This window comes from Pleurodeles waltl, chromosome 5, assembly GCF_031143425.1.
Source record: "Pleurodeles waltl isolate 20211129_DDA chromosome 5, aPleWal1.hap1.20221129, whole genome shotgun sequence".
NCBI classification, from domain to species: domain Eukaryota; kingdom Metazoa; phylum Chordata; class Amphibia; order Caudata; family Salamandridae; genus Pleurodeles; species Pleurodeles waltl.
Genome location: NC_090444.1, coordinates 885,922,598 through 886,210,955, shown reverse-complemented (window position 1 = coordinate 886,210,955; position 288,358 = coordinate 885,922,598). Strand labels below are relative to the sequence as shown.

The 288,358-nt window shown below is 44.4% G+C and overlaps 1 protein-coding gene across 1 annotated transcript; it reads right to left on the bottom strand.

Annotated features, from left to right (window-relative positions):
- Nucleotides 1-90,337: 90,337 nt before the first annotated feature.
- Nucleotides 90,338-258,024, bottom strand: EGLN1 (egl-9 family hypoxia inducible factor 1). Its single transcript, XM_069234990.1, has 5 exons — nt 256,827-258,024; nt 185,390-185,509; nt 165,643-165,779; nt 143,711-143,781; nt 90,338-91,621 (listed from the first exon to the last, which is right to left on the bottom strand). Exons 1-5 carry the CDS (start codon nt 257,580-257,582, stop codon nt 91,563-91,565), a joined length of 1,143 nt encoding a protein of 380 aa, XP_069091091.1. The 5' UTR covers nt 257,583-258,024; the 3' UTR covers nt 90,338-91,562.
- Nucleotides 258,025-288,358: the final 30,334 nt, after the last annotated feature.

The following is a 288,358-nucleotide window of genomic DNA, read 5'->3' as shown; positions in this document are numbered from 1 at the left end:
CACACAAAGAAAAAATATAAATATAAACATTTAACAAAGGAATATTTAAAAAAAGAAAAAATCTCCTGTCTTGCAACAGTATTCTTGAACACTTACTGTAGGCATTGCATACTCTTTTAACACCCATTGTACTACAAATAAAGTTGCTGTATTTCTCCACATGCAAACAGGAACCTCCATGTTCTGTCTTAGTATGCTCTGTTTTTCATAATAAAAACAATTTCAATAACACACTACAAATAGTAAAATGAGCCAACTTCATCTTTTTGGACTATATGGACTGTGTTTGGTTCTATGTTATTATTACATCATTTGGTTCTAAAGTCTTTAAAGGAGCTGCAGAGGAGTGGTGAATAAAAGGCTTTATGCATAATGCTAGCCTCCTGTCGTGACATAAAATTGCATTCTTAACACATAATCAACCAATCAAATACAGTTTAAACGTGAAGAGCCAAATGTTTTTTTAAGAGAATTGTTCTTTGTCAATATTATGTACATAAATCACTCTCATAAATAAAGTTCCAAGTAATCAATGATTATCTCCTATGAATGCTACAGCAAAACTATAGTTAGTTGTTTAACCCCTTCTGTGCCCAGGACGTAATGGTTAAGTCCTGAGGCACAGTGCTGCTGTGCCCAGGACGTAACCATTACGTCCTGTGCACAGAGCCCAGAGGGAGCGCTAGAGCTCCCTCTGTGGGGTTCCCCCCCACCCCCCCAAGTCAGGGATGGACGGGGAAGCCCTTCCCCTCCCACCCCCGACCCCCCAACCCCCCCTGTGACGTCAGCGCGTGCTGATTAGTCACAGGGTCTCCCCCATCGCGCTGGAAGCAGAGCTTCCAGCGCGATTGAAAGAGAAATGCTGTGCATTTCTCTTTCAATCCCATGGGGGAGGCCCCGAGAGGCTTCAAAGGGAAGGAAATGTATTTCCTTCCCTTTGAAGTCTCTCACAGGGTTTCAAAAGCCGGATTCAAGCGAATCCGGCTTTTGAAACCCCACTAGACACCATAGATTTTTTTTTTTTCAATGAAACTGTCAAAAGGGAGCGACCCCTTGGGCAAGGGTCGCTCCCAGGGGGGGCATTTTTTTAGGAAGGCCTTTTCTGCCCCCCCCTGGGGGCAGAGTGGCCTATTATTAGGCCGATCTGCCCCCAGAGGGGGCAGAAACCTCTAGGCACCAGGGAGTTTTTTTTTTTTTTTTTGTGATGTTTTCTTTTTTTTTAGGTGGGGAGCGATCCCTTAGGCAAGGGTCGCTCCCCTACGGGGCAATATATATTTAGGCCATTTCTGCCCCCCTTGGGGGCAGATTGGCCTATTTTGATGAGGCCAATCTGCCCCCAAGGGGGGCAGAAACCATTAGACATCAGGGAGTTTTTTTTTGCGCAAATTTCACGCAACGGGAGCGACCCCTTGGGCAAGGGTCGCTCCCAGGGGGGGCATTTTTTTGGGAAGGTCTTTTCTGCCCCCACTAGGGGCAGATCGGCCTATTATTAGGCCGATCTGCCCCCAGGGGGGGCAGAAACCTCTAGGCACCAGGGATCATTTCTTTTTTTTTTTCTTTTTGTTATGTTTTCTTTTTTTTTTTAGGTGGGGAGCGACCCCTTAGGCAAGGGTCGCTCCCCTAGGGGGCAAATTGTATTTAGGCCATTTCTGCCCCCCTTGGGGGCAGATTGGCCTATTTTGATGAGGCCAATCTGCCCCCAAGGGTGGCAGAAACCATTAGACACCAGGGAGTTTTTTTTGTTGGCGTGAATTTCACGCAAGGGGAACGACCCCTTAGGCAAGGGTCGCTCCCTGGGGGGGGGGTTATTTTAGGCCATTTCTGCCCCCCTGGGGGGTAGATCAGCCTATTTTGATTTGGCTTATCTGCCCCCAAGGGGGGCAGAAACCACTAGGCACCAGGGATTTTTTTGTTTTACAGATGGGGAGCGACCCCTTGGACAAGGGTCGCTCCCCTGGAGGGGCAAAATGTATTTAGGCCATTTCTGCACGCTTTGGCAGAAACCACTAGGCACCAGGGATCTTTTTTTTGCGCCGTCACGCAAGGGGAGAGACCTTGTAGGCAAGGGTCGCTCCCCGGCGGGGGGGGGTAGGGGGGGCAAAATTATTTTAGGCCATCTCTGCCCCCCCTGGGGGCAGATCGGCCTATTGGTATTAGGCCGATCCACCCCCCCCCAGGGGGGGCAGAAACCTCTAGGCGCCAGGGCAAATTTTTTTTTTGTATTTTTTTTTGTTTGTTTTTTTTTTTTTAGAGATGGGGAGCGACCCATCAGGCAAGGGTCGCTCCCCTGGGGGGCAAATTGTATTTAGACCATTTCTGCCCCCCTTGGGGGCAGATTGGTCAATTTTAGGTCAATCTGCCCCAAGGGGGCAGAAACCACTAGGCACCGGGGATTTGTTTTTTGCCGCCAATGTCACGCAGGGGGAGCGACCCCGTAGGCAAGGGTCGCTCCCGGGTGGGGTGGGGGTTCGGGGGGCAAATTTATTTTAGGCCATTTCTGCCCCCCCTGGGGACAGAAACCTGTAGGCGCCAGGGCAAATTTTTTTTTTGTGTTTTTTTTTTTTTGTTTGTTTGTTTTTTTAGAGATGGGGAGCGACCCATCAGACAAGGGTCGCTACCCTGGGGGGCAAACTGTATTTAGAGCATTTCTGCCCCCCTTGGGGGCAGATTGGTCGATTTTAGGTCAATCTGCCCCCAAGGGGGCAGAAACCACTAGGGACCGGGGATTTGTTTTTGGCGCCAATGTCACGCAGGGGAGCGACCCCGTAGGCAAGGGTCGCTCCTGGTGGGGGGGTGGGGGTTGGTGGGGCAAATTTATTTTAGGCCATTTCTGCCCCCCCCCTGGGGGCAGAAACCTGTAGGCACCAGGGCAAAAAAAAATTGTGTGTTTTTTTTTTTGTTTGTTTGTTTTTTTTTAGATGGGGAGCGACCCATCAGACAAGGGTCGCTCCCCTGGGGGGCAAACTGTGTTTAGACCATTTCTACCCCCCTTGGGGGCAGATTGGTCGATTTTAGGTCAATCTGCCCCCAAGGGGGCAGAAACCACTAGGCACCGGGGATTTGTTTTTTGGCGCCAATGTCACGCAGGGGGAGCGACCCCGTAGGCAAGGGTCGCTCCTGGTGGGGGGGTGGGGGTTGGTGGGGCAAATTTATTTTAGGCCATTTCTGCCCCCCCTGGGGGCAGATCGGCCTATTATTAGGCCGATCTGCCCCCAGGGGGGACAGAAACCTGTAGGCACCAGGGCAAAAAAAAATTGTGTGTTTTTTTTTTTGTTTGTTTGTTTTTTTTTAGATGGGGAGCGACCCATCAGACAAGGGTCGCTCCCCTGGGGGGCAAACTGTGTTTAGACCATTTCTACCTCCCTTGGGGGCAGATTGGTCGATTTTAGGCACTTTGCAAAAAACACCTCTGTTTTCTGTGAAAAAATATGTTGTGTCCACGTTGTGTTTTGGGCCATTTCCTTTCATGGGCGCTAGGCCTACCCACACAAGTGAGGTACCATTTTTATGGAGAGACTTAGGGGAACGCTGGGCGGAAGGAAATTTGTGGCTCCTCTCAGATTCCAGAACTTTCTTTCACCGAAATGAGAGGAAAAAGTGTTTTTTGGCCAAATTTTGATGTTTGCAAAGGATTCTGGGTAACAGAACCTGGTCAGAGCCCCGCAAATCACCCCATCTTGGATTCCCCTAGGTCTCTAGTTTTCAAAAATGCGCTGGTTTGCTAGGTTTCCCCAGGTGCCGGCTGACCTAGAGGCCAAAATCCACAGGTAGGCACTGTTTTATATGAAAAAATGTGATGTGTCCACATTGTGTTTTGGGCTGTTTCCTGTCGCGGGCGCTAGGCCTACCCACACAAGTGAGGTATCATTTTTATCTGGAGATGTGGGGGAACGCTGGGGGGAAGGAAATTTGTGGCTCCTCTCAGATTCCAGAACTTTCTGCCACAGAAATGTGAGGAACATGTGTTTTTTTAGCCAAATTTTGAGGTTTGCAAAGGATTCTGGGTAACAGAACCTGGTCCGAGCCACACAAGTCACCCTATCTTGGATTCCCCTAGGTCTCTAGTTTTCAGAAATGCACAGGTTTGGTAGGTTTCCCTAGGTGGCGGCTTAGCTACAGGCCAAAATCTACAGGTAGGCACTTTGCAAAAAACACCTCTGTTTTCCTTCAAAAATTTGGCTGTGTCCACGTTGCGCTTTGGGGCGTTTCCTGTTGCGGTCGCAAGGCCTACCCACACAAGTGAGGTATCATTTTTATCGGGAGACGTGGGGGAACACTGGGTGGAAGGAAATTTATGGCTCCTCTCAGATTCCAGAACTTTCTGCCACAGAAATGTGAGGAACATGTGTTTTTTTAGCCAAAATTTAAGGTTTGCAAAGGATTCTGGGTAACAGAACCTGGTCCGAGCCACACAAGTCACCCCATCTTGGATTCCCCTAGGTCTCTAGTTTTCAGAAATGCACAGGTTTGGTAGGTTTCCCTAGGTGGCGGCTGAGCTACAGGCCAAAATCTACAGGTAGGCACTTTGCAAAAAACACCTCTGTTTTCCTTCCAAAATTTGGCTGTGTCCACGTGGCGCTTTGGGGCGTTTCCTGCCGCGGGCGCTAGGCCTACCCACACAAGTGAGGTATCATTTTTATCGGGAGACGTGGGGGAACGCTGGGTGGAAGGAAATTTGTGGCTCCTCTCAGATTCCAGAACTTTCTGCCACAGAAATGTGAGGAACATGTGTTTTTTTAGCCAAATTTTGAGGTTTGCAATGGATTCTGGGTAACAGAATCTGGTCCGAGCCACACATGTCACCCCATCTTGGATTCCCCTAGGTCTCTAGTTTTCAGAAATGCACAGGTTTGGTATGTTTCCCTAGGTGGCGGCTGAGCTACAGGCCAAAATCTACAGGTAGGCACTTTGCAAAAAACACCTCTGTTTTCCTTCAAAAATTTGGCTGTGTCCACGTTGCGCTTTGGGGCGTTTCCTGTCGCAGGCGCTAGGCCTACCCACACAAGTGAGGTATCATTTTTATCGGGAGACGTGGGGGAACGCTGGGTGGAAGGAAATTTGTGGCTCCTCTCAGATTCCAGAACTTTCTGCCACAGAAATGTGAGGAACATGTGTTTTTTTAGCCAAATTTTGAGGTTTGCAAAGGATTCTGCGTAACAGAACCTGGTCCGAGCCACACAAGTCACCCCATCTTGGATTCCCCTAGGTCTCTAGTTTTCAGAAATGCACAGGTTTGGTAGGTTTCCCTAGGTGGCGGCTGAGCTACAGGCCAAAATCTACAGGTAGGCACTTTGCAAAAAACACCTCTGTTTTCCTTCAAAAATTTGGCTGTGTCCACGTTGCGCTTTGGGGCGTTTCCTGTCGCGGGCGCTAGGCCTACCCACACAAGTGAGGTACCATTTTTATGGAGAGACTTAGGGGAACACTGGGTGGAAGGAAATTTGTGGCTCCTCTCAGATTCCAGAACTTTCTGTCACCGAAATGAGAGGAAAAAGTGTTTTTTGGCCAAATTTTGATGTTTGCAAAGGATTCTGGGTAACAGAACCTGGTCAGAGCCCCGCAAATCACCCCATCTTGGATTCCCCTAGGTCTCTAGTTTTCAAAAATGCGCTGGTTTGCTAGGTTTCCCCAGGTGCCGGCTGACCTAGAGGCCAAAATCCACAGGTAGGCACTGTTTTATATGAAAAAATGTGATGTGTCCACGTTGTGTTTTGGGCCGTTTCCTGTTGCGGGCGCTAGGCCTACCCACACAAGTGAGGTATCATTTTTATCGGGAGATGTGGGGGAACGCTGGGTGGAAGGAAATTTGTGGCTCCTCTCAGATTCCAGAACTTTCTGCCACAGAAATGTGAGGAACATGTGTTTTTTTAGCCAAATTTTGAGGTTTGCAAAGGATTCTGGGTAACAGAACCTGGTCCGAGCCACACAAGTCACCCCATCTTGGATTCCCCTAGGTCTCTAGTTTTCAGAAATGCACAGATTTGGTAGGGTTCCCTAGGTGGCGGCAGAGCTACAGTCCAAAATCTACAGGTAGGCACTTTGCAAAAAACACCTCTGTTTTCCTTCAAAAATTTGGCTGTGTCCACGTTGCGCTTTGGGGCGTTTCCTGTCCCGGGCGCTAGGCCTACCCACACAAGTGAGGTATCATTTTTATCGGGAGACGTGGGGGAACGCTGGGTGGAAGGAAATTTGTGGCTCCTCTCAGATTCCAGAACTTTCTGCCACAGAAATGTGAGGAACATGTGTTTTTTTAGCCAAATTTTGAGGTTTGCAAAGGATTCTGGGTAACAGAACCTGGTCCAAGCCACACAAGTCACCCCATCTTGGATTCCCCTAGGTCTCTAGTTTTCAGAAATGCACAGGTTTGGTAGGTTTCCCTAGGTGGCGGCTGAGCTACAGGCCAAAATCTACAGGTAGGCACTTTGCAAAAAACACCTCTGTTTTCCTTCAAAAATTTGGCTGTGTCCACGTTGCGCTTTGGGGCGTTTCCTGTCGCGGGCGCTAGGCCTACCCACACAAGTGAGGTATAATTTTTATCGGGAGACGTGGGGGAACGCTGGGTGGAAGGAAATTTGTGGCTCCTCTCAGATTCCAGAACTTTCTGCCACAGAAATGTGAGGAACATGTGTTTTTTTAGCCAAATTTTGAGGTTTGCAATGGATTCTGGGTAACAGAACCTGGTCCGAGCCACACAAGTCACCCCATCCTGGATTCCCCTAGGTCTCTAGTTTTCAGAAATGCACAGGTTTGGTATGTTTCCCTAGGTGGCGGCTGAGCTACAGGCCAAAATCTACAGGTAGGCACTTTGCAAAAAACACCTGTTTTCCTTCAAAAATTTGGCTGTGTCCACGTTGCGCTTTGGGGCGTTTCCTGTTGCGGTCGCTAGGCCTACCCACACAAGTGAGGTATCATTTTTATCGGGAGACGTGGGGGAACGCTGGGTGGAAGGAAATTTGTGCCTCCTCTCAGATTCCAGAACTTTCTGCCACAGAAATGTGAGGAACATGTGTTTTTTTAGCCAAATTGTGAGGTTTGCAAAGGATTCTGGGTAACAGAACCTGGTCCGAGCCACACAAGTCACCCCATCTTGGATTCCCCTAGGTCTTTAGTTTTCAGAAATGCACAGGTTTGGTAGGGTTGCCTAGGTGGCGGCAGAGCTACAGGCCAAAATCTACAGGTAGGCACTTTGCAAAAAACACCTCTTTTTTTCCTTCAAAAATTTGGCTGTGTCCACGTTGCGCTTTGGGGCGTTTCCTGTCCCGGGCGCTAGGCCTACCTACACAAGTGAGTTATAATTTTTATCGGGAGACGTGGGGGAACGCTGGGTGGAAGGGAATTTGTGGCTCCTCTCAGATTCCAGAACTTTCTGCCACAGAAATGTGAGGAACATGTGTTTTTTTAGCCAAATTTTGAGGTTTGCAAAGGATTCTGGGTAACAGAACCTGGTCCGAGCCACACATGTCACCCCATCTTGGATTCCCCTAGGTCTCTAGTTTTCAGAAATGCACAGGTTTGGTAGGTTTCCCTAGGTGGCGGCTGAGCTACAGGCCAAAATCTACAGGTAGGCACTTTGCTAAAAACACCTCTGTTTTCCTTCAAAAATTTGGCTGTGTCCACGTTGCGCTTTGGGGCGTTTCCTGTTCGGGCGCTAGGCCTACCCACACAAGTGAGGTATCATTTTTATCGGGAGACGTGGGGGAACGCTGGGTGGAAGGAAATTTGTGGCTCCTCTCAGATTCCAGAACTTTCTGCCAGAGAAATATGAGGAACATGTGTTTATTTAGCCAAATTTTGAGGTTTGCAATGGATTCTGGGTAACAGAACCTGGTCCGAGCCACACAAGTCACCCCATCTTGGATTCCCCTAGGTCTCTAGTTTTCAGAAATGCACAGGTTTGGTAGGTTTCCCTAGGTGGCGGCTGAGCTACAGGCCAAAATCTACAGGTAGGCACTTTGCAAAAAACACCTCTGTTTTCCTTCAAAAATTTGGCTGTGTCCACGTTGCGCTTTGGGGCGTTTCCTGTCGCGGGCACTAGGCCTACCCACACAAGTGAGGTATCATTTTTATCGGGAGACGTGGGGGAACGCTGGGTGGAAGGAAATTTGTGGCTCCTCTCAGATTCCAGAACTTTCTGCCACAGAAATGTGAGGAACATGTGTTTATTTAGCCAAATTTTGAGGTTTGCAATGGATTCTGGGTAACAGAACCTGGTCCGAGCCACACAAGTCACCCCATCTTGGATTCCCCTAGGTCTCTAGTTTTCAGAAATGCACAGGTTTGGTAGATTTCCCTAGGTGGCGGCTGAGCTACAGGCCAAAATCTACAGGTAAGCACTTTGCAAAAAACACCTCTGTTTTCCTTCAAAAATTTGGCTGTGTCCACGTTGCGCTTTGGGGCGTTTCCTATCGTGGGCGCTAGGTCTACCCACACAAGTGAGGTATCATTTTTATCGGGAGACGTGGGGGAACGCTGGGCGGAAGGAAATTTGTGGCTCCTCTCAGATTCCAGAACTTTCTGCCACAGAAATGTGAGGAACATGTGTTTTTTTAGCCAAATTTTGAGGTTTGCAAAGGATTCTGGGTAACAGAACCTGGTCCGAGCCACACAAGTCACCCCATCTTGGATTCCCCTAGGTCTCTAGTATTTAGAAATGCACAGGTTTGGTAGGTTTCCCTAGGTGGCGGCTGAGCTACAGGCCAAAATCTACAGGTAGGCACTTTGCAAAAAACACCTCTGTTTTCCTTCAAAAATTTGGCTGTGTCCACGTTGCGCTTTGGGGCGTTTCCTGTCGCGGGCGCTAGGACTACCCACACAAGTGAGGTATCATTTTTATCGGGAGACGAGGGGGAACGCTGGGTGGAAGGAAATTTGTGGCTCCTCTCAGATTCCAGAACTTTCTGCCACAGAAATGTGAGGAACATGTGTTTTTTTAGCCAAATTTTGAGGTTTGCAATGGATTCTGGGTAACAGAACCTGGTCCGAGCCACACAAGTCACCCCATCTTGGATTCCCCTAGGTCTCTAGTTTTCAGAAATGCACAGGTTTGGTAGGTTTCCCTAGGTGGCGGCTGAGCTACAGGCCAAAATCTACAGGTAGGCACTTTGCAAAAAACACATCTGTTTTCCTTCAAAAATTTGGCTGTGTCCACGTTGCGCTTTGGGGCATTTCCTGTCGCGGGCGCTAGGACTACCCACACAAGTGAGGTATCATTTTTAACGGGAGACGTGGGGGAAAGCTGGGTGGAAGGAAATTTGTGGCTCCTCTCAGATTCCAGAACTTTCTGCCACAGAAATGTGAGGAACATGTGTTTTTTTAGCCACATTTTGAGGTTTGCAAAGGATTCTGGGTAACAGAACCTGGTCCGAGCCACACAAGTCACCCCATCTTGGATTCCCCTAGGTCTCTAGTTTTCAGAAATGCACAGGGTTGGTAGGTTTCCCTAGGTGGCGGCTGAGCTAGAGGCCAAAATCTCATACAGGTAGTCACTTTGCTAAAAACAGCTCTGTTTTCTGTGATGTGTCTACGTTGTGTTTTGGGGCATATCCTGTCGCGGGCGCTAGGCCTACCCACACAAGTGAGGTATCATTTTTATCGGGAGACTTGGGGGAACATAGAATAGCAAAACAAGTGTTATTGCCCCTTGTCTTTCTCTACATTTTTCCCTTCCAAATGTAAGACAGTGTGTAAAAAAGACATCTATTTGAGAAATGCCCTGTAATTCACATGCTAGTATGGGCACCCCGGAATTCAGAGATGTGCAAATAACCACTGCTTCTCAACACCTTATCTTGTGCCCATTTTGGAAATACAAAGGTTTTCTTGATAGCTATTTTTTACTCTTTATATTTCAGCCAATCAATTGCTGTATACCCGGCATAGAATGAAAACCCACTGCAGGGTGCAGGTCATTTATTGGCTCTGGGTACCTAGAGTTCTTGATGAACCTACAAGCCCTATATATCCCCACAACCAGAAGAGTCCAGCAGACGTAACGGTATATTGCTTTCGAAAATCTGACATTGCAGGAAAAAGTTACAGAGTAAAACTTAGAGAAAAATTGATGTTTTTTTCACCTCAATTTCAATATTTTTCTTTTTCAGTTGTTATTTTCTGTAGGAAACCCTTGTAGGATCTACACAAATTACCCCTTGCTGAATTCAGAATTTTGTCTACTTTTCAGAAATGTTGCGGTTTCTGGGATCCAGCGTTGGTTTCATGCCCATTTCTGTCACTGACTGGAAGGAGGCTGAAAGCACAAAAAATCGTAAAAATGGGGTATGTCCCAGTAAAATGCCAAAATTGTGTTGAAAAATTGGGTTTTCTGATTCAAGTCTGCCTGTTCCTGAAAGCTGGGAAGCTAGTGATTTTATCACCGCAAACCCTTTGTTGATGCCCTTTTCAGGGGAAAAAACACAAACCTTCTTCTGCAGCCCATTTTTCCCATTTTTTTGAAAAAAACTAAATTGTCACTGTTTTTTGGCTAATTTCTTGGCCTCCTTCTGGGGAACCCACAAAGTCTGGGTACCTCTAGAATCCCTAGGATGTTGGAAAAAAGGACGCAAATTTGGCGTGGGTAGCTTATGTGAACAAAAAGTCATGAGGGCCTAAGCGCGAACTGCTCCAAATAGCCAAAAAAAGGCTCGGCACAAGAGGGGGAAAAGGCCTGGCAGCGAAGGGGTTAAAGAAAGGGTGTAATTGATGGGATTCAAAGCATGTGCACAGATCTTAGATTGTCAATTCACCATGTTTCTCTGGTTCTCAATTTATGTTCTTTGTCACCACCTCTTAGTCTTGCCCTTACTTGTTGTATAACAAATTAATTAATATTGCCCAGGCCCTTGATATATTAGCAACAATCAAAGTGCATGGCAATACAGGATGTCTCTTCTCTATTTTGAATTGCATTAATATGCTCTCGCTCCTTAGGTTCTTAACATCTTGTTTTTCCAAAACTATGTTCAGCTGCATACAGATGATATATATTGGTATATATATATATATATATATATATATATATATATATATATATATATATTGTATTACAATCAATAAATCTCAGTACTGAAAACATTTGTGATATGTCATCATTCTAAAAGGTTTCATCCCATTTTTAACACATTTTCAGCACACACAGTTCTGTTCTGTTCAAGCAAGCTTTATTCGGTCTAAATAACCATCAAAGCAATAACTTACAACAATAAAATCATGATCTATACATAATAAATATATAACAACAAAATTAAAAAGTGGGTGATAAGAATAAGATAAGAATACTGTAAAATGAGGAATCTGCGAGTGTACAAGGAGAAAAGATTCAGATAAATCTTCACATATGTACCCCGGCCTATAAATAAAAAGGAAATGTCAAAGATCCTTTAGTTGACTGCTTTTAACTTCCTCATCGGAAATTTATAAGAAATTCAGTTAATAAAACAATTGAGTAGAATAAGGTAAAATCAGGGAACAGTTAATAACAAATCACCATAGTCCTTTTTTTTATTTAAAAAGTATGTACGTATATGCCAAGCGGACGCAAGGAACTTGCTGACCGCACAAATTAGAGGAGAGGAGCAATCTCTCAACATCAGCCTGAGGGCATCTCTACACGTTCTCAACCCCATGTTTCTACAAACGGGACGAAGCCATTTCCGCCGGGCAATACCATAGTTAGGACAAATAAACATAAAGTGCACTACAGTTTCCACAGAACCATTACAACAAGGGCATTTATCGGATAACAGGGTGGAGCTCCATGAACTGGAAAAGGACTTCAGAGGGAGACATCCATACCTAAATCGAGCATACAAACTTTTGCTTAGTTGATCGGTAATTAAGCCCAGGAAGGGTTTGAAATGGGGAAACCACTTATAGTCGAGGAAAAGAGACGTCAGCCTACCATGTGAAGTACAGAGCAGATATTTTTCCCTAACATGGGACCAATAAGCAGATTTCAGGTGGTCTTTGTGAGCCCTCCTTAAGTTATTGGGCTGGCTCCAAAAGTGACTGAGTCCCAAGGTATGGAACCATTCTGAAATGTGCTTGAACCAGGGGATAGAAAGTACGTTTGGTCTATCCAATAAGTCTTGCAAAGATTCCTTGTAAGTGACTAATTCAGGGGTAGTCCAAATACGAACCCAAAAAATTAAAGGCCTTAAAGCTATTACATCAGAAATGCGAGGGAACCCTAGATCCAAAAACACTGGAACCAGGGGCGTACTACGAGGACATGCCAAGAGTGATCTACAAAATTATTTTCCCCCACAGATAACTTGCTAGATTTAGAGCAACCCCAGACCTCAGCACCATAGACCGCGGCACTCTGAGCCTTAGCTAGATAAATTTTAATAGCTGGGGAAACAACTTTCTCAATATTAGACATTTGAAAACGCAAAATTGCCCCTGACCTATGTGCTAAGAGGGCTGAGCTTTTCCCTACCTGGGCCTGCCAGTTCATATCATTACTGATTCTTACCCCTAAATAATCAATAGAGCTTACCTTACACAGTTATTACTTTTGAAAGATACATTCAGTTTTCCAGATAACAGATTAGTGGTTGTTTTTATATCATAGAAAGATGTGTCATTAGGACTAAGAATATTTTTGAGTTTCTCTGGTCTTCAAAAAGTAATGTTTGGTTTATCCGATATATTGGAACTCAAATCAATATCACATTTGAGTATGTTCAATGTTTGTTTAGAATATTAAAGTCTTTCTATTTTCACCCAGAATTTTAGTACTAAATCTCACTTCTTCAGATTTCATATGATTCAATTTAATATTATGTATCTCTTTAGGAAGATGTAGTCTTTCAATCAACCAAACCTTCTTTGTGGCCTGTAGTAGTGTCTTCAGAGTGTATCCTCTCTTCCAGAAGTTACCCTGTTAATTTTTTTTCTTCTAAATAATCTTCAGGATTATTACAATTTCTTTTGTGATGTAGCAATTCACCATAGGGCATATTATTCTTCTGGGTATACGGATGTCCAGAAATGTTATGTAAAACACCATCAGCAGCAGTTGATTTCCTAAATGTTCTACTATGTAGTTTATTCTCCAACATACACAAGTAAAAATCCAGACATCTAACACTGAATTTACTGTACTCCCAACTATGTTCCACATTGCGTTATTAGTGAAGAACCTACTGCACTCTTTTAAATACTTTCATCGTTATTCCAAATCATTAGGACATCATCAATAAATCTTGCCCCCCAAAAAATGTCATTGTATCCCAAGTATAGATTCGCCTTCCAGGTTTGTGCCCTATTATGGCAACATACGTAAAGGTTGGTTTAAGAGGGTGCAAACCTGACATCCATAGCTGTACCCCATTTCTGATGATACACATCCTATTTGTACAAGAAAATGTTTGCAGGCAAAGAAAGATATTTCAATAATCACATCCATCTGCTATTTGAAACTGGCAGATTTAGTTGGAAAAAATGTTCAATTTAGTTGGAAAAAATAATTCAGTGCTTCAATACCATGTCACCGTGTAGAGTATTGACATCCATGCTGGCCAACTACAAACTGTCATCTAATGAAATACCATACAGTTTTGTTAAAGGTTGTGTTTCTACTATATGAAGGTACTGTCACAACTATAGGGGCTAGAAACTGATCAATATATTCTGACACCTGTTCTGTACACAATCCAATACCAGACATTATGGGCCTCCACGCAGGTCGTTTTCCTAGTTTGTGTACTCTGGGGAAAAATATATTTTAGAGGCATTACCATATTCTTTGTTTCCAGTATTGATATTCCTCCTGGTCTATAATTCTCAATGTGATTTTAGCCAATAATCTTCTGTGTATAACAACTATTCCACTTAAGCTCTCAGGAAGTGAAAATTCAAGGAACCTGGCTGTGGGACAGTGATAGCAGGCTATGGCACAATGCTTGTCATATCTTGATAATTCATGAATTATGGTTATTTGAATATGACTAGTTCATTACAATGCCAAATTGATGTATGAAGTCTAGTAATTACATTTTGTGTAGATGATAAAAAAATAAAATCAATCACAATTTTGTACATTGCAATATGTGTTCTTTATATGAAAAACTGTTTCAGAAACACTACTCACTAAGGTACCATTTTGGACCTGTAATGCCTTTTAACGGTGGTACTGCCAGAAGTATTTAAACAAACACAAGAGAATGGAGTTTCATCTGCTGGAGATTTATGGATGAACCGTATAGGAAACAGACACAGTAGCTGAAATAGTAATATTAAAAGCAATGCAAGGGGCATGGCCAAGTCAAGCATACAGTAGGAGATAGACTTCATCAGCTCCTCTTCCCCACAACACAAATCAACTTAAAAGCACCACTATGTTAAGTCATACAGCCCTCGCACCTGAACCCATCATTCTGCCTCACCCAGGGCTACTACAGTGGAGAAATCAACTCACTTGGATACGGCTTGGTGGTGAAATTGCCCTCTTCACACTCAGCTAAGTAGCCGGAAGCTGCACGCGGATATCATTTTAGATGTCATGCTCGCTCTCCGCATGGGGGCCCGGCTCCATGGTAATACAAAGCCACCTGTTGATTAATGAGGCACCCTGCATCTCTGCTCTACAAAGAAGCATCTACTGGTGGGCAGATGGGCCTGCCTCCCATCTCCTTTGTGAAGGAGCAGTTTGGTCACCCAGTGGGGCCACCATCTCCGAAACTACACCTTATTAGAACATGAACTGCAAGATGATGCACCAGGCTTTGCTTTTTAACCTGAATGCAGCCGCCATCTAAGAAACCGTGCCCGGTCACCACATTCGGGGACAGCTCCACAATGGTACGAGGTGGCTAAAGATCGGGCATTCACCCTGCAGCTTGGTTCTGCGGGTGAGTAGCTGCTGCTGGGTGGTTCCCGCGGGGACAGTGGTGTGCTCCACATCACTGTCAACATTTCTGAAGCTGTCCCAGTCACGTGCATTTGGATGCTGCCTTGGACATGCCTTCTGTTGGAACCAAACATCCTGGAAAGGATGACCTGAAATCCGAAATTCTGTACATTCAGCTATCGCCAAACACCTGCAGGGACCTTGGTCTGCAGGGTGGGTGGTGCCTCTATCTGCTAAGGCATCTTGTCATTGGAATGGTTCTTGACAGACGACCTGCTACTGCCCCCATCTGTTGTGCACTGAGTAGAACACTCCAAACTAAGCACAACCTAGTGTTTGCCAGGAACTCTCCAAAGTATATCTATCTAGGCAACCACAGAGTTTCTTCTAAAGAGGAGCAGAGCAATCCATAGCAAATCCCTCCCCCTTGATAATTTGGACACTCTTGATTATCTGGCTATTTGCCAACCCCTCAGCATGAAGAGTACCTATGAAGCCCTGAATGCCTACTGTGATACCCACTGCAGAATCTAAATCCACATTTGCTGACATGAGTGATCTAACAGGCTTTATGTAATGCATTTGGGGGTGTTACTCGGCGGCCCACCACTGAATCCCACCATCTATGCTGGAACAGTCTTTATACACTTGGGGGACGCCTGTCTGATGGAACTGGAGCAGCTGTTTATCTCTGCGGGTCTTACTCAACTGCTGACTCCACAAACTGACTAGCAGGTGCTATTATGTTGGCAAACAATACTTTTTGTGCTCCCTTTCGGATGGTAAAGCATCTTAGGACTTGTATTGGATCTTAATAACCGGGTGGATGATCTTGAATGCTCTGCAAATGCCAGGAAGGAGGACTAGAAAATGTGTGGCATAGGGTCTAGGAATTAGAGGACCAACATGTTGAATTGCAAACAAGGCGGCAGGAGTTAGAATAACAACAGACACAATTATATATGTTTTCAAGATGTCCCCAAAGGCCCAAAAGGGGACAACATTATGAACTTCATCAGGGAACTTCTCCAGGCAATCAGTGATACTCCTACAGTACTGCCACTCCTGCTTGCCTACACAACCATTTCCATCATAACTTGCATAGGCAGTACCCCTGATGTCCTCACTTATGTGTACTTTTGTGTTGACAAGGAGGCCATCATGCTAGTAGCTTTAGAGAAAACTGCCATCCAACTGTTCCAAGATCTCCCTCCCCGTCACACTGAGAAAGGTAAACTTCTGCCACTCACACACTTTCTTCACGGCTATGTAGGTGGAGTCACCCTTTTAGCCTTATGTTTCAAAGGAATGGCAAACAACGCTTTTTGTACTCCATTTCAGAGGCACACTTGGGGCTCACATTTGATACTAATAACAGACTCCTCAAAGGCCAGATTACTGGTAATAGCAAGCTACGCCTGGACTGGCAAACAATTTGCCATTGACTCAGAATGTGCAAGAGTATATCATAGGCAGATCATCTGAGGAAACAAGAGCAGACACCATTATTCATCTGCCAACCATGAAGAACGAATACTTGCAACCTAATAATTTTCTGATGGATGAACAATGAAACAGAGGCCCATAGCCCATCATGGACCGAGCAGACTTCAAAGGGGTACCTCAAGAAGGGCTGAGAAGAGTAGCTGGGTCCAATGTGATGATGTTTGTTGCAGTGATCTTTGATGACCCTAAATTCACCACCCATTTCTCACCTTCTGAATGGCCATCTTGTATACCTCATTCTTTTTGTACCCTAAACTATTGGTGGGGGGGTGCACCTATTATTGAAACAAATAAGTGTGTTTTCTCACTCCCAAAGGATAGGGGTATTTGGTTGGGACCTTTTGGCCACCTGAATATTTACATATTGTTTACTTCCAAATGTCATATTTGTTCTGAGGAGGGATGGGGAAACCTGGGAGAACCTGGACACGTAAGATGGTTGAATGTGATACATGTAAATGTCTATGCTTGTAATCCTATTTTTGTGTAATAATGAGTGACCCAATCACTCAAACTCCTGTCACTAAAAGTAAGGGGGCTTAACTCTCCCAACCAATGTCATCAGAGAAGTTGGTAGCTCCTCCAACATGACCCTGATCTTATTTTCCTTCAGGAAACTCACCTACATAAACAAGACCAACCCTGTAAAAAATATCTACATCAATACTGGACCTCCCCCACTAGTAAAACTGCTAGTGTTATTATACTATGCAAATCACACATTGGCCCAAAGCCATTAGCAATAACCAATGAAAAAGAGGGTCGATATCTGAAGCTTAAAATACAGTGTCAGATCTATGCTGATCATATTAAATCTGTATTACCCCCCTACTGCATTACAAGACACTCTACATCTGCTCTATATAGAAGGAACAACAACACAACACCAATAGTGATATTATTGTGGAAGAAGACTTCAACCTTGCTTGGGGCCCTGACATTAACAAAATGTAAACTCATACCAAGAGATGGGAGCAATGTCAGCTCCCCTTAAAAAGGAGATTGCAGAACTAGGTTTGATGGAGGCTTTTCCTATTACTTGCATGTCCATGCCTCATACTACTGCACAAACTACCTATTTATCACCAATTCCCTCCAACAGTCCCTTGAGTCAGTCTTGATCTTCATGGGGAGGGGAGGGGAGGGGTGCTGCAGGAGAAGCAGCGGCACAGCAGGGAGAGGGTCAAGGAAAGGACAGAAAAAGAGAAAAGAGGTGGAAGAAGCCAAAGGTAAAAACAAGTGAAAGAAAAGGCAGAAGTATAGAAGCAGAAGTAAAGGAGAGATAGAGAGAGATATTTACTTGTTGATGGCCATTAGACCACCAAGGATGAGGCGCAGGCAGGAGCCTGCGGGTGGAGGAGGGCCTCAAACTGAGAGTCAGGCAGGCTCTCAGATCGTTCCCAGGCAAGGCAGTGGCTGCAGCAGCGGCAGCCAGAGGAGCTGGAGAGGGCAGCAGAAGCTGACCAGGAGGTCAGTGTAGTTGCCCCCTCACCACGCTGCGGCCGCCATTAAGAAGGTAAGGGCGGCGAGGGTCCGGTCAGCTCGGAGGGCAGGAAAGGTGATTTGCGGGAGAGAGGGGGTGGGGCCGCAGGAGCGGCGCAGGAGGGAGAAAAAAATTGAGAAAAGAGATGGAAGAAGCCAAAAGTAAAAACGAGTGAAAGAAAAGGCAGAAGTATAGAAGCAGGACTAAAGGTGAGAGAGATAGAGATACTTACTTGTCGATGGCCACAAGACCTCCAGGGACGAGGCGCAGGCAGGCGCCTGTGGGTGGAGGAGGGTGTCTAACTGAGAGTCAGACAGGCTCTCAGTTGGTTCCCAGGCAAGGCAGAGGCAGCAGTAGCCAGAGTGGCTTGGGAGGGCAGCAGACGCTGACCAGGAGGTCAGATACATTCTTAGAGACCCAGAGAACAGAACTACTATTTAAAATGCAGTCAAGGACTATTTTCTCTTAACTCCCTCCACAACAATTCACCCACACTCATTGGTGTGCTTTTAAGGCTTCAATTATCAATATTTAAATAGATAGGGTGAGGAAAGCATGCCTACTGGAAAAGAACTTAAAATCAGAAATTCAAGCTCCCCAGCGATCAGACAAACAAATTCCTTTGATATGTAGCTGAAGGAAATTACCTGTCCTGGGAGGGCGACTAAGATCACACAACAAATTGAGCTGAATGTTCTCTGCTATCCCTCAGACAGCATTTCTACAACAATGGGGACAAAATGAGTATGCTCCTCACATGTAATATTAGATTACATAGAACCAAGCTACACATTGCGTAGGTCAAAACAGAATCATAAACATGGTGATTAAGCGACAGGGAGAAACCAGAAGCCTTTCATGCATTCCACTGATCACCATACACCCAGGGATCTAAAATTCCAGCCACTATTCTGGCCTGCCTTCAGAGCTGTGATTGGACACCTATTTCATCCCACCACATGGAGCTACTCGAATCACCTAGAGATCAACCTGAAGTACATAGGGCCTTCATATCCATGCTTCTGGGAAAGAACCTGGAACTGACTTTTGCTAGAATTCTATAAAACCTTTTTGCCTCCCATTCAGGAACACCTGACTACATTTTTCAAATCTGTTACTCATAATACAAGACTTAGCCCACAATGTGTGCGGTTGTGACTTTTTTTGTTCCTAAACTAGGGAAAGATCCAACCGACTGTACATGGTATAGCCCAATAGTACTCTTAAACACAGAGGCAAAACTTTATTCCAAAAGTCTTGTACAGCGTCTTGACTCTTGTCTCCCCAATTTCTTTGATCTGTATGAGGTTAGATTCATACGCCATCACCAGGAAGCAGATAACATCAGGCGCCTCGCCCATCTGGTTGAAAGAGGGCATACCATGATACACCGACTCTGATTCTATCTTTAGATACAGAGAAACCATTCAACCGGGTTAGTTGGGCCTTTCATAGCGCGGCCCTAGATAAGATAAGAAACAACTCAGCCCTGACATAATTGATAAAATGATTGCAGCATATTCCTCTCCTACAGCTGTTAGACGGATTAATGGCTAGTATGCTCGCTCCATCAGGCTTGCTAGAGGCACCAAACAAAGAGGCTCTCTATCTCCCTTGTCCAACCCCACCTCCCCGTTTGTCCAGGTAGTGGAGTCTATGGTTAAGATAAGGCAATCACACAAAATATTGGGAGTTCATTTGGGGAGCATAATTCATAAGGTCAACTTGTTCGCCAATGACTTACTCCTCAGATTGATCCCTCTGAGTCCCTACCTTAATTATTTGAAACATGAGACTAATTCCAAATTGTCCAAAGTTTTAAAGTCAATAAAGGGAGATCCCACATTCTTATTCTTATTTCTCTCTCTCTTCTGCATCTAAAACTCTAGTAGTCCCTTTCCAACGGGCCTCAAATTTCTTCGGATACCTCATCCCCAATATAACTAAACATTTGGATGGCTGGACCAAAGCTAAATGGCCCGAAAAGCATAAAATCATCCTTGAGAACATCAAGAGATGGCTCCCTTTGTACATCTCATGGATAGGGCATAATCATTTTTTTTAAACATTTTTTTTTACATTTTGTCATGGACGAGTAATCAACGTTTTGCAAACATTGATACAGTGTCCGGTTCACAATCAGGAATTTTATCGATGACAAGGAGTGAGGGTAACACAAGTTTGCATGGACAGAACAAACACTGAAAAACTATTGACTAATTTTGAAATACCCATAATAGGTAAAGAGAAAGAAGAACAGAATAACATCAACGATAAAGGCGGTCAAGTGTTACTTACAGGAGAAAAACTGCTTGTGTGTATGTGTGTTTGATCAAGAAGTGTGCCAAGTGAATAAAGAAAAGTAGAACCCATTCCCGGAACAACAAATGAGGGAAAAGTGATAACGGAGAAATAAGGCGAGGGGGGACTAGAAGGTAGGGGAGAGGTAAGGTACAATCCTTGCAGTGGATAGGGCTTATTAACGTGATTAAAATAAATATTCACCACAGAATTCTTTAGCGTTTTCAGTCTACCCCCGCCCCTCAACTCTCATCCCTACATTGGATATTAAATTGCTGCAAATCAATTCCAGAGTCTTCATCAGGAAAAAAGAGGGCTAAAAAAAAAGCAACCCACAATCCAAATAAACGTCTCATGATGCCAAAGGGCAGGGGTAGACTGACATGTCCTAAGCTGCTAGAATACTACTGGTAGCACACCTCTATTATCTATCAGGTAAGGAGAGTGAGGAGTTCTGGTTTTCACGGTGCGCAGTTGCATGTCAGTCATTGTGAGACCTGCCATGGCTCCTCGTCGCACCCGTCCTAACAGCATGTACATTGCTTCTCCTACCAAAACAGTACTTGACATTTGGAATCTTGGGTCAACCAGAAGGGTGCTTAAATCCCTTCCATCTCCTAAAACGCTCATAGCAAGGAATCCTAGCTTTACACAGATGGCGCCTTTTGCAACATTTCAGGAGTGGGAAAAGAATAAATGTAAAACATTGAGGGTCTGATTTAAGAGGCCCTAGCGCCACCTTAGCGCCCCCATAGCCTAATTTTGTTTATGTTAAGGCGGTGCTAAAGTGTCTTTTTACACGCGCCATATTTACAAAGTGGCACAATGTATGCATTGCGTCACTTTGTAAACCCTTGCACCACATTATGCCTGCATCAGGCATAATGTACGCAAGGGGGGCGTTCCCCCGTTAGGGGGCTGAAAAAATGGAGCAAGGAAATCTAAGAGATTTCCTTGGTCCATTTTTTGGCACTTTTAACGCCTGAGTAGGCGTTAAAAGTGGGCATGCCATTGAATACAATCGGCCCCTATGTACTCTGCAGGAGTAGCGTCAAATTTTGGCACTACTCCTGCAGAGTACATCAATAGTGTCACAAATCTTCACGCTATTGGCCCCTGCCCTGCGCCATGGTGCCCCATATCTTAGATACAGCACACACATGGTGGCGGTTGGGGGGCATTAAGGGGTACAAGGAAAGTGGCGCTGGACTGGTTGCAGCGCCACTTTCCTTGAATCAGGCCCAGAGTGATCAATTCCTGGGTGGGTAAATAAGATACTTTAAACAATGCAAAAAGAATTCCAACTTTTTGAGAATACCCACTGTTAGAAATGGGGTCTCTAGTTGGCAGTCAGTTTACATCCTGTCCAAGTAGGGACCCTCACACTAGTCAGGGTAAGAGGGATACCCAGCTCAGATAACCCGTGCTCACCCCCTTGGTAGCTTGGCACGAGCAGTCAGGCTTATATCAGAAGCAATGTGTCAAGCATTTGCACATAACACACAGTAATACAGTGAAAACACTACAAGAGGACACCACACCAGGTTTAGAAAAATAGCCAATATTTATCTGTGTAAAACAAGACCAAAATAAGAAAAATCCAACATACAATAATAAAGGTATGAGTTTTGCAAGAATTAACTTAAAAGTACAGTTCCTTGAAGTCGATAGCTCCGCCTGGCGCTATCACGGCATCGTGAACAACAAATCCAACAGTTCAGGCTGACTGTTGAATCATGGGCCAGCTACAGTGTCGCGAAGTCCCTCAAACTGTACCTTGGAAATGTAGGGTGTTGTGGTCCTTGCGATGAGATCCGGAGTGCAGCATCGCTGGTGCCGGTTCTGGAGGTCGGTGCAGGGATCATCAGGTCCTTGAAGTCTAACGTGTTTTCGTACCAAACTTCAGGCTGACAAAGTCAAGAGCATTGGTGTTGGCTGCGTCGGGGCTGAGGTGCGAAGCGGGACGATGGGACAAGCGGTGCCCACAGGTCACAGTGCAGGCAGTGGCTCGGTGACGGCATCCTGCAGTGTCAGTGAGACCAGGGCTGTGGTGTGAAGCGGGTCGGTGCGAAGTGCAATGTGTCTCCAGGCCACGGTGCAGGCAGTGTTGTCTTCGTTGCTGAAGCACTGTCATCGACAGGCCCAAGGCAGCAGTATGGTGCTCCATGCAGCGCCCACGGTCGTGGTGCAGGCACGAGCGTCTGTTGACGAGGCTGGAGTCGATAGCGCTGACATTGGTGGACTGGGGCTGTGATGCTGGACGGTGCTCCTTGTACCCCACGAGTGGTGTCCTAAGGCCACGGTGCAGGCACGGGTGTCTGTGTCAGCACAGAGCATTGTCATCGGGGATACCAAGGCCCAAATTTATACTTTTTTAGCGCCGCATTTGCGTCATTTTTTTTATGCAAAAGCAGCGCAAACTTACAAAATCCAATTGTATTTTGTACGTTTGCGCCACTTTTGCGTCGAAAAGCGGCGCAAATGCAGCGCTAAAAAAAGTATAAGTATGGGCCTAAGGCTGCGGTGTGAGGAAGGTAATGTGGAGCGGGGGTCCCACATGTCATGGTGCAAGCAGAAGCTCAGTGACGGAGGCAGTGAGACCAGGGTTGCGGTGCAAAGCAGGGCACAGCTCTGTACGGCAGCATCATGTCACGGCGCAGGCAGCGGCGTCGATGACATCCGTGTGGTGGTTTTTCTTCTGTTGCAGCACAAAACACACAATTACCAGTGCTGTAGGCAGATGAACCTGAAGTCTTTGACTTCCAACAGAAGGCAAGCTCTACTTCAAGCCCTTGGAGAAACTTCACAAGCAGGACACACAGCAAAGTCCAGTGTTTGTCCTCTTTAAGGCAGGAGCAGCAACTCCAGGCCTACACAGCAAAGCACACACAGCAAAGAGGCAGTACTCCTCCTCCAGCTCTTCTCCTTGACAGAGGTGCCTCTTGATCCGGAAGTGTTCTAAAAGTCTGGGTTTTTGGGTCCACTACATATACTCATTTCTGCCTTTGAAATAGGCAAACTTAAAAGTAAAGTCTCTGTTCACAAGATCCTGCCTTGCCCAGGACTGGCCCCAGACACACTCTAGGGGGTTGGAGACTGCATTTTGTGACAACAGGAATAGCCCTTTCAGGTTCAGGTGTCAGCCCCTCCCTCCCCACTCTAGCCCAGAAAGACTCATCAGGATATGCAGGACTCATTTCAGATCCCTTTGTGTCACTGTCTAGAGGGAATTCACAAACAGCCCAACTGTCAGTCTGACCCAGACGTGGATTCCATAGGCAAGCAGAGGCACAGAATGGTTAAACAAGAAAATGCCCACTTTCTAAAAGTGGCATTTTCAAGCAGACAATCTAAAAAACAACTCTGCCAAAAGATGTATGTTTAAATTGTGAGTTGAGAGACCCCAAACTCCAAATCTTTATCTGCTCCCAATGGGAAACCGCACGTAAAAGATATTTAAAGGTGGCCCCTATGTTAACCTATGGGAGAGTTAGGCCTTGCAATAGTGAAAAAATGAATTTCGGCAGTATTTTACTATCAGGACATGTAAAACACACCAGTACATGTCCTACATTTTAAATGTACTGCACTCTGCCCATGGGGCTACCTAGGGCCTACCTTAGGGGTGGCTTACATGTAGTAAAAGGGAAAGTTTGGGCCGGGCAAGTGGGTACACTTGCCAGGTCTAATTGGCAGTACAGGACTGCACAGACAGACACTGCAGTAGCAGGGCTGAGACATGTTTACAGGGCTACTCATGTGGGTGGCAGTCCTGCAGGCCCACTAGTAGATTTGGTTTACAGGCCCTGGGCACGTCTAGTGCACTTTACTAGGGATTTACTAGTAAATCAAATATGCCAATCAGGGATAAACCAATCAGCAATACAATTGACAAAGGGTGCACTTTAGCACTGATCGGCAGTGATAAAGTAGGCAGAGACAATAAACCAGCAAAAAACAGAATCCAGCATACCATCAAAACAGGTCAGAAGACAAAAAGACAGTGGAAACACGCCAAAAAATGCCAGGTCTAACAGGTGCCCCCTCCAGATGGGAGTAGGGAGAACAACCCAACCTCTTGGGAGTTCTCCTCACTAAGGCGGAAGAACCTGGACAGATCATCAACGTGTTCTGTGCCAGGACAGTGTTCCACTGTAAAATCCATCCCCTGTAGGGAAATGGACCACATCAACAGTTTTGGGTTCTCACCCCTCATCTGCATTAACAATCTCTGGGGCCTGTGGTCGGTCTGACAAGTAGGATCTTAGCTTCTTCAGTGCCCAGACCACAAGAAAAGCTTCCCTTTCAGTTGCACTCCACCTCTGTTCCCTGGCAAGTAGCCTCCTGCTAAGGAAAACCACAGGTTGGTCTAGACTCTCTTTGTTCAGCTGTGTGAGTACCACTCCCATACCATGCTCTGAAGCATCTGTCTGTACCAATAATTTCTTAAAGAAGTCAGGGGCCAGCAGCATGGGTGCTGTGCACATGGCCTCCTTCAGGGTGTCAAGCGCAGTTTGGCATGCCTTAGTCCAGATCACTTGTCTAGGCAGCTTCCTGGAAGTCAGTTCTGTCAGGGAAGCAAGAATGGTGCCATACCCCTTGGCAAATCTCCTATAGTATCCGGTGAGGCCTAAGAAGGCTCTCACCTCTGTCTGGGTCTTGAAGGGTGCCCAAGCCTGAATAGCATCAATCTTGGGCTGTAGGGGTACCACGCGACCGCATCCTACCTGGTCTTCCAAGTACACCACTGAACCCTGCCCTATCTGGCACTTACTGACCTTGATAGTGAGGCCTGCGGTTTCCAGAGGTGGTGCAAGTGGTCTTCCCAACTAGAGCTGAAAACTGCATTGTTGTCAAGGTAGGCGGCACTAGAGTTATCAAGCCCAGCCAGGACCTGATTAACCAACCTCTGGAAGATGGCAGGGGCATTCTTCAACACGAAGGGCATGAGACAGAACTGGAAATGCCCCTCTGGCGTTGAGAACGCCGACCTCTCCTTGGCTCCATCGGTTTAGGCAATCTGTCAGTACCCAGTTGTTAAATCAAACGTGCTGAGGAACTTGGAAGCTCCTAAAGATCAATGAGCTCATCAGCTCTGGGGAAGGGGTGGGCATCAGTCTTGATGACTGAATTGAGCCCAGAGTAGTCCACACAGAAGCAAAGCTCTGGTGTGGCACTCTATGCAGCAGCCTTAGGTACCAAAACCACTGGGCTGGACCAAGGGCTGCTGGAGGGATCAATCACCCCGAAGCTAACGTCTTGGATACCTCATCCTTAATGCTGGCCTTTACTCTGTTAGCTAACCTGTAAACTTTGCGTTTTACAGGCATGCTGTCCCCAGTGTCCACATCATGCGTGCATAGATGGGTGACACCTGGAGTGAGTGACAACAGAGTTGAAAATTGTCCCAGTAAGTGGCGACAGTCACTCTGTTGTTCTAGAGTTAGAGAAGGGGAGAGGATCACGCCTTCTACTGACCCATCTTGTTCTCTGGCAGACAGGAGGTCTGGGAGAGGCTCACTTTCCTCTTCCACCCCATCATCCTTAGCCAGAAGCATGGTTAACTCAAACCTCTCAAAGTGGGCTTTGAGGTGGTTGACATGTAGGACCCTCAAGGGTTTCCTAGGAATATGCAAGCCCACCAAGTAGGTGACATCACTCTTGCGATCCTTTACCTCAAATGACCCTATCTACTTCTCCTGTAGAGCACAGGGCCCTACTGGGGCCATGACCCACACTGTCTGGCCAGACTGAAACTCAACCAGAGTGGTATTCTGGTCGTACTAGAGTTTCATGTTCTCCTGACTTGCCTCCAGGTTCGTCTGAGTGAGCTTCCTGAAGCAGGCGGTCTGGTTTCTAAAGGCCAGCATGTAACTAAATACATCCTGGGTTAACTTCCTAGGAACTTGCTCCCAGCCCTCTTTTATCAGACTTAGAGGTCCTCTCACAGGGGTGTCCATACAACAGCTCAAAGGGGCTAAAGCCAACCCCTTTCTGTGGTACTTCCCTATAAGTAAAGAAAAGGCATGGCAAGAGGACATCCCACTTACGCCTCATGGAGTCTGACAGACCCCCAATCATGCCTTTCAGGATTCTGTTGAATCTCTCAACCAATCTGTTACTTTGGGGGTGGTAAGGAGTGGTGAACTTGTAGTTGACTCTACACTCCTTCCACACGGCCTTTATGTACATGGACATAAAGTTGGTAGCCCTGTTCAGATACCACCTTGGGGAAACCCACTTGGGTAAAGATCTCCATCACTGCCCAGGCCGCGACGGGCGCTGCCACTGGCCTCAGAGGGATAGCCTCTGGGTATTGAGTGGCGTGGTTCACCAAGACCAGGATGAACCTGTTGCCCAGGGCTGTCTTGGGGTCCAGAGGCCCTACTATGTGAATGCCCCCTGCTCGAAAGGGGTACTTACGACAGGGAAGGGTTGGACAGGAGCTTTACATTTCCCTCCACTCTTGCCACTCGCTTGGCAAGTCTGCCAGAACCTACAAAAAGCATTTTTCCTCATTTGGGGCCAGCAGAATTGGTGACAAGCCTCTCAAAGGTCATGCTCTGCCCAAAATGTCCTGCCAGAGGCACATCATGAGCCAAACCCAGTAGGAAGGCTTTGAAGCTTTAGGGTACCACCAGCACACATGCTGTTCCAGGCCTAGTAGCCTTAGGCTCGCTATACAGGCGCTCAGGTAGGTCTCCCAGTTCAGCCACTTGTTCCCCTGTAGGTGCAGAGGTGTCCCCCTTGAGGTCAGCCTCCTCCTGGACCATGGCCACTTCAGGGGCCAGGTTCCAGCGTCTCCTGCCTTTTCTTTTGGCAGACACCTGGGCCACTGTTTCAGGCTCCAGGTCCTTCTGATCAACCTGACTGATTGCCATTGTCCGAGTGGTCCCATATACCCACTCTGGCAACTCCAACATCCCCAAGAGCGACCTGAGCTCCACCTCTGTCCAGGTGGAAGTTGTAGGAGGCTGGCCTGGCTTATAGTGGGTACCTGATGGTACTTCCACCTTGTACCAGGTCCAGTTATCCCTTATTAGTAGATTAGTAGTGTTCTAGCAGCTTAGGCTGATAGAAGTAGATATAGCAGAGCAGCTTAGGCTGAACTAGGAGACATGCAAAGCTCCTACTATACCACTTATATCATACCCCCTGACCTGCTTCGGGCAGGGAGTACACTTCGGCTCCACCTGCCTGCCTCCGTGCCCCTGCCATTACTGCCACAGATGAAGTTCGAGGCCCTCCACCACCCGCAGGCACCCGCCTGCACCTCATCCCTGGTGGCTAGTGGTAGGCATGTCTGGTATTTCCTTCTGCAGATTGCTTTTCGTTTTTTGCGTTTATTTTTCATTTTCAGAATTGTGTTTGTACCTTGACTGTGCCCTTTTTGAGCCCCGCTTTGTTTTGCGCTCCATTTTGTGCCCGTTTCACTTTTTCTGGCGCTCTCCGGTTTCTGGTTATCCCAGCCGCTGCGTCCCCTGCGGCCCCGCCTGTAGGAAAGTACCATCTTGCCTGGCATTTTACCCCCATTTTTTTTACTTATATGTATGTTTGTTTTGCCTGTGTCACTGGGATCCTGCTAGCCAGGACCCCAGTGCTCATAAGTTGTGCCCTGTATGTGTTCCGTGTATGGTGCCTAATTGTATCACTGAGGCTCTGCTAACCAGAACCTCAGTATTTATGCTCTCTCTGCTTTTGAAATTGTCACTGCAGGCTAGTGACTAATTTTACCAATTCTGGTTGGCACACTGGAACACCCTTGTAATTCCCTAGTATATGCTACCTAGGTACCCAGGGTATTGGGATTCCAGGAGATCCCTATGGACTGCAGCATGTCTTTTGCCACACATAGGGAGCTCAGACAATTCTTACACAGGACTGCCACTGCAGCCTGAGTGAAATAAAGTCCACGTTATTTCACAGCCATTTTACACTGCACTTAAGTAACTTATAAGTCACCTATATGCCTAGCCCTCACTTAGTGAAGGTTAGGTGCAAAGTTACTAAGTGTGAGGGCACCCTGGCACTAGCCAAGGTGCCCCCACATTCTTCAGGGCAATTTCCCCAGACTTTGTGAGTGTGGGGATACCATTACACATGTGAACTACATATTGGTCAATACCTATGTGTAGCGTCACAATGGTAACTCCGAACATGGCCATGTAACATGTCTAGGATCATGTAATTGTCCCCCCAATACCATTCTGGTATTGGGGGAGACAATCCAGTGCATCCCCGGGGCTCCAGCATGGACACCGGGTACTGCCAAACTACCTCTCAGGGTTTTTCTTTGCAGTTACTGCTGCTGTGAAGCCTCAGACAGGTTTCTGCCCCCCTGGGGCCTGGGCAGCCCAGTCCCAGGAAGGCAGAACAGAGGATTTCCTCTGAGAGAGGGTGTTACACCCTCCCCCTTTGGAAATAGGTGTTAAGGGCCTGAGAGGAGTAGACTCTCCTGGCCTCTGGAAAAGCTTTGAAGAGCACAGATGGTGCCTTTCTTGCATAAACCAGTCTACACTGGTTCAGGAATCCCCCAGCCCCTGCTATAGCACGAAACTGGACAAAGGAAAGGGGAGTGACCACTCACCACCCCAGGGGTGGTGCCCAGAGCTCCTCCAGTGTGTCCCAGACCTATGCCATCTTGAATGCAGAAGTGTGAGGGCACAATGGAGACCTCTGAGTGGCCAGTGCCAGCAGGTGACGTCAGAGACCCCGCCTGATAGGTTCTTACCTGGTTAGGTAGCCAATCCTCCTCTAAGGGCTATTTAGGGTCTCTCCTGTGGGTTTCTCGTCAGATAATGAATGCAAGAGCTCACCAGAGTTCCTCTGCACTTCTCTCTTTGGCTTCTGCCAAGGATCGACCGCTGACTTCTTCAGGAGGCCTGCAAACCACAACAAAGTAGCAAGAAGACTACCAGCCACATTTTAGCGCCTAATCCTGCCGGCTTTCTCAACTGTTTCCTGGTGGTGCATGCTCTGAGGGCTGTCTGCCTTCATCCTGCACTGGAAGCCAAGAAGAAATCTCCCGTGGGTCGACGGAATCTTCCCCCTGCTAACGCAGGCACCAAACTTTTGCATCACCGGTCCTCTGGGTCCCCTCTCATCTTGACGAGCGTGGTCCCTGGAACACAGGAGCTGGATCCAAGTGACCCCGACAGTCCAGTGGTCCTTCTGTCCAAATATGGTGGAGGTAAGTCCTTGCCTCCCCACGCCAGACTGTAATCCTGTGTACTGCGTTATCTGCAGCTGCTAGGGCTTCTGTGCACTTTTGCAAGACTTACTTCGTCCACAGCACAGCCCAGGTCCCCAGCACAGCACTCCATCCTGCTTTGCCCAACTCACTGAGTTGACCTCCGACTTCGTGGGACCCTCTTTTGTTGTGCTGAGACGACTGCCTTGCTCAGATTTTCTGAACGCCTGTTCAGGTGCTTCTGCGGGTGTTGCCTGCTTCTGCGTGGGCTCTCTGTGTTGCTGAGTTCCCCCTCTCTCTCCTCCTCAGAGGGGCGACCTCCTGGTCCTTTCTGGGCCCTGGCAGCACACAAAAACTTCAGCCGTGACTCTTGCAGCTAGCAAGGCTTGTTTGCTGTCTTTCTGCATGGAAACAACTGTGCATCCTCCAGCCCGCCGTGGGACATCTCCTGACCAAAGGTTCCTGGAACCCTCCGTTGTTGCAGAATCTTCGGCTTCTTCCACCCGGAGGCAGCCCTTTTGCACCTTCATCTGGGGTTTAGTGGGCTCCTGCCCCACCTGGACACTCGTGTGACTCTTGGACTTGGTCCCCTTCCTTTGCAGGTCCTCAGGCCCAGGAATCCGTCTTCAGTGCTTTGCAGTCAGTTGTTGCCTTTGCAGAATCCCCTATCTCGACTTTACTGTCTTTCTGGGGTAGTAGGAAAACTTTAGTCCTACTTTTCAGGGTCTTGGGGTGGGGTATCTTGGACACCCTTAGTGTTTTCTTACACTCCCAGCAACCCTCTACACACTACTCTAGGCCTGGGGTCCATTCGTGGTTCGCATTCCACTTTTGGAGTATATGGTTTGTGTTGCCCCAAGGCCCATTGTCTCCTATTTCATTCTATTGTGTTCTACAGTGTTTGCACGACTTTTCTAAGTGTTTTACTTACCTGATTTTGGTTTGTGTGAATATCTTGTGTATTTTACTTACCTCCTAAGGGAGTATATCTTCTGAGATACTTTTGGCATATTGTCACTAAAATAAATTACCTTTATTTTTAGTAACTCTGAGTATTGTGTTTCTTATGATGTAGTGATATATGATATAAGTGGTATAGTAGGAGCTTTGCATGTCTCCTAGTTCAGCCTAAGCTGCTCTGCTATAGCTACCTCTATCAGCCTAAGCTGCTAGAACACCTCTATTCTACTAATAAGGGAGACCTGGACCTGGCACAAGGTGTAAGGATCCCAAGGTACCCACTATAAGCCAGGCCAGCCTTCTACATTGGTGGTGCAGCGGTGGGATAAGTTCTTGTAACTGCTTTACCACTTTGTCATTGGTGCTTTTCATAAGAAAAACATATACCAAATACATCAGAATATAAACAGTAATCTAAACAGTTTACCTTTCCTTCTCTAAAACTTTCTAAAAAAGTTTCGGAAAAGTTTCTGAAAACTTTCAAAAGTTTGAAAAAGTTTTTCTCTGTTCTTTAAAAAAGTTCTAAAAAGGTTTTTCTCTCTCTGTCCTAAACCTTTTCTGTCATGTCTGCAATAGAGCTTACTCCCACAGTTGTCCAGGCAACATATGGGAATCTAAACTTTAAAATGTTGAGGGGTCTCTGCATTGAAAGAGGTTTAGCAATTGGTAAGAATCCTACAAAAGATCTTCTCCTTAGCCTTCTCCTAGAAAGTGACCAGAACCAGTCTGGCCCATCCCAGGATCAGGAGGTAGATGAGGAGGGTACCCAGCCAGACTCAGAGGAGTCCCCTGAGGATGCTGGGGAGGGTTCTTCCAGGGACCTTCCAGCTAACAGGCCACCTAGTGACACTGGTAGTGGAAGGGGGTCACACACTAGTAGGGCACCTTTCACTCCTAAAGGCCAGGTTACTAGGGTCCAGCCACTTAGGGACAGGTCCAACTCTGCCAATTCCCACATTTCTTCTGTGTCTCACAGTTCCCAAGCCTCCCACCCTAAGGATAACTTAATGGAAAGGGAATTCAGCCGGCAGCTTTAGGAGGGAGGGGGGTGGGCGGGATACACACACACACTCATTCTTTCACACACAGACACGCACGCACATCCATTAACAACACTCATACCATTCAAACATGCACGCAGGCACGCAACAAACATTCATTTTAAAAGATCGCACACACTCATTCTTTCACACACAGACACGCACGCACATCCATTACCAACACTCATAACACTCAAACATGCATGCGTGCACCAAACATTCAATTTAAAACATCACACAAACACACACACACACACACACACTTACCTTCAGCCTCCAGGTCCCAGGAGGGTTGGGACTGCTGCCTTCCCTCATTGGCTGACCTTAGGTCCCAGCCTCGTCACAGAGTGGGATGGGGTCAGTGAGACTGCTGACCCCACCCCACTCGGTGACGAAGTGTCACTGATTGACACTCGCCCTGGGCACTTCAGGGCTTAAACCTGAAGAGCCCAGGGAGAGTGTCAATTGGTGACGCTTTCCTCGTCACCCAGGGGAGGGCCCAGCAAAGTTCAACTCAGGCAGCCAGGAGTGTGCACAAATCACGCATGTCTGCTCCTGGCTGCCTGAGCTGAACATGGAGAGTGTCTGTCAGCCTGACCTTTGTTCAGCCTGACAGACACTCTTCATGAGGGGCAAAAGGTGGGGGGGCGTGGCCCCTCCGCCCTAAAGGACTGGCCGCAACTGGAACCCAGAAAGCTGGGGTTGGAAGAGGCCAGGCTGAAGCTTAAACAGCAGCAGCTGGCCTTAGACAGGGAATCTCTGGATGTGGAAAGGGAAAGGGAAAGGCAGAGGTTGGGGTTAGTTCCCCATGGTGGTAGCAGCAGTGTTTTTGATAGCAATCCTGTTAAAGAGCAAGATTCCAGAAACCTGCATAAGGTACTCCCCCCTTACAAAGAGGGGGATGACATTAACAAGTGGTTTGCTGCACTTGAGAGGGCCTGTATGGTACAGATGGTCCCTCAAAGGCAGCGGGCTGCTATTTTGTGGCTATCCTTCAGTGGTAAGGGTAGGGATAGGCTCCTTACTATCAGAGAAGGTGATGCTAATAACTACAAAGTTTTGAAGTATGCACTCTTGGATGGATTTGGCTTAACCACTGAACAATACAGGATTAAGTTCAGAGACACCAGAAAAGTGTCCTCTCAAGACTGGATAGACTTTGTAGACTGTTCAGTGAAGGCCTTGGAGGGTTGGTTACATGGCAGTAAGATGACTGACTATGAAAGCCTTTATAATCTAATCCTGAGAGAGCATATTTTGAACAATTGTGTGTCTGATTTGTTGCACCAGTACTTGGTAGACTCAGATCTGACCTCTCCCCAAGAATTGGGAAAGAGGGCAGACAAATGGGTCAGAACAAGAGTGAACAGAAAAGTTCATACAGGGGTGACAAGGATGGCAAGAAGAATGATGGTAAGTCTTCTGACAAGGGTGGGGACAAAGCTAAAAAACATTCTGAGTCTTCATCAGGCCCACAAAAATCCTCTGGGGGTGGTGGGTCCAAATCCTCTTCTCGCAATCAGAAAAAGCCATGGGGTTATTTATGTAAAGTAAAAGTCCATTGGGCAAGTGAAGCCACTTGTCCCAAGAAAAACACCAAGGCACCCACTACCACAACCCCAACTGCAACCTCTAGTGCCCCTAGTAATAGCAGTGGTGGTGGGGGAGGTCTACTACAAAATAGCCAATCCAAGGGTGTAGCTGGGCTCACTATTCTCAGTGTAGTTGGGGCTGGTCTTGTTAGGGCGACCACAGAGGGTGTTTTAGTCTCTGATGGCGGCGCTGACTTTGCCACCTTGCTTGCTTGTCCCCTTAATATGGGTAAGTACAAGCAACTACCCCTAATTAATGGTGTTGAGGTTGAGGCCTACAGGGACACAGGAGCCAGTGTAACTATGTTTATAGAGAAACTAGTTCACCCTTATCCACACCTACTTGGTCAGCAGTACCAAGTGACTGATGCTCACAATAACACACTTAGCCACCCCATGGCTGTTGTGAATCTCAACTGGGTGGGGGGGGTACTGGTCCAAAGAAAGTTGTGGTAGCCACTGAATTACCTGTAGATTGCTTACTAGGCAATGATTTGGAGACATCAGCTTGGGCTGAAGTGGAGTTGGAGGCTCATTCAGCAATGCTGGGCATTCCTGGGCATATCTTTGCTTTAACAAAGGCTCAGGTCAAAAAGCAAAAAGGACAGGGAAACTTGGATCCTGGAACAATGGACCAAGTGCTCCCAAAAGCTAGGGGTAGTAAGGGTAAATCCTTGCCCACTATCCCTCCCTCACCAGAAGATTCTCCTTTTGTGGAAGAGGAATCCTCTCCCTGTGCAGAACCTACACCAGTACACCAGATGAGCTGGCAGCAGACACTGCTGAGCTTTTGGTTGCAAGGGGGGCTGCTAGGGAAGAGCTGAGTGTGGCACAGCAGACCTGTCCTAAGCTAGAGGGTTTGAGACAGCAAGCTGTCAAGCAGCAGAATGGGGATGTCAGTGATAGCCATAAGGTGTTTTGGGAAGACAACCTCCTGTATACTGAGTCAAAGGACCCTAAACCTGGAGCTGCCAGGGGATTGGTCATCCCTTTGCAATACAGAGAGTTTCTTCTTACCTTGGCACATGACATTCCTTTGGCTGGGCATTTGGGCCAAAGTAAAACTTGGGACAGACTTGTTCCCCTGTTTCACCGGCCTCATATGTCAGAGGACACCAAAGAGTTTTGTCGCTCTTGTGTCCTGCCAAGCCAGGGGCAAGACTGGTGGCACTCCAAAGGCCCCCTTATCTCTACTTCCTCTGGTTAAGGTGCCCCTTGAAAGGGTAGGGGTTGACATAGTTGGTCCCCTTGACTCTCCAACAGCTTCAGGCAATAGGTTTATCCTTGTGGTAGTGGACCATGCCACTAGGTAGCCTGAAGCTATCCCCTTAAGGACCACTACAGCTCCTGCAGTGACAAAGGCCCTCCTGGGAATCTTTTCCAGGGTGGGCTTCCCTAAGGAAGTGGTGTCAGACAGAGGTAGTAACTTCATGTCTGCATACCTCAAAGCAATGTGGAAGGAGTGTGGTGTGTGTACTGCCATTTGTTAAATTTTGTTTTGACCAATGACTTTGTGTTTCACCACTGCGCATATTAGTTGCGCAATGTTCACCAGTAGCACATGGTATGTTTTGTTCAGTTTAGCCGCCTATGGGCTTTGACATTGCATTAGTCATTACATTCTGTATTCTGCCTATTGGCTTTGACATGGCATTAGCCATTACTTTCTGTATTCAGTTGAGCCGCCTATGGGCTTTGACATTGCATTAGCCATTACATTCTGTATTCTGCCTATTGGCTTTGACATGCTGTATCCAGTCTAGCCGCCTATTGGCTTTGACATTGCATTCCTATTGGCTTTGACATGATGTATTCAGTTTAGCTGCCTATTGACTTTGACATGCTATTAGATATTCTGCCTATGGGCTTTGACATGATATTATATATTGCATTTTGTATTCAGCTTAACTGCCTATTGGCTTTGACATGATCAGCTCAGCTGCCTATTGGCTTTGACATGACACTAGACATTGCATTTGATATTTAGGTTAGCTGCCTATTGCCTTTAACATGACATTGCATTTGATACTTAGGTTAGCTGCCTATTGCCTTTAACGTGGAGTTAGATCTTGCAGTTGAGAATCCAAGCTGTATTTTTCCAAGCTGTGTTTTTGCACAAGAGAACCAAGATGTTTTTCTCACAGTAGACTAGACCTGATAAGAGAGGGTACATGGGTGTTGTTTTTCTTCGCTTGAGCTTGGGAACAGGAGTAGTCTTGGAGACCTGGCCAGTCTCCAAAAGGCTTGCTCAGTTTCCCAGGTCTGAGAGGAGGGGGCACACCTTTGTAACGAATGTAACAGGCTGCAGAGGGTCAGATTCGAATCTGCCGGACCTCGTGCTGGAGCTTGGCGCCAGCTGCCAGCAATCCCGTGTGGGTAGATGAATCTCTTTCTCGCGGCTGACAGGGGGTCATCAGCTTGCAGACCTTAGAAAGATGAAGCTGTAAATAGTTTCCCACACGGTGAAGTATTTGTTTTGCTTTGCATTCAATATCTTATAAATATAACCTGCTGTGTATATTGCAAACTGATATATTTTGTTTGATTAACGCGGGCTTGAAAGCTACTAATTCGTCATTCATAAATATTGTAGTTGGGGAAGAATTAACAACAATAAAAGTCTTCTTTGAACTCAGAAGTGTATTTCTGGTGTGTTATGATAGTGCTTTAAAACTAGCTAAGAGGAAAGCACTACAATTGGTACCAGAAGTGGGGCCGGTCATTAAGAGGTGATTAAGAGGGTGTTGACGAGTTGGTAGATTTCTAAGTGCACACTTTAAAAGTGTAATTGTTTTTTTGTTGTTTGGAGAATTACAGAAATTGTTTTGTTGTTTGGAGAATCACAGTAGCACGGCAGACCATGTTTGAGAATGCATGTGTTGGTAAACTGCCTGATAGTGCTTGGATAAATAATTCCTGTTGTACATATGTAGAAAACGTGTCTTTTGGAAGTAATGATGACAGAAAGGTCTGGATACCTTTATCTGCTTATAGAGAAATGCAGGAGAAATGTAGGAAGTTGGAACATGAAAATAGGAATTTACGTGAGCAAATTAGCCAGGATACAAAAATTCAAAATAATTCTGAAAGTTATAAAACTGCTGTTGTAGAAGAATCTTTCTTTTCCCATTCCAGTAATGAGGGGGTTAAGACAGCTCCGAGCTGCTTTGTGAGCCAGGGTTTTTGGCAGTGAAAGCGCATTCCTTAACTGATAACAGAGACCAGAATGTGATTTACGAGTTACCGTTGCAAAATTCACAAGTAAAACGAAGGATTTTAGAGCAAGACACCCCGAGTTTCATTAGCTTGTTTGATTTTTGGAAAAAGAATAGCCCTCATTTGAGAGAAATCCTAACACTTTTGTATATGGTCACTGTGAAAAATTATATGCAGCTGCGCGCTTGTGATTTGGCAAATGAAATAATGCAGACTTTAGGTTTCTGCGCAGTGCAAGAAGGAAATACTTATGTACATGTAACTCAAGAACAAGGAAAGAAAATAGTGCCCCTAGCTAGAATCATACAATGGATCTGGTACTTGCAAGACAGGGCTAGAGTACCACAGGTAAAAGAGTTACCAATGAAGTTGAATGCACCATTTGAATTTGTGTCCACTGAAGATAAAAAGCATGTTTGTTTTACTAATGATTCATTGACTGAAATGTTGTTTTCTGGCACCGTAGAAGGAACAGCGTTGTATAATGTGTGTCAGATTTTAAAGCAAGAGCTACGTGAGATGTGTCATTTTTACGCTGATTTTTGGTTCATTGCTAATGTTTTAGCACCTAACTGGTTCAATTACCTTGCAGATGTTAATGAGAAAAATTCAGAGAGAGAAGTGTACACCCAGAATTCTGCCTTAGTGGGGATGGCTAAGTGGGTGCCCCAGAAATGTGAACAGCTGAGAGAAAAAGCCACTTACAGGTGGGCAGAGATGAGAGAGATGCACATTCCCCTAGATTTGATAAAAACTGTGCAGCACGCACAAAAGCAATCTGTCATGCAAGCAGTCACAGAGCAGTTGGGGAGAGGAAAGTTACCAGAACAGAAATGGCAAATTGATCAGGTTTTAGGGAGAGTGATTGCTGCAGATTACCAAGGAAAAATCGAAATTATGCTGATACCTAGAAAAGAATCTGATTCATTCAAACAAATTGGAGACAGAATGGCCCAAATTGGCAAAAGTGCAGTGAATGGAGGTTTGTTAAAGAAGGAGTCTGCCCCAGCCCTTCTGACAGTGCAAGAAAAGGGAAGCTGTGGCGCAGCAGATAAAAACCTCAGTGCTGATGTGTGGGCTGAAGCCCCAAGTGATCCTCCAGAACCTGCAGAAAATATAACAAAGGGCCTCAAAAACATCCTGCTGATTATAAAACAGGGAAAGAAAGAGGAAGGGTGCAGTTTAAATGAAAAATGTTATTTGCAAGAAAAGTCATACTTGTTTCTTTTGCAGATCCTACCACGTTTCGCCACTGTCCCTGAGTGTGCTGTGTGGTCCCCCTTCCGGTGTGTGCGTGTGGGGTCGGGGAAGGGACCGAATCCCCAACCTGAACCTGGCTGAGTAAAGTGCCAGCACCATGGATCCATTTTGCGCAAACTGCGCCTTCAGTTCAAGTTCAACTTGTTTGATTGCATTCTTCCACTGGAACTAAGCTGTGTTTTTTTTTTTCCCTCTCGTATGGAACTCTGACTTTTGCTTATCTTCCAGCAAACCTTTCAGGTGGACCGTGCACCTTTACATGAGTAGTACTCATGCCACATCAAATTGCTAACACTGTTGAATTAGAGACTCATTCAGAGTAAAAAATTGCTCAGTCTTTTCTATGTAGATGTATCTGATGTGAAAGGTTATGAGATCAATGTGTTAATTCACTTCTATTGCTTTACAGGGATTGCTTTGATCATTCAAATCTGACTTGCTGATAATGTTTTTTTTTGTTTGTGCTGATGTTTTTTTGTTTTTGTTTGAAACAAGAGATATGTGAAACAAAAATTCATTGGTCAAAGGGCGGAATGTACTGCCATTTGTTAAATTTTGTTTTGACCAATGACTTTGTGTTTCACCACTGCGCATATTAGTTGCTCAATGTTCACCAGTAGCACATGGTATGTTTTGTTCAGTTTAGCCGCCTATGGGCTTTGACATTGCATTAGTCATTACATTCTGTATTCTGCCTATTGGCTTTGACATGGCATTAGCCATTACTTTCTGTATTCAGTTGAGCCGCCTATGGGCTTTGACATTGCATTAGCCATTACATTCTGTATTCTGCCTATTGGCTTTGACATGTTGTATCCAGTCTAGCCGCCTATTGGCTTTGACATTGCATTCCTATTGGCTTTGACATGATGTATTCAGTTTAGCTGCCTATTGACTTTGACATGCGATTAGATATTCTGCCTATGGGCTTTGGCATGATATTATATATTGCATTTTGTATTCAGCTTAACTGCCTATTGGCTTTGACATGATCAGCTCAGCTGCCTATTGGCTTTGACATGACACTAGACATTGCATTTGATATTTAGGTTAGCTGCCTATTGCCTTTAACATGACATTGCATTTGATACTTAGGTTAGCTGCCTATTGCCTTTAACGTGGAGTTAGATCTTGCAGTTGAGAATCCAAGCTGTATTTTTCCAAGCTGTGTTTTTGCACAAGAGAACCAAGATGTTTTTCTCACAGTAGACTAGACCTGATAAGAGAGGGTACATGGGTGTTGTTTTTCTTCGCTTGAGCTTGGGAACAGGAGTAGTCTTGGAGACCTGGCCAGTCTCCAAAAGGCTTGCTCAGTTTCCCAGGTCTGAGAGGAGGGGGCACACCTTTGTAACGAATGTAACAGGCTGCAGAGGGTCAGATTCGAATCTGCCGGACCTCGTGCTGGAGCTTGGCGCCAGCTGCCAGCAATCCCGTGTGGGTAGATGAATCTCTTTCTCGCGGCTGACAGGGGGTCATCAGCTTGCAGACCTTAGAAAGATGAAGCTGTAAATAGTTTCCCACACGGTGAAGTATTTGTTTTGCTTTGCATTCAATATCTTATAAATATAACCTGCTGTGTATATTGCAAACTGATATATTTTGTTTGATTAACGCGGGCTTGAAAGCTACTAATTCGTCATTCATAAATATTGTGGTTGGGGAAGAATTAACAACAATAAAAGTCTTCTTTGAACTCAGAAGTGTATTTCTGGTGTGTTATGATAGTGCTTTAAAACTAGCTAAGAGGAAAGCACTACAGTGTGACATACAAGTTCACTACTCCTTATCATCCACAAATGGTCTGGTTGAGAGGTTTAATTAAACTCTCAAAGGTATGATTATGGGACTCCCTGAAAAACTCAGAAGGAGATGGGATGTCCTGTAATCTTGTCTCCTTTTTGCTTACAGGGAGGTACCCCAAAAAGGAGTGGGCTTTAGCCCCTTTGAACTCCTTTTTGGGCACCCTGTGAGAGGTCCCCTTGCACTTGTTAAAGAGGGTTGGGAACAACCTTTAAAAGCTCCTAAACAGGACATTGTGGATTATGTACTTGGCCTAAGATCAAGAATGGCTGAGTACATGAAAAAGGCCAGTAAAAACCTTCAGGTCAGCCAGGAGCTGCAAAAGGAATGGCATGACCAGAAGGCTGTCCTGACCCAGTACCACCCAGGACAGAAGGTGTGGGTATTGGAGCCTGTGACCCCAAGAGCACTCCAGGACAAATGGAGTGGACCCCATCTAATTGTTGAGAAAAAGGGTGAGATTACCTACTTGGTAGACCTGGGCACTGCCAGGAGTCCCCTTAGAGTGCTCCATGTCAACCGCCTAAACCCCTACTATAACAGGGCTGATCTCACCCTGCTCATGGCAACTGATGAGGGACAGGAAGAAGAGAGTGACCCTCTCCCTGATCTCTTCTCCACTAACTGAGCCTGATGGCTTAGTAGAGGGAGTAGTACTGGCAGATTGTCTTACTGCTGAGCAGAAAGATAACTGTGTAAATCTTTTAAGTCAGTTTTCTGAACTCTTCTCACTGATACCAGGTACCACTACTTGGTGTGAGCATACAATCAATACTGGAGACAGTTTACCTGTCAAAAGTAAGATTTATAGGCAGCCTGACCACGTCAGGGACTGCATTAAACAAGAGGTTCAGAAAATGTTAGACTTAGGAGTGATTGAGCCTTCAGAAAGCCCATGGGCTAGCCCAGTGATGCTTGTCCCAAAACCTCACAGTAAGGATGGCAAAAAAGAGATGAGGTTTTGTGTTGACTATAGAGGGTTCAACCAAGTAACCAAGACAGACGCTCACCCTATACCCACGGCAGATGAGCTAATAGATACACTGGCTTCTGCCAAGTATCTAAGCACTTTTGATTTAACTGCAGGGTATTGGCAGATTCAATTATCAGAAAATGCTAAACCCATAACTGCATTTTCAGCCATTGGAAGGCACTATCAATTCACTGTGATGCCCTTTGGTCTGAAGAATGCACCTGCCACTTTTCAAAGGTTGGTGAACACAGTCCTGCAAGGGTTGGAAGCTTTTATTGCAGCATTTCTGGATGATATAGCTGTCTTTAGCTCCACCTCGGATAATCACCTAGTCCACCTGTGGAAAGTTTTGGAGGCCCTGCAAAAGGCAGGCCTCACTATCAAGGCCTCAAAGTGCCAGATAGGGCAGGGGAAAGTGGTTTATCTAGGCCACCTGGTAGGTGGGGAACAGATTGCACCACTGCAGGGGAAGATCCGGACCATTATGGAATGGGCTCCCCCTACAACTCAAACCCAGGTGAGAGCCTTTTTAGGCCTCACAGGATACTATCGGAGGTTTATTAAGAATTATGGCTCCATTGCAGCTCCTCTTAATGACCTCACTAGTAAGAAGATGCCTAAAAAGGTATTGTGGACAGCCAGCTGTCAAAAAGCTTTTGATGAGCTCAAACAGGCCATGTGCTCTGCACCTGTCCTAAAAAGCCCTTGCTACTCCAAAAAGTTCATAGTCCAGACTGATGCTTCTGAATTGGGGTTGGGGCAGTGCTATCAAAGCTTAATAATTAGGGCCAGGATCAATCTGTTGCTTTTATCAGCAGGAGGTTGACCCCTAGAGAAAAGTGTTGGTCTGCCATAGAGAGGGAGGACTTTGCTGTGGTCTGGGCACTGAAAAAATTGAGACCATACTTGTTTGGTACTCACTTTATTGTTCAGAAGGACCACAAACCTCTACTTTGGCTAAAACAAATGAAAGGTGAAAACCCTAAATTGTTGAGGTGGTCCATCTCCCTACAGGGAATGGACTATACAGTGGAACGTAGACCTGGGAGTACCCACTGCAATGCAGATGGACTCTCCAGATATTTCCACTTAGACAATGAAGACTCATCTGGGCAAGGTTAGCCTTATTGTCCCTCGTTTGGGGTGGGGGGGGGGGTTGTGTAGGAAAGTACCATCTTGCCTGGCATGTTACCCCCATTTTTTACTTATATGTATGTTTGTTTTACCTGTGTCACTGGGATCCTGCTAGCCAGGACCCCAGTGCTCATAAGTTGTGCCCTGTATGTGTTCCCTGTGTGGTGCCTAACTGTATCACTGAGGCTCAGTGTTTATGCTCTCTCTGCTTTTAAAATTGTCACTGCAGGCTAGTGACTAATTTTACCAATTCTGATTGGCACACCGGAACACCCTTATAATTCCTTAGTATATGGTACCTAGGTACCCAGGGTATTGGGGTTCCAAAAGATCCCTATTGGCTGCAGCATTTCTTTTGCTACCCATAAGAAGCGCCCCCTCTGTCTCCTCCTCCAAGGGGCGACAACCCGCAGAAGCACCTGAACAGGCGTTCAGGAAATCTGAGCACGGCGGTCGTCTCAACACTACAAACGAGGGTCCCACGAAGCCGGTGGTCAACTCAATGATTTGAGCAATGCAGGACGGAGTGCTGGGGACCTGGGCTATGCTGTGCATGAAGGATTCCTTGCATAAGTGCACAGAAGCCTTAGCAGCTACAGTTCACACAGTACACAGGATTACTGTCTGGCGTGGGGAGGCAAGGACTTACCTCCACCAAATTTGGACAGATGGACCACTGGACTGTCGGGGTCATCTTGATCCAGCTCCTGTGTTCCAGGGATCACGCTCGTCAAGATGCGAGGGGACCCAGAGGACCGGTGAAGCAGAAGTTTTGTGCCTGCGGTAGCAGGGGGAAGATTCCGTCGACCCACGGGAGATTTCTTCTTGGCTTCCAGTGCAGGGTGAAGGCAGACAGCCCTCAGAGCATGCACCACCAGGAAACAGTCGAGAAAGCCGGCAGGATTAGGCGCTACAATTTTGCTGGTACGTCGTCTTGCTACTTTGTTGTGGTTTTCCAGGTGTCCTGGAGCAGTCAGCGGTCGATCCTTGGCAGAAGTCGAAGAGGGAGATGCAGAGGAACTCTGGTGAATTCTTGCAAGTCGTTATCTGACGAGAAACCCACAGGAGAGACCCTAAATAGCCCTCAGAGGAGGATTGGCCACCTAATCAAGTAAGCACCTATCAGGAGGGTTCTCTGACGTCCCCTGCTGGCACTGGCCACTCAGAGGCCTCCATTGTGCCCTCACACCTCTGCATTCAAGATGTCCGAGGTCTGGGACACACTGGAGGAGCTCTGGGCACCACCCCTTGGGTGGTGATGGACAGGGGAATGGTCACTCCCCTTTCCTTTGTCCAGTTCCACGCCAGATCAGGGACTGGGGGATCCCTGAACCAGTGTAGACTGGCTTATGCAAGGATGGCATCATCTGTGCCCTTCAAAGCATTTCCAGAGGCTGGGGGAGGCTACTCCTCCCCAGCCCTTAACACCTATTTCCAAAGGGAGAGGGTGTAGCACCCTCTCTCAGAGCAAATTCTTTGTTCTGCCTTCCTGGGACTGGGCTGCCCAGACCCCAGGAGGGCAGAAGCCTGTCTGTGGGTTGGCAGCATCGGTAGCTGCAGTGAAAACCCCAGAGAGCTAATTTGGTAGTACCCAGGGTCCATGCTGGAGCCCCGGGGATGCATGGGATTGGCACCCCAATACCAGATTTGGCATGGGGGGACAATTCCATGATTTTAGACATGTTACATGGCCATATTCGGAGTTACCATTGTGAAGCTACATATAAGTATTGACCTATATGTAGTGCACACGTGTAATGGTGTCCCCGCACTCACAAAGTCTGGGGAAATTGCCCTGCACTATGGGGGGGCACCTTGGCTAGTGCCAGGGCGCTCTCACACTTAGTAACTTTGCACCTAACTTTCACTAAGTGAGGATTCGACATATAGGTGTCTTATAAGTTACTTAAGTGCAGTGTAAAATGGCTGTTAAATAATGTGGACGTTATTTAACTCAGGCTGCAGTGGCAGTCCTGTGTAAGAATTGTCTGAGCTCCCTATGGGTGGCAAAAGAAATGCTGCAGCCCGTAGGAATCTCCTGGAACCCCAATACCCTGGGTACCTAGGTACCATATACTAGGGAATTATAAGGGTGTTCCAGTGTGCCAATCAGAATTGGTAAAAATGGTCACTAGCCTGCAGTGACAATTTTAAAGACAGAGAGCACATAAGCACTGAGGTTCTGGTTAGCAGAGCTTCAATGACACAGTTAGGCACAACATGGGGAACACATTTAGGCCAAAAACTATGAGCACTGGGGTCCTGGCTAGCAGGATCCCAGTGAGACAGGCAAAAACAAACTCACACACAAGTAAAAATGGGTGTAACATGCCAGGCAAGATGGTACTTTCCTACAGAAGTCTCCAGGTCGTTACCCAGCAGACAGTCAACAGGTATGTTGTGGCTCACTACTACCCTCAAGGAACCTGAGACCTCCCCCGATTCAAAGAAAACCTGCACCACCTTACACTAGTGCTCTGAGTTGTCCACTGCAACTACTTGGTGGAATACACAAAGGACTATCTGTTTTTTAGACACCAAGGGGCATATTTATACTCTGCGCCAAATGTGCGTCAAAAATTTTGACGCACATTCGCCGCAAACCTTGTCCCATATTTAAACACTGACGCCCGGCCCCGCAGACGTCAAAATTCCACCATGTGCGTAATTTTTTGGGAGCAGGAGTTCCCGCCCAAAAAATTACTTTAAGGCCTGTGCCCCTTATTTATACCCCAGTGTCATTTTGACGCACAGGAGGGATTGGGCCTTAAAAAACGGCACACAGCCTGTTGTGCGCCGTTTTTTAATGCCTGGGTCAGGGCAGGTGTTAAGGGATCTGTGGGCTTGGAAGGAGTCAAGAGGTGCCCTCCCCTGCCCTCAGGGACACCCCCTGCCACCCTCGCCCACCCCTGGAGGACGCCCATGGATGGGGGGACCCATCCCAGGTAAGTAAAGGTAAGTTCAGGTAAGTATTTTTTAAAGTTTAAATTGGGCCCCCGTACATGCCACTATGCCCAATGACCATGCCCAGGGGACAGAAGTCCCCTGGGCATGGCCATTGGGCAAGGGGGCATGACTCCTGTCTTTGCTAAGACAGGAGTCATGTCAATGGGGATTGTGCGTCAAAAGAAATGGCGCAAGTCTGGTTTGAGGCCTGATTTTTGCCTCAGACCTGACTTGCACCATTTTTTTACGCTTAACCCCCATTTTCCCCTACGCCGGCGCTGCCTGGTGTGCGTAATTCTTTTTTACTCAGGCCAGTCCGCAGCGCCGGCTAACATCATTCCTTAAATAAGGCACCCGCATGGTGCGTTGGAATGGCGTTAGCCGGCGGTAAAATTTTTGACGCACAACTGCGTGTGTAGTTGTGCGTCAAAAAGTATAAATATGGCCCCAAGTGACACCGTACCATGGTCACAATGGCTCCAGTATCTCTGAGTGCCTCGATCTTCTGCCCATTGATGGTCATCCACTGCCTGTACTTTTTAGTGTTATCAGGCATTAGGTTTTCTCTGGACCATCTCACTGTCCCCTAGAGAGACAAGGGACATCTCAGTTGGTTCCGCACCCGGGACAACCCCTCCCCAAGCGCTACATAGGCCAACCCCTTGATCTGTCCACCGGTGGGTGGCTGTGTCCACTTGGGATACCCCTTCATTTGGCCCACCTGGCCACATGCAAAACATTTACAGGGTCCCATCACTGCAGCCTTCCCTAAAGAGACCCATGGTTTCTTATCTTCTGGGGGGCAGGGATTTTTACCCTGGATACTAGATTGGGGCCCTTTGGAGAACTCCTTTTGTTTATCCTTCGCCCTCCAGACTGTTGCTGAGGACCCTGCCCATCTTTGGCGGAGTCTCCCCATAACCTTCTTGTGGAACCTGGTACTCACCCAGCGATCTGCCGCCATACAGGCTGGGGCCAGTCAGCTTACTATGAGTCAAGTGCTGGCACAGCTCTGCAAAACGCAGACAAGTGCTCCCATGCAATTAGGTTGTACAGCCCCTGACAATCTGTGACATTACTGCCCCTCACCCAACCATCCAGTGATCTGGAAAAAGAATCCACACATTCTAACCAAGTCTGTGAATCAGACCTTACTACCTCTAAACTCATCCCTGTACTTATCAGGAGTGAGACCATACTTAGTGAGAAGGGCCTCCTTCACGTCAGAATAGGTGAGGTTGTACCCCTTACCAAAAGCTAACACGGTGTCCCTCCCCTCCTCTGTGAAGTAGTCCCACTATCCTGCTCCCCAATTCTTCTCAGGAAACCCAATCATGTTTATAGATGCCTCATGTCCCTGAAACCACCTCTGGATATCATTTCCTTTCTTGTACTCCCTTCCTACATTTTTGGGAATGTGTACTGTTCTATCTGAGTGAACTGAGGTGTTGCTGCCATTATTGACGCTGGATCCACTTTTCTGATCCAGCTCCTTTACTCTGAGCACATGGTCTAAAAGCGTCTTCCTTTCCTCCATTTTTAACCTCTCCAACTCTATCTGATGTCTCCTAGTTTACCTCCCGTCCTCCAGCTCTACTGGAGTCAGACCATTGGAAACACTACTGCTGCCTGACCCAGGGAGTACCTCTCCCCCGGCAGCTCCGGAACCCTCAGCAAATCTTCCCTTGGGTTTGGCTCCACAGTCTCCCCAATCGGATCCTCAGAATGCCCACTGGCATTTCTGGTGGATACCCAGGCCCTCAGCGCCTTTTGTAACTCCTCCTTCTTGGTGAGGCCTCTAACTTGGACTGTAAGGCTTTTGCATACTGACTTGAGTTCCTTCACATGTAGGTTTCCAACCTATCCTCCTCAAAAACCAAATCCAGGGATATAACTGATGATGCTCTTGAGTGAGACATGATGTAGTAGGAAGTTCAACTTGAACTGAAGACCACAAATAGATCAAAGGAAAAATCAAAAACAAAAAACCTGCATGTGGTACGTAGTGGTTTGTGATATGGTAGTGGTGTACACCAAGGTAGGTCAAGTGCAAGTCCTATCCTCACCATTGATCACCAATTTTAGAAATGGGGTCTCTAGTTGGCAGTCAGCTTATACCCTGTCCAAGTAGGGACCCTCACGCCAGCCAGGGTAAGGGGGATACCCAGCTCAGATAAACCCTGCTCACCCCCTTGGTAGCTTGGCACAAGCAGTCAGGCTTATATCAGAAGCAATGTGTAAAGCATTTGCACATAACACACAGTAGTAAAGTGAAATCACTACAAAAGGACACCACACCAGTTTTAGAAAAACAGCCAATATTTATCTGTGTAAAACAAGACCAAAACGAGAAAAATCCAACATACAGTAATAAGATATGAATTTTTAATTTTGCAAGAATGAACTTAAAAATACAGTTCCTTGAAGTCCATAGCTACGCCCAGGGCTAGCACGGCGTCATGAACAACAAATCCAACAGTTCAGGGGTCGCAGGCCAGCTATGGTGTCGGGAAGACCCACAAACAGTGCCTTGGAAATGTAGGGTGTTGTGGTCCTCGCAATGAGATCCGGAGTGCGGCGTCGCTGGTCGGCAGGCGTCGGTTTCGGAGGTCGGTACTACAATACTGCCAACCTAGATACTGGGCACTGCACCCACTTGCAGCCATAAGGCCCTTCACTCAATTTGAGAAACTAACTAGATCATTTGAGGGCACGGAAGGCCTCATATCTAGAACCTACAGCACCATCCAAGAATCCAACCCACTCTTTAAACATCCATATCAAAATTATTGGGAGGCTGATTTGGGGGTATCCGTCCTGGACACACATTGGGAAGGTATTTGGCAAGTTATCCCTAAGATACACAAAAGTATTTCTCACAGAGAATCTGCCTACAAGGTGACATACTAGTGCTGTTTGACTCCTGTAAAGCTAGGCAGGATATACCCCTCAATGTCTAAGATATGTAGGCACTGCACTCAGGCACCGGATGATTTCTTACACATTTGATGGTTCTGTATAGGTATCCAAACTTTTTGGAAGAATATATTAGGGCAAATTGAAGGGATTGTAGGCCACCCCATCTCAGCTGACCCTAGCATCTTGGGATTACATCTGACAACTTTGGAGGGCATGATCCATGCAAGGTGGGTAAGAGTTTGCCATATATATGGAGAAACTAAACAACTTATCACTCTCTTCTGGAAAGTAGAAAGAGTCCCCAGCCACCTTAATGCAGTTCAATAGACTTGGGAAAACACTAGCAATAGAAGAACTTTCCCACAAACTCTCATTCTCTGAAAAGAAATGTATGTCTCGATGGCAACCACTATATGATTATATCAAGGTTGGAATTCCTCTGCTTCAAACCAACAAGGCTGAGAGCTCTTCAACTTTTCGATTGAGCTATGAAACACTTATTGGAGGCCTAGTGGCGCCCCTACCGATACAGTTTCCTCCCTCATGTGCTTTGCGGGCGAGCCCTCCTCTTCAACGTTACACCCCCTACCTCCCATAGACAGAACTCCTCCAGTCCCCAAAAAAAATCCCATAGTCATAGCGTCCCCCGGCTATCCAATGCTCCCCGGTTCTCATATTCCTACCTTCAACACACCTCTGTCTCCTTCACTTTGTTGTTTTAGGTATAGAGTTGGAGGCGTCGGGGAGTGCAATTTGATCATTTCTTATTTGTTATTATTCTTTTCTTGGCTGTAGTACAATACCTGGAGACCTGAATTTCACAACATACCATGAATGACAATAGTTTTTCTGCTTATTATTCTTCCATTCACCTTCTTAGAGCCTCTGAAAAATGATACACTATGGGCCCGATGTACGACGATTTGCGACTTGCAAATCGGTCACAATCAGGTTTGTGAATGCAAAACCAGCCATACATGATGTACGACAAGCAGTCGCAAACCCTAAGTTCTGATGCGACTGGTTTGACAGTCACAAAAAATGCGGTCGGAAAATGCATGTATAAACGAGTCACAGTTTGAGAATAGTTGCGAAATGGCCCATTTGCACTTGCAATCCAAAATAGGTGTTAACTTGAATCAACCCAGAATGCATCACTGACCACCAACAATGGCCGCCCTGCACCTGATGGTGAGAAGACGGATAATGGCTGACCAGCAGAAGAGGCGGAGACAGGAGAGGATCTTCAAGGTCAGGCTGATTCTGTTTGACACGACTGAGGTGATATTTGAGCAGTACAGGCTGAGTAGTGAAGTGATCCTTGAGGTAACTGCCATCCTCAAGCCACATCTTGAGAGCCCAACACAGTGCAGCAATGCCATCCCCATCCATACCCAGGTCCTTTACTCCCTCCCACTATTGGCCAGTGGTAGCTACCATCATGTCATAGCTCTGGCTGGAGGGGTATCGCAAAGTGCACGGTCACATTTCTTCAACAACTTCCTAGACGCCATGCTCTTGCGCATACACCAGCACATCTAAATGCCCAGGGACAACCAGGAAATGCAGCAAACCAAAACACAGTTCTACTAGACTGTGGGATTCCCACATGTCATTGACTGCATAGCTAGGACCCATGTGCCAATATGTCCCCCGTCCCGTACTGAATACATATTTCGGAACTGTAAGTACACACATTCCATGAACATGCAAGTTGTATGCAAAGCTCAGAACGTCATTACAGATCTTGCAGCGAAGTACCCAGGAAGTAAGCACGACTCCTATATATTCAAGCACAGTGGTCTATACCAGCATCTATAAAGAGAAGACTTTGATGAAGGACTCCTATTAGTTGATTGAATGGATGTGCACAGAAGACTGGGGAAGCCCTTCAGTATGCCCCTGAACCAGTGTGCAAGATAGGGGTAACCTGTGCAACATTGCACAATGTAGCCTGCAGGTGTGACCTCCATGTAGAGGTGTCTGTTTCTGAATCTGAGGAGAAGACCCAACTCCACCTGCACAAGTGTCAGTTGAAGGGAGCACAGCAGCAGAGGGGAGAAGGCGCAGGGACCACATATCAACACATTATTTTGCACAATAAGAAATACACCTGTACCCAATAACCTTGATAAATGACAAACACAACTGTTGTTCCTAATTGCCAAAGGGCAACACTTTAATTTCCAAATGTAGTAGGTGCTGATTGATGGCTGCTGCTCCATCATAGGACACGTGGCTCAGCAGTAAATACACTGCTCAGGCTAGACACCTCACTGTCTGCTGCCTCACCTGTCGCACCACTGGCAATGCTGGCAGTTTGATTTGCCTCAACTGCTGCAGTAATCTAATGCAGCCCTCTGGCCACATCGCTACTGAAGTGGCCTGTAGGAAGCTGGCGTGGTGTGTGGTGGACACCTATGATGTTGGTACCTTATAACAGGTTCAGGCTACCCATATTAGTGAATGAAGACAGTGTCTAGGAAGCCACTGCTCTCTAGGGGTAACTCTGGATAAGCATCCAAGAATTATCTAGGAGGAGTGCAAAACAGTTTTCAGTAGCACAGCAGTCACACAGTAGCTTTTCGCACCTGAAAGGAACCACACAGTGGTGCAAAAATAAAGGTACTTTATTATAGTAACACTGAACTAGATGACTTGTAGGTAGTCCCCAAACTGGAGGCAAGTATACCCTCCCTCTCTCTCTCTCTCTCTCTCTCTCTCTCTCTCTCTCTCTCTCTCTCTATATATATATATATATATATATATATATATATACAATATTCCAAACATTTGCAAGAATTGTAGAAGATAGCTAGGGCCCTAGAAGAGTGCCAAGCCATATATTAAAATAGTGGAATGCGAAATGAAGTCCCACATCCAAGGATATGGAGTAGTTAGAGGGAAGCTGGTAGAACTCAGGACCCCAAGAGGTGAGTACCTTAGTGACCCCCCAGCAACCAGGAGAACAGAGGAGGTACCTGTCTTCCCAGGGACTAACAAGAGGACTTGGAAAATGGATTGTGCAAGAACAAGACCAGACCAGAGGATTCTGGAAGAAGAGGACCTGCAAAAGGAGGGGACAAAGTCCAGTCCACGATGGAGAGTACAGACCGGGCAGGAGCCACTACCCACCCCTCTGTGGATGAAGATCCTGGTTGATGGGGAAGGAGAAGATCTGCTGTGGAACCCAGGAGCTGCAAAGTAGTCCTTGGAGAAGTGCAGATGATGTCCCACATCGGTCGCTGGGTCGCAGATGGTCAGTGGTTTAGGAGAACCACCAAAAAGCCTTGGCAAATGCAAGATGGGGCAAAAGAAGAGTTTCAAGGCTGAAGAGGACCAGCAAGGTCCAGAGGACTCGACCCTTGGAGAAGAGTCCGGGCTGGCCATCAGCAGTCAGAAGAGCCAGCAGAAGCAGTCGCAGCCCCCACAAGCAAACCACTAGCAGGAGACATAGTATGTTGCAGTGAGGCCCAATCAGCACACCTGAAGAGGAGTCCCACGTAGCTGGAGCAGCAGAGAATAGACTATCCTTGCAAGGTTGCAGTGCTGGAGGCAGGGGCTACTCCCTTAGAGCAGGAGATGACAAGCCTCGGTTGCTGCAAGAGTCACGGTGCACATGGGTACTGTCCTGCAAGGAAAGGCAAGGGTTCACTGTCTCTTAAAATGGACAGAGGGCAAAGAGGACGAAGGGGACCATTTCAGACCACCACCTTTCTTGCAGGATCCAAGCAGTTGCATAGGAGAGCAGGTCCACGCAGCCGGTCGTCATTGCTGTAGGTGCCTGCAGATGCAGGGGAGTGACTCCTTCACTCCAATGTAGATTCCTTCTTGCTTCTTGGTGCAGCCGACGTCTTGCCAACCCCAGAAGATGCACAGCTGTGGGAATGTTGCAGTTGCTGGAAGGAGCCGGGGAAACAATGTTTTAAGGCGAGGTTGTCTCAAGAGTTGCAGTCCTGTCGGTTCCTCAAGTGTCCAGTTGCTGTTCCAGTGGCCAGGACCAAAAGTAGACACTACAGAGGAGTCCTGGCGGAGTCTTGCACACCAAATCTAGGTACCCCACCCACAAGGGAGTCCCTTAATAGCCCTAAAATGGGGTTTGGTCACTCTGCACGGTGACCACCTATCACAGGGGGGTCACTGACATCACCTGCCTGACCTGGCCACTCAGCTGCTCCCAGGGTCCTCTGCACATCTTGTTTTCAAGATTGCAGAATCGAGTGGCCACCTGGAGGAGCTCTGGGTACCATCCCTGGGGGTGGTGATGTGACAAGAGAGTGGTCACTCCCCTTTGCTTTGTCCAGTTACACACCAGAGCAGTGACTGGGGTCCCTGGGGTGGTGCAAACTGGCCCTTGAATGCAAACTGGTGGCTTGGGAAGGCTACCCCTTCCAAACCTTGTAACACCTATTTCCAAGAGAGAGGGTGTTGCATCTATTTTCCACTGTATAGTCCATTCCTTGTAGGGAAATGGACCACCTCAACAATTTAGTATTTGCTTACGCCATAGAAGGGGCTTGTGGTCTTTCTGAACAAGGAAGACAGTGCCAAACAAGTATAGCCTCAGCGCCTCCAAGGCTCAGACCACAGCAAAGGCCTCCCTCTCAATGGCTGACCAATGTTTTTCTCTGGGGGTCAACCTTCTGCTTATAAAAGGAACTGGTTGATCCTGACCGTCATCATTTATTTGAGAAAGTACGGCCTCTATTCCTACCTCAGAAACATCTGTCTGTACAATAAATTGCTTGGAGTAATCAGGGATTCTTAGTATGGGAGGAGAGCACATGGCTTTTTTGAGATCATCAAAGCCCTTCTGGCAGCTAGCTGTGCAGAGAACTTTCTTTGGCATCCTTTTGGATGTGAGGCCATGTAAGAGGAGCCATAGTTCTTAGTGAACCTCCTAAAGTACCCAGTTAGGCCTACGAAGGCTCTGACTTGGGTCTGAGTAGTAAGGGCAGCCCAATCCAAGATTTTGGATTTTGCCCTGGAGTGGCTGGATCTGGCCTCTAAGTGGCCCAGATAAATCCCTGTATCCTGCACTATCTGGCATTTTGATGCCTTGATAGTAGGGCCTGATTTTTGCAGAGCCTCTAATACATTTCCAAGGTGACTTGGTGATCCTCCCAGGTGGAACTAAAGACAGATATGTCATCAGGATATGCTGCACTAAAGCTTTGTTCACTAACCTTTGGGATGTTGCAAGGGCATTCTTCAAACCAAAGTGCATCACTGTGAAGTGATACTGCACACTAGGTGTTGAGAATGCTGTTTTGGGTTTGGCATCCTCTCATAATTTGATCTGCCAGTATCCAGCACTTAAATCAAAGGTGCTAAGATACTTGGCATTAGCCAGAGTATCTATCAGCTCATTTGCCCTAGGGATTGGATGAGCATCAGTCTTTGTGACTGTATTGAGGCCTCTGTAGTCCACGCAGAACCTCATCTCTTTTTTACCATTCCGAGAGTGGGGGTTTGGTACTGAGACTACCGGACTAGCCCAAGGGCTGTCTGAAGGCTCAATAAGTTTTAGGTCAAGCATCTTTTGCACTTCTGCTTTTATGCATTCCCTGAATTGATCAGGCTCCCTGTATATTTTGGTTTTGACAGGTAGGCTGTCATCATCTATGTCAGTGGTGTGTTCACACCATGTGGGTTGACCAGGGGTCAAGGAGGACAGTTCAGAGAACTAGCCCAGGAGATTTCTGGAGTCATCTTTCTGTTGGTCAGAGAGGCAGTCAGCAAGAATAACTCCCTCTACTGAACCATCTACTGTGTTGTGGGAGATGAAGTCAGGGAGACGGTCACTCTCTTCTTCCTGACCTTCATCACTGGTCATGAGTAGAGTCATGTCAGCCCTGTCATAGTAAGGGTTTAGGCGATTTACTTGAGGCACCCTGTGGGGGCTTCTGGGAGTGCCTAGGTTAACCAGGGATGTGTCCTCAACTTTTCTCTCCACAATAGTGTGGGGACAACTCCACCTATCTTGGAGTGCCCTGGGAGCTACAGGCTCCAGGACCCACACTTTCTGTCCTGGCTGGTAAACGGTCAGCACAGCCTTCTGGTCATGCCACTGCTTCTGCAATTCTTGGCTTGCCTGAAGATTTTTAGATGCCCTCTTCATGTATTCAGCCATTCTGGATCTTAGGCCTAATACATAGTCTACAGAGTCCTGTTTGGGGGACTTGAGAGGTTGTTCCCAGCCTTCCTTCACAAGGGTAAGTGAACCCTTAAGAGGATGTCCAAACAAAAGCTCAAAGGTGCTGTAGCCCAATCCCTTTTGAGGAACGTCCCTGTAGGTGAAGCAGAGGCAAGGCAATAGGACATCCCATCTCCTTCTGTGTTTGTCTGAAGTCCCATGATCATGCCTTCGAAGGTTTTGTTGAATCTCTCAACTAACCTATTTGTTTGTGGGTGATAAGGAGTTGTGTATCTTTATGTTACACCACACTCCTTCCACATGGCTTTAAGGTAGTCAGACATGCGTTTACACCTCTGTCTGATACCACCTTTTTAGGGAAACCCACCCTGGAGAAGATTCCCAGGAGAGCCTTGGCCACTGCAGGGGCTGTAGTGCTCCTAAGAGGAATTGCTTCTAGGTACCTGGTGTCATGGTACACCACCACCAGTATAAACCTGTTCCCAGAGGCTGCTGGAGGATCCAGGGGGCCAACAATATCCACCCTATCCTTCTAAAGGCTACCCCAACCACAGGTAGTGGAATAGGGAGGGCCTTTGGAATTCTACCTGTCTTGCCACTGGCTTGACAGGTGACACAGGAGCGACAAATCTTCTTGGTATCTTCAGACATATGGGACAAGTGAAAGTGAGGGACAAGTGTGTCCCATGTTTTGCTTTGCCCCAAATGGCCTGCAAGGGAAATTTCATGGGCTAACGTTAACAAGAACTCCCTAAACTTCTGAGGGATGACCAAACTTGTGGTGGCACAAGGTTTGGGGTCCCTTGCCTCAAAATAAAGGAAACTGTTGTCCCAGTAAACCCTATGGGTCGCAATGACATCCCCTGCTTCCTGAGCTGCAGCTTGCTGCCTCAGACTTTCTAGGGTGGGACAGGTCCTCTGCTCTAGACCAAGTTCATCCTTGGTGGGTCTTCCTTCACCTAAGAGCTCAGCTGTGTCAGCCTTAAGCTCCTCTGGAGTATTTTCCACTAACAAAGTAGGTTCCTCTCCCTTGGGACTGGAACCCTTTGTGGAAGTCTGAGCAAGGGGCAACTTTTTACCCTGCCTGCCACTTTTTTTAGGAGGTTCCTGGGCCATTGACCCAGGCTCCAGTGCTCCTTGCTCCCTTCGATTTTTAGCCTTTTCTCTGGTTAAAGCAATGAAATGCCCAGGGATGCCCTGCATTGCTGCATTGACCTCTAACTCCACTTCAGCCCAAGCTCAAGTCCACAAATCATTACCTAACGGACACTCTACAGGTAGATTAGTGGACACTTCAACATTCTTTAGGCCAGTAACCCCTACCCCAGCTAAAGTCAACAACTGCCATGGAGTGGCACTGAGTGTTGTTATGAGCATCAGTCACTTGGTACGTGCGACCAAGTAGGTGTTGTTCAGGTGACACCAGTTTTTCAGTCACCATTGTGACACTGGCACCTGTGTCCCTACAGTCCTCAGCATCAACCATTGGTTAAAGGATGCTGCCTGTACTTATCCATACTAAGGGGCAAGCAGCTAAGGTGGCAAGGTCAACTCCACCCTAAGAGACCAAAACTGCCTCAGTGGTCTCCCTGGCTAATTCAGAGCCCACTACAGTCCCTGAGGTAAGCCCAGCTACACTTTTAGACTGTCTACTGCTACCACTATTGTTGCTATTGCGAGGGGCACTAGGGGTTGAGGTGGTAGTAGTAGTGGTAGTAGGCTTGGTGCTCTTTTTAGGACAGGTGCTGTCACTTGCCCTGTGGCCTTTCTGTCTACATATCTAGCACCAAGGTTTCTCGTGGGAAGAGGGCTTAGACCCACCCCCAGAAGAGTTTTGTGTGCCTGATGAAGACTCTTTTTCTTTAGTTTTGTCAACAACCTTGTTCTGATTCTTGGCAGAAGAATTTTAGTACTTTCCTACCCACCCTGGTGGACCCATTTGCCTGCCTTCTTTCCCAATTCTTGGGGAGAGGTCAGATCTGAGTCCACCAGATACTGATGCAGCTGATCAGAAATGCAATTATTAAGAATGTGCTCTCTCAAAATAAGGTTGTACAAGCCCTGGTAATCACTTACTTTGCTTCAATGCAGCCAGCTTTCCAAGGCCTTGACAGATCTGTCCAAACATCTACCCAATCCTGGGAGGGCTCCTTTTCAGTCTCTCTGAACTTGATTCTGTACTGTTCTGTGGTTATCCCAAACCCATCTAAGAGTGCATTATTTTATGCCTGATAGTTATCTGCATCTTCTTCCCTGACAATGAGGAATTTGTCTCTCCTTTGTCAGAGAAGGAGAGACACAAGATTGCTGCCCACTGTCTTTGAGGGACCCTCTGAACTTTGCAGGCCCTATCCAAGTCAGTGAACCACTTCTGTAAGTCATCTTTCACCTTGTATGGTGGGACTATTTTACCCAGGTTCTTAGAGTCATAGGAGTCCTCCCTGATCCTGGGGTCCATAAGTTTACTGCTGCTCCCATGGGGAGCTAGCCCCAAATTCCGCTTTCGCTTTCCACTGCTACGACCTCCGTTTCTAGAGCTAACTGTTGCTGCAGCAGCCTCAGGTTGGCCTGGTCTAACTTAAGTCTGTGGAATTCCCTATCTAGGAACAACCCCCTGAGCTACAGTGGTCTGTCTTATAGGAGGTCCTTGAGACATGGGTATGGACAGATGAGGAGGACCTATCCTTCCTCCTGGAGATCCTTTGTACCAACCCTCTAGAAGTAAAAGTGGACCTACTTGAGCAACTCCCCTTTTCACTACCTAAAGTCCTCCTAACAGGGCTATGGTGTTCTTCAGTTTCTTCCTGACCCTCCTCAGTGTAGCCCAAGTCCACCCTATCTAAGACTGGACGGTCAGTCTCTACTTCTTCCTTCCCCTGGCTGCCTGAGTTTTCCTGGTCTGTCTGTAGTAATAATCCTAGAACTAGGCTCTTCCTGGGATTTCTCCCTGTCTTCAGCTTCCTGGAAGCACACATGTCCCTCAACTCCTGAAAAGTGCAGCTCTCATACTGAGAGTTTGGGGCCTGAGTTGGGGTTTCTACTTAAGGCATTTTCCCTAGAGTACTGTGGGTGCACCTACTCTAAGTAACTAGACTTCCTAATAGCTTGGAGAAAGGGCTAATCCAGACCCCCAACTTACCCAAACTAGGAGGCTAGTGATCCTAATCACTATGTGCAGTGTACCCTAAAGCCTAGTAGTGGGCTTTCCTGTGGAAAGCTACCAGTGACAGAGTGATAAGGCAAATGCAGGTGCTTTACCCAAATGCTGCACCACCAATGTAGGGGTTGCTTGGTCTTGGTATAAGGTGCCAACACCATAGGTGTCCACCACACACCAGGCCAGATTCCTACATGGCCCATCTCAACCTGCAGGGCCAGGGTGCATCTGCTATGTTGTATAGTCACCTGGGCTAGCCCGCCAATGGCCCTGGTGAGGGCACCCATCCTTGTAGCACGGCTGTGTTCACAGCACCTTAACTGGTGTCTGTCCTCTGCCATCTCCCTGCAGAGTTGGTCAAGGGAACCCTTGATGCCATCCAACTTTGTGCTGAGCTCAGTCAGGTTGGCAGACATCTGCTGTGAGAGATTTTCACAGCCCAGTGTGATTTTCTGGCCAATAATGTGCATCTGTTTATTTTGCAGGCGCTGAACCCTTAAAATGGACTGCCCTACATTTCCTGGGTCAGACTGGTCCGTGATCCATGGCTGTGCTTGTGCAGTCTGCAGTGCCTGTTGGCACCTGTGGGCCCTTTGGGTTAGCTGAAGGCTTCAGACCCTGGACATGGGGATGCCTTGAGGGGGTGAATTGCTGTGGATCTGCTGAACCCCAATTCCAGCTGCATGAGATTGTGTTTCTGCTGCACTTGAAAAGCCCAGCGATTTAGCAGGTGGACTCACAGATACGTCACCCTGCCCTTCCTCCAGCTGAGACTGGGGCTGGTCCTCTCCCTCTCCACAAGCCCCTTCCTGTGTTTCACCAGTTATATCTATTTGGGAAATGGGGAACAAAATAAAATATGTTGAGACACTGTCTCATTTGTTTGGAGGTAGGTACACAAACTGCCCGACAGTGACATCACTATTTCAGTACACGACTACATGTACCGTAATGAACCAGCTGTGGCGATTCCCTCCTATACATGGACTTTTCAGGCATATATACATGTGAGGGTGTGTTGCATGCTTGTTGTTATCATGGGTGTTGATGCCAGGTGGTGGTATGAGGGAATCTGCATTTACCAGTGGTTGTTGGGGATCCACATGTGTCCAGGGGCCTAAATACATAGCCTGCCTCTGGCTCCAGATTGTTATCAGCCATCACCTCAGCAACTGTTGGGTGGACCACATTGGAAGGTTCTCCTCCTGTCCTCTGAACGACACTGAGCCAGGCTATTACCCTTTCTTTGGCCCTGGAGTGCAGGTCTTCCCACCTCTTCTTAATTTCTTCAAGTGACCTGTTGGCCACTCCCAGGGCATTAATCTGGATCTGTATTTCCTTCCAGAATTTTCTCTTGTCTGCCTCGGGCACAGGCTGGTACAACCTCCCACACAACTCCTCATGGTGGTTGCAGCAGGACTCAGTGACGATGTCCAGTTCCCTCTCTGAGAACTTCACTTTCCTTTTGCACTTCCCAGCACCTTTGCTCCCCTGTTGACTCGCCATTTTTGTTTCTGTAGGGAGGTGAGTCAGCAATGTGGGCCTGTGCTGCTGACTTGGACCATGTGCTGCTCCTTCTTTGCAGGAATCTCCAGGGACAGCCACTTCCTGTTTGGGGGTACTTGCAGTGTAACAGGACGTGTGTTTCCCCTATTTGTCCGCGAGGTCGCAATTTTCGATTCACAGCTTTTTGCGGGCAGTACCCGACTCGCAGATCGCGTTGTTGGTAACTGCGATGCAACCTATTTGTGAGTCGCATTTTGGTACCTGATTTTTCCGTACATCTGAAATAGCAACTCACAAATTGTGAGTTGCAGTTTGGCGCAAATTGTGAGTCACTATTTCAAGCGGTCGTAAATCCGGCCCTATATTTATTATTTTATAATGTATGCATAATGTATGAAAACTTCCAACGAAAAGATTTGAAACAATTGTGATGCAGCACTATTGGCTACTTGACAAACACACTCTGCTACACCCCAATATCAAAAAGCAGTGTAATTCCCCGCAAAAAATCTCAAGTCTGCATCTCCAGTGAGGTACTAAGTCTTAAAGCTAGAGAATTAAAATCTTTCAAAAGACAAGAAACAGAAGCTGCAACAATCCATAACAGACAGTACGGATTTAAAAAGAAAACACAATTTTATTGTAAAGGTTAAAAGAAGGGAGTATAGAGCACAAGAGATAGTTGAGAAATAGGAGCTCCAAAGATATATGAATCCTAATAAGAGCGGTATTCTTATTCATCACGAAGCTAAGCAAACAAAGGTATCCATTCTTTTCCAGGTCTTTGTAAGGGGCAAACCTATCAGTAAGCAAAAGGAGACAGCTCAGTGCCAGGGCCTCAAAACCACCATTTCAAAAGAAAAGCGTAGCTGCAGCAAGAAAACCTGATGCCTCACAGAATGAGTTCTGCATGCAAGACAGCGAGGTGGAAACAACTATAGCCCACCAGTAACGCAAACATCATCTGATCGTGGAAGAGGCTGATCATTATTTACAAACAGAACCATATGATGGGCATCTAATTTAAATATAAAGTTTGATTATAAATAGGAAAATATCAGGCAAGTGATATCACTTGACTGATTCCTATGACATAATACTAACAGAAGATGATGTCCCCCCCCCCTCACCCCCCCGACCATTTATAATTGAGGCTCCACTATGAGAGTGTCTTTTTCATTAGCGCCCCAGACACTTAAGGATACACATGGCACATAGACAACATTAGAACTGGCTCCTGCATTATAGAAAACCCATGCCGGTTGGAATAAAAGTGCAAGACCAGATGTTATCCCTTTAAGAGATAAACCACAGGCTCAAAAAAATACCTAATAAAATCATAAGCTCAAAACGTTATCAAACAAATGTTTAGGAAAATTACAATATGAGGCACTAGTAGTTCTGTACTCTTCAACAATGAACTCTCCAGCTTACCTGATATTAAAGCCTGATAAGCACGGGAGAATTGTATTGAACTATTGCAATTTGAATTTACACTGCAAAACATACACAATAATGATGTAGATAACAAAGAAAAATACAAAACCCCTTTAAATAGAACAATTATTTTTTTACACAATGTCTAGCACCAGGGTTGTATTATTAAGCGCTCTACGTACTGGGAGTACAATTCAGTTTTATACAACTCCTGCATAGAAATAACAGCCTCAAGTATATTCTACAAGAATTACAATATTTCTTAAGTCAACGACATACATAACAATCGATGACCTGGAACAATATCTGCAACATACCATAGATGCAGTGCTAGCAGAAGCAAGCTACAAACTGAATCTCAGGAAATCCAAAATATACTTATTGAATGTACTTTGGGGGATATGAATTATGCAATGAATGAAAAGGGCTCCCACCAGAGCTCGCAGAGAAATGTGAGCCATTGAGCCAGCCAAGTAGTTGAATTCCTAAATTTCAAGAGAACATACTTGCCACAATATGCTGAGACCCAGGTCCTTCTACCTGCTGATCACACCTACAGTTTCCAGAAAAAAAAGATAAAAGCAGGAGCATACACACAAATACTCAGAGCCTTACAGAGAGACATGCTTACCACAGCACATTTATAAACAAGAGAACATGTAATTTGGTCATTAGAGTAGTACCAAATAAATCCACACAAATTTTGAACAATGAAAGACAAACCATACCTATTACGTATACATCACATTAATACGCCTTATTAGTGGGGTGGGTTGCTTCACTACAGAAAATACTTACTACAGTGCAGACTGCATTTAACAAAGAGCAACTCGCAGTCCAAAGGAAGAAAATAAATACACTATAAACAGTATCATTCATGGATACTGCCAGTAAGGCAAGCATTCCAAACTCGCGTGAATTGCTTGTTGCTTGGGTGCAATGTGCCGCAGGTGAGGTCAGTTTTACATACCATGAGAATGATCCTTCATTAAAGACAAGAATGCTTACAATATTGAAGGGTAATTCTTGAAACCAAGTCCACAAGTTAGCTGCGTGAGTATCATGACGTTTTATATGCGGATGGACGAGTACAGCACGCAGCAGGCCCAAAACAGCGGCACGCTGTATCTCGTGCAGCCGAGCAAGGGAGATCTGAGGGTTGAGAATTTAAAATCAAAAGCATACACTAAGACTCAACTGCACAAGTTGTAGAACGAAGTGCACTCTGCTTAGCCAGATATATTGACAAATAAGTTCTTACCGTAATCGCATCGGATGCATTCATTTTCATGCTGGTACTGTACGGCGTTGGTTTGAAGCATTGAGAGATCAGCCATTACAAAAACTCTTCCGGAAAACTATTACAAGCAAAACAACTTTGGAGTTGGGCACCTGCCCTTCAAAGATAGCTTCAGCACACACTGGCACACCAATGTGGGAGGTGACTCGAAAGGAAATTCTGCACCAGATCAGCCTGCAAAATCTGAAATACGGGTGCAGGTTTGTAAAGCAGCACCAACGACCAGGGTCGAAAGCTAGGGTCACACCAGACATAGAATCAGCAGTTCAATCATCACACCAATGAGCTTTCTAAAGTAAACATACTTAAAATAGGAGAACGCTATATATCAACGATTACCTACTAAACGTAATAAAAGTTGTTCATGAAGGAAGAGTTGTGATTGCGTAGGGGGGCGGGGACGGCAACATAACGCGTCATACAGGAGCGTTACAGGGAGCTGATGATGCCAAAACAAACGAAACAATATGTAGTGCAATGTGTAATTTGTAAAAATATAGAACAGCCTACAGTAGTTAGACCCCCCACCAACTCCACTACAGAAAGTATTTTCTCGATGTAGAGAATCCAGTTACAATACTTAAGAAGCTAAACAACCAATTCGAAATACATAGTGTTACTAGACAAATGTCTAAAAAAAAGCGCAGTAGCCATCCTGCCGCGAGACGCTGTCTACTGGGAGGAATTAGATAATCAAATCTCAAGACCAGCAAGTTCTACATACTTTTTTTGATGATTTAGATTACATGTATCTCACTTCTCACAAGCAGATGCCCTGCTACTAACGGTATGCTGACTAGTATCTAAATGTTTTTAAAGTGACAAGAACGTAATATCAATACAATCAAAAGGAACAGTGTATGGTTCTAATAAAAAGGTGTAAAGTAGAATACGAATTAACATTTTTCTTTAAAAAATCTCTAGTGAAATACAATGATTCTGAAGCATATTTATATAACCAGAATCCAGAACTCTCATATGTATGTTTATTTCTCGGCTCAAAGCGATCTCTTCATTTGAATTTAAAGATGAACACACTGGGAAAGGTTATTAAGCTTGAAATGAAACCATACCAGTACAATCTTTATGGGGAACGAAAAGATTGGAGATTCACGTGTCAGATACTTTGCTGCCAGGAACGTTATTTTCCCTAATATTTTATATTTTTGAACAACATATTTCAACAGATAATGTATGTAGGTTTCGCTAACGTTAAAGAATTGCTAGCACCTTTAATACCTAAAGAAATGTATTTTCACTTCGCAAACTGGAATTGGGGAAGATAATTGTATATTGATGAAATCTAAACATTAATTGCTAATGGTACGTGCGTGCAAGGGGTTGCCTCCTCCTGTTGCCCAAAGATATATTTTCTGGGATGTCATCCTATGTTATAATCAAACTATTGCTCCCCACACGTGGCAACACCCACAGACCAAGCAACCCACTTGTAACCTGCATGGCACCGGCCTGGTGTTTCTTCTCAGGTTTCCAAGGTTCTAAGCCAGAGGAGCAGCCATATGCAACAACTGTATGGCTATTCAGACCAGTCAATAGAGTGCTTACCAGCCCACAGATATAGTGCCCAGTATTTACTGTGCATCTTCTACTCTATGTTAATACTTATGTCCTCTAACCAGCAAGTTACATAACCTCTGTGTGATACAATTTTTCTTCCAGGCAACCAGGCAAAGGAACTTATTTGGAAACTATCATCACGGTCTCAAATGCATATTCAGTTAGCATGCCAATGTACAATATTAAAGTTAAAAATACTCCAAAGCAAAAGAACCACACTGTTCAGTCTCTCGCCCTCAAAGTGCAACTTATAGAGGATGCAGTGCCACCCGCCAGATACATGATTTTTGGAGGAATCCTAGCTCCCGTTACCTGCAGGTACTCTTATTAATCTACAAGACTTCCCAATCAGCAGCACTGTTTTCCACTGCCTGCTTCCCACCGCTGTCAGTGTACAGGGCCATGCAGTCTAGTCCTCAGGCAAGCCAGCCATCAGCTACCGGAGGCCAGAATGGCTGATTACTCCACAATCCATATAGCCACGTACTGCTGTCTAGATGCAGTCCAATTCTGACACAGCCCACGATATAATTAATTAGAGAACCCTCTGGGTAGTCCTAACCTCGTTCCTCTGCTCTTTCCGGGCAGGCCATCAAAAGATCCAGAACCAGTGCAAGCACTGCCACCATGAGGCCTCCGATTCTGCTCGTGTGACTGGCGACTTCCAGGCCCTCTCTACCCCAGACTTCATCATCTATTTTGAATAGGCCAGGCTCCACAAAGCACCAGTAGCACTCAGCCAGCCTACTCTACCCTAGTATGTCAGCTGTCCAAGGTTGACTACTTTACATGCTGTTGAACCACTCAGGCACTGCTAACATCAATGGTCGTGACAATATCGCTGCACTATGCAGATTTTCAGGCCTATTCCCTGACCAAAAGAATCTCTTCACCCAGGATCCGCTAAATGTTCACCCCCACAGCTTTTCACGCTAAATTATTTCTTCTAATATGCAGTTCTGTCAGATGACTCATTAAGCTGTCTCAGTTCTAGCTTTCAAGGGGTTGTAACAGGCAGTTTAAAAATTATCTAGTTGGCCATCATGCATGCCACACTCTAGTCTCTTCTGTTCTTTCTTTCAGACATTCCTCGTGGCAGAGACCACAACAATAAATTGTCCCATGTTTTTCTTCAGTGGATTCTTTTAGAAATAAGAATTTAGTTTCCAAAACCAGAAACTTTGTTCAACAGCTTGAGCAATGTGTGTAACATTTGTGCATGATATGAGAACACAATGGTCCCTACCTCTCTTTTCATAACGGTCCTAAGTTACTAGGAGTTTAGAAATAACAATCTATCCAGGAGTTCAAGTTTTCGGAACATGGGGAAAAAGAACAAGTTACTTACCTTTAGCAATGGTCTTTCTGGTAGCAGATTGGAGCCAGAAAACGTTTCTCCAAGCAGTTCTCCTACACACAGCTAGTTATCATGAAACTGCATCGACTCCAAATTACCCCGGAAATGATGGAGCAAAGCCGCATACAACCCTACCCCCGCACACTGATGTCCATTTCTTGACTTTTCCCTGTCCTCAAACGCAGAGTGAATAGATGAAAAATAGGCCAATCCAGATAGAAGGGAAGGTTGGAGGGCCGTGAGGAAACTTCACCGCTGAAGGTAACAAATTCTTCTGATGGATAATTCGACCTGCAAATTCCTCACCTTATAATTCGACCTGCAAATTCCTCACCTTACAATAGATACCAAAGCAACACCTTCCCTGGTGGAAGGTATGTAGAATGGACTGAGCAGGAGAAACATCCTTCCCACTGGACCTGGCTGTCAAGAAAGTAGTCTTCAGCTAAGTATGCACTGATACACACATTGCAGCCTAGAAGATGCCAAGGATGGACACTGTATGCCAACGCAATAGCAGCAGCTTTATCCCTGGTGGAAAGGGCTCTCACACCATCCAGAGCCTGCTTCTCAGCCAGTGCATAGCAGATTCTAAAGCAGGGGACTATTCACCTTGACAGTGCCCTCCTCTGCGCAGCCTTTCCTGTCTTTTCACAGGAGAACCTCACAGGAAGTTGATCTTCAACTCAATGGTACTTGGTAAGATCATGTAAAAGCGTAAAGCCCTATTGGGGTCTAGCCAATTAAGCTTCTTCTTCTCATTCAAAAGGCACGGGGGAAATAAAACACTGGTAAACTGACAAATTTCCCAAAGTGGTCTGCCAGGATTGTTTTTCTGTTGATCATCCAGTTTTTGGCTCTTTACTGTGGGTGAGTCTCACTCACACTGATTTCATGGTAGTTAGACTGAGCATGTTTACTGCCAGTGCCTGCCTTTTAAGATAAGGCTCCTGCTGCACAGCTCGACTAAGGCATACTGAGCTAGTTACATGTACAGATGTGGAATTATATTATTGTGCGCAGCCTGATAACTGAATTCAGATAACATGCCTTGATAGTTTTAAACTGCAAATTCAACCTGTCAGAATAGTCCCTTTTGACAGGCTTCATTCTTCCTGTTAATTATTAAGTCTTACCTAATTACGTTGTATTGCTCATAAAGGCAGTGTGCACGGTATTTACAAGTAGGACATTGTAGTATCCCCAAAAGCTATTCTTGCTGTAGTAAGGCTGGCTGCTTCCATAGGGAAACACTGGACTATGTTACATTTTATAAATGCTACATTCAAATTGGCAGCTGCTAGAGAAATAATTCAAGAACTCATTTTTATAGCTATTCAAAATCAAATTTAATTAATTGAAGCTACATTATACCCCTGATGGACTAAAAACTTTGCCTACAGGTGACCCTCAGGAAAAGATGGGTCTCTTCAGGGTCAATGGCACTGAGCCCCTTGTGCCCCGTGAGGTCCAGTTGGTGGAAGAATAGGACTTCACTGCCCCCGGATGCCCTGCAAGACAGCCCGAAAGCCATGGGAACTTTGGAGAGTAGAGTAGAGAACAAGGCTGATGCAGGGAGCCAGTGAACCCAGCTACCTGCAAAGGGTGCCCCTTTAGAGACCAGGAGGCCTGCTTAAAATACAAAATGAGCCCAGGACCAAGAAAATTAACCCTAAGTGGCCCAAGCTATACACCTTTGAAGACTGCTTCTATAATCATGTCTAAAAACATTGGAAGCAGCCGCTATTCTCTAACTTGCCCCGAGGATGGGCTAGTGGCTGGTGGTAGGTGCAAGATTAATTATTTAATTTGCCTGGGGAGGTGGCATGCCTCCCCAGAATCATTCTTGGATCCATCACCTGGGCCTGGCCCATTGGACATTGTTCTGGGGGATCCTATCCCTCCCGGGACCAGAGCTGCAACACTTTCTCACTTCCTGTGCCTGTGTGGGGCAAAGAGACCAGACAAGAAGACTCCGCCCATGTAGGTAAGAGGCCAGAGACGCAGTGTCACCTCCACACCCCCATATGGGTGCAAGCAAGACAGCAGCACCACTTCAGCAGCATGGGAGTGGTTCCCCCACGCTGCCCATAAGAAAAAAAATATATAGATCAGTTGTTGTAGGTTCCCCATAAAAGGTAAAACCTCACTGACCATAAACAGTGGGAAACACCCACTGTTCCAATATTCACTGCTCCTGCGAAAGTTGAACATATTGCCCTGCAAAGGCATCTTTTTGCACAATTCTTTCCTCTTGTGGTGCTGCAAGGAGGGGCAGAGGCACCATCAACAAACTTTAAAAGTGTTTTTGGGGGAGGATGGGGGAAGAAAGTCTTGCAGAATTTGCAGCAGCCCCCCACCCAGGAATGTTTGCCCCCAAAGTCTCTTGGGATCGGGATGACCCCCAGGAGACTGTTCACATTTCTTGAGCTGGGGCTTGGCGTTCCTCAGCTCAGGAGTGCAGGTACCCTTAGTGGTTAGTACTTTGGTTGCATTTTATATCATCGGAGGAGTATAAAGAAAGACACTGACACTGTAGTGTAGCCATTTTTTAATACAGTTTTGTGCGCGTTAGCTTAACATATTAGGCCTCTGTGCACTTTGCCCTAGATACATTTTATTCAACCTCGCACTGTTATTTTACAATAACCAGTTTTACGTTCTTGTTTTTATTTCATTCTATCACACTGTTTAGCTTAGTTCAGCACTGTGTTGTCAAACAATGCATTCTTGCTCACTCTGTGCTTCAGTGAAGGCTACAGTCCGGTACATTGCCGGTAAACGTGGTAGAAGTTTAGTCTCTAGTGTTCGTAGAAAATACACATCCTTACATAGGGACGTTTTCTTAGAACATCTGCGTGTTAGTTATAAAAAAAAAAAATAATAATAAAAAAAAAAGCACTTTCTAGTCCCAGTATACATAAGAGGGAGATTCCGACCAGGAACCTACAACTAGATGCTAACTGCCCGTTGCAGATGCTGATGCAGATTACAGGCCTTTGCTCAGGTATGAAGGTTGATGTCCTCCCGGGGGAACCTGAAAGGCAGGCTTAGAGCTTTACATGCAGTGCTCAGGCTATAACTTAGAGAGACCCTAATCTAGTTGCACTATGATAGCCTTATTCTTGTGCTTGACTCTCATCGTTACTATTTTAATCCTGCTGTATTGTTTAGTTTTGGTTATTGCAGCTCACGCTTTGCTATCTAAAATGCAGTCGTTTTATTAAACCAATCTTTAAAACCTAAACTGCCTTTGTCATTTATATATGAGACCGCACTGTGTATGAGAGAACCGGTTGTGACCTGAGTAACTACGACTTCCCTGGGAATTCCTAAGATGTCATGCGCTCGGCTGCCCAATTGTCTCTTCCCTTTGGGAGAGATGAGGCACTGTTAGTTAGCCAGAGCAAAACCCGGATTTAGGGCGACAAGGGTCCTTCACCGTGGGTCAGACTTAGTCCCCCACACTGTGAACGATCTTGGCGCTCAAAATCCAGTAGTCTCATTAGGATAATGAGTGCCTACGCGACAAGACGTTACTCTGATTGACGAGTCATTCAAATTATTCTCTCAACAATGATCACTGAGAAACGTGATAATGCTTTTATTAATGACGAATGCATTTAAATAGTTATTGATTCCACTGGCACAATGGCAATGCCAAATAAGTGGTTGTTGTTCTTATAATGTGATCACCCTATTGCCAAAGAACGAGAAAAAAAAATATGCTGGTCCTTCTGTTGCACTACTGTTTTCTATTCAAATTATTTATCCATGATTTTTGTAACATTTATTTATGTGCATACCATGGTGTGTTTTCCCACGTAGACACACATGTAGCACAGGAAATTGTCCCAAAGTGTACATGTCCTTGAGACACCAATTTGTAGGTGTAAAACGTACCACAAAAGACACTTGGGTTTTCTTGTTGCTCTCCTTTATTAATTAATTCGCAAAGCAAGGTAAAGGAAATGTTCTCCAATTAAAATATAGGTTAAGCTCTCCACATTCAAAGTATATGTAAATCTTTCAACATGAGAGTGGTAATTCTTAAAATAAACAAACTTTTGCCACTAATCATAAGTTGTGCTCACTCTTTTTGACCTTGGACTGTTTACTTTTTATTCTTCTGGCTGACACAACTCACCTATGCAATGGTAGGTAGAGTCTGGTTATGAATTTGGGACACAATCTTTTCACATTTGGTTTACACAACTTGGAGTATTTTGGTATGGCTTAAATTACAAACATATAGGTTTGAATAGAGTTCTCTTTGATTAGTTTTGTTTCTAGTACATGCCCTCCTATTAAGTTTTTGTTTGTTGTCTCTTTTTCACTATATTAGCATTTCCCCTGACAAAGGACCTTAAAGGTCCAAAATTCATAGGGTTCAAAGCGTGAGCACCCCTTATGATTAGTGGAAACGTTTTTGTAATTTTCTTGACCCCTTTGACTAAGCCAATAATCTTGCTTTATATTTGAATGTGGTAAAAGCATGACAAAGCTAATAGGCATGCCTTATATTTTGATACGGTGACCCCCCCCCCCCCCATTAAAAGCCATTGGGCTTACTTAACTTCAAATGTCAGCCCTTTATATGGCGATGCTGAACTAGTATAGGTGGTAGGTATGGTGATTTCGGGGGGCATGATCCAGTAGAGTTCAAATGTGATTCCAGAATGTCACCAAGGTCTTTCCATCTATGACTGTGAGAAGGAGCGTGAGTGAGAGAGAGTGTGTGTGTGTGTGAGAGAGAGAGAGTATATGTGTATGTATATATATATTCACTGGAGAAAAAAAAACCAAAGGTTACAGGGACTTACAGTTGGGAAATAGAATTTAAAAAAAACAAATTCATTAAAGAAAAAAAAAAAAAAAAGCCATCTTGAGCTTCTGCCTAGCGCCACAAACAAGTGTTGTAATAAAAAAAATAAAAAAAAAAGGACAAGGGGCCAGGGTAGAGTTACCCTGACTCCTTAGCTCTAGTGCTGGGGTCCCAGAGGGACACCTCCCTCCCCAAGAGGAGAAAAAGGTAACTTTAAGAAGGAAAAAAAAAAAAAAAAAAAACCAAGATCACAATGTCATAAAATTGCAGGAAAAAGAAAAAAAGAAATGCGCCTGTTTTTTTTAAATAAGCCACCGGACGGGCCGAGTCCCAGGGGCATTGTTTTTATTTTTGTTGAATAGGGGGGCCTCCTGCACTGCCACACGCCACGCCACTGGAAACACCACTTCCTCGGGCAGAAGGATTTTATGTGGGGGAGGCCTCCCTCACAGCCCCAGGTACCACCACCTCCCTTGGGCTTTTATGTAATATGGTGTTGGGGAGCACGCAACTCTGGGGACCATCACCTCCCCAGGGCATTTAACTAATATGGTTCAGGGGACCGTGTGCGCCGCGCCTCCCCTCCCCCCTCCCCCCCCCCCCTCCCGCAGCCACAGGGACCACCATCTCCTCCGGTGCTTTGTAGAATTGTGGTGCTTGGGGCCACATGGTCTCCCAGCAGCCTCAGGGACCACCACCCCCCTGGGGTAAATAGTAAAAAATGTAAAGGAGGTCTGTTTCAGACCCCCCCCCAAGCCCTGGGGAACACCAGCTCCCCAGGCCTTTTTCCACATTGGAGGGGAGCCGCAAAGCCCCCCTCGAGGAGCCATTGATGGCCTTTGGGACCGCCAGACCTCAGGGCCAGCTCCTGCTATGTCCCAGGGTGCCCACACCCCTGGGAGATAGATCCACTTTCTGACAGCGTGAACTATCAAACAAGTCCTGCTGTCAGAAAACTGAGTTTTCATCTGTCAAGACAGATGAAAACACTACTGAAAGCAGCTCATTGCTTGCTGGAGCAGGAGCCAGCTGGGACCACAAGGGAAGAATTGAGGGTCCCCATGGTACCAGATAACCCACTGGGTCAAAAAACAAAACAAAAAAAAAACCTGCTCACATTCTTAGCCTTGAAATGACTGGTGTGCCTGCTGCACTGGTTCAGGAAGGCTGTCGCTGAATATTTGCAAGCCCCTGGAATAGCCTCTAAACTCTAGCACACCCTAGCTCCACTGTTATTAAAGGGATCTAACGTAGAGTCAGCCTTCTCAGTGAAGGGGGCATATCCATGAAGGAGATGCACATTCCCATAAAATGCTGTGCAATGCATCCACACGTCGAAAAAGTAGAACAGTATTGCCTACTGCCCTTCCCAGATAATCCATAGTTTCCAGACATGCGTGTGTAACCTATATGGCTGCATCGTGTCCATCATGAATCATCTGAGTCAAAGAGGGCCCTAGGGTCATCAGGAAATGTTGTCAACATTTCTCTAGCTATGTCTAACAGGGCATGTGTGTAATGACCTAACAAACAGTACTCACTTACCATAATGCTAGACCGGTGAAAGAAAACATATTTGCCAATAATCTCAATCCTCTTGGAACTGCTGCCTGTAGGAGTGGTTGGAAATGAATTGGGATTCACCTCACAGCTCGAGGATGGAACGATAAGATCTCTGGGGTGGGGTGTTTGGGGAGAAATTTAGGGTCATCAGGAGCCAGTCTGTGACGCTAGTCCACCTGCCTCTTGATACGCAACTGAAAAAACAAGGCTTAGACCAGGCAGCCATCAAAGGATCAGTGACAGCACTGTTGAAGGGTACGAAGGGCTCAGAAATAGCTGGCCCAGGCTGTAACAGCTCTGTAGGCACATTTGTTTTGGTCTCAAAGGACGGTAGCTGTAATTCAAGTCCCTCAACTGTCCTTTGGACCAACACTGCAAACAATGAACTCTCCTGTGTTGGTGGCCCAAGTGGTGAATCAATTCTGTCTCAGGCAAGTCTCTCTGGCATTTTATAAATCAATGTATATGGCATCATCAGACTAGTGAAGGTGGAGCAAGTCATTCCCATCATCATCTTGGAGTACACTGCACTGGCACAGGATCAGAACCAAAAATATAGTGGAACATCTGCTGATAAATGTGACATGGCAGATGCACCAGGTCAGTGTAGGTTGCGTGACTGGTTGTGATTTTTGTAATTTTGTAGTGTGGCATCGCTTGGGCTCTAGCTGAAGTCAATTTGGCACCCCAACATTAGAGTTGGAATGGGTCCTCTTTTGGCACCGGTGGAACACCACCACTGTCTGCAATAGGGGAAACGGCCTCGATCTTGAGAGCAGACAGTACCAGAGAAGGTATAGGCCCAATAATTGGTTTGAGGGGGAACAAACGGCACGGGAGCTAGACCTGCAAGTAGTAATCCAAATGGAGGCCCTGTGGTTCCTTAGGGCTTTAAGGTGCACCAGCAGGGGCTGAAAGCACCAAATATTTACAACATGGCCTTCCTGAGGAATTGCTCTGCTGCACAGTCTACAACAGCCTGGGAAATTCAGGGTGGGTCAGGACATGCTGAAGAACCAGTACATTGGCCATAAACCTCAAAGAGTTGAAATTCTGCCATTGTGACACCATCATTCTGGAATCAGAGGACCACTTTGCTTTCTTATGCTTGTCTTACAGGAGGAGTTTATGACCAAAGTTGACTGGTTGCGGGAACAGTCTAAGGATTGGGTTTGCGCCTGCATCTTGTGTTCAGCAACATAAAACCTCACCTCAATTACTTGGACTGGCTTCAGGTGTATGAGGATGCACTTATAACAAGAGTCATGGTTTAAGCCCAGACACCAAATTAACACCTTGTACAGGTCTGTGACCAATATTTGCATCCTTCAGTCAAGGCATAACTTGAAACCTGTCATTTTGATTGGGTACATCTTTCCCAAGCACATTGGTGAAATAGTGTAGGTTTTTGCAAAAACTGACAAAGGTGGGAGCAGAGCTCTGGATTCGCATTGGACAACACACAAAGAAAGGAACTGTCAGCACACAGGGGTGGGCGGTGTGGAGTCAGGAAGGACTCACACAATACTACATACATAATGTTATGTGGGAGCACTGCTGTGAGAAAGGTTTTCCAGATCCAGTCTTGGGAGTGTTTTCTCAGGAGAGGAATTGGCAGGAGATGCATCTATCAGAAACAGCAAATGGGCTTCTCCTGGGTGAAAATTCCTCTTGGTGTCACAAAGGCACATCTGTTTAAGCATGCAGAATCTCAGTAGAGGACTTGTTGAACTCACACTTATCAAAAGTACATCTATGCTCAGATTAATGATGCGTTGATTACCTTTCCAACACTATCTTACAGTACTCGAATCTGGCCAATCTAAATAAACATTTAAAGGGCAATTAGCTTGTCGGGCCCGCGAAGCCTGTTCCGCCACTGCTTCGAAAATTAAATAATATTAACAGATGAGGTCCCCCAGCTTTCAGTAATGACTCTTTTGGGGGGGGGGAGGAGGGGCTGGATTCCAATGATTCAGTGGGGGTCCCTGGGTTCTAGCACTGATAAAATGGGGGTCCACAGATGTGAAAAGGTTGGGAACCACTGGTTTAGACCACACACCTAAAGTCAGAAGTTACAAATAAAAAGTCTTGTGGCAATTAACACATCTACTCCTTTTTTGAGTAATTTGATCCTGCACAGCGAATGGCTATTTCTTGTCCATAAGATCTCTACATCTCTCTTCTGTTTGGAAACCAGTGTTTCCTGACTATTTATAATAATTACACCTTGATTTTAAGTAATACCGCCATTTTTAAAGCTAAACTAATACACTGAATATTCAACATTTTGAATGAACTGGAACTGCAAAGTAAGCATATCCCAGAGCCTCGGCCATTTGCTCCTACTCCAGAGGAAACATGCAGTCAAGGTGAGCAAAGAAGGGAGGAATGGAGCCATCTCATTTATTTACATACGCATTACCTTAATACCAAATGAGGTGCCCTGGTACTGGCAGACTAAAATAAGTAGAATGCACATAAAATACAGCACAGAAACAGGTAACAATCAAGTTTTCAATTTGCCATGGATATACCTCAAAAGGAGAGGAAGAGCATTTCACAACTTAGCAGTGACCAATGAAAAAGGCACCCATCCCATCCGGGAGTACAGTACTGAGAGAACCACCGACTAAAAAGCACCTCGTTTGAGAACCTTAAATTTCTAACAATTGGCAGAATGCCCCTAGTGTCACACATTCTTCATAGGGACATCCCGGCTCAGCATGCAACTCTGCTCCAACGATTCCTGCAGGCCATTTTCCCCATGGGGCCTGTAGGGCTGTTTAAAAAAATAAATTAAAAAAAGTACCGGGAAAGTAATTCCCAAGTTATGCTGGCGGTACAAACAATTGACAGTATTCGTTCATGTGTGATTGCATGCATGGTCTGACTGTGTGATACAATCCGGCATTTATTAATGCTTCAAAGTGATACATTACATCAACCATTTTGGGACTTGTCTGGTCCAGAAGAAAGCTGAAAGACCATATGGCATTACCAGCTGAAACATGTTGATCGTGAGGTGGGGAGTTCATTAATTCCTTCCACCCATCCCCTTTGTTGTTTTTATTGATACAAAGACTACTGGTTATTATTAAAAACGATTAAAAATTAATTTTAAAACGTTATGTATTTCTAACTTCCATTTCTTTTCAAGTCCCTGCTCAGAACATCTGTAGACTATTTAAATAAGCAGTCCCTCATAAGCGTGATTTAGCCCAGCTGGTACCAAAATAAATGCACCGTTTGAAGGCCCGATGACGAACCATGCCACATTGTAGTAATGTGGGCGAGAATCTGCTAACACAAAAAAAGAAAAAAAAAAACCTCCCCCACCCACGAGTTCGGACTAAATGTTTGTAGGGCCATCTCTTTTTTCCCCTTACATTTGGAAACTGGTGATTGAAATAACCCTCGTCCCTGCATCTCTCTCTGACAATGGTGATATTGGGGTAGGGGCGCACTACATGCCCATAATTTAGGAAGAGAAGATACTAAGTGAGGGAACTTGATTATATGGATCCAGGTTCACGGCCTGGCAGTGAGCGGGAATCACTGATCCCACTGCACTGTCAAGCTTACTGCTTAGTTATTTAAAGAGACAAGTGGATGTCTAGACCTTTCTACCAAACAGCTGACTACCTGCATAGGTAACACGAATGATAAGTCTGCCATTAGATTTCCTAACCTAACTTGTAACATAAAAGAACAAGTTACTTACCTTCGGTAACGAGGTATCTGGTAGAGACTATCTAGCTGCAGATTCCTTACCTCAGAATTCCTTGGTGTCAGCTTCAAATCCGGAATTTTTCCTGCTGAGCAGTACCCTGGGCACTCCGTCGGGCAGCATCGTTCGGCTCCGCGTGCATCGGCAGCATCGTTGGGGCCGTCTATGATGTCACGGTTGTCTATATAGACGTTGTCTAACCAACAGTTATGGATTTTACTTCTGTTTGAAGCAAAAATCCTTACATGCCTTTAAGAAAGGCAAAAATGCCAAAATCATATGAAAATAAATATATATATATATATATGTATGTATGTATGTATGTATAAAAATATCCACAGAGCGGGGAGGCTTGGGTGGGTGTAAGGAATCTGCAGCTAGATAGTCTCTCTACCAGATACCTCGTTACCGAAGGTAAGTAACTTGTTTATCTGATAGAGACTGCCCACTTTGCAGCCTGACAGATGTCCACCACGTGCTAACACAGTGGTAGCAGCTTTCCCCCTAGTAGAATGAGCTCTCAAGCCCTCAGGAGGCTGCTTCTTTGCCAAAGCATAGCAGATCTTTATACAGAGAACGACCAAGAGCGAAATTGATAGTTTCTGTACTGCCCCCACCCTTCTTTGCACCAACGTACCCCACAGAGTTGGTCGTCCACCCGGAACTCTTTAGTGCGGTCAAGATAGAATGATAATGCTCTTTTTGGGTCCAGCCGATGGAGACGCTCCTCTTCCTTAGAGGGATGCGGTGGTGCAAAAAAGGTGGGCAGGGTGGTACTTTGACCCAGATGGAAAGGGGTCACCACCTTGGGGAGGAAAGAGGTACGAGTTTTGAGAACCACTTTTTCAGGAAAGATTGTGAGATACAGCGGTTTTGATGACAAAGCCTTGTAGCTCAATCACTCTTCTGGCAGATGTAATTGCCACCAAAAAGACTGTCTTAATAGTGAGCAGCCAAAGAGGACAGTTATGTAAGGGCTCGAAGGGAGCACACATAAGGAAGGTAAGAACCAGATTAAGGTCCCACTGGGGCATAACTAAAGGCACAGGGGGGGGAACAAATGCACAAGCCTTTTAAAAAATCTAGGTACTATAGGTGATTTAAACAAAGATGGTTGATCGGGCAACTGAAGAAAGGCCGATAAGGCTGCAAGATAGCCCTTGAGAGTCACTGAGGAGGAACCCTCTTGGGCGAGAGACAATACAAACAAAAGGATATTAGACAGAGAAGAAGAAAGAGGATCAATAGACCTCTCTGTACAATATGAAAACGTTTCCAACGGCAGGCGTAGATCGAATTAGTAGAGGGACACCTGGCTGCAAGAATGACACCACACACCTCGGGTGGGAGGTCATCAACTGACGCCACTCAATCTCCACGCATGAAGGCGTAGAGTTGACAGGTTCGGGTGAAGAACCTTCCCCTGCTGCTGCGACAGAAGATCCTCCCGAAGAGGCAGCCTGATTGGAGTAACATTGCTCATTATGAGAAGCTGTGGCTACCAAACTCTCCTTGCCCAATCCGGAGCCACTAGGATTACTTGGGCCTGGTCATTCTTGATTTTCTTGAGAACTCTGGGCAGAAGTGGTATAGGCGGAAAGGCGTACAGGAGGCCTGAACTCCACTTGCGACGAAAAGCGTTGCCTAGCGATAGCCCCCTTGGAAACTCCAATGTGCAAAACTGCTGACATTGCACGTTCTCTACGGAGGCGAACAGATCTAACCAAGGCTCTCCCCACTGCTGAAAGAGTCCTCGCGCCACCTCCGGTTGGAGACACCATTCGTGATCCTCTAAGCATTTTCGGCTGAGCTCGTCTGCCCTGGCATTCAGAGAACCTGCCAGGTGTTGAACCACCAGGGTCATGCCCTGCTGTTCCAGCCATGTCCAGAGACATAAAGCCTCTTGACAAAGGGTCCACGACCTCACACCGCCCTGCTTGTTGCAGTACCACATTGCGGTAGTGTTGTCCGTGAACACCTGCACCACCTTCCCTTTCACAACAGGAAGAAATGCTTTTAATGCTAGTCGGATCGCCCGAAGCTCCCGCAAGTTGATGTGGAGCCCAGATTCCGCCAGAGACCAGTGACCTCTGATCTCCACCTCTCCCAGATGGCCGCCCCATCCCAGAAGCGATGCATCTGTCACTACTGTGAGATCCGGTTGGGGAAGGGAGAGGAGTCTGCCTTTGACCCAATCACAGTTCATTAACCACCACTGCAGATCCTTTGCAGTCCCCTCCGAGATCTGAACCACTTCAGTAAGATTCCCCTGATGCTGTGCCCATTGGAACTTCAGGTCCCACTGCAGAGCCCTCATGCGCCATTTGGCATGCTTGACCAATAGGATGCAGGAAGCCATGCGTCCCAACAGCCTCAGAGTCTGTCTCATCGACATCCAGGATAGAGGCCGAAACATCGGTATCATAACCTGAATATCCTGGACCTGCTGTTTGGGAGGATACGCCCGATACTGCATTGTGTCCAGAACAGCTCCGATGAAAGTGAGCTTCTGAGAGGGAGTCAGGTGTGACTTCGGCACATTTATAGTGAACCCCAGCGAATGCAGGAGGTCCGCCGTCGTCTGGAGGTGGGTGAGGAGAGCCTGGGGCGTAGAAGCCTTCAGAAGCCAATCGTCTAGGTAGGGGAAGACTGAAATCCCTGACCTGCGCAGATGAGCTGCCACCACCTTTGTGAACACCCGAGGGGCACTGGTGAGACCGTAAGGAAGCACAGTAAACTTAAAGTGTTCGTGGCCCACCCTGAACCGCAGGTAACGCCTGTGGGCTGTCAGGATAAGAATGTGGAAATATGCATCCTGCAAATCCAACGCTACAATCCAGTCTCCTTGGTCTAGGGCAGACAAGACCTGAGCAAGAGTGAGCATCTTGAATTTCTCCTTCTTCAAGAAGAGATTGACGTCCCTTAAATCCAAGATAGGGCGAATGCCTTTGTTCTTTTTGGGAATCAGAAAGTAGCGGGAATAATAAACACTGCCTACTCCTGATATTGGGACTCTTTCTATGGCTCCCTTGACCCTGAGAGCTGTAACTTTCTCGCGGAGCAAAACCAGATGGACCTCCATCAGCCATTCCTTTGTCGGAGGGATAGAAGGAGGGAAAGACTGGAAGGGAAGGGAGTAGCCCTTCTGTATGATCTGCAGGACCCACTTGTCTGTTGTGATGGAAAGCCAGTGAGGGAGATGTAATTGAATCCTCCCAACTGGACGGACATGATCCTGCAGAACCACACTAGGAGGGCTTGGGCGCAGTGGAGGGGGGCTGTGTGGTGGCCGTTCTCTGGCCAGACTCTCTGGGTCTGATAGTACCATGACCACGTCCTCTTCCGGGATGTTCTGCAGCCTGAGGACGGTGGCTAAACTGTGGCTGGCGTGGTACCACGCCCCTTCCGAAGCCTCGAAGGGGACGAAAGACAGACTGATGTTGTGCTGGCGCTGAAAGACCCAAGGATCTGGCCGTAGCTCGAGAATCCTTGAACCTCTGAAGCGCGGAGTCTGCCTTTTCGCCAAAAAGGCGAGAGCCATCAAAGGGCATGTCCATCAAGCTGAACTGGATATTCCCTGAGAAACCACTTGAATGCAGCCAAGCGTGGCGACGTAGGGCCACTGACGATTAAATCGCTCTGCCCAGCAAGTCGGTCATGTTCAAACCACACCTGATTGGCTGCATCCCTCCCATCCTTGACAGCCTGGGTGAGAGTGTCCTGTACGCCCTCCGGGACCTGGGGTAGCACCTGTGCCACCATGTCCCATAAAGTATGGGAATAACGGCCCAATAGGTGAGAGGTGTTTATGCACCTCAATGCCAGGCTGGTGGAAGAAAACATATTCTTCCCAAGCTGGTCCAGCCTCTTGGATTCCTTATACGGGGAGCGGAAGGGAAGGCACCACGGGAAGTAGAGGCTTGGACAACCAAGCTCTCAGGAGTGGGGTGCTGAGTCAGGTAAGTAGGGTAGCTCGGAGCAGGTCTATGGCGGCAGCCGACCGTCCTATTCACAGGAGCCCCTGTGCTGGGTTTGGACCATGTACCCAGAAGGACGTCTGTTAGAGCCTCATTGAAGGGCAACATCGGCTCTGATGTTGTCACCCCCAGTTGAAGCACTACTGTCAGGATATTCGTCCTGACTGGCACCGTATGCAAATCTAGGTCCAAGACCTCAGCTGACCTACGCACCACCATAGCAAATGAAGCACCCTCCTCCGTAGCCACATTAGGAGGTGAGAGCATACCAGTATCTGGAGATGTGTCCAGTCCACTGGCCTCCCCTAGATCCTCATAACAGTCCTGTTGCAAACCACATTCTAAAGGGTCCTCAGACCCCTCCCATTCCTCTCCTGCGTCTAGCTGATCTAATTAATGCTCAGGCAATTATCTGGGCCGAATTGGCTCCATCGAAGTTGGAGTCGACGTCGTATGACGTCGCTCCGGATCATCCGGAATAAGGATGGGGCTACTAACGGTGGGCGCTGGTGGCGGAATCATTGACGTCGGAACTGGCGCTGAAGGAGGTCGACTGTGAGGATCTGGTATCGGTTCCTGGGGTCCCCAATGGCACCGAAGCCGATGGCTTCGAATCCGAAGGGCCCCCTGCTGACCCCTTGGGGCCCGAAGACCCTTCCACAGGTACAGCCCACTCAAAAACGAGACGCATGGCCTCGTAAAATTCCTTTATCTGAGCGGAGTCGATCCGGTCCCTGGGAAGGGGGTGGGGGGGGGGAGAAACGCAGAGTCGGCCCTGGCGACGGCTCCCCAGAACCACGCTCGGAACGTCGACGTTCTACAGAAGCCTCGTCGGCCGACAGGCATGGCAAAGACGAAGTCCGCTTGGACTTCTTCTTCTTCTTGTGCCGCTTACATTCAGATGACCTCTAATGCGAGGAACAGTACTTGGGGCTCCGGGAGCGGTGCCGCGATCTCCTACTGCGGGACCGTGACCTCCGCGGAGTCGCGTGGACGGAGGACGAATGCCGCGCTGCAAGAAGCTTGAGGGATCTCTCCCTCAAAGCCTTCGGAGCCATGGCCCGACAGTCGGAGCACGAGGTGGAGTTGTGGTCCTTCTCCAGGCACCAACGACAAACACGGTACGGGTCCGTCACCGACATGGTGTGATGACACACACCACATGGCTTGAACCGTCTTTTTCGAAGACACGACTTCAAACAGTCAAAAAAGCCTAGACAAACAGTCGAAGAAGGGTAGCTTTTTCCGGAACTGTGCTTTAACTGGCGCGGAAGGAAAAGAACTGACGCACGTACGCCGAGACGGCGTCTATATAGGCAACCGTGACATAATAGACTGCTTTGACGACGCACGCGGAGCTGGTCAACGCATGTGGATCCGGACGCTGCCCGACGACACGCGCAGGGTACTGCTCAGCAGAAAAAATCCAGATTCGAAGCGGACGCCAGGGAATTTCAAGGTAAGGAAGCTGCAGCTAGAAGTCTCTATCAGATAGATTGCTTAATGGGCAAGAGTTTTAGACTGTCTCCGTCCCCTAAGCCATTTGAAAAAGAATGAGTATACTGGGACTTAGTGTAATAGGTTTTCTCCTTTGCATTACATGATATTGTTTGAATTTCTATGGTTTCTACCGGGGGCAACAAACTATATGTGTTGTGCTTTCAGGGAGTCTCAAAAGGTCTTGGCAAAAAATGGGATGGAGAGATTAGGAGGACAGGGTAGACTGTTTATAATTCAAGCTGCTGTTAAGAGCACTTGGTAAATACATGTACATTCTAAACTTCGAAGCACCCCCAAATTCTTTGCTATTCGGATACTGTCATATCAGAAGATGCTGTAATGGGTGACCCCCCCCCGGGTCCTGAAGTAAATTATCTCATGCAACAAACGCACTACAAGGAAAAAATCGTCAACAGTACTCTCCTAGTTTCTAAAGAGTCAGAGACCATACGTAGTATTATTCCAGGAAACACACCATAATGGAAATGAATGCAGAATGTGTGTGTGGAGGTCAGGTGGGTAGCCACGTATGTTTACAAATCCCTGCTCTTTATTATCCCTAAAAAGGAAAGATCCAGAAGAATTTATGTATTAAGTCACATGCAAATGGAGAAACATCAATGTGACCATTGTATGCCAATAACTTCTCCACTGGTCCAAGAGGGAGCTTGGCTAATACTGGAAACTTGCTTTTGGAGGCCAATTACCTCTGGGTAATGAACCTCACAATGGACAAATCAGGGACCAGGCCCAGGCCCACAGCACCCCCCCTACCCCCCCCCCCCCCCCCCAACAAACCATACATGATTTCCTGTTGCATTTAATGTTCAGATTATTTGAAGGATTCATTGTGGGTCTGAGCCGCTCATTTTCAACCTTGTATGTACTACACCCTCTGCAGATTATACCATCTATTTGTGCAAAATGAATAAATGCACAGCAATGAAAAAGGTAGAATGTAGGACCCAGGCCACCTCAGACCACTCACCACGACTGCTGACACTGAGGGGCTAACAAAACTGAGATGAGCTGTGGCAGGTGGATACCAGGGAACTTAGGCATGCCTCATGCGAACAGGCATTTGCAATGTAGTGGGTCTCACTTCTGCTCAAAGTAGAGCTATTAGTGTTGTAAATTCCTAAATTGACTTTTCTTGTCACATACATTAAAAGTAAAACAGTTGACATAAGCAAGCCGATTCAAAGCGCCACGGCTGCCAAGAGCATAAGCACGAAGGAGACACACAAATTCAAAAAGAAGTCAGCTCAAAGTCAAATGTGCAATTATCCATGTAACAGTGCTAATGGCCAAGGCGGTAACAAAACTGCCCCAAGGAGGGACAAGCGAAAAGCATTTACATTTACCAATGATAAAAGGATTTTTGAAAGGCACACCCAGGAGCGAGTGATACTGATGGGCATGCGGTGGGAGTGGTTAAAAGCCCACAGAGATTACAACACCTCAGAGAACTTCAGCCCTAAACCAAAAAACATTTGGCAGTAACTACCTACTACATCTATTAGGATGTGAGTTTCTCTCATACTAGGTCCATGTACGGAAGGCAATTAAAACAGTTTAAAATGGCCAGGTAATTACATGAATTGCTGTTGAGAAAGATAATTGGGATAAGATGAACGGACAGAAAAAAAAAAAAGTGCTTCAGATCCAATATGAACACTCCTTTGACACCGCTTGAATGAGACTGTTGCTCCCATTACAGGACAGTGAACATTCTGCTTGCTCAGGCAGACCTCACTGGGGAGAGGATTTTGTTACATACTGGTACTAGTGGTTTCCTGCCAACATTAAAGTAGGCACACCTAAGGTCCACACAGCACATACAGGCATTGCTCTATGTGGATTCAAGAACCTTAGCAAAAGTCACTATTTTGAACTCCTGCAGAGGAAGGGACTACTTGACTCTACAGGTGAACGTTGGTTATTTCTGCCTCCTTCCTGGAGGAGGAGCAAATATTGGCAAAGCCAATAGGCCTTGTCTATGCAAGACCTACTGGTTTTGCCGATGTAGTTTAGCCATGTTTTATACCAGCATGGCTGCTGTTCAGCATAGCTAAAAGTAGAGTAGAGTTCAGAGTACAGAAATGGTGTAAAGTGTAGTGGTGCAGGGTAGAGTGCAGGTGCGTAAAATGGTCTAGGGTGCAGTGGTGCAGAGTATATTAGAGTGGCATAGAGTGTATTGGTGTAGAGTGCAGTGGCATTGAGTTGTGTTACACAGTAAAGTGCATTGGCGTAGAGTGCATTGGCAGAGTACAGGCGTAGAGTGCAGTGTTGCCGACTGGTGTAGTGTACAGTGACTTAGGGTGGAGTTGTGCAGTGGTGTAGAGTTTGGATGCAGAGTGCAACAGCGTAGTGTGTTAGAGAGGCGTAGACCGAAGTGGTATGGAGTCCAGTGGTGTAGATATGGCAGCGCACTGCTATTACCAACAACACATGTTCAATTGAAATTACCCTTACATTTGAACAGACTTTACTAATAAAAATATACAGTCCACAAAAGAAAATGTGTGGAAATTGCATCACCAACTGTAATGATTTGTTTTGATCACATTAAAGTATTTGTTTCCAATACACTTCCGAAATAGAAAATATGCTTCTTTTGTGTTCCCAATTCTGATGTATTCTGAAACACAGTTACAGTTCATTTGAATGCTTTGTGCTAGAAAAAAACTATTTCCTACCCCTAATATCTAGCAAGATTGTCACATAAATCCTCTCACTGAAGGCAGAGAAAGTAAAATAAACAAGCACCTTCGTTAGGCAGTGACTGACATTGGCCTCGGTCTCTGAATGCATAGCAAATGTAACAAGATAAGCACAAGATTTAAAGGTCTATTTACAGAAAGGGAGTTTGTGGAAGAATACAGCTAAAAAAAAAAAATTACAAAAAAAATAAGCAACAGGAGGGACAAACTGAACCTGAGGAGCTTAAGGCAAATAAGGCCAGCAAACAAAGCCAGAAAATGTGAGTTACAAACCACAAAACCAATGGTAATAAGCTTTCTGAAAGACCCCAAGATGTCTTTAGCAAACTTGACAGCTGTGCTCCCTGGTAGGCTGTGACCTAAAAATTGCTCCTTAAAGAAGAGCCTCTCCACTTCCTTTACTATTTAAGATCTCACAAGAGGCAGCAACTGTAAAGCACAGCAGTTTATCACCAATAAGAGGACCAATGGTAACATGCTAATCAAGAATGACGTGGGCCTCCAGAGATGGTGTAGAAGAGGACAGTCTACATAGGAAAGTCACCTGGTCTCCGCAGAAGCAGCAGGAGTTTTCTTGATATTCCAGCTGTAGTGTCTCCTTGCCTATCTGCTCTTTTAGGAAGAGAAGGTGCCATCTGTGGCCTGGGCTTGAAATGACTCCTTAATGTTGGAAAACTGGTCAACTGTTGCAGGCTAGGACAGACGGACTTGCTACTCATCTTATACTGCTGGAGGATTTCGTTAGTCAAGGGACTTAGCAAATTCTCCACATCGAAGTGATGGTTGATGATTTTATGCCGAGTCACCCACTTCGCATTGAACAACTTCAGCCACAGCTGCTGATGTACTGTTAAAATTGTATTCATGGTGCTTGTCACACTGTTAATGCAGTCCTATAACAACAAGATATCTCTCAGGCCCAGTACGCATTATTCAACAACTTAGGAAGACTGGCATCTTCAAATACACCCTGCCCTGGTATGAACACCATTCACAGTCATAAATGGTTTTAGTGGGCCTACTACTGCAGCCACAAAGGTATCCAAAGATGTGTTGAACAGGACTGGTGCCATGGTTTACAATTCTGCTTCAGTAGCCACGCAGGGAACCACTGAAGCTTGGGGAAGGAGGTTCATTGGGAGCTACACTGAAGGAAGATGGAACGGAACCATTCCAGAGGCACAGGGTGTGTGGCATTCTCTGTGGCCTTTAGCTTACCATTTGTGGCACACAGGAAGGAGTCTGAGGACAGTACTGAGGATAACATGAACACAAATCCTGCATCTGAACCAGGAACTCCTGAGCCAGGTGTTCCTGGTCCCAAGTCATATGAGTAAGATTTTGGGCTCAACCGAGTCTACAAACTCTAAGTAGAGGACAGCCAGCAGAGACCCCACTAGTTTCCTTAACCAAAGACTGCTGGTACCCGAACACAGGCCTCAAAGCACAGTGGCTGGAAGAGGGTAAAACAGCATCAATGCTTGCTTGTTCCTAAAAGATGGTGGCAAGCTCAATAGGCAGAAGGATCACATACTACAGATTACAATGACCTTCCATGTTGGGCAACCTATTACAATCACCAGTGCAGTTAGAGGTCAAACAGGCTAGCTTCATTGGAGCCAGTACATCATGGAGCTTCAGATTTTTCTTCTATCTCATGTTCTGTAATGATTCTAGGCCTGCATGAGATCACTGGGGAGGCCTGCCTCCGCCGCCAGAGGTTTCCATTTTCAGACTGGGTGATGCCCCCCTTTTTTCAAACAGCCACCTGCATACACATGGGGAGGGGAGGGGGGAGTGGGGGGGGGGGTTCAACTGTAAGGCAGAGGGATCATCATGCGATAGCCCTACATTATTAGACTGGGACTGCAGAGACAACCCACAAGGGGAGCTGCTTTCACTCCAGGTGCAATCTTCGAATCAGAGTGTGTAGGACCGTGGACCCCTTGAAATGTAGAGAAGGGGTTCTTAACCTCTGGTCTGGTGCCACCATTCTACTCCCCCAACCCCCTTTCCAATCATCTCCTTTCCCACTCTTACATCACACTTCCCAGTCATACATTTCTGTTTGCCTCTCTGCTGCTGCCATATGAAACTAAAGTAACTTAAGCTAAACTCTTCATGAATTCAAGTCCTATACATCCAATCTTCCATAGCATATATCTGTCAACTCGGTTGTGCCCTTCAGACTCTGAAATACTCTTCTTCAACCAGAAACCAAAGGCTTCTTAAAGTCCCTTACGAAACTGGAAGCCTTCATAACCAACACTGATTCCGCTACATATTACTCAATACATACAAAATATATCCACATAACATATAAAACGCCAAATATATTGTGCAACTCATTAATATTCAGTGGCAAGGGCAACTGTTTTTCAACTTGTGCCATCAACCCTTAGATGTGGGCCTTAATTTTGTCACTGGAACACTATACAAACTTCCAAGACATAAACCCACTACAAATACCACAACCAAGCCCAAATTCTCATTCCCAGGATCAAGACCTTATACAAGCTACTGATGCTGGTTTGCAAGTCATAAATAAAGTGATGTTGTGCTCTCTAGCTCTGATATTTTACCTTGATACACACCAACTGAGAACTGAAGACTCTTCACCTTCTAGTTACAGCCAAGACACCCTGCACGGTCTTCAATGATCTAAATGTTACTGTGTCACACACAAATAAATGCTGTGGGCTGGATGGCTAACAATATATCACCATTTTACTAAGGACTATTGGAGTCACCCATCCATCTGGTTTGGGGCATCGTGACCACTCTCACACTGTTCACCCCACACTCCCATTGTTAAAGTTCCTAATCTTTGGCAATGATTTTCTCTATCACATTCCTTAAGTGAGTAGTGGGGCTTCCAATTGCTCTAAGGAAGCAGGTAAGGCGGTTACTGCTCCCAGCTTAGAAAACAGAAACGCCACTATCTATAGGAATGGCTAATCTCCTGGCTGCAAATCATTATCCTCCAGCCTTTTTGGAACTGAAGCTTAATAAAAAAAAATAATAAAGCTGCCTCACCACAGAAAAAGGGATTGAAAAACAATGGCAGCTCCTAGGAATGGAAAATATTCAAAAAGGGCTACGGTATAAGAAAAAGATTTTCCGAAACAATGGAGCCCACTTGTAATGTTCTTTAGCAAAACTATAATGAATTACCCTGTCCGACAAGACTCAGGATAGTACGGATCCAGGAGAACTCTAAAATTGATAATTTCTCAATGACACTGCAAAGACACATTGAATCTATCACAGTAGACATGATCCAGGTGGATGGTTGTCCATAAGTGTTATCATGATCCACGGGGGTGGTGGACTGGAAAGAGAGAGGGGGGGCAGGGATTGGAGTACATGAGGGCCTGAGTGGCACTCAATAGGAGGGGAGAAAAGTTGAGCTAGGGAGGGTTGAAAGTGGTAAGGGTCGAGGTTACGTTTACTGCTGTATTCTTTAATTTGGAAATAAATTGTTGTTATTTCGTTGACATTAAAGGCCAGAAGAACTGCACTGATAGCTGAAGAGCTTTATGGGCCCCCAGTCCAAAAATATAATGTTTAAGCCCTTTTATCTGTCATGAAGTCCTCCACACTGGGTGTCCTGCTGTTTTTTTTTTTTTTTTTTTTTTACTCTATCAGATTCTTCCTAACTCATCTATTTGAATCATAAGAAGTTTTTACTAAGAAACAGAATTCTCAGACCCTTTTTATCTCTGGTCCGCGAGCTCTGGAAGCGATTTCCATCACTTTGCATTAGCATGACCACCCTTGGGGAAACTGCTAAAATCTTAGCTTTCGCCTTAAGACATTCAAGACTAGCCTCTCAAATTGTTGTCAGCATCAGAACAACCACTTGGGTAACAGTTTATTAGTGCTTTTTTGCATTTCCAATCAAAGTGATACTTTTATGGCACTGGGGCCTCAAAACCTCAACTGAAGAGTCAACCCCCTTTATCAACTGCTAACACACAAAAGGTTGAATCCTTCCGTGCTATCTGAAATGTCACAAAAAGCACAACCCCTATGGATTTGGTGGCAGCTAATGTCACATTTAAACCAACAACATGACTCATAAATTGATATTTCCAAGTGAAAAATACATGAAAAATAGTTATAGCCACAAGTGGGTCTTTTTATGTCGCATCTTGACAAGCATAAGCAGCACACTCTTTCTGCAATGACGGGGATGACAGGTAGAGATTTCTGGCCTCTCCTCAAATAAGCTGCAACACATTTTGCTCATACTAATGCAGCCAATGTCCTCTCAAGAATCCGCCTTAAAAAGAGTTCTATGGAGAGCCCACCACATATTTAATCTACATTAAAAAGGCCAGAGCTAGGCCCATCCAAATGGCTGGACGCGGACTAAGGTTTTCGAGAAAGGCAGGAGCCCAACATCCACCATCTCTCGCCAATGGATTCTTTTACTTTTTACCAGGACAGTGTAAGGGTCCTGCGAGCCTGAAATTCCTGTTCTGCTTATCACTAAGTTTGAAAGAAAGGGTGTATTATATCAGAACAAAACACTAAGAGGCCAATCCTTCTGGCAAACGTTTATGTCATCCAGTTCTAAAGTTGACCAAAAGGGTTGACTTAATGGAGCAAAACTCCTCTAAACGTCCTAGTCAAGATGAACACAAATAAATGCCTTAGGCCTCAACTGCACTTGGCTTACAAGAATCCAAAACGTACCCCTGCATTTCTGAATCATTTCATCCTATGGCAACCAGCCATAGTCTTGTGTCCAGTTCTTACACTTGTTTAACTAAGCAGCACCGCTTAGGAAGAGGTTGAAAGCATTATTACCTTAAGTACTAGCCACTCTTTTCTAAAAGTGAGAAATCTATCAGACTGGGCCACTTGCCAACCATAAAGAACTAATTCTGCAGCAACATATAGCTCTGATGCCGGCAACACAGAGTACTAGTGAGGAGTTTAACAGTGATACCTCTTTGGTCCAACTGCTGTTGGTCTGAAGTCACCTCCAGTAGATTATCAGGTGGATAGAAGTACATGACTGTTAGTGGCCAAGTAAGTGATTCATGATGCTCCATAGCCCATAGTTATTAGGCTGGTACCTGAGGTGATACAATGCCTGGTGTCTTATTAAGACTGGAAAAAAATGTAATCGGTTACGGATTTCATTGGATGAATTTCAGGTAATTGGACAATATCAGTGACCCCACTCTCAGTAATGTGGCAGTTTGTTCTTTACCCACGCCTCTTGGGGAGATACATGGGTTGCCCCATCTTTTTGGTTATGGAGACTGCCACAAGAAACTACCCAAATGTGGACTGCTCTATACACAATTCACCAACAAGACAAAAACGTCACCCAAGATTGTAAGTTCACAACATTATCACTGCGCAAATGGGTCTCAAGATTCCAGCCTGAGAAAAATTGCAGCCTCACCTTTACACAGCACAAACTTCTACTGAAAAGATTTAGTCTATGACCAGGTAAATCTGAAGAACCAATTATGAGGACAGTCTGCCACCGCTTACTGTGTAGATTTTGAACAAATCTTGCCATTAGCACAGTCCAGTAAAGTTTTTCACAGAGGCACTTTTCAATCACTTGTTAACTGCTTAGCACCTATAATAACTGTTATTGTAAGATTATAATCCTAAATGGTCATCGGTCGATTGTTATTTAGGTGGATATTACAAAACTGGTTTACTGTTTTTAACTGAGACTTCAATCTCCATCATTTCAATCACCATCAGCTTCTACCGAGTTAAGCTTTTTTGCAAGACTAAGCTACCAAAGAGTGAGCATGGAGTACCTTAGGGAGACTTTCTATAGGTCAATGACTAAGCTGTGTTGAAGGGAGGTGGAAGATTGGATATAGCACATCAAGACGTCACACTAAATTGCTGTCAGGCAAGTGAGTTTTACACAATCCAACTGTCAAATCCACTGCATGTAACTTTGTGTCTGCTCTAAGAACACAAATAATTGGGTCAATCAAACTGAACTAAAAAACTCTCTTTCTATTAAGGCTGAATAGCGTCCTCCGTGCATCTACCATCTAGTGGAGAAAAAGATGGGTTTTCCTGTCCACATGGCACTGTAAGAGGCTCATTGAACAAAAATCCCAAGTGCAGCCTCTATCTCCGGGGAACACTAATTCTTTCACTGGAGATGGATTTTAACTAATTTCTCCAGGCTTCTAGAATGATCCCACTTTATCAGTTTGGCTGCCACTGGTTCAAAGGGTACTTGACCTCAATAGAGCACTGTCTACATCCAAAACAGAATGAGACCTCCAAATTAGAAGATAAAGCAGAAAGGGGCAATCAAAATACACCTTTCCTGCACTCCATAACAAATCAGGATACACTCAATAACAAATCAGGATAGCCACTGTACATGCCTTTGGAATTAAGTAACTAAGATACGAGATGTGCAGGGGTGCTGATCAAGACTCTTCCTCCCCTTTTTGAGACTAAAGGGCCTCCTCTATTGATAGAAGAGGGGGATGATGCTAGAGGTAATCAGCTACATGGGCTTCTCTTGAACATGTGGTATCAGAGGAACGGATAGTAATTAAATCCCTACCAAGTTAAATGTAAACCAGTTTCTGAGAGAAGACCATGAGGAAGGATAAGTTTGGTCACTCACTGCATAGTGTGACACAGACTCTCAGATGATTTCCTGTGGGTTGCTCCATGTCTCAATTATTTTACCTAACAAGAATCTTCTCTCCTGTGCACAGCACTACGCTGCTTCCTATCTATGTGAGTACTAGATAAATCCCAATATCATAATACAAGTGTTTGCCTATGAAAGAGCAGTGTCTCAGGAAACACTAAATGAGCTCAGGAGACAACAAAGATATGCAATGTGGAAAAAGAAGAGGGGTGTGGGGGTTGCAAACCTTGACCAAACACTAACAAAACCTACGAGTGTTACTGATAGTCTCCCTCTATGAACAAGCAGCATTCCTCCACCATCTTCAGAATGGAATAGATCCTTGCAGTATGTTGGGTGTGCAGGTAGAAAGCAACAGACTGCAGAGAGAAGTTGCAAAATGGTCACTTCAAATAAATGTGTGCTGAGTCAGTTTTTGTTTGAACTTCTAGATACAAAAGATTCCCCAAGCTTGAATAATCCCCAACATATACATTGCTACCTTCAGCAATGCCTAAGGCAGTTGAGTTTATAAATGTACATTTTAAAGGTACACGCCTGGGCCTTTAATACACTTACGTTGAACCCTCAAAGACACCATTTCTGGAGAAGCAAACAATGTAGGTAGGAGTCAAACCGCAACTTCAAATTGGAATGAAAACGCTTATAATATTCCAAACCCAACACTAGATAGCAGAATGGAACACAGTACTTGATCACAGCAACACATGTTGCAAACAGGGGATTCTCTTTTGTTCTAGTAGCTTGTCGGACTTTGTCAGCTTCTTCAATAGTCATCAGTACAAAACTCTGCATATGGACTCTTGCATAGAAGTGGCTGCAAAACCTGATGGAGCACCTCTTACCATCGGCCTGTCTCCTAACAATATCCAAGGCATAAATGCCATGATAGTAGGGATTACTTGGTGATATGAATACTAGTGTCACCAGTATGAGGGTTAGCTACATGAACTTCATTTTTTACATAACTGTAGCTTTTTCAGACTAGCCACTCACCTCGATTCTTCCATTCACAAATTCAGATTTGTTTTTAACTATAGAGGTTAATTCTGCAAAGAAATTCCAACTGCAATTAGGAATAAAATAGCTATCTGGATACTGTAAAATATTTGCAAATTTACACCCATCGCACTAAGCCTCATACCCATCCTACTGCTGCTGTGTAGGATTCAGTTGAAGTGGGTTCAAATGGCTTACAAATCACAGCATGGATTAAAGAGTAGCTGCTTTTACGACATGTTTTCAGTACATACCACTGGCCAACAAAAATACGTTTGTCATCCCTGTCCAGCAAATGTTCATACATTCAAACCTTTGAGTGCAGTCCCCGAGACATATTGTACCAGTTGAGCAGATCTTGCAGACAGAGAACAGTAGTTATGGATTATCCAAGTGATTTTTTTTTTTTTAAACTAAATAATTGCCTCAACTCAATTTTTGGTTCAATTGCCACATCTATTTCTACAACATGCATTAATGCCCATAACAGGGAGCAAATGGAGGATGACTAATATAAGAGTTAAAACAGGTCCATTTGGAAAGATAAATCTTCAAATCTTGATGTACAGCAATCAATGCAGGAGACAGCTTCAAAACTATTCAGACTTTCAGCTTACTGTAGACTTGTATAGTAACGGACTGCTTTGAGCGGTTAGACCTTACATTTATGTTAAATGCACTTTAATCACAACCTTGACTTAACTGTTTATTGTAGCCACAAATAGTCATTGCCCACTCACTACACATTGTCTTTTGCACACTACTGCCTTTGATAAACCTGGATCGCACAGTTGATGTTTCAGAGAATTTTTTTTGCAAGAGGACACAATAAATAAAAAGTGATAAACTGTTTCATGTCTTGTACACTCTCTTAAATCAGGCCTTTTCTAAAATAAAAAAAATAAAAAAAATACTAGTGTAAATGTTACATCATTAAATAAACTCGCATTTCATGACGACCACTGGTAATGGTAATATATCCACAAGAGTATCTCAGACCCTAAATTTCAGTTACTAACAGGATCTCTAGTGTGAACTTAAGAAGAACAAAAACAGGTAAAGATAATACTATAGCCTGCGCATGAAAAAAAACGATTATAAAAGGCAGCCTGATGTTTTACCAGTGCTCTTAAGAAAGGAACATGTCACATAATTGATTTTATAATGTCATCTTATTTTGACTAACACTTACAATCTCATCCCTCTAGATTTAATTATATATTATTAGGATTCATCATAAGATTTTTTTCTCAATTGTGGTCAGCACAAAGTAAAAACATAGCGGCTATCGTTTTAAGTTTCCAGCTAGAAGACAATACATAGCTAAACAATCAACTGGATAGTAAAGTGCTCCTTTTTGACTTTAGATAGAAAATAAAGTATTGAATTGATGCCGATTTAGCTACCCGCATCAACGCATTAAGTCAGCAAGATTGTTTGTGGCAGACAAGAAGAGACTGAAAATCCTTATAAAAATAGAGCAATGCGTTGATGGAGGCCAACACTATTTTTCTTTCACCACCTTTGAAAAAGTGTACCTTGTCATAAAAAATTACTTCAATTTCTAATTTTACTACATAGAAAATTGGGAAGGGAATCAGATTCTGTTGAGCAACATTTCAGACATAGAAGACTCATGGAAAACTCCAGGCACAGCGGTTCTTTCGTGTTCGCATGTGCAGATGTTTCACGATTGCGCATATTCTTCACAGAAGCAGTTGCAGCCTGAGAGTCAAACATGAGGGAAAATCAGCAGTCAAAGTCTTATGCCGGTTGCAAACTGAACACGAAGTTCAATTCAGAGTGCAGAAGAGCCATCTGTTTTCTGTAGTCCCATTTATTCACATTCAAAAGCTAACTTAGAAGCTTCAAGGATCAACGGTAAAAATTCGTAACTTATACAGCTGGATCGTAGGATTTAATCTTTTTCAATTCGATCAGAAGGTTTGTTGAGTTCAACCCTCACACTTTTTTCACCTAAGAAAGGCAAAGAAAAAAGTTGATTTGTCTTTAATAACTGGTTCATTTCTTTCCTTATTGCAGTAGAGAAGAGCAGCTGAAACATAGTGAAAGGGAACAACAGTCCACACTTCAGCATAGAAATAGTAAACAAAAAGTAAATAAAACACAAAAAAAAAATCTTGTAGTACATAAGACATTCAAAACAGAATCATGCAGCACATAAAAAAGAAAAGTACAAATTCTCAATTACAATTAAAAAAAAAACAAAAAAAAAAAAACGAAATTACGCCTTCCTGGCTGAATTAACTCCCAAATTCGTAAACCTTAAAATTACTTATAACAGGCAATAGGACCAGGCTACTTTAGCTAAATGGCCATACCAAAAATCAGATAACTAAAATAGGAGCAGTACCAAGGCTACAAGTTAAAGTTTAGCGCAAAACCCTAGCATGAAGAGCTTGCCAGACACGATTCTCCTGGGTTGCGGCAGAAAGCAACAGAAAAAGGAGATAACTAATATGCATGCAGAAACTGTCCTGCTTATATACTACCTAAAGCATTGCATATTTCCACCTTCCACATCCCTTAGGAGCTGACCACACAGACCCTTTGAGAGTCTTCAAATGGGCTTTATTGAAATGCACTCCGCATACAAATTCAGATACGTCCTGGTAATAGTTTGAATGCTCAGCTAGTGGACGGAAGCATACCCCACCAAGAATTGCGATGCACAGTTGCTAAATGCCTTTTGAAAGAGCTGATACCGCGCTTTGGGGTACCGAGTCTTAAGCTCTGACAATGGACCAGGATTTATTTCACATGTTATTCAGGGCCTTTGTAAAGGGTTAGGGATAACACAGAAGTTGCATTGTGCATAGCATACACCTGCAGCGGGAGCTGGTGGGAGGAAATATGGGGTACTAAAGAACAAAATAGGAAAGATATGTGCATGACTGAACTATCTTGGATTGATGCACTGCCGCTGGCATTGCTTGCTATGAAAAGCACCTCCGACAGGGTTACAAAATTGAGTCCCCATGAGGTGGTATTTGGGCACCCCATGCACCTATCAGGCCACATATCAGTCGCGCCACTGGCAGTAACAGATGATCTATTGCTACAATATAGCACAAAAATAACAGACATTATGTTATCCCCACAGCCAGGTGCTGCAGGCCTTGCCAGAAGAAGAAACACCACCAGATCACAGACTGCAGCCAGGTGATTGGGTATGGGTCAAGGGCCACACCAGACGCCACTGCCTACAACCAAGGGACCCTACCAGGTCCTACTAACAGCCACAGGGGTCAAGTGTGAGGAGCTGACATCCTGGACTCACAGCTCACACATCAAGAAGGCCGCAGGATCAACGGACCTCCAGCAACCATCTGCGGTGCCCATGAAAGTTTCACTACCACCGCAGAGGTATAATCTTCTATCGACATGTCACACAAGCCAACACTGACAGGACTGCTCGTGCTGCACCCCATACGGGACCAAAACAGTGCAAGCAGGTCCTGCGGTGACTATTCATATGACTGCTCATGCTGCACACCTCGGAGGATAAAGGGTGCAAGCAGGTCCAGCCAGCATACATCCACAAAGTACCTTCATTGGTGTCAAGTGCTAGTACCCTCTGACACCACTCTGTGAGGTACCACCGAGGTAACAGAAGGATCAAGAACTAAATAAAAGAACAGACTGTGATATTATTTCATCAATAACAAACATCATGCCTGGAAGAAAGAAAGAAGAAAAGAAGTGGCCTCCGGTTTTAACTGCCAAATGTACCCCAGTTCCAGGAATAATATTGACCATAATACTAATAATATATGCAAGTGACATATACATTCCATTTTTAGATCAGGGAAATTATATAAAAGAAAGTGAACCAGGGCTTGTGAATGTGTCAAAGGGAAAGGACACAGGCCTGATGGAAAAGGTGGGAAGCCGGAGGCAAACAGCGTGAGATGAGAATGAGGCAATTTATGCTGATAACGCATTTGTACAAATGGTCAGATCTGTTGGCAAGAGTCAAGTCCAGCTCACCAAATTACCCTTGCCCCCCGCGGATACTTAAGTTAATACAGGACCTGTTTTCGGCGGCCTTGGAACCAGTGTATGCTGATATCCTTGGGGAAGGGTGTATTCCCCCTGCCTGGAAGGAATCCATTGTGATCCCTCTTACAAAGAAACCAGGCAAGAAATCTAATAATTTAAAAAAAATCTACGACCAATCTCTCTAGTACCCACCATGGCCAAGATTTTGGAAAAACATCTTAGTAATGAATTGGCTGATTTTCTACAGGCCAACGGAGGATTTGATCCCTCTCAACACGGGTTCCAACAAGCTCATGGCACGGAATCCGCTCTGATATCCTCGGCTGATATAGTTCGCAGAAGAGTGGATTGGGGGAGGGCGCCATTCTTGCCCTACTGGATCTTTCCGCAGCGTTCGCACCATATCCCCGCAATTGCTGATCCAGCGTTTGCATCAGACGGGAGTTAAAGATATGGCACTTGACATTCTCAAGTCTTTTCTTACAAACAGATCAATCACTGCGCCCTGCGGAGATTACAGAGCTATTTCATTTTAACTACCATGTGGGGTTCCACAGGGGTCCTCGCTCAGCCCTCTTTTGTTGACTGGTGCGTTCATTCAGCTTTTAACTAGTGTCTTACACGGACGATACTCTGCAGATTATTCCGGTTTCTCACAATTGGGAGGAGGTGGCATACAGATTCTATCAATGCATGAGAGAGATCAGGAGCTGGATGATCAGCAATGGGCTCAAACTTAATGGGGAAAAGACAGAAATTATTTTTTTCGGCGTTGATACTAAATTATGGAGCTCCTGCTGGTGGCCAGAGTCCTGTAGCAAGTGCCCAGCTCCGTGCTCCTCGGCCAGAAACCTGGGCATTGTGTTTGACAGATCTCTCATTTGAGCAACAAGTTAACCAGACCGTTAAATATTGTTACTGGGCATTAAGAATGCTTAAGAAAATGTTTCCCTTTATTCAGGGAGACCTGAAAATTGTGGTTGTCCTGGAACGTGTGATGTCTAAACTGGATTACTGCAATGCCTTAATGTTAAATATTAGCAAGTCCGCACTCCATAGGCTACAGCTTATTCAGAATGCGGCGGCCCGTTTGGTCCTTGATCTACCAAGCTCCGCATCAGCCAGCAGGAGTCTTAGACAACTCCACTGGCTCCCGGTGGAAAAACAGATTAAGTTTAAGACACTCTGCTTAACTTATAAGGCTCACCATCAAGATGGCTCTGATTATCTTAGTTCGGTTTTGCAGCTCTATCAGCCAGCCCAGCTGCTTAGATCTTCTCTGCATTTCATCTCTGTGCCTCGCTGCCATAGGGTGAGATGGGGGGGACAAAGCCTTCTCTGTGGGGGCAGCTAGACTCAGGAATGCTCTCCCTCCTGTTATCAGGCAGGTACAGTCATACTTTCGTTTTAGAAACAACAGAAAGCTTGGCTGTTCTCCCATTAGGGAGGTAGTGATTAATGAACGGTCGTGGCGACTGTTTCCTTTCTGTTCTGTATCCTTGTGACTCGCCAGTTCTCCTCAGCGCTTCAATGCTACGGCCAGAATGTGCTTTACAAATACCTTACAATACAAGTATCACGCGATATAAGACACGTAGGACCTATTATGCAATGTCCTTGTCTATGCTTTTATTCTCCATGTATGGTGCGTTATGAAGAATTAATGGTAACAACTTTAGCAATCTTGCAGAAATTATCATACGTCAATACTCTAGATGATGCCTTACCATACTATTGTTTGTGTGCTGTATATTTTTATCAGTAAAACCGTATGTGCAAATGTAATGGTCATTACAATTGAAAATGTGTTGTTTGTAATGGCATTGTGCTACCACACCATGCACACACCACTCGACAACCCTCTAAGACTCCACTCCACAACCTTCTACAACACACTACTCCACTTTAGCTTTGCAAATACTTGTTACAATTTGTTGTGTGTTCCATAGGTTTGTGAAGATAGCTCCCATCATAAAGGGCTGCAGTTCAAGGAGACCATGTTAATTCAGAGATTCCTTGCTGCTCACAGCTTGGGGGTCCTATGAGCCAATGGTATGGCCTGCTTGTGTTCAAGCCAGGGCACCCATTAAAACCATTTGCTTTGATCAAAGTGGTAAGAAGTCAGACAGCTTTTGTCTAGTGGATGTCAAGTGTGTGGTCTTTGACCTCAGGTAATTGTATAGCTGAACCAAGCCAGGAAGTGCTGCTTCTGAACATCACCTAAGCAGCAGCACTGAAGACTGCCTTATGCCACGTCACATACTTTATGATATCCTGACCCATCTTTTAGTCACTTATTCCAGAGACCCCTGAGAGAGCTCTCTGAACACATTGGGAGAGAATGAAACAATTTTACCTAGATTTTGCTTCCAGTATTGCTGCTATTGGTGAGCCAATAGTCTATCCAGTGGTTCTTACACTTTTGACTTCTTTGGACCTCCACTTAATCATTAATGGAACACCCAATGAATTATTACGGGAAACTGGGGACAGCCACCAGGTCACTCCTGGAAGCTGGGGACCTAGACAAACATGTTTGATGATTTGAACCTAAAAACAATGCATGTAAAATACAGAAGCAAGTATTTATTAAACAAATATGCAAATTCAAAAACAAATATATACAAAATATTTTAAAGGGAAGGCTGAAGCTTTTATAAATTCAAATCAGGCCACTCACTGTCCATACTACATTCTTTCAGATGTATTCGCACTGCTTCCACAAATCATTCTGAGGACAGTACATTTTTAGCCTCCAATTTCAAACAGACAACAGGGAGGAGGCATAAAATGTTGTAACTGCATCTGTGCATCCCTTCCAAGACACATTTTGGTATAGTATACCCTGGACTGACCATGCTATGTGGATTGGGCAACACAAAAATCTCTGGAGGTATGTTGGTTGGAACCAAAGGTCCTCTAAGGAGCAGCAGAGCTTCAATAAATGAGTTAAAGAATGTTGGTGATTGGCTGCTGTGCCATACAAAGTTTTTCTGCTTAGGCCCAGAATTGCATAGATATTTACAGGTCTGGCCTTGGCACAGCTTTGGCTGTCTTGCAGGCTGTTTTCCAAAACAAATGTTAACAAAATCACACAGCTATATAAACAGAGAGGATTTCGGTCGGCCCCCTTCATCTATTGGTATGTTCAAGTGAAATTCACATTTTGCTTCTGGTCAAAGTCTACAGAATGAGGCAATTGGTCCCGCCCACTTCGGCCATTAGCTCTCTTTACAATTAGTGACTTTATTTTGCTCCTGCACATGTGCACATCCAGCTGCAAAAAACAGACGGTTTCAGTGCTAGTACTGGTAGGTAAATATCCGTTTAATTTCATTTTTTTCAGGGGGGAATTTCGGTCAGTGGTAGTTTTTTGTGTTTTTTTTATTTATTTTTTAACTTTTTTGCGAATTACATACACATGCCAAATTAAGACATTTTTACTGATTACTTTCAAATTACTTTTAATTTCTACAGTTGGTTTGACAAAAAGAGGCAAACCCAACTGGTTTGGCCAGTGCTTGCTTTCAAATATTTCTAACGGTCTCCAAGGATCCACCTACACATTTTTATTTTTTTTTCAAAAACATGCATGGTGCTCTTTAAGACTGCTAATTAGACTTGCCCCTCTGAAGTACTTTAAAAATGTGTCTGGGTAACCTTAAAGCCGAATATGAAGAATGACCTGAATTAAATACAGAGCTCCCCTGCTAGAATTTACAATTAACCTTTTAAGCCACCATTGACCTCATTGACGGCTGCAACTTAATGGAGCTTGTTCCGTGAGAAATTCTGACCTAAGCGATCCAACAATACATTGTGTGGTGCAAAAATAAAAAGAAAACAACCCTGGGCTAATTGGACAATTGGAAATCTTGAAAGTGTTTTAATTATGTGGAAATAAAAGTGCTATGGTAGAGTGTCATCCTGATTCAGTGAAATTCTATTCACTGGAGCATGCCGGTAAGACTTTTTATGAATGTTCTCATGTTTCACGGCCATTTTTATTATATACAGGGGAATGGAAGCCAACTATGTAATTGTTCAGTGATAAACTAATTCACTTTCTTCAGTACTGACTGGGTTATACTGTTGTGGGAAAGACGTTACCGAGATCCATGTTACATTGTGAATTACAGCTAAAACAAAGTATTTTTGTTAACAGCTATATATTACCATGTCAGCTGTACTTTTGCCTATATTAATACAGGCCCACAGGAAGGACAAACTGGTACCACTGACTTGGTTTTTGGCTTTACTTTGCGTTGTAAAATGCGTTTTGTAGTGTTGAGTCTCGAAACCATCATTACTAGTGTGTGACAGCGTGTAAAAGTGTGAGACAGTGGAATAGTAATGCTACTATATGAAACTACTAGAAAACGTGTGCGCTTTCTTTCGTTCTCACAAAACATTAAAAACCTTTCAGGACTGACCAGCAAGCTATCCCTTTCCGTCAAATGTATCTACGTCCTAGTCTCCTAGCCTGAACCTTTGCACTAATACCTTGGAAGCTGTATTTTTTAAATGGAAAAACTGCCACCGCTGAGGGCGTCGTTTTAGCACCCAGGGCAGAAGGGAGCATCAATATAACATAATATATGGGTCTGAAGGGACAGATCTTTGCGGAATGAACAGGAGCAGGGGCCGGTACTCTAATTTTGCAGTTATAACCTGCTTGCTTCATAGTGAGAAGTTTTAGTCAGGAAAGAAGTACCAGGTTAGATATGCATCCATGGAAGTGCTTCCACTGCCCCATGGACGTGTGCTCAACAAAATATCAGGGGTTAGTCAAAGTTACATCACCTATCATTGACAGCCTCCAACATCAAACGACTGATCCTCTCTCCCATCTTAGTCCCTAATATTTATTTGCTTCTGAGATGTAAGGAAGTTCAATAAGTTTAAACTACAGAAAAAACAGAACAATTATAGCTCTTCTTATGTTAGGCTTTATAGTTTAGCGGTCTGCAATAACAATTGTTGGAAATTCTTTCAGATATACGGAGCGTGGGCTGTGGCACCACCCTAAGGAGTAGCTCTCTTAATCCACATGCTATGGGGAGTTTCAAGTAACATTCCATCTCCTATGGAGTGCTTAATTTGCATTTCAAATGTACACTGAATGATCCTGTGAAACACCTTTGCTTTTTCACTGCAGCAGGCTTTAATGTTTAATTCACAAGTGAAATTCAGCCCTCTTGGCTTTGACAAGGCTTGTTGACTTTGTATTCCTGCTGATGCTTTCCTCACCCACGCCACCAAAAGTAGCCCCAGGAGTAACAAAAGATCAGCAAGGGGCAGCTGATGCTCGAACAAATAATTGTGGAATGAAACAGGAAAGAAAGGTTATTTAATTTTCTCGTAAAGCTGAGAATTCAGCCGTACCCTCAATCAGTACCCTAGTACGAGGGTAAATGTAGTGTAAATCAGCTACTGGAAAGGGGGTAGGGGTGTCAGGGGGTTGGGGTGTTGAGGGGTGCGAAAGTCATCTTGGGGAGTTTCAGAAACTTGACCTGGGAATGTATTCTGCCTGTTCCATGCCACTGGCTTTGTGGTTTGTAACTCAATTTCTGACTTTCCATTTGCCGGGTTTATTTGCTTCAGGCTCCCCGAGCTTCAGTTTGTACGTCCCCATGCTGTATTTTAGACAGAGCCATCTCAAAAGGTATCTCGTTCTTAACCTGCCCAAAACATTTGCCTTTCGTTCCTGGGGCATGAAGATCATTATTGACAATGTCAAGCTGGGTGAAAGCATGAATGTTTTTAAACATCATGTTTGAAAACTATTACTTACATAAAAAACTTTGCACTAATTTAGTCCGATATACTACTTCTACTAAGATCGTTCTGCATATGAATAAAATACGGTTTTGCAGAGAATTTCATATTTAACACTTTTTTGCAAATTTTCTCTCCTTTAATTCGTCCATTTAATTTGTGAAACTGTCTTTTTAGGAACTAAGTACAAAACTGCATTTCAGTCTCCACTTCAGCCAAACATGTGGTGGGTGATCTTGGGCAATTTACACTGTTTACGGCCCATTCACTGTCAAGCACAGGATATGAGTTTTTCACAGGAAAGAGCCAGTCACATTGTAACACAATTTACCAATGCTTAGTTTTCACTCTGATGTGTAAACCATACTTTTATTGATGACATCTGTGGCAACTCAGTTTGAGGAGTTGGATAAATTTAACCCCTTCGCTGCCAGGCCTTTTCCCCTTCAGGTGCAAGATCTTTTTTTGGCTATTTGGGGCAGTTTGCGCTTAGATCCTCATAACTTTTTGTTCACATAAGCTACCCACGCCAAATTTGCGTAATTTTTTTCCAACATCCTAAGGATTCTAGAAGTACCCAGAGTTTGTGGGTTCCCCTTGAGGAGACCAAGTAATTACACAAAATACAGCAAAGTTTTCATAAAAATAAAAAAAATAAAAAAATAAAAAAAGGGAAAAAAAGGTCTGCAGAAGGCGCCATGTGTTTTTTCCCCCCTGAAAATGGCATCAACAAAGGGTTTGCGGTGCTAAAATCACCAGCTACTAGCATGTGAATTACAGGGCATTTCTCAAATAGCTGTCTTTTTTTTTTTTTTTTTACACACTGTCTTACATTTGGAAGGAAAAAAAATTAGAGAAAGAAAAGGGGCAGTAATACTGGTTTTGCTATTCTGTGTTCCCCCAAGTCTCCCGATACCTCACTTGTGTTGGAGCAGATATGCTAATATGAGAAATTTCTTATGATCTGCGTATGAATACTAATGAGAAATATTGCTAAAGGAAACTAATAATTGAAAATAATGTGTATGAGTAAAATGTGCCCACAGGGAGTGGTCACCATGTGTTAACAAAATGTAAAAATAATGAAATATTTTAAAAATTATGTACTAATATATCATATTTGAATGTATAATCTATGTTTTATGATGCTTCATATTCTTAACTTAGCCGAACTAGAGGCCTGGTCGGCGCTGGGCCTTGCTTGCTTAAACATGCCGAGGACTGGAACTGGAGAAACCTTGAACTGCACAGAGTTCAGACGGGCTCTGCTAGAAATTTCTGCAAATGTACCAGAGAGAGGGAGATGAGAACAAATTGATACAATTACGTGTAGAGTAGGCTAAACGTACTTTCCCAGGACTTGAACAATAGAGGCACTGACTAAAAGACTGTGGGCAAAAATTTTGTTACCTGAAGAGCCGTATGATGTTCTCATCGACAGAAGGACCAATCATATTAATGGAACTTGATGCTTGAACCAACGCAAACAAGTGGTAAACAAAAACTATAGGTTAGAATCATAACCCTTGATGAGGTTGACCAATTAGCAATTTGTAGGATGGACTGAGAGACCCTAATAAAAGGTCATTACAAGGGAAGGTAATTCAGAGCGGAGAGGCCAAAGTTGATGACGTCAGAAGACACTGTCCGAAATGCTGATTATTGGGCTTACTCTCTGTGAGCCTGATACTTGCTGATGACCTGGAGACGAAGACTGACTTGTTGCTGATCTATCTTGGATAGGTAGCTGTTACAATGTGACTAATGTGTGCTTTTTCTTCTAAGTACCAACTGCGCTGTTTTCAAATGTTTTCTCTCTTTAGATAGATTTTTCCAAATTAATGATTTTTGTCTAAATTGTTTTCGCATGAAGACCCACATGCTGATGACAATTTGAGTTAGGTAGGCTGACAAGGGTGATTTAACGGTGACAGGTTGACTGACTGACTTGCCTTGCTGAATTATTCAAAATGTTAAAGAATTTGTTGACTTATGTTGATGCCCGTTTTTGCTTATCAATAATTCTTGGTGAATAGTTGCTTATGATGCTAATAAAGTTTGATTAACAATAAAGTCGAATAAAGGTTTTTGATTAGAATTGTAACTAATAGGGAATAAAACGATTAACCTAGTTGAGAGTGATTGTATTTTCTTATTAAATAGGGCTTTTCGTTGGTGTTTCATGTTGATTGTAATGTTTATTGATGATCCATTGGTTACCGCTTGAATAGGATACTCTATATGATCCAAAAGGTTCATCGACCTCTACGCATCCCCTTGTAAGTTTACTTAGTAAGGACTAGGCGCACTAGCAGCTTTTGGTAGCACTAGTTAAGTGGTGACTAGGGGTTAAGGTAGTAGTTTAAGTTAGGTACAGTTGTTTAACTTTTTATGAGGTTTGAATTTTTGTTTTTCTGAAATGGCAACGGTAGCAAAGATGATGTCCCCTTAAACCCAGAAATTACATTCCCAGATCCTGGATCCCGTTGGTACGGTTGGGTAGGTTCTAGGCGTATTTTGAGATAGAATGAATGTAATAGGTTGCCCTTGCACAAGCTTGAGCAAATCGCAGGTGAATTGCGAAGTGCGTGAGGTAAAAGTAGGGAGTCTGTGTACTCCAGTTAAAGGCTAGGAGTGTGTGTACTCCAAAGCGTGAGTAAGGAAGTCAAACTTCATAAATGTGTGGTGCTTTGTGCTAAAAAATTTGTTCATGTGGTTGTTGGTGATGTACAGACCCCTGTGTGGTCTAAGACTCCGGAGTATATTGACAAGTGTAGGAGACACTTGGTTCTATGTTGTAATCTGTCTGGTTTAGTAGGTTGATCGGGCGTGGTCAGCAAGTCAGAGTGAATATTAGATGGGTAAAAGAAGCTTTGACTGAGATTTGGCGAGTTCTATGTGCACCAGGACAGACCCATTGATCAGTTGAGAGTAAAGTTTGCGGGTCGAATTTTACTTGCGAATGTGGGGACTGAGAAAGAGGAATAGCTAAAGAGCCGGAAAGAGCCATTAGTGAAAATCTGTAAGGTCCCTGAAGCGACTGTGTCCCTTCCGGTAGTAAACCAGCAGGTTTGAATTAGTTATTTTTTGGTGGAGGCGCTCACAATAAATTGCATTAGTTGAGTGAAATTGACCTGAGGAGTGTAGGAGGCTGGCCTGGCTTGTAGTGGGTACCAAGGGGTACTTACACCTTGCACCAGGTCCAGGTATCCCTTATTAGTGTAGAGGGGTGTCTAGCAGCTTAGGCTGATAGAAAAGGTGGCTTAGCAGAGCAGCTTAGGCTGAACTAGGAGACAAGTGAAGCTCCTACAGTACCACTAGTGTCATATGCCCAATATCATAAGAAAACACAATACACAGATATACTAAAAATAAAGGTAATTTATTTTTATGACAATATGCCAAAGTATCTCAGTGAGTACCCTCAGTATGAGGATAGCAAATATACACAATACCAAAATATGCAGTAATAGCAATAGAAAACAGTGCAAACAATGTATAGTCACAATAGAATGCAATGGGGGCACATAGGGATAGGGGCAACACAAACCATATACTCTAGAAGTGGAATGCGAACCACAAATGGACCCCAAACCTATGTGACCTTGTAGAGGGTCGCTGGGACTGTAAGAAAACAGTGAGGGTTAGAAAAATAGCCCACCCCAAGACCCTGAAAAGTGGGTGCAAAGTGCACCTAAGTTCCCCAAAGAGCACAGAAGTTGTGATAGGGGAATTCTGCAAGGAAGACCAACACCAGCAATGCAACGATGGATTTCCTGACGAGAGTACCTGTGGAACAAGGGGACCAAGTCCAAGAGTCACTATCAATTCGGGAGTGGGCAGATGCCCAGGAAATGCCAGCTGTTGGTGCAAAGAAGCTGCCACCGGATGGTAGAAGCTGTGGATTCTGCAAGAACAACAAGGGCTAGAAACTTCCCCTTTGGAGGATGGATGTCCCACGTCGTGAAGAAGCTTGCAGAGGTGTTTCTGTGCAGAAAGACTGCAAACAAGCCTTGCTAGCTGCAAGGGTCGCGGTTAGGGTTTTTGGATGCTGCTGTGGCCCAGGAGGGACCAGGATGTCACCAATTGCGTGAGGAGACAGAGGGGGCGTCCAGCAAGACAAAGAGCCCACTCAGAAGCAAGCAGCACCCGCAGAAGTGCCGGAACAGGCACTACCAAGTGGAGTGAACCGGAGCTCACCCGAAGTCACAAAGGAAGGTCCCGCGACGCCGGAGGACAACTCAGGAGGTCGTGCACTGCAGGTTAGAGTGCCGGGGACCCAGGCTTGGCTGTGCACAAAGGAAATCCTGGAAGAGTGCACAGGAGCCGGAGCAGCTGCAAATCACGCGGTTCCCAGCAATGCAGTCTAGCGTGGGGAGGCAAGGACTTACCTCCACCAAACTTGGACAGAAGAGTCACTGGACTGTGGGAGTCACTTGGACAGAGTTGCTGAGTTCAAAGGACCTCGTTCGTCGTGCTGAGAGGAGACCCAGAGGACCGGTGATGCAGTTCTTTGGTGCCTGCAGTTGCAGGGGGAAGATTCCGTCGACCCATGGGAGATTTCTTCGGAGCTTCTAGAGCAGAGAGGAGGCAGACTACCCCCACAGCATGTACCACCAGGAAAACAGTCGAGAAGGCGGCAGGATCAGCGTTACAAGGTCGCAGTAGTCGTCTTTGCTACTTTGTTGCAGTTTTGCAGGCTTCCAGAGCAGTCAGCGGTCGATTCCTTGGCAGAAGGTGAAGAGAGAGATGCAGAGGAACTCTGATGAGCTCTTGCATTCGTTATCTAAAAAATTCCCCAAAGCAGAGACCCTAAATAGCCAGAAAAGGAGGTTTGGCTACCTAGGAAAGAGGATAGGCTAGCAACACCTGAAGGAGCCTATCAGAAGGAGTCTCTGACGTCACCTTCTGGCACTGGCCACTCAGAGCAGTCCAGTGTGCCAGCAGCACCTCTGTTTCCAAGATGGCAGAGGTCTGGAGCACACTGGAGGAGCTCTGGGCACCTCCCAGGGGAGGTGCAGGTCAGGGGAGTGGTCACTCCCCTTTCCTTTGTCCAGTTTCGCGTCAGAGCAGGGCTGGGGGATCCCTGAACCGGTGTAGACAGGCTTATGCAGAAATGGGCACCATCTGTGCCCATGAAAGCATTTCCAGAGGCTGGGGGAGGCTACTCCTCCCCAGCCCTGACACCTTTTTCCAAAGGGAGAGGGTGTAACACCCTCTCTCTGAGGAAGTCCTTTGTTCTGCCTTCCTGGGCCAAGCCTGGCTGGACCCCAGGAGGGCAAAAACCTGTCTGAGGGGTTGGCAGCAGCAGCAGCTGCAGTGAAACCCCGGGAAAGGTAGTTTGGCAGTACCCGGGTCTGTGCTAGAGACTCGGGGGATCATGGAATTGTCTCCCCAATGCCAGAATGGCATTGGGGTGACAATTCCATGATCTTAGACATGTTACATGGCCATGTTCGGAGTTACCATTGTGACGCTATACATATGTCGTGTCATATGTATAGTGCACGCGTGTAATGGTGTCCCCGCACTCACAAAGTCTGAGGAATTGGCCCTGAACAATGTGGGTGCACCTTGGCTAGTGCCAGGGTGCCCACACACTAAGTAACTTAGCACCCAACCTTTACCAGGTAAAGGTTAGACATATAGGTGACTTATAAGCTACTTAAGTGCAGTGGTAAATGGCTGTGAAATAACGTGGACGTTATTTCACTCAGGCTGCAAGGGCAGGCCTGTGTAAGAATTGTCAGAGCTCCCTATGGGTGGCAAAAGAAATGCTGCAGCCCATAGGGATCTACTGGAACCCCAATACCCTGGGTACCTCAGTACCATATACTAGGGAATTATAAGGGTGTTCCAGTGTGCCAATGTAAATTGGTGAAATTGGTCACTAGCCTGTTAGTGACAATTTGGAAAGAAATGAGAGAGCATAACCACTGAGGTTCTGGATAGCAGAGCCTCAGTGAGACAGTCATAATACAGGTAACACATACAGGGCAGACTTATGAACACTGGGGCCCTGGCTGGCAGGGTCCCAGTAACACATACAACTAAAACAACATATATACAGTGAAATATGGGGGTAACATGCCAGGCAAGATGGTACTTTCCTACAAGGAGGACAAGCCGCAAGACTTTCTCAGCCGCTGTGTGTCAGTGTGACGTCAGTGTGTGCCGCGCTGGGATAGGTCGGTTAGTGAGAAGAGCCTCAACCGGTTTGGCTGCCGTCCGTAGGAGGCAATTGGTTGAGCGACCGGGTGAAGGGAATCTCGGGAGTAAAAGTCATTTTATTTAATGAATAAGTACTACACAAACACATGTAAAAATGAAGTTTTTCAAGGCATTTGAGAGTGCTATGAGAGGCGATTCTTACATTAAAGTATCAGTGGGGGATCATTGTATGACATAAAAGCCATTACCGAGACCAGCACAGTTTGAGGCTTTAGCAGTTTGGGAGCTAGTGGCCAGACAGCAGCAAGAGTTGAAGTTCAATAGGAGGATGAAGAGGGTAGAAAAGTCACTAGCGGAAGCTAGATGGGATTGGGAGCAGAAGAGATGGAGGATGGCGACTATGAAAGAGATTAAAATGTTTCCAGCAATCACAGAGGATGATGACTCCGATAAAGGAGATAGTGCCAAGGAAGAGGAGAGTGAGGGGAAAAAAGAAAAGGAAGAAGTCTTATGTGGGTGATGAGGATGATTCTGATGTCTAGGATCTCATTATGCAGTTGCTGAGAGATAGACCTCCACCTATGACGACCTATGCAGGGGGTCCGGGAACTAGTGCTACAGACCCACCTGATACTCCAGGAACATCCCAGTGAGCCGAGGAAGCTGTACAAGCAGGATGACAGTTACCAGGGGCAGTACAGAGTACACCTGTCGCAGGTACAAACAGCTTCAGTACAGAGAGTTTATCCAGATGTGCCAGTTCTTGAGACGGTTTCAAATATTGTGGTGCCGAGGGAGCAGGTGCTTCCGAAGCCAATGTTAGTTCAGACAGACCTGACACCAATGTTATTACTCCCAGTACAGATGCAGGGTATGTCGAAGTTTACCCCGTTGACAGGGACTTCGGTTGATCCCACATCAGTTATGAATCAGGCAATGGGAGTACCACTCACCCATGGTGCAGGTGCTAGGGAAGCTCCAGATGCAATATCGCTACTGATTACTGTTGGTCCAGCTGTACCTTTATATGAGCAGAAGAAAACTGAAGCAGCGGAACAGACAGATGTCACAGAGTTTGGTGAGAAGGGGAGCGGGAGATTCAACACAATCAACCTACATCATCTGCAGGACAGGGTCCTGATGAGCTTAGATCGCCTATGGGTTTTAGTCCTCTTGTAACATTGCCGGATGCAGCAAACGTCTCATGCAAATCAGAGCTTGAGACTCCTAACACCGCAAGCCTTGAGTACAGTGGCACAGAGGCTGCCAGTCCCAAATGCGAGTAATATCTCATTGCAAGGGTTAACAGCTCAGCAGTTAACTAGTTGGCTGGATAGTTTAAATTTTTCGCAAGGTGTATCAAAAGGGGAAGATCAGCTGAACCGAGTGGGAGTAAATATCGAAGCAAATCAGTTAGTCGAGGGAACAATGGGACTGAATAGGTTAGAATCCTACACTGAAGAAGAGCTGAGGTATTTATGCCCAAGGATCACAAAAGAGGAAGGGAAAATACACCGGAAATTAGGAGAAGTGGCAGAGAAGCATGACATTGATCTTAAAACAACGAAGCATTTGAGATGAAGTTACAGATTCGATTTCAAGGCAAAGGATTTAGAACACGAGATCAGCTGGAATGAAGGCGCTATTGAGGGACTTGCTGCAGAGTGCGCAAATCTGGGGAGCATTAGAGAAGTGGGAAGGCAGATGGGCAAGGAAAAAAGAGAAACAAAAATGAGATTCGCAAGAAGAAGCAGAGGGAGCTGAGAAGGGGAAAACAGTTATAATGCTTCAGATGAGAGATTCCAGGGGGTCAGTTTGTTCATGTCCCATGGCACAGAAGTGACATATTGTCTTTTACAAATGATTATCCCAGACTAAGAGAGAAGCCAGTTGAATGGTATCAACAGACTTAGAGGTTTGTGAAACTCTCTAAATGTTTGTGAGAAGACTGGAATACCTTATTTGAGATAGTTGTGCCAGCTGACTTATGGGTCGAGTGTGAGAGGGCAGCTGACAACCTGAAAGGAATAAGATTACAGGCGCACCATAATCTGAGCAAATGAAACATTATTATAAGGTGATGGAGTTCCTGAAGACTAGGATTTCTCCTGAAAACACTGATTGGCAGAGGATTGACAGGACAGTCCAGGAGACTAAAGAGTCAATACATACTTATTATAAAAGGTTGTTAAAGGCTTTCAAGGAGTACAGGGGCAAGGAAGCGGTTGAACCAAAAGACATGTTGCATTTTGTGTTTAGATTTGTTGAATGGTTGAGACCTGAAGTAGGGCAGATGATTAAGAATCATTTGATTTGCTGGCAGGCAAAGCCGTTTGATGAGGTACTGCAGTATGCTAAATATTGTAGCGAAGAGATCGCATTGAAAAAAAAACAAGTTGAAAGAAAAGGCAATGGTGATGCAGATTAAGGCAGCACAATCAGGAGTACAAGGAGCTTTAGTGCCGCCAATGCCGCCGCAACAGAGAGCTGTCATGTTTCAATCTCAAATGTGGGGTAGAGGACGCGGGATGGATATGATGCGTGGTCCTGATCTAAGCACTGTGGTTGTTCAGAATGACATGCAGGGCATGAAAAGGACGTTGCCATGTCATTTGTGCGGAAAAGGGAGTGCCCATTGATGGTGCAGGAAGGAATGATTCAGCTAAGTGATGTTGGTGCAGCTCACACTGTAAGGGTCCCAAGAAAGAGGGGCACAGTTCCAAATGCTCAAAATCAAGGTCAGAATTTCTTGCCTGTACAACAGTTGCAGGTACCTCAAGCATAATTTACTTCTCTAACACCAGTACAGCAGCAGGGTTCTATGGTGCCTAGACAGCAAATGCACATACCCCAAGCACAGATGGAGCAGCAACAAGTTATGCTTACTGAACAGGTCACAGATCAGAGACCAGACAATAGTAACAATACAGGGAGTGCAGAATTATTAGGCAAATGAGTATTTTGACCACATCATCCTCTTTATGCATGGTGTCTTACTCCAAGCTGTATAGGCTCGAAAGCCTACTACCAATTAAACATATTAGGTGATGTGCATCTCTGTAATGAGAAGGGGTGTGGTCTAATGACATCAACACCCTATATCAGGTGTGCATAATTATTAGGCAACTTCCTTTCCTTTGGCAAAATGGGTCAAAAGAAGGACTTGACAGGCTCAGAAAAGTCAAAAATAGTGAGATATCTTGCAGAGGGATGCAGCACTCTTAAAATTGCAAAGCTTCTGAAGCGTGATCATCGAACAATCAAGCGTTTCATTCAAAATAGTCAACAGGGTCGCAAGAAGCGTGTGGAAAAACCAAGGAGCAAAATAACTGCCCATGAACTGAGAAAAGTCAAGCGTGCAGCTGCCACGATGCCACTTGCCACCAGTTTGGCCATATTTCAGAGCTGCAACATCATTGGAGTGCCCAAAAGCACAAGGTGTGCAATACTCAGAGACATGGCCAAGGTAAGAAAGGCTGAAAGACGACCACCACTGAACAAGACACACAAGCTGAAACGTTAAGACTGGGCCAAGAAATATCTCAAGACTGATTTTTCTAAGGTTTTATGGACTGATGAAATGAGAGTGAGTCTTGATGGGCCAGATGGATGGGCCCGTGGCTGGATTGGTAAAGGGCAGAGAGCTCCAGTCCGACTCAGACGCCAGCAAGGTGGAGGTGGAGTACTGGTTTGGGCTGGTATCATCAAAGATGAGCTTGTGGGGCCTTTTCGGGTTGAGGATGGAGTCAAGCTCAACTCCCAGTCCTACTGCCAGTTCCTGGAAGACACCTTCTTCAAGCAGTGGTACAGGAAGAAGTCTGCATCCTTCAAGAAAAACATGGTTTTCATGCAGGACAATGCTCCATCACACGCGTCCAAGTACTCCACAGCGTGGCTGGCAAGAAAGGGTATAAAAGAAGGAAATCTAATGACATGGCCTCCTTGTTCACCTGATCTGAACCCCATTGAGAACCTGTGGTCCATCATCAAATGTGAGATTTACAAGGAGGGAAAACAGTACACCTCTCTGAACAGTGTCTGGGAGGCTGTGGTTGCTGCTGCACGCAATGTTGATGGTGAACAGATCAAAACACTGACAGAATCCATGGATGGCAGGCTTTTGAGTGTCCTTGCAAAGAAAGGTGGCTATATTGGTCACTGATTTGTTTTTGTTTTGTTTTTGAATGTCAGAAATGTATATTTGTGAATGTTGAGATGTTATATTGGTTTCACTGGTAATAATAAATAATTGAAATGGGTATATATTTTTTTGGGTTAAGTTGCCTAATAATTATGCACAGTAATAGTCACCTGCACACACAGATATCCCCCTAACATAGCTAAAACTAAAAACAAACTAAAAACTACTTCCAAAAATATTCAGCTTTGATATTAATGAGTTTTTTGGGTTCATTGAGAACATGGTTGTTGTTCAATAATAATATTAATCCTCAAAAATACAACTTGCCTAATAATTCTGCACTCCCTGTACAGTACACCAGTTCCCATTTCACAGCGAGGATTAAATAAACGATGAATGGATGAGTGACAGTTCGGATGAAGGAGCTTGCATTTTTGCTGCGTCCCTAGAGGTAGATCACAGAGGGCCTTTTGTGAAGTGAAAAGTAATGGGGCATAAGGTCTCATTCTTGGTTGACAGTGAAGCCACACGCTTCACAGTGAGGAGTGTGGAAGTACCGAATTTACCACTTTCCGGCAGGACAGGTCAGGTCGTGGGAGTGGAGAATAGGCAGTTAACGAACCTTATCACAGAACCAGTGCAAGTTGAAACTGGAAATTATTTGGGACTGCATAGATTTGTGGTGTGTGACTCAAGTCCCGTGTCCTTGCTAGGTAGAGATTTATTGTGCAAGACCAAATGTTCCATAAATTGTACAGATGCAGGGACAGAAGTCCAAACAAGTAGTGATGAGGAGGAGGAACAGGCGTCAGCCATGGTACTCAATAATGCTTATGAAGAATACCCATTGATTGAAATATTTCCGATGTTCACTATAAAGGAGTTGCATGCAGACTTGCAGGGAACAGTAAAGGAGAAGGTTTGGGATTTGACAGGAAAGGAAGTTGGACTGATCAAGGGAGTGGAACCTATTAAAATCACTTTAAAGCCGAATGTTGAGTTTCCGAATCTTCCACAGTATAACATGGCACAGGATGTGATGATCAAAGTGGCGCAGATAATTGGAGATGTCCTAAAACAGGGAGTTCTAAGGGAAGTGTTGAGCAGCCAATGTAATTCACCGATAATGGGACTGAAAAAGCCATGTGGGAAGGTACGGGTTGTGCAGGACTTGCGAAAAGTGAATGACATGGTGGTTAAGTGCTGTCTGATTGTACCCAATCCAGCAGTGATACTGTTTCAGATTCCTTGTGAGGCAGAGTGGTTCACAGTGGTTGACTTGTCACAAGCTTTCTTTTCGGTGCCACTTTATGAGGATAGTCAGTTTCTTTTCAGTTTCAAATTCCTAGATAAAGTCTATAGCTGGTGCAGGCTTCCACAAGGGTATACAGAGTCACCATCTTTGTTCAATCAGATTCTAAAGCAGAATTTGGAGTCACTGGAATTACCCTGCCAATAGACTCTTGTGCAGTACATTGATGACTTATTAATTGCATCCAGAACAAGGGATGAGTGTAAGTGCGACTCAATAGCCCTGTTGAATCATTTGGGAGAGTTTGGACACAAGGTCTCACCTGCGAAATTGCAGTATTGCCAGAAGTCTGTCAAATATTCGGGTCATCAAATTGAGAAAGGGCTGAGAAGAATTTCCCGAGAAAGGATTACAATGATTTTGCACAGAAGTCCCCCGACTTCCCAGAAAGATGTGCGCATGTTTCTGGGAATGGTAGAGTACTGTAGACAATGGATTCTGAATTTTGCTGGGATAGCAAAACCCCTACAGCAGTTGACACACAAAGGAGTTACAGATCCCATTAGCCTAGATGAGGGCTTTCACTGAATTGAGAGATTTTGTGCAGAGCTTCAGTGTTAGGAATGCCTGATTACACAAAGCCTTGCACACTGTTTTGTCATGAGCGTGATGCTTGTTCTTTATCTGTTTTGACGCAGGTCCATGGAGGTGCTTATAGCCCAGTAGCTTATTTTTCAGCTACCTTGGACCCGGTTGCATCAGCTTTACCAGGTTGTCTGCGAGCAGTAGCCGCAGTTGGTCAAAGTCTTTCCCAATGTGAAGGGGTGGTCATGGGATATCCAGGGACGGTAATGGTACCACATTTTGTTGAGATTTTACTGGCAAGGACGAAAACACAACATTTGACGGGGGCAAGACTGACAAGGTATAAGACGAGCATATTGGGAGCTCCAAATGTAACTTTGAAAAGATGTACAGTGTTGAATCCAGCAACATTATTGTCAAGTGATACTATTGAAACTGAAAAGGAGGAGGATATAGAACATGACTGTCTTGAAGTAACTGAGTTATGTACAACCCCTAGACCTGATAGGGATACTCGGTTAGAAGAAAATGACCAAATTGTCTTTGTTGATGGTTCATGTCTTCGAGATGGGACAGGCACCTTGAGAGCAGGATATGCTGTATGTACGATTACAGGAACCCTAGAAGCATCTTGGCTTCCTGGTGTATATTCAGCAGAAGTAGCAGAACTCTGCTACTCTTACTAGAGCTTGTTATGTCTCTACCAGGCTGCGAGTGACAATATACACTGATAGTATGGATTTGGAATTTTTCATGGTTTTGGTCAACTGTGGTCGCAAAGAGGTTTCATGACCTTCAATGGAACCCCAATACAAAATGGTGACAGGATAAAAGAATTACTATATGCAATCCAGATGGCTGAAGAGATTGCTATGGTAAAATGCAGTGCACATCACAAAACGCAAAATTACATTTCCTTGGGAAATGGGGATGCAGATCAGGTTGCAAGGTTTTGTGCCCTGAACTGTATATAGTTTAAAGACAAGTGGGAATTTGATGCCAGAAGAAGAGACCAGTTGTGCAGGTTTTGCATTGAAAATAATCTATACTGTAGAAGAATTGAAAACACTGCAAGAAAATGCAGACAAGGAAGAAAAAAAGCTGTGGGCAAAGCTGAAGTGTGTACAGAGACCAGATGAGATCTGGGTATCTGAGGAGGGTCAGATGGTGTTGCCGAATTGTCTGCTGACTCAGATGGCTCGGTATTACCATGTTCAGGCACACATTGGAAGAGATGCCATGATTAGGCTGTTCAAGATTGATTGGTTCAATCCAAAATTTAGGCAAGCAGCTGAAGCAGTGTGTAGGAAAGTACCATCTTGCCATGCATGTTACCCCCATTTTCACTGTATGTATGTTTGTTTTTGCCCATGTGTCACTGGGATCCTGCTAGGCAGGACCCCAGTGCTCATAATGTACGCCTTGTATGTGTTCCCTGTGTGGTGCCTAACTACATCACTGAGGCTCTGCTAACCAGAACCTCAGTGTTTATGCTCTCTCTGCTTTCTAAAATTGTCACTACAGGCTAGTGACTAATTTTACCATTTCTCATAGGCACACTGGAACACCCATATAATTCCCTTTTATATGGTACCTAGGTACCCAGGGTATTGGGGTTCCAGGAGATCCCTATGGGCTGCATCATTTCTTTTGCCACCCATAGGGAGCTCAGACAATTCTTACACAGGACTACCACTGCAGCCTGAGTGAAATAACGTCCACGTTATTTCACAGCCATTTTACATCACACTTAAGTAACTTATAAGTCACCTGTATGTCTAACCCTCACTTGGTGAAGGTTAGGTGCCAAGTTACTTAGTGTGTGGGCACCCTGGCACTAGCCAAGGTGCCCCCACATTGTTCAGGGCAAATTCCCTGAACTTTGCAAGTGCGGGGACACCATTACACACGTGCACTACACATAGGTCACTATCTATGTGTAGCGTCACAGTGGTAACTCCGAACATGGCCATGTAGCATGTCTAACATCATGGAATCGTCATCCCAATACGATTCTGGTTTGGGGTGACAATTCATGATCCCCTGGGTCTCTAGCACCGAACCCAGGTACTGCCAAACTGCCTTTCCGGGGTTTCCACTGCAGCAGCTGCTGCTGCCGCCAACCCCTCAGACAGGTTTCTGCCCCCCCTGGGGTCTGGGCAGCCCAGGCAGGCAGAAAAAAGGATTTCCTCTGAGAGAGGGTGTTGCACCCTCTCCCTTTGGAAATAGGTGTGAAGGGCTGGGGAGGAGTAGCCTCCCCCAGCCTCTGGAAAAGCTTTGATGGGCACAGATGGTGCCCATCTCTGCATAAGCCAGTCTACACCGGTTCAGGGATCCCCCAGCCCTGCTCTGGCACGAAACTGGACAAAGGAAAGGGGAGTGACCACTCCCCTGACCAGTACCTCCCAGGGGAGGTGCCCACAGCTCCTCCAGTGTGTCCCAGACCTCTGCCATCTTAGATTCAGAGGTGTTGGGGCACAATGGACTGCTCTGAGTGGCCAGTGCCAGCCGGTGACGTCGAGACCCCTCCTGATAGGTGCTTACCTCATTCAGTAGCCAAGCCTCCTTTCTTAGTAGCCAAACCTTTTCTGGCTATTTAGGGTCTCTCCTCTGAGCTGTTCCACAGATAACGAATACAAGAGCTCACCAGAGTTCCTCTGCACTTCCCTCTTCGACTTCTGCCAAGGATCGACTGCTGACTGCTCCAGGACGCCTGCAAAACCGCAACAAAGTAGCAAGACGACTACCAGCAACATTGTAGCGCCTCATCCTGCCGGCTTTCTCAACTGTTTCCTGGTGGTGCATGCTCTGAGGGCTGTCTGCCTTCACCCTGCACTGGAAGCCAAGAAGAAATCTCCTGTGGGTCGACGCAATCTTCCCCCTGCCAACGCAGGCACCAAACTTCTGCATCACCGGTCCTCTGGGTCCCCTCTCATCCTGACGAGCCTGGTCCCTGGAACACAGGAGCTGGGTCCAAGTGTCTCCCACAGTCCAGTGGCCCTTCTGTCCAAAGTTGGTGGAGGTAAGTCCTTGCCTTCCCACGCCAGACAGAAAACCTGTTTACTGCGTGATTTGTAGCTGCTCTGGCTTCTGTGCACTTCTCCAAGGATTCCTTTGTGCACAGCCTAGCCTGGGTCCCCAGCACTCCGTCCTGCAGTGCTCAACCCTCTGAGTTGGACTCCGACGTCGTGGGAACCTCCTTTTTGACTGAGTCGACCGCTGTCCTCAGATCTTCTAAGTGCTTGTTCTGGTACTTCTGCGTGTGCTGCCTGCTTCTGTGGGGGCTCTTTGAGTTGCTGAGCGCACCCTCTGTCTCCTCCTCCAAGGCGCAACATCCTGGTCCTTCCTAGTCCCCAGCAGCACCCAAAAACCTCAACTGCGACTCTTGCAGCTAGCAAGGCTTGTTTGCGGTATTTCTGCCTGGAAACACTTCTGCAACCTCCAGCACGCCGTGGGACATCTTAAATCCAAAGGAGAAGTTCCTAGCCCTTTTCGTTGTCGCAGAATCTTCGGCTTCTTCCACCAGGAGGCAGCCCTTTTGCACCTTCATTTGGGGTTTTGTCGGCTTAAGCTTAAGCTGCTTTGCCATAGCTACTCTCTATCAGCCTAAGCTGCTAGAAACACCTCTATTCTACTAATAAGGGATAACTGGACCTGGCACAGAGTGCAAGTACCCCTAGGTACCCACTGTAAGCCAGGCCAGCCTCCTACACAGTAGGTCACAGATGTGTGATCTGTCAGCAGTTAAACATGGGAAAAGGGACAGTGGTGAATCTGAGCCACATTGGAAAAGCAGGTGGACCATTCAGCAAAATGCAATTGGATTTCATTGAGATGCCCGCATGTGGTGGATTGATGTACATGTTGGTTTTTGTGTGTGTTTTTAGTCACTGGCTTGCAGCATACCCCACACGTAGAAATTAAATTATTACAGTTGCAAAGTTTTTACTAAGAGAGTTGATACCAAGGTTCAGATTTCCGATCAGATAGGGGAACGCACTTCAATAATGAAGTTATTAAGCTCTTAAGTGCAGCACTGAACATTGAACAGAAGCTCCACTGCAGCTATCGTCCAGAGGCATCAGGACTCGTATAGCAAATGAATGGTACTCTGAAATCAAGAATTGCCAAAATGTGTGCTGCCACAAATCTGAAATGGCCGGATCCATTGCCTCTAGTGTTAATGTCAATGAGAAATATACCAGACAGAAATACAGGGAAGTCCCCACATGAGATTCTTACGGGAAGAGCAATGAGGTCGCCAGCAATACCAGCCAATGCTCTTGTCAATATTACAGATGATATGTTGTTGGACTACTGCAAGGGTCTAGCTGATGTGGTTCGATCTTCTCAGCAGGTACAAGCCGTTATCCTGCCACCTATCCATGACGCAGGTCACAATCTGAGCAGGAGATTGGGTCGTGATCAAAAAGCATGTGCAAAAGACTTGCCTGGAGCCACGCTGGAGAGGTCTGTATCAAGTGGTGCTGACAACTACAACAGCTGTGAAATGTGCAGGTTTGCTTAACTGGATACATGCGAGCCATACAAAGAAAGTGGTGAGTCCTCAGGATCATGAAGAAATATTGTTGAGGATGCCAACAGCAGCAAAGCAAATAGTTCTACCTGAACCAGAACCGGGGCAGGTCGAGACGGAAGTAGATCCAGAATTGGCAGAAGGGTCGATCACCACAGTAAGAGACAAGGGTGCAGAAATTCAGGAGACAGAATGAGAGATCAACCCGGCAGAAGTAACAAGAGATCCATGCACAGGAGAGGTTCTCACAGAAGCGAAGAGTGCTGAACCGCAAATAGACGAAGTGCCAGAGCCTGAGGGGGAAAGAGCTGAGACAGGTCAAAGCCAAAGTGATCTGACTCCTCCCGAACCCGTTGCAGGTCCATCAAGAGAAGGCACTACAGATAAGGTGAAGGAGAAGAGTCCAATCTTGAAGAGATTTTTGACAGAAGGGGCAAGATAAGGAGACCACTGGCCTGAATCTCAATTAGGCAAGAAAAAGGACTTGGTTATAAACGAGACAACAGAGGAGGAAATAGACACCACAAAGAAAGATGAATTGAGCGATGGAGAACTGACAGGAGAAAGGAGGTTGAAAAGAAAGAGTATCAAGTCGAAGATACGCAGGGCCAGAGTGGGCATATGCTGCAACAAGTGATTGGCAGAACGAGTTTATGTCTTTTTGCTTTGATAGAGACTTTCTGAATCAGTATTTTGATGCACCCTGAAGGAGGAAATCAGTAGACTGAGTAGTGAGCAAAAGAAAAAAACAGATTATTGATTTTACCGGACGAGACACTGATAACCTGATATGACACATTGAATCCCGGAGATGACCAGCTGCTAACTGATTTTTGACAAAGGGAGAAAAAGGGTCTTATTGTGTGAAGCTGAAGCGTGAAAAAGAAGTATATTTTTGATTTACCTTGATGCATACTAATTAAGAGTGAATTCTACTTTCTGATTCTTTACAGATCATGGCTGGATTAGATAATAACATTAGGAACATTAGTTATTGTAGATATTTGAGTGTAGGAATGGCGATTGTGTGTGGCATATTGTTTATAATAATGATTGTGGGAATGTCATTTCATGAGATAAGAGCGGCCGAAGTTATATCTGTATTTGAGACAACTACACTAACAGCTATAGAGAAGTTTAAGTTGGACGAACAATATTTGCATGATTATACTAACGCAAAGGGAGAGCTGTCTTCTAACGTCTTATCATTTGAGTGAGTATGTGGAAACAAGGGATGCAAGGGATTGTCTTGTGTGTACGCAAATACCTTCCTCTGTGGAAGAAAGGATTACTTACAATAGTCTACCTCTGACTTGCAGTATAACTTGCAGTTTGCTACTAACTCGATTCTATAATTAGGAGTATATACAATATTTTTATTCAAATTATAACATGGTATTTTCTTTTATTCCTATAATTAGATACTTGAGCAGGGTGGCTAAGGATCATAATATAGAATTAGCTAGAGGACTCTTTGAACCTACACTGACCTTTGGCACGGCTTACGCGCATCATAACAATTTAACTTGCTTATTAACTCCTATGGAAAAGAGCTTTATTGGGCATACTGGAGACAGGAGAAAAGCACTACAAGAGAAACTAGAGAAAGGGTTAGAGAAAAGAACTTACAAGAATTATTATGCTTACACTGCTATTAAAGCACAAGGGAAATTAGCCTTAGATGTATTGCATATAGGGAAGCTTTGTATATACAGGTCAAAATCACGCACTGACACTATTTGAGGGAACGAGTGAATGAAGGCATGTGTTTTTGTTTCAGAGTAAATGGACATTTATGCTGAATGGTGCAGATCCTGTAATTCCTGGAATTTATTATATTTGTGGACTTAATGCTTATTACCGTCTTCCTAGAGGATGGTATGGGACATGTTACTTGGGAATAGTTTTTCATAAGATTTATCAAATAGATGATTTGAAAAAGATACCGAAAATGACTGAGTTACACCAGATGAGAAAAAGGAGAGACACAGCCTCTGCAATTGTAGGGGATATTTTTGGAGCAATAATTATTTCTATAGTAGTTATATTGAATGCAAATAAGATACAAAAAACTATCAACTATAGTGGATATATGTTAACTAATTTTACAGGAGCTATACTTTTACTAAACACTGAATTAGCTGCGGATAGAGCTATGACGCTTCAACATAGGCTTGCTTTAGACATAATATTGGCGAAGGACGGAAGAGTCTGTAAAATGATTAATGCAAGGCACTGCTGTTCGTATATACCTGAAAACGAGAAAGAGTTAAAAGATTTGCTTACTAATTAAATTACATTGGGCTAGAAATGATCAGAGGAGGGCAGAACAACCCAGAACAAGAATCTATAGGGAAAATGTAAGAAGAGATCAAGTTGTAGCTGAAAGTAATTTGTAAAATGATTGACAAGGGAAAGGTGTGATGACATTCATCAGAGGAGGGACTTTTGGAGCAGATATGCTAATATGAGAAATTTCTAATGATTTCCGTATGAATACTAATGAGAAATATTGATAATGGAAACTAACTGAAAATAATGTGTATGAGTAAAATGTGCCCACGGGGAGTGGTCACCATGTGTTAACAAAATGCTAAAATAATGAAATATTTTAAAAATGATGTACTAATATATCATATTTGGATGTAAATTCTATGTTTTATGATGCTTCATATTCTTAACTTAGCCGAACTAGAGGCCTGGTCGGCGCTGGGCCTTGCTTGCTTAAACGTGGGGATGTGATGAGCTGCCGAGGACTGGAACTGGAGAAAAGTACCTTGAAGTGCACAGAGTTCAGGCGGGCTCTGCTAGACATTTCTGCAAATGTACCAGAGAACAGGAGATGATAAGAACAAATTGATACAATGATGTGTAGAGTAGGCTAAACGTACTTTCCCAGGACTTGAACAATAGAGGCACAGACTAAAAAGACTATGTGCAACAATTTTGTTACCTGAAGAGCCGGATGATGTTCTCATCGACAGAAGGGCCAATCATATTAATGGAACTTGATGCTTGAACCGACGCAAACAAGTGGTAAACAAAAACTATAGGTTAGAATCATAACCCCTGATGAGGTTACCCAATTAGCAATTTGTGGGACGGACAGAGACCTTAATAAAAGGTCATGACAAGGGAAGGCAAGTCAGAGCGGAGAGGCGAAAGCTGATGACGTCAGGAGATGCTGTCCGAAGTGCTGATTATTGGGCTTACTCTCTGTGAGCCTGATACTTGCTGATGACCTGGAGACGAAGACTGACTCGTTGCTGATCTATCTTGGATAGGTAGCTATAACAATGTGACTGACTAACGTGTGCTTTTTCCTCTAAGTACCAACTGCGCAGTTTTAAAATGTTTTTCTCTCTTTAAATTGATTTTTCCAAATTAATGATTTTTGTCTAAATTGTTTTTGCATGAAGACCCACATGCTGATGCTAATTTGAGTTAGGTAGGCTGACAAGGGTGACTTAACGGTGACAGGTTGACTGACCGACTTGCCTTGCTGAATTATTCAAAATGTTAAAGAATTTGCTGACTTATGTTGATGCTCGTTTTTGCTTATCAATAATTCTTGGTCAATAGTTGCTTATGATGCTAATAAAGTTTGATTTACAAAGTAGAATAAAGGTTTTTGATTAGAATTGTAACTAATAAGGAATAAAACGATTAACCAAGTTGAGAGGGATGGTATTTTCTTTTCAATAGGGCTTTTCCTTGGTGTTTCATGTTGATTGTAATGTTTGATGATCCACTGGTTACTGCTCGACTAGGATACTCCATGCAATCCAAAAGGTTCATCAACCTATACGCGCCCCCTTGTAATTTTACTTACTAAGGACTAGGCGCACTAGCACTTGCGTGGGTAGGCCTAATGCTCATGACAGGAAACGCAACATGGACACATCACATTTTTGCATTGATTTCTGACATTTTTTGCAAAGTGCCTAGCTGTAGATTTTGGCCTCTAGCTCAGGTGGCACATAGGGAAACCTACCAAACAGGTGCATTTTTGAAAATTAGACATCTAGGGAAATCCAGGATAGGGTGACTTGTGGGGCTCCCACCAGAGTCTGTTACCCAGAATCCTTTGGAAACCTCAGAATTTGGCACAAAAAAAAACAAAAAAACACAACACTTTTTCCTCTTTTTGGGTGACAGATAGTTCAAGAATCTGAGAGGCTCCACACATTCCCTTCCACCCACCGTTCCCCCAAGTCTCCTGATAAAAATGGTACCTCACTTGTGTGGGTAGGCCTAGTGCTCATGACATGAAATGTCCCAAAACACTACGTGGACACATCAAAATGATCAAATACAAAACTGCCTGATTTTGCACGGGGAGGATTGGTGTTTAGTATGGGCACCTGTGTTTTTGGTCCTGGGCTCAGCAGCCATCTAGGGAAACCTACCAAACCCAAACATTTCTGAAAACTAGACACCCGAGGGAATCCAGGGAGGTGTGACGTGCGTGGATCCCCTAGTGTTTTCTTACTCAGAATCCTGAGCAAACCTCAAATTTAGCTTTTTTTTTAAAAAACATTTTTCCCACATTTCTCTGTGGGATCACCGCACCGGGAAAAATTTCCTACCACTTAACGTTCCCCTCAGTCTCCTGGTAAAAAATGATACCTCACCTGTGTAGGTGGGCCAAGTGCATGTGACAGGGAAGAGCCAAAAACATTTTGAAATTGAGAGGGAACCAAAACGGGTCCGAAAGAGCAGTTTGAAAAAAAATAGTTTTGAGGCTGACAAGTGGGGCAGAATCTTGTGGATTCCTGCATATTCCTGAAGGTTCCATCACAAAAATGCAGGAAAAATGTGTGAGTTCTAGCAAAGTTGGAGGTTTGTAGGGCGTTGTGAGTAAGAAAATGGTGTGGGGTTCATGTGACGCACACCACCCTTGAATCACCCAGATGTTTTGTTTTCAGATGTGTCTAGGCATGTGGATTTTTCTACATGGTAGCGTCCCAAAGTCTACAAAGTGCAGCCCTCACCATTCCAAGTGGGACGATTTTGAGAGTTAGCCAAACTCTCATTGCCCAAATGTAAAACCAAAACCCCGAATAATCAAAAGTCCTCTTGCTTGCCGTGGGATAAGATGTTTTAGGGTGGGGGAGGGGAAGAGCGCTGAAAGACTGTTACCCCCTTCAGTTGGGGTGGGGGCATAAGCAGGCTCATACTGGTTGGTAGCTACCATCCCACCATTTTCTTTTCTTTTTAAAAAAAAAATTCCCTGGCACCCAGTAGACTTTCTGCCCCCGCGGTGTGTATCGGGGGTAATTGCCTCATCTGCCCACTGGTGGGCAGAACACCTTTGGCCCCATTTATTTGAGGTGGTTATGGTCAGAAGCTGTGGTAGGTCAGCAAAAAAAAAAAAAAAAAAAGAGGGCATTGCTATGTAGTGGACTGTCACCCTGGGAGAAAATGTTGAATCCCGCCTCCGACAGTGGTTTTGCACCGCCACGAGCAAACTAAACTGGCTTCGAGGTTGATTCTATAGGGGAGGGGGGCCTGCCCCTATCCACGAACGGGCTGAGGTAATTGTGGCAGGGTTGTTGTCCTAGTCTATATGCAAAATCTCTGGGGCAGCCAGGCACGAACTGTAATAATGAGGGAACTATCTAGCAGGGGTCGAAAAGACTCAGCCTTGCTGTCCTTCAAGTGCTCCAGGGCAGGATCTGCTTTTTTTGCCAAAAGGTTGGAAAACATCAAAAGGCATATCCACAAGAGATGCCTGCACATCTCCAGTAATGCCTGTGAATACCAACCATGCTCAGCGATAAGTACCACACTGGTATTGAATGCTTACCTCAAACAGTCAGTAGTATCAGGGCCAGTCTGAATTATATATCCAGCCTCATCCTGAACACTGTGAGACAAAGAAGGCTTAACCTCATTTCAGACCAACAGAAAGATCTTGTTAGTCATGTCCCAGAAAGCAAAAGGGCTAACAGCTTAGTAGATAACTGGCATTCACCAACCTCACAGCAAGAAAGGCTGAAGGACATCTATTTCCTAAACACCTCAATCCCTTTCAACTCCCTATTCACAAGGAACAAATTGGGTTCACCTTGCTGGTGGAAGCTCAGACTACCAAACTCTCATGTGTTGAAAGCTGTGTACGAATATAAAATCTTTCTGCCTGTCTGTTCACTGGTGTGCATAAGCAAGGCTTAGACGCAGTGCCCAATTCAGTGCTTGTTAGGGCTTGACTGAACAGTGGAAAGGGCACAGAAGAAAATGGTCCAGTGTGAAATATTTCTGTAAGAAAATGTATTTTAAACTCAACAGAAGGAAGCTATAAATCCACAACTATAGCAGTATGTCTGTATCTAAACTGGAATTCAATTTGGAAAAAAAAGTAAAGGGTTAAATCAATGAAAATAAAGAGCGGAGCTCTGGACCTGTGTTTGATGGAGCAGAGAAAAGGAACTGATGTTAGAGTGCAGGGTTAGTGCTTGCATGCAGCTCTGCTCCATCACGTCTAGGATAGAATGAAGTCAATACGGAGCTGCAAAATGCCACCGAACAGTTACTGGAAGCACAGCTATGAAAACATCCGTATCCAGTTTGGCACCTGGGGACATTCCTAGGTGAAGAATCAGTAGCTGGGAGTATCGTTCAGAATCATAATCCTTTTAAAGCACTGCTCTTGACCTAGCATGATGTCACAAAAGACATCGCAAATTACATCAATGACACAGCTATTGACATCACAAAACACATCGCTAGTGACATGAAAATCAACATCACTGATGTTGTTTCAACCAAAATCTGTACCAACAGGCTCAATAAAATGATACCCTTGTCACCGCTTGCCTTTTCGATTTCTATGAGTCCTGGAGCCATCTCTTGCACTAATACGCTCTTTCAGTGATATACACTCCTGGGAACTTCATAAATGTTTCTTTACTTTTATTACCCTGCCAAAGATCCCTCTACTTGCACTGGGGTTGACCATATAACATTTGTCAATTTCCAAGACAGAAAGTTAACTTAAATGTGACAACTACATTGTAGTACAAAGGATATTCACCATGTACAACATGGGTTTCAAGGGACCTCGGGGACTTAAAAGTTGCCACTGTAAAGGAGCTGGAATGGAGGATAGAGGACAACTTGACACCACTGATCACGACAACCCAGAATGATTTTGTATGCTGGGCCTAACAATCTACACCTATAAGGCAGAGTTCAACTAGTAGCAAACATTGGCAAAGCCAATAGGTCTCCCCTATGGACGAGCCAGTAGTTTTGGAAATAGGGTGGGATGGTGAACCAGAGAGAGGGTGAGAGTGGTGAACGGGAAAGAGGTGGTGAATGAGAAGGTGGGTGAACTCTGGTAGAGTGCAGGATGTAATAACATGAATTAGCACAGCCAATAGGTCTTGTCTAGGTAAGAGGTATTTACTTTGCCAATGTCTTACACCCATGTTGTACAGCAGTGAATCTGCATCTCCGCATGGCTGAAAGTGAGTGGGGTGATACTGTGGTATTGAGCGTAGTGGCATTGTGTGGCATGTAGGGCAATTATGTGGTATAGAAAGTTGCCTGAGTTGCCGCTTAAATGCCCTATAGCACTTCAAAGCCTTGTCAGGGTAAGTGATTTATAAATGCAATTCTAATCCAATACAATAGTTTACCATTGATCTTGACCTACGATATATGTAAGCATCTGATGCCTTTGATCCAATGCAGGAGATTGGTAGTATGTACAATGCTTTTGCAAATAGTGCTTTACAAATCAATTTAGACACTTTAGATTACTTTTAAAAAGTAGCTCATGGTTGTGCAAAAAGAGGGTGGCCATAGAAAGCATTATCAAAAATGGTTGGAGCAATACTTAGTGCATTCTCATGGAATATTGTTGATTGTGTGAAAAGAAGCATTCACATTAAATGTGGTCTCGACGAAAAGTAATCTGCTCAGGGTGGAAGTGTGCCTCCGTGGCATCTGATAAGTAGAGTGCTACCTGCATGGAAAGAGATTAATGCCTCTTCAGGGATATTAAGCGCTACAGAAATCCTCATACCATATTATTTTTGTACCGTTTTCCTGTGCTGGGAGATCCTAAATGAATACAGACTGAAAATAACTCAAGGTTTTATCCGCACTTTCAATAACGTCCACTTGGTGGCGCTTCCCGACTTTTAATACACATTGCAATTAAGTGGATTCTGTGAGACGGTTACTTGGTCGTATCCATGAAAAACGTTGATAAATACAGTCAGTTCTCAATCAAATATTATCTGTGATTGAGCAAAGTAACATGCTTGGTCTAGCAATTATGTTTTGAAGCATCAGCTCTCTGAATGCTCAGCTTTTCAGTATGTTTTTTTTTTTGTTTGTTTTTTTAGAGATGGGGAGCGACCCATTAGGCAAGGGTCGCTCCCCTTGGGGGGAAATTGTATTTAGACCATTTCTGCCCCCCTTGGGGGCAGATTGGCCGATTTTAGGTCAATCTGCCCCCAAGGGGGCAGAAACAACTAGGCACTAGGGATTTTTTTTTGGCGCCAATGTCACGGGGGGGGGAGCGATCCTGTAGGCAAGGGCCCCTCCCGGTAGGGGGTTGGGGGGAGCAAATTTATTTTAGGCCATTTCTGCCCCCACCTGGGGCCGGCTGAGCTAGAGGCCAAAATCCACAGGTAGGCACTTTGCAAAAAACACCTCTGCTTTCTGTGAAAAAATGCGATGTGTCCACGTTGCGTTGTGGGGCGTTTCCTGTCGCGGGCGCTAGGCCTACCCACACAAGTGATGTATCATTTTTATCGGGAGACTTGGGGGAACATAGATTAGCAAAACAAGTGTTATTGCCCCTTGTCTTTCTCTCCATTTCTTCCTTCCAAATATAAGAGTGTGTGTAAAAAGACATCTATTTGAGAAATGCTTTGTAATTCACATGCTAGTATGGTCACCCCGGAATTCAGAGATGTGCAAATAACCACTGCTCCGCAACACCTTATCTTGTGCCCATTTTGGAAATACAAAGGTTTTCTTGATAGCTATTTCTCACTCTTTATATTTCAGCAAATGAATTGCTGTATACCCGGTATAGAATGAAAACGCACTGCAGGCTGCAGCTCATTTATTGGCTCTGGGTACCTAAAGTTCTTGATGAACCGACAAGACCTATATATCCCCGCAACCAGAAGAGTCCAGCAGACGTAACGGTATATTGCTTTCGAAAATCTGTCATTGCAGAAAAAAGTTACAGAGTAAAACGTAGAGAAAAATTGCTGTTTTTTCACCTCAATTTCAATATTTTTCTTTTTCAGTTGTTATTTTCTGTAGGAAACCCTTGTACGATCTACACAAATGACCCCTTGCTGAATTCAGAATTTTGTCTATTTTTCAGAAATGTTTAGGTTTCTGGGATCCAGCAGTGGTTTCACACCCATTTCTGTCACTGACTGGACGGAGGCTGAAAGCACAAAAAAGTGTAAAAATGGGGTATGTCCCAGTAAAATGCCAAATTTGTGTTGAAAAATTGGGTTTTCTGATTCAAGTCTGCCTGTTTCTGAAAGCTGGGAAGCTGGTGATTTTAGCACCGCAAACCCTTTGTTGATGCCATTTTCAGGGAAAAAACCACAAGCCTTCTTCTGCAGCGCCTTCTTCTGCAGCCCCTTTTTCCCATTTTTTTGAAAAAAATGAATTTTTCACTGTATTTTGGCTAATTTCTTGGCCTCCTTCAGGGGAACCCACAAAGTCTGGGTACCTCTAGAATCCCTATGATGTTGGAAAAAAGGACGCAAATTTGGCTTGGCTAGCTTATGTGGACAAAAAGTTATGAGGGCCTAAGAGCGAACTGCCCCAAATAGCCAAAAAAAGGCCTGGCACAGGAGGGGAAAAGGCCTGGCAGCGAAGGGGTTAACTACGCAGAGAGCATCTAGATATGAAGTAATACTTTCCAATGCTGCTATTAAAATGGTCGGTGTTCCCACAGTGAACCCAGCTCAATTTCTAGTGGAACCATTGACATCATGATTGTGCAACACATCATAAAGACATAGAAGTACATACTTCAGAATTACCCTTACCACACAGCAGAATGTTATATATTGATGGTTTGTCCCTAACAGATCAGCAAACAGGGATAAGGCACATAGGTGCAGCACTGGCAGAACAAATAGGAGTTCCACCAAATGTCATGTATTCAGTACTACAGTATATACCACTGCCATCCCATTTTTCAGCACAAGCTGCAGAATTGAAAGCTCAGATACAGGCCTTACAGATAATGCACCCAAATGATGTTACTGTTTATTCTGATTCGGCATGTCACTTCCACTGTACATTCCGGTCTCAGCAAATGGGAGAGATGGGGTTTAAAGAAGAGAGACTGTACACCAGTAGCACATGGTCTTCTAGAAGAACGGATTACAGAATTAAAGAAAGGGGGGGACAATAGTGAAATGTCAAGCACACATTGGTGGGTTAGATACCATTTCCCAAGGTAATGACATAGCAGACAAACTAGCTAAAGAACCAGGACAGATGTCCTCTAAAATATGTACAGTGACAGAAGGGCACTTTGAAAACACAGACGTATCTTATCTCACATTAGCAGCACATCATTTACAGGACATACAGGAAACAGCTCCTATGGAAGAGAAAGAAGTTTGGGAAAATAGAGGACCTATGGTTTCAGGTGATTTTCTTTATGGACATGCAAACACAGGAAAGCTAGTGATGCCACAGAGGTTGTTGCACTTAGCACTGACACAATTACATTTGCCATCACATGTACCAAAGAAAAACCTTCTGGATAGACTTTTAGCAGACTAGTTCATTCCAGATATTCTTAAGTTAATAGATATATTTTTACATCAATGTCTCATTTGCAAACAGTATGGTACCACAACACCACCAATTACACATAATCTTCCATTCCAAGACCCTTTCAAGAGCTACACAGATTATGTGGACATGATTCACAGATGCCAAAACATGAGATATTTGATTGTAGTTGTCTGTCCATTCTCCGGGTGGATAGAGGCAGGACCTTGCCACAGCCAAGATGCAAAAAGTGCAGCCAAATTTTTAGTTAAAGAAGTTATCCCAGGATGGGGAATTCCAAAAAGGATTCGCTCTGATAATGGGAGACATTTTGCCAACAAAATATTTGAGCGCATGACTAAATTATTAGGCATACAACACTCATTAGTATCTGCCTATCACCCACAAAGTAACGGAATTGTTGAGCGCCTTAATGGTGCTCTAAAGGATTAAATATGTAAATAATCAGTCACCTTAAATGCAGACCATCATTTGACACTGCATCAAATAGTCACAGGCAGGTTAATGCCTATGGGCTTTGCACCCCATAGAAAAAATACTGATGCACAAAAAACATTTGATTTAGTACAGCAAGAGATGTCAGCATATATAAGTGCATTAACATGTGTAGTGCAAGTTTTCTCAAAGCAGGTTTAGCTGCAACAAGGAAGCTCCACCGCCCCACCAATGGTACCACAGAAGAACATATATCCCGGATACCAGATTTTCGTGAAGCAATTTGTGAGTCAGTAGAAGGATCCACACTTTCTTGACCCCTACAAAGTGATTCAAGTAACACCAACAGCAGTAAAGGTTGAGGAACTGAAGCACTGGATTCACTTATCAGATGTACGACTGTCCCAATACCACAGCCTTTCTCCTCAGGAGTAAGGAGAGGAGGGACTAAGCAACTGGGCAGATGTTGAACTGCATTTATTCTTTGTTGCTTATTGTTTTTGTTTGTGATGTTGTCTCACACTCAAAGGGTAAGAGACCATTAGGTAGTCATTTTCAGATGTTGCTGCCCCCCCTCCTTACGAGATAAGGGTCTGCCAGGTAGTAAAGAGTTGCTGATCCCCTCCTTAAGAGATAAGGATCTGCTAGATGGTAATGCAATTGTAACACCACAAACACCTAGGGATCATAGGCATATATCTGCCCGATCACCTGAGCAAAAATAGAACTTACTGACCACTCACTACATCCAGTATGGATGAGGAACACTTGATATAGACGTTTACACACTACTTTCAGGGAACAATCACATAAGACATGTTTTGTTTTCTGATTAATACCGCATGCAGCAGGTAGTACTGAAATAAAGAGTGAAGGAGAGAACAGATCCCACATGTCTGATAGCATAGATGTCCGGCTCCTTTGGGGGCCGAAAACAGTATTCTAAATATTATTTTAGGGCAGTAAAGATGAATACCACAGCAGTATTAGGAAGAAGAGCGGAGCGATATCGTACAAATGGGAGTAAAATAGATGTGACTAGCACAGCGAAAGAATGTGAAAAATGGCCTATCCTTACCTTTAAAGGAGCAGCATATGAGAATAGGCAGTGGATTTTCAATACTAGAGCCATTTGTCCCCCCTAAAGTGTTAAAGGAAGTAGCTTTCAATGCTACAGATTATAGGGAAAGAAAAACAGGATGTAGTACCATATGGGACCAGGGAATAACTGTCATATTTTGACCCAGAGATGATGAATTTCTATCGCCCGACGCCCGGGTCATATTGTTTGGGGTCTAGGGCAACAAGTTTTCATGTTTGTTTTGTCCTTGAGGCAAGTAGGCCCAACCCCCTACAGCACAACCCCTTTGGCTACCAGTTTACAGAGAATGGACTGTCTGCAGTTGAGATAATATGTGGGTTCAAATGTTAATGGCATTCAAACTAGTAGTTATGGTTCATTATTGAAAAGCTTTTACTTACAGTACTCACCCTAATAATAAACGTTTTAAGGTTACACTGCACTATTGACAGTGGTTGCAGTAAAAACAAAAACAAAAAGTGTACACATTTGAAAAGTTTAACAAAATGAGGCTAAGTATAATGCTCCCAGAATGCTCACTGATAACATGCAAATGTTTGCAGAAGCTTGTAAGCAATAGTGATGATTCTTTGCTTTCAAAATAAAAAATAAGTAGGGAAAAAAACGTTTTACTACTATGAAATTTTAGGTGCTATTTCTTTGAAGCGCCACTTAGTAAAATGTGTTGATGCATGGAAGTATTTCCAAAAAATATTCCTAATGGAAAATCAGTGTAAACATTTTCAACAAGATTATGGTAAGCATGAAAATAAACAAGCACTGGCAAAGCCAACCGATCTGACATTTGTTGTGAGTCTTTTGGTTTCGTCAATGCATGTCTTGCTTTGACACTGCTTTTGTATTGTGGGAGTTGCCAGGCTCTCAACCATTGTAACGAATACTGACAAAAAGCAAAAACAACTTTTTGGTCTCAAAAAGCACACATTGCCACCAGTGGTGTAACAAAGTTCCTGCAGTTCCCCCGTTGCAGGGAGACTCCCTTAAGGGGACCCCCTCAGCACAGCACCTGCCCAGAGTGAGTCTGAAGGTAGAGCCCTCCATGTTCTTTGCAGAGGGGAACCCTCTAGTTTTGTAATGCCACTGATTGCCACATTAGTTCCTGACACCAAACAAAACTACTTTGTGTGCCAATATTCTCCTTGCGAACAGCAGAATGCAAGCACTCACAGTAAAGCCAGACAATAGAAAGAGATATAGAATATTAATAAAAAGAAAATGTTTTGGTCAACGCCAGACCTAATTAGGGACCCAGCTCTTTAAAAAAAAAAGTCACAAAAGTGCACCCATGCTACATGCATTTGATTAAGTGGCTTTCATGAATTCACAAGAACTTACAGAAGCAGACCAGGAAATCGTACTCCTAGAAAATATTTGTGAACTGTGTTTTAGTACAAGCAATTATGCATGTGTACATTTTCTTTTTTTTTTTAAATTGAATACCTGAGAAACAAATGCATTACAGTGCCCCAAAGCAAAGAAAACCACTCCTACAGTCATGTAACAATACACCACAGGTGAAGCATTTACAACCGCCCTTACCAAATTACGGAAGCAAAAATTTTGGTATCCCAGCCATTGCGGGTAACTGGCAAAACTGCTGTATTCTTTTCGAATTGTCGAAAGAATCGATCAATATACAGTGCAAATAAAGGAGAGCAAGGGCACCCTTGTCTTTTACTGCGTTCAATTTGTATATACGTTGACTGACCGCCCATCATTTGAATTCGAGCGTTTGGGTGCTTGTATAGCGATTTAATTGCAGTAATTAAGCTGCTTCCCTAGCCATAAGCCCCTAATGTTTCCCACATATATTTCCAATTGACCCTTTCAGCATCCAGCAAAACCTTTGCCAGGAGTTCTTCCGCGACATTAGTCGCATCAAACAAAGTGATGACTCTTCTAATATGATCAGTAGTATCCCTCCCTGGAACAAACCCATGTTTGTTCCGCATGACTAATTTACGGATACAAGCAGACAAACGTGTTTCAAGAATTTGAGTAAATCTTTGCATCACTATTAAGTGGAATAGGTTTGTACGCAATCAAGCTGAACAGATCTTTGCCCTTCTTCAGGAACACTATTATATTGGCGGTAGCCCAGGAAGGAGGAGGATTACCCCCTTGCTGCACTTTAATAAACAGTTCTAACATCATCGACATCAGCAGTGCCTTAAGATGGTTATACAATTCTAGCGGGATTCCATCTGTCCCTACAGCTTTCCCGCTAGGTAGCACTCACACCGCCTCTTAATTCCTCCATTGTAAACTCCTTTCCTAATTCCTTCTGTTCATCGGGAGTAATCCTACTACACTCTCACTTGTTCAGCAAACAGCATCCAGCCTGTTCCTCAACTGGAGGGGCGGCTATATATAATTCCTCATAATAATCCCTAAAGGATTCCCTGATTTGCTCAGGGTCTGAAGCTAGTTTACCCTGCCCATCCTTAATCTCTGAGATTAAACCAGAGGCAGCCTTCTGGCAAGCAAGTACCGCCAATAAATGACCCACTTTCTCACTAAACTCATAGCACTCCTTCCATTTTGCAAGATATTTTTCCGCCACACTTTCAGCCGACCTATTACCAATTAATGTTTTGGCAATCGCTATCTGCTGCAGAGCATCATCAACATCCATGTCACCTTCAACCGCTGGGATAAGTTGTTTTTCTGCCTCCAGAAGCTTTGTGTATAATTCTTGGATCTGATCTGCTGCATGTTTGTCGTCTTATACTAAAACTAAGCGTTTTCCCCCTTATCCCTGCTTTCATTGTGTCCCACACTATTTCAGCTGGGGCAGATCTTCTACTGATTTCTAAGAACTCCCACAGCCATATTTTCATGTGATGCAGATAGGCAGGGTTATTCAGCTATCCTCTCTCGAATGTCCAGCACTTCCTGTAACTCTTAATACCCACTCTTGATTTCCAACATTAGAACATTATGATCGGACATAAATCGTGGGTATAGTTCCATTTCTGCTCCTTCTAATAATTAAGGTGAAATAAAAAAATAATCTAACCAGGCCAGTTTCCTGTGTGGAGCTGAATAATATGCATACCCCGGATCTGGCCCCTTCAGTATTGTTCATGCATCTACCACTCCTATTTCCTTTTGAAAATTACGAATGGCATGAAATACTCTGGGTTTGCGCCCCAAGTAGCTTTTATTGTTAACATCAATTAAATGTTGAAGTCCATCCCATGAGCCATTAAAATTCAAATCACCGCATATAATATGAGGAGTTGGCCACTCAGCTAATTCAACTGAAAGAAAATCTAGTAAAGTCGGATCATCGAGCACTGGACCATACACAGAGCATAAAGTAAAACTCCCTTTACTCAGCTGCCACTCTATTACAACCCATTTCCCAAGCTGATCGGCTCTACACAGGGTAACAGTGCATCATTTATTACTTGTTAAAATGGCTACCCCTTTTGTTTTTACATTTTGCTCAGTACACACCAACAGCTGTAACCCAAAAGTATCCAACACTGCTTTGTCAGAGTACTCTGTATGAGTTTCGTGTAGACAATATATATCCCATTTTAACGTTTTCAAATCTTCTGCTATTTTCCTTCTCTTTCAAGGGTTACTCAAACCACATATATTTATGGATGCTATCTGAAGTATAGCCATTTATATATCCTCAAAAAATTCCCGGGATCCCCATATTCACCCAAAATTTCTCTGTTCCTATGACTGTATTTAAGATCCATTACCGCAACCTTCTCGCCTGGCACCACACACTTTAAACCGTCCCCCCTCCTATTACTCCTCACCCCTTGTGTTGTTCGTCTCTCAGGTATCCTATTTTTCTTTTTTTACCCACTTAACGACCCCTCTGCCTCCACCCCTCCCAAACTGCCCTTCCCACACAACCCCACACTCTCCCCTACCCTAGCCCCTCCCACTAAAAGAAGCAATCAGACCCCCACTGGTCTGAATGGCAGTACCCGTGTCGTCGTCCATGAATGCCCCCCCGCTCTTCTTCTCCCCCCCTTCCGGACCAGCCACACTTATTATATATGCTTATTCTAAAGGCAGCATCGTTCACCTTTATTTTCCTCCTATTTTGTTTTTTTTCCTCCTTATTTTCCTGAACACCATATGCATGAAAAAACCTCTCAGCATTACACATTATGCATGTTAATTTCATTTAAATACTGTTTTACCTGTACCCCTGAAGTGAATACTTGAAACCGTCCCTTTATTATAGTTTTCAAACGTGCCGGGCAAGTAAAAAGGCCTCCCCAGCTGCATCCTGATATGGCTTGATCAACTGACATAATCTCCATCTGCACTCTACTGTAGCATGACAATAATCTGGCTGTGGAAAAAGGGGTTATGTTATCCACTGTTTTTTAAGCATTAGGGCGCTATTTTTCGAAAACTGCTTGTCTAAGCAGAAAGTTAACAAGGAAAACTAAAATTGTCCTCAGGTATTTGGGGACAGGGCTGTGTTTATTAGGATGCCTAACAGGAGGAAATCTGTGAGCCCTTTGCACTTCATTTTCCCCAGTCCCAGTTCGTTAAATCAGGAAATGCCTTTCGTAATAAGTCAATCATAAATTTCCGGATGTCCTTGCCCTCTGCCCCTTCCTCCATGCCAAGAAATCATACATTAATCCTCCGGTGCTGGTTTTCCTGATCTTCCAGCTTCCACATTATATCCTTGAGCTGCTCGTTTTGCGTATCCGACTGATCTTTCAGCACCTCCATATCTGCCTCTATCACGGTGGCCCTATTCTCCATTGCGTTAAGTTACGCATAGTAACCTGAAGTTGCTTGGTTGCCAACCTGGCCCTTCGACTCTCTGCTCGGGTTTCTGTTTGTAATTCCTTTATTGTACCATATATTAACTGAAGCATTGTTTCTTCAGAATGCACCTTAGACACATCCTCTCCATTTCCACCTCTATCATTGATACATAAAGGGCAGATCTCAAGAGCCTTCTCTGGGGTACAGAGACTAACTCCTGAGTAATCCCATTTAAGGGCTGCTGCGTTATGTTATGTTTTGTTATGTTTCTATCACTTCTGCTGCAGCCGTTTCGGACTGTCTTTTTGTATGCTTATGCTGTTGCTGCTTAATAGTGGGGCCAATGGCTGATGAAAGGCTAGTCTCAAGCTCAGACAAGAGGTTATCTTCTGCATCGCTTTGTGCACCACCGCTACTTTTACTATCGGAGTCTTCCGTGAGGGAGTAAAACTTATCTCCTCCTTCCTTAGACCAATCTACATCCTTCCCAACTCCCTCGGACTGTCTGGGTTCCGCATCTTGTTTCTCCGTGACCAACAGTTCTTCTATAACCGTATTCAAATTCCTGCTAGCCCTTGTTTCGTTGGGCTCCATCAGAATATCATCAAGATTGCCCTCTTGGTCTGTTGTTTTGTACTCTGAATGAGTTTTTCCTATACCAGTAATAACTCCAGCTGAGCCAGCCCCCTCCATTACTTCCAGAAGCTTGGTTGTCTGTTTTGCTGCCATATTTTGCATCTCTCTGCACTGGGATAAGCACTGGGTTGGCTCGGGACTGATCAGACCCCAGTGCCCCATTATTAGAACTACAGCTCTCCGTACAGTATATATTACTACTTTCTTGCGGGGGCCAGGGGAGGGGTGGGGTCCCTATGCTCCCAGTACCTTTAGCCCCTTTGATAAGGAAGTCAGTAATTACAGGCTGCGGGTTACCTTTTAGTTCACTACTCGCTGCCTGATCCAAAGTTAGCGCCGCACCCCCGCACAAACCACGGTCATTTTCAATTGCACTCTCCACACTCCATGCATCAGTCTGGTTATTTATTTTGCTCGGTTTTGTTAGAGATCGCCTACCTCCAAGGCTGCAGCTACTTTTGTCAGTCCCAGTCCGCCTCTCTCGTGTTCCTCCAGTCACCATACACCCAGCAGTATTTGTACGTTCATTTTTTTCTGCTTTCCCTCCTGACATACAAATGTTTTTAGGTGCCATTCTTACTTTGTTGCAGCCAAGCAAGCCTCCTGCCGTGCCCCGGCTCCAGCGTTCACCTGCCCGTCGCTGCTTGGCATGAATCACGAGAATTAAGACATCCTCAGGGGAGCAATTCCATCGCTCCCCATCACTCGTCCTCCTGAGGGCTCGAAACTGGGCTATTTTCTGCCATAAACAGGTTCCAGGAAGCACGCCCAATATTATATAGCCTCCTGGAACTACAATTGTGCCTTTCTCTTTATGCGGACCGCCGAATGCAGGCTGCTCTGCTCCTGCACTTCTGCGCATGTCCCTGAGCCTGACGCGGCACAGCACTGAGCGTGGCGTCGGGAGGAGGGGTGCACCAGCGGCCTGAAAATCTATTAAGCATTTACAATTTCACGTTGACTCCAACCACTTTTTTCCCCAATCCTGGAAAAACTTCTACTTTTGCCACTGTCAGGAGTAAATTTCCAACCTTTCTCAGTATGGGGAAAGATTAGAGACGAGCTAGTGAACATCCTTTAAACATGCAAGTTGGTAGGTTAGCAGACTTAAAGACATTCCAGCCCTTGAACTATTTGCTTACTGCTGCCTCCAGCCCTGGTACGTAGATCCGTGGAAAGGTAGCAAAATAAAGTAATTGCTATACAAGCGATTGAAATTGCAAGTTTTCAAGCCCTACTATAGTATTTTCCCTGGCATGATCAGAAAGTCTATTACCAGAGCTTACATAATGAGATTGCTGCCATAATTAGTCGCCGCACTACATGGCACCAAACGGACAAGTAGATTTTTTTTTTTTTTTACAGAACATGTAGATTTAAGAAGCAACCTGTCCCGAGGACAAGTAGATATTTTATTAAATTCCACCCCCCCTGTCTGACCCAATACCAGCACCAATACATATTTTTACAGCCTTGAATTATACTATATGTTTTTAGAGGCAATGGGACTCAACCGGTCGGTGCGAACAAAAAGTGTCAAATTACATCAGATCTTCAGAGCCTACATGAAGGAATAGCAGCATTAATGGATAGGTACTGGGGATGTGGTACACAAGCACATTATCAACTGACCAAAAGTTGGCAGGGTGTTTGTTCCTTTTATGTTACTGTCCCTAACACTAGTGGTGCCATTACATGAAAATCTCACAGTGGAAGACATTTATGCACATGCACAAGAAAGAAAGCATGCATTAACACCCAGGTGGAAGAGGAGCATCCGTCAACCCATTTGCCCTGGACGTCAAAAGTGTGCCAGAAGAGTTTCTACTATTCCCTGAAAGTGAGGTTTGGGGTGCAAGTAGGTCCCCCGGAGGACTGATTACAGTGTTCCAAGCAGTTGCTAAGGCCAGATGGCTGCAGCAAATGAGATATGAACTTATGTTATTAGTGAATGGCACAGATGATGGTTTTAATGCTACCACAGAAGAATCAAGAGCAATGAGAATAATGGTGATGCAGCATCGTGTTGCAATGGACTTACTTAAGGCCATGGAAGTAAGAGTGCATGGCAAGATTGGCTCCTCCTTCTGTATGTTCATTCCAGGAAATGATGAAGACAACTGTACCCTATCCAAAGCAATGCTAGCTTTGCACACACAGAGAAAACATGGCAATGGAACAAACCAAACCTACAGACTGGTTTTCAGGGTGGTTCTCATGGTTACCATCCTGGATGTCAGAATTATTTAAAGCCCTCCTGCTCACTATTTTAGTACTACTGCTATGTTGCTTCCAAATAATACTACAATGCTGCCGGAGAGATGGCAAACATGGGCAGAGTAGGAATTTATTTAGATAGAAGAAAAATTAGGCTAATAGACAACTGAGGACAGCCACAAGATCACCCTTATCAAATAGATGTCAATCAATTGACAAGAGGGGGGAATGTGGAAATAGAAATGTCTACAGTAACTCAACCTTGCGGACAGAGTCCATCTTGTACAAAAAATATACACGAGACAGAAATAGACTCACCAGTAACATATGTGCTGAAACCAGAGTTTCAGTACATGTGATAGCCACAGGGTGAGGGATGTAACTTCAGGTACAAAGAACACAAATTGGTCCAAGAAATAGCCTACTGAAGTTAGCCCAGGCATGAATAACTGACACTCTCAGTACAAACGGGATGGTGTGACTTTGATGATCAGCAGATGCGCTTGTGGTGAGCAATGGATTGGGGCAGGGAGCAAACCATTGTTTTTGAAATCGTAAGTTATGTGCAGTCAGATATGCCTTGAGACTTGCTGAATGGGCCTTTGTATGCAATACTTCAGCAGGGTGTCCGGCCGTAAATAAAAGTGATCCTTAGAAATCAAGACGGAAGACTGGAGATATTTTTGATGGGCAGAGGGCAATAAAAGTACAAGTTTTGATACATGCATTTTCACTGCGGAGATCAGGAAAAGTTTTAGTCTTGCAGGAAGCGTACATTTTACGTCAGCAAGTCTAACCCAAAGGTTTTAAAGCCAGTTTATACCTTGCCTATCTGGACAAAGAATAATGTTTGAGTGTCTGAATTGGTGAGAGTGGGAAAAACCTCTGCTCTTCAGTTATCTTGAGTTATGTAATTGTGCTGATCCATTTTATAAAGCAGACCCATTACATTTCCTCTTGTCTCTAAATAGACATTAACGTCTCAATGCAGATGTAGGCACTTTACCAGTCTTGGAAGGATTAAAGGCCAAGTCGCCCCAGTAGAATTCCGAACCATGGCCTGCATGTTCGACTCTAATCTTCTGCAGCGGGTGCTGGAAGCACAGAGTGATCCTGGGCATATATTGTAGCTCTGTCTTGGCCAGACAGTGAGCTGCAAGCCATGGTTTGGGGTTTGCAGAGAACTGGTTAATTAATAATCACGTTTTAGAGAGGGAGAGGACCAACATGTATTGTAGGGATGGGGATAAGGTAGCTGGTGTAAGGTGGCAGCGGTTTAAGAAATAGTACATTAGTCGAATCATGACCAGTTTACTCGCACTAATTAAAGGGAATTTATTGGTGCTTGGTCCATGCACCACCAAAATAAACAGAAATGACGTCCTCGAAATGCTAGCCAAGTAGGACGTGGCACAGAAGAGTGACAATGATGCCCAAGGAATGGTAAGCAAAGGGTGGGCTCCAAACCCTTTACTGTAAATAAAATTCACAAGCGCAGCACATACAAGACCTAAAAAAAAAAAAAAGTTATGAAGTGGCCAGTGTTGGCTGCATCAGTGATATTTTTTTCTCCTCCTCTGTGTTTTGAGGCCGAGGGTAGAAGAAACAGGAATGAAGAAAAGGAACTTAATTCAAACCAGTGACAGGGCTGGTGGGTGGAGAGTTGAACCAGAGATGGGGCGGTTGGGAGGGACACAAGATACACCACAGACACAAGTTGCACCATGGACTGGGGGAGTGGGGGAATTGAAGCAGGGACAGGGCAGGTGGGAGTGCAATCTAAAAGAGAAATGGACAATTTGAAAGCAAAACCGACAGACCTAAAAGCAAAACCGACAGACCTGAAAGCAAAACCGACAGACCTAAACGCAAAACCACAAAACCGACAGACCTAAAAACAAAATCCGATGGAGGATTGGGCATGAAGCTAAACAGACAGAGGGAATGCAGGAGGGCTAAAGGCAAAGACGACAGAGGGTGGGCATAAAAGTAGAACAAACAGAGGGTGGGAGTGAGGGCATAAAAGTCAAACAGAGGGCATAAAAGTCAGACTGCGAAAGGGAGGGCATTAAAAGCAAAACAGACGGAGGGCGGGAGGGTTTAAAAGCAAAACAGACGGAGGGCGGGAGGGTTTAAGAGCAAAACAGAAGGAGGGCGGGCTTAAAAGCAAAACAGAAGGAGGGCGGGAGGGCGGGCTTAAAAGCAAAACAGAAGGAGGGAGGGAGGGCTTAAAAGCAAAACAGAAGGAGGGAGGGAGGGCTTAAAAGCAAAACAGAAGGAGGGCGGGAGGGCGGGCTTAAAAGCAAAACAGAAGGAGGGCGGGAGGGCGGGCTTAAAAGCAAAACAGAAGGAGGGAGGGAGGGCTTAAAAGCAAAACAGAAGGAGGGAGGGAGGGCTTAAAAGCAAAACAGAAGGGGGGCGGGAGGGAGGGCTTAAAAGCAAAACAGAAGGAGGGCGGGAGGGAGGGCTTAAAAGCAAAACAGAAGGAGGGCGGGAGGGAGGGCTTAAAAGCAAAACAGAAGGAGGGCGGGAGGGAGGGCTTAAAAGCAAAACAGAAGGAGGGCGGGAGGGAGGGCTTAAAAGCAAAACAGAAGGAGGGCGGGAGGGAGGGCTTAAAAGCAAAACAGAAGGAGAGCGGGAGGGAGGGCTTAAAAGCAAAACAGAAGGAGGGCGAGAGGGAGGGCTTAAAAGAAAAACAGACGGAGGGCGGGAGGGAGGGTTTAAAAGCAAAACAGAAGGAGGGCGGGAGGGAGGGCTTAAAAGCAAAACAGAAGGAGGGCGGGAGGGAGGGCTTAAAAGAAAAACAGGTGGTGGGCAGGAGGGAGGGCTTAAAAGCAAAACAGACAAAGGGCAGGAGAGAAGACTAAAGGCAAAAAAGACAGCCAGAGGGCGAGGGGTTAGGTTCATCATGCTATGGTATTAGGGCATATTTCATCTCTCATGTCATTTCATGTTGCAAGATGGTGTGGGTCTTCGTACTAATGACTTTTGTTTTCCCAACTCCGTCTCTTGCACTGTTCATTATCTTAATCATTGCAGCCCATGCAATTTATCATAGATTGCAGTATTGTTAATAAAAACCTATTAAGACTTTTACTGCATCTCTCTTCATTGCCTGTGTTTGATTGAGACATGTTGTTCATGTGAGAAAGGGGTAATCTCTGTTTAATCACAACACTCCCCGTGATGTCACAATCTTGAGTCCATGCATAAAGGCTGCCACAAATCACCTTTTACTGTTTGGGTTTTTGGCGAGGTGCTGCTTATGAGCTGGGAGGGTTGGGACAACAGTTGTGACTTGTTGGACTGGCATAGTCACCTACAAACATAAGTACTGTCTTCCTTGAACCAGCAGTCTTGCTTAGAGCAAGAGTCAAAATACGATAATAGTGATGCCAAGAAATCAAACATTGGCCTGGCATCAAGGCAATTACTCAACCCAAAAGTCTCACTAACCCATGCAGGAGAGACCTAAAATGGGTTTTTGCTTCCACCTACAACTACCACTTTGAAATGCTATCCTTGCTGATACACTAAAACCTCGATTGACTTGAAAATCAAAACGTTTGTATTGGGCGCCAGGAAGTATCTTTTAACTGTTAGTATTTCTTGTTTTAAAAGTAACATTGAAGCAAATTTTTGATTTGCCCAGAAATTAGGACAAAAAACAGACACATTTGTACAAAACGAAATGTTTTTCAGTGGATTCTTATGGGGGCAGGTATATTGGGGATATATAAATGTGGTCAGTTTACAAATAGCTGAAAAACTGTTTCTGAAGAGATTATTGCAGGTACCTCAGGGTTCGGCTAACTTGATTTGCCATGAGGAACTTGGGCTTCCCTATTTACTGGATTCTCTAATATTTGCTCCCCTATTGTATTGGGTTAAGTTATGGCTAAATCCTGAGGCCTCTCTGGTGCATGCTTGTATTTCTGACTGCTTAAGTTTATTGAGAGTGGCAGATATTCCTTGAATCTTCTATTTGAAGAAGACATTTGAAGTGATAGGCTTAAAAAATGTGTACGATAATCTGACTATCACGAAGTCAAAAGTTGTAGTACGAGAAAACATTTTAACCTATTATTCTAATATCAGATTCAGGAAAGCCCAAATAATGCCTGCATTAGTTAGATATGTCCCTCTGTCAACATCTGAGGGCATGGAACCTTATTTATACTGGGTGACGAATCCTTTCCCTCGTCGGTTTCGCTCTCTTCTCAGGTTCTTCATGATTCATGTGGTTGTAGCCTTTCCTACCCAATTTTGCTGGTCACGCGATTTACCAACTTGCAGTTGTGACCGATGTTCGGTGCAAAATACAAATCACTTTTTGCTTTTTTGCTCTTTATATGAAGTACCAAGGCGGAGTTTTTATTACCTGTATTGCAGAAAGCAAAAATTAGAGCCCATCAGGACGGCTTACGCTAACTACAGAGGTTGGGGAATGAAGAGATTTGTTGAGCAATGTCGTCTTTCCTAAGAAAATCAATAGCTCTGAGAAAGAGATACGAATTTGTACCCCAGGGTTACTATTAGAGGGGACATAAATTCAGGAGGCAATCACACAGTGCATATATTTCCCCCTTGGTATGTAAACCAAAGATAAAGAAAGTATTTTTAGATTTTTCATGGTGATATCTTAATGATTGGTTATTATAGTAGATCTGTCTTGCATGTTCTTAATTAATAATTATATGTATTGGTTTGTTATATATATGCTGTTTTTACTGAGAAAATTGTGATTTTTTTTACTGTTTACTTTTATGGATTTTTACATTCCGAATAAAGGTTTATAAGACTGTATTGGGGCTGTAGGTCAAGCACAAAATTTAAATCTTTAAGATTCATGTTTATACACTCATGCATACACCACCTCCAGTGGCCTATGCTTCCCTCAGAGCTACCACAGCTGATCTACTTCCTCCCCATGGGAGTTATGGGAATGGAGCATTATGGGAATAGAACACGTAGAATGCAGTAGAAGAGCTATTGTTACTCTACGTATTTAAGTCATTATCTTAACTGGACAATCTCTCAATCTGTACCATGTTGGTGAGTTGACAATAAGCATATAAGACAAAGAAATTAGCCCGCGGGTACACACCGCAGCACCAAACCAAAGAACTTTACTCAGCTATATAAAATGCTATAAAAGGGCAAACAATCGCATCAATAAGCATTACAGTATTGCACACATTTAAGAATACTGAAATAAGAAAAGCATAAAATACATTAAAAGTTACGCTACTCAAACCGTGCTAATATCAGACATTTCAACGTAAACACAAACAATGAAAACATCTACATAGAGTTATTTTACAACACATACATACACATCGACTTTTAATGTATTTACCATGTACATGGCATACAATAACACTTATTTAAATTTCAATGCTACATTTTTTTTTAAATGAGATTCATTTAAGTTCGAATCAGAGCAGAGCTGAATTTCAAAAAGAAAATTAACAATTCTGCTCAGTCACAGCTGGCAGCATTCTATGTAAGCCTTTTGTCGATGCTTTCACATTCAGAAAGCTGACTGGGTACGGATGGATTCAAGATTCAACACTGCCGCCTGGTGGATTTGTTTTTTGAACAGTTTAGATATTTGATGTAAAGCTGACCCATTGAATGTATTTAATAATAAAAAAAACAATTCACTTCCACTTTTACGTAAGTTTTTACTAATTACATTACTACACACTCCTTTGCCCTATTTTACACTAATCATTCCAAAAATATGGATCGCAAACATGAAAGAATTCCAAATTTATATTTGAAAAATATTCTAATTTGAATAATACCAACCTTCGGATCCTATATCACTTTAAAATCCCATACTAAAATAGAAAGTAATCTGAATAAAGAAGGCGTTCTATTTTAAGTACTTTTTACCAAACTAAATTACTTCCGACCCCTTGCCCTATTTTACTTTTCTAACCGGTTCCTAAAATCAGGAACGCAAAGATGTCACTTCACATACTCCAAATTACAACGCATTGTTGAAAATGTGATGGAAATGCAAGTCTATGTAAATGACATGCAATTAAGAAAAAAAGCAGTGTCAATGTAAGTCGATATAAAGGATTTATTGTAAATGTAATACACCGTAATATAAAACGATGTAGGTTTTTTGTAAAACGTTAATCTAGATATTTACTGCTGAGATAACTGCATTAATTATAATGAATTAATCCATGCATAAATAATGCAAAAAGAAAGCCAGTTTCATAACAAATGTTTATGATCAAACAGCTGTGATAAATGCAATAGAGCGTGCTTGCATCTGACAATCCAACTGCTTTAAGCAACATGATTTAAAAAAAAAAAATGTTAAAAAAATGATTTGTAAAATCTTTAACAAAATAAAGTGCAAAAGAGAAGCCTCATCACTTTGACAACAGATGGATTCTGAGTTCTGTTGCCCCTTGGAACAAGAAAGGGTGCAGCAAAATGAGCCCAAAAACTTAAGCGACAAATGTGGCTTCTTTCCCATGAATGATTAACTCCAGGCGGAAGGAGTTCTGCAACAAAATGTACTCCAACTGAAGATCTAAGAAGCTCAGAAACCAGGTGTGGGTTGATACAATTTTTAAGAAAGTGCTACCAATCCTGTTTTTAGTTAATTTAATGATGTTCTCGTGGTTAAGGAAGGGTCATCAAGAGAACATATTTCTCTTCGCAAAATTCTCTGTACGGCACTAGTAACCAACCAATTCTTTACTCAACTGATCCCTCAGTTCGGACCCTTACGTTTCATGTATTGCTGCCACTGATGATTAATTGTACAGCTCTATGTATGAACAAGGTTCTAACATGAAAGAATTCAGATAAGCCAAGAGGACATACTGTCTTCTTCCCTAATTCTCTTCTCATCACTTTTATACTAATCATTCTTCCATGTTGCCTACCCATACCTCTTGCAATCTTGATTACAGGTAGTGTGTGAATGAAACAAATCGGGAGAGAATCTCTGGATCAATGCAAAAGATCTATTAGTCATCCTTTCTGATGGCCAGACTTAAGTAATCTGTAAAACCAAAATTATGTCTAAGTTGTACTTTACCACAGATTTTTGAAAAACCACAAGAAAGAACAACGTTAAAGAAAATAATCATAGCCTTATTTTAATATGCATCGTTAGTGAGGACATCTGCACAATGAAAAGCTAAAACAAAAAGGCTATATACAATAAGCTGTAAGACCAGGGGCAAGGCTCGACCAGAGAACAAATCCATTGCTTACAGCACATCGGTCCTGGCTAAAGAATGTGCCCGCAGGCACGGTTGCAAGAGGCAAACACAAGACCTGGCATTTTGCCTAACCCAAGAGTCTGTTGGGCATAACCAGTGGTCTCAGGAAAATAGATCACATGGTGCATGGCTTCGTTTTCCCAAAACCACTGGCCTCTTAGGGTTGGGAATCTGCATTTAGGTTCTGGCACATGGATTGGTGTAAAACTGTGAAATCCATGCACAGCACTGTGTCTGTACAGCCAAAATTGGAGCCGAGTGGACTCTGATGTACTGGTGCCCTAAACAGCTAGAGAGATGCCATAATAATGTATTACATTTATTTCTGTATAATATATTGGCATATACAATGTTACTCTAATCAATGTCTATTACCTGCTGTTAGATATTTTTCTTTAGCTCGTGCTCTTTCATCTGCATCAAAATACCACACTGTTATTGCGTACCTAAATACAAAATACAAATATTACTGCAATTCTGCTGTTTGTGGCAAACAATTCTTTTAATATACTGTAGAGTTCAACTACTCATTCAGACAACAACATTTACATTTTCATTGAATTTCCTAGAGTTCTAGGTGCTGTGTAATTGCCGCTTGTGGCGGATGAAGAATTTGGCACTTACTCTCACGGTTGCATGCTACATTGACCTTTACAGAGAAATGGTACCAGAGTGGGAGAAATTCGGACTAAATCCTAGCAAGGAGCACCCAAGCTGTTTGCTCCACAGTCACCAAGGATCATTTCAGAGGGGTGGGGTGGGTGGGGGGGAGGAATGGAGTCCTCACCACAAAGCTACTTGATCGATCCAATATCACTGTGCTGACATATATATCAAAGGCAGAAAAGTAAAATGCAATCATTATGCATCTAGGTCAGACAAATACTTTGCATCTCCTATTTAATAAAGAAAAAGTTCAGGGCAAGTAAAGACTAAGAACCAAATATAAACAAAAAAAGCCTTAAAAACCTAACAGAAAATGGCCAGTTCACATTTGTAAAACATGAAATACAAGGATCCTATATTTGTACCCATGCCTGTCCAGATCATGAAACAGAAAAGAAACGTTCTTAAGGAAACTTCCAAGAAAGCTGCAGAGAAGGCCGGGTTTAAACTAACTTTCACATCATACAAAACAAACCTTAACCATGTGCCCAGTGCAGGGCACATTTTAAATTAACTATCTGTCTTCTAAACTTTATACTGCACTGGTTTGCGTTTGAAAATTGACCACCCCAAGCCACCAAATACTAGGTTGTAGTGCACACTGTTAATTAAAGCTTACTCATTTCATACATAGGGATGGAACATGTATTCAGAAAGCGAATTCCAGAGAGGTCTTGATACTTTTTTACACTAGGGTTTTCAAACATTTCATATTTAAACATCTTAATTTGAACTGTAAGCAGTTATTGGATATTACTCCACAGATTACTCTGTTGAGAATTTTAAACTTTGGCAATACCAAACTTGTAAACAGTAACCCGTATTTGGAGGAAAGGGAAGGATATTGCTAGGTCATCTGTTCTTTTTACTAATGCTATTATGATTAGATTGAGAAATTCCTCTGTTAGGACAGTCGCACAAGACGTTATCAGCACTTTCACAAATTGAGTGGGGGCCCCAGAATCAATATCGAACAATACGTCCACTTTATTTGCCAAGAACAACATCCGTTCAACCATGAATTTTGAATTAACAGACTAGAACTCTCACAGAGTACTCTTAAATTATCCCCGATGGCGAAGATAGCCTTAACTAAAATGGTGATCCTCCCGAGATGTGTCTATGCCCGACAGGGCACAATGTATGGGATACCCCGAAAAGTGTTCAAGGAACGTGACCCACTATTGCTTAACGTCCTCTGGGTAGGTGCTAGATGCAGGGTCAGCCTTGAAGTGCTTAAAAGGGAATGGAGTGGGGCTGGCATGGAGCTCCCCGACCTAGAACTATATTACTTTGTGGCCCATTTACAACATGCGCTTCACTGGTTGGAAAGAGAGCCGAAGCGGAAGAGGTCCCTGTCTTAGGGTACTCACAATTGTTACCAGCTGGAGGAATTAAAGTTAAGGCACTGCTCGTCCTGAGGCTTGACGATTTCTGATACATCAGATGGGGAGCCTATGGGAAACGGTTTCTCGTCAGATAGTGAGACACAGCCCTTATGCTACAGACCTTGGCATTTGAATCTTGCACCCATTTATCCAAAGAGACTTATATTGTGGTGGGCCACTGGCATAAGGGGTAAGCTTGTCACAGTCTGATTTATACCCAGAAGGGTGCTTCATAACCATGCAGGATGGGATTGACATGTTCGGACTGGGACGTGGCCAGTTTCTTGATCACACCAAAATTGCTCCAATGGCCAGACAGATGTGGCCTTTGTTTCCAGATGCAGTTGATCCCCTCCCTTACAGTGGTAACCATGTGAACATGGCAGGCAGGTGCCAACTCATAACCAATCTACACAGGGCCCTCCGCACCAACAGACTGACATCTCTACCGGTGCAGGAGAAGTGGCGAGACATGCGATTACCCTATTGCACAGACGCAATGGGGTAAGATCCATGAGGGAGTTCGTAGAGTATCCAAATGTGCACGCTTCAAACAAATCCAATACAACATAGCGCACATGACCTAACTTTCTCCCAGATGTCATTTGCCCTGACAGAGACCCCCATTGCCCCCGCGTGGAGCAACTGCGGCAGACTTTATTCACCTCCTCTGGTACTGCCCATGGGCGATCCTGTTCTGGGACAAGCTACTTGCCTGTATTCAGCGTCCCACCGGGTGGGCAACACCAATACAACCCCTTAAGTACCTGCTTGGCCTACTCCCTGAGAACCCAAAAAAGACTCTTAACAGATGATATACAATCCTGGGACTCAAAGTGGCAGACGCTTGATGACACTATTTAAATGTTTGCGGGCCCAACAATAATCATGTCTCTTGTTGAAATTTACATTATTGGTTCTGTGACCATACATGAGGACCATGAAGCGATTTTTGCAAGTATTGTTGATTGCTTGTTACGCAGTTCCAGATATATACTATCACATTCTACCAATGTTATGTACTTGATTGCGGTCTTTACAAAATGATAGATATTAAACTCACGGAGGCAAGAAGTTTCATGTATGCTCTCTAGGCAAACTGAAACTATAGTCTAAAAACATAATGAGTGAAACATCCTAAAACTGTCATCAGCAAACAACCTAAAGCAGAAACCACCAACAACTGACACTGCCGGTGGCTGGTCATGACCATGGCTATAATGACCTATGTTTTACTTGAGCGGCAAATAACCTAGGAGTTCAACTCAAATTAAGCATTCTCCTGGAACTTTGTTACCAGAAATCTAAACAGGCAGGTGATGGTAGTCGGGAGGGATAGGAAGTTATGTTGACACTCAACATTTTAGGCGTGTCTCTGGGTTGTAGGCTTTGCAGTTGTGAATGTGGTTTACCGTTTCCTTCGTTCAATTCAAATAAAAGATATGATACATACAAAATATGAGTTAGTCGTATTTAATTAAGGAGACTGCAACAAGTGATCTTCATGTCTGCTTCAACACCCTCCCATGTTACACATTCTTAGCAATTCTAGTGGGTCCGTAAGGATACTTTCTTTCCTAGGAAAATAGGCACAAAATGATTTAAGCACCAACTACCAAGTTTACACAAAACTTATGCTGAGAGCTGGCATTAGGGGGCATGCAAAATGAGTGCTATCCTTTTTTTGTGTTTTTTTAAACGCCTCTAATTTCTTGCAAAGCACTACACTGAATGTACTCCCAGAGGGCTGCTTGCTGTAAAATGTGATATGCTCGTTGTATCATGCTCTAAAAGCTGATAACTGGGTTTAATACTTACATTCCTCCTGTTGCACAGAAAAAGGTTTAAAACCATTTTTCTACTAGAATGAATCAATCATGTTACACAATACATACATCCTTTAGTACTAGTGGTCGATTTTAGCGCCAGATGTTGCAGAGTCCCAATTAGACCCGCTACAATTGAATCAGATGTGTAATATGGCTTTTGTTCTCCTCTGGTACAAAATGATATCTAACAAAAGAGGGTTTCGTCGACTAGACTGGCCGGTACGACTGGGCCCCAATCTCAGTATTGTCTGCTGGGGACTTGATATTGAAAGAAAATTATATTTTGTGCAATATCATCATGGGTACAGCACATTGCTTTATTAAGTCCACAAGGATGTGCAGATAGGATAAAAATCACAAGAACATGCCAGCGATACTTTTCTCCAGTTGTAGATTTTTTTTTTTTTAAATCATAACGGATGCTCAATGCTCAGGAGTGCAATGATCCGCTTTACACGTTATAGGTCTGAAATAAAATTCATCTTTCATTCTGTAATTGTTTGTGCACCTCCAATGCAATGATTCCTGCTTCTTGGAAAAGTAGTCTGATCTTGGCTAATTATAAAAAACAATTATCTTAACATGCTCACCGAATGATGGTCTTATTAAATTGAGCATGTAAACCTTTAGTAAAATACTTTCCACCTTAAAGACTGGGTGTTACCAAGTGTCTTAACCAGGAGCAGCAGTCAGGTATCACTGATGATTGACAACCTACCGACGCAACATGTGACACCAGATCAATATTGGCACTGATCATATTTTTTTTTAATGTGGGTGAAAGCTGGAGCAAGCTGCGTCACTGGATAGTCATGCATATGCATGGAGTGTAAATAAAAGATGAGCCATGCCAGAGTGGCCTTTCTTCCAATAACCCTCAAACATGGCTCCTGTCTGGAAATAACTACTAAGATTTTCGAGTTTTCTCACCAACCAGCTGATTAATAGGTTTTGGCTGGGCATAGGAAGTTTAACTTCTTGCCTGAATGGCATGGTGCAATCACACTAGGCTTTGTACAACAGGGTATTATGTTTCTTTTTCGTTGCCGGCCCTTTCTGCGCACTAGACAAGCGACTGAATGGCAACCTAATAGTGCGTCATTTGACCCACCAAAAAATACCAAAAAAAATACCCATATGACTTTAGTGTTTATGTGCCTCCTGCCATGAAGACTTGAGAAAAGTGTTTCTCATTGTGCAGAAGTGTGAGCTTTCCAAGTCAGCGATGTTAAATTAAATATATGTGCAATCATATCTTTCGGAACAATTATATGTCAAGGAATACTACTAATACCTGTATTTCTATTTAACAATCAAGATGCTGCCATTATTGGTGAGGTGAAATATAACAGTGCCAGTAAGGACAGCCTTCTCTTATCTAATGATTCAGTTATATTTTGAGGGAGTCTCGAATATGTAATCATGTGAGACGTCTAACATTATGATGGTCTACTTTGGCACTTAATTCTATTGAAAATGTTTGATCTTTACCAGTTTTACTTTTGAAAAAACGATTAACAATTATCACTTTGCAAGTAGGGACAATTTTGGACAAAATTTATCAAAGGGTAATACATCAGTGAATAAGAGTGCTGTACCTAAACTTTTCAGACTCAAAAGCGCTGGGGTTTCCTTCTGGTGGTTTATTTCATACCCTTAATCAAAGTTACTTTTGTTTAGCTAAAATTTGCAACGGGTTAGGGATGAAGTATTTAACTATTATTAGCATGCTGTGGGTTCAAATATGTATATGAACTTGTTTTAGTTTACCTAAAAACATTTGTTACTTAGTCTTCTTTTGGAAAAATCAAATTTTTCCATGGGTTTTGTTATTAGTTTCTACTGAAGGTTACAAAAAGCAACAAATGCCAAGTTTCACCACAGACATCTACTATTTCAATCTGAAGAAGGGTGCTTTATCTTTTTGGGGCATGCTAAAAGTTAATCACATGCCATCATCTTGAAGTGGATTGATATTCAATTTTGAGGACTCATGATAAATCTTTGTTTGTGCAGTTTACATCAAGAGTCAGAGGATCCATCAACTTGTTAGACCTCACAGCGTATGGGTGGGTCTTCCCCCAAACTTTTTGTCTCCCTCCTTCATTTTTTGCCGACCTCGTTTTATGTTGGTCTTTGGACTCTAGCACTGGTTAGCAGTAGTAAAGTCCACAAAGGGTGTGTGCCTTCTCCTTTAAATATGGTGAAATTGGCTTATATCCAATTGGCACATTTAATTTACTTTTAAGTCCTTGGTAAAGCGGTAATACATGTACCCCTGCCTGTAAATTAAATGTTATTAGGAGGTCCTGCAGCATTGATTGTGCCACCCACTTAAGTAGCCTTTTAAACATCTCAGGATTGCCATTGCAGCCTGTGTGTGCAGTTTAAACTGCCAATTTAACCTGCCAAAACAAACGTTTTACCAAGTCAAAACCTTCCTTTTTAATACATACAAGTCACCCCTAGGATAAACTCTAAACAGCTCGGAGGGCATGATACAGTGTTTCTAGAAAAAACTAGACATGTACTATTAACTTGTACATATCCTGGTAGTGAAAAACTCTTAGATCTGCTTTTCACAACTGCCAGGCCTACCTCTTCCATAGGATAACACTGAAATAACGTATTACATATAATAAGTTTAACCTTTCAATTGGGAGCTGTTAGGAATGTTGTGTTTGGTTTCTAAAGAATTTTAATTTAAGGCCACTGTAACTGTAAAGTCAGATTTTAAGTCACAATTCTGGATCTGACACATTTGGAAAGTAGGCATTTTCTTGTCCCAGCTATTTGGTGCCTTGCTGCCTGTATTCTGGGTCACAAGACTAAGTGTAGCTGGCAGTTGGTCTTCAAGTATTGCTCCCAGACAGTGAAACAATGGGACGTAGGTGTTGGCAGGGCGGGCCCTCACAGACTTGATGAAGAGGAGGAGCTGTCACCTGCCACACTTGCACATCACAAAGGCTCTTCCTGGGCACACTCACAAAGGTTCAACACTAGTCTACTGTGACTCCAGACAATCTGGGTTCAGGACAAGAAAGCAGCAAATTCCAAGCACCTTGGGGGGGGGGGAACCCCCGGAACCTGAACCTACTTCCAATGAGTCACCAGGTACACACATTGGACCCACAGACCAAACACTTATGTTCTGCTCTGCTAAAAGGGCTTCTACTCTGCTGCCTGAGTGAAGGAATGGACCTGCATCTTGAACCCACGACCACCAGAGTGACCAGCCTCTCATCAACAGCATCCTCAAAACAGACGTAGGACTGCGCATCACAGGATCCTTGTTACTGCTGCTGTAAGGCCCATCCTCGATCAGGGATCTCGTACTGCTCCGCACCCAGAATTTAAAGTTACTCTTGTTCAGCAGGCCTAGCTTGGCCCCAGTATCATTCCGCCCTCCATCGCAGTCACCCTGAACTTGTGACTTGGTCCCGGTCCAGCATGACTGGGTAACTACAGTTGGCGCTTTGTACTTACAAATACTACCGCCACTTAAATTTTCAAAATTGCATATTGCAGGTTCTAGTGAATGGATTTTTGTCGCTTTGGTCTCAAATAATGTATTAAATATTACTCTATTTTTCTTAACTGGTGTGGTATTTTTGTTGTGTTTTCAGTTATTACTGTTTGAATTGTTGCATAATTACTTTACATGATGCCTTTAAGTTAAGCCTGACTGCTTTGTGTTAAGCTACTAGAGGGTTAAGCACAGACTAATCTGGGGTTTCCCTGTATTTCACCCTGAAAGAGATTGTGGTTCCTGCTTGAGTAGGGTTTCACCCCCCAAAACCAGTAACCCAATGTCCAACACATGACATCTAAGTTCTGTGACAGCACTTTTAGATTTGTGCTCTTTATGATATTCCTAATCAGTAAACACCACAGAATGCTTTGAAAATTATATTATATATATATATATATATATATATATATATATATATATATATATATATATATATATATATATATATATATATATAAAAATGTCACTTACCCAGTGTATATCTGTTCGTGGCATGTTGCGCTGCAGATTCACATGCTGTGAACTGTTCCTGACATCTAGTGTTGGGCTCGGAGTGTTACAAGTTGTTTTTCTTCGAAAAAAGTATTTTCGAGTCACGGGACCGAATGACTCCTCCCTTTCGGCTCCATTGCTCATGGGCATCAACTCCATCTTAGATTGTTTTCCCCGCATAGGGTGAGGTAGGAGTGGTAGATTGAGGATTCTAAAGATGCTCATGCAATAGAATAGACATGTATGTACATAGTTTGTTTTAAAGGAATGTTTATTTACATATATAAAAATTTTTATGAAACTTAAAACGGCTACAGGCTCCCGGGGAGGAGGGAAGGCGCATGTGAATCTGCAGTGCAACATGCCACGAACAGATGTACACTGGGTAAGTGACATTTTCCGTTCAATGGCATGTGTAGCTGCAGATACACATGCTGTGCATAGACTACAAAGCAGTAATCCGCCCCAAAGCGGTGGTTCAGCCTGTAGGAGTTGAAGTAGTTTGAAATAATGTTCTTAGTACAGCCTGTCCTACTGTGGCTTGTTGGGTTGCTAACACATCTACACAGTAATGTTTGGTAAACGTATGAGGTGTAGACCAAGTGGCTGCCCTACAAATCTCGGTCATTGGTATGTTACCTAGAAAGGCCATTATTGCTCCTTTCTTTCTAGTGGAGTGAGCCTTTGGTGTAATGAGTAACTCTCTTTTAGCTTTAAGGTAACAGGTCTGTATGCATTTAACTGTCCATCTGGCTATAGGGTTACCAGCATGGGGTTTTTGGAAAGCAATGAACAATTGCTTAGTTTTTCGAAATGATTTTGTTCTGTCTATGTAATACATTAGTGCTCTCTATGTCTAATGTATGGAGTGCTCTTTCTGCTATAGAGTCTGGCTGTGGGAAAAAGACTGGGAGCTCTACAGTTTGGTTTAGTTGAAACGGTGAAATTACTTTTGGCAGAAATTTTGGATTTGTGCTGAGAACCACCTTATGTTTGTGTACTTGTATAAATGGTTCTTCGATAGTGAACGCCTGTATTTCGCTAACTCTTTGTAGTGAAGTGATGGCTATTAGAAATGCTACCTTCCAAGTCAAGAATTGGATTTGGCAAGAATGCATGGGTTCAAAAGGTGGGCCCATGAGTCGTGTAAGTACAATATTAAGATTCCACGAGGGTACTGGTGGGGTCCTTGGAGGTATGATCCTTTTTAGTCCTTCCATAAAGGCTTTAATAGCTGGGATTCTAAAAAGTGACTTTGTATGTTTAATCTGCAGGTAAGCAGAGATTGCAGTGAGATGAACTTTGATGGAAGAAAAAGCGAGATTTGCTTTTTGTAGGTGTAGTAAGTAACTCACAATGTTTTGTATGGAGGCCTCTAATGATGTGATTTGGTTTGCTTGGCAGTAGAAAACAAACCTTTTCCATTTATTAGCATAACAATGCCTTGTTGTAGGTTTCCTTGCCTGTTTAATGACTTCCTTACACTCATTTGAAAGGTTTAGACAGCCAAATTCTAAGACTTCAGGAGCCAGATTGCTAGGTTGAGGGATGCTGGATTGGGGTGTCTGATCTGTTGTTTGTGTTGTGTTAACAGATCTGGTCTGTTTGGAAGTTTCATGTGAGGTACTATTGAGAAGTCCAACAGTGTGCTGTACCACGGTTGGCGAGCCCACGTTGGTGCTATGAGTATTAGTTTGACTTTGTTTTGACTCAGTTTGTTGACTAGGAAAGGAATGAGTGGGAGAGGGGGAAAAGTGTAAGCAAATATCCCTGACCAATTGATCCATAGAGCATTTCCCTTGGACTGAGGGTGTGGGTACCTGGATGCGAAGTTTTGGCATTTTGCGTTTTGTTGCAAACAGATCTATGTCTGGTGTCCCCCAGCTGTAGAAGTAATCCTGTAGAATCTGGGGATGTGTCTCCCACTCATGGGTTTGCTGGTGATCTCGACTGAGATTGTCGGCTACCTGATTGTGAATACCTGGTATATATTGAGCTATCAGGCGAATGTTGTTGTGAATTGCCCAATGCCAAATGTTTTGTGCTAGGAGGCATAGTTGTGACAAGTGTGTCCCCCCGTTTGTTTAGATAGTACATTGTTGTCATATTGTCTGTTTTGACAAGAATGTGTTTCTGGACTAGAAGGGGTTGAAAAGCTTTTAGTGCAAGGGAGACTGCTAGTAGTTCTAAGTGATTTATGTGTAGTCGTTTTTGTTGATTGTCCCATTGTCCTTGTATATTGTGATTGTTGAGGTGTGCTCCCCACCCAATCATGGAAGCATCTGTTATGATAATGGCGTGAGGCACCGGGTCTTGAAATGGCCGCCCTTTGTTTAAATTTACAGGGTTCACCATTGAAGCGAAAAGTGTGTTTGGCAGTCTATCAACACTAGATCCTGAAGTTGACCCTGTGCCTGCGTCCATTGTTTTGCTAGGCACTGTAGTAGGGTCCGCATATGTAGCCGTGCGTTTGGGACAATAGCAATGCATGAGGACATCATGCCTAGTAGTTTCATGACAAATCTGACTGTGTACTGGTGATTTGGTTGTATGTTTGAGACCATAGCTTGCAGCAATTGAACTCTCTGTGGGCCTGGAGTGGCAATTGCTCTTTGTGTGTTGAGTGTTGCTCCCAAGTATTGTAGTTGAGATGGATGCAAGTGAGATTTTTGGTAATTTATAGAAAAACCTAGTTAGTGTAGGGTATCTATTACATATTGCGTGTGATTTTGACACCGGTGTTGAGTGTTGGCTTTTATTAGCCAATCGTCGAGATATGGGAATACATGCATGTGATGTCTCCTTATATGAGCTGCTACTACAGAAAGGCATTTTGTAAATACTCTGGGCGCTGTTATCCCGAAGAGCAGTACCTTGAATTGGTAATGTTTGCCCTATATGACAAATCTGAGGTATTTCCAGTGAGATGGATGGATGGGTATATGGAAATACGCATCTTTTAGAACCAGTGTTGTCATGTATTCTCCATGTTTTAGTAAGGGAACTACATCTTGTAGCTTGGCCATGTGGAAATGTTCTGATTTGATGAAGAGGTTTAATGTCCTGAGATCTAAAATTGGTCTTAGTGTTTTGTCTTTTTTGGGAATAAGGAAATATAGGGAATAAACCCCTGTTCCTTTTTGGTGGTGAGGTACTAGTTCTATGGCTTGATTTGTGAATTGTGCTTGTACCTCTATTTGTAGCAGGTCTAGATGTTGTGCCAACAGTTTGTGCCCTCTTGGGGGAACATCTGGAGGGAAATGTGTGAACTCTATGCCGTAACCATGTTGGATAATTGATAGAACCCATGTGTCCGTGGTTATGTCTCTATAATGTTGGTGGTAGTGTGTTAATCTTCCCCCTACTGGTGATGTGTGTTGGGGAAGTGTGACATTGAAGTCACTGTTTGTTACCAGGGGTCTGCTTGGTAGGCTGAAACTTTCCCCTTGATCTTGGGAATGGTCCCCTGAATGAACCACGAAACCCCCCCTCTCTGGTATTGGGACTGATAGGAGGGTTTTGCTTGAGAGGTGGATACCTCTGAGGGTTACTGTCTAAAACCTCCCTTAAATTGCGGCTTTCTAAAATGTCCCCCTATACTGGGAAGAGTAGAGCGCACCCATGGCTTTGGCCGTGTCAGTGTCCTCCTTAATTTTTTCGATGGCGGTGTCCACCTCCGGCCCAAATAGTTGCTGCTGGTTAAACGGCATGTTTAATACTGCCTGCTATATTTCAGGTTTGAATCCTGAACTTCGTAGCCAAGCATGTCTCCTGATTGTGACTGCCATGTTTACAGTTCTTGCGGCGGTGTCAGCGGAGTCCAGTGCCAAATGGATCTGGTTGTTGGAGATGGCTTGTCCTTCCTCAACCACCTGTTGAGCCCGTTTCTGATATTCCTTCGGTAGATGCTGAATGATATAATTCATTTCATCCCAGTGGGCTCGGTCGTAACGGGCGAGGAGGGCCTGTGAATTCGCAATACGCCACTGGTTGGCAGCTTGTGACACCACTCTCTTCCCCGCTGCGTCAAACTTGCGGCTTTCTTTATCAGGAGGTGGTGCATCCCCTAACGATTGAGAGTTTGCACGTTTCCTTGTGGCCCCAACCACTAGAGTCCGGAGGGAGCTGCTGTGTAATGAGGGGGGGTGGTTTGTACTTTTTTCCCCCACTCGCGGTGTGATGGCTCCTCCTTTGACCGGCTCTTGAAAGACTTGTTGTGCATGCTTAAGCATGCCTGGTAGCATAGGCAAGCTTTGATATGACGCATGCGTGGACGCCAGGGTATTGAATGGTTCCGAGTGCACAGTGACATTATGGAATGTTGTAGCTCCTGCCAGGACTTGTGTATAGGAGTTGCTGTCCTCTGGAGGAGATGGCTTTGAGGGGTAGCACTCAGGGCTATTGTCTGAAACAAGGGGGGGGGGTCGTAAGGGTCCCAGGGATCTACATCGTCCTGTGGTTGCACAGTATGTGTGGGTGACTGTGCAGTTGGCATGCCAAATGGCGACCCTGTTCTTTGTGGCGAATGTAGTGGCGACATTTCTGGCGAGAAATGTGGAGTTGGTGACTTCTTTCTAGCCACTTTTGCTCTTGGCTGATCAGTTTCAGTCTCTGCCTGTGTATGAAAAGCCAGTTTCCTCGTAAATTTGAGAGGAGGGATAGTTCAAATTTTTCCCGTATCCTTCTGGATTTGCAATCTTGGTTGACTTTGATCAAACTCTTCCACATCCAGCTCCTCTTCAAACCTGTGCCTCTCTTTCAGTTGTTTGGAGAGCCCATGTTCTTCTGTATAAGAGGCCTTTTTCGGCTCCGAAGTCGGCTTTCTCGGCACCGAAATACCCATGGTAATGGTTGGCCTCCGCTCCGAAAGGCTCTTTCGAGGCTTAGTGGTTTCGACCAGTCGATGGCGACTTTTTTCGACGCCGGTTTCTCGACTCGCGTCGGAAGACTTCGGCACGATTTTGGCCTACTTCAGTGCCGAAGATGTTGCTTGGACACTGCTTTTTTTGTGGGTTGAGCCAGGGCCTTCAGGCAGTGGCGTCCCAGAGGCCTTTTGCTTTTTTGGCTGACTTTGGGGTTGGGTCGGGGTAGGCGTATTCACTTTTTGGCCAGCTGTCGGCAGTCGGTCTCCGTCTGAGTCATCCTATTCCGATCCCTGGATGGAGATAGCAATCTCCTCCTCCTTGACGTCGAGGTGTTGCGACGATTTCGACGCCATCTGTAAGCGCCTCGTCCTCCGATCTCTCAATGTCTTTTTCGACCGAAAGGCCGCGCAGGCCTCGCAGGTATCCACTCTGTGCTCCGGTGACAGACACAGATTACAGACCCGATGCTTATCTGTATAAGGCTACTTGGCGTGGCACGTCGGACAGAAACAGTAGGGGGTCCGGTTCATAAGGCTTCAACAACGGGTGTGGTCGGGCCGACCAGGCCTTGGCTGGGCGCCGAAGCCCCGAAGAGCCGCCGAAGCAGTTGTTTCGTCGGTGCTGATGTATCGATAGAAGCTCGTTCCCGAACGCAACAATAGCGATGGATTTTCGATGATTTTAATACTTTCCTGATTCGAATCGTGGAGCGAAGAGGAACATGTCCGAACCCGATGGCGGAAAGAAAACAAACCAAGATGGAGTCGATGCCCATGCGCAATGGAGCCGAAAGTGAGGAGTCACTCGGTCCCGTGACTCGGAAAGACTTCTTCGAAGAAAAACAACTTGTAACACTCCGAGCGCAACACCAGATGGCAGGAACAGTGCACAGCATGTGTATCTGCAGCTACACATGCCATCGAACGCACATATATGGAAAATGTCACTTAACCAGTGTACATCTGTTCGTGGCATTAGTCGCTGCAGTTTCACATGCTGTGCACATCCCGCCATCTGGTGTTGGGCTCTGAGTGTTACAAGTTGTTTTTCTTCGAAGTCTTTTCGAGTCACGAGACCGAGGGACTCCTCCCATTTCGACTCCATTGCGCATGGGCGTCGACGCCATCTTAGATTGTTTTCCCCGCAGAGGGTGAGGTAGGAGTTGTATATGCTAGTAATAGTGCCCATGCAATGGCGTGAATGCGTATGTACATAATGAACTTTAAAGTAATATATTTACAAATGTACAAATGTTTAAGATCTACTTCTAAACGGCTACAGGCTCCCGGGGAGGCGCATGTGAATCTGCAGCGACTAATGCCACGAACAGATGTACACTGGGTAAGTGACATTTTCCGTTCGATGGCATGTGTAGCTGCAGATACACATGCTGTGCATAGACTAATAAGCAGTAATCTCCCCAAAAGCGGTGGCTTAGCATGTAGGAGTTGAAGTAGTTTGAAATAATGTTCTTAGTACAGCTTGACCTACTGTTGCCTGTTGAGCAGTTAACACATCTACACAGTAGTGCTTGGTAAATGTATGAGGCGTAGACCATGTTGCTGCTTTACATATTTTGTTTATTGGAATATTTCCTAGAAAGGCCATGGTAGCACCTTTCTTTCTGGTTGAGTGTGCCTTTGGCGTAATAGGCAGTTCTCTTTTAGCTTTACGATAGCAGGTTTGAATGCACTTAACTATCCATCTAGCAATGCCTTGTTTTGAAATTGGATTTCCTGTATGAGGTTTTTGAAAGGCAATAAATAGTTGTTTTGTCTTTCGAATTAGTTTTGTTCTTTCAATGTAGTACATTAGTGCTCTTTTGATGTCTAATGTATGTAGTGCTCTTTCAGCTACAGAATCTGGCTGTGGGAAGAACACTGGTATTTCTACCGTTTGATTCAAGTGGAACGGTGAGATTACTTTTGGTAAAAATTTAGGATTTGTTCGTAGAACAACTTTATTTTTGTGTATTTGAATAAATGGTTCTTGAATGGTAAATGCTTGAATTTCACTCACTCTTCTTAGAGATGTGATGGCAATTAAAAATGCAACCTTCCACGTTAAGTATTGCATTTCACAAGAGTGCATGGGCTCAAAAGGTGGACCCATGAGTCGTGTTAAGACAATGTTGAGGTTCCATGAAGGAACTGGTGGTGTCCTTGGTGGTATAATTCTCTTTAGGTCTTCCATAAACTCTTTTATGACTGGTATCCTAAATAATGAAGTTGAGTGCGTAATTTGCAGGTAAGCTGAAATTGCAGTAAGATGTATTTTTATGGAAGAGAAAGCTAGTTTTGCTTTTTGCAAATGTAGTAAGTATCCTACTATATCTTTTGTAGATGCGTGTAAGGGTTGAATTTGATTATTATGGCAGTAATAAACAAATCTTTTCCACTTATTTGCATAGCAGTGTCTAGTGGTAGGCTTCCTAGCCTGTTTTATGACCTCAATACATTATTGTGTGAGGTCTAAGTGTCCGAATTCTATGATTTCAGGAGCCAAATTGCTAGAATCAGAGATGCTGGATTTGGATGTCTGATCTGTTGTTTGTGTTGTGTTAACAGATCTGGTCTGTTTGGTAGTTTGACATGAGGTACTACTGACCGGTCTAGTAGTGTTGTGTACCAAGGTTGCCTTGCCCATGTTGGTGCTATTAGTATGAGTTTGAGTTTGTTTTGACTCAACTTGTTTACTAGATATGGAAGGAGTGGGAGAGGGGGGAAAAGCGTACGCAAATATCCCTGACCAGTTCATCCATAGCGCATTGCCCTGAGACTGATGTTGTGGGTACCTGGATGCGAAGTTTTGGCATTTTGAGTTTTCCTTTGTTGCAAATAGATCTATTTGTGGTGTTCCCCAAATTTGGAAGTAAGTGTTCAGTATTTGGGGGTGAATCTCCCATTCGTGGATCTGTTGGTGATCCCGAGAGAGATTGTCTGCTAACTGATTCTGAATTCCTGGAATAAATTGTGCTATTAGGCGAATGTGGTTGTGAATCGCCCAATGCCATATTTTCTGTGTTAGGAGACACAACTGTGTTGAGTGTGTCCCTCCTTGTTTGTTTAGGTAATACATTGTTGTCATGTTGTCTGTTTTGACAAGAATGTATTTGTGGGTTATCATGGGTTGAAATGCTTTTAGCGCTAGAAATACCGCTAACAGTTCTAGGTGATTTATGTGAAACTGTTTTTGCTGTATGTCCCATTGTCCTTGGATGCTGTGTTGATTGAGGTGTGCTCCCCACCCTGTCATGGAAGCATCTGTTGTTATCACGTATTGTGGCACTGGGTCTTGGAAAGGCCGCCCTTGGTTTAAATTTATACTGTTCCACCATTGAAGCGAGATGTATGTTTGGCGGTCTATCAACACCAGATCTAGAAGTTGACCCTGTGCTTGTGACCATTGTGATGCTAGGCACTGTTGTAAGGGCCGCATGTGTAACCTTGCATTTGGGACAATGGCTATGCATGAGGACATCATGCCTAGTAGTTTCATTATCATTTTGACTTGTACTCTTTGTTTTGGATACAAGGCCTGTATTACATTGTGAAATGTTTGTACTCTTTGTGGACTTGGAGTAGCAATCCCTTTTACTGTGTTGATTGTTGCTCCTAAGTATTGCTGTGTTTGACACGGCTGCAGGTGTGACTTTGCATAGTTGATTGAGAAACCTAGTTTGTGTAGGATTTCTATGACATATTTTGTGTGTTTTGAACACCGTTTTAGCGTATTGGTTTTGATTAACCAATTGTCTAGGTATGGGAACACATGTATTTGCTGCCTTCGGATATGTGCAGCTACTACTGCCAGGCACTTTGTAAAAACTCTTGGCGCAGTTGTTATTCCGAATGGCAACACTTTGAATTGGTAATGTATCCCTTGGAACACAAACCTTAGGTACTTTGTGTGAGGGATGTATTGGTATATGGAAATATGCATCCTTTAGGTCTAGTGTTGTCATGTAGTCTTGTTGTTTGAGCAGTGGGATTACGTCTTGTAGAGTAACCATGTGAAAGTGGTCTGATTTGATGTAGGTGTTTAATGTTCTGAGATCTAGTATAGGTCTCAGGCTCTTGTCTTTTTTGGGTATCAGGAAGTACAGTGAGTAAATTCCTGTGTTTAATTGTTCTTTTGGTACTAATTCTATTGCTTCTTTTTGTAGCAATGCCTGAACTTCTAGTCCTAGAAGATCTATATGTTGTTTTGACATACTGTGTGTTTTCGGTGGGACGTTTGGAGGGAGTTTGAGAAATTCTATGCAATAACCATGCTGGATAATTGCTAAGACCCAAGTGTCTGTTGTTATTTCCTCCCAATGTTTGTAAAACTTGGTTAGTCTCCCCCCCACAGGTGTTATGTGTTGGGGATTTGTGACCTTGAAGTCACTGTTTGTTTTGAGGAGTTTTGGGACTTTGGAACTTTCCTCTGTTTCTTTGAAACTGTCCTCCTCTATATTGTCCCCGAAAACCTCCCCGCTGATACTGGCTCTGGTAAGTGGGCTTTGTTTGTGAGGTTGTGGCCTCTGTGGTCTGCCCTCGAAACCCCACTCGACATTGTGTCTTTCAAAATGTGCCTCTGCTCTGCGGGGAGTAGAGTGCGCCCATGGCTTTGGCAGTGTCAGTGTCTTTTTTACGTTTTTCTATTGCAGTGTCCACCTCCGGCCCAAACAACTGCTGTCCGTTGAATTGCATATTCAGCACAGCTTGCTGTATCTCTGGTTTAAATCCTGATGTACGCAGCCATGCATGTCTCCTTATAGTTACTGCTGTGTTGACAGTTCTAGCAGCTGTGTCTGCAGCATCCATTGCTGATCGAATTTGATTATTGGAGATATTTTGTCCCTCTTCTACCACTTGCTGCGCTCTTTTTTGGAACTCCTTTGGTAAATGTTCAATAAGGTGTTGCATCTCATCCCAATGGGCCCTATCATATCTGGCTAACAAAGCTTGCGAATTTGCAATACGCCACTGGTTTGCTGCCTGTGCCGCCACCCTTTTGCCTGCTGCGTCAAATTTTCTACTCTCTTTATCTGGAGGTGGCGCGTCTCCTGAAGTATGAGAGTTGGCTCTTTTGCGCGCTGCTCCAACTACAACAGAGTCTGGTGATAGCTGCTGTGTGATGTACACTGGGTCTGTTGGTGGCGGTTTATATTTTTTTTATCTACTCTTGGAGTAATGGCTCTCCCTTTGACCAGCTCCTCAAACACTTGTTTGGAGTGTTTTAGCATTCCGGGCAACATCGGCAGACTTTGATATTGACTGTGCGTAGACGACAGTGTATTAAAAAGGAAGTCGTCTTCAATGGGTTCTGAGTGAAGGCTGACATTGTGAAATGCTGCTGCTCTTGATACCACTTGAACGTAGACTGTACTATCCTCTGGTGGCGACGGTCTCGCTGGATAGCATTGAGGACTATTATCTGACACTGGTGCGTCGTAAAGGTCCCATGCGTCAGGGTCATCTTGACTCATCCCCGTATGAGTTGGGGATTGCATCATTGGTGGAGTGGCTACCGGTGATGGTTGTGGAGAGTGATGTGGGGATGGTGGTGGTGTTACTTGTTTAGCCACTTTTGCTTGTGGCTGTTTGTCCTTGTCTTGGAAGGCAAGTTTTCGTTTCATTCTAATTGGAGGAAGAGTGCTGATCTTCCTTGTATCTTTTTGAATAAAGAGCCGCCTTTGCGTGTGATCTGGCTCTATTGTCTCTAATTCTTGTTCAAATCTGTGTGTCTTCATTTGTGAGGACAGTCCTTGTTCCTCTGAATAGGAACTTATTTTCGGTTCGGAAGCCGGATGTTTCGGTACCGAAACCTTTTCGGCTGCTTTTTTCGGCTCCGACGAAATCTTTTTTACTTTCGGCGTAGTGCCCTCTCGGTGCCGACCCATTTCGGTGCCGCTGTCTTGATGCTGAATCTTTTCGGAAACACTCTCTCGGGCCCGAGATTGCTGTGTGCCTGTATCTCGACCGGAGTCGGATGACTTCAACACCAGCTCGCCCTTTTTCGGTGCCGATGGACGGTCACCTATTTTTCAGGTTAAGCCATGGCCTATTGGCGGTGGCGTCCCCTGGGCTTTAGCAGTCTTTTTGTGAGTTCTTTGTTTCGACGTCTTACTCACGGTTTTCGGCATTTCTTCGGGATCGATCTCCTCCGAGTCCGAATCCTGGATGGAGAATGTTTCTTCCTCCTCCTCGAAACGCCCTTGTCCTGTCGGCGCCGACGCCATTTGCAGTCTTCTTGCTCTTCGGTCCCTGAGTGTCTTCCTGGACCGAAACGCTCGACAGGCCTCACAAGTATCCTCCTTGTGTTCTGGTGACAAACACAAGTTACAGACCAGGTGTTGATCTGTATATGGATACTTGTTATGGCATTTTGGACAGAAGCGGAATGGGGTCCGTTCCATCAGCCTTGAAGAGACACGTGGCCGGGCCGACCAGGCCCCGACGGGGATCGAAAAAAAAACGAAGGGCCACCGGAGCTCTTCTTAATTCGGTGTCGATCTGTTGTAACTAACCCGATACCTAAAGCAAACAATACCGACGATTTTTCCGAGATTCTAACTAACTTTCCGACCCGAAACACGGAGCGAAAAGGAACACGTCCGAACCCGATGGCGGAAAAAAAACAATCTAAGATGGAGTCGACGCCCATGCGCAATGGAGTCGAAATGGGAGGAGTCCCTCGGTCTCGTGACTCGAAAAGACTTCTTCGAAAAAAAACAACTTGTAACACTCCGAGCCCAACACCAGATGGCGGGATGTGCACAGCATGTGTATCTGCAGCTACACATGCCATCGAACACACACACACACATATATATATATATATATACATACACATACTCAAACAACTGTTGTAAATATTTAGTTTTAGATATATTAGGTGAACATTTGGTTGAACCTTGGGAATCTGCAGAAACAAGCGTTGACAAAGTCAAAGGTGTGGCTTAGGCATGTCAATGCATATAAACACAGGATTGGCAAATGCAGTTTTACATGTGTTAAATACAAAACTGTTTATCACATTAAAGTCTGTTCTATTCATTCTGCCAATTCTACAGAATGTGTTGCAATAGATGGATTTCTGTATAGAATGCAAATAGGAAATGAAAACCTGAATGAGACAAATAGTGTGATGATTGGGTGCATTTTTCAGAAGTAAAATAGTGCTTTTCAATGGAAGAACCTTCTGGCAGGTGGGAAGAGTTGCCCAACAGCTAGCAGCATGAGAGACATTTTCTATGGCAAAAGCTAAGGCCCAGTCGTTTGCATAGAGCAGGCATGCCACTCACCAATTACTACTTGTGTCAGACATGCTTCTCAGTTGCCATCTGGACCTCTGCAATCCAAGGTTTCCCCCACCTGATTGGATCTCTAATTTGGGTGGTTCCCCCCCTCTGTCCCACTGACTGCGTGCCCCCTAGCCAGGTTCTTCAGCTCCTTCTGCTTTGAGATCGCCTTCAGCCATTTTGTCAGCAGCATACTATTCTGCCTGCAGACACCACATCCCTACAATACCACACGTCTAGTTAGGATCTTTGCGATTGGTGAATGTTCCACACTACTCCCACATGAACAAGGAAATAAAAGTATCCAGCAGGCCACAAGTGTGCCTTTGACGCATCATGGCTGAGAAAGGCAAAACTAGGGAAAATAACAGTATTTCTTTGATTTTTAACTGGCCAGTGCAGATATCAGAAAATACCCGCTCCTCTACTGTGCAATAACAACAATCCCAAGAGCCACCGTCACAATTTTAGAAGGGCTATCTTACAAACTGAGGTAAAAAGTGGGCCAATCACAGGCACCGTGAGAGTGGTCACTAGCATAATTGGAGAGAGGCCATGCATAATAAATAGGGAACAACTATTCAGATGATTCTGGGTCTAACAGCACACATTTGGCACAACTAACGAGTGTGTTAGCGTGTAGCTCGATAATTTAATTAATATTGATGGAAGTCTCTGGAACATTTGGGCTGCACACCAGTGTACCAAAGCATATGCTAGTTTTAACAGTAAACACATAAAAGGTGATGGGAGGATGCTTTGAATAAGTCTAACAACTGCAATTGCATGGGGTCGCATTCTAATCCATTTTTGTTTTGCCTATCATGCCACCTCTGATTTGACCCAGCCATAAGCAAATTAATCTTGGCCCTGGTCCAACAGAACAGTCCAGCTCGAACTGCCAAGCCAGGTCCTCTCTGAACCAGAACACAAGAAACTGGTTTTGCCCTGATTTGGGCTCTTCAGTTGGATCTTGCTTGGCTTCAGTGACAAAGTAAGCAACAGACCTTTAATGGGCACACCTTGGGTCACTTGGATGGTACGTAAAACACACAAAAGATGACAGGAGGTTGCTTGCATTAACTCTAACCATTGACAATCACTCGGGCATCATTCCCACCCATCGTTCTTTTGCCCACCACGTCACCTCATGTTAGATCCAGCCATATGCAAATCAGTCTTGAACTTACTCCAAAAGGAAAAGTCCAGCATGAACTCAGGTATACATTTCCAGAAGCACAGAAGAGGGAAGAACCCATCAATCTTAAAAGTGGACTACACAAATATGGATTTTGACGTCCTTCCACAAGCATAACTTAGGATATAAAAGATAGACCATGCCAGATTCTTGGAGCCTGGCAGGAGAAAGCCTGTTTTTAGTTTTTGTGGGATTTGCAGAAATTGGCAACAGTAGTTCTTTGCATTTCTTTTAACTTCTTTGTTTTGTGATAGGGGGGTGGAATCTTTCATAAGCTTTCTTTCAGAAATGTCATTAAAACATATATGTTTCAGTCCATACTTTTGATTAAAAAGGCTATAAAATGGAAGACTTTGGACATCTTTGGTTTCCAGTACAATTTGGCAATGAAGCTCTTGGTTTCCACTAAGTTACTTTATCAAAGTGAAGAGAAAGTTTAACAGCACAAGTCCCAAGGTTTACTGACAACCACGATATTCGCTAGGTATAAGACTTCGGGCCTGATTACAACTTCGGAGGAAGGTGTTAATCCGTCCCAAATGTGACGGATATACCACCAGTCGTATTACGAGTCCATTATATCCTATGGAACTCATAATACGGTTGGTGGTATATCCGTCACATTTGGGACGGATTAACACCTCCTCCAAAGTGGTAATCAGGCCCTAAATCTTTGAACATGGCTACAGCACAAACCTCTCGATATGTGGAAGCTCGGTGGTGACAAACACACTGTGACCCGTTACTGATTCGCAGAAAGCTGTACACTGTAATGATGACAGACTTTAGATTTAGTGTTTATACTTCAGGTAGATTTGCTATTTATTTAATAAATCTTCATTTACTGGGCAAGAGCATGACTGACTTGAAAAAAGAAAAGCAGGAGTATTATGGTTTTAGCTTTGCAAAAGCTACACAATGGGTCTACAATATTCTTATAGCTAGACACCATTAATACAACATGGTATGCAAATGAGACAATCAACATTTTCTCATCTGTCACACTCTTCTTAAGCAAAAATTTTGTAGTCACATAACTTAAATCATACCTTGTTGCAAATGCTGGCTGAACTTCATGAGGGTTCCGTCGGTCAGACCAGAAAAACAGCAGTCTGTCAAATTTGGGTTCAATGTCTGCAAACTGTGACTTGCCTTCAGGGAAGATTCTCAAAATACCTCCATTAACCTACACACACACACAAAAAATAAAATCAAAATGCTTCAATAAATACAATAAACAAAAGCTAAACCTGCTCAGAATGCTTCCATCAGGTGGAGAAGAGGACTCACTAAAGTTAAAGTGGTGTTCAAATAAGTACAATATGACATTAACATTAATATGATGACATTATGACATTAACTTATACGGGGAAATACCAAAGTGGCTTCGACAGGCATGTGTTGTGGAATACCTGGATTTCACAGCAGTGAGTTATATATTGAGAAGATCTTTGGCACATCAAAGCACTGACTGGCATTTGAATGTGGGAGTGAGGAAGGTACAAAGGGGGAGTCTGTATCAACTAGGATGGCCCATTTCTTTTAAACAGTGTTCTGCTTTTCCCCATCCAGCATGGCGGTTGTCTTCTGAGTGGGCTCCTGTGTCAGTCCAGAATACTTGGCACCATCTGTGGCGACATTCTCCTCCTAAAACTGAGCAGTTATGAGGAGACCTTGGGACTGAGACCTGAAACCGGTGCATCCCCGTTGGTAGAGACTGATGGGCAGTAGCCAGGGTTGGTCTGTAAAGCTGTCGGCCAGAGCAGAAGCAGCAGACCCTCAGCCCCGGGGGTCAGAAGTGAATATCATCATCTCCCCGTCTAGGAACAAAGGGAAGAGGGTTGATCCTGGGCCCAGAAGGCCCTGGGACTCTCTGGTCTGCCATTGAGAAGGTAGATCAGGAGGCCGGGCCTACCATTCCTGACCAACGCTTACAGTAATTTGGAATTTCAGGGTTGTGTTGGAGGCCAAGGTGGACACTCTTACCACTGATATGAACATCTTCCAAGTGGATCACAATAAAATGAATGGCAGATTAGAAGCAGAGACTTTGATCCACAAACTCGTTCCATGCACAAAGGACAGGTCGACGGAGCTGCAAACCCTTCTGGAACATGCAAGTCTTCTGGAGAAACAAGATAAAGATGCCGAAAGGAGAGTGTATGCTACAATCTCCGACTATCTGGCCTCGTTGAAAAGACAGAGGGTCCGCAACGCCAGCCTTTTCATTAAGAAAAAAAACGAATAGCTCCAAGAGCAGATGTGCCCTCATGGTCGCTCCACTATGTATGTAGTGGAGCTGGTGCATCAGGTGCTGGCCAGAGCTTCCCCTACCGCCCAGGGAGCCTTTCCGAAAGTCTAGAGAGGTGCAGAACTTCAATTTCTGCGATTGGGACCTTGTCATCCAAGCTGCCCACATGGCACTCATTGTCAGTCGATAACTCTAGAGTAATAATCTTCCTGGACTTCCGGTTACCCGCAGAGAGCCTCCTTTTGGTCTGTCAAGAAACATCCTCGGGAGCCGGGCCAGACGTATGCTCTTATTTTCCCGGTGAAGTTAAAGATTATAGCAGATTAGAAATCCTTTGTTACCTTGCAGGAGTGGATCAGTTTCAAGTGGACCTCAGCAGCAGGGAGATAGATCCAGGACAGTCCCCAGGACGACACCAAGCAACAGCAGCCCGCTATGTGTAGAGGAAAGGAAGGAAAGCTCACAAAGACCCCCAAATCCCACAATGGATAAGTGATAACTGTTGATTGTCAATCACCACAACAGCATCGTTTCCAGATAAGACCATCACAGGAGTCGGAGGGATCCAGCAGGGACCTATTAGGAACAGACATAATGATACCCCTAGTGTCCTGCCCAATGTTACAAAGCAAACTGCAGACAAACTCCTGTAGTGGCTTCACACCCCATTTCATACTTACAAACCTAGGCTGTGGGAGGTGCTCATGTCACACTGCACAAGAGTGGAGTTATATTAGTTCGGGGGTGACTCGCGCTTGAGACTAGAATCTTTCCATCGCCTTGTTAGTTTTCCCCTGATTAATGATTGGTCTCTACAACTGCAAAAATGCCCCTGCAATAATGTCTCTGATCAAAATACAATGCACATACTTTTTTTTTGTAAATTTCATTTATCGTCTAGGAAAATGTTTGTGATACCACTTTTAAAACTAATGTATTTCAAACAATGTCGTCCAGCTTTTTTGTATCTTTTATCCCTTCCCTCTATTATGCTTTGCAATGGATTAGCCTTGTTCCTGTGCTCAGTGATTAAGGCCAGACAATGCCTTGAGGCAAATGGGTGAGATTTTTAAGCGTCACATTTGAGAATATTTTATCTGTTTTAATCAAATTATTTATTAACCTTTATCATTTTCTTAAACTTTTACCTGTTGCATTTATATTCATATTTATGCGTAATTTATTCTTTGTATTTTTCTCCTTTTTTGACTGAAAACTGCTTTTTTTCTTTTATGTATAATGTCTTTTATGATTGAAAAAACAATTGAATAAAGTTTTTTTGATGATGATGACTCAACACTGATCCGCTACACTGCTCCCCTGCACACATTAAAAGGCTGCCATTTCCTCAGTCCATTTCTATAGGTGGATGTTTCTGTAGTCCCAAAGGGCCTATAATTTATCCCCCTTAAGCAACCATACCCCATGAGCAATGCTTAGCAATTGCCACGAATTGTAGTCTAATATGTTGTTAAAAATTGCATTGGTTGTTCAACATTTACTGTTTTGGTCTGGCACTGTTCTTTTGTCCAAGCCGGAGTTGTTTGTTTCCATCTAGATCAGTGATATTGCTGGCAACCTTATCTATGGATCCTTCATTACCAAAGCACAATTTGAATTCCATGGAGGTCCCCATGTTACTCTGGGACCCCATCCGTAGCCTTCTCATCCAGGTACATGGTGAATTCGGGTAAATACACTGCAATTACGTGGAATGTGTGTTTACGGGCAATATAAATAACACCTTCGCAATGCACTGGTTACACCCTTGCATATCACATTATTTACACCATGGGAAATCATAGCTTTCATAACCCTTTTGACAGCTCAAATTAGATGATTTTTTGTTTTAGAACAGAGTCGTGCGTTGTCCGTCATTGGAGTACCGTACAGTAAAATAAAGGTGTTGTACAGTCAAGGATTGTATAGTAAAATTTAGTGCAGTATAGTAGAATGGAGTGGGGGGTACAGTGGAAAACCCTGGTAGAGTTTTGTAGGATGGAGGTGTATAGAGTACTGTAGTGTGTTGTACAGTGGAGCTGTGCAGAGAGGATGAATGGACAGTGACGTAGAGCGAGGTAGTCTCAGAGTGAAGCAGAGCCCTTTGGAGTTATGTAACAGTGTGGAGTAAAGTATATTACAGTGAATTATCATTTCATAGAGTGGCGTGGATTCTATCGTAGCTGTGTGAGGGTACGGGCACAGATAGGACTGTAGAGTTACGCAGGGGAGTGTACGTGGACAGACTCAAGCAGAGCCCTGTACAGTGCCACAAAGTGAGACATACTTTTATGAGTGCAGTTCGAGAGGGGGGACAGAGTGTAGTACAGTGGAGCTGCGTAGAGCAGTTGCATACACTGTAGTGGAGTATCATATAGTGGAGTATCATATAGTAGAATAGTGTACAGCAGAATACCATACCGTCTAAGTGTACAGTGGAGTGCAGAAGATTTGCACAAAGTCAAACAGCATACTGGAATGTTATACCGTAGGGTGCCCTACACTGGAATAGCGTACAGTGTTGTGGAGTACACGCAAGTGGCGTACAGTGGATTAGCACACAGTGTAATACTGTATAGTGGAGTGTCATACAGTGGAAGAGAGTGGAATGACGTGCAGTACAGTGTGATAAACTGGTATATAGTGGGGTGGCGTACAGAGGAGAGGAGTCCCATGGAACAGTAGAATGGAGTGTCGTAGAGAGGTTTGGCGTACATTACAGGGGAGTACACTGAAGTGCCACACAGTAGAATAGTGTAGAGTGCCGTGTGTACAGCGGAACAATGTATAGTCTAATAGCGTGCAGTGGAGCTGCATACAGTGGGGTGGCGTAGATTGGACTGCATCAAGTGTAGTGTGTACAGTAGAGCTGTGTACAGGGAGTCAAATACTGCAGGGGGAGGCAGTGGAGTGGGGAAGAGTAGAATATCATGCAGTGGAGTGGGGTAGAGTGGAATATCATGTAGTGGAATGTGGCAGAATGGAGTGAAGTTCAAGTCAATATGGTCGAATGAAATGGCGTACAGAGGAACGGCATACAGTGGAGTAGCATGCGTTAGTGTTCCATACAGTGAAATAGAGTAGAATGTTGTGGAGTGGTATACAGTTGAATAGCATACAGTGCAATAGCGTAAACTGGGGTCATACAGTGGACCGGAGAACAGTGCAGGGCAAATAGTGGAATACAGTAGAGTTGAGTGGTGTATAGTTTACTGCTGTACGATGTAGTGAACTATGGATGTAGTTGAAATTTGGGAGACTAGCTTATGGTGTGCAGATTAAGGCAACAACTTGTGCTGCATTGCGTTTATAGACATTTACCAAGCAAAGCAGTGCAACGTATGGAATACAGAGTAGTTTTGTAAACGTTACACAAGTATTGTGCTTCCCTTGCAACACTATGTGCAATGCAAGGTTAACACAATACAATCCCAAATTTGTCCCCTCGTGACATATTGTGCCACAGTAAACCACAGTAAGTTAGTGGTATAGCGTGGTACATAGCAATAACAAGGCAGTGTTTAACTGGCCAGATCTGCTTTTTCAAATTTATAAGGCAGCCACGATCCTTTAAGTTGACTTTTGGATTTTCATGGGTTTAGGGCCTTAAACATAGGTAAGTGTAGTTTTTATTTTTGTTCACAACCTATTACCATTTTCTTAAAGTGGAAATAGGTATGGAAATTTTTAGTATAAACGAGTTTATGCAGTACCGTGTTTCTATCTAGCATGAACCATGTTTTTTTTTTTTTTTTACCAACTGCTAATTTTTAAATAGGGTGGGCCCGTCCGCGCCTGTCTGAGACAAACTGAGGCCAAGCAATCCCTCTTAGCTTTAAGGTAGGAGTTATTCGTGCTACGCACTGCTGCCTGCCACTTTTAGTCTTGCTCCGCAGATATCAGTGCAAGCTTAAATGGCGAAGCACAAAGTAAAAGGGATTCCACCGGTGGGCACAGCCCAAACTAAAATTCCTAAGCTACATCAAATGCCGCACACTTCCTCTAGCTGCGTAATGACGAAACAGATACCCTGATAGAGGAGGTGGAATCCTTGTTGTGTAAAAAGAAGAAGGACCCCCAGAAAAGGTTGAAAAATGGTTCTCTTATCCCTTTCTTGACAGCTAGATCCCAGGGCAAAGAAAATTCTTCCGCCAGTGATGCCATCCTGAGGTCACCAACACTACAGACTGATGGACCAAACAAAATCTAGGGGATTATGTTCATCTCACTCAAGCACAGGGACTCCTTTTCTAGGCAGTCTGACCGTACACGATATTCCCTGTACTAATCGCTACATCCCGCTGGAATTGCAGAACCAAGCACATCAACAGGGAAGTTCTACCCCAAGCCCACGATCTTTAAGTCATCATCCCATTTCAGCTTACCCCCAGGAGGAACTGGCCGCTCTTATTATGGGTCTAAAAGAAGAGGTAAAAGAATTGAAGACAATAATGACAGAAGTTGTAACCTTCTTTCGTTCCAATAGCTTGGCGAGGGAAATTATACCCATGCATAAGACAGTCAAATACCATCTCTACTTCTGCAAAACAATCTAGTGTTAGGAAGAAGAGTGTTGCTTGCCTTAATGGCAATCTAGACCAGGGCAACAGAGGTTCGCGGACTAGTCCTATTAGACTCCTTGGCACAAAGAGTTATTCCCGTGCTGCACTTATTCCTCGACCACGCGTCAAAATGGCATGGGAACCCACTACTGTGCAAGCTTTTTCTAAGTCCTCGGGTAGCGGTTATCCAATTTTTATGTGTAAAGTTCCTCCATTACCACCCAATGCACAAGAAGATAGTGCCTCACTTATAAACAAGGTCACTTACTGGATACGGCACACTAGGCAATGTGGTTCCATTTTCCATTCAGACATAATATTGGCGCAGCGCCATACAGAGAGGGTGGGTCACAATAAAGCTAGTGTTGTCTACCCCCGAGCTGGTAAGGGGTTTATTAACTATGGAGGCACGAAATCCCCTGCAAAACGGTTCAAACATCTGCTTTAAAAGCTGTTGGCCTGTAAATGATTCCCCATTGAGGAGGAATTCCCTCGCCCAGAATCATGGATCCTAAATCGAGAGAGATGAACCTCTACCTCCTCCTGAATAGACTCCTCTCTTGGCTCACAAGAAGGATCATGTTTGCTTGACTGAGATGACTAACCTAGGGATCCCGGTACATACAGCTGTTGCTACAGATATTGATTGACTGACTCCTTCTCCAGTTGTTCGGGAAAGCAGTGTATCTTCTCACATTGTTAATTTGCAGGTAGAAGGTGACCCAGACTTAGAGCTCCTTCACCCTAGGAGTTCGGTTCCAGCACCCGATCCAACCCCGGCTAAATCATCATCTAGGGAGAACTATGCTAGATCATGTATCCCGCTATTCCCCCAAAAGGCCCATATAGGCCAGGAGACTCTAATCACCAAAGTTTATGACATGGAACCCAGCTGGAATTCGCAATAAACTAGATGATGTAGATTGGGGGGAGTTTATTGATAAATTTGATATTTGTCTGTTCCAGGAAACTTGGTGTACTTCCAATGTTTTTAGACAAGGGTTCAATTCATTTTGCAAAGAAGCTAGCCCGTCTCCGGCGGGGAGCCTTATCATATGGACAAGGAACTTATAATTGGGCAATATCAGAGAAATGTATGTGGACTTTGATGATATATTGGCCCTATCTATCCAGCAAAAGCAAGGTTCCCGTTTGTTGTGTGTAAATGTTTATACTAGACTAGGACCCCCTAATCAACTGTCTAAAACCATTCAGACGCTGAATGCCTTGGTGTCAGATTTCATAGCATCACACTTCATTATTGTAGCTGGAGATTTTAATGTGAAACTGGAACCGAACCCCGTATTCTCTGAGATCACGCAGTTAGAGGATGTATCATGGAACATTCCTCCCTGAAAAAAAACAGTCCAAATCCAGCAATAGGGCTCTTCAAGTCATAGACTTCATGATAACACATGGTCTCCGTCCAGGAAGCAGGCGTTTTCCCTCTGATTCTCCCGCAAAACCCTAGTTTTTCAGGGATCTTAAAGCAGTATATTAGATTACGTTGTTATTGATGTGAGGATATGGCATGCCATTAAAGACACTAGGGTAGGCAACCAATATAATAGCGATCATGCTCCAATTCTAGTAACATATGATGGGCTATTTTTCACTAAAATAGACGGTCAGAATAATTATGAATCTATCTCCGCATTAAAAGTGTCCTCCAACAAGCGAGCTCTGAAATGGGACTTTTTTAAAAGCTTGAATAAACTGTGGGGAAAAAGGTTTCCCCTACTATCAACCCATCAACTAATAGATAGCTCTTGCCCATACTCCCCAATGAGGTTATGGCCTTGCATAAAGATCTTTTTTCTGCTCTGACAGATCTCTTTTTTAGAACTGTTAGGTAGAATAATCATTCTGAAGTTGGATCCCACCACAGGTGGTTTGGCAAAGCATGCAGGGAGGCTAAGTGTAGCCTGCTAAAAGCAATTAAATCTAAAGATAGACACTTAATAACCCATGCGAGTACGCATTTGCAATAAAGACCTGTAAAAATAATTGGGAACAGGCACTGTGGCAGGAATTGCTGTCAGGAGCTAAGGAGAAGCACTTGAAACGCTTTTGGTCCCTGGTGGCTTCAAACTGAAAATCTGACCAGACTGTAATATTCCTCCTGAAAATTGGGTTTGCTACTTCACCAAGCTGTAAGGCCATGAGCCTGACGCTTCCATCAACAATAGAATTGAATTTGTATATGATTCCTCTTCTTCAGGCAGTTTGACCCCTTTTACTCTTAAAGAAACTAAGATGGCAAAAGGGCCCCAAAAACCTGGAAAAGCCCCCGGGTTAGATGGTATACCTGCTGATTTGTTCAGATCTGACACTGATATGTGGGGCCTATAAGGTTTCAAATGCTAATCTGGCCAGTGGTAACTATCCCCGCTCCTGGAAGGGAGCAATCATTGTACCCATTTATAAAAAGGGGGATAGGGCCTCCCTGGCGAATTATAGACCAATTAGCCTCTTGGACGATCTTAAAAAAATAAAAATAAAACCTGCTATCAGGTTTTGACAAGGGTAAAAGAATGGCTAGAAGAGACCCAAGCCCATAGCGACCTCCAAGCAGGCTTCAGACAGAAAATAAGTACAGTTGACCAGATATTCAGGTTTCGTACGATCAAATGGAAGACTGTGGACCTAGAAGCAGGGAACTTTTTTTGTGGCTTTCGTGGACCTTAAATCTGCGTTCGATTTGGTCCCGCGCTGTAAATTGTGTGAGGTATTGGGCAGATCCGGGATGCCGAGATCTCTATTAAACGTAATCAATTATTATTATTTTTTATTTTTTTTAAACGTAACAATACATTTTAGGTATTACTGTGGTAATGCATAGACTTTTCTTGACAATTAAATTAAATTTGAAAGACTCTGTAGTACACTGTGTACCTTAGTAGTAACCTTGGTACTCTAATAGTTTTTGACAAATATATAGAAACGTATAATTATATTTTCCTAATTATTACCACTTACAGCAAGTGGTAATAGGTTGGGAAAACATATCAAACCTAATATTTGCCTATTTTTAAGACCCTCCTTAAAACAACATGGCTGCTTTTTTTTTTTTTTATTAAGATAGTTATTATCCAATCAGATAATGACTTGTCATTGCTATGTACCGCAGTACTACTCGGCTACAGATATAGTTCATCAAAAACCCTATTTGTTAACTTTTACCTACTGTATTTGCCTGCACGAAACGCCACAAACGTTTCACGTCTCAGACAATGAAACAGGGGCAGCAGGTCTGCAAGGTTTTACAGACATTCAAACAAGTGAAAATGGCTGCAAAGTGTGTGAGTTTTATTATATATATATATATATATATATATATATATATATATATATATATATATATATATATATATATATATATATATAATATGCGCTGTGTGTCTGTCGGAGGAGGGGCAGTCTCATCAATGATGAAGGTGAGCACGTGTCCCCCGAATACGTATCTATGGTACTGATGAGGCCTTGAGAGAAAAGGGTACAAAGGTTTTTTTCACTATTAAAAGAGGAAATATGGACTAGGAATATGCCAAGAAAATCGTTCTTTTAACGTTGTGGGAGCACTTTTTGTTTTAAGGCTTTTGCACGAACAGCCGAGAATTGGTGAAAAATCCACTTGGTGTTTTGAATTTTCACATGATGTCAATCAAGCTTGGAAGTTCTGTGCTGATGTTAACAGTATAGATGAAATTAGTGCTTTCAAATGTGAGAGACACGATATTACAATTCCCAGAATGCCTCTCAATATATAAATGTGGCAGTAGGATAACGAATTGTGACAGACTGAAACCATTGTGGAGAAGACAGGAGTCGAAAAGCGTCATGATGTCTGATGTGTACTGCTGATTATAAAGGAGAGTGCTAATGGAAGCCTCTGGGAGTGCAGCATCTTTTTTGGCATGTAATATATAAAGGGCATGGACTTAACCCCTACACTAGCACCGGCAGTGAGAGCGCGCTGTCTTGTTAGACCACTTTGCTGTGAAACATATACGTGTGTGTGTGTATACAAACACACACATTATATATATATATATATATATATATATATATATATATATATATATATACACATACATACACACACACACACACACACACACACACCCACCCACAAATATTCACTGAAAAAAACGAAACGTTAGTTAGGAATTGTATTAATATCCCTACTGTACATTTGAAAAATAAAAAACTTAGAAGTTAACTGAAAATGCTAAACGTTAAAGGAACGATATTGTTAGGTGAAAATGTCAGTTAAAATGTCCTGTTTTGAAATAACCACCACTGAAATACACCAATTATAGTCATCTCAAGTAACTAACTTGTGCCCCTACCTTCAAAGTATCAATTGTCATTTCAGCTGTCGAAATGATGTCATCAATGATGCCTTAGAAAAGGTCATGAATCTTGTAATATGGAATGAAATTAACAATGCATGGCGAGGTCACGTTTTATAGTTATTTTATGGCACAGTTTACAGGGATGGGCTCCCTGTGACACTGTAGTATCACGCCCCAGTGCTGGGGTTCCTGGGTGGTTACCATCTAGGGGAAAGTGGGGACACACAGGCAGACTCCCCTTCTTTTAGAACTATGACTCCAGGGGATGGGCTCCCCGGGACTCAGGGAAGGGGAATGAGTATCCTCGCCCCTTTTTGAAAGAAATCAATCCCAGGGGAATGGGGTGCCCGGGGCCAACAGTAGCTTGGGCTGGGGTTCAAACTCATACCCCACTCCCCAAATATTAAATACCAATGACCCTTGGTTCCACCTAAGGGTTGCAAATTCATAAAATATAAATCTTCAGACGGTTTGGTTCTTTCTTGTAATGCTGGAATCCTGTGGGAGTCCTGCAGGATCCTGGTATTAACGATATAGATTTTTTATTTTGGAGCAGGAGAGGTCTCTCTCGCACCCCCTGAGGCCCCCCAACAAATGCTAGAGGGGCAGGAATCCCTGTGCACATATACCTTTCGAAAATAAATATTTTCAGGACAGGGGCTAAGTCCCTGGGGTCTTGTAATGGCTGCCCGAAACATTTTTTATCATGTTGCAATCAGCCAAACAGAGCGCTCGCTCCTGTGGGAGCCTTACTCCTGTTAGAGCAAGCTGGTCCAAGAGAGGGAAAAACAAAACCCTAGGCCAACCAGAATGCTCTATTTTGTTTATTTTAAGTGGATTTGAGGTACTCTTGCGAGAGTCCCTTGAATTCCACCATCCAGATGTACAAATATTTTGGTCCTTAATATCTCACAAACTACTGAACGGTTTTACACCAAATCAACCAACAAGCATTGGCAAAGCCAATAGGTCTCAGTAATCCGAGCTATAGGCGCCTTTCAATGCTAATGTCTTTTAGCTATGTGTTATGGAGTGGATACAGGCGTTGTGGAGTGGAATTATGTGGGTTGAATTGAAACTGCTTGTTGTAGAATTGTTTGCCATGGAATTGTGGGGTGATGAGTGGAGGTATGTGTAGTGGATTAACGTGGCATGGTAGGAAGTGGCATTATGAGCTGGATGAGGTGGGGTACATTTCCACACAGCGGATAACTTTTTTTTAAAATATAGCGTGGTCTTGATATACTCAGATACACAAACAGGGATACAGACAGGAATGCTTACTCACATGCATCAACGTCTGAAAACCCAATGCAACCCATGCTGTACTGCTTACATGATTACTGATTAATAACCTGTTTAAGTCCATGAATCAGTCATGGTTCCACCATTAGTGGAGAAACAACATTAAAGGGCATATGGAATGCCAGGACTGAGACACAGCAGAAAAAAAAAGAAGTGAAAAATATGTTAAAATAATGATACAAGAACTGTAGCCCAAAACAAGCTGCATTACAAGTTCTAAAGAAGCTCAGTGGGTTGAGCTCCAAAAGCACAGATTTCCATAAGCAAGAGGCTAGATGTTTCATCCAGACAAGGCCACCTCAACCTGTAATTCTTTCTAGGCCGAAAGCACTCGTACCAGGTTAGAGTAACAAGACGAATACTAAAGTTTCAAGAGGCAGTCTGCACCGTCATTATTATTATAAACAACGTATCGCAAAGACAAATACAAAGGAATAACCCATGATTATTTAAAAGTGCATTTCACACTTCAGCTTTTGTGCGACGGTGAACACATTCATGACTTATGAGCAAACATTCTCAAAATAAGATATTAAAAACAGTGTGTCTCAGATCTCATTTAGGACTATCCTTACTGAACATGTGAGTAGGAGTGCACTGCCTTAAAGCTGTGATGCTGTCAGCAGCTATTGCTACATGTTAAAATTAAACACGGGTGCAGCAAGACACCAAGGGCTCCTGAATCGTGAAAGTGACTGCCAGGTTGGCCCATACACAGGAATGAGTTGCAGTGGTGTATAGCATGATGAAACAAGGAAAAGAGCTCTAGAGTATGGAGCAGACAGTGGGAGAGGGCAAGAAATAGTACGTACATAACATCAGAAGAGGCGGACATGCACTGATTTAGCAGAACCAATCTGTGCTTGGTCCCTGCTCCACAGCAACGTTATCACCAGAGATGCCATAGTCCGAGGCACGCAGCCAGCCACGGTGCATGTTCCTGGGTTTGCGGTGTGGCACCCTCCGAGGGCTACAAACCAGGAGCAGAAGCGCTAAGCTGGCATGAATAACCAGTACTTACAGGAAAAGACAGTTGTCTTAATGATTACAAAATTAGGTTAAAGCAAGCAGAGACCTCAAATGTCACCGACCTTTCCCAGAAGCTCACAGAACGTACAAATAAATGGCTGTTATTTTTATGTGAGAAAGGTGACAGTGCTACCCAGGGGTGACTGCTGAGTTCCCGCCCCAGTAAGGGCAGCTTATCTCACAGACAACAAATGGCATCAGAGGTCACTCTGTGGCTTGCACATGTGTGAAATGAAAACATGTTTACGGGACAATCAGCAAATATTTGTTTTTGAACGAAACCAACTGTTTGCAAAACATGGCATTTTCACTGCAAGAAGCACGACTAAAAGGACCACATTGGATAGGAGAGAAACAACACAAAGAAAGAGCATCTAGGCACATATATCTGTGTCACTGCCTAGGACACTGATGGAAAAATCACATTATTTACAAGCCGAAGGAACCTGTGAAAGCGAGAGAGACAAAAAGGAGACACATATAATGTGCTCATTAATTTGTGTTTCCACAAAACTAGACTTACCCTGCGCGTCCAAGTCAGGAGAGAGCTGAGCATGCACTGAAGACGGGCAGTACATTAATGTTAAAAAAAATTAAAAAAAAACAACAAAAAAAAATGAAAAAACACTTTGAAGTCAGAGAACGAAAGCAAACAGGTACCCTCGGACATTTCATCTCAGACTTTGAATGCAGAGCAACTGTTTAGAACTTATAGGGTCCCACAACAAAATTGATAAGGGAATTCCAGACAGCTATATTACTTATGTAGCCTCTTGGAATATGTGTGTTGGAGATAAGATTTACAGGCATGTTTACAGAGTAATTTGGAGCGAGTCAAAACAGTAGTGCTTATGTGAAGTACTCTTCAACAAAGAAAAAAGTAGTTCCTAAAACAGTTTCTAATCTGGGAGCAGTAGATGTATATGGTAGTTGGTCCATGCTCACAGGGAGGGCTAAACACAGAAAGAGGCATAACAAATGCATGCCATGGAGCAATAGTTACCTTAGGGTAAGCAAGTGACCTCTGGTGCCTAAATGATTCCCTCCTATATAATCCAATTGTATTGCATGAAACCAGCAAAACTAAGTGAATACTTCACTATTAATACAGATGAGCTTGACCCAAGGGTGGTGCGAAATACATTAAAAACAGCTGGAAGGGGGACGCTTATCAAGGAGGCTAGCCACTTCTGCCAAATGAGGAAAGCTACAGTAACTCCCTCCTAGCGGAGAGCCGATAGCCCTGTTGCAACATCATAAAGCAAACCTATGTAGAAAGGGAGATAACTGGCCTTTAATAGGGATCAGTTGCACAACCACAAGTATTAAAGCAAACTACATTTTATCAAGGGTTGGTGCAAACTTTCATGAAGGAGTCAACAGAGCACTATTGAGCTCTATTGGCAAATGAGCTCTGGTGGAACAAGGATGACGATATACTGGTGAGATCAGAAATGCTGAAGAAGAAACCCAAACTACTGATTAAGGTAAACTTTATGCTTTCCACCCCTACAACACATGTGGCCTCCCCAACAGCAGTCAGTACATATCTGCAAACTGTACCCCTGCCCACTTCCCTTCCCTGACCCTCCATCAGCAGAAGAGCCCACGTCAGCGGTAGAGGTATTTTCAGTAATGAAAAACCTTAAGGTAGGTAAAGCTTTAATTTGCTTCCCTCATAGCCCCATTAGTTAGCAAAATCTTCTACGGCCTTAACTAGTCCCAGAGTCGGAGCAACAATAATCCTGACTGCAAATCCAAACAAGGACCCTATATGTCATATCACTCAATCTCTCTGTTGAATGTTGACAAGAGGATATTTGTCAAGGTCCTACCAAAAAAACAGGAGGCAGAGTTGTTGCTGTTGGTTCATGCAGACCAGACTCATTCTAACCAGATCTATTAGTGACCATGCCAAAAAAGGTCCTCCACATGACCTGACAAGTAAAAACCATAAAGCTGCTGTTCAAACGTCTGTAGGCGTGGAAAAAGTTTTCCGGGACAGTTGGTGAGGCACGATAATGGCTACACTTATCAGATTCAGGATCGAGGTAGACTCAGGGGTGGGGTCTATATATTCTATGCCTCACAATGGGCACCGATCCAGTTAATAGGGGGACCTCCCCTACAGTAAAGATCAAGAGAGGTAATAGGCAAGGCTGATCCCTCTCTCTTTTTGCCTGTAATAGGTTTTCGTTCTTTTGTCCATGCACTATTTATCACTCATGGATTCCCAACTATTTATTCTAATGATGTGACAGTTTCCCATACTATTTGCCATCCTTTAGTACAATACGCACGCTATTTGAGCGGGACAGACAACCACTGTAATAGAGCATTTAACCTTTGTGCCTTTACTCCTTGATCACCACATAATAATTTTTAGGTGACATGAACAATATGTGTTGATTGTAAACATCTTTGCTGATATCTCAAACACTATTCATTGTCCTTTTTTTGAACATTGAAAACTCTGTAGCGCAATGGGTTTCTAATGTATTTAGCCTCTTGGCCACCAGTTTTATTTTTGGGCGACTTGACATTGGGTCAACTGTTAGCACCTTGCAGTCACCAAACTCCCCCACATTTGGTAAATACTCCTCATCAAGGCCCAGATTATTCCATTTCTTTATGACTGCGCCTGTATAAGACAGTTGTTGATTTATAATAATTTATTCTGCAACAAACCCTCCCCCGCAGTAACCATCCTTTTTGGTGTATATCTGGGAATCACAGCATACAGATGCTTTGGAAATGCGTATAAGTGAGATACAAGACAGCAGGTTAACGTCTGATAATTATTTTCATTCTTTGCAGACTCTGCAATAATGGCCTGATCTAGTGTGGGTAATTGGGTGATTTTGTTTCCCCTATACTGGTAGGCCTTTCCCAGTATACACCTTCTATAATTAGGGTGCATGTTATTTAGTTTAACTCTGCTTTCTCCCAGGTTTCTGACATTATTTTATTGTCCTAATGATGACCCCCACAATGAAATGTCGGCAAATGTACTAGTGGACTGACATGATTTACTATAATATATGTATTGTACTCCAATTTTGACTCTTGCTGAGAGTTTATCATTATCACCCCTAGAGACAATTGTACATATATGTTGTATATATTTTTGTACAGCAACACCACAATTATTTTTCCACTGAACACTATTCACTTTCATTGTATTGCTCCTGAAGCCCTTGTAATGCGATTTGAAGTACTGAATTGAATCAAATTAACTTTATGATTCCAAGTGGTTGTTTGTGAATCATAACATTTAGCCTAGGAGGTGAAAGCTTAAAACCTCTCCCAGAGGGGACACTGTCTTGTTCTTGTATGTACTAGGCAGGGTTCCCAGGGTTGCCCATAATAGTTTTGTATTTTAATCATAGAGTACCAGTCTGGTCTGAAAAACTGGTGGGATTTTCTGAAATTATGGGTTATCTTGGCCGGTTATGTTATGCAGGTTTGTAGAGTGTGCTATCAAACGGGAGCGTATACCTGCAGCAGAGTATGCTGCTCTGCTTTTGCCCTCCTTTCACTATTGCTCAATTTCGCTGCGAATACCATGCACACCAAATTCACTGTCCAGTGGCCTGATTCCCCTGTTCTTCATCTGGTTTTCTTGTGTCACTGTCATCTTGCAAGCTTTAGACTGGGAGGCACAGCACATTCCCCGAGTTGGTCCTCGGAGGGTGGGAGCATTCCCAAGCATTCTTTCATTCTCGGCTCTTGTTGCCTTACAAAGCAGATGAGGATTTATCTTGCTAGTTGTATGGCATCACTTTTTTCCTATTTCACCATAAATGTTACAGATTTTAGATTTTCTATCAGGCCTCGGATGCTACACTAATGTGCTGTCAATTTGTCTGCGGCTCACTGGCACCCTCTCATTAGCCATCCATGAGCACATGGTACAGAGCTGAAAACTGAGATGTCCCTATTAAGTTCTGCTTGGAGTGATATATACATATTGTTAGCCCAGTTATGGACAACATACAAGTGATGTGACCTCTTCTAAATCGTGGAAGCTATCTATAGAACATTGGCCTACAGAAGCATTCCAAATCTTTCTAATGCTCTACAACAAGGAACAAGACTTAGCAGCAAAGTCTCTTACAAGGATGGTGCCTTGTTTTGAGCACATTCACAACAGTCTGCTGAGATGACACAAGGTGGTCTACCCTTCCGGATAACCTCCATTCCCTACAGGGTCTGTCTCCCTTGAAGTAGAAGAGACTCAACAAAAAGCCGGTATATGCTGGACGTGGGGTTCTAAACAGGGTACTTTGAAAGAAGCTGGGTAGGTCCCAGAAATAGGGTGGATATGCAGTGACAGCCAAAAGAAAATGAAGTCATATGGGCTTCCACAGGGCACATGGGGAAAAACTCCCCAAAGTTGGCTGGCATTCTGCCAACAGGGAGTCACAAGTCCAAAAGAGATTAACATTACCTTGGGTATTGGAGAACCACAATGCACCAGAAGGTGGATCGACAGCGGATAAAAACTTCTTCATTGACCACCAAGTGTCTAATGCAAACGTTTATGAATTGGAGCATGTCTGGAACTTGTTTTGGACATACATAGGAAAATAATCTAGTTCCTTAGTAGGCGTAGGGTGAACAAACATCCATCTGCGGCTAAATTAGTTTCATAGAGAAGAAAAACTTGTGTGGAGACGGCTAAAGCAGTCCAGGATGAGGACACATAACCTACAAAAAAGGAGTCCCCTGTTTGAGGATAACTACCATTCATTAGAGGCTTTAGCCACTGGTAGGCAAGGTTCCTTTTCCTACGTTACCAGTGTTTGTAAACCCAAGAATGCATCCCAGGTTTCTTACTGTGTAAAGTTCACAAGCAAAGAGAAAACATAAATTGAGGTACTAGAGCTGAATATCACAACTGTACTACACAGGGTCTGTGGCCTTCAGTAACAGTGATCTGGAACCCGGGCATGGATTTTGTTCTTGCACAGCAGCTCAAGAAACTGCTTCCTCAGACTTGATAGAAAAAGATTAATTTTCCTCTTCATGTGAGAAACATTCACATTGGACATCAAAACCCAGAGGATTTAAGGAGCAAGACATTGAAGGTACTTGAAGAGAAAGGCCTATGGAATTGGGTATAGGGGTCATCACAGATGAATCCTTGGTAAATGTAGGCTTGCAGACAACCATTTTTCATGTGGGGAGTGACCCCTTAGAAACCACTTAGGCACCAGGAATTGGTATGTGTGCTTTTTGTTTTATTTGGGGGGCAGATCCTTGGGCAAGGGTTGCTCATTATTGTTGGCCATTCCAACCTATTTTTGTAAGGCGCATCTGTATCTGTGGGGGGGTGGGGGTGGGCGGGGGACAGAAAGCCCACCAGAGACCAGGGAATATTTTTCCCCCCCCCAAAAAATGAGGGTGGGGGTATGCCCTGCAAACCTCCAACTTTGATTGAAATCACACATTTTCCCCACATTTTTGCGATGGGACCTTACGGAATCTGCAGGAATCCACAAAATTATTACCACACAGCACTGTCACATCTATACCGAGAAAAATTCTGCCCTCTTGTCAGCCTAAAAAAGTTTTCCTTTTTTCTTTTCTTTCAAATTGCCCTTTGGGATTTGCTTTGGTTCCCTCTCATTTTCGACATGTTTCTGTCTCTTCCCTGGCACAAGCACTGAGACCATCTACACAAGCGAGGTATCAATTTTAGCGGGTAACTGAGGGGAACATTGGGTGGGAGGGAATTTGTGCTGGTGCGGTGATCCCACACAGAAATGAGGGATAAATGATTTTTTAGCTAAATTTGAGGCTTGCTGAGGATTCTGGTTAAGAAAACACAGAGGGATCCACGCAAGTCACACCTCCCTGGACTCCCTCGGTGTCTAGTTTTCAGAAATGACTGGGTTTGGTAGGTTTCCCTAGATGGCAGAACCTGGTGACAGCCCCACAAGTTACCCGATCCGGAGTTCCCCTAGGTGTCTAGTTTTAAAAAATGCACAGGTTTGGTAGGTTTCCCTAGGTGCTGGGTGAGCTAGAGGCCAAAATCCACAGCTAGGCACTTTCCAAAAAACGTCAGATTTCTATGTAAAAAGGTGATGCGTCCATGTTGAGTTTCCTGTCGCAGGTACTAGTCCTACCCACAAAAGCGGGGCACCATTTTTATCGGGAGACTTGGAGGAACACAGAATAGCAGAACAAGTGTTATGTAAGACAGTGTGTAAAAAAAGACGTGTATTTGAGAAATGCCCTGTAATTCACATGCTAGTATGGGTACTCTGGAATTCACAGATGTGCAAATAACCAGTGCTTCTCAACACCTTGTCTTGTGCACATTTTGGAAATACAATGGTTTCCTTGATACCTATTTTTCACTCTTTATATTTCACCAAACAAAATTGCTGTATACCAAATACACCATGAAAACCCATTGCAAAGTGCAGCTCATTTATTGGCCCTCGGCACCTAGGGATCTTGATGAAACTACAAGCCCTATATACCCCCGCAACCAGAAGAAACCAGCAGATTTAACAGTATATCGCTTTTGAAAATCTGACATGGTAGGAAAAAGTTGGAGTAAAACGTGGAGCGAAATGGCTGTTTTCACCTCAATTTCAATATTTTTCTTTAATTTCTGCTGTTATTTTCTGTAGGAAAACCTTGAAGGATCTATACAAATGACCCCTTGCTGAATTCAGATTTTTGTCTACTTTTCAGACATGTTTAGCTGTCCAGGATCCAGCATTGGTTTCACACCCATTTCTGTCACAAACTGGAAGGAGGCTGAAAGTACAAAAAAATAGTAAAAATTGGGTATGTCCCAGTAAAATGTCAAAATTGTTTTGAAAAATTGGGTTTTCTGATTCAAGTCTGCCTGTTCCTGAAAGCTGAGAAGATGGTAATTTTAGCACCGCTAACCCTTTATTGATGTGTTTTTTTCCCTGAAAATGACAAGCTTTCTTCTGCAGCCCTTTTTTGCCCCATTTCTTTTTTGTAATGAATTGTTTGCTGTATGTTGGCTAATTTCCTGGTCTCCTTCAGGGGAGCCGACAAACTCTGGGTACCTCTAGAATCCGTAGGATGTTGGAAAACAGGGACGCAAATTTGGTGTGGGTAGGTTATGTGGACAAAAGGTTATGAGTGCCTAAGCGCAAACTGCCCCAAATAGCCAAAAAAGGCCGGGCACCTGAGGGGGGAAAAGGCCTGACAGCGAAAGGGTTAATTTCTTACTGCTAAAAAGATAAACAAAAAGCCCAACGCAGACAGTGACATCCCAGTTAGAAACCAGATAAGTACATACCTTGGTGTCCCAGTTTTTATTGAGATAATATATACAAGTAACGCATCTTCCATCGCCGTTTGGATTATCTACATGCCGAACGTATCCTGTTCCATTACCTGGATAACATGCCACCATTGCCTGAAATTAAAAGAAAATTCATATGAGCCAAGGATTTGGTTGTGTTAGTATATTTACTGCAAATCATATTCAACTCATTTGTTTAATGAAATCATACCAACGTATTTAGTTAATCTAATTTAAGGCCCGCAACTCTTGCTTAAAGATGTGCGAACAACACCAGTGTGAAACCGTTCATGTTACTTATCCCTCTACTCTTGCATTACCCATGCAAGAACACCAAGTAATAAAGAGGATTAATTCTGGTATTTCACTGACGTTTCAGACAGGAAAGACAGCCAAAAGACAAAACTTCATATTTTCAATATATGAAGGCTACAGTTCGTTCACTATAATCCATTTACCCACTGACTAGAAATACTACAAATAAAATAAATATCTTCAGCAGCACAAATGAAAGAAGGTTGGGTGATAGTACCACAGCTCCCTAATTAATCTTTTAGCTCCAAATGGAGAAGAACCCTTACATTACGTCTATATAATCTTGAAACAGGTGTAGTGTAATAGTTCTAACTTTCAAGTCAACAATCAAAATCGGGCAAAGGTAATTAAGAGACTTGATATCACAAAATATAAAATGTGGACCACTGCAAACAGATCAATTTGACATTTTTTCTTTGCAGAAAGCAATGACTTTTCAACACCACCAAAAAATATAAGAGCTACAAATGTAATCTTCAAGTAACAAGAACCATAGTTTAAGACTGCCCGATTGAGGAAAAACTTTTCACTGGAAAGAAAGAGAAAATCATGTAAAATTAGAACTCTTATTGAATATCAAAGGGTAGGCGATAAGCACTCCATCCCAGCAGACGGCCACCATACCAAACTGAGATTCATTTTCTTACAATGGAGAACACCACCAGTCTGTCTAGATCTCAAAGTGTTGATACAGTGTATATTGAAATGGGCTGGTATTTTACAATAGCTTATAATATTTCATACAAAATATCATTCCACACGGACATTGTCTTTCCAAAGGCTTGCAACGCAATTGTACAAGGACTGGCAAAGTCAATACCAGAGTATCGCTGGTGGCCATATTTGTTGTAGCAAAGCAACAAAGACAGACAAAGCAAGACATAATGGTTTGACAAAGCTTGTTTTACTCTGCGTGTCTCGAACTTGTACTGAAGAATTTTACTTTCAGGAATGTATGCAAACTTATTACTAAGTAATTGCAATGTTTTTGACCGGAAGAATTACTGCTATCAATGTGAGACCAGGTCTTAAATCACTGCATTTTAAGGCATGTTGGACTCTGCTCATGAATTTAATTAATAAGGGACTAGCCCAGGTATGTGCATAGCTCCGAAAAATCTATGGAACCGTTTTGGGAGTGCAACTGTATGTTTGCCAGGGATGAAGAAATCCCTAAATAAACACAGGTTCATTATGTAATGTATTTGCATGTGTTGAACCGTGAGGTTTGTCGAGGAGGACATGTCTGCACCAGGGTATTCAACTACGCTGAGAACCGCAAAGTATGGGCGTATTGGAATTTCTGTAACACGTCAATGAGTCATGTGCATTATGTAACCAGTAAAATTTTCTTCCAGAGAAGGGCATGCATACTGAATAATAATACATTGCAGAATGGAAGAGGAAACAGCTACTTCACAGAGACTGGTCATCGCAGAGAAGAGCCCAAAATTCAAAATAGCAGAAGGTAGACGGTCAGGAAACGGCCCATTAGTTGTGTGGCATGGACAAGTAAAGGGACCATATTTGCCCTCCACTTGGAACCAAAACCCCATTGCTGCGCTTGACTCAATGCAGTGGAGCAGACTGGTCAAAAGCCTTCTCAAGGAAAGTGGTGTGGGCTAGTAATCCCCATTCGCTGGCATGCAATAATAACACTCAATAAATGAAAGAAAAAGTACATTACACACACTACTCAATTACATACAATAATAATGTACAAATATACATAAGGCTGGTGAAAATACCTTTGTTGATATTGCGTAATCACATTGGACTCCCTAAAGGGTCATATAAACACATCAGTTAAGTCTATTGACTTGGTCAAAAGGTTCACGGTCAACAAACATGTTTAATACATTATTTTGTATAGGCACACAATCAATAATAATCCTGTTAAACGCACTTGTTAATGCAAAAAAAAAAAAAAAAACACATGTACTTTGATCAATAGTCCCTGTCACCATTACTTCAATAAAGCATTCTAAATGAACTTCACATCTCATTTGTATATACTTCCAACCATTGAATAGATAATTGTAAAAACAGCCCGTAGAGGGCACCCCATTTTGATCACTTAACATGTAACCATAGACTTCGCCCCTAAAGGGCACTGCATTCCCAGCTGTAAGGCACATGCTCCAACCTGTGTAGTGCTTGAACTGAATGAAAAATCCTGGGGTTGTCCTTTTGGGGACCCTGCAAGTTCATGGTCAATAATTCAAAAATGTATTGAGTCTCCTGGGAAAAAGGTTGCTGGGGTCCTGAAGCTTCCCTGCATTCATTTTGTATGATTTGTGGTGGCCCAGTCATCCGGAGTCTACCACAACCTGTAGACGTGGGATTTGACAATTTCCAGTCCCGCAGGAAATTATGGGGCACTCCCATTGGAGTCTGCATATTATATTAGCGGCCCCACCCAAGCACTGCTGCTTGCCTCTTTTGTTGATGGGGCATCCCAGGAACCAGCCGGGGGAAAGCGGGGGGATCTCTTTGTCACGCTGATATGTCTGACCCGTTGGGGTATTTTGCATGCTTCTGGGCTCATTCTTCATTCTGCCCCTACTGGTGAGTCCTGGCCACCTGGAACAATTTCCTTATGCTTCCTTGTTTCCAAGATAGCGTACTTCACAGGAAGCTACTTTCACCAGGCTCCCTGCGCCAGCCTTTCTCCTTTTTTCTCCTCTGGAGCTTCTCTCCTCCTTGGTGCAGAAGTCTAGTCCCCCCAACTAGTGGTGAAAGGTGCCATGCTTCCCTGGTACTAGGGAGAGCCTCACTGGTCCCTGGTCCTGGGGCAACTGTAGTTAGTCTTTAATGTAGATGGGCATCAGAGGTTCCTCCTATCAAATGCTTCCAGTTGAAAGTCACAACCAAGACAAGAATCTGTCCCCGCCCTGCGCAAGCAAGACCTTTTAAGGGGTGAGGCACCCCTGGCCTATCCTGGGATTCCACATCACCTCTCCACCCCTGTCCAAACCATCCTTAACAGCCTGCTGGACATTTAAAAATGGAGTCACCCAGAAGTCTGCTCTACGGGCTTTAGCTCCATCTCTCACTGACATCAATGCCAGGGCCTTTCCCACCAAATCTTCAAAAGCAGCCCCCTCCTGTGTTGGATCTAGAGGTATGGTCTCTCTCCTTTGTTCAGTGGGCTTGGGCTGGCCAATCCCTAGTGTGAGAGCTGACTGAATGATGCAGATCCTTCATCCCCAACCCTTTCCTCCTCAGGAGCGGAGTCAAGTACTTTTAACTACTCCCTTCGTGTTGGGTGGCACTTCTTCCTGCTGCTAGAGAGGAAAGTACAGCAGGGTGCAAAAAGGCCTAGGGTCTGATCCAGAGTTGAGCCAAAGAAATATGACAATCCTGGATGACCCATGAGTTGTACAGATATCATTTATTTCATATTTGGGTTTGACATACAGATTCCACCCAAGTTCGACAAGTCACTGGTCTCTGTAGGCCAATGGGAAGCGAAGCTGCACTAAAGCAGTTTTCCCCACAGGTGAGAGTGTCACTGCAGACAAGACAGTAAACCACACTAACCTTTCCTCTGAGTGTACACTAGCGGAAAGCAGCCTCAACGACAACTCCTGAACAACGAAGTCACAGAAAACGAAAGCGTAACAACGCTTTTGTTAACCACGACTTCCTTGTTCAGGGCCTTAACCACGCTTGTGCTGAACCACACACATGCGTGGTTAAGGCACAGAAGAGGGGAGTCGGCTGAGGAGGACAACGCAATCAAGGAGGAGGTAAGTGGGGGGTAAGGGTATTTTTTGTTTTAGGGGGTGGGGGTGGTTTAGGGGCACAGGTTGGGGCATTTTTTGTTTTAGGGGCAGCGGGGTGGGGGGGTCAGGGCATTTTTAATTTTAGGGACGAGGGTGGGGGGGGTCGGCCATTTTTAGTTTTGGCGGGTGGTCTAAGTGTGGGGAGGAGAGGTCGGGCATTTTTTGTTTTAGGGGCAGGGGTGAGGGGGTCGGGTAGTTTAGGTTTTAGGGGTGGCGGGGTCGGGGTATCTTTACTTTTTGGGAGTGGGGGGTTGGGGTAGTTTAGGTTTTAGTGGCGGGGGGGTCGGGGTAGTTAGGTTTTAGGAGCGGGGTGGGGGGGTCGGGTAGTTTAGGTTTTGGGGCAGGGGCTCTAGGTATTTTTAGTTTTGGGGGTCAGGGTGGTTTAGGGGAGGGGGTCTGGTTATTTTTAGTTTTAGGGGCGGTTTGGGGGCGGGAGAAGGGGGGGTCGGGGTATTTTTTGTTTTCGGGTGGGGTCAGGTCAGTTTAGGTTTGAGGGAGGGGTATTTTTAGTTTTAGGGGCAGGGTGGGGGTCAAGGTATTTTTAGTTTTAGGGGTGGGGGTCGGGTGGTTTAGGGGTGGGGAGGGGCAAGGTCGGGCATTTTTTGTATTTGGGTGGGGTGGTTTAGGTTTGTGGGGTGGGGAGGTTGGGTATTTTTTGTTTTAGGGGTGGAGGTCGGGTATTTTTGGTATTTGGGGATGGGGTGGTTTAGGTTTTAGGGGCGGGGTTGGGGTGCTTTAGGGGTGGGGTGGTTTTAGGGGCAGGGTGAGGGGTTGCGGTGATTTTAGGGGTGGGGTTGGGGGGGTTTTAGGGGTGGGGGTCGTGGTAATTTTTAGGGGTGGGGGCAAGGGGGGACGCATGCTGTAACCATGCATGCCGTTCACTAATGTCTTTACAACGAAAAATCGTTAAGGCATTAGTGGTAACAACGAGGTTGTTGTTCCGACCTAGTTGTTCAGGCATGCGTTTTTCCAGCATGCGTTGTTCCGACGTATATTCTACACTAGCGTTATGAGGCCTAGCCCAGGTCAAAATCCAATCTTGCAGAATTCCCACTGCGCCATTCTACATGTGCATAGTTACCAGGCTACACACAACAGTTTCCCATGTGCAACCCTCAAGAGTGCACACACGTAACCAGCCAAGTACCCCTTACACTTGCTCCATCACAGTGGCCTATCTTAAAAGGCGGAGGCTGGTAGCAAATATGTGCGGTCCATTTACCATGAGTTTGCCATGGGTGAGTCACTAGTTGTGAGGCTCATCCACAGTAAAAATGCCAAAAAAAACAGGTGATCAAAAAGCAAAATATCTGGGTGGACTGGATGGCTAGAACACATCGCCGTATAGAGAAATAACACAACAACATAAATAGCATTCTAGGTTACACACTTCTTAGTCAAATAAACCACTTCTTTTAAACTGGACGTATAACTATTTCTGGGGAGCCAACAGGGTTATAAAGATGTCTAGATTTCCTTTCCTCGCACAACACAGTTGATGTGCATGAAGAATGTGGCTGTACATAATGGGCTTGCCCATGAAAATAAATCATTTCATTTGTACTTCTCTTGTGTGAGGCTTCATTAGATGTGTCATCATCGCTCCCAAGCTGCTCGCAAACAACCCACCTCTGATTCTGTCCTAGCACCATCAGTTCCAGACATTCTCAATGTTGTAAAATCACCTTTTTCAGATGTAAGGTTATTTCATAATGACTTCATAGGAAGCATCTGGTCTCTGTGGGAGGCTGCTGAGAGATAACATGGAAGCTGCTAATGGTGAGTTCACTCCCCACACCCAGCTCAAGCAAGAAAGATCGCAGCATTTTCCCCTCGAGTGGAAATGTCTTTTGTGTCCACATTTTCTTTTGGTTGGCAGACAGAAGAACAAGTTACTTGCCTTTAGTAACTATGTATCTGGTAGAGACAGGTTCTAGCTGCAGGTTCTTTAACTTAAGAGTCTTCCCCAGGCGCCAGCCTGGATCCGTAAGCTTTTTTCCCCCCATAGTACGTCTGCGTGTCGGTAGAGACAGTTGTGCAACTCTGTATTGACAGCATCCGCTGGATGGGACGTCAATGGAGTCCATATAAGTCTTGCGCTGACGTCAGTTTCTTCTGTGACTATTTTCTGTGCTCAAAACGTGGAGCCACATATAACTGCCAATGGTAATAGTGTGCTTCGAACAAATGACACCCTTGTGACAATCACTGAATTCTTAATTCGAGGTGTAGATTTCCAAAATGAAATTGTTTGAGACAACAGAGGAACTCAGTTCGCAGCGCAGGGAGGATAGGAGGGTAGTTAAGGAATCTGCGGCTAGATCCTCTCACTACCAGATGCATTGTTACCAAAGGTAAGTAATTTGTTCACCTGATAGAGAAATCTCCTTAACTTAGAATCAGATACCAAAGTATAAAAAAAAAAACAGAGGAGGGACTGCGAACAGAGACCCTCGTAAATCATCTAAGTTGTGTTAAAGCAGTAGAGAACAAAAGGACCAGAGAAGACGAAAAAAGAGGGACAGTAAAAATACATCCTACAACCTCTGAACCCGTAGAAGTAACCACAGGTGAAGTACACAACAGAGCATGCAAGCACAGAAGAAGCTCATCCATGTCAGAGCATAGAAACAAGCTCATCCACAGTAGCATGTCAATTTTGTGCCATCAACGATTAAACCACAGTGAAGTCCTTTATCCAGAAGAAAACTGATTAGTACTGGAGAAATAGGCTATGTACTCGAAAAATTACCTACGAGTAAAATAAAATACTCATTAGGAAAAAGGATTGGCCCAAAAAAAAAAAAAAAAACACTAACAAAAAAGGGGATACAAAATGGTAAGAACATGGGTAGAACCACATCCATGAGCAAAACAATTCAAATGATGTGCTAAACCACAAGCAGTCTAGAGAAATGTAAAAAGACCGGCATACATAAGAATGTATGTGATCCTTGGCATATTGCACAACCAAGGACTCCTTGGGTTAACCCACCGAAAAGGAGTCATGGACCATAAAAACATGGAATGGAGAAAAGCCCTGTGAACATGAGCAACCAGTATTAAAGGCGAACAACAGAATCGAAGATGAAGCTACTAGCTCATTCCATGGAATGAAACCAACGTACGAACAGTTTGAGAAACCTTTGGTGATGACCACAGCATTGTGAACATAAAGACAAATGTTGTGAAGAACTACCCATGATTGCATGACAGTAGCACCAAGTGAGCAAGTGGATATACATCCATCCAGTGCTGGATGTAGACCAAAGTTACATGTTCTACCTAGTGGAAACACAGAGCAGCATAACCTGCAATGAAGCACAACCTCTTACTGTGTAAAAGGGAGGTCCAAGTCAGATCTGCATGACGGGGCAAACTTAAAAAGAGTATCAAGAGGAGAGAAAACATGCAGTTGACCACAATGATGAGAACAATACCAATCATTTGGCATATGAAAATACTTTAACAGCAGGAAAAGTAGCAAATATAATAAAAACATCAGGATGCTCAAAATATATATCCACTGACGCAGGAGTGAAAGAACCAACGCCTATGCACTACCAATCGTATATTTATTTATGAAAAACGTGCACACATACAAACACACATATATACACCAATATATGTATACATATTCGTCCTGGAATGTAATTACTTGTTTTTTGGTGTTTTTTTTTTTTTTTTATTTTTTTTAGGAGGGAGGGGGGTTTAGACGCAAAGAAGAATGGCAGGGGAAAGCAACAGCAACATAAGACTATAGAGAATAAGAGGCATCAAAAATGTACTGGAAAAGACCGCAATGATAACTATAAAATTGACTAGATTCTTAATAAAGAATCTGTGTGATGAATACATATAATGACAACACGCCTCTAAGTGTGAACTCAACAACAAGTAGTCATGAAAAATGAAAACAATTGTACCTATATGAGGCATCAAAGACGAACCAAACATGACAGATACAATATCTTCACAGAGGTGAAGTATCATCCCTGAAAAGGATACGATCTTTCGAAAGGGGAGGAAGTCTTACATGCAAGTGCAAAAATGTAAATCAACTCCCAAAGAGTTACAATAATAAAAAGTCTACATAATAGACTAAGCAAAATGTATAGGAGATACAGCTCTATAAAGACGAAGCATAAACTGATTTAAGTCAGGAAAAGAAATAAGAATGTTCAAAGAACATTGACACTATGGAAACGTCTGCAGCAAAGTGTAGAAAAATAGTAGGCTACAATCAATATGTAATATAGACCGTATAAGACCAAAACAAGGAAGTTCTGAAAGTCCTGAAGAAGGTAGTCATATCACAAGAAAAACAAAATGTACCCTTCAATGAGTTAAGCACAACGGCTATATTAGTTGACAAAACAAGGGGGGAGTAGGAAAGAATGTTACAGAACTCCCAGAGAGCTGGTGAAATCCTCAGTTCCCTAAAAGGGATACTAGTGAAATGGTAGAATTTCAAAAGTTAGAAAATCTAACTGTTGCAGTGGGAGGAATTGAGAACCTTCCACAGAAGGTGAATAGCAGACATAAGCAGATTTGGCATATTACATAAATACTCCACTTTGAGCATGATATATACCAAAAAGGTACAACTCTTAAGCATAAGCTTGTCTCCAGAGTGAAGTAGAAAAGATCACCTTCCTCCAGGTGTTTTATAAAGTGATAACCCTCTACTTGGACAACACTGACAACGTGAAGCAGAAGTCATTACTTTACATTAAGTAAAAATGATAAAGAAAGAAGCCTTGAACATCGGGCATGAAAAACTTCAAAGGGTTGTAGCACACCATATTATTGTAATAACAAGCTAAGGAAACTAGCACCTGGCAACCAAGAACACCCACTGGGAGTTCCCATTAGATTATAACAGTATAACTAAAAGCCATACATTCCTGCAGAAGCAAGACTCCGGTGTAGAATTACTGAAGATCAAGTAACCGCACAATAGTGATGAACAAGTAAAAGGGTAAAGAGGAAAACAAAGCTAACTCGTTGCTCCACCCCTACTGTCTCAAAGTCTCAAGGCTGAGTCAACCTGTGCACCAAACAAATGGGCGCCATCAAATGGCATGTCCAGTAATATATATATTGGACTGGCTCTGAAAACCCTGAGATACACAACCAAGCACGGTGATGCAGCACAACTGAGGAAGCCATGGCTTGACCCACAGTCAGTGGAATTCATGCCACAGCGAATGAGTAATTTAGCTGCATTCCGCCTGTTCTGAATTAAAGGCGTAAGCGTGCCCCTGACATCATCCGGAAGTGAAGATAAGATGTTTGCTTAAGAGTCCCATAATGAATTTACAGCCAATTGTACCAGAGAGAACACCAGTTACATGGCCTTGCGGGGGGCTGCCTTGCAAAATGAAAATGATGCAATTTAAGGACTGGACAGCACTAGTGGGAATGGTTTGTCCAATATCCAACAGTTCATTACCAATCCTATGATACATATAAATGTATATGTTTTGGGGATATATTTCCTACACATCCTAGCCCTAACTGTTAGCAACAAAGTTATCTAATAATAATGAGTGTAGGACTAAGACATTGTTGAGAGAAACATAAAAAAATACAAGACATGTTCACAGAACATAGCGCAGAAGTGGTGGAGAAAAATAAAATATGCCTGCCACAGACATCTAGACTCCTGGACTCTATCAGGAGGATACTTCCCCTTGATGTTTTCTGTCTTACTGTCCCTCAAAGCACAGAGGATTATGTTATTTGTACAGTTTCTCACTGTTTTTGGCAGAAGGAGTCCTTCCTATTAGTGATGTGTGGTGAGAATAGTGTGAAGGTAGTCATCAGGGCAATTTTTGAAGATACTTCAGTCCTGTGCTTCAGCAGGGTTTAAACATTCAAATCTTGAACTGGACTCTCTGATTTAAAGCGATGATGTAGAAACTGGAGCGTGGGTGTTAACCTTAGAGTCTGTCAGAATGATTTTGAGTTCTCTACAACTTTTATATTTCTATTCTTCAATTAAAACTGTTGCTAATCTCTCCCAAGATGTTGCTCTGTGGTGGAAAGGAGATGTCTGTACTGAGTGAAACCTCAAGATGTGTTACAATTTGGATTAAAAGCTGGACTCTCCTAGGGAAAATCACACAACATAAAAATCTCTGATTTGGACAGGTTCAGGGAGAGGAAGCTCTCCTCCATCCAAAACTGTATATGCTTCTCAAGGTCACCAACATTTACACATTTGCTTGTCATTTTCCATACAAAATGCTATTGAAATCATATTAAAACTCAAATCTCTTGAATGGAGATATAAAATCGCAAAGTTGTATTGCTGAGACAGAGAAGCAGCTCTTTACCACTGTGTCCCTCACTCACATGACCAGTTTTCTGAAGTGTTAATTACCAAAGCAGAGGGTGACTAATATTCAGGTCAGGAAATAAGGGGGTCAACATTTCCTCAGTAAGGCAGGTCCAACGGTCTAAGTGACCATAAGGATGAGGCAGGTAATTTCAAACTAGATACCCCGTTAAACATCAAGGCAGGATTGGGCAGGGTCTCAGAGCACTTCAGCTTATGCATAGGCTTCATAAGCAGGTTTTCTGACCATCAACTAACATATCAGTTTTGACGGAGTTTCTTGTAAACTAGCTGCCCCTCAGCCACAGGTTTTTGCCAAAAAGAAAATCTGCTAAGATTGTGTGAGGCCCCTTTGATGCGGTAGCGAGGTTACCTAGTGACAGGGAGTCAAATTAATAATACCCTGACGGTCTAAATGATTTGATGAAGGCGTAAGAGTGTTTAAGGAATTAAAAATGAAGTAAAAAGGCCACAGCCCTATGGGACACCACAGATGGGCTGTTTAAAGTTAGATCTAAAAGCGCTAAGCTGAATCGCTGAAAAACCAAGCGAGAACAACAAGATCTCACTAGGCTAGCTAATCCATGGATTGAAGTTAAATGACGAACAGGGTTGAATGCTGCCAAAAAGCCTCAAAGCCAGCAAACTGGCATGGTCCTAGTCTTCCGCCATCCTTAAATTGTCCTCCCCCTTGCATCCAATTCAGTACCACATTCAGCTCTGAAACCTGTCTGTAGCCCAGAAAAGCCTGTAAGCTCAAAGATAGGTGGCAGCTGCTACACTGTATGCAATGCAAGCTCTGTCACATCTGAAATATTTATTGGGTAGACATTTACTATGTCCTGGAGGTTCAAGAAAGGCTGTTTTAGTGAAGGCTGGATTAATGCATTTTTAATGATTGCTCAGTCTGTCAGAGAATGGCTTTGCACATTAAAAAGATAATCACATATCAGGTAAGTAGTTACCAGCTCTCCAAGTACATCTGGTGGACAGTTAACCAGCAGCAAAAGCCTGAATATTTACTAGATTGTACCTGTTGCAGGAAGTGATTGATCACTGTAGATCAGCCATGAGTTAAATGTTGTTAGAGTCTCTATAAAAAATAAAAAAATAAAAATGCTTGGTCTCTTAAGTTAGGAGGGGATTGGAATGGCTATTCTGACATGAATTAGGTGGCATTCTCTACAACGTTCCTATGAATTATCTCAACCTAACAAAGAAGTTTACTGTGTTGATCAAATAGCTCTACAGAAGGTACACATTTAGATTTCAATACTTCTGAATTCAGCTGTGATTTTAACAGCAGCGTTTTGGAAGCTTCTGAAGATGGTCAAGGATATTCTTATGGCAGTCTTAGTGATTAAGGCTAACTAGCTGAAAAACACGTCTTGTTGCACTGGATCCAGCCTCTCCTCATAGTGACTGTGTCATACCTGTAGTAGGAAAGGCCTGCAACATAAGGATGGCGCACTTCAAACATTGAGCGGGGGCATAAAAGACAGCTACCGGCGACAGACGTTTCAAAGTATTTTCTCATGTTTCGGGCACCAAAGGTTCAGCCAGCCTTATCCGATATCTCTGCATCTCTCGAAAGATACTCCATTGCCTACCTCCCTTTCCCTGCCTAACTGCTCCAATACAAAACAAAAGCCCAGTAGACTGTTCATTCACCCAGAGGCCTCCAAGTCAAAGTCTCAGAACCTCACACAACCAACTCAACCTTTCAATATTTCATGCTCAATAAAATTAATACTGTCACCCTGGATGGTAATAATTTTTCTATTGTGTCTAGAAAAAATACCCTATTTAAAAATGGCTTAGAGCCCCCCCATTACTTACCTTTGTTGGCTTCACAGTCACTCTTTATTTTCTTCTCATTTGTCAGTGCATTTTGAGTTCACTTCCTCTTGTGCGTTTGTTTCTTCATGGCTCATGGACCTAATACTGATTAATGTCTTTATTGGTGTCCTTCTGCTGCTGACGCTCGAGGTACTTTTTTTAGGTTGAAGCCTATCAGACAGTGCAGCCTGGTTGCTAAAGACTTCATGGGGACATTCTCAAATGTTCCCTGGGAATGCATTCCACCCACTGCTTACCATTGGCTTTGTGATTTATAACTCATATTTGCTTGCTTTCTATTTACGGGCTTTATTTATTTTAGACTGTCCAGAATGTCCTTGTCGATACATGGAGCATAGCCTCCATGAGTGCTCGCTTTGTGTCAACAGGCTTTTACATTTTCTTATCTTGTCATATCTGCTGTGCGTTCAGCAGCAAAGGTCAAACAGCAGGCTCGGTTTTCCAGGGAGGTTGTGGTTTACTTCTCTTTCTCCAACTTCAAAGTGAGAGAATTTATCTGACAATCTGGGGGTGTGAAAGGGAAGGTCTTTTTCTAGCACGTATTGAAATGTGCAAATGTTTCAGAAGATATTAGAATTAGGAAAGTAGGGTGGAAACAAATATGAGATAACAAATCAATACATTAGGTGATGCCATTTCCACACATCACTTGTGCGTTGTATCGTTTTATCAGCAAAACTGTTTGTCTGTGCAAATGAAATGGTCATTTTAATTGAAAATGTGTTGTCCAGAATGGCAGTACACTACCCCAGCATGCATACTCCACTCTATGCCATTCCACGACACTACTCCACGACCAGCCACTCTGGGACCTGCAGTCTACAACATCCTACTCCACTCAATGCAACGCCACTCCATGGCACACTATCCCAAACCACTCCGCACCCCTTCATGACACTCCACGCCACTCACCAATGCTCCATTCCACTAATTGCAACTCTACTCTACATCCCACCAATATACCCTCCTCCACACCAATAACCTTTAGCCACGCTGAACAGAAACACTGGGGTACAATATGGAAAATACTGGCAAAGGCAACAGCTCTTGCAAAGGCGAGATCTACTGGCTTTGCCAATGCTGGTTTCTTTCTTCCTACCTGTTGAGGCTTCCTTCTTTTTTTATTTGTGTGAAGCACTCATTGTTAAAGCAGCCATTTTCTAACTGTAGCTCTCTGTACTGGTCTCCCTCTGCATTCTGTGTTGCCCTGCGTCGCCGGAGGGCTTCTCTCCACCCTCACTCCTTTTCAACAGCCTGTCTGTACCTTCCGTTTTGCTTCCCCCAACCTGCACTGTGTGTTACTTTTGTGTTCTGCTGCTGTGTTGCCTTCCCATTCCTCCTGCCTTTTCCTGTTTCTTCTACCTGAGGTTGCTTTGACACACTGCCCAGCCCTTTGTTTAAACTATGACAAGTTTTTTGTTTTTGTAGAGAAAGAATCTAATACAGTAACCTCTAATCTCAATCTTCCAAAGCATTTGTTTTTGGAGTGCACGACCTGGAACAAGCTGCCTAGGTAATATCTATTTGGAGCCTGCCTACTAGCCCCGCTTTTGTTTCCATGTGGCGATACATGATGAAACAATGCCCAACTAACTGGTTTGTATATTAAAAACACACTACACAGACCGAGAGAGACGCTTTAGTGGAGGTGCTGCAGTACTACTTGACTTCCAAACTACAATCCACGTGTAGCAACAGCCCTGTTTCCTAATCCTGTTATGGCTATGGTCTGGCCTGTAACTGGTTCTAAACACAGGTTCTGACAAGTCGCTACCTGATGTGTATCTGGTGGGAAAGACGCTCTTCAAGCTTACAACCACCTACTGCTTACAGGTCAGCATAAAACTAGAATGGATATCAGTAGCCTGGAAGCCTTGTTCTGGGACAACTATCTTACATGGGTATATGTTTCTATGTTGTTTGTACTATGTACTTGACAACCACTGTAACCAACTTTTTTTGAGATTGTGACTTTCACATTGTACAGATGCTGCTGTACCTCTACTGTCATTCTTCAGGAATCTCTTCCACCGCATTGCCATACCTATAGGTTTGTAGTGGTATAAGCATAATCCCTCGCCCACTTAAAAAAAATCTTTATCACCAATCGCATTCCTCCCCCACCTTTATAGTCTGCCCTCTTCTAATTATTTTACTTTGCTGATACTAGTTTGGTGTAACTTCTGTGTACAATCACAAACTTGATTAAGAGAACCAGCTTAAGTAACGTGTGTAATTGCTGCCTGTTTCTTTTGTCTAACATGCAGCTCCTTGTCATATTTTGTCTTGTGTAACCCTCTGGTGTATCATTAGATCCAATCTGTTGATTTCCGAGTTGCCTCTTCCGAATTCACCTCCTTCAGCTCCCTCTGGCTCGTCCAATGCTTTTTTTATGGTCGGGCTTGACAGTACAGGAGTCGCCGGACAAATAAGAGAAAATCACAAGGAGAGGAGCTTTGGTTCCGCCTACATGTTGAGAGCTAGAATCACCTGTTTTGATGCGGCAAACCGTGGGCTTCATAAAAACGTGTTTGCCCTAGACACAGCTGTGGTAATTTTGTTTATTTGCTCAACTGTCTTTGCTTGCACTTTCGGGGGCACACATGGCATGCACTGCTATCAAAGTGTCCGATAACTAGATAATTTATAGTATTTTTATGGCAGCAACAGAGATGGGAGGGAGCAGACATAAATCTACATGGATTTTTAGGTCTAGCTGAACAGTGCTACAATGCTTCCACACAAATGCGTATCCATTCTCATGCTATTTACTTGTAATGCTTCACATTACCGTACTACAGACCTGGCATTTTAAAGCCAGACCTGGCATTTTCTTCCACTTCCTCGCAGCGCCGGGTTTGCAAGTTTAGACTGATGTCTTGCAAACCAGCCAGCATAGATCTGCAGCTTTTGTCTCAGTAAAGGTGTATTTCTGGTATGAACTACTTAGCACTTTAGCTGAATCTTCGCATCATTCCAGTCACTTTAAACCCCAACCTCACACTGACAACTTCACAGCACCACGCACTATATTTTTGTAAAAAAAAAAAAAACGGGCAAAAGTTACCAGTTAGATAACCTCTCCGAATGTTTATTTGTTCAGACGACAGCAGACGCATTAACCCCTTCTGTGCCACGGACGTAGTGGTTACGTCCTGCGGCACAGTGCTGCTGTGCCGAGGACGTAACCACTACGTCCTCGGCACACAGCCCAGAGGGAGCGCTCTCGCTCCCTCTGTGTGCTTCCCCCCAACCCCCCAAAGTCAGGGATGGAAGGGGAAACCCTTCCCCTTCCACCCCCGACCCCTCCCACCCCCCCATAATGACGTCAGCGCGCGATCGAGCACTGACTTCATTATGGGGATATCGCCGCACAGGAAGCCATTTGCTTCCTGTGCGGCGTGGAGTGAAGAGGTGAGTTCCTCTTCCCGGTGGGTGGGGGGTTTGGTCTAAAGAGGCAGCGGGGGAAAGGAAAGGCTTTTCCTTTCCCCCGGTGTCTCTTTGAGCATTCCTGCTGCCCGATCGCATTGCGATCGGGCAGCAGGAATGCCCACTAGACACCAGGGATTTCTTTTTTTTGTTTATTTTCTTGTTTCTTGTTGGCGGGGAGCGGCCCCTTGGGCAAGGATCGCTCCCCTTTGGGGGGCAATTAGTTACGGCCATTTCTGCCCCCCTTGGGGGCCGATTGGCTACTTTTTAGCCAGATCTGCCCCCAAGGGGGCAGAAAACACTAGATCACCAGGGATATATATTTTTATGTGCATTTATGTGTGGGGGGGTGCCCCCTTGGGCAAGGGGCGCCCCCCCCAAGGGGGCAGAGAACTGTTGGCCTTTTCTGCCCCCCTTGGGGGCAGATCGGCCTATTTTTTTTAGGTCCATCTGCCCCCAAGGGGGGCAGAAGCCACCAGGGATTGTGTGTGTAGTGGATGGGGGGGCGCCCCCTTGGGCAAGGGTTGCTCCCCTTTGGGGGGCATGTCTTTTAGGGCCATTTCTGCCCCCCTTGAGGGCAGATTGGCTACTTTTTAGCCAGATCTGCCCCCAAGGGGGGCAGAAAACACTAGATCACCATTTTTTTTTTTTTTTTATGTGTATTTATGTGGGGGGGTGCCCCCTTGGGCAAGGGGCGCCCCCCCCCCCCAAGGGGGCAGAGAACTGTTGGCCTTTTCTGCCCCCCGTGGGGGCAAATCGGCCTATTATTTTTAGGTCCATCTGCCCCAAGGGGGGGCAGAAACCACTAGAATGCCAGGGATTTTTTTTTGTGTGTTTATTTTTGTGTGGGGGCGTCCCCTTGGGCATTGACCTGTTGGCCATTTGGCCTATTTTTGTAGGCCCACCTGCCCCCAAGGGGGGCAGAAGCCACTTAGACACCAGGGATAGTGTGTGTGTGTTAGTGGATGGGGGGGGGGGGGGCCTTGGGCAAGGGTCGCCCCCCACTTTGGGGGCACATGTACCCAGGCCATTTCTGCACCCCTTGGAGACAGATCAGCCTATTATTTTTAGGCTGGTCTGCCCCCAAGGGGGGCAGAAACCACTAGAACGCCATGGATTTATTTTTATTTTTTGGGGGGGGCGTCCCCTTGGTCACGGGGTGCCCCCCCAAGGGGGGCATTGACCTGTTGGCCATTTCTACACCCCCTGGGGGCAGATGGGCCTATTTTCTTAGGCCCACCTGCCCCCAAGGGGGGCAGAAGCCACTTAGGCACCAGGGATAGTGTTGTGTGTGTTTTTTTTGTTTGTTTGAGGGCTGTCCCCTTTGGCAAGGGTCGCTCTCCATGAGGACACACTACTAAAGGTATTTTCTGGCTTCCTTGGGGCAGACAGGCCTATTTATTTAGTAGGCCCATCTGCCCCTATGGCAGAATCCACTTAGGCACCATTTTCTAAATGTTTGATGGTGGGGTGTGTCAACTGAAGAAGTCTTTGCATTTGTGATAAAAAAAAAAATTCCTCCTTTTTGTTCTAGTTCAAAGCTTTTGCTTTATTTGCTGTGGCTCCTTGCGGTTTTGGCGGTGGTTGACCTGCAGTTTGCACAGTTGCATGTTTTAGGTAAGTAAAAACAATTTACTCCAAAGGAGTATTGTTGCCATGCATGAATGACATGTTTGTAGGGGGTGTACTAAATGCAGGATTGTGTGTGAAATTGTCCTTAAGTTTGTGCACAATGATATTTGTTTTGTCTTATTTCTAATTTGCCTTTCTTTCTTTATTTTTAGTGGGATATCATTGGTGATTGCTGTGTAGTTGCTGGTGAATCAAGCTTTTTCAGGCAAGTGAGCGGTATAGTTTTTGAGTTTATAACTCTTACTAACAAAGCTACACTTTGTTACTTGTCTTACACAGTGCTGGTTGTTGGTGGTGAATTTGTCCAGTTAATTTTAGCAGGAGAGATCATGGCTAGCCGCAGGATGACCGCTCAGCAGGTGGTTGGTATGCTTTTTGAGTCACAGTCTGATCAAGACTATGAGACGGACTCTGCATCTGAGGCAGAGGAGGAAGTCAGAGATTCTGGCAGTGATGTTTCTGTTGGAGGGGAATATTCTGATGATGAAGCCACACTCAGTGCAGATGAAGGGCCTGTTTTAGAGGAGGACATTGATGTGCCAATAGTGCAGCATCCTGGGGCCGAAAGGTTTCCCGTTATAAGACCTGATGTCTGGGTTGCCCCAAACATGGAGCAGCCAGAGTTGCCTGCCTTTACTGGTCTCCCGGGGTGTAACGCCAATACAGAGAACTTTATGCCTATCAATTTCTTTGAGTTATTCATGGATGATATGTTTTTGGAAGAGATTGTTGAGCAGACTAATTTGTATGCGGAGCAGCATTTGAGGGACAACGCTGCTAGACCTAGGCCATACTCTAGAGCTGCCCAGTGGATTCCCACAAATTTGGAGGAGTTAAAAAAGTTTTTGGGTTTGACTTTTTTGATGGGGTTTATAAGGAAGCCGTCACTGGCTTCTTATTGGTCTACTAGTCCCTTGATGGCAACAGCTATATTTCCAGCGACCATGAGTCGTAATCGGTATTTGCTTCTTCTTAGGATGCTGCATTTTGTTGACAATGCATTAGCCTTGCCACGAAATCACCCAGATTCTGACCGTCTTTTTAAGATTAGGCCTGTCCTTGATCATTTTGTAGATCGGTTTTCGGAGGTCTATGTTCCAGGCAAAGAGTTAAGTGTGGACGAGTCTTTGGTCCTCTTCAAGGGTCGTTTGGTTTTTAGGCAGTACATTCCTAGCAAAAGTGCACGATATGGAATTAAATTGTATATGCTGTCTGAAAGTAGGACAGGATATGTGTATAGTTTCCGTGTGTACACTGGTAGGGATTCCAATATTGACCCCCCTGGTTGTCCTCCCAATTTTGGAGTTACTGAGAAAATTGTGTGGGATCTTGGTAGACGACTGTTCAATAAAGGTCACCATTTGTATGTAGATAACTTCTACACTGGTGTGCAATTGTTCAAGGAATTGTTTAGAGTGGACACAGTTGCTTGTGGCACAATCCGTTCTAACCGGAAAGGCTATCCAAGGGAGCTTGTCTGTAAAAAAACTTGAGAGAGGACAGTGCTGTGCCTTGCGGAACGAGGAGCTGCTAGCTTTGAAATTTTCAGACAAGAGGGATGTCTACATGCTAAGTACCATCCATGATGAGAGTACTTCCCCCGTGACTGTTTGGGGCCAGGTTGCTGAAGTGCGCAAACCTGTGTGCATTTTAGATTATAATAAGCACATGGGAGGTGTAGATAGAGTTGACCAGAGGTTGGAACCTTATACTGCTATTCGTAAGTCTTACGTTTGGTATAAGAAGTTAGCACTTCAACTCTTCCACTTAGCAACCTTCAATGCTTTTATTGTGTTTAGGGATAGGTCTCCAGAGTCAAAGATGACATTTGTGAAATTTCAGGAGTCAGTGATAGAGAGCCTTATTGTAGTGGAACAGGCCAGAGTTCCTAGAGAAGCAGTGGTGGAGGATGTGGCTAGATTGAAAGATCGCCACTTTGCTGAGCACATTCCTCCCACACCCAAAAAAGACTTTCCAGCTAAGAAATGTAGAGTGTTTTCTCGAAGAGGTATCCGGAGGGAGACTCGAATGTACTGCCCAGATTGTCCTTCAAAGTCTGGGCTGTGTGTCGGTGCTTGTTTTAAGAATTACCACACCCAGTAGAATTTCTGGGAACAACCATGAGTGTAAACTCATGTCTGTTTTGTATTTTCATGTGTTTAGTTTCATGGTTAGCATTTCTGTCATGTTCTTAGTTAGAGCTTTTGTGTTTGTAGTTTTGTAATTCTTTCTACTTAGTTAGGGGTTCCTCTGTTAAAAAAAAAAAAAAAAAAAAAAAAAGATGCCAGTGTGTGTGGAGTGGGGCTTGGCTGAGAGTGTACATATTGACTTGCTGTTGGCTACTGCAACACACTGCCAGCCAAACACCAGTCCACACACTCCCATCAGCTGGTGTGATTGTTGTATCAGGCATGTGGGCGTATGTAAGTGATGGGCCCTTGAGTGGCGCCGTCTGTCGATGTGAGTGTTGTAATGTGCTGGGCCCGTGGCTGGCGGTGTGAATGGCCTTGTGTGTGTCATGTATGAAAGTTGTGTGAATGGACTGTAAAGCGGTTGGTGCCTTGTCGCGGCTTTACAGCTCACGAGCTGTGAGTCATTGGTTCGGTTTTTTGCCTTTCAGTTACTAACAGTGCATTTCATTTTTGTGAAAGCTCTTGTTAGTAAAATTTGATCCACTGAACCATCACTCACCCTCGTGCCAAATCCAACCAGTATGTGTGGTAAAAATGACAAAACCTGCTCCGCTGTAATCAGGCGTCGCAGCACACCTGTGACACGCTAGGTGCCTCAGGTGGGACCTCGATGATGAAGCATGCCACCAACTTGGTTGGTGGGTGAGGGGTCTTTTTCACATAACCTAAGTGTGTTTCTTTTCTAAATTTTAGTGTTTGGCATATCACAGACGTATGTGGGCACATCAAAACGATATATTACAAAACTACCTGTGTTTGGGGGGGAGAGGGCACCTATGTTTTTGGTCCTGTGTGCGGCCTTCATCTAGGGAAACCTACCAAACCCAGACATTTTTTTAAACTAGACACCCCAAGGAGTCCAGGGAGGTGTGGCTTGCGTGGATCCCCCAACATTTTCTTACCCAGACTCCTCTGTAAACCTCAAAATGTGCTTAAAAAAGCATATTTTCCTTACTTTTCTTCGTAGGATCACCACTCCAGCACAAAATTCCTACTCCCAGTGTTCCCCTCAGTCTCCCAAGTAAAATGACACCTCACTTATGTGGGTCCCCAAAGCAGAGTCAGACTAAAGATGTATAAAAGAATATGTCCTTATAAACTTGCTGTGCTATCCCCTCTATCTCTACAAGTTTTGGGCCTTATTCTGTTGCAGGCACCTGGCCCACCCACACAAGTGAGGTATCATTTTTATCGGGAGACTTGGGGGAATGCTGGGTGGAAGGAAATTTGTGGCTCCACTCAGATTCCACAACTTTCTGTCACCGAAATGTGTGGAAAATGTGTTTTTTTAGACAGAATTTGAGGTTTGCAAAGGATTCTGGGTAACAGAACCTGGTCAGAGCCCCGCAAGTCACCCCATCTTGGATTCCCCTAGGTCTCTAGTTTTCAAAAATGCACAGGTTTGGTAGGTTTCCCTAGGTGCCGGCTGAGCTAGAGGCCAAAATCTACAGGTAGGCACGGTTTTCAATGAAAAAATGTGATGCGTCCACGTTGCGTTTTGGGGTGACTCCTGTCGCGGGCGCTAGGCCTACCCACACAAGTGAGGTATCATTTTTATCGGGAGACGTGGAGGAACGCTGGGTGGAAGGAAATTTGTGGCTCCACTCAGATTCCAGAACTTTCTGTCACCGAAACGTGTGGAAAATGCGTTATTTTAGACAGAATTTGAGGTTTGCAATGGATTCTGGGTAACAGAACCTGGTCCGAGCCACACAAGTCACCCCATCTTGGATTCCCCTAGGTCTCTAGTTTTCAGAAATGCACAGGTTTGGTAGGTTTCCCTAGGTGGCGGCTGAGCTACAGGCCAAAATCTACAGGTAGGCACTTTGCAAAAAACACCTCTGTTTTCCTTCAAATATTTGGCTGTCTCTACGTTGCGCTTTGGGGCGTTTTTTGTCGCGGGCGCTAGGCCTACCCACACAAGTGAGGTATCATTTTTATCGGGAGACGTGGGGGAACGCTGGGTGGAAGGAAATTCGTGGCTCCTCTCAGATTCCAGAACTTTCTGCCACAGATATATGAGGAACATGTGTTTTTTTAGCCAAATTTTGAGGTTTGCAAAGGATTCTGGGTAACAGAACCTGGTCCGAGCCACACAAGTCACCCCATCTTGGATTCCCCTAGGTCTCTAGTTTTCAGAAATGCACAGGTTTGGTAGGTTTCCCTAGGTGGCGGCTGAGCTACAAGCCAAAATCTACAGGTAGGCACTTTGCTAAAAACAGCTCTGTTTTCTGTGATGTGTCCACGTTGTGTTTTGGGGCATATCCTGTCGCGGGCGCTAGACCTACCCACACAAGTGAGGTATCATTTTTATCGGGAGACTTGGGGGAACATAGAATAGCAAAACAAGTTTTATTGCCCCTTGTCTTTCTCTAAATTTTTTCCTTCCAAATGTAAGACAGTGTGTAAAAAAAGATATCTATTTGAGAAATGCCCTGTAATTCACATGCTAGTATGGGCACCCCGGAATTCAGAGATGTGCAAATAACCACTGCTTCTCAACACCTTATCTTGTGCCCATTTTGGAAATACAAAGGTTTTCTTGATAGCTATTTTTTACTCTTTATATTTCAGCAAATGAATTGCTCTATACCCGGCATAGATTGAAAACCCACTGCAGGGTGCAGGTCATTTATTGGCTCTGGGTACCTAGAGTTCTTTATGAACCTATAAGCCCTATATATCCCCGCAACCAGAAGAGTCCAGCAGACGTAACGGTATATTGCTTTCGAAAATCTGACATTGCTGGAAAAAGTTACAGAGTAAAACGTAGAGAAAAATTGCTGTTTTTTTCACCTCAATTTCAATATTTTTCTTTTTCAGTTGTTATTTTCTGTAGGAAACCCTTGTAGGATCTACACAAATTACCCCTTGCTGAATTCAGAATTTTGTCTACTTTTCAGAAATGTTGCGGTTTCTGGGATCCAGCGTTGGTTTCATGCCCATTTCTGTCACTGACTGGAAGGAGGCTGAAAGCACAAAAAATCGTAAAAATGGGGTATGTCCCAGTAAAATGCCAAAATTGTGTTGAAAAATTGGGTTTTCTGATTCAAGTCTGCCTGTTCCTGAAAGCTGGGAAGCTGGTGATTTTATCACCGCAAACCCTTTGTTGATGCCCTTTTCAGGGGAAAAAACACAAGCCTTCTTCTGCAGCCCATTTTTCCAATTTTTTTGAAAAAAACTAAATTTTCACTGTTTTTTGGCTAATTTCTTGGCCTCCTTCTGGGGAACCCACAAAGTCTGGGTACCTCTAGAATCCCTAGGATGTTGGAAAAAAAGGACGCAAATTTGGCGTGGGTAGCTTATGTGAACAAAAAGTTATGAGGGCCTAAGCGCGAACTGCTCCAAATAGCCAAAAAAAGGCTCGGCACAGGAGGGGGAAAAGGCCTGGCAGCGAAGGGGTTAAACAGATGCACTTTTCACCCCATCGTCGCAGGCAAATTGACAAGGCATACAGATATCGGAAGTGAATTTGCTTCTGGTGTTTAATGCCTTTGTCTCTTGTGTAACCCCACCCCATTCGGGGGTGCATCTGTCTCGTGTGTACTTGTACTGGAACGTGTACCTAAAGGCTAGTAAGGTGCGTGGATTTCTATTGCAGCTAAGCGTGCCCGTGTCATGCTGTTGTTCATTACAGTTAAAACATTTTACTCAAAGGACCTAAACATGCAGGTGCTTTCAGAGTCGGTTTTGTATATATTTTGCAGAAAAATTCCTATTTCTGCTTGTGTTACCGTCCTGTCTAATAAAGATTTTGGAAAACAAAGTGTTTTGCAAATATGTGCTGTCAAATCCAATAGTTATGCACTGGAAGGAAAAACGCGCGACCTGTTTGTTAGCGTTGACAATCCTTGCTGTAATAGGTACGTCAAACTAATGCTTCAAGTGACAGTATCAAGATCTATTTCATGTGAACCACAGGGATGTGGAATTCCTATCGCCCGACGCCCGGGACATCTTGTCTGGGGTCAAGGGCAACAAGTTTTTATGTTTACTTTGTCCTTGGGACAAGTAGGCCCAACCCTCTGCAGCACAAACCCTTTGGCTGCTTTTTTACAGAGAGTGGAACTCTCTGCAGTTGAGGTAGTGTGTTTCCAAAAGATAATGCTGTTCGAACTTGTATTTATGGTTCATTATTTGAAAGCCTTCATTATTAGGGTGAGTGCTGTAAATAAATGTTTTAAGGTCACATTTCACTACTGACGTTGGTTCCAGTACAAAAAATAAATAAATGTGTATACACATGTCTGAAAAGTTTAAGTTATGAGGCTAAGTATAATGCTCCCAGAATGCTCTCTGATTCGATGCAAATGAAGTGTAATTTAGTAAAATGTGTTGATGCATGCTAGTATTTCCCAAAAATATTTCTAATGGAAAATCAGTGTAACCATTTTCAACACGAATATGGGAAGCATGAAAATAAACAAACACTGACAAAGCCAACTGATCTGACATATTTTTATAAGTCTTTTAGTTTCATCAATGCGTGTCTTGTTTTGACATGGCTTTTGTAACATTTTATTGTTGTGGGAGCTACCAGGCCCTCAACATTGTAACACACACTGGCAAAACCCCCTAAAAAGTTTTTGAACTCTAAAAGCACACGTTGCCACCAGTGGCATAACAAAGGCCCTGCAGCCGCCCTCCAGGGGGCCCCTTCAGCACAGCACCTGCCCTGAGTGAGTCTGGAGAGGGGGCTCCTCCATGTTCTTTGCAAAGGGGCACCCTCCAGTTTCGTTACGTCACTGATTGCCACTGTAGTTCCTGACACTGAACAAAACTACTTTGTGTGCCAATATGCTCCTTGTGGAAGAGCAGAATGCGATCACTCACAGTGAAGCCAGCCGAAAGAGAAAGAAATAGAAGTTTAATAAAAACAAAATGTCTTTGTTAACACCAGACCTAATTAGGGACCAAGACCCACATGTAGGTAGCTGTTTGCATGTCGCAAACAGCGACTTTCGCTGTTTGCGACGTGCAAAAAGCACATTGCGGTGCACAAACCCAGTTTTGCGATTCGGTAACCTGGTTACCGAATCGCAAAATGGGTTGTCGCAATTAGGAAGGGGTGTTCCCTTCCTAATTGCGACTAGCAGTGCAATGTAGGATTGTTTTGTGACCGCGAACGCGGGCGCAAACCATTCGCAGTTTGCACCCATTTCAAATGGGTGCTAACACTTTCGCAAAAGGGAAGGGGTCCCCAGGGGACCCCTTCCCCATTGTGAATGTCACTGTAAAAAAAAATTCCGATCAGGCAGTGGTCCTTGGGACCACTGCCTGCTCTGGAAAAAATGAAACGACAACGTTTCATTTTTCGTTTTTGTAATGCATCTCATTTTCCTTTAAGGAAAATGGGCTGCATTACAAAAAAGAAACTGCTTTATTGAAAAGCAGTCACAGACATGGTGGTCTGCTGTCTCCAGCAGACCACCATCCCTGTGAGGGCCGCTATTCGCAAGGGGATTGCAAATTGCGACCCACCTCATGATTATTCATTAGGTGGGCATTTGCGAAGCCCTTGCGAATCACAGATGGTGTCAGGGACACCATCCTACATTCGGATTTGCGACTCGCAAATTGCGAGTCGCAAATCTGAACCTACCTACATGTGGCCCCAAATCCTTAAAGAAAGTCACAAAAGTGCACCCATGGTATATGTCGTACCCCTATAAAATATTTGTGAACTGTATTTTAGCATGGGTAAATACGCATGTGTAGATTTGCTCATGTGAAAATCTATTGACGATTTGCAAGTTCATTTTCCCTCCAGCCACTTTCTTCCCAACCCTGGAAGAAGTTCTAATTCTGCCATTGTCAGGAGTAAATGTCCAACCTTTCTTATTATAGGAAAATATTAGAGAGAAGCTGGTGAAAATCTTTAAAACATGCAGGTTAGTAGGTTTGCAGACTCAAAGGCATTCCAGCCCTGGAACTATTGCTTACTGCTTCCTCCAGCCCCAGTATGCAGATCTGCAGAAAGGTGGCAAAATAAGGAAATTGCTACAGTAGAGATTGAAACTGCAAGTATTCAAGCCCTACTATGGTAGTAGCCCTGGCATAATCAGAGAGGCTATTGTCAGAGCTCTTCATAATGAGATTGCTGCCATAATTTGTCGCCACACTACATGGCACCAAAGGGACAAGTAGATCTTTTTACAGGACAAGTAGATTTGAGAAGCAACCTGTCCCCTGGACAAGTAGATATTTTAATAAATTCCACACCCCTGGAACCAAAATGTCTTAAATTGTTTAACAATCAACACTCTGCCCATGAACAGCTCTCTGACAAAGTTAACCGTTCTCGGTATTCCTAGAGAACACATCTGTTTCTTTCAAAGCCATATTGATACCAGTGGGGAGTGTCTTTTCTTATTGTGTCACATCCCTTCTACTTCTATATATCCGCCCATGACACTATCTTCAGTCTCCCTGCATGCGACGTGGGCTCTGCACCTTCAGACTTGGGTATTTAAAGTCATGTATTTTTTTCTGGTCCTTTTGGATTTGCTTCTCCTTCCGACACCTTCCTCCTAGTAAACTACCTTATAAGTAGGGCTCTGGGTTTTATGGTATTCACTTTAAAAAAAAAAAAAACATTTCTGTCTATTTATCCATGTGTATTTTTTGGCCATCTTATCAGCATTTCTCCATATTTATTATGTGTTTTGTGAATAAATGAATTTATAAAATCGTATATTTTCACGCATACTTAACTGATAAATGTACACTCATCAATACACCCACAGGTAAATATTAGCATTATACTATAAATGTATGTTGACATACATTATATAAGGAAATGTGATCCTGTTTTTTTTTTTTTAACTCACCATGCAGTCTACTCAGCTGCTGGCCTGGAACTGACGAAAGACAGCATGAAAAGCCACTCAAAAATAGACCCCTTTTCTGTATTTTTTCCGATTTAAAAAATAAATGCAGTCATGAAACAAATTGTTTTCCGTCTATATTTATTGGTAAAAGCCTGTAAAAATGGAAAACTGTCTAGGAGCCACTCATCCTGAGCAACGTATCATCGGTACAGTTGTAAGTGTGTTACAACTTAACACGACTGGACAACTTGTATGGGAGTTGATCAGTTAGGCCAGCAGTTCTCTACCGAGATGTAAATACAACAGCAAAGCAAAAATACGGCCTGAAATATCTGACCTCCCCTTTCCCCCAGGTCAAATAGCTTTCTTTGGAATAATTATTTTCTCCTATTCCCCATTTACTAGCTAAGAGCAAACTGATAATGGAAAATATATTCTACAGTAAGGCAGTGTGTAAATGCACTATCCCCTTATTTACACCAACACTGCAAATAAACTAGTGTTGAGAACTAACTGCGTTCTGTTTAGGCTTTTGACGGGAAATTGCTGTGTAATGGTATTTTACTATGCAGTAAACCTTCACAGAAAAGATCTCAACCAAGATCGTTTAAAAGGAAACTGAACACCTCCTGTGTTTAGTCAACTAGCACCACTAATCAAAACAATAAATATCTGCGTTACTTTACAAGTAGGGAAAACGTTAGTCGGAAAGAAGAAATATCAAGAGTACTGGAAAAGACTTGGGTGGAGCGTTGTTAACCACTCATTCCAGAATTATGGGCCATGACCTGTAAGTCAAAGCACACAATATATTGTATTGTATTAGTATTTATATAGCGCTTAGTACCCCTGATGAGGCATCAAAGCGCTTTTCGGCGAGTAGCACGCTACTCCGGAACCCAAAAGGAATTAGTGGTGGATTAGTATAGGGAAACTGAATGAGTACAGTTTTAGTATTATTATGAGTTAATTTGAGCCGCAGATATGTGAGTTTGTTAGTTGGATTGACTGGAGTAATGGAGGGATAGAGGAGGGAAGAATCCAGAAGTGTTAATTGGGAGTTTATGGAAATAGGATTTAGGCTTGGGATGAGTAAAGGGGGGGATGGAGTAGGGTAGAGTCCGTGGAAAGGGTTAGGGAGATCATAGTAGCAGGAGGGGTTTTGGATGAGTTAAAGGTGAGATAAATGAGGGAGAATTTAGTAGGGTTGTTTGGGAGATCATGGTAGTAAAGTGAGGTTTGGGTGAGTTAGATGTGGAAGAGGAAGGAAGAGCTTAGGCAGGGTTATTTAGGAGATGAAAGTAGTAGAATTGATTTGGGATGAGTCAGAGTGGGAATGGAGGATAGATTGATAGAGACATGACATATGGTGATGGGTAGACAGTGTGATCTAAAATGAGAGCAGGGATTCATAAGTATCTAATATAACAACTTATCTAGGAGCTATGCAATGACCTATGAACATGTTAAGCATAGAATAACATACATACACATATTATATAGACATCTATGTGTGTGTAACTATATATATATATATATATATATATATATATATACATACACACACACACACACATATATACACACACACATATACATATACACACATCCCTTGCCTCCAGGGTCCTCAAAAAGGAAACGGCACTCAATGAATACTTTAACTTAGTTTCATTTAACTTATTCTTGGAGTGCCGTTTCCTTTTTGAGGACCCTGGAAGCAAGTGACAATTCTAGACGTGGTGGCACGTGTTACACTCGGCACCCCCGGCGGTCTGACGCAGATGAGCATGCCGCATCAAGTGCGGATATATATATATATATATTCATATATATGTGTGTGTGTACGCCACCAATAATGTCGTCCCGTAAATCAGAGAAATCTCATAATAACAAAACCGATGAGCCGTAACTCCGTGTGTACACAAGCGCTTTTATTGCTTATCTGGCAACATAAGTTTTGTTATTCCGTGATTTACAGGACAACGTTATTGGTGGCATTTCTATAAGGGCTGCTCCCTTGCCGTGAACTCACTGATACAAAGCGGCCGGAATTCAGCGTGTATCTTTGTGGAGATACATACTTGAATACAAATACATATATGTACATGCATATACATATTTAAACCATGAGTAAAAATACATTAAACAGGTTTAAAGAGTATGTGTGTAGTTTATTGTTATGACATAGTAGCAATACATATTTTCTAAAGAACTATATATATAACTAGAATATACACAATCAGATCAGATAAAAAATATTTATCACCATATGCACTCCATAGCTGTTTGAATATGGTGGCCTTGATAAAAAGAAATTCTAAATAATGAAGAGCGTTCCCTGTTCTGCATGTTGGCTGCAATGGTGGCTAAATGAAGTTGTATGGAAGTGTAAGCCAGACTGGACTTCTGCAGGTGAAGGAGGTAACAGGCATCTGCAGGATTTAGAGGATGCAGGTATTTTGTAATGCAGTAGTGCACAAACATTTTGCACACGGTAGCGGAACAGGCCCACATAGAGGGAATGCAGGCTTTTTTTGAGAACGTCGAAATGTTTTACCTGTGGGAGTAGTTTTGCAGCTTGAAATGTTTTCTGGATTCACAGGCTGTGCATTATTCTGCCATTTAGTGGTTGGGTCCAGAAAGTTGTGTTCCAGTCTTTTCCTTTTTGTTTTTTTGTGGCATTGACCAATATGTGTTGCTTAGCCTGTCCTGTGTGACATCAGACGGGGCCCCGGCCATTCCTGTGCGTGGCTTCCATCTTCAGATTCTCCTCTATTCTCCCCCCCGTCCTCCTTTTGTTTTTTCCTGAAACCTTTTTCTTCTCCCTCCACCAGTTTTCTTTTTATCCCATTTCAGGGGAGGGGTGGATCGCATGTGAATCCCGAAAACTCTTCAAGCTGTAAAACTACTTCTAAAGGTAAGTGTGACAGGGGATATCGTAAGGAAGACTCGCAGCCAGCGGTTTACTGTTAATTTGTCTTTATTAGTTAGTACTATTATTGCATAGTTTATGGTTTTGTTAGTTTCTTTTTGGTTTTGGATGTGAGTTATTTTCTTTGTTCTGCCTTCTGGGTTGACGGGGAGTTCATCTTCTTCTGTTTCTTCCTTCCAGATGGGGTCTCAGGAGGCGCATGTGGAAAAGAAGAAGATAAAGACAACTGTTCGTGGATTGGTAAGTGTTGGAAATGGCCCTTTTTGCAGGTTATCCCCAAACTTTTTGCCTTCTTCCTCCTATTTTTTTCAGGTCTGTTTTTGCTGGTTTATTGTCTCTGCACACTTTACCCCTGCTAATCAGGGCTAAAGTGTAACTGCTCCCTATAGAAATTGTACTGTTGACTGATGTATCCATGATTGGCATATTTGATTTACTGGTAAGGCCCTAGTAAAGTGCACTAGAGGTGACCAGGGCCTGTAAATCAAATGCTACTAGTGGGCCTGCAGCACTGGTTGAGCCACCCACATAAGTAGCTCTGTAATCATGTCTCAGACCTGCCACTACAGTGTCTGAGTGCAGTTTTGACTGTAACTTCGACTTGGCTAAACCTTCCCTTTTCTTACATGTAAGGCACCCTAAGGTAGGCCCTAGGCAGCCCCAAGGGCAGGGTGCAGTGTATGGTTAAGGTAGGACATATAGTAATGTGTTTTATATGTCCTGACAGTGAAATATTGCTAAATTTGTTTTTCACTGTTGCAAGGCCTGTCCCTCTCATAGGTTAACATGGGGGGGCTAGCTTTAAATCTGATTAAAGTGTAGATTCCCTTTGGGAGCGGATGGACATGTGGCGTTTGGGGTCTCTGAGCTCACAATTGAGCGCCTTGAGACCCTTTATGGGTGAGTAGCGCGCTTTATAAATGCGAATGATTGATTGATAATTTAAAAATACATCTTTTAGTAAAGTTGATTTTAAGATTGTGCGTTTGAAAATGCCACTTTTAGAAAGTAGGCATTTTCTTGCTTAATCCATTCTGTGACTCTGCCTGTTTGTGGATTCTCTGTCTGGGTCAGTTTGACAGTTGGGCCTGGTCACACCTCTCCTCTAGACAGTGACACAAAGGGGGCTGGGGTGTAGCCTGCATATCTTGTTTGCCATCTGTGCGGGAGGAAAGGAGTGGTCACTCACACCTGAAAGTACTGTGCCTGCCCTCACACAATGCCGTCTCCGACCCCCTCCTGGTGAGTGTCTGGGGCCTGGCCTCTGGCCTGGACAAGGAAGGATTTTGCAAACACTTGAGACTTTGCTTTGAAGTTTGCAAACTTCAAAGGCAGAACTGGGTATAAGAAGCAGACCCAAAACCCCAGACTTTTAGAATCTTTCTGGAATCAAGAGGAACCTCTGCCCAGGAGGAGAGCTGAAGGAGTACTGTCCCTTTGCTGTGTTGCTTTGCTGGACTGGCCTGTAGTTGCTGGTTCTGCCTGAAAAGAGTGCAAAGGGTGAACTTTGTTGCGTGTCCTGCTTGAGAAAATTCTCCAAGGGCTTGGAGTGGAGCTTGCCTCCTGTTGGAAATCTCAGGGACACCCAAGACTTCAGTTTCCTCGACCTGCAGCACTGGGAACTGTGTGTTTTGTGCTGTTCAAGAGTAGAAACCACTGCGACGCTGCCAACGATGCCGCTGGCCTGTACCGTGACCTGCCGACGCCACACAGAGTCGCACTGCCCCGCTTCACACTGAGTCCCTGGTCGCACCGACGGCGTCATCGGACGACTTATCCGAGCCGCTGCTCGCACCGCGACCTGCGGGCCCCGCACTCCAGAATCACCTGCTCACACAGCAGCCTGGGCATCCCAGACAACAACGCTCCTGCTGACACCGGCGCCGCTGCCTGCACCATGGCCTGTGGACACCGCTTGTGAGGTACACGAAGCACCGTCCCATCCGGCACCGCAGCCCTGGTCCACCGACGCCAGCACCATCGACTCCTGTGTCGTCCCCAGGCATCCTGCCTGCACCGTGGCCTGTGGACACCGCTCATGAGGGTTACGAAGCACCGTCCCGCCCTGCACCGCTGGCTTGGGCCTACTGACGACAACGCTTCAGCAACGACAACGATGCTGCCTGCACTGTGACCTGTGGACACCGTACGTCACACCACCCCGCTTCACACCGTAGCCCTGGTCTCAATGACACCACCGTCACAGAGCCGCTGCCTGCACCGTAACCTGTGGGCACTGCACGTCGCATCGTCCCACTTCACACCGCAGCCCCGACGCCATCCACGCCGGTGCACCTGACTTCATCAGCCTGGAGTTCGATCTGCAACGCGTGTGACCTCAAGGGCCCGACGACTCCCACACAGACTCCGGACCCGACGCTGCGACGTCAGTGATGCCGCCTTCCGGAGCTCACCGCGAGGATCACGGCGCCCTGCAAATCCAAGGTACTGTTTGCGGGTCTTCCCGACACCATAGATAGCCCGCAACGCTGCGGCCGGCCTGAACTGTTGGTTTTGTTGATCACGATGCTGTGACAGCCCCAGGTGGAGCTATCGACTTCAAGGAACCGTAGTTTTGAGTAAATCTTTCATCTGTATCTTGGATTCTTATCGTATTTGGTCTTGTTTTATATAGATAGATATTGGCTATTTTTCTAAAACTTGTGTGGTGTCCTTTTGTAGCGTTTTCACTTATTACTGTGTGTTATGTGCAAATGCTTTACGCATTGCTTCTGAGATAAGGCTGACTGCTCGTGCCAAGCTACCAAGGGGGTGAGCAGGGGTTATCTGAGCGGGTATCTCCCTTATCCTAACTAGAGTGAGGGTCCCTACTTGGACAGGGTGCAAACCGACTGCCAACTAGAGACCCCATTTCTCACTAAGTTTCTTTCATTTTCCTAAACAGTTTTCTCTTTCTTTGACCTCTTTTTACTGTTTACTGTTCTTTTCTTCTGATTCTGCTCTCCTTCTCTGTCTATCTTTTCTTATCTTCTTTTTGTCTCGGCTAGAGTCTAATCTTCTAAGGTTTTCTCTTTTCTGTATCTCTGTCCCTGTCTCTGGGGTATCTTCTCTTACCCCTTTTTCTAGTAGTTGCTGTTCTCAGTGTTAATAAAATAAAAACTAAGCCGTCTTGGATTTCTTCTTTTATCGTTTTGAAACAAAACAACTAATAAACTAAAGATCTGACATCCTGTCTTGTTTTTCCTTTTCTCTTGTACGTCTTGGGGAGATAACGTTGTGAGATGCTACTTCTGTGGAGAAAACCCTATTATATCGCTTAAACCGAAGAGGGGAAAAAAAAACAACAACAAAAAACAATATCATTAATAATACACTGCGTTATGTAGTCAACCGGCCTGGCCGTCTCCCCCTCGTACCGAAAGTAGGTTAGACCTGTGGCCGGTTTTCTGGTGTTGCCGCCTCCTGTCTCTGGACAGGGGAAGAAACCGCCATTGTCGTGTTCCACTTGCAGGGCCTGGAGTCTGCTTTGAAGGTGCTGACTGACGGTATGTCTGACCTCTCTGTGGTGTACGTCACATTCCTCCTCCTATGCCGCTTCCCAAGGTATTCCTGCTGGTGCTGCCACTGCGCCCAGGTCTAGTCGAAGAGGGTTTTACAAACCCCACCGTCACTCAGATGTGTTGCCGATTGGGAGATGTAGGTATCGCATCCGGGTCAGGTAGGCCAGATGTGATGGTTCCCCTGGGGAACTGCTGGGTCGGTGCTGTGTCAGTCGGCCGCGACATTAAGAAACCATTTTGTTTTGCAGCATGAATCCTTTTCTGGATTCACCTGTGTAGGAAAGTACCATCTTGCCTCGCATGTTAGCCCCATATTTCACTGTATATATGTTGTTTTAGTTGTATGTGTCGCTGGGACCCTGCCAGACAGGGCCCCAGTGCTCATAAGTGTGCCCTATATGTGTTACCTGTGTTATGACTAACTGTCTCACTGAGGCTCTGCTATTCAGAACCTCAGTGGTTATGCTCTCTCATTTCTTTCCAAATTGTCACTAACAGGCTAGTGACCAATTTCACCAATTTACATTGGCATACTGGAACACCCTTATAATTCCCTAGTATATGGTACTGAGGTACCCAGGGTATTGGGGTTCCAGGAGATCCCTATGGGCTGCAGCATTTCTTGTGCCACCCATAGGGAGATCTGACAATTCTTACACAGGCCTGCCAGTGCAGCCGGAGTGAAATAAAGTCCACGTTATTTCACAGCCATTTACCACTGCACTTAAGTAACTTATAAGTCACCTATATGTCTAACCCTTACCTGGTAAAGGTTGGGTGCTAAGTTACTTAGTGTGTGGGCACCCTGGCACTAGCCAAGGTGCTCCCACATTGTTCAGGGCAAATTCCCCGGACTTTGTGAGTGCGGGGACACCATTACACGCGTGCACTATACATATGTCACAACATATGTATAGCGTCACAATGGTAACTCCGAACATGGCCATGTAACATGTCTAGGATCATGGAATTGTCACCCCAATGCCATTCTGGCATTGGGGAGACAATTCCATGATCCCCAGAGTCTCTAGCTCGGACCCGGGTACTGCCAAACTACCTTTCCCAGGGTTTCACTGCAGCTGCTGCTGCCAACCCCTCAGACAGGTTTCTGCCCTCCTGGGGTCCAGCCAGGCCTGGCCCAGGAAGGCAGAACAAAGGACTTCCTCAGAGAGAGGGTGTTACACCCTCTCCCTTTGGAAAAAGGTGTCAGGGCTGGGGAGGAGTAGCCTCCCCCAGCCACTGGAAATGCTTTGATGGGCACAGATGGTGCCCATCTCTGCATAAGCCAGTCTGCACCGGTTCAGGGATCCCTCAGCCCTGCTCTGGCGCGAAACTGGACAAAGGAAAGGGGAGTGACCACTCCCCTGACCTGCACCTCCCCTGGGAGGTGCCCAGAGCTCCTCCAGTGTGCTCCAGACCTCTGCCATCTTGGAAACAGAGGTGCTGCTGGCACACTGGACTGCTCTGAGTGGCCAGTGCCAGCAGGTGACATCAGAGACTCCTTCTGATAGGCTCCTTCAGGTGTTGCTAGCCTATCCTCTCTCCTAAATAGCCAAACCTCCTTTTGTGGCTATTTAGGGTCTCTGCTTTGGGGAATTCCTTAGATAACGAATGCAAGAGCTCATCAGAGTTCCTCTGCATCTCTCTCTTCACCTTCTGCCAAGGAATCGACTGCTGACCGCGCTGGAAGCCTGCAAAACTGCAACAAAGTAGCAACGACGACTACTGCGACCTTGTAACGCTGATCCTGCTGCCTTCTCGACTGTTTTCCTGGTGGTGCATGCTATGGGGGTAGTCTGCCTCCTCTCTGCACTAGAAGCTCCGAAGAAATCTCCCGTGGGTCGATGGAATCTTCCCCCTGCAACCGCAGGCACCAAAGAACTGCATCACCGGTCCTCTGAGTCTCCTCTCAGCACGACAAGCAAGGTCCCTTGAACTCAGCAACTCTGTCCAAGTGACTCCCACAGTCCAGTGACTCTTCAGTCCAAGTTTGGTGGAGGTAAGTCCTTGCCTCCCCACACTAGACTGCATTGCTGGGAACCGCGTGTTTTGCAGATACTCCGGCTCCTGTGCACTCTCTGAGGATTTCCTTTGTGCACAGCCAAGCCAGGGTCCCCGGCACTCTAACCTGCATTGCACAACCTCCTGAGTTGTCCTCCGGCGTTGTGGGACTCTCTTGTGCAACTTCGGGTGAGCACCGATTCACTCCACTTCGTAGTGCCTGTTCCGGCACTTCTCCGGGTGCTGCTTGCTTCTGAGCAGGCTCCTTGTCTTGCTGGACGGACCCTCTGTCTCCTCACGCAATTGGCGACATCCTGGTCCCTCCTGGGCCACAGCATCATCCAAAAACCCTAACCGCGACCCTTGCAGCTAGCAAGGCTTGTTTGCGGTCTTTCTGCGGGAAAACACTTCTGCACGACTCTTCACGACGTGGGACATCCATCCTCCAAAGGGGAAGTTTCTAGCCCTTGTCGTTCTTGCAGAATCCAGAGCTTCTACCATCCGGTGGCAGCTTCTTTGCACCCACAGCTGGCATTTCCTGGGCATCTGCCCACTCCCGACTTGATCGTGACTTTTGGACTTGGTCCCCTTGTTCCATAGGTACTCTCGTCTGGAAATCCATTGTTGTTGCATTGCTGGTGTTGGTCTTTCCTGCAGAATTCCCCTATCACGACTTCTGTGCTCTTTGGGGAATTTAGGTGCACTTTGCACCCACTTTTCAGGGTCCTGGGGTGGGCTATTTTTCTAACCCTCACTGTTTTCTTACAGTCCCAGCGACCCTCTACAAGGTCACATAGGTTTGGGGTCCATTCGTGGTTCGCATTCCACTTCTAGAGTATATGGTTTGTGTTGCCCCTATCCCTATGTGCCCCCATTGCATTCTATTGTGACTATACATTGTTTGCACTGTTTTCTATTGCTATTACTGCATATTTTAGTATTGTGTACATATATCTTGTGTATATTTGCTATCCTCATACTGAGGGTACTCACTGAGATACTTTTGGCATATTGTCATAAAAATAAAGTACCTTTATTTTTAGTATATCTGTGTATTGTGTTTTCTTATGATATTGTGCATATGACACTAGTGGTACTGTAGGAGTTTCACTTGTCTCCTAGTTCAGCCTAAGCTGCTCTGCTAAGCTACCTTTTCTATCAGCCTAAGCTGCTAGACACCCCTCTACACTAATAAGGGATACCTGGGCCTGGTGCAAGGTGTAAGTACCCCTTGGTACTCACTACAAGCCAGTCCAGCCTCCTGCAACATGCTGTGCATTAGATTATACAGTGGTATCCCCTCCTCTGGGCTGGCTGTGGTGAAATGTGGATGTGTTAGCTAATAGGTTGCATAGTACCTTCTTTACTTTTTGTGCTTCCTTATTCTTTTAAATGTCCACACAGTAGCGTTTTGCAAAGGCGTGTGGCGATGCCCAGGTCGAGGTCTTCTCAGGTACGTTTGCCAGGTACATCACTGTGGCGCCTTTCTTTCTGGTTGTGTGCGCTCTGGGTAGTTAGCTGTTCCCCCACTTTTGCGTGATCATATTCAGATGGTTATAACAACACATCTGGCGGTAGTTGCTTTGGATACTGGTGATCGCTTGTCTGCTTTAGCAAATGACACAAAAAGCTGGTTTCCCTTGCGAAATGCTTTTAGCTCCTGTAAATAGTACATTAAGGCCCTTCAACGTTCAAAGTGTGTGGGGCTTTTTCTGCTTGTGTTTTTGGCTCCTGGAAGAACTGAGGGTTAGTTCGTAGGACCACCTTGTCCTTATGTATCTGTAAGTTTCCTGTACCGTTAGAGCTTGCCGTTCGCTGACTCTACGTAGCAATGTGATTGCTATAAGGAAGGCTGTCTTTAGGGAGAATGACATTAGATCCGATTTGTGCATAGGTTCAAATGGTTCTACCATCTATTGCCTTAACACCGCAAGTATGCCCCTATTGCTGCCAGATGTACCCATACTGAAGCATAGGTGAGGCATAGTAGTACAGGGTTCTGATGTGTCCTTGAGTCCATATTATTGTTGTGTGTGCACACCAGTGGATTTATCTCTTCCACTTGTGTGTAGCATTTCTGTGTGCTTGGTTTCCTTGCTTCCCTCAGGGTTTTCATTACACTTGATGGGAGTTGTGGGTGTGTAGGAGGCTGGCCCTCTGTAGTGCACAACCCTAGGTACACTGTGTAGGAAAGTGCCACTGTTGGCAATGTTACCCCCGCCCCCCACACACAGACTTTTTGCCTAGTGTTGATGCCAACTTTGAAAGCATGCTGGGATCCTGCCAGTGTTCTTTCCCAAAAACGGTACCTTTGGTTCCACAATTGGCGCAACCCTGGCACACAGTTAAGTCCCTTGTAAAAGGCACCCATGGTACCAAGGGCCCTGTGCCCAGGGACGGTCTCAGAGGGCTGCAGCATGTATTATGCCACTCTAGGGGATCCCTCACCCAGCACATGTACACTGCCTTGCAGCCTTTGTGTACTGGTGCGGAGAAAAAGACAGACTCTCAGGGTGCCATTCCCACAAACCACTGCCTGTGGAATAGGTAGGTCACCCCTCTAGCAGGCCTTACAGCCCTAAGGTAGGGTGCACTATACCACAGATGAGGGCATAGCTGCATGAGCACTATGCCCCTACAGTGTCTAAGTCAATTCGTAGACAGTGAAAGTGCAGTGTAGCCATAATGATTAAGTATATAGTCTGGTAGTTTCTCATTACGAACTCCATAATGGCTTCACTGAATACTGGGAAGTTTGGTATGAAACTTCTCAGCACAATAAACCCACACTGGTGCCAGTGTGAGATTTATTGAAAAATACACACAGAGGGCATCTTAGAGATGCCCCTTTGTATTTTACCCAATTCTGTAGTGTAGGACTGATTGGTCTGTACCAGCCTGCCACTAGCAGACGAGTTTCTGACCCCATAGGGTAAGGGCCTTTGTGCCCTCTGAGGCCAGAAACAAAGCCTGCTCTGGGTGGAGGTGCTTCACACCTCCCCCCTGCAGAAACTGTAACACCTGGCGGTGATCCTCAAAGGCTCAGGCCTCATGTTACAGTGCCCCAGGGCACTCCAACTAGTAGAGATGCCTGCCCCCCCCAGACAAAGCCCCCATGTTGGGCAGCCAGTTCAGTGGGAAACTTAAGAAAAACAAGGAATGACCACTTCAGCTGGGACCACCCTTAAGTTGTCCAGAGCTGATGTGAACCCCTCCCTGCAGAATCCTCCATCTTGGTTTGGAGGACAAGGACCAACAGAGAGAGGAATGTGCCGCCTCATCAAAGGGAGTGGACACAAGGAGGGTGTTAGCCACCCTCAGAGACTGCCCTCTGATCCCTAATACACCCCTAAATCTAGGATTTAAGTGCCTCCCTGAACCAGCTCACGAGATTCCTGGCGACCTAGCAAGAAGAAAGAGTGCTCAGCTGAAACCCTAGCAGGGAAGAAGTAAGACAACTGCTCTGGCCCCAGCCCTACCGGACGGACGGTCTCCTGCTTCAAAGAACAGCGATGCATCCAGTGGGACCAGCGACCTCTGCCAAGCTCCAGAGGATTGTCCTGCACCCAAAAGAACCTAGAACTCCCGTGGACAGCGGCACTGTCCAAGGAGAAACCTACAACCAAGGACTCCCACCACACTTCGAATGCGCAAGTCCTAACCACTATGCACTGGTCGCCCACGGACTGTGTCCAAGTGGTCCACCCAGCAAGAGAAGGTCCCTAGGTGATGGCGAGCAAGTGCCCACCCTGGGTTTACCTCTCCACAACGACACCTGCAGAGGGAACCCTGCGGACCCCCCCTGATCACAAAGGTCCGAACAAAGATATCGATACCTAAAGACACTGCACCCGCAGCCTCCTGGCCTTGGAAAAACAGACACCCGATGCAGATACATTACGCAGGCAGCCCTCCTCCCTGATCGCCTAGTGGTGTGCCCAACACCACCCTGGACCTCACCTGCAGCCTATGAGTGACCCCCAGAGTCTCCTCATAGACCAATATTGGAAACCCAATGTCCTGTTTGCACCCTAAGCCCGGCCCCCCCTGTGCCGTTGAACGTGTGTGTTTGGTGCCAACTTGTGGCCCCTCCAGTGCTCCTCTAACTACCCCCCCCCCCAGTCTGCCCTCCGAGTCGCAGGTACTTACCTGCATGCAGACCAGATTCCAAGTACCCAGTGTCTCCATAGGAGCCCAAGTTAAATTTCCTCATCTTTGACCTCTGCACCCAGCCGGCCCTGTGTTGCTCGTGGTGGGTGTTTGGGGTTAACTTGAACCCCAACCGGTGGGCTTACTAAAACCCGGAGACTGAAACTGTAAGTGTTGTACTTACCTGTAAAACGATCTAACATTTCTTCCCCCCAGGAACTGTTTCTGAAAACTGCACGAAGTCTGTTTTTAAAAACAGATTGTTGCCGATATTTCAATAACTGTGTAGCCTATCAATTTCAAACAAAGTACTGATGATACATGTGTGAAATACAAATCTTTTAAAGAAAAAAAGAACGAATAACGTTTAATACCTACTGACGACCAACTGCAAGTGGGCAATATGGCTAATATTACAAGTCCTCAATCTCTCACAACAACGGCAAATGCGCTCATCCTGTCTGTTTCAAGATTCTGGAGCTCAAGCTCCAATGTAGACAAATCACAGCAGTTGGCAGCACTTTAAAAATTACTGTACCCTCAGCCAATCTGAGCATTTCATATAATTTAGTGGAAACTGATCAGCTTTTGTGGCACATACAGAACTGAAAGACCAAGCAAATAGCTCTCATTATTGATTTCAAACTTCAAGACAAGTGTGAATGTATGTTGTGATACGTCTATAGGGCAAGCCTTGCTGGTGAACAACTCTACAGACAGCCTGTTGTATAGGATTCAAAGTTTCTAATCCTGACCAGAAGAAACAGCCGGTCTGGTCATTAAACCTGCACCAGTGCAAATGAAAGGCATACTGACTACCAGTACAAAGAAACTGCTGCAATGGACAACACATCATCATTGGTTGCAATAAGTTAAAATGTTATACTGATGATACAGGGTGCAAATACAGTGCAACAGATGCTCCTGGATACCGACGTTCGTTTTAGGCCTGCAAGATGTCTGTGGCTGAATCTCTGTTAACTACTATACAATACTAAATAGAGGGGGCTTTGGGTAAGCTGCACACTCATGACTGGATGGTTTCATTACCTATTTCAGTGTGATGCTGTGAATCAATGGTTTTCCTTCCTTTCCATGTTTGCGTTGTCGCCTTGACACATGGTTTCTTTACCTTTACTGACTGATTTACATTCTCCCACTGCTCACATCAGGACATTTGTTTTCACTGATACTTTAGCACTCCATGACAGTGCATTGCTTTATTCTCTCCTACTCCCACCCCTAAACACCCAATGCTTAAAAAAAAAATAAAAAAAAAAAAAAAAACACACTACTGGTTGGCTATACTGTCACTCATTTGTTGGTTTGCCTTGTCTATTTGCCTTGTTTCTTCTTTAAAGCTTAGCCTTTAGCTTGGGTCCTTCCACTCGTCACTTTTAGGGAACTACTTTTTGATAAAGCACTCCACGACAGTGTATCTTTTTTAGGGTTCTTTACCTCCCTCCCCCTCCACGCTGCTCTCGAGCCCATCTGCCTTCTTCATTGTGATGTACACTGTTTTCTTTTTGCTTAAGCACTCCACAAGGGCACGTGTTTTCCCGCTGTGTCCTGGTGTGCACCCTGCTCCCTTTTGACCCCTGTTCTCTCTCATTTGTGTGCTTTCCCACCCCATGTGCTGCGCTCCCACATCTGTATGCTGCCCTCTCTGCCCCTCACACTGCTGACTTCCGTCTGTGTGCGTCTCACACCACACTCGAGTCTTGGTGTTGCTGTCTCACCCATATGCTTTTGCGACTGAGTCGCACTTATGCTTCTGCCACTCATTCCCGATGTGCTGCTTCTCCTCTTCCTACCAACCAGCCATGCCTACACTACACCCATCTTTTTATGGCTTTGCTTGGTAGTGTAGCATTCGCCAGAAAATTATATGATAATCACTGGGAGAGGGGTTTTCACTCAGTTCACATACTGGGAGGCAGGACTACATGTTTTGAGTAGTCAGAAGTTGTGTACTTCCATAAAAAAGTGGTTGTTCTCTATACAGTTGTGTTCATTTTGTTTATTTATACTGCTGCCCGAGTTTGAACCTTCAGAGACACCATGATATTATAATGCTATTAAAGTGTCTTAGATCAGTGGTTATCAACCTGTGGTTCAGGGACCCCTTGGGGATCTGTGACTGCTGCGAAAATTAAATAATATTAACATATTAGGTCCCCACCTTTCAGTAATGACTCTGTAGGGGATCCTCGGATTCCAATAATGATTCAATGAGGGTCCCACAGTTCCAGTATTGATAAACGGTGGGTCTTTATGTTGGCAGTCGGTTTGCACCCTGTCCAAGTAGGGACCATCACTCTAGTCAGAGCAAGGGAGATACCCGCTCAGATAACCCCTGCTCACCCCCTTCATAGCTTGGCATAAGCAGTCAGGCTTATCTCAGAAGCAATGTGGAAAGCATTTGCACATAACAAACAGTAGCACAGTTGAAAAACTACAAAAGAACACCACACCAGTCTTAGAAAAATAGCCAATATTTATCTGTGTAAAACAATACTAAAACGATAAAAATTCAACATACAGTGCTAAAGAGAATTTTGTAAGATTGAACAAAAAATACAGTTCCTTGAAGAAGATAGCTCCACTTGGGGCTATCGCGGTGTCTTGATCAACAAAAACAACAGTTCAGGCCAGCTGTGGCGTCGTGGGCCAACTACGGTGTCGGGAAGACCCACATACAGTACCTTTGGAATTGCAGGGCATCGTGACCCTCGCAGTGATCTAGAGAGAGCATGGTTATGGTGTCAGTTCCAGAGTCGGTGCGGGAGTCGTCAGGCCCTTGAAGTCACACGCAATGCAGATCGAACTCCAGGCTGATGAAGTTAGGAGCGCTGGTGTGGATGGCGTCTAGCTGCGTAGCAGTGCAGGACGATGCGACTTGCAGTGCCCACAGGTCACAGTGCAGGCAGCAGCTCAGTGATGACGTCCAGCGGCATCGGGGAGACCAGGTGAGCAATGTGAAGGGGGCGGTGCGCTGTGTGGTGTCACCAGGTCATGGTGCAGGCGGCATTGCATAAGCGCTGTCATCGGTAGGCCCAAGCCTACCGATGACGAGCGGTGTCCACAGCTTGTGGAAAAGAAGAGGTTTGCCCAACAATACCCAACCTGACCTGGGTAAGGAAACATATAGAGGTACAAAATTGGTCACAAGGCCGGGAAAAATTACTCACATTTTCTAACGAGAGAAGTGATAAATACTTTCTCCGTAAAATAATTTCTTTAATATATTTATTCATATATATTTTTGCAGGACGAAAGGAAACATCCATAGAAACCAATTAATTCAATTACACCAAAAAATAATATCACAAGTAACATTTACACAACGTAACTAATTATACACAAAACATTCACTACATGGGGTCCAAAATAACAAAGAATAAACAAAGTGTATCAAATGAGGAATTGTCCCAACTAATTCTCCTCTATTAGAGGTGGTGGTAGGTAGAATACCTAAAAGACGTTATCCACTTAAAAGCGATAGTTGTGGTAAATTCTACCAACAAATGCTGTGCCCAGACCAAATTAATTCCTGGGATTCTTTGCACCTGTATGATGTACTTCTGGAGAATCAAAATAAGTTTTCTACCCAACCTCGCCACAATCCAAAGGGTGTCGACGCGTTTCGGCCCCTTTAATTCTGGGCCTCATCAGGACTACAAAGGGACAACATTACCTTAACTATGCCAAAAAAGAGTTATGTCAGTCAGGGTGAACGTCATCTGCGTGGGTCTGCAAAAAGCCACTAGCGCTACCACGCGTATCCAACATGAGTGTCGCTGCTGTTGGTGGTTATGATCCAGCCTCCTTTCATAATTGGAACATCAAGATCGCAATGACCTGGCGGGCGTCCAAGGTTGTATAGTGTGCCGGACCCTCACGAGCGGTGTCCACAGGCCACAATGCAGGCAGGAAGCCTGGTGACGACACTGGAGTCGATGGTGCTGGCGTCAATGGACCGGGGGTGTGGTGCAGGACGGGACAGTACTTCATGTACCTCACGAGCGGTGTCCACAGGTCATGGTGCAGGCAGCAGCGCCGATGTCAGTAGGGCCGATGTCGTTGGGGACGCCCAGGCTGTGGTGTGAGCAAGTCGATGCCGGAGTTCGGGCCCATAGGTTGCAGTGCGAGCAGCAGCTCGGTTAAGTCATCCGATGATGGCGTCAGTGAGACCAGGGTGTGGTGCGAAGCGGGGCAGTGCAGCTCTGTGCAGCGTTGTCAGGTCACGGTGCAGGCCAGCAGCCTTGGGGGCAACGCCGCAGTGGTTTCTCCTCTTGAACAGCACTATGCACACAGTTCCCAGTGCTGCAGGTCACGGAAACTGAACTCTTTGGTGTCCCTGAGACTTCCAACAAGAGGCAAGCAGCTCTACTCCAAGCCCTTGGAGAACTTTCTCAAGCAGGGCACACAGCAAAGTTCACCCTTTGCACTCTTTAGGCAGAAGCAGCAACTGCAGGCCGGTCCAGCAAAGCAACACAGCAAAGGGACAGTACTCCTCCTCCAGCTCTTCTCCAGGGCAGAGATTCCTCTTGATTCCAGAAAGATTCTAAAAGTCTGGGGTTTTGGGTCCACTACGTATCCCCAGTTCTGCCTCTGAAGTAGGCAAACTTCAAAGTAAAGTCTCTGTTGTTGACAAGATCCTTCCTTGCCTAGGCCTGGTCCCAGACACACTCCAGAGGGTCGGAGACTGTACTGTGTGAGGGCAGGCACAGCCCTTTTAAGTGTAAGTGACCACACCTCCCTCCATTCCAGCCCAGATGGCTCATCTGGATATCCAGGCTACACCCCAGCACCCTTTGTGTCTCTGTCTAGAGAGAATGCACAAACAGCCAAACTGACCCAGACAGAGAATCGGCAGAACCACAGAATGGTTTAAGCAAGAAAATGCTGACTTTTTAAAAGTGGCATTTTCAAACTAACAATCTAAAAACCAACTTTACTAAAAGATGCATTTTTAAGTTGTGAGTTCAGAGACCTCAAACTCCACATTTCCATCTGCTCTCAAAAGAAATCTGCACTTTAACGTTATTCAAAGGCAGCCCCCATGTTACCTTATGAGAGAGATAGGCCTTGCAACAGCGAAAACTGAATTTGGCAGTATTTCACTGTTAGGACATGTAAACCACATCAGTACATGTCCCACCTTTACCATACACTGCACCCCCCCTATGGGACTACCAAAGGCCTACCTTAGGGGGTGCTTACATGTATAAAAAGGGAAGATTTAGTCCTGGCAAGTGGGTACACTTGCCAAGTCAAACTGGTATTTTTAAACTGCACACACAGACACTGCAGTGGCAGGTCTGAGACATGTTTATAGGACTACTAATGTAGGTGGCACAACCAGTGCTGCAGGCCCACTAGTAGTATTTGATTTACAGGCCCTGGGCACCGCTAGTGCACTATACTAGGGACCTACCAGTAAATCAAACATGGCAATCGTGGTTAAACCAAACATTAATACAATTTACCTAGGGAGCACTTGCACTTTAGCACGGATTAGCAGTGGTAAAGTGTGCAGAGACAATAAACAAGCAAAAACAGACCTGAAAGTTTGGGGGATAACCCTGCAAAAAGGGCAGCACAGTTTGGTGGACAGTCAAGCCTACATGGATTTTTAGGTCAGGCTTAACAGTACAGCTGCCATCTGACCTGTTAGCCTACACCAATATTGTTCTAAAGTGTTTGCCTTCACAAAAATACATAAACATAATATAAAAATATTGTAACAGCAGTAAAAGTAGCAAATATAATAAAAACATCAAGATACTCAAAATAGTTATCCACTGACATAGAAGTAAGAACCAACGCCTATGCACTACCAATCACATATTTATTTATATATAAAAATGTGCACACATAAAAACACACATATATACACCCCTATATGTATGCATTCATTTACTTGTTAGGCTTCACACTGCCATACATTTCCTTAAAACCAGATCTACTGCCATTGCTTGTTTTCACATGAACAAAAAAAAAAAAAAAATTTTTTTGCTTGTTTACTCTTCGAAATGGCAACCACTATCTTGGATTGGTAAATAAAGTTTAAGCAAATGGCACCCACATCAATCGCTGACGCAGGTAGGCGTTCTAATGCATGCACATATGATCAGAAAGATGAGACCACCATCATATCTTTTTTATTTTGACACTGCTGCGCTATGCCCCGACCCGGTAGAGCACTGCCAAAAGCAACTGGTAAAGCCCACAGGTCCCAAAGTTAAGACCTATTGGGGCTTTGCCAATAGTTGTTTAAATATTGTTACACTTCTGCCAATCAGCTCATTTTTTTGTCTCATTTCGTTTTCACATTTACCCTTCTAAATGCATTAATACATGTTAATTGGGGAAACGATTCACCTTCAATCATCCCAAAGGTAAGATCAGAATTGCTCCAGCTGCTCTACTAAGCTTTAAGCGTGCATTCCTGATCTGTGTGTGCCATGTCTCTGCACTACTAAATGTAACCCCTGAATAGTGAAGTAATTCATACCACCCAGGGGATTTCCCTTGACCAATATCTTAGCCAGGGATTTCTCTCCTGGTCCACAAGCTATTACATGTGATTTACTGTAATTAGTAACCAGAATCAGTTTGTTCATAAAGAAAACAGAGGCTTATACAAGGAAATGAAGGACCACCGGGGTCTGTGTCTTTAGAATCGCATCATCTTCATAAAGCAGTGCTGGCACAAAATCTTTCTTGATTTCTGGGATATCACTGGTGACTGTAACCGTAGTGGAAGACAACTTGTTAATGTAGACCACAAAAAGCAGTGAGACCACGATAAGACCTTGGCAACCCCCCTCACCCCCTCCAAATTAAACTAGAGTGAATCTGATAACTCTTCAGCCTTACTAAACCGAACCCTGGCAGCCAGGTTCTCATGCAGGGAATATAAAAGGTTAATTAGCTCCACCCCCAGATCCAGCAGCATCAGCAAAGGTTTAGACTTGTTGACACAGTTTAAGGCAGTTGCAGATCCATAAGAGCCAGGTATACTAGACAGCGCTTAGCAATGGTGTATTCGTCAATTATCAGATGCAAATTTAGGCACTGTTTAACTGTACCCAGGACAGTACAGCAACTGAATTGGTAGGGGCATAATATATTATTGCTGTTCACCCAGGACTTAAGCAGATTGAAGATCACCCTCCCAATGATTTTTAGTGAGCTGTCAATTAAGGAGATGGGGCGGTAGCACTGAGGTGAATTATGATCCCATTTCTTAAAAATCGTCGCAATAGACAAGCCAGACCAGGATTCCAGAATCTGCCTAACCAGAGCTCTATTAAAGGTGTTTGTTAACAGGAGCCCTCCCCACCCCCATAACCCAATGTTACACTCAAGTCCATAAGGACTTCATCCAGGCAGGGGGTTTTACCACTGGGGATTTGTCTAATTGCCAAGATAATGTCCTCCAAGGTACTATGCAAAGTCAGCTACTTTGACTCTTAACTGTCCCTTAAGGCTCCATCAAGATGATACATTTTCTTAAAATGAGACCCATTCAAGACCAAGAGATATTGCAATAGAGGATGGGTTTACATGGTGCATCTCTGGGTTTCATCCTGTTCACCTTTTTCCTGTTAGAAAAACCCTCACCCACCAGGGTTACCCCTAGGTGGCATGCTTTATCATTGGGTTTCTTCCCGTTCCGCTACAGAGCGGGGCATGCTACGACCTATGGGATACGTGGGGGCACTGATGTAGTCTTGTCAATGTGAATCACAGGAGGAATAGGAGAGGTGGGGTCTTGAGTGAGTTAAAAATAGCTGTCTCCTGGTAATTCTAATTATTTAATAGATCTCTTTGAGCGGAATGATTAAAAAGTGGCTGCCGAAGTGGAGGATGTAATGTATCTGACTTCCTAGTCTATATGTTTTGGAGCTTTACACCCCTTGGCTCCTCTTCAGGACCAAGGTGGACTCCCTGGTGCCACTCCTTGTTTGACTACCTCTAGCGAAAGCATAAATAATACATGTTCTGTGATATGGTGCAATTCATCTTACTAATGTGGTGTCATAAGATGATACCTATCGTTTATGGTGTTCGTCATTGATACACACTTTCCTCAAAGCGACACTCCCGCTCTGTACCTAATGCTCACCTCCCCGGTGTCCATTCTTAGACATTGTAAGTGCAGTGTGGCCATACTGAGTATAGGGGCTGGGAGTTTATCATTACGAACTCCACAGCTCCATACTGGCTTCAGTGAAGTATGGGAAGTTTGATATCAAACGACTCAGCACAATAAACCCACACGGATGCCAATGTTGGATCTATTGAAAAATGCACCCAGGGGGCATCTTAGAGATGCCCTTGTATTGTAGCCAAACTTCTAGTGCAGGACTGACCGGTCTGTGCCAGCCTGCCACTTCCGGAGGAGTTTGACCACATGGTGTGAGAGCCTTTGTGCTCTCCGTGTCGAGAAGCAAAGCCTGCACTGGGTGGAGGTGCTTCACACCTACCCCCTGCAGGAACTGTAACGTCTGGCAGTGAGACTCAAAGGCTCAGGCCTCTTGTTAAAGTGCCCCAGGCACTTCAGCTAGTGGTGCTAAGTCCCACTTTTGGCAGCAAGTCTGGCGGGCAAATTTACGAAAACAAGGAGTGACCACTTAAGCTCAGACCAACCCTAAGGTGTCCAGAGCTGAAGTGACTCCCTCCTTGCAAAATCCTCCATCTTGGTTTGGTCTCTAGCCTAAATCCTGAGGACCCCTGACCGCGAGAGACCCGGACGAAGATACCCGACACCCAAAAGGTACCTCTTCAGCTGCAGCCATTGGGCCTTGGGAAAGAAGACCAAGGGTCCAGCAACGTCCAGCAGGTGGACCTCCTCCTTGTCCAGATTTTGTTTTTCCAGAACTGACCCCTTGGACTCAGCCACTTAGCCTACAGCATCTTTCTGAACTCCTCCCCCACCCCCTCAAACCCTGGGTCCCTGTATTGGAAAGCATTAGGAGCCCAACATTGTGTTTGCACCCTGCACCCAGCCACCCCTAAGGGTGTGTGAATGGTGCCAACCTGTGTACCCCGCCCCTGGGTCCCTGTATTGGAAAGCATTAGAAGCCCAACGCTGTGTTTGCACCCTGCACCTGGCCACCCCATGCCACTGAGGGTGTGTGATTGGTGCCAACCTGTGTCCCCCCTCAACCCCCCCCCCCCCCCAAGTGCTCACCTAAACCCTCCAGGTCTTCCCTCCAAACACACGGGTACTTAACTGCAAGAAGGCCTGATTCTGAGTGCCCCCAGTCTCAATAGGACTCCATTTTCAAACTTGCATCAGCTTTGACCTTTGTACCGGGCCAGACCAGTGTTGCTGTTGGTGGGTGGGTTAACTTGAATCCCAACCTGTGGACATCCTAACCCACAGAGACTGGAACTGCAAGTCTTGCACTTACTTTGAAACTATGCTACCATTTCTTCCCCAAAGAACTGTGTTTGAAAATTGCAGCGGCAACTTTCAAAACAGATATCTGCTATTTTCTTGAAAAACATTTATCTTGCCAAATTGAAACAAAGTGATGTTGATACATATGTTTGATACTTACAAATGTACTTACCTGAAAACTGAATCTTGTGGTTCTAGAAATAAAGTAACAAAATATAGTTGCTATATAAAAAAATTGGCCTGGAGTTAGTCACTGAGTATGTGCTTCATTTACTGCCTGTGTGTTTGTGTACGCAACAAATGCTTTGCACTACCCTCTGATAAGCCTAATTGCTTGACGACACTACCACAAAAGAGAGCATTAGCATTATCTACTTTAGCCTCTGTTGAGCCTCTGGGGAACCCCTGGACTCTGAACACCATCTCATTTTGATATAGTATATAGGGAACCAGCTTCCTACATTGGTGGCAGCGTTGGGATCTACGACTTTGCATTTACTGGCAACCCAGCCAATACCTGATCAAACAACTAAATTCCAAAATTTTAGTAACGGATTTTGTAATTTGGCAATTTTTAAAAAATGTTTAAAAGTTCTGCAACGGCTTTAGTTAAGTCCCCTTTAGCATATTTTTGTTTAGATTTAGAAGTTACTCTTGTTAGGCATAAGTAGTAGAAGTAGGTTTGAGTTCCTAAACGTAATCTCCAACTTTAGTAACATAATGAGCAGCTCAGAGGATATGGTTGTGGAGCTCAAACTCACCCTTTACCCTTTACCTCCCTCTAGGTATGGAAGAGTTAAGGTCCCTCGGTAAACTGAAAAAGATTAAAACAGGTTCCAACTCTACCAAGGTCAAGCTCCAGGAGCTCTTGGCAGAGTATACAGGGGACCACCCTGCTGGGGAGGAAGACGTCCCCTCAGATAGGAAAGATATTAGAGATGAGGAGGAGGAGGAACATCCCCCTCCTCACCTAACTAGGGAGAACAGGGCCCAAAGGCCCCTTTCTACAAGGATAGTGTCACAGGATCTGGATCTTCCACAGGGAAGTACAGTTCCTCTGGGAACACTGAGGGCAGCCTCAATGAAGAGGACCTCCTTTTAGCAAGGATGGCCAAAATATTAGCTTTGGAGTAACAGCTCCTAGCTATAGAGGGGGAGAGCAAAAATGGGCTTAGCACCCATTAATGGTGGCAGAAATCTAAATAGGATCAGAGAGCATTATGATGGCCTAAAATCCACAAAGGGATTGTCTCTAAACATGAAGAAGGCGATGACATCACCAAACAGTTCACATCTTTTGAGAGAGCTTGTGTAACCAGAAAACTAAACAAATATCATTGGGGGGCTCTCCTTCAGGAACTGTTTACTGGTAAGTGTAGAGATAGGCTCCTCACACTCACTAGCAGATGCTGAATCCTATGACCACATGAAGGCTACCCTGATTGAGGGCTTTAGATTCACCAGTGAGGAGTATAGAATTAGGTTCAGGGGGCTCACAAAATCTCAAGCCAGCCTAGGTTGATTTTGTTGACTACTCAGTGAAAACTCTAGATGGTTGGATAGCTGGCAGTAGAGTCTCTTCACAAGATGGAGTTACGGTCCTGATTCCTATCTCCACATCAGCCAGGTTTAATAGTTAGCATATGATAGTGGATGAAGGAAGGCAGGTGTCACTCATCTTTGATATTTCACCAGCCTTCCAGGACCATTGCCCACATAAATTTAATAACCAGATTCAAAAGCATTGGTGTAAGGAAACAACTCTTTTACTAATTACTGGTAACATGTTGTGCAGTTGTGTCCTTTTTCCCTCTCATAATTATACCCTCTGCTTTCTGAATGCTATAAAGATCATCTGAGCTCAGTTGTGTTCACAATTCATGTCATGGTAGTTATGCACCTAAAGTATTTTAATTGTAATGTGTCCCAACCTATAACACACATTCCACAGGGTCTGGCCAGGTTTTTAAGAACTGTCTCAGTGGAAGGGCCAACTGGATGGTAAGCAATTCCCAGCATGAAGGTGGTGCTAGAGCAGGATGAAAAACTATATTAAATATACCATATGGCCCTTTGATATGCCCACCCCCCCCTTTAAAGGCAGTCACCAAGTTTCAAAATGTTGGTATCGTAATACGTAATCTCTGCCAAGCAACGAAAGGGTCAGTTTCACAGCCTTCTAAACCATTAGGGAAACTCACTCCTACTGCCTAGCCCTTCACAAAAACACTTAAATTCAACATTTGGATGTCCTCTACAGATGATATTACAGGAAGTCTCTACATTTAGGGCCTTCAAAATGTTTGTGTTAGTCTGTGCAAGCAATCCAAATGTGGCATTTCAACTGTTACTTAAGCTTCACAATCATATTTTAGGCCAATTAAGAAAAGTACAGATGTTTTTACTATGTACTTTGTCTATCAACGGATTAACCAACTCCATCTGTCTTCTCAACTGAAACTGCACATACAATGCCTGCCTTGTGTCCTTAGATTTTTAAAGTCTGGTGACAATGAAGAGTACACATAAGAGGGAGATCTTTTCTTTCATGCTGGTCTTACGCTGTGAAATTAACTCCTGTCCAAAGTTACACACATCTTATCATCTGTCTTTTAGGAGAAAACAGGGAGCCTTAAATGTAACGTGTGTTACAATATGGAGGGTGGGTCTTTCAGTCAAAGATTTTACATTAAAACATTATTATTTTTTTAAAACACTTCAATAGCATACATGCAGCAAAAAATAATGTAAAGGAAACAAACAATCAAACTATAATTAACATACAATACAAACACTGAACACCCAAGTTACACTCAAACAGTACGGTCGGTGACCACTGTGGTGATAATCTGCTGATCTAAGCTACAAAGGTCAAAAATCGAAAACCAAGACATGCAGGGGAAGGAAAGATACCAACAAAGCTGTTCAGGACCACTATGTTAATAGTGATTGGAAAGGAATCTAAAAAAAAAACAGACTGCCTGTCATAACTGGTGGGAGTCATATTGTAATCACTAATTAATTCTTTTTATTGTTACAATCCAACAAAAAGGCAAAAACAGTTGATGCAATATGTGAAAAACCTTGAAAAACCACACTATGAGAGTCCACAGGAGAACTTGGATCAAGGAGATGTTTTGCCCCAAAAGTAAATTTCAAAACTTCAAAAGGAGGAGGCTAAGATTTGAGTCACCATGGAAAAGGGGCACCTAAAGAAACTTGTCTGACCTTTTCTGAGTTACCAAAAGAGCACCGAAGCTAAAATGTTCGGAGTGTACCTTCTGCATTACGTCCATCAAGGTCAAGAAAAACTAAGCCTTTGCAGAGTGTCAGTCTGAAACACGTCTTCTGGTACCAATACATTGCTCACATGGAGCGAAGAACAGTGGTAACACAGATTTTAAGTTGTTGATACCCCAGAGAAGTAAACAAAGGATGTGGTGGTACTTTAAGGGAGCTTGCTCACCCAGAAGACTTACCACTCCAGGACATTACATGGAATTCCTATTGCCCGACACCAGGAACATATTGTTTGGGGTCAAGGGAAACAACTTTTCATGTTTATTTTGTCCTTGGGACAAGTAGGGCAACACCCTGCAGCACACACCCTTTGGCTGCCAGTTTACAGAGCAAGGAACTGTCTGCAGTTGAAGTAATGTGTGTGTTCATGTTAATACTGTTCAAACTCGTATTTATGGTTCATTATTACAAAGCCTTTATTATTAGGGTGAGCGCTGTAAATATAATATTTAAGGTTGCACTGCACTACCGACAGTGGTTCTAGTTTAAAAAAAAAAAAAAAGTGTACACACGTTTGGAAAGTTTAACAATATGAGGCCAAGAATAACGCTCCCACAATGCTCCGGGGGATACCCTTAGCACAGCACCTGCCTTGAGTGCGCTGGGGGGGGGGGGGCTCCTGTTTTGTTATGCCACTGATTGCCACAGTAGTTTCTGTCACTGAACAAAACTATTTTGCGTGCCAATGTGCTCCTTGTGGAAGAGTGGAACGCGATCACTCACAGTAAAGCCAGACAATAGATAGAGAAATAGAAGTTTAATCAACATAAAATGCCTTTGTTAAGGACAGATGTAATCAGGGACCCCAATTCTTAAAGAAAGTCACAAAAGTGCACGTATGGTATATGTCTCTGAATTAGTGGCTTTAATGAATTCATAAGAAATTGCAGAAGTAGACCAGGAAATTGTACTCCTAGAAAATATTTGAGAACTGTTTTTCAGCACAAGCAAGTCTGCAGGTGTAGATTTGCTCATGTGAAAATCTATTGAGCGTTTATAAGTTCACTTTCGCTCCACCACTTTTTTTCCCCCAACCCTGGAAGAACTTCTACTTCTGCCATTGTCACGAGTAAATTTCCAACCTCTCTCATTAGGGAAAAGATTAGAGAAGAGCTGGCAAAAATCCTTTAAACATGCAAGTTAGTAGGTTTGCAGACTTAAAAGCATTGCAGCCCTGGAACTATTGCTTACTGCTTCTTCCAGCCCCAGTATGTAGATCTGTGGAAAGGTGGCAAAATAAGGAAACTGCTATAGAAGGTATTGAAATTGTAAGTCTTCAAGCCCTACTATAGTAGCAGCCCCTGCCTAATCAGAGAGGCTATTATCAGAGCTCTTACATAATGAGATCGCTGCCATAATTTGTCGCCGCACTGCAGGCCCAAAGGGACAAGTAGATTTTTTTTAAAGGACAAGTAGATTTAAGAAGCAACCTGTCCCATGGACAAGTAGATATTTTATTAAATTCCACACCCCTGCCATTACTTTATTGCACGGTCATTTTTGGTACTGTTTCTCGGGTATTTAGCAAGCGATGCAGTGGAATTCTAGGCACTCTGGTGAGCTTGTATTACATTCTTGCACTTTTGTGTTTCAATTAATCAAGACAGTGCGGGCCAGGCAGAACTGCTTAGAATTCCTGAATGCATAATCTTTGCCCACAGGTGATAGATGTAGCATTCAGTCCCATCACAAACTTGATCATTCATTGAGGTAGAAAAATAAATAGATCACAGAGGATGGTCCCACTACAGAGGATAAAGAACTCATTTTTCATTGAAGGCAGGTGTTTGGAATCTTGTCTTAGTGCATTATAGCACATTAAAACTATAGAATTGCTGCCATGAGCAAGGACGTAGGGTACAGGACTTGGGTGACCTCCCCTAGACACCTGCTAGCACAAGTGTCTTAATAAAAATTATGAGTGTTTATGTATTTTAAATGATAATTTTATGTAGAAAATGTAATAACATAGAAAATAAGTCACACATTTGAAAATGTGATCACTAAGAATGACCACCAATGTTAACGGAATGTACTAGTCAATGATTAATACTTCTGAAATACTGAATAGGTGTTTGACTAATGCAGTATTATGTCATATTAAGGGTTATGAATTTAGCTTTATTAATTGTAGGCCTTTATTTAGCGAGAGTCTTAGCCTATTTTTTGCCAGGCCTCATGTAAACCTGTATTTCGTTTAATAAAAGTGCTGACCAAGTGAATTAAACTGTGAAATGTCTACTGTATTGTTTAAATGTGCTCATAAGGAAACTTTTCTTGTGATCAGACTGCTAGTAGATTATGTTCTTGCTAATGCAACATTTTATGTGTCTGAGACTGACTGTCCCAGGACAAGAACAAAAATCTTGTTACCCACAGAAGCCGGATGATGAGGACATCGCAAGACGACCCAATCAACAATATGAGAACGGAGAAATATTAGAATTCATAGATTTGGGACATTAGTTTTATTGGACAGTGTGAGAACATATGATTAACTGACCAATAAGGAATTAGGGGATAGTATAGGTGACTTTAATATAACGCACATTCTGAGAGAAGACAGTCATTCTGCCATTCGTTTAATTCCGACATTCTAGTCATTCTGCCCACATTTCCTGGCCAAAAGGTTATTACTTTCTTGCGCGTCTTTACTAGGGACGTGCTCATCTTTATTGCTAGATGACTTTGCCCATATTTTCCTGACTGAGAGCCTGATGCCTTGCTGATCGACTGATGTCCTGAGGATGAAGTGATTCTGCTTTGCCAATCCATACAGAGGAAAGGCATAGCCTGAAATGTGATTATTATGCATATTTGCTTTTCCTTTCAAGGTACCTACTGCGCTGTTTTGACTATGGCTTTTTCAAATCCGCGTCACTAAATTGTTTTGCATAAAGCCCAACATGCTGATGCTAATCTGATGTTAAAGATCCTGATTTATGGCAATTGGGACTAATGCTTGATGAATTTATCTGCTCAACTTCATGTACTTCATTACATCGACGCAGCTGACTTTGCTATTGATTTGTACCGTAATTTTAGAATGTGCTGTAGTTCAAGCTTTCATTAGATTGTGTTTCCTCCGCCGCTTGAAACAACCAGTGTTGTTTCTGTATGAGTTTCATTTGACATCGAGATTAATCTACATTACCTTAGCATTGTTAATATAGGGAAATAAATATTCTAAACTTTTACAAAGGTGTGGTTATTCATGACGGATAGGTCATGGTGCAGGACAATTACTGACTCCATTGATTACTAATGATTGTTGATTATCGTGTATTGACTACTGATTACATACTGGAGCTATGGTAAGAACATCTTAATTGAGAGTCAAAAGGTTCATCAACCTAGTCGCGCCCCCTTGTAAGTTTACTTATCAAGGTCAGGCGTGCTAACACACCCATAGGATGGAGAGACCAATTTAGGGTCCCCCACATCCTTTGAGTTTCAGAGGGTAAGCCGGAGAGCAGTAGGTGCTCAGTTAGGAGTCCATTAGATTAGGGGACCATCTTAACATTGTCAAAATATTGATACAGTGCAAGATTACTGACAATAGTAAGGGGACTGTGTGGACAGGTTTGCAGAGAGAGAGAGTAAGTGGGTTACACACAAAGGGATAGGACTGAAGAGTAAGTGCAAGCCTCAATGCCTAAGAGATCGAGCAGCTAATTAGGCTTGGGGTTAAAGAAAGTCTGGGGAATGGTCTTTGAGCACCACAGATCAAGAACCTTAGAGGGTGATGAAAACATAAAAAGCAATCACCAACTTGAAGGGAAAGTTAATTCAAGAACAAAAACAAGGGAGTTTCGCAAGGTTTACACTACACAGGGTACTTAAAAGGATATTATGTACACAAATACTTATGGTATCTGAACGTCATGTGATCAGTGTACTGGAAATATTTTGTTATAAAACCAATAATGAATACGTTTTTAAAAAAATAGAAAAAAGCCAAAATACATACAAAGGGACCCTATACGACAAATTGCTTGAGGAATTTCATCTTAACAACAGATTTATATGCATTTGTGGGCTTGATCTGCTCCCATGTGCTCCTGCTTTATCATGTATCACAGGAAGTCCATAACTTTTCTACTTAGTTGCACATCTAGCATTGCCTTCTTTCTTTTTTTAGATCTACCCTCTTCTCCTCAACCTCAAAGGACCTTAATAAGTTGTCCCCTTAAATCTGCTTCTGAACATAAGACTAAACTCAACTTGGGTTAACCCTTTCGCTGGCAGGCCTTTTCCCCGCCTCCTGTGCCAAGCCTTTTTTTAAAAAAAAATATATTTGGGGTAGTTTGCGCTTAGGCCCTTGTAACGTTTTGTCCACAGAAGCTATCCAAACCAAATTGGCGTCCTTTTTCCCAACATTCTGGGGATTATAAAGGTACCCAGAGTTTGTGGGTTCCTTGGAGGAGAACAAGAAATTAGCCAAAATACAGCTAAAATGTATATTTTGGGGAAAAAAATTGGAAAACGTGCTGCAGAAGAAAGCATCTCCCTCCCCCCAAAAAATTTAATCACCATCTTCCCAGCTTTCAGGAACAGACAGTCCATTTTTTTATATTTTTTGAGCTTTCATTCTCCTTCCAGTTAGTGACAGAAATGGGTGTGAAACCAATGGTGGATCCCAGACCGCTAACATATTTGAAAAGTAGACAATTCTGAATTCAGAAAAAAATCCCAGTGGCCAAAAAAAACAAAAAAAGTTTTCCTTACATTTCGGTGATGGAAAGTTCTGGAATCTGAGGGGAGCCACAAACTTCCTTCCACCCAACATGCCCCCCCCTCCCCACCCCCCCAAATCTCCCCATAAAAAAAAAGGTACCTCACTTGTGTGAGGAGGCCTAGTGCCTGTGACAGGAAATTCCCCAAGACACAACGTGGTCACATCACATTTTTCAAATCAAAATATATGTGTTTTTTGCCAAATGCCTTTGTGGATTTTAGCCTCTAGCTCAGCCAGCACGTAGTGAAATCTATCAAACCTATACATTTTTTAAAAACTAGACACCTAGGGGAATCCAGAATGGGGTGACTTGTGGGGCTCTCAACAAGTTCTGTCACCCAGACCCTTTGCAAACCTCAAATTTTGCCTTAAAAAAAAAAGAAAAAAATCCTCACATTTCAATGACGCAAAGTTCTGGAATCTGAGGCGAGCCACAAACTTCCTTCTACCCAGCATTTCTCCAAGTCTCCCGATAAAAATGGTACCTCACTTCTGTGGGTAGGCCTAGTGCCTGCGACATGGAAGGGCCCAAAACACAACATGGGCATATCAAAATTATCTTATTGCGAACTTGGAGGTTTGCAGGGTATTGTGGGAAAGAAAATGGTGTGGGATGCATGTGAAGTAAACCACACTGGACTCACCCAGCTGTTTAGTTTTCATGTGTGTCTAGGTCTGGTAGGTTTTTCTAGATGGCGGTGTACCAAAGTCTAAAAAGTGCTGCTGCTCACCATTCCCAGTGGGAGGGTTTTGGGAGTTAGCCAAGCTCTCTTGGCCCATATGCAAAATCAAACCTAGAAGAGTCAAATGACCTCTTGCCTGCCCATAGGGATGAGATGTTTTAGTCTACGGGGGGGGATGAAAGACTGTTTCCCCCATCAGATGTGATGGGGAGGGGGGTGCATTACCATGCCCATAGTGGTTGGAGGCCCCCATCCCTCTCTATTTCTTTCAATTCCTTGGCATCTAGTGGGCTCTTTACCCCCCCCCCGGGCATATTTTGGGGGTAATTACTCCATCTGTCCTTTCCCCACCCTCTTTTTTAGGGAAAAAAATACCCGATGTCTAGTGGGCTTTCTGCCCTTTATGGTCCTAAAAATAAAATTAAAATAAAGCCAATATGCAAAAGGGAAGAATGAATCTCCACCCCACAACCCAAAAGGGGAGCATCCCTTGCCCAAGGAGCCCCCTCCGCCCCACCAACACCCTCCAAACAAAACACAAACAACAGTCCCTGGTGCCCAAGTGGTTTCTGCCCACTAATAAAATCAGGGCAGAACTAGCCTAACGAATTATGCCCTCACGGGGAGCGACCCTTACATAAGGGGCTGCTCCTCTTACGTAAAATAAACAGAAAAAATAGCCCTGGTGCCTAATGGGTTTCTGCCCCCCTTGGAAGCAGATCAGCCTAAAAATATGGCCCATCTGTCCCCTAGGGGAGCAGAAACAGCGTGAGGGGGGCCGACCCTTGCCCAAGGGGCTGCCCCCTAATCACCAAAATGATTTTATCAATAAATCCCTAGTGTCTAGTGGGTTTCTGCCCACCTTGGGAGCAGATCGGTGTAAATAAAATGGCCAAAGGGGGCAGACACTGCCAACATAATGCTCTTCAAAAGGCAGCAACCTTCCCCCAAGGGGTCACGCTCCAAATAATCAAACAGTTCAAAAAAAAATTTAAAAAATAATCCCTGGTGTATAGTGGGCATTCCTGCTGCACGATCACTGTGCGATCGTGCAGCAGGAATGCTCAGTGAGACATCTAAGGTAAAGAAAAGCCTTTTCTTTTCTTTCATGCCTCTATGACCTCCCTCTTCCAGGAGGAGAAACTAATCATTTTCTCCTCTGGACATGCTGGAAGCACAGCTTCCAGCACATCAGGGTGACCTCGGAGGACTTCAGCACGCTGACTTCATCAGATGTCACAGGGGTGGCAACCGAAGTGCTTCCACTGCCATCCCTGCCCAAGGGGGGGGGAGGGGTCTCAGCCAGGACGTATCGGTTACATTGTGGCCCACTGGGCATAACAGTTACAGAAGGCGTTAGGAAGGCATTAGTATCCATTGTAAGATGTCATCATCTTGATTTCTTACAACTGGTCACACATATTTGGACAGCAGCAAAGGGTCAGTGCCACTTTCTGACATGGTAGAAATTACTATTTTCCCAGTGACTCTAAGATGTGCTCCTTTATCTTCAACACTATATACCATTTAGTTGTCACTCAGCTTCTAGAAAGATTTTACTAGTAGTTGTCTCCTCCATCCATTGCAGAGAGAGATATTGAATGCCGCCACAGCTGGTTGGCAGCCAACTTCCTGGAAATAAGTTACAAAAATCAGGTTTTGGCCATTTAAGGAGATAATATATAGTAGACCAGGGACTCAGACCTGAGAACCTAGGCCGGTTGCCATCTCTTGCTCACGACGCCAAATATATTTGGCAATGGGGGAAATTGCTAGCACAAGGTTACCAATGGGTACATGCTTGCATTCAAGAAGTAACTAGATAAAGATAAAACAAGTTATGGGATTTGGAGTGCACAATTCACCTGGGATGGTATCCTGGTACTGGAAAGGAATAGCAATGTGGCTTAGGCAGGGCTAGGTGAAGACCCATGGCTTCAGTTTCTTGCAAAATTCAAGAGCAGAGGGACGGATACAGTACCTGCATGGACATACTTAGGGCAACACTAAAGTTATAAGCCTTCCCTTTCAATAGATGATAAATGTCTTCTTGTTTACTAGAATTGGTCCATCAATGTCAGAACATTTTTGAGCATTGTGGAAACCAGACAAGATAAAATAAGTAAACAATGATTGTGCACAATATTGTTGTAGGGAATTTACTAATTAAAGTACACTACATTACTTACCAATTTCATTTTACATTGCCTATTTCCACATTCAACACAACTTAAATCAAGCACCAACACGCTAAAGTGTCTAGCTTGTATGCCTTTACTATCAACAATGGACAACAGAATGCCATGCACGTGAATGTTTTTAAGCAGAAAATTAACTGAGCCATATAACTGCTGACATAACGGCAAGTGAATGCCAGATATCTTTTCGCGATATACTTGTCCTTGACTGTACTGAACTCATTAGCACCTAGACAGCCAAGATTGCTTGTACAAATACATTTAAATATACTTCTGAATTCCAAAACCCTAAGTTGCTCCAAAATGGCCCCTCTAAAGATCAATATGTCTTATATGAGATCTCCAACACTTGGAAACTGAAAAGAACTTAAAATTAAAATCCAAAAAAGAACTAAACTGCATCTACTAAATCACAGCTTCTTAAATGCTAAAATTGGACAACAACCAAAGTTATTCTGATTCCACCTCCTTAACCTTGATGATTTTACTAACTTCTCTAATTGGCATGACTGCATCACTAGAAGACTACTATCCAGCTCACATACTCAAAGAACATTCTCCTAAACTGCTCAGTAAACTACATAGCCATAGACATCAAGCCCCAGTCACTGGCTAAGCAAAAGGACGTTTTCTGAGTGTATAACACATCGAGCAATACATGAGCTCACATCAATCTTTCTTGTACTTAAAATTTGCTATCATTGTTGAACTAACCCCATACACACCATATTAGCACCGGGTTGATCATTCTCACGATAAAGTTGCAAATTGGAGGAGCTCCATTCTCTGCTCTGGCAGCTGAACACTGGCAGACTATTCCTGCAAGAATAAGAATCAACAACTATCTAGACCAGTGGTTAATATGTGGTTGGTGGAATAATGGGAGGGGGGGGGAGGTGCAAAACCTACTCAGGGAGTCAGTGACTGCTTAGAAAATTAAGTAATGTTAACAGATTAAAGTAAATACGTATAAAAAAAGCAACATTTAAAATAATAAAACATTCTGTGTGAGGCAATTTGAAACTGAAGGCTAAAAATTAAGTTTGTATCATCAGATTGATTTGTAGAAGCAGCGCAAGTACATCAAACAGAATATAATAGACAGTAAGTGGTCTCAACTGAAATCCCATTAAAATTAATTATTGGTATATTTGGTGGATGAATCCTTGGCTCTGTATTTATGTACTGTTTTGAGTTTTAAATCATCGCAATTGCGGAGGATGAGAACTTCGGCTTCTAGTAATGATCCATTGTGAGCCCCATAATACAATAATTTTGTGGGTGTCCCCAGATTCAAGTAATAATTAGGGGTACCACAGAAGTCAAAATGTTAAGAACCACTGATCTAGACTTCAAGAGAGCACTACAAATTTGTCTCCTCCATCAGCATAATTACATGAACCAGGAAGAAATAATGTTTAGATACCAGCATGCACAGCTGCTTTTACTCTCATACTGCCAAACAACACGTTTGTATCCTTATCAGACATGAGACTTACCAGCTAAAAACTACAATGCAACCAATTACCAAAGTTATTTAATCTACGTTGCGCTGTTCACAAAAATCCTCTTTGAGTCACTTTTATCCACAGTACTCTAAGCTAACTGAAGACTGTTAGGTCATTAGGTTCAATTTATCGCTTGATAGAAGTTTATTTGACATAACTATTCAGGCAACTAATGTCCTGTTTTCTCAAGAAAACAACATTAATATAGTCTGATGAACTTCAATGGGAAGTTGAGGCAGAGAATACGCATTCATGCCAAAGTCCCATCATCACAAGTTAGAAAAGGTCAGAGCTACAGGGTCAGCAACATCAGAATGTTCAGTACTTTCAAACAAATGACTCCTTGGCTGCATCATTATTTTAGTGGACAAGGACCAATTACATGTGGTTGACACTATTATAAAGCCACATTAAACCAAACTCTAGGCACAGTTCTTAACTTGCTCCTTTTTAATATTGCACTATAAACAGATTTCAATTATTGCATTTCATTCCACAAGCACTATATTTAAAAGACTGCTATTCTTTAATGAACGTCGAGGGTTGAAGTATTTGAATTTAAAGTACGCATCTCATGCCTTATGTCTTACTCACCAATTCAAATTGCAATATTATTATATAAAATAGATAGGCTAAAGGTCTGATAAATTTGTGAATGGGAAGGGACTGAATAACAAAGCTATATCCCACTGTCAAAAACACATGAACAACTACAACAGAATCACTATTAGCCAGCAGCAAACTAGTGCAATGACAGACTATAAACATATCACCTTTTACAGATACATCATTAGGCATCGAAATCACTAAATAATACTTAATTGTCAATGTGCTGACTTCCACCTACTAATAGTTTTTTGTTTATGTAACAAAAGCTTTATTTGGCCATGTAACAGTACAAAGATTTATTTTAGTAGCCAAGTAAAGGGGGAAACATCTGGAACAACGTTAACGCACGCGGAACAGCGTTTGCATCAACGACTCCCTTTTTCTCTGCCTTAACCACGCATGTGCTGAACACACATGCGTGGTTAAGGCAGAGAAAAAGGGAGTCAGCATCTGGAGAGGACGCTCTCAGGTAAGTGGATATGGGAGTAGTTTTGTTTTTGGGACGTGGATGGGGTAATTTTGTTTTTAGGGGTGGGGTGTTTTTTTTTTTAAAGGGGCAGGAGGTCGGGGTGCTGTGGTTTTTAGGGCGGGTCGCAAATTTTGCATTTAGGGTGGGTTTTTAGGGGTGTGGAGTCAGCTGTTTTTAGGGCGGTTGGGGGTTGAGGTACTTTTTAGGGGTGGGATCGTTTTTATTGTGGGTGGGGGTTGGGGTAGTTTTATGGCAGGTGGGGGGAGTTAGGGTAATTTTGTTTTTAGGGGCATAGTAGTTTTATTTTTGGGGTGGTGTCAGTTGTTTTTAGGGGGGTGGGGTAGTTTTATTTTTAGGGCGGGTGGGGAGGGGGGTGGCATGCGAAAACCACGCATGCTGTTCCACACATGCCTTTACTAGGCATGCCTTTACAATGAAAAATCGTTGTAAAGGCATGCTTGGTAAAGGTAATTGTGGAAACGACGCGGTCGTTGTTCCGATCCAGTTGTTCAGGAATGCGTGGTTGGTGCATGTATTGTTCCATCATACATCCAGTAAAGGTCATGACTAGCTAAACAAACATAACACCATTATGACATTCAATAGTTAATGGTAGAGAGAAAGAATCAGGGTGAGATGTAGAGAGTCGAGAGATATGAAGAGAGAGAAAGGCAACAAAGCTCAGGAAAGGTAGATGAGCCACTGGGGAAGGAATGAGAGACACAGGATTAGGGAGAATAGAGAGAAAAATCAAAACATTAGCAGAGGAATAAAGAAAGATGGTGAGGCACCTAGGGTCCAGCTCTCAACTAATCACAGGAAATGGTTTGCCTATCACTGATGTAATTTCAGACTTATTGACGGCAATAATGTTTAACAGGCCAAAGAGTTAACTGATGGGAGGTATATGTAGATGGTAGAAACTTTGCCCTAGCAACAATCATATTATAGATAGTCTCTAGCAACAGTCAAGTCAATACTATATTCCATTACCTGTCATCACACCCAATTACAATTTTACCCAGCTAAATCTATTTGTTACTCCATGCTTTGAACTAAGGCTGGCTAACGGGAAGAATTGTGTGCCCTACTGGGTCACTCTATTGTTTGTTCGGACTTGCTGTCTAAATAGAAAACTATAACTGCCTAAAAATAAAAAATGCTAAACAGAATTGGGGCTCAGCATGGCAAGAACAAACTGAAATGTGATCTTAAGGTAGTCACCAATGAAATCATGCTCTTAATATGCGATTAGTACACGTTTTATAAATGAAAAGTCCCATCAGAAGCTTCTGCTTCTTAACGGGCTACCTACCAGAACCTAGCACTACTGAATTACCTTCCATAAAGCACACCTCCAATTATGGAGGTGAAGGTCAAGGCAAAATAGTATATTCAGTGCATCACCTTGTTAGGGTCCTAATAGAACATAGCTGAATGATTTATCAAATGCTCAGAATTTACCATGGTTGGGTATTTTAATCCTGGGAAATAGTCTAAATCTTGGATTAAAATTCAACCTGGTCACATCAACCTCGTGTGACGTTGCCATTACTTTATCTGAGCAGATTTAGTATCGGAACTCCACTCCTAGACAATTTTGCCAGTGGAATGAAGTTTGGTAATAGTAAATTAAATATATATATTTTTATTTTAGCTAAATGCATTTTTTTATTAAAGTTTCTAAACACAATGGTTCAAACAAAATGCTTACTACCATTTAATATGTCTGTATCATACTTCCTTTAATTTGGATAATTATATGTTTGTTCCACAGAAATATAAATATATTGCCAACCGATTTCACACAGAAGAAAAACAAATAAAGGAATACTACTTCTGTTACATTTCAAAAATGGAAAAACAATTAAAAAGGGAGAGAGTGGCATTCATGAGAACTATTATGCAAATGTTAATGGAGACTCCAGCAAAGCACCTCAGATACTGGGTACTCAAGTCTTTCTTTCCTTTAGCATAGACTAACAGCAATTATTGAGGTATAAGCTTGAAGTGTGTGTCTGAGTGCCAATGCTAAAGATTGAATTGCTAATTTCTTACCTATGTGATGTATATGTAATTGACTGGAGTTGAGCATTTAACATTTTAATTCACCCAGAGTGTTTCTCAGGGTCTTGCCTTCACACTGGTTGATATTCTCGTGTGTCAAACCACTTTCATGGACATTTGTGTTGCATAGGGATGTCCGTTTGTTTCAGGTCTCTAAAGAACTGAAATTAGTAGAGCTTTAATAATGCAAACCTCAATATTCTTTTTTTCTACCAAAATGAGATTTATGTGCTACAGCAAAGAACGTGAAGCTACCAGTTTCTTCACATCCCTATGTTGGTCGATATCTTGCAATATATACGCTCACCAAGGTAAAGATGTACATACATATTTTTAAGGTTCCTTATTATCAACACAAAATGACATACACCATACTAGATCTTATTTCTCAATTCCCTATCAGCTTATGTGCACAACTGTAGGTACTACACTAGAACTAGATGACTAATTCTACCGCCTGTACATATAGACTTATGCATCCAGAACAGTCACAAAAAGGTCAGCAAAGTAGGTCTACGAGTGTCTGAATGACTGTGCGAGTGGTCGTATGGATGTGTAATAGGTATTTGAGCAGTTAAATGGGTGCATACATTAGGGATTAAGTGTGTGTTATTCAATGGTTGCATGGTTTTTTTTAGTGCATAAGTGAGCAGTTATGTGGTTCTGTGATTGGTTTTGTGGATGATGTGATTAGCAATTTCATGAGTGATGTAACATGCAAGGTCATAAGCAGTTTATTGTGCAGGCATAAGTTATAGTTAGGTGAGGTAACCATAACTGCTGAATTTCTATAGCTTTTTAAGTCTTAAATGTCAGCTTAACTAGAACGTCCCTGATACTTTTTTTTCCCCAATTAATTTCTTTTTTTTTTATTTCTATTTCCAAACTATAACGTTCCTGAAACCTTTGTTTGTTTGTTTTTTTCTTCAGTGAATTTGTATTTTTTTTTTCTTTCCCCAGTGGCCCTGGGTATAGGGTTGCAGTGAAAAGGACAGTAAGTGCGTGCAACAGAATGGCTGGAAGGCTTCCCAAATCCTAATTAAGCTTCCACACGTCTCACACTGAATACCTTCTGTTGTTCTCCTTTGATTCTCACTGTAGTCCTGCATGATGCAGCCCAAAATCAAGAGTATTTTACAAAGTACATTATGTATTTGTTTTTACACTTTTGCAAACTCAAGAAGAAGGATAACCTGTGATTCTCATTGATGATGTCGACCATCGGAGAGAGGTGGGGGTGTTTAATGAAGCAAAGCTGAACCATGAGGGAAGTTAATGCAGGAATAACCACTGTTGCAGCATGAAAGGGTAGCCAACCTATGTTCTGGCACCTACGGAGGACTTCTATAGGGATAACCTATAAGCTCACAGGATGTTATCTGCCTTTGATTGTTCCAGGGGATACCACATATTGCTAGCACCTAGAAGCCATTTGTTTTCTAAAGTGTTCTATGAGCTATTTTATTGTACTAAAAACCCCATGCTTAGCTGGTGTGTCTCTCAATCAATACAAATGAAGAGCATCCTGCAGTACACTATTGTTACTTTATGGCACAGCCAGTATTTGCAGAATTTCAGCTGTTTGTGTATTCCTTTCAGTTCATTGTGTCTTTAGGCGTTGCAGATGGAGTGACAGGTGGGAGCATTCGGATCACCAGGGAGTATCATTACTGAAATGAGAAGACACATTTTATATTTCCCACGAGCACTTAACTTCAATATTTGGTGTTTTGCCGTGGTCTCATCAGAGAATAAAGCTAATTATCCCCTTCACAGCCAGGCCTTCTCCCCCTCAGGTGGCAAGCCTTTTTTGGGGGGTATTTGGAGTAGTTCACGCTTAGGCCCTCATAACTTTTTGTCCACAAAAGCTACCCACAGCAAATGCTTGTCCTTTTTTCCCCCCAACATCCTAGAGGTACCCAGGGTTTGTGTGTTCCCCTGGAGCAGACCAATAAATTTGCCGAAATGTTGTTTAAAAAACAAAAAAACATTTGCACCATCTTCCCAGCTTTCAGGAACAGGCAGACTTTAATCAGAAAACCACATTTTTAAACACAATTTTGGCATTTTACTCGAACATATCCCATTTTTCCTATTTTTGTGTGCTTTCAGCCTCCTTCCAGTTAGTGACAGAAATGGGTGTGAAACCAATTGTGGATGCCAGATAGCTAAACATTTCTGAAATGTTGAAAACATTCTGAATTCAGCAAGGGGTCATTTGTGCAGATCCTTCAAGGTTTTCGTACAGAAAGGAACAACTAAAATAAAAACATTAAAATTGATGTAACAAAAGAGCCATTTCTGTCCACATTTTCTTCTATAACTTTTTCCATTTATGGCAGATTTTTTAAAGCAATATACTGTTACGTCTGCTGGACTCTTCTGGTTACGGGGGTATAGAGGGCTTGTAGGTTCATCAAAAACCCTAGGTACCCAAAGCCAATAAATGAGCTGCACCTTGCAGTGGGTTTTCATTCTATACCGGGTATACTGCAATTAATTTAGTGACATATAAAGAGTGAAAAATAGGTACCAAGGAAACCTTTGTATTTCCAAAATGGACACAAGAGAAGGTGTTGAGAAGCAGTGGTTATTTGCACATCTCTGAATTCCGGGGTCCAAATACTAGCCTGAGAGTTACAGGGCATTTCTCAAATAGACTTAATTCTTACACTCTGTCTTACATTTGGAAGGAAAAAAATGTAGAGAAAGACAAAGGGGCAATAACACTTGTTTTTCTAGCCTGTGTTCCTCTCAGCCTCCCAATAAAAATGGTACCTCACTTATGTGGGTAGGCCTAGTGCCCACGACAGGAAACGCAACATGGACACATCACATTTTTACATTTAAATCTGACTTGTTTTTTGCAAACTGCCTAGCTGTGGATTTTGGAATCTAGCTCATCTGGCACCTAGAACAATCCAGCAAACCTGGACATTTCTGAAAACTAGACACCTAGGGGAACCCAGGATGTGGTAACTTGTGGCGCTCTCGCCAGGTTCTGTTACCCAGAATCCTTTGCAAACCTCAACACTTTTTCCTCTCATTTCGGTACTGCAAAGTTCTGGAATCTGAGGGGAGCCACAAAGACGTCCTTCTACCCAGCATCACCCACATCTCTCGATAAAAATGGTACCTCACTTGTGTGGGGAGGCCTAGTGCCTGCAATAAGGAATTGTCCAAAAACACTACGTGGAGACATAAAAATGATCAACTACAAAACTATCTGTATTTGCAGTGTGTGTATGAGGGGGGGGGGGGGTTGGTCCTGGTCTCGGCAGCCATCTAGGCAAAGCTACCAAACCCAGACATTTCTGAAAACGAGACACACAAGGGAGTCTAGGGAGGTGTGACTTCACTGGATCCCCCTAGCGTTTTCTTACCCAGAATCCTCAGCAAACCTCTAATTTAGCTGAAAAAAATAAATAAATAAATTCATATTTTCCCCACATTTTTGTGTGGGATCACCACACTGGCACAAATTTCCTACCACCCAACTTTCCTCTCAGTCTCCCAATAAAAATGATACCTCGCTTGCGTAGGTGAGCCAAGTGCATGTGACAGGAAAGTTCCAAAAACATGTCGAACTTAAGGTGGAACCAAAGCGGGTCCAAAAGGGCAGTTTGAAAAAAAACATTTTTAGGCTGACAAGTGGGGCAGAATTTTTAATTGGTATAGATGCGACAATGCTGAGTGGTAGCAATTTTGTGGATTCCTGCAGATTCTGTAAGGTTCCATCACAAAAATAGGGTACTGCGGGTAAGAAAATGGTGTGGGTGCATGTGAAGCACACCAACCTGGACTCACCCAGATGTTTAGTTTTCAGATGTGTCTAGGTCTTGTAGATTTTTCTAGATGGCAGCATCTTAAAGTACAAAAGTGCAGCCCTCACCATTCCAAGTGGGACGATTTTTTTTTAGAGTTAGCCAAGCTCTCAAGACCCAAATGTAAAATCAAAACCAAAAACAATAAAATGTCCTCTTGCTTGCTGTTGGGATAAGATCTTTGAGAGAGAGAGAGTGTGTGTGTGTGTCACACCCCCCCTCCCGAGAGTGGATACTGGAGGGGTGGGGGCGGGGGTTGTTACTTGCCCCATCTGCCCATCAGAGGGGGGGGGGGGCAGAAATGGCCTATAATAAATTTGTTCTCCAGGGGAGCAACCCTCTAGTTAGAAAAAAAAATAATAATAATAATAATAAAAATTCCTGGCCTCTAGATCCACCCACCTTGGGGGCAGATGGGCCTAATTAGTATAGGCCGATCTGCCCCCAAGGGGGGCAGAAATGGCCTTATGAAAAAATGCCCCCATTGGGGAGAAACCCTTGCACAGGGGACTGCTTGCCTCATGCCAATTACAAACACAAAAACCTCTCTGGTGTCTAGTGGTCATTTTGGCAGCACAATCGCTATGTGATCTTGCTACAGAACTGCTCAGTGAGACATTGGAAGAAAAGAAAAGCTTTTCCTTTACTCCATTGCCTCTCTGCCTTCCCCCTTCCCCCACACCGCGGAGAAACTAATCTGTTTCTCTGTGGTCCCCCTGGAAGGGTGCGACCTCTGATGAGGTCAGTGCACGAATGCGCGCCGACGTCAAGGGGTGGTGAAGGGTGAAGCGATTCCCCTTCCAGCCATGCCCAGTGGAGTGGGTGGCCCACGGGAGGAGCACTAGAGTCCCCCCCCAATGGCCTGGGCATAGGGCATAATGGTTACGTCCTCTGCACCAGAGCGCTGAGGCCGTAACCATTACGTCCCGGGCTCCCAAGGGGTTAAAGGAAATAACTTGACTGCGCGTACAGAGAAATTATTTATTTTAAGTAGTTATTTTTTTAAAGTTTTTTGAGAATTCGTGGGTCCATCACAAACTGTCCCATCACATATTTCCAGATCCGCAGGTTTGGGAATCTGGCATGTTAAAAACGGTTTGATGTAAGTGGTTTTCTAAAAAAATAAATAAAAAATAAATAAAAAAAAACACGTATATATATATATTTAATAATATCCACCATATTTCCTCCGTTGCAGCCTAATCACGGTACATGGACAGTCACAGGATTGCTCATATAGTTGTGCGTGGGTGAACTATTTTTTATTTTGTCTCTCCCCTTTGTGCTGCATGGCACTCAAATCCCGAACAGGCAAACAGCGTGAACTTGATAGGTGGTATTTGAGCGCAGGTCACATTGTTCACAGTTGCCTAATCGGTCATTTCTTGTGGCTCTCCCCTTAAAACACTTAAAATTGGTAAATGCTTTACTGTAAAACAGAAACCCTCAAAGCAAAAGCAGCTCTCCCAGCACAGTGAGAGAGCCGATACTACACTGCATTTGGGAAACGTTACCCCATAATACTTTGCAAGCATTCTTTGTCAAAAATGTTGCCCATAACTCAGACTGTGGTGGTCCTAGGACAATAGGACCACTAACAAAACGTTCAGCATAACACACATTTTCTGTTTAGGTCATATCTAGGTCCCTACACAAGGTTAGTGGAGACCCCCAAAATAATAACCCCTCCCTCCATTCGGTCCCTTTTTAAGTGCTTTTATGGATGGACCTTTGTTTGTTTGCAGCTGGGAATAGTTTCTGTCCTATGGGCCTTAGCATTTCAGTAGGCCTGGTAAGCCTGAAAATGTGTAAGGCATTATGCCCCCCCCCCGGGACTAAATGTATGGTTGCAATATATTACTTGGTGTCTTTCTATTTTCACATGGTTATGTCCTGTAGGGGCTAATTATATGATTATGTAATCATTTCTTACAAATGATATTTTTATTGTGGTATTCTCTAGGGGCTGTTCTGAGCATTACTGTCAACATACTGTAATACTAGCTGCATGTGGTCATCCCATAATGCTTTGCAGGGCATTCTTTTACAAAACATTTTTGCTCATAACTAATAATAACCCTTCCCTCCATTCAGTGTCTCTATAACCTCCCATGACTGGAACCTTTGTTCTACAGCTGAGAGTAGTTTGTGTTTTCAGGGTCTTGTTTGTAATGTCATTGCAGTAGGCCTTCTAGCCTTGAAAATGTGTAATTCACTACATCCTCAGGAGGCTACATATATGGTTACAATGCAATACTTTCAGTCACTCTCTTTTCATGTGATTATGCCCTTAACAAATAACTATATGGTAACACGCCCATGTTTCTTACAAATGCTATTTTCACTGTGGTGTCTTCTATGCATTACAGAATAATGCCAAACGTTTATTTCTGATAAATATATTTATTGGATTTATTTGTAAGTGTTTCATTAATCTCTCCTTATAGCAATTATGAGCATGATTAATGGCAACTTAACATCCTTGTTGCACTATGACTGTTCGAACTCTTAATATGGTTAGGCGACCCTTCTGGTTATTTCCTTCGTTACTCCTCCGTAACGGTCTTGTTTTGGGAATTGTTTTAGCCAGCCAGCAACTCTGATGGTGGTGTGGTGAAAGTGGTATTCCATTAGAATTAACATGGCAGATTTAAATTGGGATGCTAAATGGCAGCATTTTCATTTTTACCTGCAGATAAAGAATGTTAATAGTAGTGCTGTAGTTATATGCAGGTCCATTGGAATTATGTGGCAGGAAAAGACCAATTTCTGAGGCAGGTGAGACCAACTTGTGTGACAAGAAAAGTCCAGTTGTGAATTTACAATGCCAACAGCTCTAACTTAAGCAAATGCGAGACCCTTTCCACTGCAAATGCTTGGTTTTTTTATTTTTAGGAAAGAAGATCGCAGGGCAAGAGGTAGTGCATAGCAAAGGAAGCAAATAAAGTTTTGAGCAGTAAGTAGTTTGAAGGCCATACTAATGGAACAGATACTATTAGAGCATTGTAAAGGTGACTCGGTCTCACGAAATGAAGGTTAGAAAAGGAAGAGGAAGCAAAGGAAGGGCAAAAAATGGACACTGGATGGCAGCGGTATCAAAGAGAGTTTAGGGCATGACATTGGGGTCAAATGGATAACACAGAAAAAGCAGTAGGGGAGTAGTTCCCGAACCAATGCTATTTAGAGAGTGATACTTTTATTACAGTTGAGATTCCCTCTACTTACATTATTTAAATATACCACTTTAATTGTGCGTCTCTGAAAAATATTACTCCAGTCTAGCCATTTCAATGTTAAGTTTCGGTTTTGCCATACTTTGGAGAAACCTTATTACAGGCACAGAACTGTTCGGTGGGATACGTGAGATATGTACAAGGTCCGAAAGGACAGAAAGAAAGATACAGAGAACCAAAGATACAAAAAAAATGGGGCGAGCGCCAGACTCGGGGAGTGGAAGAGCTCTACAGGAGTGGGTTGGCACATGGAGTAGGAAGGTTTCTGGGAAGAATGGCTCACACGATACCTGTTGTCAGTGCCGGACCAAAGCAGGTGATTGGAAGGCACAGAGAACAGGGAGTGATTGCAGACCCAAGCAGAGGCGGGAGGACGCAGAGGTTGCACTTACCTTGGTCCTTCCGTTGATCCTGAAGTTGCCCAGCTTCCCGTTACAGTGCCGGATCAAGTCGTCCATGCTAGTCATCAGGCCCCCGATAGCCCTGCATTCAGGCTCGCTGCCCTCCACCCATGCGATCTGATCCCCGCGGATGTCGCGCGATGAGTCGCTCTTCTGGCTCACTAGCTGCCCGTCGGTGAAGCGTCCCGTGCCCCGCAGCGCGCGCACCTCCCGCGCAATGCCTTCGCCAGCCACCGGGCCCAGGAAGTCGTCGAGCACGCAGATGCCGTGCTTCTCCATGCACGGCAGCAGGTATTCTCGAGCCAGTCGCTGGGAAGGTGGCGGGCCACGGCTCTGCCCGTTCAGTGCCCCGCGCCGCGCGCTGCCACCTGCAGTCATGAACCGCCCGGAGCGTTCAGTGTAGTCCTCGGCTGCCAGCGGCTGCGGCTCGGGGGAGTGCTGTGAGGCGCCATCCGGAGTAGTATCAGTGCCACCGGGGCTGGAGGAGGCCGCACCGGTAGGGGTGGTCGAGGCCCCAGTGACGGTGCCCCCGTTAACTGGGGTGGCAGCGTCCCCGGTGCTAGAGGTGGGGTTGGTACCACCAGGCTGCTCGCCCCCTTTACACACCAGCTTGTGCTTCTTCCAGTCCTGGCGCTGGTGCTCCTTGCTGCAGTAGAAAGAGCTCCGGCAGCGGCCACAGCGCAGCAGCTGTTCGAGCTTGCCGCACAGCTCGCAGTACTGCCGCTCGCTCACCCCGCCCGAGGCCATAACAGCCCTCGGGGAGGCCGCCGCCAGAGTCCGGTGGGATCAGCCCCGCATGGCCGCGGGGAGCTGCGACGGGATCCTGTGAAGGCCTACGCGCAGACCCAGCTGCTCGTTCGCGCCCTCCCTCACGTACGCCAAAGGCCGGTGTCAGCGGCAGGGCCGCGACTGCCTCTGTCTGGGGAGGAGGGGTCTGCCCCGGCTTTCGCTTGTCCCGCCCCCGGCAGAAGAGTGGGGATGGAGGTTGGGCCGCACCGCTGACAACCTTTGGCTCGCACTATCCGCGCCTGCCCGACTGGCACTCTCCGGGCCCCTCCCCGAGTGTTCGACAATCCTTATTCGTGGCGCAGAAAGGTGGCCTTGAAATCCTTTCAGAAGTACTCAACGCCCTTTCTTACTCTTGCAGGCTCCCCTCAACACTGGCATTGACCGTGACGCTCGTCAGCTTAGCCTTAGATGCAGTTCACAACAAGTCCACGTGACAGGCCGCGCTGTTTCAGCATTAGGCAGATAGTCAGTACACCGGTACACATTCGGACGGGGGACCGTCAAGAGGCAGTACACCGGTGTCAGAGACAAAACTCAGCTGAAAAGTAATGAGCAGTGAGGTACTCGCAAACTCTTTTTTGCTACATGATTATAGAAAGAAGGCGATGGGTATATTTAACCATAGGGGCTATAAAATTCACGTTTGCTCAGCGCAGGATATACATTATGTGAAACTCTTTAATGTGCTCATACTGCAGACAAAAAATGCCGCGCAAAATCTCTGGCAAAGCCCAAAGGCTGCCTTTCCCAAAATCTATTTGAAACTGCTTCATCATTGATGAGTTTGTGTTTATGTGGATGAATGTAAGATTCAATGAATGGACAAGAAAGTACATGGATCGATGAATCAGCATTCGACTGAGTGTACGGATTAATGAATCACTCCTGAAATCACCAATTCATAGATCCGCTCAGGCATCAGTCTAAATTCTAATCTTGTACATCCACACACTGATCCATTCATGGGGCAATTGTTCCATTAGGGCCAGCTTTAGCGTTGGTGCCGCCCTGTGTGACAGTCATATTTTGGTATCCCCCATCCCATGACCACCTCCTCAGATCCTTCACTACCACCCTGCAAATGTGCCGCTCATCTCTCCATAGCATCCCTTTCACATACATTCACTTGTTTTAAAGCGCTTGTAAAGGCTGGCTTTACTAATCCACTCAGCTATCCACACAAAATATAATTCTGTTTCTCATGTATACAACTACCTGTGGATTCCGCACCTTATGAATTCTCCCAATGCGCCAGCATTTGATGGAAAATTTTCTTCCCAGCTCTCCATGTTGACGAGGACGTCACAATCGGCACCAACCCCTTTCCTAAAATACCTTCTAAGAATAAACCAACCCAGCCTCTACAGTCCTTCCAACAACTATCCCAAGGTGAATTTATGGATTTGGTCAAAGCAAGCAGGCCTTCCGGTTGCCCTTCTGACCCTTGTCCACCACAAATCTTCAAGAACATTCTTTTATGTACTTCTGCTGCCACACCTGTAAGAAGAATCATCAACAACACTTTAACTACAGGAACTTTTCCTGTAGACCTGAAAAAGGCATACATACGACCGTTATTAAAGAAAAGAAACCTAGACCCGCAGGACCCCAACAACTACAGGCCAATCACAAATGGACCCTTCCTGGGCAAACTGATAGAAAGAATAGCATTCGCCCAGATGTCACAATTCATTGAAGACAATTCTATACTTTCAAACTTCCAAACTGGATTCCGCCCAGGAAGAGGCACGGAAGAGGCACTGAATCGGCACTCATAGCAATCTGGGATGATCTTAAAAACAGTCGACCGCAATGGAGTTGCTGCACAACTTCTATTGGACCTCTCGGCTGCCTTTGATACGGTTGACAATGACACCCTAATTCAAAGACTCCACGAAGCTGACATACAAAGGACTGCTCTCGACTGGATTACTTCCTATCTTCAAAAAAGATCTAATATCATCTACTCGCCCCCCTTCTCTGTCCAAACCCTACCTCACAAAAGCAGGGGTCCCCCAAGGATCAATCATCTCACCTTTGCTTTTCATTATCTACATGATATCATTACCAGAACTGATCAATGATTTTCATCTCACATGCTACAACTATGCAGATGACACACAAATGCTACTTAAATTAGAATGCCCCAAAAACATTGAAAATTCAGAAATCTTCAGTTGCCTCAGAGACATTGATCAGTGGATGACCTGGAGCCATCTCAAACCAAATACCTCCAAAACAGAAATACTCATATGTGGTGACTGGAAAAGTTATGACCCTCTGTGCGTCTGGCCTGACGATCTCGGACCACCTCCTCACTTATCCAAGGAAGGTAAAAACCTTGGAATCGCCATGGACTCCAAGTTAACTATTAATGCCCAAGTGGAAAAATTAGCACGAACAAGCTTCATCACCTTGAAGATTCTACAACGCATCTTCTCCCACCTCGGATTTCCACACAAGGTGTAAGCTACTATCTCGCTTGTACTATCCAAACTGGATTATGCCGATGGCCTCTACCATGGATCATCTCTATCTATTGTGAAAAAACTACAACGTATTCAGAACTCCGCAGCCAGGCTACTATTACATGTAAAGCCGCAAGCCCACATCTCCCCTGCCTTAAGAGCACTACACTGGTTACCCGTTGCCAGAAGATGCACTTTCAAGCTGCTTTGTATCACCCACAAAGCAATATATGGATCAGGACCACATTTTATCAGAAACAAAATAACCAAATACATCCAACAAAGAAAACTCAGCTCAAGATTGGTGAAGGAAGGTAGCCTCTTTCTAGCCTTGTTACCCCCACGTTTGGCCTGTTTGTGAGTATATGTCAGGGTGTTTTCACTGTTTCACTGGGATCCTGCTAGCCAGGGCCCAGTGCTCATAGTGAAAACCCTATGTTGTCCATGTGTTTGTTATGTGTCACTGGGATCCTGCTGGCCAGGACCCCAGTGCTCATAAGTTTGTTGCCTATATGTGTTCCCTGTGTGGTGCCTAACTGTATCACCAAGGCTCTGCTAACCAGAACCTCAGTATTTATGCTCTCTCTGCTTTCTAAATTTGTCACTGCAGGCTAGTGACTACATTTACCAATTCTCATTGGCACACTGGTACACCCATATAATTCCCTTGTATATGGTACTTATGTACCCAGGGTATTGGGGTTCCAGGAGATCCCTATGGGCTGCAGCATTTCTTTTGCCACCCATAGGGAGATAAGGCAATTCTTACACAGGCCTGCCACTGCAGCCTGAGTGAAATAGCGTCCACGTTATTTCACAGCCATTTTTCACTGCACATAAGTAACTTATAAGTTACCTATATGTCTAACCCTCACTTGGTGAAGGTTGGATGCCAAGTTACTTAGTGTGTGGGCACCCTGGCACTAGCCAAGGTGCCCCCACATTGTTCAGGGCAATTTCCCCAGACTTTGTGAGTGCGGGGACACCATTACACGCGTACACTATACATAGGTCACTACCTATGTATAGCGTCACAATGGTAACTCCGAACATGGCCATCAATTCGGGAGCGCAACCCGGGGTAGGAGCAACTTCCGACGGCCAGCCGTAACTATTGTGTTATATGGACCAGGCCTACGGTCTGCGTGATCCCATGAAGCCCTGTCTCTAATTGGGAGGGGCGACGAATTGGATTGACATACTGGGTCAAAATGGAGTTATGTAAGTGACTGACGATACTAATTTCCCTGCTTTCGATTGTCAGCTGTTATAGGCAAGAACACTTTGAGTTTGTATGTGGAGAAGCATTATTATATTAGGTCCTGAGGAAGCGTCATTGGATCCTTTGTGGACCGGATAGACGTGAAACATGTCGACCCGATTTTTGAGGGGGGTCTTGTAGTTCTTGACTACCCATTTACGTGAGAGTGGTCAAACATTATATCGACCTAACTCTCCCGGTAATTGTTTTAATCTTGGCCTGCTCCCCGCACTAATAAAGATAAATCTTTTAGAGAGTTTTTGAGCCAATTTTACCCTTGGTTTATTTTTCTCGCTCTCCTTTCTTTTCTTTTCCCCCGACTCATCTGCGGGATAGTGTGGCATCATCGAAAAAGAACTCCGGCAAAGAGTCCCCCGAAAGGGTGGTGCCCGTCAGACATTGCAGCGCCAGTCTGACGAGGAGCTGGTCCGATGATGAAGCATGACACCCATTTGGGTGTGTGAGGACTCTTGCTCCTATTGAATAGGACTCCCTATTGAATAGGACCTCCTAGGACTCACCCTGTTTGTTTTTTCTTGCTCTTTAGGAACAGTGCATTATATTATTAGTATTTGTGAGTGCGTGGACACCATTACACGCGTGCACTATACATAGGTCACTACCTATGTATAGCGTCACAATGGTAACTCTGAACATGGCCATGTAACATGTCTAAGATCATGGAATTGTCACCCCAATACCATTCTGGCATTGGGGGGCAATTCCATGATCCCCCGGGTCTCTAGCACAGAACCCGAGTACTGCCAAACTGCCTTTCCTGGGGTTTCCACTGCAGCTGCTGCCAACCCCTCAGACAGGATTCTGCCCTACTGGGGTCTGGGCAGCCCCGGCCCAGGAAGGCAGAACAAAGGATTTCCTCTGAGAGAGGGTGTTACACCCTCTCCCTTTGGAAATAGGTGTGAAGGGCTGGGGAGGAGTAGCCTCCCCCAGCCTCTGGAAATGCTTTGATGGGCACAGATGGTGCCCATCTCTGCATAAGCCAGTCTACACCGGTTCAGGGATCCCCCAGCCCTGCTCTGGCACGAAACTGGACAAAGGAAAGGGGAGTGACCACTCCCCTGACTAGTACCTCCCAGGGGAGGTGCTCAGAGCTCCTCCAGTGTGTCTCAGACCTCTGCCATCTTGGATTCAGAGGTGTTGGGGCCACACTGGACTGCTTTGAGTGGCCAGTGCCAGCAGGTGAAGTCAGAGACCCCCTCTGATAGGCTCTTACTCTCTTGGTAGCCAATCCTCCTTTGTTGGTAGCCAAACCTCCTTTTCTGGCTATTTAGGGTCTCTCCTCCGGGGTATTCTTCAGATAACAAATGCAAGAGCTCACCAGAGTTCCTCTGCACCTCCCTTTTCAACTTCTGCCAAGGATCGACCGCTGACTGCTCCAGGACGCCTGCAAAACCGCAACAAAGTATCAAGATGACTACCAGCAACATTGTAGCGCCTCATCCTGCCGGCTTTCTCAACTGTTTCCTGGTGGTGCATGCTCTGAGGGCTGTCTGCCTTCACCCTGCACTGGAAGCCAAGAAGAAATCTCCTGTGGGTCGACGGAATCTTCCCCCTGCTAACGCAGGCACCAAAAGACTGCATCACCGGTCCTCTGTGTCCCCTCTCATCCTGACGACCGTGGTCCCTGGAACACAGAAGCTATATCCAAGTGACCCTCACAGTCCAGTGATCCTTCAGTCCAAGTTTGGTGGAGGTAAGTCCTTGCCTCCCCACGCTAGACTGAAAACCTGTGTACTGCGTGATTTGCAGCTGCTCCGGCTTCTATGCACTTCTCCAAGGATTCCTTTGTGCACAGCCTAGCCTGGGTCCCCAGCACTCCGTCCTGCAGTGCTCAACCCTCTGAGTTGGACTCCGACATCGTGGGACCCTCCTTTGTGACTCTGAGCCAGCTCCGGTTCACAAATCTTATAAGTGCCTTCTCCAGTACTTCTGCGGGTGCTGCCTGCTTCTGGTGGGGCTCTCTGAGTTGCTGAGCGCCTCCTCTGTCTCCTCCTCCAAGGGGCGACATCCTGGTCCTTCCTGGTCCCCAGCAGCACCCAAAAACCTCTACTGCGACCTTTGCAGGTAGCAAGGCTTGTTTGCGGTATTTCTGCGTGGAAACACTTCTGCAACCTCCAGCACGTCGTGGGACGTCTTCCATCCAATGGAGAAGTTCCTAGCCCTTTTCGTTGTTGCAGAATCCTTGGCTTCTTCCAACCAGAGGCAGCCTTCTTGCACCTTCATCCGGGGTTTCCTGGGCTCCTGCCCCCCCGGACACTATCGCGACTCTTGGACTTGGTCCCCTTGCCTTGCAGGTCCTCAGGTTCAGGAATCCGTCTTCAGTGCTTTGCTGGTGTTTGTGGTTCTTGCAGAATCCCCCTATCACAACTATTGTTTCCTATTGGGGCAGTAGGTGTACTTTACTCCTACTTTTCAGGGTCTTGGGGTGAGGTATCTTGGACACCCTGACTGTTTTCTTACAATCCCAGCGACCCTCTACAAGTTCTCATAGGTCTGGGGTCCATTCGTGATTCGCATTCCACTTTTGGAGTATATGGTTTGTGTTGCCCCAGACCTATGTTCACCTTTTGCATCCTATTGTAATTCTACACTGTTTGCATTTACTTTTCTTACTATTACTTACCTGTTATGGGTTTGTGTACATATAACTTGTGTATATTACTTATCTTCTAACGGAGGGTACTCACTGAGATACTTGTGGCATATTGTCATAAAAATAAAGTACCTTTATTTTTAGTACCTCTGAGTATTGTGTTTTCTTATGATATTGTGCTATATGATATAAGTGGTATAGTAGGAGCTTTGCATGTCTCCTAGTTCAGCCTAAGCTGCTTTGCCATAGCTACCTTCTATCAGCCTAAGCTGCTAGAAATACCTCTATTCTACTAATAAGGGATAACTGGACCTGGCACAGGGTGTAAGTACCACAATGTACCCACTATAAGCAATGTCAGCCTCCTACATTTGTGGTGCAGCGGTGGGATATGTACTTGCAACTGCTTTACCACTTTGTCATTTGGTACTTTTCATAAGAGAATCATATACCAAATAGTTCAGTGTATGTACACTTAACCAAAAAAGTTTACTTTTCTATTGTAAAACTTTAAACAAAGTTCTGAAAAGTTTTTGAAAACTTCTAAAAGTTTTCCCAAAGTTTGAAAAAGCTTTTTCTGTGCTTTCTAAAGTTCTACAACTTTTTTCTTTCTCACTATCCTTAAACCTATACTATCATGTCTGTTGTAGAGCCCACTCCCAAAACGGTTAATGCAACATATGAGAGTTTAAACTATAAGAGTTTGAGGGGTCTCTGCCTGGATAGAGGTTTGAGTATAGGTAAGAATCCTACAAAAGAGTTTCTCTTTAACATGCTCATTGTAGATAACCAGAACCAGTCTGGCCCATCTCAGGAGAGGTTAGAAAACGGGGAAGCTTCCCAGTCTGACTCAGGGGAGTTCCATGAGAAAGCTGGGGAGGGTTCTTACCAGATCCTGCCCCATAGCAGGGCACCTATTGATACTGGTAGTGATAGAGGCTCCCACAACAGTAGGGCATCTTTCACCCCTAGAGGCCAGGTTACTAGGGTCCAGACAGTTAGGGACAGGTCTCCCTCTGAAACTTCCCACATTTCTTCTGTGTCTAAACATTCCCAACCCACCCACCCTGAGGATAACTTGTTAGAAAGGGAACTCAAAAAGTTGAGGGTTGAAGAGACCAGACTGAAGCTTAAACAGCAGCATCTGGCCTTAGATAGGGAATCCCTAGACATAGAGAGGGAAAGACAGAGGTTGGGGTTAGTTCCCCATGGTGGCAGCAGCAGTATTTCTGATAGCAATCCTGTTAAAGAGCAAGATGCCAGGAATCTGCACAAGATAGTCCCCCCTTACAAGGAGGGGGATGACATTAATAAGTGGTTTGCTGCACTTGAGAGGGCCTGTATGGTACAGTTGGTCCCTCAAAGGCAGTGGGTTGCTTTTTTGTGGCTATCTTTCACTGGAAAGGGTAGGGCTAGGCTCCTTACTGTCAGAAAAAGTGAAGCCAATAACTACAAAGTTTTGAAAGATGCACTCTTGGATGGATTTGGCTTAACCACTGAACAATACAGGATTAAGTTCAGAGACACCATAAAATAGCCTTTTCAAGACTGGACAGATTTTGTGGACTGTTCAGTGAAGACCCTGGAAGGGTGGTTGCATGGCAGTAAAGGGTCTGACTATGAAAGCCTGTATAATCTTATTCTGAGAGAGAATATTCTTAACAATTTTGTGTCTGATTTGTTACAACAGTACTTGGTAGACTCAGATCTGACCTTTCCCCGAGAATTGGGAAAGAAGGCAGACAAATGGGTCAGAACAAGAGTGAACAGAAAAGTTCATACAGGAGGTGACAAGGATGGCAAGAAGAAAGATGGTGAGAAATCTCAGGATAAGCATGGGGATATGGGTAAAACCAAAGATCCTTTTTCAAATCCTAAACACTCTTCAGGGGGTGGGGATAAATCAAATTCTTCCTCTTCTTCACAACACACACACATCAAAAAGCCTTGGTGCTTTGTGTGTACAAATAAAGGCCATAGGCCAGGGGACAAGTCCTGTCCAGGTAAACCCCCTGAGCCTACCACCACTAATACATCAAACATTAGTGTCCCTAGCAGTAGTGGTAATAGTGGTGGAACTCCTGACAACAGTAAAAATAAGGGTGTAGTTGGGTTAACTTATGGGTCCATCATAGAAACTGGGGTAGTCAGTCCCAAGACAGTTTCTGTCACACCTGGTGGCACTGGCCTTGCCACACTGGCTGCTTGTCCCCTTACAATGGATAAGTACAGGCAGACAGTTTCAATAAATGGTGTTGAGGCTCACGCCTACAGGGACACATGTGCCAGTATCACTTTGGTGACTGAAAACCTAGTGTCTCCTGAACAACACATCATTGGACAACAGTACACGATTGTTGATGTCCATAACTCCACTAAGTTTCTTCCCTTAGCTATAATCCAGTTTAGTTGGGGTGGAGTTACTGGCCCTAAGCAGGTGGTAGTATCACCTAGCTTACCTGTAAACTGTCTCTTAGGTAATGACCTAGAGGCCTCAGGTTGGGCTGAGGTAGAGTTTAATACCCATGCAGCCATGCTGGGCATCCCTGAGGAATTGCTTCCTCTCATTTCAGCTGAAATGAAAAAGCAAAGGAGAGAAAAAGGCCTGAAAACTCAGGATCCTTTTCCAACAACAGATGAAAAGGGCATCAAAGTATCCCCTGCCCACCCTTCCATTCAGGATACCATTCCTGTGGTAGGATAAACCTCTCCTGGGGTGGCACCTGTCCCAAGAGAACCATAGCCTAAGGTGCTAGAAACACCTCTATTCTACTAATAAGGCATAACTGGACCTGGCACGGGGTGTAAGTACCACAAGGTACCCACTATAAGCCAGGCCAGCCTCCTACAATTGGCACCCCGCCTTAGACCACCACCATACAAGAAAAAGACTATAGGTGGTACATCCTTCTCCGTTCAAGCAGCCAAACTATGGAATTCATTACCCCCAAATATAAGAGCCACAGATAACTTTCTTGTCTTCAGAAAACTACTCAAGAGTTGGCTCTTTCCTTTATAACCACCATATTTAAACAACTATGGACTGCATATGCCTGTTGATAAATATTTTTTCTGATTATTTGTATATTTCTAGTTATGTATAGTTCTTTAGAAAATATGTATTGGTACTATGTCATAACAGTAAAATACACACACACTCTTTAAACCTGTTTAACTAAGTATATTTACCCATGGTTCTAAGTATGTATTGTACGTACATATATGTGTGCATTCACATGTTTGTATGTATGTGGATATATATATATATATATATATATATATATATATATATATATATATATATATATATATAAATATGTATGTGTGTATGTTGTTCTGTGCTTGGCATGTTCGTGGGTCATTGCATGGCTCCTGGGTGGGGTGTTATACTAGATATCTATGAATCCCTGCTCTCATCTTATATCACATTTATCTACCCATCATCATATGTCATGTCTCTATCAATCTATCCTCCATTCCCACTCTGACTCAACCCAAATCCATTCTACTAGTTTCATCTCCTAAATAACTCTGCCTAAGCTCTTCCCTCCGCTTTCACATCTAACTCACCAAACCTCACTTTACTACCATGACCTCCCAAACAACCCTACTAAATTTGCCCTCATTTATCTCACCCTGCTACCATGATCTCCCTAACCCCTTCCACAGACTCTTCCCTCCTCCATCCCCCTTTACTCATCCCAAGCCTCAATCCTATTACCATATACTCCCTGTAGGAAGTTGGCTCTGTATATACTATTTCAAAGTAAGAAATAGTGTGCACAGAGTCCAAGGGTTCCCCTTAGAGGTAAGATAGTGGCAAAAAGAGATAATCCCAATGCTCTATTTTGTGGTAGTGTGGTCGAGCAGTAGGCTTATCAGAGGGTAGTGTTAAGCATTTGTTGTACACACACAGGCAATAAATGAGGAACACACACTCAAAGACAAATTCCAGGTAAATAGGTTTTTATATAGAAAAATATATTTTCTTAGTTTATTTTAAGAACCACAGGTTCAAGATTTACAAACAATACTTTAAATGAAAGGTATTTCGTCAGGTATCTTAGGGACTTTGAATTATCACAATAGCATGTACAGTTATGACAAAAATGGCAATAAGCTGCTTTAAAAGTGGACACACTGCAAAAATCAACAGTTCCTGGGGGAGGTAAGTAATTGTTAAGTTCACAGGTAAGTAAAACACTTATAGGGTTCAAAGTTGGGTCCAAGGTAGCCCACCGTTGGGGGTTCAAGGCTACCCCAAAGTTACCACACCAGCAGCTCAGGGCCGGTCTGGTGCAGAGGTCAAAGTGGTGCCCAAAACACATAGGCTTCAATGGAAATAGGGGTGCCCCGGTTCCAGTCTGCCAGCAGGTAAGTACCCGCGACTTCGGAGGGCAGACCAGGGGGGTTTTGAGGGCACCAGGAGGGACAACAGCAGGCACAGAAAGTACACCCTCAGCGGCACAGATGCGGCCGGGTGCAGAGTGCAGACAGGCGTCGGGTTTTCAATATGAATCAATGGGGAGGCCCGGAGGTCTCTTCAATGATGCAGGCAGGCACAGGGGGCACGGGGGGGCTCCTTGGGGTAGCCACCACCTGGGCTAGTCAGAGGGTCGCCTGGGGGTCGCTCCTGCACTGGAGTTCGGTTCCTTCAAGTCCTGGGGGCTGCGGGTGCAGTGTGTTTTCCAGGCGTCGGGTTCGTTGAAGCAGGCAGTCGCGGTCAGGGGGAGCCTCTGGATTTCCTCTGCAGGCGTCACTGTGGGGGCTCGGGGGGGTCAACTCTGGCTACTCACGGGCTCACAGTCGCCGGGAAGTCCTCCCTGTAGTGTTAGTTTTCCGCAGGTCGAGCCGGTGGCGTCGGGTGCAGAGTGAAAAGTCTCACGCTTCCGGCGGGAAACGTGTGGTCTTTAAAAGTTGCTTCTTTGTTTCCAAAAGTTGCAGTTTCTTCAACAGGGCTGCTGTTCTCGGGAGCTTCTTGGTCCTTTAGATGCAGGGTAGTCCTCTGAGGCTTCTGAGGTTGCTGGACCCTGTTTGATGCATCGCTGTTGCAGTTTTCTTCGAAGTAGGGAGACAGGCCGGTGGGGCTGGGACCAAATCAGTTGTCGTCTCCGTCTTCACTGCAGGGCTTCAGGTCAGCAGTCCTTCTTCTTCTTTACGTTGCAGGAATCTAGTTTCCTAGGTTCTGGGGTGCCCCTAAATACTGAATTTAGGGGTGTGTTTAGGTCTGGGAGGGCAGTAGCCAATGGCTACTGTCGTTGAGGGTGGCTACACCCTCTTAGTGCCTCCTCCCTGAGGGGAGGGGGGCACATCCCTTTCCCTATTGGGGGAATCCTCCAAAACCAAGATGGAGGATTTCTAAAGGCAGGGGTCACTTCAGCTCAGGACACCTTAGGGGCTGTCCTGACTGGTGGGTGACTCCTCCTTGTTTTTATCATTATCTCCCCTGGACATGCCGCCAAAAGTGGGGGCTGTGTCCAGGGGGCAGGCATCTCCTCTAGCTGGAGTGCCCTGGGGCATTGTAACACGAAGCCTGAGCCTTTGAGGCTCACTGCTAGGTGTTACAGTTCCTGCAGGGGGGAAGTGTGAAGCACCTCCACCCAGAGCAGGCTTTTGTTTCTGTCCTCAGAGAGCACAAAGGCCCTCACCACATGGGGTCAGAAACGTGTCTCTCAGCAGCAGGCTGGCACAGACCAGTCAGTCCTGCACTGAACAATTAGGTAAAATACAGGGGGCATCTCTAAGATGCCCTCTGTGTGCATTTTTTAATAAATCCAGCACTGGCATCAGTGTGGGTTTATTATTCTGAGAAGTTTGATACCAAACTTCCCAGTATTCAGTGTAGCCATTATGGAGCTGTGGAGTTCGTTTTTTACAAACTCCCAGACCATATACTTAAAATGTCCACAACTGTACTTACAATGTCTAAGAATAGACTTAGACACTGTAGGGGCATATTGCTCATGCAGCTATGCCCTCACCTGTGGTATAGTGCACCCTGCCTTAGGGCTGTAAGGCCTGCTAGAGGGGTGACTTATCTATGCCACAGGCAGTATTTTGTGTGCATTGCATCCTGAGGGGGATGCCATGTCGACTTTGCCTTTTTCTCCCCACCAACACACACAATCTGCAATGGCAGTGTGCATGTGTTAGGTGAGGGGTCCCTTAGGGTGGCACAAATATGCTGCAGCCCTTAGGGACCTTCCCTGGTCACAGGGCCCTCGGTACCACTGGTACCTTTTACAAGGGACTTGTCTGTGTGCCAGGGGTGTGTTAATTGTGGAAACAATGGTACATTTTAGGTGAGAGAACACTGTTGCTGGGGCCTGGTTAGCAGGGTTCAAGCACACTTCTCAGTCAAGTCAGCATCAGTATCAGGCAAAAAGTGGGGGGTAATTGCAACAGGGAGCCATTTCCTTACACTCCCAATTTACACTTCTGGATTCTTTCCTCCTCCACCCCTCCATTACTCCAGTCAACCTAACTAACAAACTCTCATATCAGCCGCTCAAATGAACTCATAATACTAAAACTGTACTCATATTTCCCGATAATAATCCATCACTAATTCTTGTTGGGTTCCGAAGTAGCGTGCTACTTGCCGAAAAGCGATTCAACGCCTTGTGAGGGGTAGTAAGCGCTGTATAAAGACTATTATATTACTATTACAATACAATACAATTGCACGGCTCCGCACATGACTCCGTCTGACATCACAGTGGCAATAAGAGGTCCTCGTTGGCGTGCTGACATCAGTTCCCTTTTTTCCATGCCTTCGACACTAACGGTTTTCTCCTAGCTCTCGGGGAGATACTGTTTCAAAGGTGACCTTTTTGTCTCTGGTTACAGTGTCTCCTCCTTAAAAGTCAGGGTTTAAACCTTGTCGGGAGTGCAGGGGTCGTATTTCGGTCACGGACCCTCACGATGACTGCTTATGGTGCCTAAATTCAGAGCATGACTTGGAGGAGTGTGTGTCCTGCCAAAGGATGAATTAGAAGGCGCTGAAGGAGAAAGAAGCCAAATTCTTTTTGGCTAAGGCAAAGAAAGGGCACAGAAGTAATCGGAGATCATCTTCACATAACTCTTCGAAGAAGCATAAGAAGCGGCGCCGACACGACTCTTGGCGTTGTTCGGCTAGAGGTCATTCACAATCCAGGTTTCCATCTAGACGGCGTCGTGCAATGTCGAGTGTTAGTCCTACGGTGACTCCACAGCCTCAAATCCCTCAGGTTTCTCCGGCGCCATCAGTCTTCGAGGTGGTTGCACACCAAGAGAGTCCTCGCTTTTCACCTGGTAGGCAGGATTCTGATCCCGGCCGGCGCAAGTGCCGCAGGAAGATCAGCGGTATCCTGCCTTCCTCGCTCCGAGAGCGGATCCAGCAGCATTTTTGAATGCCATGTTCATCTTGTTTAATGCTATGGCCCCTGCTGGTGCACCGGCTGGTCCCACAGGTCCCTTGGCATTCTCATTGGGCTCTCCGGCTCCATATAAGTCGGCGCCGTTCATGCCTTTTTATCCGGCTGAGGGTGTCAGTTAAGCCGACAACGTTGCCTCATACACAGTCTACGCCGATGACGGAACCTCATGTGTCCACGGCGCCGATGGGATCAGCTCCAGTGCCGGATGGGTGCGGATTGGATCGTATTGTGCCTCCTTCTTCTCCTGGTCCGCGTCTATCGGTCCTGAAACCGGTGTCACCGACGTCCGCTAACTCTATGTCGACGCCGAGGTTGGAGGCCAGGTTAAGGTCGCGGAGGAGAGCACTGAGGCTCTTAGAAGAACAGGAGTACCAGAGACAGCTGCTGGAAGAAGGCGAGATTGCTGAGCCCTTGGGGGAATATCAGGGCCTAGACTCAGCCAGTGGGCTGGACACTTCTCCTGAGTGGGATCTTTCATCTCCAGGGGAGTTTACAGAGGAAGCGGCCTCCTTCCATTCCGTGGTCAGGAAGGCGGCAAATTTCTTAGACCTTCAGTTGCCGGCTGTTGAGGTTAAAACAAACATTTTGCCAGAGGTCTGGCATCCTTCTTCGGCTCCAGCAGAACCCTTCCTTCCATTTAATGATGCTCTAACGGAGCCTATATTGGAGGTTTGGAGGAAGCCTGTGTCATCGCCAGCTGTGAACAGATCTGTTGCAAGACGGTACAGGGTGGTTCTGGGAGATCTGGGATTTTTATCAAAGCATCCGACTTCGGAGAGTTTAGTGGTCCAAGCCTCATGTTCGGCTCGTTCGGCACCAGGCTCCTTCCCTGTGCTCCTTGGGAGAGAGAGTCCAAGAGAATGGAGCAGTCAGCCAAGAAGACTTTTTCATCCTGCAGTATGGCCCTGAAATCGGCAAATGCTACCTGTGTGTTAGGTAGATATGTGCACGCCCTGATGGACGCGGCAAAAGCTGTAGTTCCTGACTTACCGCAGGAGATGCAGGGGCAGTTCGGTGACCTCCTGTCAGACACTCAAGCTGCGGCTAAGCAGATTATCCAGTCTGGTCTGGATACTACAGACTCAGTGCCCAGGGCGATGGGTACTTCAATCGCTACCAGGAAGCATGTGTGGTTGAGGTCTTCTGGATTTTCTACAGATGTCCAGACCACTCTATTGGACCTGCCTTTCGGCAGAGAAAAGCTGTTTGGGGCCAAATCTGACTCTGCCTTAGAGCGCTTCAAGGACAGTAGGGCCACAGTGAAGTCTTTGGGTCTGCAGGCTTCCACTACTACCCCTTTTAGGTCCTTTCTGAGGTTGGGGGGTTTAGGCGTGGAGCTGTTTATCGTGGGAGACCCCAGTTCACAGTTCGACAGCCTGCCAGCCTCCCATATAGATCCTTTAGGGGACAAGGAGAGTTCGGATAAGAGGGGCCACCCAGCAGCACCCTGCATCATCCTCTTCCTCTGGGGGAGCACAAAAAGGGAAGCAGTCCTAGTTTTCTACCCATTTTGAGTCACACTTCTCCTGTAAGGGGAAGGTTACTACTTTTTCTCCGCAAGTGGGAGTTAGCCACATTGGACTCCTGGGTTCTAAATATTGTGAGGAAAGGATATGCCCTTCCTTTTTGGGAGTTTTCCCCTCCCATCCCTCCCCATCCTTCATTTTGTTCAGAAGACCATCTCCTGTTGTTGCAGCAGGAGGTTAAAATCCTGTTATCAAAAGGCGCAGCGGGGCTGGTTCCAGAGCAGGAAAGGGGTCAGGGTTGTTATCCAAGATATTTTCTGATTCCCAAGAAGGATGGTCGATTGAGACCTATACTGGATCTGAGGATTTTGAATTGGTTGCTCAAGCAGGAGAGATTCAAGATGCTGACTCTGGCGCAGGTGCTTCTGGTGCTGAACAAAAAGGATTGGATGGTGTCTGTCAACTTGAAGGATGCTTACTTTCATATCCCTATTCTCAAGTCGCACAGGAAGTATGTCCGGTTTATGGTGGGGTTGCAACACTACCAGTTTGCGGTCCTTCCTTTTGGTCTTACTTCAGCACTTCGAGTCTTCACGAAGGTGATGGCGGTGGTTGCAGCAAGTCTCAGGAGGAAGGGAATATCAGTATTCCCTTACCTGGATGATTGGTTGATCAAAGCCGAGTCCTATCCTCCGCCTCAGCGGATTCAGGACATTCATGCATTGATTCCAATGTTTCAAAATGGAGCGGTTGTTCCAGCCCTCAAGGTCCTGCGCCTGCTCTGTCTGTTCGCTTCTTTCATTCTGTTGTCACTCATGCACGTTGGGACATGAGGGCTCTCCAATGGTGCCTCCGCAGGCAATGGTTTCAACACAAAGGGGGTCTCGAGGAGTCAATAACGATCTCCAGAGACGCTGCAGCAGATCTACAATGGTGGGCTGTGGACGGTAACCTTTCCCAAGGAAGGCCATTTTCACTACCGCCTCCGGTGGCCACGGTCATAACGGATGCTTCCACTCCACGGTGGGGAGCTCATCTGGGGGACCTGGAGATCAAAGGTCTTTGGTCTCCAGCAGAACAAACTTTTCATATTTCATAGAATTGCGGGCGATACGTCTGGCTCTCAAAGCCTTCCTCCCGTCCCTTAGCAGTCAGTCAGTTCAAGTCTTGACGGACAACACTACCGCAATGTGGTACATCAACAAGCAGGGAGGAGTAGGGTTGTACATTCTGTGCAGAGAGGCTCTGCGACTCTGGTCCTGGGCTCAGGACTATCTGATTTGCTTGGTAGCAAATCATCTGGCCGGAGTTCTCAACGTACGTGCGGACAGTCTCAGTCGGCATTTCTCGGCCGATCACGAGTGGCATCTCCATCCGGACCTGGTCCTTCATATCTTTCAGGTGTGGGTTTTTCCGCAGATAGACCTATTTGCCACTCAGGAGGACGCTCACTGCCCGTCGTTCTGCAGCCTTCAGTATCCGGTGCAAGGAGCTTTGGGGGCCGCATTTCAGATGTCTTGGTGCGACCATTTGCTTTACGCATTTCCCCCCATACCCTTGATTCCTTGGGTTCTGAGGAAGATTCGCCAAGATCAGGCTCAAGTCATTTTAATAACTCCGGATTGGCAGAGAAGGGTGTGGTACACGGACCTTTTCCAACTCTCACTGTGACCTCCGCTCCATCTCCCTCTCAGGGCAGATCTCCTCTCGCAGTTGCAGGGGCAGGTTTTACACCCCCACCTCCACAGCCTGCACCTACATGCCTGGAGATTGAATGGGGCAATCTGAGTTCTTTCTCTCTCCCGCCAGAAGTAGTGGATGTTATTTTATCGGCCAGGCGACACTCCACTAAGACTGTTTATGCCGGCAGGTGAGTACAAGTTGTGGCTTGGTGTGGAGAGAAAAACATTGATCCCTAGAGAGACCATCTGTCTGATGTTCTTTTGTTTACTTTAACTTTAGCGCAGAAGGGTTGTGCAGTTGTAACTGTCAAAGGCTATTTGCCGGCGCTGTCAGCCTTTCTTTGCCTTCCGGATCAACCTTTCTTGTTCAAATCACCTATGGTTGTTAGATTCTTGAAAGGTCTAACAAATACATTTCCTCCCACTATGTTTTTTATGCCTCAGTGCAATTTAAATCTGGTTTTGACTTTTTTTAATGGGTTCACCTTTTGAACCTATGCATTCTTGTTCTTTAAGATCATTGGCCTTTAAGACCGTTTTCTTATAGCTATTACGTCTTCTAGGCGTGTGAGTGAGCTTCAGGCTCTTAGTGTCAAGCCTCCCTTTACATCATTCTATGCTGACAAAGTGGTGCTGAAAACCAGGGTGGCTTTCCTTCCTAAAGTTGTCACTCCTTTCCATATGAGGCAGTCTTATTACCCTCTCATCTTTCTTCCCTCCTCTTCATCCTTCAAAAGAGGAAGAAAGCCTCCATTGCTTAGACCCCAGAAGGGCTCTCAGTTTCTGTATTGAGAGAACAAAGGTCTTTCAGTTGGATGACCAACTCTTCGTTGGATATGTGGGCAAGATGAAAGTCAGAGCTGTGCATAAAAGAACCATATCCAGGTGAGTCATTCTTTGCATTAAGATCTGTTATTCATTAGCAAAGAAGATTCCTCCTGAGGGTATTAGAGCTCATTCTACCAGGGCTAAGGTTGCCACTTCAGCTTTAGTAGGGGCGTTCGAGTGATAGATATTTGTAAAGCGGCAACTTGGGCTTCCCTTCATACTTTTGCAAAGCACTACTGCTTGGATTCGGAAGTCAGGAGGGATGGCCATTTTGCACATTCTGTGTTGCAGGATTTCTTGGTATGACTAGTCAGGCACCCACCTCCAAGTGCGGTACTGCTTTGGGACTCTATTCATAAGGTGAGGAATCCACAGATAGTTGTATCCATCAGAAGAACAAGTTACTTACCTTCGCTAACGCTTTTTCTGGTGGATAGTAGCTACCTGTGGAATCCTCACAGTCCCACCTGCCCCCGTTGCAAGTCTGGTCATAACAAGACTTTTGTATTATAAGTGTATATATATTTTGATTAATTTTTATATAAGTAAATGTTGTACTAATGTTACATCAGTATGGTTATATCTATGTATTTATATGTTCTATCGAGAGGCCGGTTTTCACTTGTTCACCTCAAAGGCACGTAAAAAAGGGTGAAACTGACGTCAGCATGCCGGCGTGGACCTCTTATTGCCACGGTGACGTCAGACGGAGTCGCATGCGGAGCCGTGCAATTATGACGTCCTCATCGGCGTGGAGAGCGAGGAAGAAAACTTTCCTTTGAATGCTGGCGCATTGGGAGAATTCATAAGGTGAGGAATCCACAGGTAGCTACTGTATCTACCAGAAAAAGCATCACCGAAGGTAAGTAACTTGTTCTTTTTGCAGCAGGCACATTAACCCTCTCCATTACCTAATAGAGAGTCAAAGCTGCCGCTAGACTAAACTCCCATCTCTCTCCCTAGCAGGAGCATTAATCACAAGAGGTATCTTGATATTAGAATTTGCTTCCCTGAAGGCTGAACGCACAAGAAACTTTTCAACAGGTGCTTTTAAATTGCAAGTTTTCTAAACGATTGCTATTCATAGCACCCCCCCCCCCGAGATCAGCACCCGGTGCAGCCGCCCTAAATACGGCCCTGCTTTCCATGCTCAGGGGCGTAAGATACAATCAATTTCTGGGGGGAGGGAGGGGACAGCAACATTCTTGGGGACTTTTCAATTGACCCTATACAAATCAGCCTTTGTTTGCGAAATGCAAACTCCAATGAATGTACACAATCATATAGTTTGGACATGGACTAGGGAGAAAGGAAGGCATGTTGTCACAGTTTGAAAGTATGTCTGTTACTTACATTCACAAAGTATTTAGACCAAATGTGAAAAAACATGTTGCTTAACCTTGCCTCGTCATGCACCAAGCAAATAAAGGCAAAAAAGGAGAACAAACATGCACCTCGCCTCATGAAAATTGAAACCGTACTGGAGATATCAAAAGCGATCAGGTGCAATAATTGTAAAGTACTCTTAAACCATAGTTCTAATAACACTTCTACTCCTCTGTGCGATCTTGAGCAGCTCAGTTCCACATCAGTCAAAACTGGAAGCATTTACACTGAAGAAGCTCTTGGGTGGGGTGTTACAGAATATTTAATACATGGGATTCTGTGATCCCTGTATAAACAGAAGTAATTTATTTCTATATAATTGGCTACATCTGATGCATCAAGTCACTGATTATAAAGAAAAGACAGCATAACTCGACTATTATAAGGTTCTTACAGTTGAGTTCTGACTCACAACGCCTTCTTCCAGAGCCAGCAGCCAAGTTGAAAGGCTGGTCAGGTCACAGAGCATAATTAAAGCAGCTGTGTAAAGCAACAAATGGAATGTTGCTTTTCTTTCTTCTGCTCTATGAAGCTACGCACTAAGGCAGTGGTTCCCAACCTTTTAACTCCTGAGGACCACCACTGAATCACTACTGGAAGCCAGAGACACCCAAGCATTTGTACGATTTAAATTTCAAACATTAAAACAGTAATTCACAAAAAATACACAAACATGTTCACACCAAACAAATACTCGTATTACTAAAGATACAATTATTTTATATTGAAAACATATGGAAAAATCTAAACATTTTAATGGGAAGGTTGGCAATACATCTCATGTGACTACCTTCTCAATGTCTGGTTTTATTTAGCAAGGCTGAATTTTCAGATCAGAATCTAAATTTCCCAAGAAATGTCGGTTTTTATTTTTTTGGTACATAAGATCTGAGAAAGCTTTTTTCACATAAATATATGGTGGGAAAAGGAAGTAAAACTATAAGGGCCTCTCAACTCTCCATTGCTTCTGTCACATATAATTCATTTGTTTTGTCACACCTCTCATACCATTGTAGGGTGTTGGAGCACTTTACACAGGACTACAATATATAGGATTCACATGTCATCCGCATTTATAGGCATTTTCTAAGAGTGCTTGGTCTGGAGAAGCACAAACTCAGGATTCAGAACATAACACAGAGGCTAGTGTTGACTTTAATAATAAGAATATATTTCTACGCAAGCAAACCTTTTTTTAGCAGCATAAGGAAAATGAAAGACTATGGGAAAAAATAACTTTATAATTTGTGCCATGCAGTTTACATGCAGCTCTGGGATGGTAGCTCATAGCTCACTGTACTAGATTATGATTGTAATTTATGAACTGCACAGTAACAAAATAATCCCTGTGACAAAAGTAGTAACCCACTGTGCTATGCACATGAAATACTGTTCTTTGCATGATACATGTTCTTAACAGCAGGCATATTAACCATCCACGCTACCTTAGATGAGTCAAAACCACCACTAGACAAAGCTTCCAATCTTTCTCCAGCAGGTAAATTAATCACCAGAGTTATCTTGATGCTTTTATTTTTTGTGTGAAAGCTGCTGGATTTACAAGGAGCTTTGCAATGCTTTTAAAACTGCTGCACAAAGGAAGTGATAAATATAAAAATGCACATGCTTCTAGAGACCCCAGCTGGAGAAGTGCTTTCCTGCTGGCCCAAGCCTGCGGATCTCCTGCGAATGTGTCAAGGAGCCCTTGGGGGGGCTCGGACCACAGGTTGGGAACCCCTGCACTAAGGTTTTAAGTGGTTTTTGGGAAAGGTGATGGTGTGACAATGTATTATATGGGCTATTGTACTATCTGGCGTACATACTGCAAGTCATCTCGGAGTTCCATACTTTATAAACAAACACTGGCAAAGCCAACAGGTCTCATCTATGCAAAGCTATTGGCTTTGCCAATGTGTTTTACCCATGTTGTAAACTAGCTTGGCTACTGTTCAGCATGGCTATAAGTTAATGGGAGAAAGGAGAACAAAGTGTCATAGAGTGTTGTTGATTGGTGTGGCACAGAATGTCGAGGAGTGAGTCGAGTGTTGTAAAGTGGAGAGGCATAAAGAAGAGTGGAGTGGTATAGAGTGGAGTACAGTAATGTGGAGTGGCTTAGGGAGAGTTGAATAGTGTGTTACTGAAAGTAGTACAGTGTGGTATAGTGGAGTGTTGTAGAGTGGAGTAGAGTATCGTAGAATGAATTGGCATAGAATGTCGTGGAGTGCCATAGAGTGAAGTAGTGTGTCACAGAATAGAGAGGAGTAAAGTGGCATGGAGTGGCATAAAAGCAGTTGTGTAGTGAGTCACAGAGTTTAATAAAGTGTCGTAGATTGGTACAGAGTGGAGTAGAGTGTCATGGAGTGTAATGATGTAGAGTGAAGTGTTGTAGAGTGGTCTAGAGTGAAGTGATGCAGAGTACAGTGGTGCAGAGTATATTGGCACAGAGTGCATTGGTTTTTAGTAATGTGATGTAGAGTGCATTGGTGTACAGTGCACTGGTTTAGAGTAGAGTGCACTAGCACAGAGTGGTGAAGAGTAGAGGGGCACAGACTGGAGTGGCATAGCATAGATTGCAGTGCTGTAGAGTGCAGAGTGCTGTGTCGTAGGGTGATGTGGTGCATGGTAGAATGGAGTGGTGCAAGATAGAGTGGCGAAGAGTGTAGTGGCATAGCGTGCATTGGTGCAGAGTACAGTAGAAGCTATTGGTGCAGAGTACAGTAGAGTGGCATAGAGTTGAGCAGGGGAGAGTAGAGTGGAGTGGTGCAGAGTAGAGTGGCGAGAGTTCAGTGGCAAAGTGTGTAGTGTTGCAGAGTATAGTGTCATAAAGGACAGTGCAATAGAGTAAAGCAGCATTGAGTGCATTGGCGTAGAGTACAGTGGTGCAGAGTAGAATAAAGTGACACAGTGTTGCAGAGCAGACGGTCATAGATTGCAGTGGTGTAGAGTGATGTAGCTAGCAGTGGAGTAGATTGCAACTGTGCAGAGTAGAATAGAGTGGCATACAGTGCAGTGGCGTAGAGTGCTGCAGTAAACTACAGTGGTGTATAGCAGAGTGACGTAAAGTGCATTGGCATAGACTGCAGTGGTGCAGAGTAGAGTGGCATAGAAAGCAGTGGCATAGAGTGCACTGTTTTTTTAGTAAAGTGGTAAATAGTGCTTTGGCATAGGGTGCAGTGGCATAATGTAGAGTGGTGCAGTGTAGAGTGGGATGGTACAGTGTAGATTGCAATGGCATAGAGTGCAGTGGAGTAGAGTAGATTGTTTCAGAGTAGATGGAAGTGGCATAGAGTGGAGTGCTGCAGGGTAGAGTGAAGTGGCTTAGATTGGAGTGGTGCAGTGTAGAGTGAAGTGGCTTAGAATGGTGTAGAGTACAGAGGTGCAAATTAGATTAGAGTTGCATAGAGTGCACTGGCGTAGAGTGGAGTGGTACAGAGTAGAGTGCATTAAAGCAGAGTACTCTGAGGTGTGGAGTGGACTGGTGTAGAATGGAGTGCTGCAGAGGAGAGTGGTGTGGCCTAGATCGGGGTGGGAAAGAGTGCATTGGTACAGAGTAGAGTAGAGCGGTGCAGAGTGGATTGCAGTGGTGCAGAATGGACTGGAGTGATATAAAGTGGAGTAAGCATAGTGTGGTAGTGCACTACCATCAACCCCTTCGCTGCCGGGCCTTTTCCCCTCAGGTGCCAGGCCTTTTTTGGGCTATTTGGGGCAGTTCGCGCTTAGGCCCTCATAACTGTTTGTCTACATAAGCTACCCACGCCAAATTTGCATCCTTTTTTCTCAACATCCTAGGGATTCTAGAGGTACCCAGACTTTGTGGGTTCCCCTGAAGGAGACTAAGAAATTAGTCAAAATACAGCAAAAATATCGTTTTTTAAAACAAAAATGGAGAAAAGGGCTGCAGAAGAAGGCCTGTGGGTTTTTCCATGAAGATGGCATCAACAAAGGGTTTGCAGTGCTAAAATCACCAGCTTCCCTGCTTTCAGGAACAGGCAGACTTGAATCCCCATTTTTCAACACAATTTTGCCATTTTACTGGGACATATCTGATTTTAACTATTTTTTGTGCTTTCGGCCTCCTTCCAGTTAGTAACTGAAATGGGTGTGAAACCAATCGTGGATCCCAGAAAGCTATACATTTCTGAAAAGTAGACAAAATTCTGAATTTAGCAAGGGGTAACTAGTGTAGATCCTACCAGGCTTTCCTACAGAAAATAACAGCTGAAATAAAAAAATAATTGAAATTGAGGTGAAAAAACAGCCTTTTTCTCAACATTTTACTCTGTAACTTTTTCCTACAATGTCAGTAATACACCCTTACATCTGCTGGCTTCCTCTGGTTGTGGGGATATATTGGGCTTGTAGGTTTATCAAGAACCCTAGGTACACAAAGCCAATAAATGAGCTGTACCTTGCAATGGGTTTTCATTCTATACCGGGTATACAGCAATTCATTTGCTGAAATATAAAGAGTGAAAAATTTGTATCAAGCAAACCTGTGTATTTCCAAAATGGACACAAGATAAGGTGTTGAGAAGCAGTGGTTATTTGCACATCTTTGAATTCCGGGGTGCCCATACTCGCATGTGAATTACAGGGCATTTCTCAAATAGACTTCTTTTTTACACAATGTCTCACATTTGGAAGGAAAAATGTAGAGAAAGACAAGAGACAATAACACTTGTTTTGCTATTCTGTGTTCTCCCAAGTCTCTGGATAAAAATGGTACCTCACTTGTATGGGTAAGCCTAGCACCCAGGGCAGGAAATGCCCCAAAACACATCATGGACACATCACATTTTTCCCAAAGAAAACAGAGCTGATTTTTGGAAAGTGCCTAGCTGTGCCTAACTCAGCCGGCACCTAAGGAAACCTACCAAACCTGCACATTTAATAAAACTAGACACTAGGGGAATCCAAGATGCAGTGACTTGTGGGGCTCTCGCCAGGTTCTGTTACCCAGAATCCTTTGCAAATCTTAAAATTTGGCTTAAAACACTTTTTCCTCACATTTCGGTGACGCAAAGTTCTGGAATCTGAGAGGAGCCACAAATTTCCTTCCACCCAATGTTCCCTCAAGTCTCCCAATAAAAATGGTACCTCACTTGTGTGGGTAGGCCTAGTGCCTGCAAAAGGAAATGCCCCAAAACACTATCTGGACACATCAAAATTATCAAATTCAACACTACCTGTTTTTGCGGGGGCACCTCCGTTTTTGGTCCTGGGCTCAGCAGCCATCTAGGGAAACCTACCAAACCCAGACATTTCTGAAATCTAGACACCCAAGGGAGTCCAGGGAGGTGTGACTTCCGTGGATCCCCAAATGTTTTCTTATGCAGAATCCTCAGCAAACCTCAAATTTAGCCCCCCAAAAATCAAATGTTTCCCACATTTCTGTGTGAGATCACTGCACTGGGACAAATTTCCTACCACCCAACTTTCCCCTCAGTCTCCCGGTAAAAATTATACCTCACTTGTGTAGGTGGGCCAAGTGCCTGTGACAGGAAAGAGAAATTGAGGATGAACCAAAGCGGGTCCAAAAGGGCAGTTTGAAAAAAAAACATTTTTAGGCTGACAAGTGCAGCATAATTTTTATCGATATAGATGAGACAATGCTGGGTAGTAGGGATTTTGTGGATTCCTGCAGATTCCGGAAGGTTCCATCACAAAAATGTGGGAAAAATGTGTGATTTGCCGCAAAGTTGGGGGTTTGCAGGGCATTTTGGGTAAGAAAATGGTGCAGGATGCAACTTAAGCACACCACCCTGGAATCACCCAGATGTTTAGTTTTCAGACATGTCTAGGTCTTGTGGCTTTTTCTACATGGCAGCGTCCCAAAGTCCAAAAAGTGCAGCCCTCACCATTCCAAGTAGGACGATTTTGAGAGTTAGCCAAGCTCTCATGACCCAAATGTAAAACCCAAACCCAAAATATTCAAATGTCCTCTTGCTTGCCGTGGGATAACATGTTTTAGTGTGCGGGGGAGAGCTGAAAGACTGTTATGCTCTTCAGTTGGGGCGGGGGCATAACGAGGCCCATACTGGTTGATAGCCACCACCCCACTAATTATATATATTTTTTTAATTCCCTGGCATCTAGTATGCTTTCTGCCCCCCCGGGGAGTGGGCCAGTGGTAATTGCCCCATCTGTCCCCCCCCGGTGGGCGGAACAACTTTGGCCCCATTCATTTCGGGTGGGGGTATGGCCATACCCCCACCCTTTTATTTAGGAAAAATAAATCTTCCCTGGTCTCTGGTGGGCTTTCTGCCCCCCTTGGGGGCAGATGGCCCTTAAGGAGGGTGGAAAGCCTTCCAAAAATAGGCCAATCTGCCCCCAGAGGCAGATATGGCCAACAGGAATGTGCCCGCCATGGGGAGTGACCCTTGCCCAAGAGACTGCCCCCCCAAACAAAACACACACATACACACACCAATCCCTGGTGCCTAAGTGGTTTCTGCTCCCCGGGGGCAGATCAACCTAATAGAAATAGGCCGATATGCCCCCAAGGTGAGCAGAAATGGGCTAAAATAAATGTGCCCCCCCAGGGGACCGAGCCTTCCCCTTGCGTGAAATTGGCGCAAGAAAAAATCCCTGGTGCCTAGTGGTTTCTGCCCCCTTTGGGAGCAGATCGGTCTACTAAAAATAGGCCGATCAATTGGCCTAAAGACAATTTGCCCCGCAGGGGAACGGCCCTTGTCTAAGAGGTCGTTCCCCACGTCTAAAAAAAATAAAATAAACAAAAAAAAAATCCCTGTGTGTAGGGTTTTCTGCCCCCCCCCGGGGGCAGATCAGCCTAATTACAATAAGCCGATCTGCCCCCAAGGGGGGCAGAAATGGCCTACAACAAATTTGACCCTCAGGGGAGCAACCCTTGCCTAAGGGGTCGCTCCCCATATATATATAAAAAAAAGTAAGCATAAAAAAATAAATATCCCTGGTGTCTAGGGGTTTCTGCCCCCCTGGGGGCATATTGGCCTAATTATAATAGGCTTTCTGCCCCAAGGGAGGGCAAAATATTTTGCCCCCCCCCGGCAAGCGGTCCTAGTCCAAGGGGCCGTTCCCCTTATGATATAAACAACAACAAAAATCCCTGGTGTCTAGTGGTGTTTCTGGTGCCTGATCGCATTGCGATCGGGCACCAGAAATGCAGAGAGAGACATGAAAAGAGAGGAGAGGCCTTTCCTCTCCTTTCATGCCTCTCTCTCCCCCACCACATCATCAGAGGAGAAATTCGTTTGCATTTCTCCTTTGATCCGCACTGGAAGCTGAGCTTCTAACTCAGTGGGGGCAGCCTCTGATGAGGTCAGCATGCTGAGGGGGTGCAAGGGGAAGCGATTCCCTTTCCATTCCTGCCCAGAGGTGGGGTGTGCCAGGCTCCCGGGAGAGTACTAGCGCTTCCCCCGTGCGCAGCTACGTCCTCGGCACCCGAGCGGTGCAGCCTAGGACGTAACCGTTGAGGAGTTAAAAACAACATACCTTCAATTGAAATGACCATTAGATATGCACAGACATACAGTTTTACTGATAAACGTATACAGCACACAAATGTTAATGTGTGAAAAAATAATTACCTAGTGTATTAGTTTGTTTTGATCATCTTAAAATATTTGTTTCCACTTATATTCTTAAATAAATATGTTAATATGTTACATATGATATGTAATTTGTTTCCACTTATATTCTTAAATATGTGCACATTTAATTTACAGGCATTTAAAGTTTGTTGTGTGGTATAACAAAATAGCATCCTAAAGCCTTCCTCCACTACACCCCCAGTAGCCAACATGATTGTCATATAAGTCCTCTCACTTTGAAGCTAGAGAAAGAAAGATACACATCAAGCTCCATGAGAAGACAGAGCCTGTCATTTGACCTTGGTCTTTGAATGCACAGCAAGTCAGACAAGATAAGAACAAGATTTAAAGGCCTGATTACAGAAATCAAACACTGTGAAAGGATACAGTAAACAAGGGATGCTCCACAGGACAAACTCAAGCTGGACAGCCTAAAGTAAATACAGCTAGCAAATAGAAACCAAGCAAATGTGAGTTACAAATCAAAAAGCCAAAGGTAAGCAATGGGTGGAATACATTCCCAGGGAAGCTTTCCAAATGTCCCCTAAATGTCTTCAGCAAACCAGACAGCTGTGCTGTCTGGTAGGCTTCGACCTAATGAACTCAGCCTTCGGCCTAGTTCCTTTATATGTTTATAGAACTCCTCTGTAAACTGCAATAGCCTTATACTGTATGTCAGGGAGTACTTTATGCCTTATATTAAGAATTATGTACAGAAAGTTATAATGTCTTGCAAAGCTGGGTGATCCTGCACACTGAACCTCCATACCCCCTTTTCCCAGACCTGTGCACAGACCGCCATCTCTACATCATTTGGAGCGGCACTATCAGAAATGGAACATTCATGATGAGCCAATTATGATACACATCAGAAGATTGACTAAAAGCTCTTGCCCTCTGTAACACAGATTAAAATATATACGGAATTACCACTTCCTTCTTTGAGACTGTAGGAGGCTTGCCTGGTTTGTAGTGGTTACCTTGGGTACTTACACCTTCTACCAGGTCCAGTTATCCCTTATTAGTGAAATGTAGTAGTGTTCTAGCAGCTTAGGCTGTTATAGGTAACTATAGTAGAGCAGCTTAGGCTGAACTAGGAGACATGCAAAGCTCATGCAATACCCCTTATACTTACACAGTACGTATACACAAGAAAATACAATACTCAGTGTTACCAAAAATAAAGGTATTTATTTGGGTGACACAGTACCAAAAATATCCTAGAGGCAATACTTCTTCTGGAGGTAAGTATTATACACAATATATACACTAGACACCAAAATTAGACAAGTAAATAGTCATAGAACAATGCAAACAATAGGAAATGCTATAGAATGCAGTGGGAGAAAATGGGTCTAGGGGCAACACAAACCATGTACTAAGAAAGTGGAATGTGAACCCCCTAGACAAGTGTAGTGTGTACAGAATCAGTGGGAGAGTAAGAATACAGTAAAGGTAAGTAAATTACCCCACCCCGGAGCCCAGAAAATCAAGAGTAAAGTACTGTACGTTTCCTTAGGACACACTACACCTCAAATTTGGGATTTTGCAGCAGCCAACCAAGTCTGCAAAGAACAACTGCTGGTTTATTGGACCTGAAGACCTGCAAAGGAAGGGGATCAAGTCCAGAAGTCGAAAGAAGTTCCAGGATTGACAGGAGCCCCTGCCAACCCAGAAGAGAGTGCAAAAGAAGAGTCCCCGGTTAGTCGAAGGCTGCAGAAATGTACCCTAGGAAGATGCCAGCGGGTTCCTGTGTGATGCAAAAGATGCCCTCGGCGTGAAGATAATTGCAGATGAGATTTCGTGTTGGAAGGCGCCAACAAGCCTTGGCTACGACAAAAGTGTGTTTTGCGTCACAATGGTGCTGGATGGACCCAGGAGGGACCTGGGGGCCTCAACTCTGTGTGAGGAGGAAGAGGGGGCTCTCAGCACTTTAGAGAGCCCTCAGGATACCAGCCAGCACCCCCAGGAGTCGCACGATCCAGGTTCAAAGGAGGTGCAAAACACGGTTGATGCAGCACAACAAAAGAAGGTCCCACGCTGCCGGAGAACAACTCAGCGAGTTGTGCGTCGCAGGATGGAGTGCTGGGGACCTGGCCCAGGCTGTGCACAAAGGAATTTTGCAAAGAGTGCACATAGGCCTCAGGAGGCGAAGAAGACGCAGTACGCAGGGCTACTGTCGTGCTCTGGGAGGGCAAGCTCTTACCTCCTCCAAATTGCGTCAGCAGGACCTCGGGACAGTCTATGTCGATGATGCGCACCCTCTGTGCCCTTAGGAGCACGCTCATCGTTGTGAGAGGAGTCCCAGGGTACCGGTCGTCGTCTTGGAAGGTGCTTGCTTGGAGCAGGGGAGTGACTCCATCACTCCACGGGAGATTTCTTCGGTTCTTCTGGTGCAGGATGAAGACAGGGAGTCCCCAGAGTGTGCACACCTTGGAAACTGTTGCAGTTCCTGACTTGGAGCTGAGGTTGCTGAAGAAAAGTGTCTCTTGCAGACACTTTGTTGCAGTTACAGCATTTCTTGGAGCAGGCTGCGGTTGATCCGAGGTCAGAAGAGTCTGAAGTTGTTGCAGAGGATTCCTGAAGGAAACTTGAAAGCAGAATCTGAAGAGGACCCACAGGAGAGACCCTAAATAGCCCTGAGAGGGGTTTTGGCTACCTTATCAGGTATGGACCTATCAGGAGGGGTATCTGACGTCACCTGCTGGCACTGGCCACTCAGAGCCCTCCAGAGTGCCCCCACACTTTGCAAAGCAAGATGGCTGAAGTCTGGGACATACTGGAGGAGCTCTGGGCACCACCCCTGGGGTGGTGATGGACAGGGGAGTAGTCACCCCCCTTTCATTTGTCCAGTTTCCTGCCAGAGCAGAGGAGAAGGTGTCCCTGAACCGGTGTAGACTGGTTTATGTGAGGAGGGTACCATCTGTACCCTTCAAAGCATTTCCAGAGGCTGGGGGAGGCTACCCCTCCCCAGCCTGTAACACCTATTTCCAAAGGGAGAGGGTGTAACACCCTGGTCTCAGAGGAAATGCTTTGGTCTGCCTTCCTGGGACTGGGCTTGCCTGGCCCCAGGAGGGCAGAACCCTGACTGTGAGGTGGCAGCAGCTGTAGCTGCAGTGCAGGCCTCAGAGAGCTGGTTTGGCAGTGCTGGGGCTCCATGGTGGAGCCCCCAGGATGCATGGAATTGGCTCCCCAATGCCAGATTTGGAATGGGGGACAATTCCATGTCCTTAGACACGGCCATATTCGGAGTTACCATTGTGAAGCTACAAATAGGTATTGACCTATATGTAGTGCACACGTGTAATGGTGTCCCGCACTCACAAACTCTGGAGAAATGGCCCTGAACTATGTGGGGGCACCTTTGCTAGTGCAAGAGTGCCCTCACACTTAGTAACTTTGCACCTAACCTTCAGCAAGTGAAGGTTAGACATATAGGTGACTTATAAGTTACTTAAGTGCAGTGAAAATGGCTGCGAAATAACGTGTGCATTAATAAACGCAGGCTGCAGTGGCAGTCCTGTGTAAGGGTTTGTCTGAGCTCCTATGGGTGGCAAAAGAAATGCTGCAGCCCATATGGATCTCCTGGAACCCCAATACTGTACTCTGGGTACCTAGGTACCATATACTAGGGACGTACAAGGGGGGTCCATTATGCCAATTGAAATTGGTAAATGAAGTCACTGGCCTACAGTGACAAATTTAAAAGTAGAGAGCATAAGTACGGAGGTTCTGGTTAGCAGAGCCTCAGCGACACATTTAGGCTCTACACAGGCACACACATAAGGCCACAAACTATGAGCACTGGGGTCCTGGCTAGCAGGATCCCAGTGAGAGAGGCAAAACACACTGACATATAGGTTGTTATCTATGAGCACTGGGGTCCTGGCTAGCAGGATCACAGTGACACAGTAAAAACACACTGACACACACTCACAAACAGGCCATAAGTGGGGGGTACCATGCTAGAAAGAGGCTACTTTCCTAATGAGACCCAAAGATTTCTGAGGTCTGCTATGAACCTTTTTATTTCATGTTGC

Bases quoted from the DNA above. Each gene is read 5' to 3' on its own strand.
- EGLN1 (XM_069234990.1), bottom strand. From the start codon at position 257,582: ATGGCCTCGGGCGGGGTGAGCGAGCGGCAGTACTGCGAGCTGTGCGGC. The intron at 185,510-256,826 runs GTAAGTGCAACC...TTTTAATTTCAG, and splicing joins GGATCAACGGAAGGACCAAG to GCAATGGTGGCATGTTATCC. The intron at 143,782-165,642 runs GTATGATTTAAG...TTTTGTATTTAG, and splicing joins CAGCCAGCATTTGCAACAAG to GTACGCAATAACAGTGTGGT.